This window comes from Miniopterus natalensis, chromosome 12, assembly GCF_054644295.1.
Source record: "Miniopterus natalensis isolate mMinNat1 chromosome 12, mMinNat1.hap1, whole genome shotgun sequence".
Lineage (NCBI taxonomy): Eukaryota > Metazoa > Chordata > Mammalia > Chiroptera > Miniopteridae > Miniopterus > Miniopterus natalensis.
Genome location: NC_142092.1, coordinates 59,715,528 through 60,003,885, shown reverse-complemented (window position 1 = coordinate 60,003,885; position 288,358 = coordinate 59,715,528). Strand labels below are relative to the sequence as shown.

The window sequence follows — 288,358 nt, the reverse complement described above, 5'->3', positions numbered from 1 at the left end:
CCCAGCCCCCAGCCCCCACCCCCCAGTACTTCTCTGCCTCTCTTGATGTCTTCCTGGTCTGCAATTTCTTAACGATGTTTTAACGAGATGCCAGTTACACGTGCAAATTGAAAAGAGGCGACATTGAGAGATTGCTACCTGGTGGTAAATTTATTAAAATCAAGGCAGTTTTAATAACTTCCTTGTATATGCATCCGCCTCCATGTCTGTAATATTAGTTTTGGTTGTTATTTTTTTAAACCTTCATATTAGAACAAGTGTGTTAGGGAAGTATAAGGTGAAGTCATGGGAAAGAAATCTAATTGTTTGAGTATTAGATTTGTTCCCCAAAATAGATTGTACGGGAGTAAACTATGCTCTTCTACTCTTTTGGACCTTGTCCAGCTTGATTTCTTGCTCCATGGGCAACCCCTCCCATCAATCTTCATTATCATCTTCACCATCATCATCTTCATGGCGACCATTTATTAAGCCCTGGACTCAAGATCTTATAGCTAGAAAATGATAGAGATTTCGCCTAGCTGGTGTGGCTCAGTGGTTGAGCGTCGACCCGAACCAAAAGGTCACCGGATCAGTTCTCCGTCAGGGCACATGCCCAGGTTGCGGGTTCGATCCCCAGTAGAGGGTGCAGGAGGCAGCCGATCGATGCTTCTCTCCCATCGATGTTTCTATCTCTCTCTCCCTCTCCCTCTCTCTTTAAAATCAATACAAATTATTTTTAAAATACTGATAGAGATTTCAGATTCAAATCACTCCGGATCTGATGCTCCCGAGCTGTCTTCAAACTGTCTTTCTTTGGCCTCTGTCGTTCCCCTGCCCTCCTGAATTCCTTCACCTCCTGTCTGCGCTTTCTCGGTCTCCTTCATGAGCTGGTTCTCCTCACTCTCATTCCCTCCGCTTCTGCCCTCTGCCTTCTCTCCTTTTTCAAGAGTGTCATTCCTCACCCTGGCTCCCCCCATTTATATCATGACTCCAACCGTTATTGTCTGTCCACAGCGTCTACATCAGTCTCTCCTGAGCACTGGACTTGACACATCCAGCCCCCCACCAACCACCTCCATGGGGTGACGCACAAGGTCCTCACAAACCCAAAGTCCTCCCCAAACTCCCCCTCATCCTGTGTTTGGCACAAATTGGAAACCCAAGCTTTTCCCATCCCTGATGTTTGCTACCATGAGAAGGAAGCCAGTTGGCGTAACCTTCCTGGCTGCTTCCCAGCCATCACTGACCACTCCCCTGGGGCACAAGGGGTACATGTACCCAAGTTGTCCTCTCTCCTTTCTCTTAGAGGCAAGGTGCCCCTTCCATCTCCGCAGGGCAGAAAGGGCTTGCTGGTGCTCAGGTACAGCATCAAGAAGCACACGTGCCCAGAGACCAGCCCCGTTCCCCAGCATCAGCTTAAACAGTAACGAAGGTGGTATTTTTGTTTCCCTATTGTTTCCCTCTTGCTTTATTTCCCAACTGGTTCAAAACTTAGGCCGATGGAAGGGTGCGATTGGAGCCTCCTCAAACCCCCAACAGCTGGCAGTCACCCCAGGTTCTCCTTCTCCCACAGAATGTGTCCCAGTGAGCTGTGAAGTCCCAGTGAGTTGAATTTGGAGTCAGATGTCTTTGAGTCATGTCTCAGCTTTGCCAATTCCTATCTCTTTAATCTTGGAAGAGTCACTCCTCCTCTTCGAGCCTCAGTTTCCTCATCTATAAAATGGGATTATATTACCTACCTGGCCAGGTCCTGCTGTAGACTGATCGAGACGTTGTAGGTGAAAGCATTTTATAAACTAACTTTATACAATGTTACAATGTGATACTTAAGCATTTTCTAAACGAATTTCCTACAATGTGAAACTTATGCATTTTGTAAAGTAATTTCATACGATGTGAGACTGAAGGCTCTGCCTCCATCCATCTCTGGGGCCTTCTAGACCAACTCACATTTCCCATTGATGCGTTAGAGTCAGAAATCTCAATGTGAGCTTGAATATCAAAACTCGTGCTGCTGAAGAACTTATTTCACTTTAAAAAAAAAAAAAAAAAGCTCATCATCCTCTCTAATTTGAATCATGGGAAAAGCATGAAGCGAATCAATTTTTATATGAAAATTGCCTTTGAAATTGCTGCTCTGCTGCTGCAGCCCAGCTCCTGTTTGGGTGCTTGATTTGGTGCCGCTGTGTGTACAGGCTGCATATATTTGTTTTATATGGTATCTTTTTTATGTTTGCAAACAGCATTCTTTAACCTGAAATATCTTTCAGTTTAAATGCCAGCCGTTAAATACACAAAATGGCCAATCAATTTTTGTGTGTGTGTGCATAGAGTGAGTCAATTCTTGGTTTTGTGTGAATGCTGAGAGCAGTCAGAAAGAGAGTAAAGAAATAAAGAGAACCAGATCTGGGCGGGGGTGGCCTTAAAGGACATCTCCAGTGCAGCCCCCTCATTTTACAGATGGGAAACTGAGGCCGAGAGAGGGAGAGGTGCTGACCCAAGACCACACAGCTGGTGAGAGGCTGGGCCTGCGTAAAAACCTAAGACTCCCGCTTCCCACTCTGGGCGCATCTGCAAGGTCCCCTTACTTCCCCAGACGTGAGAACTGCCAGCATTTGGTTTTTGTTGGAATGACCACAACACTTATCAAAACTACACAGGTGGAAACAGGAGGCTCTAAGCAGACAGCCACGATACCTATGGGACCGGGCACCCACGACTCCGCATCTCTGTTTTATTTTGAGAGAATTTACAGGCAATCGATATTCCTATATTTAAGTACAGGAACCTGATTTCATCCAAAAGAGAAACAGAACATCAACCTTTTCTCTACATATGGTTTTGGATCGATTTTACCTTTGCTTCCCATCCCTATGAAGCTCACAGAACTTAGGCTTTGGAGTCGGACAGACTCGGCTCTAGGACCCTGGGCAAGTGGCTTCATGTCTGCGAACCTCAGGGTCCCTGGCTTTAAAATAAGAATGATCGATCATACCTCCTTCAGAAAGTCATTGAAAGAATTAAGAAGTGCCCATTTAGTAAGCAGACCAAAATAAGGGCTCAATAAATGTTGGCCACCCTTTCTGGCTGACTCCCCCTAATTTATAAAATTTGGTAAAGAAATACCTTATATGCTGTCAAGAGCTATGACGCAAAGACGGCAAATGGCAGGGTGAGGACCAGAGCTCCCTGCAAGCATGACGCTGGCAACGGACCACCACTCCCATCATATCCTGTGACTGCTCTCCTTACCCCTTACTTTTGTTAAAAAAAAAATTTAATTAATTAATTTCATTGGTCAATTTTCCCCATGAGAACACACCTTTCATTAAATCATGTAAATCAATGGGAAAATCTAATTCACTTCAGAGAAATTTGCTCCAAGGCTAGCCCTGTGGGAACGACTTTGTCCCTTAAAGTGTGTCTGTAGCAAGTGACGTGTCTTTATCACAGTTACAAAGAGAGATAAATTAATCTCTAGCTAATTTTAGGAAATAGAGAGTTGATTAAATAAATGGTAGCTCTAGTGATCCAAATGATCTGTCATTTTCGAACATCTCAGGCGCCAATTTTAATGCTAAGTTTTTGCTTTCTAAAATTGTAGATTCCATTTGCGTATTTAATATTCAATCTGACTGATTATCACTTTATTAGTTCCAAATATATTTGATTTTTCTCATGTCTGTTCCAAAGTCTGTCTGCCTTTGCTTTGTGGAGTGCACCCTCAACAAGAAACAGCTTGCTCCCTTCCAGCTCTGAGAGTTTCACTTTTCAGACGGGCCATGCCCTTGACGCTGTATTACCTCCTTCCCGGGAAGCCACCACTTGCCTGGCCTGTGGATTTACTGTGTGGGTCAATTAAGAAATGGGATGTGAAAGGCTATAGTAACCTGTACGTGTTGTTCTCACACCCAACAGTGATGGATGGGCAAATAAATGACTAAATCCGTCCACAGACCTCTATTGAGGACTCTTCGTGGGCCAGACACTCTAAAAGTGGAGAAACAGGAATCAAATTCACCCTTAGCCTTAAGGAGCTCATCGCCTACTGCGGCAGAGAGGTAAGCAAACAGATACTTATACCCAGCACCAGATGTGCTCCAATAGTAGGAGCCCCGAGGAGGGGCCCTTGACCCACTCTTGCAATCAAGGAAGGCTTCTTGGAGGAGGTGAGCTTTAAAGGCAAAGTGGTAATTAACTAGTCATTCATCAATTAAACGCAACATATTCGATCATACGCTGTTACACACTTGGCCCTGAAGAATGCAAGTGGAGCAAAACAGACACTTCTTCCACTGCGTCAGTCTGAGGTCCCATCAGGAAAAGGGAACCCCCCCCCCCCCATAAGCATCACAGAAATGGCGTGTTTCGTGTGGGAATCTGGATTTACACACTTGTGGGAGGAGCTGGGGGAGTGGACCTAGGCACGGAGGAGCTGCAGGATCAGAGAAGGGGTCACTGAAATTTTCAGTCCTGAGCGCTGGAACCATGGAGAAGCCAGAGCTCACCCGGAAGTCTAAGATGCCACTAAGGCGACATTGGGTCGCCAAAGTAGGAACTCGAGGATAAGTGAAGGAAGCTGCCACAAAAAGAATGGCTTCGGCTTTGCTTCGCTGTCTAAAGCACCGGCAAGTTCCTCTAGTAGGAAAACTCTAACCTGGAGCCCGGCAGAGAAAGGGAACAAAGTTCCCCGCAGTGGATGGGAACGGTAGTGGTGCCAAGCTGACAAACTGTCCCAGAGGTGGCGTTAATCAGATCATCACAGGGATGTGTAGACCAGCATGTGCAAAGTGCTGTGCGAGTCGGAGCCACCGTGGCCGACCCAGGAAGGCTTCCCTTGAGAACTCACAACTGAGCTGGGGTCCGATGGGAGAGGAGAGGACATCACCGGACCCTACCCATGATGTCACATTTGTCTCTTACACTCACCCACCACCACGGGTGGCCCTTCCCTTCAAGGAAAGATCTGTCCAGTCTCCCCAACTGCCCGAAGAAAGGTTTATTGCTCTGCGGACAAAGGGTTAACCCAGCTTAAAAAATATTCTGACCTGAGGAGTCATAAGTAGAAGCCCTGAGCCAAGCCAGGCCCGGAGTCTTCACCGTTAGGCGAGCACCTGGACAGTCTGGGGCGCAGAGCTGACCTGGCCCCAGCCGCCCCTCTCCCAAAGCCCCAGCAAATGGATGAAAAATTGTATCATTAAACTCTTTGATGTTCTCCTGTCTAATTGGACCTGCGAAATTTCCTAAGGTTCTCCAGCCTCCAAAAATTCAATTTTCCATGTAATGCATGGTGACGTGTCAATAAATCATGCTGTAAAATAAATGCGCGGATTCTTTTGTGCAGGAGCAAGTGAGGAATAAACCTTTCGTAATTGATAAATAATGTCATTGGAATCAATAGCTGGCAGAGGAGTCGGAGGAGTAAGCCTGAATCATGTATGAGTGCTCCAGGGTGATCAATGCCTTTGAAACAGCCAGGAGCTCGGGAGCCAAGTATATAAATTACGGCCTTAATATTACAGCAGGGCCCAGAGTTTAAAAGATGGGTGTGTTACTAATCACTGGCGAGATGGAAAGATGGGTCTGGGGTGTGAGTGGGGTGAGTCCCCTGGTGGACACTCCTTGGAGAGCTCGTGGGGTCCCTGCAGATGGGCTTCAAGAGAGACGAGAAACAGATTGTGCAGTCTGGGACCCGGGATGGAGACAGCGCAATTCCAGCTCTGGCCAGTCCTGCCAGCATCCCGTGTTGGCAGCAGAGAAGTGACCTGGTACGGGAGCCACGATGCTGCTTAGAAAAATAGCCGAGCTGCCCTCAGACTCCTCAATGCCGCGGGAGGCTGGCCCTGACCTGCATGATGAAGACAAGCCTGGGATTCGTTGAACCAGGCTCTGAGTGGCAGCTGCAGACTGTGCTGGACCAAAGGGGATGCTGTGCAGTGGTCAGGAGCCCTTAGCTTAAGAATCAGACTCCTCAGCCCTGCCACGAGCTGTGTGATTCAAAGTAAATTGCTTAACCTCTCTGTGCTCAGTCTTCTCTGCAAAATATGATAATAATTCCAACCTCACTGCCTCATGAGGACAAAATGGAATCATGTGACCATCTGAGCTCAGTGTTTGTCCCTAATAAACACTAAGCAATTTAGAGCTTTAGTGCTTTACTGATTATATATGGTTCTGGCACTATACAGGCGATTATATATGGTTCTGGCACTATACAGGCATGTTCCTTGTATTATCTCATTTAATCCTCACAACAACCCTGTGAAGTAGTTACTATTATTATGCCCATTCCATGGATGAGGAAACTGAGGAGCAGAGAAGGTAGATGCCTCTCCCAAATCACATCACTCTAATCAGTACAGCCAAGGTTTGAATACAGGTAATACAAATCCATGAAACTACACTATAGCATCACCCTGACCCTGGGGCCTCCCAGCTCTGTGGAAGGCTGTGCTCGGTGGGCTGTGCTCGGTGGGCTCTCCCGAGGCGGCCTTTGAGGCATCCCACCTGACTCACGGCAGCCTGACTCAGGTGTGCCTCTGAGGCCATTACTCTCATCAGGAAACTCTGGATAATAATTGCTGTCCCTTTAGGTCACCTCCAGTCCCTGTGGGAAGAGCAGCACAGGAGCTGGTGGCGCAGGCTGTCAGCCAGGAGAGCTTTGGGGTCAGCCTGGGCGGGATCCTGGCCCTGCCTGGCTGTGCGCTCTTGGGCAAGAAGAGCCCTCTGAGTCTGTGGCCTCATCTCTGAAATGTGAACCCTGACACCAGCCCCTGAGGATGGAACCAAGAATTAGATGAGACGGCCAATGGGAATCACGTTTATACCAGAGCCTGCAGCTCGGCGGGCCCCCCAAAATACTGCTTCTCACTAACCCCTTTTCCTTTCAAAGAAAGTAATTCAGAGGGAGCCCCAGCAGCATGTGCTGCACAACTCTAGGGGGAGCTAGTTGTATCTGTTGCTGCCCAACTGGGGGCCGCAGCCAGAAGAAATATGAAGCACACATTTAGCAAATCCATGGATTCTGCTTAAGCCTGGACCCAAGTGGTCCCCACGCTGTGTGTTCTCTTGACCCCTGTGCCCCCCCCACGGCGCACACTCTGCTGTCCTGTAACTAAGCCATACTTCCTGTCGGAGGGTCTGTTCAGTGAGGACAGGTATTCCCTGTCTTAGGTCAGGTGGGTTCTCCCAAAACAACCCTCCCTTCTCTTTTTTCATCTGCCTGTGGATCCAAGAGGTTCTAAGGACCTAGAAGAAGGCGGAGTCACAAGATGGGAGGAGGCTGTGTCCCTGACACAGGCCACCAGACCAGAGATACTAGTGACGAACTGTCACATGAGCCAAGCAGAGGCTCTGTGATGTTGAGTTGTTTCTGGCAGCGACTTACTCAGATGGGCGTGGAGCTGGACCTCCCAGATCCCCCTTGAAGAACAACTTGTTGCTCTAACCTGGGACACCTGTCAGCACTCAGTCCTCCGTCGTCATCCCCTTCTCTGTGGCAGAGAGCGCAAGGACACGCCCCTCCTGGGGTGGTCCACATCCAGTGACTGGCAGAGGGCCCACGGCCCGCCTGCATCACAGTGGAGCCCTCCCTCTGCCCAGTGCTGCTCCTTCCCTCTCCCCCCGCAGGTGCAGATGCCAATGGCACTTCCTCACAAACCTCCTGCACACTAAATCCCATCTCCATTTCTGCCCCCGGGGAGCCCAGCCTGGGAAGACTACCCGGCTGAGGCATGTGCCGAGAGGGCTGTTACAGCTCCAGCCATCACGCCCATAATCCAGGCAGCGGGCTGAAGAGGTAGGTGGGTTAAGAAGATGTCACCTTCTGAAGAGGGTTCTCCAGAGGTCTCATTGGCCACGGCTGAGCTACAGTGGCCACACCAAGCCACAAAGGGGTCTGGGATATGCATCTTTATTCCATTCAGCCATGTGCCCCACAAGAATAGCACTCAGGAAAAAGGGAAGACTGGATACGGGAGGTGATAGGCAATTTCTGTCACCCAGCCCCACCAGTGCTAAGGAGGGCGCACCCTTGTCAAGCTCCTGCTCTGTGCTCAGGCTTTGTGGTGGTGGTTTGCACATGGTATGGAATTTATGACGACTCCCCTGTGAGGTAGGGGGTGGCATTGCTCCCGTTTTACAAATGAAGAAACCGAAGCTTAAGAGACCAGGGCCAGGCAGCAAATCCAGGGCTGAGCTGGAATCTGACCTTGGATGTTTCTGACTCTGGCTCCCACCCTCTTAACCTCTGGGTGATTCTGCCTCCTCAGGGAACTGCTAGCCCCTGGGGCGCAGGGAGCCTGTCTTTGCCACTCGGTTCCTCGGAGAGCCTGGAGGAGCGCTGGGCAACCAGCAGCAGCTCAGGAAATATTTGACAGCTTGGTTAAAGGGGAAGGAGAGGGTGAAGGAATCAGGGGCAGCCCTTGCCTAGGGCCATGGGGTGACTTTGAAGCCACTAGCCTTTAACTGAGATATCCATTAACTGAGAAGGGAATTGGGGGAGAGAAGGCGGAGAGAAAGTGGATCAGAGTTAAACCGGCTGAGTTTAGGCGTCTGGGGAACATCCAAAGGCAGGGGTCCAGTTGGCAGTTGGACCTACGCCTCTGATGCATCCGCGGGAGGCCTAGGCGGGAGCCGCGGGCAGGAGCCTCCCGCACATGGGCAGCCGTCCAGCCAAGAACGTGACCAAACCCACCCGGAGAGAGGGTGTGGAGAACCCGCAGTTACATCCATAAACCTGAGCCGAGTTTCCCATTAACAGCATCGCTCCTTAGCCGTTGGTCTGGTTAGGTTTGCATTCCCCCTCCTGAGTTCATTTCCCTATTTGCTCTTTCTGCCCATTTTGAAAGATGATCGGTTTTCTGGGCGAAAAGCCTATTTTGCATGTGTGTAATTTTAAGGTCCTGCACCATCCCAAACACTTCCCCAAATATGGGCAATATATAGATATGTGAACCCAATATATTAGCATACAGGCGTACACGCATGCCCTGAGGCACATGCAACTGGGCCCTTAGGATGGTGGCGACGTGGACTCGCACCTGGGTGGAGGCAAGAGCCTGGGCTACCTGGCAGTTGTCATAAAAACACCAATAAGAGGGAGCGGAAGTGTGTGACTGGGAGAGCAATTCTTGTTTCCTTTTCATTATTCTTAATAAAAGGAGATGGTGCCGAAAAATTGTGTTTCCTGGGTTATTTTCCCCAAGAGATCTTTTATAAAACATGGAATACATAACAGACCATGTTGCAGGCAAATGCCTCATTAAGGGAATAGAGTTAGAAAGAAATAGTAACCAAAATGAACAGTTATTTTCTTTATTTTATTTTTTTCATCCTCCGTAAAATGGAGAAATTAGATGCGATATGGATTTAGTAACAGCCCTCAAATAATGTTGCGGGAACATGATGCTTGTGCTCTGAGATGGAGGGGTCTTTAAATGCTGCTCTGCGAGAAGGCAGCCGTCTGGGGAAGCGCGTTACAAACTCCGGGGGAAAGGCCTCTGTCTTCCAAAGACCCATCTCACCATCTACAGCTTCAGTCGACCAGGTGGGTTTAGCTTTCCTGTCTCTCTCCTTTTCTCTCAGCATATTCTCCTGGCTGATCCCAAACTCTCGATATATGACCTAATGACTTCAAAGCTCCATCTCTAACTCACTCTCCAAAGCTTGGGGCCCATGTGTCCAAGAGCTTCTGAGCCATTTTCATCCAAATGCCCCCTGGCCCTTCAAAGTCACCATGTCCCACACCCCTGCTTTCCCGGGACTCCCATCTTGGTGGAAGCATCACTATCCACCCAGTTGCACAGACCAGAAAAACCCTGAAACCATACTGGACCCCACAGCCAATAACCACCATGTCCTGGAGACCCAGCCCCCCAACCATATTAAATGCATTCCTTTAACTCTAACTCCATTGCCACCACCGGGTCTAGGCCCCACCTTCTCTCTCTGGGGTCACCACCCTGCCTTCTCCCTGAGCTCCTACACCACTGCAGCCTGCATAGAAATCTCTGGGTGATCTTTCCAGAATTCTGTTACAGACTCTTCAGTGGTTATCCCCTAGGCACGTTCCAGCCACCTGGCTCCCCAGGATCAGAGCACTGGCATCTCATCAACCTCTCCTGTTGTACCTCCTCCAGTTATATGAACTATTGCCAGCTCCCCAAATGCCCCATGCCACCTCTTACCCTTGCACCTTTGTTCATCCTGTTTCTTAGCTGTTCCAGGTCCCCACTGCCAATTCCTTTTCTCTGCTGGCTTTGACTAGCCCTCACTCATCCTTCATAATGAGGTTGAAGCTCCACCTCCTACAGGAAGCCTTCCAGGCTTTTCTGTGCTCCCAGAGCCCCTTCATCATGACAGCTCCCACTGTGCTAGGTTATTTTCTAATGTTGTTTCTTCCAAAGACTTCGAGCTCCTTGAGGGCAGGGATTGGATCTTGTTGATGACCTTGTCCCCAGAAAACAACTTAATAACTGCTACAGATTGGGAGTAATTAACCAGCCACAGGAACCAGTTACATCTGCAAAGGCAAGGATAAGACTGGCCTTCTGGCCTGGCCGGGCCCATGGCTCAGTGGCTGAGCATCAACCTAGGATCCAGGAGATTGCAGTTAGATTCCCTGTCTGGGAACATGCCCGGGTTGCGGGCTCAGTCAATGAGCCGATCAATGACTCTGTCATCATTGATGTTTCTATCTCTCTCTCCCTCTCTCTGAAATCAATAAAGATATATTAAAAAAAAAAAAAAAAAAAAAAAAAAAAAAGATTGGCCTTCTGTGTCTACTAAAATTTCTAAGCAATGTGAGTGTGCAGCCCATCAAGAGGAAGAAAGTGGATATAATGACCCTCAAAGCCCTTTTCTAAGCTGAGAACCTGGACCTCTGCTTTTCACAGAGAACCAAAGGGTGATCGGGCACTCCCCAGACACAGCAGAGAAGGGTGGTTGAGAGAGTTTCAGATGCCTGCTATAGAAGCAAGAACATAGTTTTTTAAGCCAAGCAAACCTGGTTCAAATCCTGCAGTGGTTTTTAGCTTCTTCTGTCTGAGGCCCACCTGAAAGGTAAATATGCTGACCCCTCTCTTTCTGGGGGATTGTGAACACTAGCCATAAGCATTATAATGGAGCATAGGGACCCATCTGTGGTAACTGGCAAACAACAGCTTAGCATTCTGTTATAATTCTTTCTAAGGATTAAAATGCATGTGATCACATCAAATCAGAGACCTACATGGTGTCTGTGGGAAACTATAATTAATCATTTTATAGATGAGGAGGCTGAGGATCAGAGACGTGAAGAGACTTGTCCAAGGTCACACAGCTAGAAAGTGTCTGAGCTGAGATTCAAACTCAGATCTGTTTGGCCCAAGTGCCAGTGCACTTAACCACCCACAGGGGCCAGGTTGCCTCTCTCTTGTGATTTGACAGGAGAGGAGGGTTCTGGGCAAAAGAGAGCGAAATTCGAGCATCAGGAAATTGGTGCTCAGTGAAGTTGTCAGATGGGCCATTTCCTCAGGGGCACTGAGTGACCTGTCTGACAAAGTCAGTCCCTTCCTTCCTTTTGCCACTTGTCAGCTCCCTCCCCCTCACCTGTTACTGAGAAACCTACAATAATAGTTGTATCCATCTAGACTGGAGGTCTTCAGAGCCCTGGGGTTCCCTGGAAGTGCCCAAGTCGCCATAGGGAGAAAAGAGGAGGTTGAATCGGAGCAACTCCCACCCCATCTCCAATCCAAATGGAGCCACTGCTTTTTATCTGTTTTACACATGGTCTTATATGTAACATTTGGTTCTAATCAAAGCATTCTGCTTTAAAAAATTTAAAACCCCAGATCCACCCAAACACTTCATATTACGGTGGGGAAACTGAGGCCCTGAGAGCAGTAGCTGGTCCAAGGTCCTATAGCCTGTTGGAAACTGAGCTGGGATCTGTCCCAGGTTGCCCCCCACTGAGCTCTCCCCAGACCACTCTTCACACACACCCCAAGATGTCCAACGTGAAGCCGATTTAATACCCACAACAGGAGGCATTTATCTCTGAAATAATCATCGTGGGAGACAGAATAGGAAGAATCGATACGTTCATTAGCACGCACCGGGAGCAGGAGGCAGGATGTGGATGTCGCTGGCTTGCAGCACGGGGACTTGAGTCTGAGGAGCGGTGGCAGGTGATGGGACATCATCACGCATTTGCGGGGCTCACCCTCAGATGACATGTGGTGGGGGCCTCCGCCCGGCTTTGATCCAAATGTATTGACTGTGACAATGTCGAAATTATATCTGGAAAAACCAGTTAGCTTTAATTTCAGCCCGAGAAAATGAAGGGGGGTGATGGTTAGAGAAATAGCGAAGGCCATGAAAATCAGACAGCCTGTCTGCAGGAAGACTCGGCCCTTGAGGCAGGGAGCTGGCCCAGCGCTTTGGAGATGGCCCAGCCCAGTGCCCCGCGTTAGGAAGGGGAAGATGGAACCCCTAGAAGGAAGGGCCTTGTCTGAGGTCATAGGGCCTGACCAGGGACAAACCCCAGGTTAAAACCCATGTCTCTGGGAGCTTCTCGAAGGCAAGACCACATCACAGGAAATCAGTCCCCAGGACCCAGCAAGGAGTCCAGCACAGAGCAGGCCGCTCAGGAAGTGTAAGTGACTAAATGAATGAACAGTTTTCTGACCTGGGGCCAGAACTCTTTCCAAAATACCTCCCCCCTGCAGAATCATCCCTGCAGTAATGATCAATATGAAATGTCTCAGATCTTTTACCTTTCCTTTCATATTTTAAGCATGAAAAGTTCCGAAGGAAAGTCGTACCAACCCTCACCATCACTGACTGAATTGTGATAGTCAGTGGATTTCTTTCAGAGTCGAGAATCAGAACCCAACCTCTGGATCCTTCCAGCCGAAGCCTTGGGCATATTCGGGTTCCCGCGCCCCGAGCTGGAGAGCCATTCATTCCAGCCATGGGATCGCTGGGTTTTCCCATGAGCCCAGCTCTGGGCTGGGTCCTGGGGCCAGAGCAGTGGACACGCTGAGAAAGGCCTGCTCTCGTGAAGCTTGCATTGCAAAAGGGAGGGACAGGCAATAAACAAACAAATACAGCACGTGATGTCTGCCAGAGTTAGTGTCATGAAGCCAAAACAAAGCAGGGCGAGGGCTCAAGAGTGACAGCGAGTGCATTCTCAGTGCAGCTGTGTCTCAGCTCACTTCCCTGGAAGCAGAGCCTGGGACTCGGGCTGAGAAAATGAAGGGCATGCATTCAGCCGAAGCCCGGCTTTGACCTAATGAGGAGTCAGCGGGAGGGTTGGGGGGAGCTGGGGGCATAACCTGCTGGCCTGTGGCTTCCATCAGCCACAGCAGCTCCGGAGAAAGGAGGCAGCGGTGCCATCAGCAGCCGGCTCTGCCAGCACTGGAGGACCTGGGCAGGGCACCCGCGGCCTCATTTACAGTCTATAGGGAAAGGCCTCCCAGAGAGAGTGGCACTGGAGGAGGAACGGAACGAGTGAAGGGGCAGGGTGGGGAGAACACACCAGGAGGAAAAGTGCTCCGGGCAGAGGGAATGTCAAAATCACAGCCGAGGCGGGAGCGCAGCCAGCCCGTCTGAGGACCAGCACGCTCAGCAAGGCCCCGCCTTTCTCCCCACAAGTGCAGAGGAGCCAGAGACCTGGAAGCCATTCCCCCACGTGGGGAAATTTGCTCAGGGCACATTTCCTAAGATGCATCACGGCCGTGAGGCTATTAGCCTCCCCATTTCACAGACACGGCGCTCCCCATTTACAGAACTTGTCCTGGGCATGAGCTCACTTGGGCCTCGTTGGAACAGTTAAAGGAGATGCTATTATACCCACTCGACTCAGAAGAGCTCTCTCAAGGGGAAGCCTCAAAACACGTCCCTCCTGACACTGACCATAGCTGCCACTGCTCTTCCCCCACCCCCTGCTCAGAAGAATTGTAAATAGAGTCCGACACCAGGACTGGGGCTGAGCCTGCCCCTGCGCGAGCAACAGTCTCCCCTCTGCTGGTACCCGGCCCGGGGCCTGTCCTGGCGAGGGAGGAAGTCCAGACATCTTGCTGCCTCTGGTCCTTTCTCCTTTTATTTATGCTGCAGAACTTTTAGGTCGGCCGAGGGCCGCCCCAGGGTAAACAGTGTGTTCTCTCTCTCTCTCTCTCTCTCTCTCCCCCCCCCCCCCCTTCTCTTGGGCACTGAATAAGACCCTGAGATCTGGGGTAAATAACACTGACTCTGTGGTACATGAATGCAGGCTGATTGGAAGGGCACATAGTAGGCCCTCAAACAGGAATGGCTATCATGTCAGTTGTCCTTTCATTCCAGGCTCAAAATGGGTTGGGGTTGAACTGGGTACCCTTTAAGACAGCACCCAGCCAAGGGCTCTAGGCTTCTGTGACCTGCCCAAGGTCACATAGTAGGAGGCAGTCCCCCTGATCCAGGCTCTTCCCAGCCACCAGGGAATCAGCACCTGGAGCGCCTCTTCTCCATGCAGGTGGTGACTCAGGAAAGCTCATAACCAGCTAGAGCACCATCTGTGGCACCCTAATGGCCGAGGTGAAGGAAGGCACTTCGGCACCAGGTGATCCCTTAAGTCCTATTCACCCTTCCCTCTTCTTTACGAAAATTATTTTGCTCGATGAAGCCCACGGACAATCGGAGGTATGCTGGGAAACCAGCCACACGGTGTGTTTGGATTTCTCGGCATCAGATCTCCTGTGCCCCTCACCTGGTCTGAATACCTGCCCTGCCTCTTCAATCCCATCCACCCACCACGATAATGACTTGCCTTTCCACGGTTTGGGCATCTACTCTGGGCTCAGGGCACTGACACATGTTACATTGCTGCAGACTTGGATTCTGCATTTTGCACTTGCATCCTATTATAAATGTATCCTGTGTTGCTACAGTCTTCATAATTATCATTTTAATGGCCCCATAATACCTCTTCGCCTTGATACACCATAATTTACAAAACTGTTCACCGATCATCGGACATTTACTTTTATACAGTGTTTCTTATTATACATAACGCTATAATGAGCACCTTCATTGCACATAGCTCTTGGCGTCTGATGAATTATATCCCCAGAATAAAAGAGAAATTCCCAGAAGTCGGTGTTTGGAATCAGAGGACATAAACCTCATTAGAAAACTTATCTACCACCATGATCTCCCCCCCAACAGAATTGTACCAATTTATGATACACCGGTGGCGTGCACTGGTGCCATTTCACCACAAAGTTTCAGATTTTGCGATGTTCAGATTTTGCTTTTCTTAACTTTTTCTATTTGTAACAGAAATACATGTTCATTGTAGAAAATTCAAGCAAAAAAGATAAACTAAAAATCATCATCATAACCAAAAGTAATCACTACTAAAATTTAAGCATATTTCTTTCCAGTATTTTTGCTACGCTTACAAGACTTTTTCCCCAAAATTTAGATCATATTCTGTAATCAGTTGTATTTTGTTTTGTTTTATTTTTACTTATTGATTTTAAGTCATTGTGAAAATTTTGAAACAATTAGCTTTCATGAATACACAATATTCCATCACATATACATGCGCCTTTCTGATTTATGTTGTACCTAGTTTCTACATAGAATAAACAAAGTTGTCATGAACATCCTTTGGTATAAATCTGAATCTAATCTTTATTATTTCTCCAGCACAAAGAACTTGAAGTAAAAAAAAAAAACAACAGATTAAAGGGTATAAATATACTTGAGATATCCTTGGATCTTAAGGATCAAAACTGAGAGATATGAGGGAGAATTATTGTATCCACGTGAGTCCTCAGGAGGCCGCCTGGGGTCTGGGAGGAGCACACGGTTCTCAGCCAGGCAGTGAGCTCCGGTATTAGCCTCGGGACTTAGGACGAGGCACTTAACCTCCACGACTGTTATATGGAACAATACCTTCCACCATTCGTCATCGGAGGCTACAGAATACCCAAAGCCCCTTTCTATTGGGGAATTTCTGAATTAAGAAAGAGATGAAGCCCCTCATTCTAGAAGCCAAAGGGGGCCAATCCCCTCCCTGCCTGACCCAAATGCACGCAGCTAAGAGCCCAGCCCAGAACCTGAGCTGAACACGACTTTCAGAGATGCAGGGTCTCGGCTACATCTGCCTCCCTGCGCTCTTACCCTTGTTCTCCAGGGTATCAGCTTTGCGAGTTCCTTAATATCCTCCCAATAAGTTCCTTTTCTGCTTAAGTTAAACAGAGTGAGTTCCTATTGTTGCCACCGAGAACCAACAAGAAGCCAGCAGGTGTGGGCCTGTGGGGACTGGAGATAATATGGGTAGAAATTCTGGGACAGCACCGGGCCCAGAGTTGGCACTAAGTGAGTTCTGACTGCTATTATGATTACAATTATCCAGCAGCGGAGAGCAGTGGTCAAAAGCCAGGACTCTGGAGCCGGACTGCCTGGGGTCCATTTCCCCCTTTACACCTCACTCACTGGATGAGCTGAGACAAGTTACTTAACCTCTCTGTGCCCCATGTGTAATATGAGGATAATATGATAATAATAACAATAGCTGCCTCTTAGGGTTGTTATAAGGAGAAAATGAGTTTAATACATATTAAATGCTTACAAGAGATTTTTAAGTGTGTGCTATTATCATTATAAAAACTAAGCTGAGTACTCTCACACACTGTAATCTTCATAGCACCTTCACAATATCTAGACTGTTTAACCCCAATAGCAATCCCAATAGAGGAGAAATCCTTGTTTTACAAATTTGGAATCTGAGGCTCAGAGAAGTTTCTTCCTGTAGGTCCTACAGCCAGCAGGTGGGTAAACCAGAGCCCACAGGGACTCTAACTGTGAAGATCAAGCTCCTTCGAGTACTCTCGCTACATGTATGAGTGTGGTATATTCTAAATATTTATTCAGGGACTAACAGAGATGAATGAATCAGTGAACCAGTGAAGTGCACTGAAATGTCTAACATCTGCTTAGCACCTACTAGGTGTCAGGCCTTGTGCTCACATATGACACTATTTAACCTCAATAGCAATCCTAATTTACGTGTAATTTACTTCTTATAGCATGGCACAGAAATTCATAGATATCCGCATGTCTATAATGAGGAAACTGGGGCTCAGAAGGGTTTAGAACCTTGCTCAAGACCACACAGCTGAGCAGCTGGCCCTCAACTTTGTCCCAACCCCATTAAAGGGGACACTTCTGCCCTGCATCTGCCGGTCCCCCACCCCTCCTCCCATTATCTCCCGGCTGAAGTGTGCAAAAAGGTTATTTTCGCTACCAAATTGGCTTTTAGAAGCTGGAGATTAAATAAACAAACGGGGGACCAGTTGATTGCGCAAGGTTTGCACGCAGCCAGCCCGGGTGTCAGTCTGCGACGCGATCGCCGCCGTTTGACAGTGGGGCCCCTTGCAGACGGCTGAGCTCGGTATCCTGTTTATACAATGAATCTATAATGTAATTTCAGAAGGCTCTGCAACGTGCGGAGAAACACGTGAGGGCTCGGCGCCTCGGCCTAATCCATGCGAAACACCTGGAAACACGCCCGGGGAGCGCGAGGGAGACGGCGGGCGGCAGCCGGGCCATCGTCACCCGAAAGGGATTGTCTTGGAGGACGGGGTGAGCTGCTGCCCTCCAGCCAAGTGGCCGCGGACTCCACGGGAGATCTGTGGACAATCCCTGGGCGTCTTCAAACCAACCCCTTCTGCAGGATGTTTACGGCGTGGGGACAGGTGCCGAATAAATGGCCATAGAGGTTTCAAGGGCAAAAGACCTGTTTCTTTCCCTAAAGCACGTCTTAATAAGAACCCTATTGCCACATACGCTGAAAAAAGCTAGGGCTCTCTCCGGGCGGAAACCGGGTTTTGTTTTCTCTTCCTACCCCTTGTGGATTCATTCATTCTTCTCAGCAAACTTGTCACCCACCTCCTCTAGCTCAGCCCCCTAGCTGAGACATGGTGATCCACAGACATACCAATTCATTTATAAAACATATTTATTGAGCAGATACTAGGGTGCCAAAACAGCAAAGGTCCCTGCTTACATTCCTTCCAGTGGGAGAGACAGACAAGCAAGATAACATATATGGTGATCATGCCAAGGAGAGGGGTAAAGGCGGTGGGGTGCAGATTTACAGAGAGTGGCCAGAGGAGGTCTCGCAATGACCCTCTGAGGCCACTTCACAAAGGTGGAACCTCAGGCCAGGGAAGCCACCTGGGAGAGCAATACTACCCATCCGTCTGTGAACAGAACATCGCCATCATCAAAGGACTTTCAAGTAAGGGACTCCTTCAGCTTCTAGGCTCAGGACCTCTGGCTGTCTGTCGCTGCCTCCTGGGGGCTTCACCCAAATATCAGCACAGCACTTGGGTCTCTTCCCCAGTGTCTTCCCTGAACCCCTTTGAAACCCCTTCCCTGCCACTTGCTAGCACTTTATTCCGCTTTATTTTCCTTTGAATATTCATACCTTGTATTTTTGGCACTGATATATTTTTGAGACACAATTTACGAAGAGTAAAATTCACCCTTTTTGGTGTAAGTTCTATGAGCTTTGACAAATGCATAGAGTCGTGTAACCACCACCACCATCCAGAAGAGTTCCATTAACCCCCATCCCCAGATTCCCTAGAGCTCCCTATCGTCAAGCCCCTTTACCCCCAGCCCCTGGTGGCCGCTGATCTGTTTTCTGTTCTTATGATTTTGCTTTTTTCAGGCTGTCCTGTCTGAATCGTGCAGTGTGTAGCCCGAGTCTGGGCCCTTTCGCAGAGCCTGCCGTGCTGCAAGGTACAGCAGAAGCCTGTCCCTTTCACTGCTGAGTAGATCCCACTGTATGGCTGTGCCGCGGTTTGTTCCTTAAAGGGGGTCTGGGTTGTTTCCAGTGTCTGGTGATTATTAATCAACACTTGCATTCAGGTTTTTGTGTGAATAAATGTTTTCATGTCTCTTGAGCAAATGCATAGGAGTGAGATTGCAGGGTTACATGGTAAAGGTAGATTTAATTTTCTAAGAAACAGCCAAAGTGTTTTCCAAAGTGGCCATGGCCATATCATTTTGCATTCCCACCAGTCACCTGATACATTGTGTGTGTGTGTGTGTGTGTGTGTGTTTCTGTCTCCCCTAAGTAGAACATCATCTCCCCAAGGGTATGGGAAGGATGTTGCTTTGCTCACTGCTGAACCCTCGGTGCCTGGCACTTAATAGGCACTCAATAAATATCTGTTGGTTTAAGCAGTAAATGATCTCATTAAAACTCACAGCAATCTCATAAGGGAGGTATTATTGTGCCCATGTTACAGATGAAGAAACTGAGACCCAGAGCCCTTAGGGGACATGCTTATAATTGCATCTGATCAGCTGTTCACCTTGAAAATGAGCACATATAGCCACATCCCACTCCAGCCCCGAGATGGAAGTAACGCTTTGTTTCTGAGCTGCCGGAGACACTGGTGGGGTCTAATTTAATTTAATTTAATTTAATTTAATTTAATTTAATTTAATGACAGGGTCACAGAATGTGAAGAAAACTTGTGGGGCAACGAGTGAGAGGTGAATGGACTGGAGCATCAAGATTTCTGCTGGGCTCACGCTAGTCTGGACCTGCAGGGAGGCTGTCCCGGGCTAGAAACAGACTTGCAGGGGTGAGCACAGTGGAGATGAACAAAGGCCACGCGATGAGGACAGACAGAGGCCATTCATTCGGCGCGTGCATAGCAGGGAGGTTTCAGGCGTGCTCAGGTTGGAGGCTGTTGGCACCGGGAGCTGGAGCTGGGCTGACTAGAAATGTGCATCTTATGCAGTGAGTTTGGGTGACATACTTGGCTTTCTCTGGTTGGCCCTGAGTTGGAAGCCAGGGCAAGAACCAAGAAGAAGAAAGCTGCCCAGCCGAGCGTGGTTCAGCGGATGAGCGTCGACCTAGGATCCAGGCAATCAGGGTTCGATTCCCGGTCAGGGCACATGCCCGGGTTGCGGGCTGCAGCTGATCACTGACTCTCTCGTCGTTGATGTTTCTATCCCTCTCTCTCCCTTTCCTTTCCTCTCTCTGAAATCAATAAAGATATATTTAAAAAAAAAAAAAAAGAAGAAGAAGAAGAAGAAAGCTAGTAGTCATTGTCCAATCAAGGCCATTTGGGGCCAATTTCTGCAGACGGTGTGGGTCAGGGTTCTGTTGTTATATGTTTTCTGGCCATTGTTCATTTGTCTATTCAGTTCTCGAGAGAAAGAGAGAAAGAAGAGGCAGCCGAGTGGGAGAAAGAGAACTCACTTTGGGGACAAAAACCAGAGTTTTTGTTCCAGCTCTGGAGCTTGCAACCACGGGGCCTCACAATTTCCGGGCCCTCAGCTTCTTCATGACTAAGTGTGTGTGTGGCCACATCTCTGTTTCTTAGATTAATTGGGGCGGGTGGGTAAGGGTTCTCTGGGGTCTTATCCTGGGCTCTGCCACTCCCTAGCTTTGTGGACCTAACTATGCTATTCAAGCTCCCTGAGCCTCAGTTTTACACACTTCTAAAATGAAAATGAAAATAATTCTTACCTCATACGATTTTAAGAGAAGTAAATAATGTAAAGAGCATAGTATTTGGCATTTAACAAGCACTTAATAAATTGTCATTGTCCTTATCATCAGTATTATTAGTCCACAGGACATTTTGAGAATCAGAAACATGCAAAAACAAGCATAATTTTACATTTAACTTCATGGATTCCCCCACATGAAAACCCTGTCAACTGATCTGATCAAAATCTATGAGCCTCTTAAACTAGTTAATTTCCCCCCGTTTTATAAGCAGAAAACCAGAGACCCAGAGAGAGGATATGTCCGACCAATCTGGGCTACACCCAGGTCCCCCCATCAGATCAAGGTTGAAACCAAAGTGACTCAGTTACATGCTATTTTTCACCAACTGTGCAATCTCTTTGAGCAAACATTTTGGAGCTCCTGAGCCCTCTGCCAAGGCTAAAACGGTGCAAGTGGAAGGAGATACATGAAACAATCATGCGTGCCTCCTGCCCAGCCTTTTATGCACAACTTCTGAGTAGTAAGGGCCTCCTCCCATCCAATTTGCCCCAGAGAAGCAGCCAGCTCAGCCCCACTGCTCACCCGTTGGGAAGTCCTGGCTGAGCCACCTCATGTCTCTAAATCACATTTCCTTCATATTTCAAGTGGGATGATATGACCTACCTCACCAGGATGTTTCGAAGATTCAACAATAAAACGTATCAAAAGTGGCTGGTCCAAATAAGCTCAGTAAATGGTTCCTGTTACTATCCTCAGATTGAAAATGTTCAAGGAGTAAATATTCCTCCAAAAGCCCCCTTTAGAGGAACAGGCAGGAGTCCACAGAACCCAGCGAACAAAGGTTTGCCAAGTCCTGCAGGTACCTGTTTTAATGAATAAATGAAAATGCCTGGTAATGAGCGTAGTGATTGTTTTATGTAAATGGTGCTCCCGTGGAGCTTGTAAACAATTTCTTGTCTCAAGAAAACATTGCCCTTGAGAGCTTGTTTACAACACCAATTTGCCTCTCCAACTTTCTCTTCCTGGCCTGCACAGAGGAGCACGTGGCCCATTTAGGAGCAAATCTTGACAAAACCTTAATTGATGTCTCCAGTCTCAGCAGTGGCTTATGGTATCCCAAGAGCTTTTGGAGGGGGCTCCACCTTAAGACAAATGTTTGGGGTTTTTTTTCCCCCTTCTGCCTTACTCTTGGTCCAAGCTGGGAGGGGCAGGTGATATTTAATGGAGTTAATATTTGGATATAAGTAGAAGTAATGAGTTTGGGTCAGGTAAAATAAGCAGCATAATATAATAGTGAAAGGAAGTCATGACCAACCAGAAAGCTTTGCTGTGACCCTGGTTCACTCTGGAGCCCCGGGGAAGCTAGAATAAGCCCTGGGCAGCTGGGCAGCTGCTTGGCATACTGGTCTACCAGGGGTGCTAATCGAAGCCTCACTGAAGTCCACCAGGAATGTGGTGTCAGGTCATTCCGGTTCCCACCTGCAATTCCTTTCATAGTGGAAAACAGTCAGTGGGGCCTGTCCCCTGTCCTAGCAAGTGCCTGCAGCAACCCCCTAAACCTGTACAGGGGGCAGGATGCAGCTGTACACCATACCACCGACCCTGCCCAGCCAGCTGATGATTCAGGGGTACTCCCAACGAGCTATGTCAGTTGGAATATCTTGTCATGAGTCTTTTACTTTTTAACCTAAAAGGTACGTATTTTTATTAATCCAGAATGATTTCCCTGTCCCTCCCAAATAAATACTAAATTAAGATTTAAGTACTATAAGTGTGATAGGATATTAAATTACTAACCTGCTGAGTGAATCACATGTCTCTGATGACCCTGACTATGAGCAATCATCTGACCTTGAAGAACCAAATGACCTTCAAAAGTCAATTGTCAAAGGGTGATAAGAGGCTGTCCTACCAATAAAAAAAAGTCATGCATCTGTGCCCTTGCTTCCTGTTCCTTCTGCTTGGAATGCCTTTCTCTAGTCCACCCCCACCCTCTTACTCACTGGCCAACTCATAGTCATCCAGCAAGGTCCCTTCTCTGTTATGCCTTTGCTGTTCCCCAGGCAGAGTAGATCATGTAGCAGGAGCTGTATATAGCATCTTTGACACTATAATTTCCATTATTAGTCCAGCTGTCAGCCTCCTTTATGAGACAGTGAGGTTTTCAAGGTTTAGAACCAGGGTTTATGAACATGTGTGGTCCCAGCATCCAGCACAGTGAATGGCACTGAGTAAGAAGCTCAACAAATGTACCTGGATAGACAGGAATGTCACCATGACCCTTTATCTCCTACAATGGCCCAAATGGACGACCTTCCTTTTGCATCAAGATATCCTCCCTGAATTTCCCTCCCTCAGAGAAATGGAGGTTGAGCAGCCTGCTTGTTGGGGGCCAGTGGATATGGCTGGTCAAACAGGCAGCCAGTATGATCCGATTGAGAAATTAGGTCCATACAAGGATATTAACAAATATGTAAATATATTGAGGAAAATAAAAACCAAATTTCTCACTGTCAGAAAGCAGATTTTAAAATACAGGAAGGAAGAAGGCTAGAATGAATACTGTGGTGTTGGATTAGAATTAGAAGTATCAGTATAACTTATGAGATAGATACATACAAACATACAGATATACGTAGACATAGACATGAAGATAGACATACATGTGTTTATATATATACACATACATGTTTTCTAGCACTGTCCATTGAGAGGACCTAGAAGCAATGACACACCAGTAAAAATGAGATGAGGGCACTGAGCACCCAGATTTTGGTTTCTAAATACCATCCTCTATTAACAGGAACCAGGGACCCTTGGAGAAATGACTGATTCTAGGCCTGGGGCAAAGTGAGAAATTACAAGAGGAACCTGGGACATTTTGTGCCAGAAAGTAAAGAAATGCTTAAAAGTACACAGGAGCCAGCTTGAAGGGACTCCCACTAGGGAAATATGGGATAATTTGAATATCAAAGTAAATAATGACTATTATGAATCACAACCCATTAAATAAGATAGAAATCCACAAATTCCATACTGATATTAATTAGTTAATTAATTAGCACATGGGAGGAGAAGGGAAAATTCTTCCATACAGAAGAATTCCAACTAGTAATGTGGAAAGAATGACAGAAATGGAAAAATCACCATTACAATCATTGTAGAGGTTGATTTGGGCAGGAATTGTTGATGGATGCTCAGGCTGATGGGTGGGGACTTTTAGAAGTAAGAGGATATTGACATAATCTTGGAATATTTCACTACTTAACATCAATTACAAAGGGAGAAATGGTGACTTTGTGGTGGAAAATTCTGGAAGGCACCAATCTGATCCTCTCAACAACCCAAAAAGAGAGGTAGAGCTCTGCCTGGTTTGTCAAACCCCAGCTATTGCAACTACCAACAGGGTGATCTTCAGCAAGCTCTGCATCTCTCTGTGCCTCAGCTTCCTCTTCTCTACCCTATGAGGATTGTATTGCAAGCTAATACATTAACTCATGTAAAACACTGAGACTTTCGCACAAAATACACCCTTTGACCGGTATTAGCTATCATAAATATTATGAATGTGGAAATTCAGCTCAGAGAGGTAGAAACAGCACTCAAATCCATATCCAGCCAACTCCAAATCACACATTCATTTGTCTCCCAGGAATCAGAGATAGGCAAGAAAAAGTCTGAGAGGAAATCAGGGGACTTAAGAGTCAAGGATGGACATGAGCTTGAAAGCCTTTAAGTTCAAGTCAAGGAGGGTGTCAGGCCCATCTAGGCAAAGTATCCTGGGTTTTGCCTTTAAATTGCCATTTGTCATCATCTCATTTTGTCACCTGGGGTGAACATCTACAGTGGAATTTGGGGTTAAATGGTGGGCCATCCTCTGGGCTTAAATGGAAAAGTGGCCCCTTCTGGGATCCTGATGGCTCTCAGCTTCTTTTCAAATGCACCATCAGAGACCGAAGACAACTCAACGCTTTTTGCCAAAGAATGGATTGAATGGAGGCCTTCATCAACACACACACACACACACACACACACACACACACACACACACGTCTGAAGTTTGCAATCCCACCATGAAGAAATGGAAGCCTCTGATGCCACGTGGATTAAAGAACCGACATGCACCACCCCCACCCCACCTCAGCCCTGCCAAGACCATCTACACAGATTTACTCTCTCTCTCTTTCTCTTGCTCCCAGAGAGAACTAAATCTCATCTGTCTGCAGTTAGCAGAAGCCTGGAGTAACTGGATTCACTGCTGGAACAAAAGATATATGTGGCGTTAACAGTTCATTGAGCTGTGAGATGAACAAGACGGGTGTTGAAAAGGAAACGGAGCTGAGAGTACATTTCCAGTGTTAATAAAGCTTCCCTTTTGTGGTATGTTTCCAAACACTGACTCCGGGATGGGCGCCATCCGTTTCCTTCTCGAATTAGACAGGCTGCAGATTCAAGGCATCGGATCTCGGCCCTGCTCGCGGACAGAGCGAGGTGCTGCGTCAGGAGCTTAAGTCCATCTTTAGCTATGGCTGCAGTTATTTTGCTGGCTTGGCAAAGCGTGTGCCTCCTGTTCACCCAGAGAGTGTGCACACAGATGGGGGGAAACCTTGAATTCCAGAACTCACAGCGATGTGGTCAGTAGTGCAAAAGCAGAAGAGGCCTATGTGCCCAACGACTGGAAGAGGCACATGTGACAAAGCTCTACATGAGCCTTAAAAGCATGCTGTAGAAATGCATTTGTAGACATGGGAAGAGCCTCATGATTTATTGAAAAATTTTTTTAAAGCAAGGTACAGAACAGTATGCATAACGTGATCCCACTTGTGTACCAAGTGTAATGAGAAAGAAAAAGAAAGAAGCTGCTGTCTAGCTTCTGCTAAATTGAAAGTCTCGGTCATCTGAGGATAAGCCTGGGAGGCAGGTGCCAGGAGAGCTAAAAGAGAAGGGAGTGCAACTTGGGGGGATGGGGAGCAGGGACTATCCTGGGTGGAAAGAGTTAGGAGGTGGAGAGACAAGATACTACAAGAGGAAAGAAAGCTGTGGGGTTGAATTGCATCCCCATGAAAGATCTGTTGAAGTCCTAACCCCCGATACCTGAAAATGTGACCTTATTTAGAAATAGCTAAAAGGAAGACATCATACTCAATTAGGATGGGTCCTAATCCAATATGACTGGTGTTCTTATATGAAGGGAAAACAGAGGCACAGGGAGGACAATGTCATGTGGAGACAGGGACACCCAGACAGAGGAGGGAGACAGCCATGTGAAGATGGGAGAGAGATTGCAACGATGCTGCCACAAGCCACTGATGCCTGGAACCACCAACAACTGGAAAAGGCAAGAAAGGACCCTCCTTAGAGGCTTTGGAGGGAGCACGGCCCTGCTGACACTGATTTTGGGCGTCTAACCTCCAGAAGTGTGAGAAAATAAATTTCTCCTGTCCAGGCCACCCAGCTTAAGGTACTTTGTTACAGCAGTCCCAGGAGGCTACTAGAGGGGCCCAGCTAAGCGGGGTGTGGCCAGGAGGTCTACGGGTGGTTGTATTAGTCAGAGTTCTCCAGAGAAACAGGACCAATAGGACATAAATGCGATTTATTAGAGGAATAGGCTCACGTGGTTGTGGAGCCAAGAAGTCCCATGATCTGCAAACTGAAAAACTGGGAAAGCTGGTGGTGTAATTCGGTAGAGCCCAAAGGCCTGAGAATGGGGGGAGGAGGGGTTACACATCCTGGTAAGAGTCCAGAAGCCTGGAGCCAGGAGCCCCATGTCTGAGCTCAGGCAGAGAGACGAGTTCAGCCTTCCTCTGTTTTCTTCAAGTTCTCAATGGCCTGGGTGATGCCCATGCTCACTGGGGGGGGGGGGGGGGGGGGGGGGGCTTCTACTTTCCTCAGGCCACTGCTTCAAATATTAATCTCTCCCAGAGCACCCTCGCAGACACACCTAGAGATCATGCTTTACAACTATCTGGGCCTCCCTCAGCCCAGTCAGGCGGACACATGAAGTTAAACATCGCAGTGATGGGGCAGGTAAGGAACGCTTTAAGGATGGAGATGCTTGAGCTCACTTTAAAGCGTCAGTATGTCTGTGAGATAAATTCCTCCTCGAGCTCCCATCCAAGTCTTCAGAAACTGGGATCCAGGTATTTAGTGTGAGGGAAAGTCTGGAGAAGTTGAGGGGTTTCTTGTCTGGAGCATCATGGCCCAGGGGCCTGGGTGACCCTGGGATTACACTCCCTAGCCCACCCCAACCCCCACCAGGGGTTCTCAGAAGTCCTCAGGGGGCGTTAGCCCCCCACAGTGCCTGAATGAGAGGCCCCCTTTCATGAGTGCAAGGACCAAGCCTGGAGAAGTTTGAACAACGTCCCCACAGCCCAAATCTGTGCAAGTCCAGAGCCCATGCCCTCGCCAACACAGGAGCCTGTCCGGCTGCCAGTCCAGCTGCTCCAATGGCCCTGCGAAATGGGGAGCAGATGTCACACAATAACCATTCTCTGCTTGTCCCCTCTCCTGGGCCAGACACCAGCAGCCAAAGAAAACAAAGAATTCTTTTTTTCTCCACCCACCAAGTCACACAGGGCCTCATGCAAACAGGAAATGGCCGAGGACCCGTAACCTCCGTTTCCCTCTCCCCAGACTTTCCATCGGGTTGATTTAAAGGAAGGCTGTCTTGGGGACCCTTGGCAAGAGCAGCCTCCTGCAGAAGCAGCGCTGGGGAGGATGCTCCTGGTCCGTCCGCTCCCTGCCGGCGGTGCTGTGTCCCTCGCTTAAGTCAATGACCGTGGCCGATGCCATCGCCTGTCTGTGGAGCACTTTACAGCTTGTCTGGCAAGCTGCTGTTGTTGCCATCTCTCGTCACGGCAGCACTGTGAGGGACTCGCTATTCTTTCCCCACAATGAGGACGGAGAAAGGGGAGGCTTGACAGAGGTGTGGGGGTCAGGAGACAGGCATTGGGACCCATGTCTGACGGCCTCCGGAGTCCCCTCTTTCCAAGATGCCGTGAAATTCCTTCCAATAGCTTGTAAAGTAAAGGAGGGGGTCAGGATTTGAACCTGACACAGCCCCAAAACCACACTTGCTTCCCCAACCATCCACCACATTGCCTCTCCCGGAAAACCTAGCACATACAGGAGCCTCCCCAAATTCCTGAGGGTCGCTTCCCTGGGCAGGGTTTCCTCCTGGGCTTGCCATCCTCTGTTCCCTGTGACCCACCCCCCAAGCCAGTGGGGCCACCATCCCTTGCCTCAGTTTACCTACCTTCATCACACTGCATTTTCCTAAACAACGACAACGATGGCAGCACCCCCTCCTAGGAAACAAAAGAAGAGAAAGGAAAGGGGGAGAGAAGGGAAAGGGAAAAATACAGCCCTCCCAGCACAGGCCAGGTAACCATGAGGACAATGACTCGGAGCCGCTGTCCAGTGGAGCGATCGGGGCAGGAGCGCTTCCGCAGGTGCGGCGGAGGCTTTTATGGAGTTCGGTGATATATGACATGTGCCACGGGCCCGGTGATCTGGGACCCGGCCGGGCTATGCTCCCGCCTCGGGACAGCTGTGTGATTTAAGGCGCTCCTGGGACTCCAGCTGGCACCAGGGCCTGCTGGTTTCCTTCGTGTCTGAGACGGGGTGTGAGCACCGGCGGAAAGGGCCCGTCTGATGTCCTGCAGGACCCTGCGAGGGGGCCGCAGGCTCACTGCCTTCCGGGGCAGCCTCTCTGTGTCTGGCAAAGGGACCTTTTCATCAAGGTGGAAGAATTTACGTTCTTGTGCTTCATGGCTCTGGGGCGGCTCACCACTGCTTCAGTGATAAAATATTTGTCACCTCAAAGGCTCTTAGAGATGGAGATGAGTTCGGAGAGCTCCTCCAACTCCCTCCCATCCAGGAATCATTTATTCAGTCCACAAATATTTGCCGGCTCCTAATCTATCTCAGGCACTGTTTCTGGGTGCTGGAGGCACAACAGTGAACAAAGGAGGAGTCATTTTTGTCCTCATGGTGCTTGCCCTCTAGAAAGGAAGTCAGTTATACAAGGATGCAAGCGAGCTAAATGGTGGCAGATTGTATCGGTTTATAAGAACCACAAAAAGCTGAGGCTGCAGATGACAAGAAGACCATGTCATCTGGTTAGGGAAGGCCACCCAAAGCATAGGAGCTGAGCTGAGACTTGAAGGAAAAGAAGGAGCCAGTCACGTGAGGAGTCTGAAGAAGGGCCTTCCAGGAAGAAGGGAGCATCATGCGCAAAGGCCCTGGGGTGGGAAAGAATGTGGCATGTGTGAAAGACTAAGCATCTTGTCCCCACAATCCAAGGAGTATTTTAGAAGTATCCAAAAAAAAATAACTCTTTGTCCTTCCAAATGTGACATATGAACATGTCCCCCTAAAGCAGAGGACTGCACCTTAACAGACTGTCTTTCTCACTGCTGTTTGCATCCCTGACGCCTTCCTACCAAGCCAACATTATTTGCATCACTGAAGCCCTGAGATGACCAGGAAGCAGGTTTTTCAGGGTCACCCTTTTTATATATATATATAAATATCTTTATATTTATATATATATATATCTTTATATATAGATAGATAGATATATTTATATATCTTTATATTTATATATATATTTATATATCTTTATATATCTTTATATTTATATATATATATCTTTATATATATATAGATATATATATATATCTTTATTGATTTCAGAGAGAGGAAAGGAGAGGGAGAGAGAGATAGAAACATCAACGATGAGTCATTGATCAGCTGCTTCCTGCATGCCCCCCACTGGGGATCAAGCCCGCAACCCTGACCAGGAATTGAATAGTGATCTCCTGGATCATAGGTTGATGCTCAACCGCTGAGCCACGCTAGCCAGACAGGATCATCTTTTCTTTTTCATTCCCTTGTCCAGTGTCCTGAAATGTTTCTCTGGGTAACTGATGGTGTCTGTCTCATTTTCAACTTTGCAACACTGGGAAAGTCACTGCGACCCAGGCTTTCGGAGCTAGACCCGGCTGACAAGAAATATCTGAAGCAAGAGAATGCATGTGTCATCAGTTGACCTTCTCAAAGATGTTGATGGCTGTGATCAGCCCCATGGGAATGACCAGTGAGAGAGGAGGGTTTGAGGAAGCTGGGGGGGTGGGGCGGTTACAGGCTTGGAGAAGGATTGGGGATCAGCTTCCCTCTACAGTTTGCCTACCAGGAGCCTGAGAGGCATGTGAGCCGCTGCTCCATGAGGCATGGGTTATATCCAACTGAAGAGGCTTCCTCCTTCCACTGCCCCTCGGAGCCTTATCACGCTAAGAATTGCCAATTTCCCCAAAGTAGAACATGAATTTTCTCAATTCTAAAACATTTATATTGGACATTTTTGAAATGAGCATGCATCTTACAATTGATGTGCACAACTTGTTTCCTAATGGCCGTTACTAAATCAATGATGTGCCTGTGATTCATGGGCTCGTGGAATCAGGGAAATCCAGCGCAGTGCACAGGGTCACTGTAGGCCCTGGACCACTGGACAGTCCTGCTCTGTGCCTGTCGTCCCAGTGTAATTATTAATAGCCCCCCCACTCTCAAATGTTCCAGCTGGGATAATAAATTACATGGTCACCCTAACAATACAGCACTACAAAGGGGCTGCCTGCAGGAGCCCCATACTCCCACCCACTTGTCAAAGCGAATGATCATATTTAGAAAGTCCCTTACCACTCCTTGACAAAACTTCCTTGGTTCTCCCCTGGAAGGCATGTGATGATGCCAACGCAACCAAGAGTCTTTCAGAGAGCTCCTCAGCAGCACTTCCAAACCCTTCCCCTGAACCACACACCCCTAAAGCCAGAGGAGAATAAGTTGTGCCCTCTTGAGCCCCATGGACACCACCTATAGCACCCTGCGCAGGTTCCTTTCAGTTTGGGGCTTTAAAACACAGCACATGGAACTTACCATCTACACTACAATATATATATGCATGTTTATTTTAACTTGAAAACTATGTGCAAATTGGTTGTCAAAGTATAAAATTGAACCACCCGGAAGATACTCTATGTTTATTCCAGGGTTTTGGATAAACCCTGCTGCTAAGTACAGTCCCAGAGGCCTTTGCTCTTATCAGATGGGAGCTTCTTGCTGAGAGTGAAGAGCTAAATTTCCACCCAGGTCCCCTGCATAACAAGCCGCAGGAACAGAAGGAAAACTGACGCCGATTGAGCATTGACGATTTCGTGAAACCACAGCTCTGGAGGGAGCCTTATTGTCACCATATGACAGATGAGGAAACAGAGTCAGAGAGCTTAAGTCGCTTATTTCAGGTTCCTTGGGAACAAGCAGCACAGAAGAAATTTGAAATCCAGGTCCCCAGTTCCAAAGATAGGATTTTCCCTCCTTGACTTCGAGCTTTACCTTCCTGACTGCTCCGCAGCTGATCAACGTGTTCTTAGTACAAGATGCGTCTCCCATCTCAAGTTCCTCATCATCTTCGCTGTCACTTTGAGTTTTCCTCTTTACATTGACTTCCCAGGACTCTCGTGGGAGATTTGAAAAAAAACAACAATTTTTTTAAGTGTCCATGTCTATTTGTAGCTCTAAAAGCTGGTTCTTATTTAGGGGAGATTATTTTGTGAGATAAAAAAAAAATGTTGCTGAAAATGTGGAAAACTACTATAGATAAAATGCATTTATTCTAAGATATGATCTGTCGGATTTTCTACTACCCAAGTGGAGAGAAAACAGGTGGTATTCCAGAAAAATACTCACAGATGGAAAATGTATAAATGGTAATTCACCAAAAACAACTGCAAGCATGATTTTTAAAATACGATGCTAGTTTCTCTTTTGGGTCTGTGCTTACTTTGGAACTCCCTAGATAACGAATGTGTAGCTAATTAGATGCTAAGTCTTAGGAAAAGGGCATGAGCAGAAGAAAGGGTCTCCTTATCACCATGAAATTTTAATCTATGTTATTGGTGATTTGGACTTGAATCCTATTAAAGAAGAGCAATACAATGTAGCAGGGGTATCTGAGTTAAACCAAACCAGTTCCACATAAAGCACATTCCTCTCCGATAGGCCTCCCTTGTTATTGCCATGAAAGCCTAGAGGCTGATGGAGACCAAACCACTTCATTCCCGAAGCTACTCAAAATTTTATGTACGTATACTCAACCCTTGTTGGTTGCAAGAAAGTATAAAACAGCCTAGATTGGCCTGGGTTGAAATGGGTGTAATATTAGGACAAGAACTGTTTATCCTGCCTAGCAAACTCCTACTCATACTTCAAAGCCCTATTCAAATATCCTTCCTACAAAGTATCACTTTCAAAACACAGTTATTCTCTCCTTAGTCAGTGCTTCCTCTCCTCTTTGTGATCCCTCTTTTGGAAGATCCTATCATTTTTATTGGTGACTTGGTCCACCCACTAGGCTATGAGGTCCTCAGTGCCTAACATCCAGAGTGCCTAGTATAGCACCTGGAATACAGTAGCTGCTCAATAAATGTTAAATGAGTGAATAAGAAAATGGATGCATGAAATAAAACAAGAATTGATGAGGACTACAAATGAAACTTGTAGTATAACCTACCTACACAATTTTAAAAATCAATATAACATATTTTAAAGATGAATAAAAGGAGATACTATAATAAAATTTCTATTTCAATAAGAAAATGTGCAGACATGCTTTCAGAGAAGACACGTGAAGTAATAAGATGTTTGCACCCCTTTCTGATGAGCAGGCTGGGCTTTAAAAAACAGAAACTGTATTCAAATGAATATTGTTGACACTTTTTCTTTATATTTGACATTGGCATTTTAAAATAAGAGCTAACTAAGCATGTTTCTATATTTATAACTACAACGACAGACTGAGTCAAGAGGGAATTGTTTTAGTGTCTTAAATTCCACAGTGGCCTTACCATGCGCAACATAATTTCCTGAAGTGGTGAACAACTTTTGGTAAAGTTTTGAACAAGACCAAGTACCACCTACTCTTGATTTACCCAGCAGTTACATTCCTGGAAAGTTCAATGTATTTTAAAAACATGCACAAAATAACTTTCTTTATATATATATATTCATATTTAGATAGATGAGTTTGAGAGTTTGAGTCTAGATCTACATAACTATAAACAGATTGTCATGTACATACATTTCCAGTGAGACATGTGAAAGTTGCTCAGGAAGATACAAATGGATTCTCTGTGATGTGGAACTTTGTGACAGTGGGCAGTGATGTTGGGCATATCTGGCCCCACCCACTGGTTGCTAATAGCTTCCCCAAACATTGGGACAACGAAAAAAAAAAATACCTCCATAAATACCCAAAATACCCTGCAGGGAGCAGCACTTTTCTCTTTGAGGATCAGCACCTCAGAAGACTAGCTGCCCCCACCATGTGGTCAGCCTGGGTGGGACCATCAGGGACTCAGCCATGTCCCCACTCTCCTGGTAGAAAGCTCAGCTCAGGCCTCTCAAAGCTCCCAGGAGGCTTCAGGGCACACAGGCTGGCTCCTGGGACAGCCACCTGAGTGCGCCATCCCAGCGGAAGCTGCCTCCAAGGATAATGTTTGTAGATGGGCATGTGAGCAGGAGAGATTCACACGTCCTAACGGCCTCTAGCTGCTGCCACTTACACTGTGCCCAGGGACACAGCCAAAGCAGACTGGGCTGTGTCCAGGCTGAATCCAAACTGTGCTCAGCCACCAGCACCCTGCAGCCAAAATCCATAGTGTGGAGGCAGGAGACTGGGGCCTAGTCTCAACTCTGCAGCTGACTTGCTGTGTGATGCAGGCAAGGCGCTTTCCTTCTCTGTATTTCCGCTCTGTCATGAGAGTTAGACAAGAGTATCCTTCCTGCCCTAAAAGTTTATGTTACAGGGAAAGATGAATCAACGCAGAAGGGAAATGCTCAACTCCGGTGACTCCTGGAAGCACATCCCCACTGAAACTGCGGCCAACACCCCTGAAGGAATATAAAGGGGCCACTGTGTAATAAGCACGGGAATTGCTCACTGCACTAAAAGAAAAACTTTACACTGAACTGTGAGGGAAGGAGCAGCTGAAAGTCAAGAGGCATAACATTGGACAGGTAATATGAGAACTGGCATTCAAGAGCCTTGAATGCCAGGCTTAAAGAAGCTGGAGTATTATGAAGACATTGGAAGGGATGAGGGGGCTGAGCATGGGGGTGGCGACGGGAATGTGGGCAGAGTCTGGGCCTCGGAGAGCCAGGTGGATCACAGGGACGAGATCGGGGCTGGGAGACAAGTAGACCAGATGTGTCCACCCCCTTAGCAATGCCAAGCTACTGGAGAATTTTTTTCACAAAGAGTATCATGATCTGATTCACATTTTTAAAATATCACTCAGGCTGCTATGGAGACAGGAGACCATTGGTTAGGAAGAGTTGAGGCTAGGGGGGCAGTTTAGAGGCCGCTGCAGATGGGAGCAGGAGACAGGCTGGGGTAGAGTTTGGATATGGTGCCAACTGGACTTGCTCATGGGGGCCAGAGGAAGGACTCCCGCATGCTGGCCTTTGCTGGTGTTCCTGCTTCCCACGTCTTCTGGCTCAGTCTTCCTCTCTTTCCTCGTGTCCCCAGCCAATCCACTCAATACACACACACACACCCCCCGATCTCTGTCACGGTAGGATTGATATTCTCATTTGTACTCATCTCTATCTGTCCTGTTGGTGCCTGCCCAGCCTCTGAAGTTTTCAGGGGGAGAAATTGAGGGTTGGAACCCACTGTTTCTGAGCTGATCATGGAGCAGTGACTCCGCCGGCTTTAAGAGACGTTGCTCGAAGCCCCCAGCTGACAGCATCTCAGAAGGGAAGCTGTGATCAGGAGGTTGGCGTTGGGTCATGGGATTTTCCCTCTCACTCAAGTTTTCCAGATGGATTGAGATGCTGCTCTTCTTTCCCTAAATGGGTTTATCCCGGCCTGTCAGTCTCAGGTGTGACTGGCCCTATTTAAGGATATTTCCAGCCAGTTACACCCCCTCCATCATGAGGCATTAGAGAAATTAGCAGAGGCTAATGGACTTCAGCAGCCCCCAATGCCAAAACCCACACAGTTGACAGAGAGGCTCCAGAGCTCCCCACTTCTTTCCCTATTTTCTCCCCTATCAGTAGTTTATTCTATTAGCTGAAAAGCCCTATTTACCCAGCCTGCAGTTCCCATTGGAGGGGCTGCCAGAAAGCCCCCAAGGATGTTCACCAGTGGGATAAAAGGGCCTTTTGAAGATTACACATGAGCAAAAAAAGGAGAGGCTTTGAACATTGATGGAGGTTCTGGGCTTCAAACTCTGGCTGAGTCTGCAGATCTCACTGAAAATTAAATGGGCAAAGAGGAAAGAAATAAAGGAAAGAAGTAACCACTACAAGAATTAGAGGAATTTAGATATTGCAGGACTGCAAAGAAAATTGGGCATCAGTAGCCCAGGTGATTTGTCCTGGCTCTGTTTTTGCTGTGTGACCTCAGGTAAATCAGTATGTCTCTGAGTTTTTTTCATTCAGCACATGCTGGTTGATAAATTCTTTGGACTAATCATTGTGCTGAGTACTGGAGATTCCAAGGCAGCAGGAGTGCACAACATGTGGGGAAGCCAGAAAAATGGATATTTACAACATAATGTGACAATAATGCCCATTTCCCATCCATAAAACCAGCAGCTTCACCTGGAAAATCATGACAATGACAGTAAGAACAAAAATCTGCTGAGCCTCAAGTCCTCTGGACACATGACTCCTCCCCTGGGCTCCCGCGGCCATGGACAGGGGTGAAGCAGGATCACCAGAGCTCTGTGGTCCCCCGGCAAGGTCCCCCCATTCCTTCCTTCTTCCTCCAGCCCTCAGAGCCCAGATCCACCACTGTCTGCCTTCAGCCTCCCAAATGGAGCCCCATCACACTCTACATCACGGCTCACATCAGTCACCCCAAGACGCCAAGAGTTCCCAGGGTACCCCCTCCTCAGGCTGTGACCCCACTGGGCTCTGCATCCCTACCAAAATCTCCCACTACACCCTCTGGAGTCCCCTCTCTCCTCAACTGAACTCTTTCACCTCCCATCTCCAAATGAACTCTGACCTCCTGGGGACAACCCCCCTCCCCCACCCCCACCCACCCCCTGCAGCTCTTTCTGGAGACCCTGTTTTCCCTCCCACACTCCAGCTGTCATTCACACTGCTCCTTACTGCTCCAGAACACTGTGCCCCGCCCCATCCCTAAAAGCTCCAGCTCTGGAGCTCATCCCATCTCTTAAAGCACCCACCACCCCTCCCTTTCATGGGCATCTGTACACCTACAGGTCACTCAGTACCCCTGAGTCCCTAAAGGTTCTGACTCCTGGCCCACTGGCACTCTTTCCAACACAGACTTAGCTTCAATATTCATTAAGCATCCCTCTCAAAAGCCTGCTCCGTCATCCCTTGGCTTCTTCTCATGCAAAAGGCTTCTCTCTGTCACTCACTGTCACGGTCTTACTGCAGACCTTATCATCACCAACAACTGTTCTCACTCCATAACCTCAGTTTGAAGAATCCCACTCTCTGGCTCTGCTCAGCTTGAAGTCAATGATTCTTCTACCTCCTCAGGTTCTAGGGCCCATTGTTTCTGCCTCTTCTTTACTACCCTTTTCCCCATAAGTCCTCACTTCCCTCTTTGCTCAACTAAGAAGTCATAGTTGGTCATCACTGTCCCCATTATCACCATCATCACCATCATCACCAACATCATCACCATCATCACCACCATCATCCTCATTTCCTTGCATTACCCTTGTGGCAGGTTGCACATTCCAAAAACTGGCTGCAATAGTATCTCCCATCTCACGTGTACTTCTTGTGTGACTTTGACTCTCTCCCCATGGAGAGGTAGATGTCTCTTTCCTCTCCTTGCATCTGGGTGGGGCTTTGACCATGGCACAAGGCTGTTATAAAAGGTGAGAGAACTTCTGCCTTGTTTACTTGGGACACTTGCTCTTAGAGCCCAGCCACCCCGCCAAGAGAGGTCCATGTGGAGAGTAACTAAGGCCCTCAGCCCTCAGTGCCAGCTGAGCTCATGGATGACAGGACAAACTTGCCAGCCATGTGAGTCACCATCTGCGTTAGTTCCCCAGGGATGCTGTGACAAATTACCACAAGCTGGGTGGCTTATAACAACAGAAATTTATTTGCTCGCTGCTCTGGAGGCTAAAAGTCTGAGATCAAGGTGTTGGCAGGACCACACTATTTTGGAGGATCTAGGGAAGAATCCATTCTTCATCTTCCAGCTTCTGATGGCTCCAGGCACTCCTTGGCTTATAACTGCATTATTCCAGTCTCTTCCCCTCTGGTCACATTGCCTCTGGATCTTCTGTATGTCAAATCTCCCTCTGCCTCTCTCTTATAAGAACACTTGACATTGCATCTATGGCCCATGCAGATATCTGAGATAACCTCTGTCTCAAAATTCTTAACTTAATTACATCTGCAAAAAAAAACCCTTTTCCAAATAAGGTTATATTTAAAGGTTCCAGGAATTAAGACCTGGTACCTTCGAAGGGCCATTAGTTGTACTATACCACCTTAAAAATAGATCCTCCGTTCCCCCGGGGGAACCACCCCAGCTAAGCAGAGACAAACTGTCTCCACCAAAGCCCCGACAAAAATTGAAGATTCACCAAAAAATGAATGATTATTGTTGTTTCAGCCTGCTGAGTACAGGGATGGTTTGTTACACTGCAATAGATAACCGATACAACCCTGGACTGCCTTGTTCATTTCTTGCTTCATTACACTTGCTGGTTTCATCCAACTCTTCACCTGCCCTCAACCTGGACCTGGCAGGTGAATGCCGTAAGAGAGAAGCACACAACCTTGCCAACTCTGTCCAAACCGAATTCATGGCCACCAAGCTCAGGGGGCCCTTCGGGCTGCCCGGCCATCCAGCTACATTTCCCCAATGAGAATCAGTCTCCCGAATGACCATTTCACCCCTCCACTCAACTCACGCCTTTCCTGCTTCCTCCCTAGCCTTCTTCCCGGCTGATGTCTGATTCCTATTTCGCTAAGACAACAGAAGCAATCAGAAAAGCACTCCCACAAGTTCCTCCATTACATCTGTCACCCGTTTCCACCCACACACGCTGCTTTTCCTCCCCATGCCCCAGCTCTCCTGTGCCCATTAATCCAATCCCCAAGGACACCGCTCATTCTCCCTCTCGCCTGCATCATCATTTCTTGCCTCTCAGCTGGATTAGTCCCATCAGTGTTAGACGTGTTTTATTTCCCCCATTTCTCTCCAGCTACCATCATGTCTCCTCCCTCTAAAATAAAATGATGGTTCATACTCACAGTCTTGAATGCCTTTCCTCCCTTTCTCTCTTGCATCCACTCCAATCAGACTTTTATACCTTCCATTTTACTGAAAACAACTCTTGTCGAGGTCATCCAACACTGCCAAATCCAAGGTTCTTTTTCAGGACTGATCTTACTTAACCCATCAGCAACGTATTTTTTTTTTCCTTAGGGCTCCTGTAACCCATTACCACAAACTAGGTGACTTTAAAACAACAGAAGCTTATTTAATAACAGGCTGGAGGCTAGAAATCCAAAACCAAGGTGTCAGTAGGGTCATGCTCCCTCTGAAATTTCCAAGGAAGAATCTTTCCCAGCCTCTCCCGGCTTCTGGTAGCTGCAGACTGCCCTTGGCATTCCTTGGCTTGTAGCCGCATCCCTCCAACCTCTTTTCTTCCTCAAGTGACCATTCCATTCTGTGTGTCTCCATGTGTCCTCTCTTCTTTTCATAAGGACACCAGTCATTGGATTCAGAGCTGGCCCTAATGCAGTATGACTTTATCCTAACTTAGCTGATTATATATGCAAAGACACTACTTACAAATGTCACATACTGAGGTTCCAGGCAGACATGAATTGGGGGGACACTATTTCACTCACAACAAAAAGTTTTAGCACAACTGATGGTTTGGTTCCCTCCTGCCCAGATCCAGCCCTGAGTTGGAGTGGGGCAAAGCACAAACAGAAAAATTGTCTCAAAAGAGCCAGCAGGAGGGGAGAGGCTGAAGGGAGATGTTCATTCATTAGCATACGCAAATTGGCAAGGGTAAAGAAAACTGGGAAAGCTGCTATTTTATTATTTTCGGTAATTATAGTAATTTAGATCGGTGAATCAATGGGTTCCTGGAGGTAAAAGCATCTCGGAAGGATAATGCAGTGTGATTAAGAAGTTCTGATTAAGAACCTCTGTCATCTTCACTTGAGAAAAGTGAGGAAGGAGACTGGGGTCAGAAGTGCAGCAACGTAAGTCATGAAGGTGGGGACCAGGCCCTGTCCCCAGCACTGAGGACACAGAGAAGAATCAGAATGTGCTGCCCTGTGAAAGTCACAGAAGAAGGACAACCACAGACAATGACTGTTCAAACCTACTGTGATCATGCAGTGATCACCCTCGTAAAGCAGGGTGGAAGGAGGAATGACTAAGTTTGTCCCAGAGGGAAGAATGGTCTGGAAAAGCTCCAGATAGGAGGCGACATCTAAGTAGGACTTGACAACGTCAATAGGAGTTTGTAGCTGACAGCACCCGAAGGGGAAAGGGTTTGCAGGTGGAGGTAGTGCATGCGAAGTGGGGAGTGAAGCGCATTTGAAGAACTCCAAGGGAAAGCGGACAGTGGACGGCTGCAGCTATGGAGCTGGAGACACTGGCAAGACCACTCAGGAGCCTGGACACAACTCAGAGCTGATAGCATGATAAACACAGAAGCAGAGGAGTGACTTGATTAGAAATGAAATTTAGGAAAACCTGGTGAAGGGAGCCAGAGAGTCAGTGACAATAAACCAGGGATTATGACAGAGGATGGGGGCAAGTGGACAGAAGCTAGGAGTCGGATGAGATAGGAGCAAGTTCCTGAAACACAGCCAACTTGGAACCTCACAGGACACAACTAAAAGGGACCTTAACAACCATCTGATTCAACCCCCCTTGTACGGATGAGAAAGCCAAGGCTCGGAGAGGTTAAGGCACCCGTTGGAGGTCTCACAGCTAGCAGAGCAGGGGTTTGACACGAGGCCCATCCAACTCCAAAGTCTGAGCTCTGTCTACTACACCACAAACCTCTGGACAGAAGACAGAATAGTGAGTCATCCCAAGGCCCTGTCATCTGACAGAAGTGTCAGAGAGCAATCAGTGACAGCTGTCTTTAGTGTGCACCCTGAGGGAGAAAAAAAGGCACCTACTAAGAAGGGCTCCTGGTGGCTAACTGGGCTCAAATTTTTAAAAAAAAAAGAGAGAGAGAGATTAGGAGCCATTTCTGCACAGGGGACTCTCACAAAAATTGCACTTCGTGGAGAAGCCTCTGCACTAGATTCTTGTTGGTATTGAATTGGCACCGGCAACCATCTGTTGACAATTGCCATTGAGAATTGTAAGCTCAGGAGAGACCTTGTTGTCAGGCCCCTAAAGGACCATCCTGTGGCAGAGGGGACAGATTTTATTTCTATGGACATCACGGGGAGCCCAACCTAGAGAATGATGGAACAGTCAAATCTGTCCACCACCAGAGTGTCTATCTTATGAGACAGTGAGTTCCCCACACTTCATGACATGCAAGCCAAGACTGACTACCCACCTGCCCCAGGTGCCCTGGAGAGGATTCCTGCACTCTAAGAAATTTCTGAGATCTTTTCGAACTCTAAAGTTCTATGATCTTTGCATATAGAGACACATTTCCACACAAACCCAACACTCCTTAATGAGCTATCACTGAAGAATAATTTCATTCACTCCCCAGCAAAGGTCTTTTGGGAAACACTTTGGTGGGAGAAACACAAGGAGCAAAGAGAGAACTCTCAGGGGTACCTACCACTGCTGGTCTTGAAGGGTGAGGGGGGCAGGTTCCAGCAGGGGGAACAGCAAGTGCTAAGGCCAGAGGCAAGAGGAAGCATGACAGAGACCACAGGAGGTCATTGGGGCCGCAAGCAGCGGGGCAAGTGAAGGGCTGGGGAGAGATGGAGCTGTGGTCACGGGCAGGGCCAGACTCTGCCTCCAGGGCCACAGGGAGCCAATGACATGCAGGAAAGTGAAGTGCATTTTAGAACATTCACTCTGACCGCCATGTGGAGTTGATGTCATTCATTCCTTAAGACTATTTTAGATAAGAAGGGAAATAAAACCTTCCTTGGCTCCCAAACAGCTTTGTGGGACAGGAGTGTTTCCATCATGGTCTGGGGGAGCCGTCTCCACCTCATCAGGACCCCAGAACTCCCTGCAGCCATCCAGTGCGGGGGGCCACGTTCCTGGGATATCTTGGGCAGCCAGGACCTCTGAGTCTTGGCCCTGCAGGCCCTTGCACGAGGCTTCGGCCCAGCCTCACCACCAACAGATGGAGTATTTGTTGACGCTCCAGTGACAGCTTGGAAACTCATCTCCTCCCTCCGAGCCGGCCCGTTCCACCCCGTCCTCCCATCTGCTATCTCATTTTAAAACGAGCAGAACAACTCGCTAGAGCAATTCCGACTTTTTCCATCTGTGCCGAGTTAATTAAGAGGGTAATGAGAGCTGGGAATGAGCGAGGCCTGCATTAATTGAAGATATGATTAAGAGAAGCACTTCTAAAATATATATGTGTGTGCAGACCAAAGCCCAGTGACTTGGGGCCCAACCCAGACCAAGGGCCTCTGCCATGTCCTCAGTGGGAGGGCTCCAGGGAAGCAGGTGCCACCACAAGTGTGGGCTCCAGAAAGCAGCCCCTGTGGTCACAGGAGGGAAGGCAGAGACCACCTTAGAGCCTATTCCCCAGAAGGCCTCTCCACAAATACGTATTCATCACCCAGCTGGTGCCCTGCCCTGTGAGCAGAGAGAATGATAACTGGAGCTTCTCTTTTTTACAAAATCATTTATTTATTAATTAACCACTTACCTAAAAGAGTTCCAGGGACATCAAAAATTACTAGAGATCAATAGAATAAAAGGCTGAGACCAGAACCCAGGTCTTCTGACTCCTAGTCCAATAGGCCTACAAGTAAAAATACCAGCGATAACTAATAGTAATGGATAACTAGCTAATGTTCATTGAGCATTTACTCTAGTCTAGGCATCATTGATCTAAAAACTGAGTTTATGTGTTATTTAATTCTTACAAAGACCCTAAGAGATAGGTATATTGATATCATTCCCATTTTGCAGATGAGGAAACTAAGGCTCAGAGATACTAAAAGACTTGCCCAAGATGCCACAATTAGGAAGTAACAAAGATAGGTTTTCTATTATGCCAAAATTAAACTATCCTACTAAATAATACCAGCTACTGTGCTCAAGAATACGGACAGTTACGGTGTCCATTGTGGTGCTCTGGGGGCACAGAGAAGGGGTAACTTATCTGACCTTGTGTGATTAGGACAGGGGGAACCAGAGAAGGCTTCCTGGAGGAGGAAATGTCCAGGCAGACTCTGATTGATCCATATACAACAGTTGTTTGCCAAGTGTCCACTATGTGCCAACCAATCCTCCAGTCCTTTAATGCATCTTATGTCATTAAACCCTGGATGGAGGCATCAGTGTTCCCATATGACCAATGAGGAAACTGATGTTCCAGGAGAACATCGCAACCCAGGGCTCCCAGCTTGTGAGTGGAAGCAGGACTCAGACTCAGTCATTTTGATGTAGGCACTGGCTCCTTGGTCCATGATGGGTGCACTCCAAGTGGGGTGAGGTGATGAAGGATGAGGTGCCCTGAGGACGCCAACCCCAGAGAGAGCCTAAGAGCCCAGAGGTCACAGGCCCCCTTCCCATTCTCAGGGGTGAAGACACTTGAGTTCTAGTCTCTGGTCTCCTGTCAACCCAACATAAGACCTTGGCTGTCACTCAGCCTCCCCACCTGCACCGTGGGACAACTGTACTGAGGCCCCTTCAGATCTAGGATTCCATGGTCATATTCACCCCCAGTGGCAGCACAGAGCCATCCTTCCTCACCTTAAACCTGACCATGCATCTTCTCGGGTAAACTTGTGCTGTGTCTCCCATCCAGAGGATCAAGCTCACATGCAAGGTCCTTCCCAAGCCATCTTCCAACTTGCCTCCCCTTCCCCTTTCAAAATCCTCTACCCCTTCCTTCCTGGGCATGTCCAGAAGCTTGAGTGGCCAACAGGTCCTTTAAATAGAAATCATACCTCTGTCCTGGTCCTCGCTTTCTCCAACACCCTCTAAGTAACTGTCAAATGATGAAATGCATCACTGTAACACGGTCAGGCAGAAAAGGGTCATTTGGTGGCTGCCTCCAGCGCAAGTACAGATAAGGCCACCCATCCTCTCAGAACTAAATTCTTTCTTCCCAGACTGCTGCTTGGCTCTATTCTGTTTTGTTTTATGAAAACCAGCCTCTCTGGGGACAATGTGATAGCTCCTAAACAAGCTCTTAGAGTCATTCTTGGAAAAAGCGCAGAAAAATAGCAGTGGCTAGTGTTTATTGAACACTCATGTAGCAGGCACGGTGCTGGCATCTTACATCTGCCATCTCAGGCCTTCTTCAAAACCTCTTGAGGCAGATACCATTATTAAGCCTATTTCACAGAAGAAGAAAGGGAGGCACAGAGAGATTAGGTCATTTATCCGTGGTCACACAGCTAGCAAGCAGAGGAGCCAAGACTAGGAGGCAGGCCTCTGGCTCCAGGCTGTACCAGGCCAGGTGACCAAGCTTGCTGTGTGGCCTGTGGTGCAGCCCTCTCTTACCTGGTCAGAACCTCGGGCCCCTCATCTGTAAAATAACAATACCTGCCCTGCTCTCCTCATAGGGACATGGGAGGAACAAAAGGAATCATGGACAGCGAAGTGCTTTCTAAACCAAAATGAAGGCAACTGAGTTCAAGTCAGCTCTGTCAGGTGACCTTCATCCTTTGGGGGGGTCCTCAGTTTCCTCATCTGAGAAATGGGTGGGGAGGGGTAACACACTGTATTGTTTCTTCTTGCGTGGGCATGAACTCAATTTTTATTTCCTTTTTGCATCACTGAGCTAAACAAGGAAATTACTGTCTCTATTAACAATCTGTATCAGACTTTTCCAACCTGAAAAGTGACTCTCCTAGACTGAAAAGTGTCAAAAATCCCCAGAAGACAACAGCTGCAATTAACTCAAGTCACCCAGCAGAACACTTGTGTTCACATCAGCGCCCTGAGTACATGGAGTGTCACCAGCTGACAGCCGCGTGGGAACTGTGGAGGTTGTGGTTGAGTGGCACTCGGAATCTCTGCCTTCTATGTGCCTTCCTGTAAGCAAGACTCAAAACTACATTTCCCAGAGGCCCTTGCAACTGAGGCATTGGAGGTAAATGGGGCCCCACCAATGAGGTGCCTTCAAGTGAGATTCAGAGGGCGGAAAAGGGGGTGAGTGAGCGGGACCTTAGCAGATGAGCTCCACTGGAGCATGGGATGCGGAATGGATTATTTTCCATTTGCTTCTGAGAACAACACGGACCAGCGCTACTCAGAGTGTGGCCTGTGGATGAGCTGCATCAGGACCAGGTGGCAGCTTTTAAGTAAAACAAAACCCTTGGGCCCCGCCCCAGACTCACGGAATTTGAAACTCGGGCTGGGTCCTGAAATGTGTGTACAACACGCTCCCTAGGTGATTTTATGCAGTTAAAGCTTGGGAAGCACCCGCTTAGAGTGCCTTATTGTGAATCCCTGACCCTGGCACTACTTGACATGTTTCATTCAGACCCCACTGGTTAACACACGCTCACACACATACATGGGGTCTAGCGTCTAATTTTTTGTTAATATTTATAAGTTCTTATTCACCTTTTTAAAAACTTACATACAATGACATGCGATACTCTTAAGTATGCAATTTGATGAATCTTTCCACTTACAAATACCTACAAACCACCACCCAAATCAAGATATAGAACATTTCCAGCCCCCCAGAACACCTGTATGGCCCCTCCGAATCAGTTCTCCCCAAAGGAAACTACTGTTCTGAACACCATCTCTAGAGTATTTTTGCCTGTTCTCAAACTTCACAGACATGGGATTATGCCATAAGCACTATCACTCTGCTGCGCCTGGCTCCTTGCCCTTGCTATCGCATCTGTGATAGCCTCTGTACCATTGTGTGTAGCACCCGGCTATTCTTTTTCATTGCTGCGTAGCATTTCACTAGATGAATATGCCACCATCTACCTGTTCTACATTCAGACTCTGTCCAGTTTAGGACTGTTAGAAATAAAGCTGCTGGGAGTATTTTCAGTTCTTGCTGTTTGCAGGGCATAAGCGCTCATTTCTGTTGAATAGATGGATACCCAGGGTGAGTGGCTAGTGTCCAGCTTATACAGATAATGTAGGTTTTCCAAAGAGGGTGTGCCGACTCTCCTCTGACCATGTCTGCAAGCTTATCATATTTCATTTCATCCCCACAGCTCAGAGGGAATCAGACCGCCACCCTTCCCACATTTTAAAGAGAAGGAAACCAGGCTCTGAGATGTCGAGTCACTACCCCAAGACCATAGATCAACTCCTAACATGTCAATGTGGCCAGCTGGCTTTCTCCACCTACAATCTCTATGTTACCCAAAGAAGGCAGCCCAGGGTCTGGCTCCTAGGAGACATTCGATAGTTTATGGATTGTGTGGTTGGTTCTGAAAGCTGTGCGACAATTTCTAATTTTTATTTTTAACCCTCACCTGAGGATATTTTTTCCATTGCTTTTCAGAGAGAGTGGAAGGGAGTGAGAGAGAGAGAGAGAGAGAGAGAGAGAGAGAGAGAGAGAGAGAGAGAGAGAGAGAGAGAGAAACATCGATGTGAGAGAGACACATCGACTGGTTGCCTCCTGCACATGCCCCCACAGGGGCCAGGGATCGAGCCTGCAACTGAGGTACGTGCCCTTGGCTGGAATTGAACCCGGGACCCTTCAATCCACTGGCCGACACTCTAACCACTGAGCCAAACCAGCTAGGGCTCTGTGACAATATTTTATTATCTATTCTTTCTGGTGATTTTCTCTGGTTGCATGATGTGGGCATCTGTGTATCCCCACAAAATGGAAGACACTATATGGGGAATGGCAGATGGTTTTAGGGGAACAAAGAAAGAAAATCTCCACCCCCTAAGGTTTCACAATCTAGTGGGGGCAGGAAAGACAGATTTAGAAAGAGATGTAAAATTTGATGAAATACGATAAGCGCACATAGAAGAGCCTAGGAAAATATCTGTAAAAATAAAATCGTTTCTGTTTGAAGAGCTCAGAGAGGCCTCTATTTCATGTTTCTTTTGACTAGTTGGGAACTGAAATGAAATGGTGAGCTCAGTACCAAGGAGAGATCCTAAGGCCTGAGGACCATGAACTGACCATATGACTGAGGGGTCTAAAAGGAAGGTGAAAAACTAGAAGTAAGGGAACACTGAAAAGAAAGTTTGAGAAAGTAGTCTGAAGAGAGGCAACTTCGTCTTCTGTGCATTTCCCACGTGCTGACATGGCTGCCCACGGTCTCAAAGCCTAACATCCTGGCCCTCCTCACAGCCCCCGGTCTGCTGGCTCTCAGCCTGTCTGCCAAGGTCATCTTTGGGCTCTGGGGGGACCCCTCTCAGTGCTGAGCTGCACCTGCTTCCAGTGCAGAGCAACCATCTCTAAACACAGGTCCTAGAGCTCCAGAGGGAAAAGGGCTCTTAGACAATTCCCAGGTCAGCTTCCTGATTTTATCAAAGAAAACATAGAGGCCAAGAGAGGCCAAGGGTGCCTTCCAGGTGATCCAAATGAGTCAGAGACAGAGCTGGGGCCACACCGGTGCAGTGAGATGGCCGCACATTGCAGTGCCCCCTGCCCCTCCCCCACGCCCACACCCATGAACTTACACATTTCTCTCATCTTGAGCTTCCCCTGCCCCCTAAGGATTTTTCTTTATTATGTCCAGCTCTGTGGGCTAGAATTTGGTACATAGAGGATGAACAATTACTTTTAAATAAATTCGGATCACAATTTGCCCCGCCAATGGCTTGAAATGCTTTGAGGCTTAATATGATGGTATTATTAAGACGATTCTGCAGTCCCTCGCCTTTTCTGATAATCTTAAATAATGGGAAAGAAACTACCCATAACTGGGAGCCTACTAAGTGCCCTGAACTTGGTATATCAACACACTGGATCCATATCCACCCCATGGGTATGAGCACCCTATTTTCTGTGACGGTGCTTGGGCTCAGGGATGTGGCACCAGGTGATCGCAGAGCCCTGGCTCTTCTCCCACGGTACCGTGAGAGCGTGGGGCGAGAGTCAGCATTCTGCTCCCAGCTGAGGTCTTCCTCGTGGATGCTGCCCACGGGCACCTGCATTTGCCGGCAGGAACCAGGCTGGGGTGGCTGAGCAGTGACTCAGAAACGAGGCGCTCATGGTCTTGGAGCAGAGTTGGGTCCCCTAGTGGGTGCACTGCCAGGAGCAGGATTTGTCTTAGAGGCATTCACCCAGCCCAGCATGAGGGATTATTCTAAATAACATAAAGGCTGATATGACATTAGTATTCTTAGACTATAAATCAGGAACCAAAATAAAGTAAATTGTTAAGTCTGGGTGGCATAAAATATGGGCACAGACAAAGAGACTTAAGGGTCCGAGTTGCTCTAAATCAGTTGAACCACCCTGCGGCTCCCCGCATTACAGTCTTAATCTAGCACATTAGTGAGATTAGTACGTGGCTTTTGCAATTAAATTGCATATTTCATCACTTCTCCTTCTTTCATGCTGTATAAACTTCCAGGAAATTGCAGACTCAGAACCCTTGGCATAAAGCACGAGGCAGGAGGAAGTGGGGAGACCAGAATGGCATTTGGGGGCAGCTCCAAGTTCCACATTCTCTTACCCATTTCATTGGTAATGAAACTAAGTCACAGGTTAAATAGCTCCTCCAACATCACCCAGCCACCAAGTGGCAGCAGCGGGGTGGTGCCCGGGCAGTTTGGGTCCAACACCAGGCTGTGCTGCTTCTCAGAACCCGCGTGTGTATGGGGGTTCCTGACTCCATCCGAGCATCAGCCCAGGGACCCCTTCTGGCTGTCTTCAGAGAGAGGATGCCCCCCTTGCCCAGCAAGACGCAGGCTGCGCAAAGTGACACGCGGGCAGTCCGCCAAAAGCCCCTCGTCCTGGACCCCAACTGCCCCTCCCCCTACAGCAGCATCCTCTTAGCTGCGAGCGCTAAGCCACCTTTTATCTCAGCAGTAATTGGGTGGAATCCTTACTTCTGCTTCCTGAAAATGCTTCAGAGCAAAGCTCGTCCACATGTCTGGGTGGGAGGGAATTAATCACCCATTAAGTTTTACCTGGCTACACATTAGAATCATCCGGGGAGCTCTTAAAACTCCCGATGCCCAGACAGCACCCCGCATCAATTACATCGGAACCTGTGGGGCGGGGCCAGACATCATTATTTTTTAATGCTCCCTGGGTGGCTGCAACATGCAGCCAAGTTTGAGAACCGCTGCTCCAGACCGAATTTCTTAGCAGGCAGAACGCAAGTGGAGACACCCATGAAAAGTGAAATCACCACTTGGCTCCTTGGGCTCAGTGCCCTGGGTAGAGGGCAGACCCGTGAGGACCTCCTGGAAGAAAGAGCACTTGAGCCCTGAAGTGAGACGAACTCCAGAGAGGCAGCCGCGGACCTCTCTTTGGCCCGGGACTCGGCCCCTCCTCTGCAGCCGCAGCTCCCTCAGCAATTTTTTCTGCATCTTCTCCGCACCTTCCTCGCTTCCTGCGCGAATGGGCTGAGCACTCCTGACAAATGTGATGTTGAATGAAGAACATATGTCCCGCGTGCATTTAAAGAGCATTTCCCTTCCTCCTGCCCAGTCTGGTCGGGAAGTCAGTTCTTTCTGCTTTCACATTTTAGGGACAAGCAGATGGCAAAAGTTTTGATTCAGGAATAATGTCCATCTGAAAGGCCCACGCTCAAGGACCCCTGACTGTCATCAAAGGATTATCACGGACACACAATCTGGACTCCTAAAAAGTCCCTGTTGCATCCAAAAATGAAATCTTCACCTACCCACCCCCATCCCAGCTTCTTCTTCTGTGTCCCTGTCTCTGCAAATGGAGCGCCCAGCACCAGGGCCTTCACTCCCCCGCTCTTTCTGTTGAGTTTCCCTCCTTAATGTGTCCTGTCTCAGCCCCACAACTCCCCCCTCCACAACCTGAGCTCAGGCTTCCCCTGTATCCCATAGACCACTCCTCAGCCTCCTCACTGCTCCATCAAACTGTGTTCCACATTGTGGCCTCCGAACTTTCTAGAAGGCCCAGCTGACCAGAACACATCCCTGTTCATCCACCTCAGATGACTTCATGTTGCTACAGTGCCGTTTCCTACTTTGTCACTTCACGGCTCACATAGAAAATGATGGTGTGTGTCCAGCACACTGGAGAAAACAGATGAGCTGCTCATTGCTGGGAGCAACCAACCCTGGGGCACTCGTCAACCCAAGGGCTGAGGGACTTAGGATCTCAGCTCCTTTCTCAGCCATTTGCAGCTGACTGACTGGGTGCTCAGGTCTACAGTGATGGATCCCAAACATGAGTGGCCATCAGAATTGTCTGGAGACCTTTGAAAAGGCAGCTCCCCAGGCCTCCTCTGACCACCACTCTTCCCCCACCTTTCACTGAGTTCAGGTTCTCACAGAGCTGGGCTTTTTTCCTTAAGAACACTTATCTCATTGATAATTATACAATCATATGTACCAACACCTGATTACAGTCTGCCTCGCTTACTGAACCATAAGTTCCAATAGCCTCACTCTAAATCCAGGGTCCCTAGCTCAGGTCAAGTGATGCTTCTTCCAGGAAGCTTTCAAAGACCTCTTCTTGGTACCCCAGACTCACTACCTTCATCAGGCATATGTGATGAGCATTGAGGACATGTGACAGTGCCTGGTACATAGTAGATGCTTTAAAAACATCTGTTGAGGACAGATGGATGGATGGATGGATGGATGGATGGATGGATGGATGGATGGATGATTAGATGAAGGATGGATGGATCTTGGCCCTGTTTACCTCTCAAGCTTTATTTTCCACCATATCCCAGCTAACATGCTAAAAACTCACAAAATTGAAAGATGTCATGACTGTGTTCCTACATGGCTTTGTCCTTTTAAAAAAAAAAAGGTGCTGTTTTGCTACCTGAAGAGGGTTTTCTGCTCCTAGGAAACACAAGCTTCTGCAAAGAACTGGAAGAGTGTGTCAAAAAAAAGTCATTTCTAAGATGAGCACTGATGTCAAGAATGGAAGCTTCATAGTCTCGCACACTCTCCCTTGGCTGCCAGGGAAGTGGCATCGACACCCGGGGAGAAGATCAAGAATAGCTCAGATATTAAGCATGTTTCATCATCAAGCACGCAATGCCAAGCCGAGGGGGTTCGAGTCCAATCCAGCAACTCTGGGGCCGGACCCAGCTGAGGGGTCAAGGGGAGCTGTGTGGAACAGCAGTAATAACAGCCACAGTTCTTGCTGAGCACTCACTATGTGCCAGGCACTCTGCTGAGAGCCTTACACACAACATCTCCTTTCATCTTCACTACATCTATGCTGTAGAAACCACAGTTGGATTCAGGAGCCGTAGGGCTGGGATTGAATCCTACCGCCGGCCCTAGTGGCTACAAGGTGTTGGGCAAGGTAAGTAGCCCCCTTTCTCTGTTTCTCAATGGTAACTGGATATGATAATATTGCCTACTTCGTGCATTTGTGGAGATGACATGAATTAATGTAACTCATGTAAAGTGCTTAAAACACAGTCAAGGCACATAACATTCATTAGTTATTAGCTGCTATTATTATTATTATTATTATTAACTCCATTTAACAAATGAAGAAACTGAGTTCAGAGAGGTTACATAGTACCCAAGTAGCAGAGTTGGATCTGAACCCATCTGTCTAGTCAAAGCCCACATTCCTCACCACCTACCTCAGTACCCTGGATGTGTGACTCTGTCCACCTCAGGTGCTCCACCCCTGCTCCCCCAAGCCTGGCGATCTCGTTCCTCTCGGTGCAGTCTTCATTCAGTAAATACCTCCTGAGTGACTGTGGTGTGCCAGCACCAGGGGGTACAAATGCATCAGACACAGTCCCTACCTTCAGATGGCTTCTGCCTAGCAGCAGAAAGGCCAGGGTATGAGTATTAAGACACGAAGCAGGAAGAGAGCCGCGTTTATTGGTTACTTGCTGTGTGCTGGGCCAGGGTCTTCTCATTTGCACTTCACTATGAGGTGGTGTTATTATCCCCATTTTATAGATGTGGGAACTGAGGCCCAGAGAGGTTGAATCGCCTGCCCAAAATGGTAGAGCTAGGAAGGAATCTGAAAGAAGGTCTGTCTGATTCTGAGCCATTCAAATCACTCTGAACTAAAGAGTAACTTAATATCGCATGGATAAAGAACGCTCTGCTGGGATATGTGGGTCCTGAGGGCACTATAATTTAGGGATCACAGAGCCTCAGACTGAAAGGAACTCATGAGAAGGGCTAATATATTGTGATAGCAAAACTGTCAATTTTCTAGAAACATATAACTTATCAAAATGGGCTTAAAAAGAAATTTAAACCCGAAGAGATCTATAACCATTACAGAAGTTTAATCAGTAATTTAATATCCAGCTACCAAAACCATGCACACCTGAGTATAAGTAAGACTGGGGAAATCTAAATAAGATCAATGGATTGTATTAATGTCAATATCCTCACTGTGGTCTCACACTACTGTTTTGCAAAATGTCACCATTGGGGAAAACTCAGCGAAGTGTTCCATGGATCTCTCTGCATTATTTCTTATGACTTCATGTGAATCAACAGCTAAGTCAATAAAATTTCGACTAAAAAATCAACGAGAAAATAAAATCCCAACAGGAAAGTGAGCAAAGTATATGAACAGGTAATTCATGGAAGAGAAATTATAAATGGCCAATAAACATATGTAGAGACGGTCAAATTAAAACAAGGCAGTGTCATTTCACACCAAGTTAATTTCCATTTTTTCTAAAAACCTGATAGCACCAAGAATTGGCAAGGATATAAAGAAAAAGGTATTCATTCACTGCTGTTGAGAGTATAAATCGGTAGGAGCACTCGGGAGAGTCATTTGGCAACATCTAGAGAGCTGCAGATGAGTCTCTTCCACTCGGCAACTCTGCTCCGCTCCCCACCCTCGAAACGCCCGTGTGTGTTCACAAGGAGATGTGCACAGACATTTATGCAGCGCTGTTTACATAGCAAAATAACCCCGCTGTTCAATAGCAGACAAGATAAACGGCGATTTGTTAATAAAATGGAATACAATATGGAAGCTACAATAGCTAAACCTGGTCTTTATACACAAACATGGATAAACTCGACAAAATGTTCAACGGATAAAGCAAGTTGCAAAATAATATGTTAGGATAGCATTTATTTCAAAAAATTACACCTGCAATGCTATACTGTAGTGCTGCTGATGGAAACATATGTGTGTAACAAAGTTCAAGTAGACACGAGAATATTTATGGAAAAGATGCACACAGGTACCTTTGCCAGGGGGCTATGGGAAAGGGCCGGGATAAGCTTTACATGGAGCTGTGACATTTTATTTCTTTAAAAGAAAGAGATTTGAAGCAAATATAGCAAAGTGTGACATATATATATAGATATATATGGAAATGAGTATACAAGTAACAGTTATTTCTTCACATTTTAGTAATTTTAGAATGCTTCAGAATTAAAAAGGAAAATTATGATTATGAGAGCATATAACCCTGATCCAGCAACTCTACAGATAATTTTTTGCAAATATGCATGAACAAATACTTTTACTGCAGCATTGTTTTTAACAGCAAAAATCTGAATATAACCTAAAAGTCCATTCATTGGTGACTGATTACACAAATTATATAACATTCATAAAGTGGAATACTATGCAGCCATTAAAAAGAATGCTATAGTCCTGGCCAGTATTGCTCAGTGGTTAGAGCATCAGCCTGCAGACTGAAGGGTCCCTGGTTCGATTCCGGCGAAGGGCACATACCTCGGTTGCAGGCTTGATCCCCTGCCCCGGATGGGGCGCGTGGAGGCAACCAATCGATGTACCTCTCTCATCTCTCTCTCTCTCCTCTCCTCTCTAAAAAGACCAAGGTGCATAATTTATATATAGTATGACCCTCTGTGCACTGTGCTGAATCATACTCCTAAGCTTTTATATTTGTCTCTGCATGGAGCACCCTCTCCTTCTTTCCCTGGAAAACCCCTACTCAGTTTTTAAGACTCATTCAGTAGAACACCTCCTCCAGGATGTCTTCTGAATTGTGACTAATTCCATATGGTTGGAATTGCAGGAGGGAGGTGTTAAGAGCTGTTACCTATATTACCTCATGTTCCCTTTTATAGGTGAGGAAGCTGAGCACCGAGAGGCGAAGTCACACACCCATGGTCTCCTGAACCCCAGGTTGACAGAACCAGAATTTGAACCCATATACACTGGCTCCAGAGCTGAACCCCTCACCTCCATAGAGGATGAGTCAGGCCTGGGGAAGGGGGAGGTAAGGCCAGAGGGTAAGCCCAGGACAGATCTTGGGGCACATCCTTAGTGACCAACTTAACACCCATTTCAGACACGCCCTGTCCTCCCCAAGCCTCTTCTCGGCTTCCCTTCAGGTTGGGGGAGGCAGACAGGCTGTCCAGCGCCGCCTCTTCCCCCACACAGCGGCCAGTCTCAGGGGCTCCTCTCTCCCTGGCCTGCACCCCAAGTTCCTTTTCTAACCCCCTCCCCAGCATCTTCAAAATTCTCTCGCTCCTGCAGAGTGACTTAACTTTGGCTCCTGCACCAAAGATGTGTATACACAAGCACACGGAGCTGCTGGGTGGAACAAAAGCTCGCCTATTAACTTAATCTATTCTTTTTAGAAGCAATTTAGGTTATAAATGGGAAAAGAAAATTTATGACATGCAAAAATGTTACAGCACAGTGCGACAAATACTGCTCTAGACAAAGATGAGCTAGGTGGGGGGGGGGGGCAGGTGACTTGTGACTCTGCCCAAAGGCGCTCTAGGGAAGCCTCCCCGCAGAGGTGACATCTGAACGACTCTATAGCATGAAGCAGTTTGCGACAGGCAGAGAACAGAGGAAGCACACGGCCAGCAGAAGGAAGAGCGAGCATGTACTGAAGTGCAGAGACGGGAAAGTTCATGTTAGATCCGGGGAGCACCTTTCCGAGAGCACCTGGGACAAACAGTGAGTGGGGAGGGGCTGAGGAAGTGAGTCAGGTGAGGTCCCCAGCACCCCAGTCACAGAGGATCTTGGATGCCAGTGAGCACAGGGACTCAGCCAGCCGGTGACGGGAAGCCATTCACAGGTCTTAATCAGACAGTGGCACAGCCAGACTGTTTACAAAGATTAGGTTGGTCACCCGGTGTGGAGAGGACGTTGGGAGGCTGATGGAAAAGGGGAGGGTTGGTGGGGGCAGGGGGCAGTTAGGGAGCCCGCCGACACCAGTGACGTGGCCTTCTCATGGCAAATAGTAGAGGCACAAGAACCCAAACCAAATGCAAAAGCATATTTAAGGCCTCTGATCAAGTCTTGTCCACTATCGTTTGCCGGCCAAAGCAAATCACTTGGACAAGCCCAGCTAATACTCTGCAGAGTGCAGAGCACAGCAAAGGTATGACTGTTATCCCCTTACAGTGGAGTGAAGGATCAGAGCCAATAATCCAGTTTATCATGCACCGTCTTACTTACCCAGAGTCCCCAAGCTCCCTCAGACCCTACCACTAAGCCACAATTATAATGCCAAGTGCTCCCACCTAGAGGGACATGCAAAATTCACGGAAGCCACAGCTTAATGGAGGCCTGGTTGACCATGTCATCTGGGCTTCACCCACTTATTCATACAACTTCTAAAGCAATTAGAAGTCTTTTAAGGAAGGTTAAGTTGGAGAGTCCAAGAAAATTGACAATGTCCTAATGAAAATTATTCTTCCCATCTCCTTGGGTAGATCAGACTTCGTGAATTCCAGCCACGTGAGTCATAGCCACCAAGGTTAGCTATAATGTCGCCCACTCCTTTGCCAGCCAGCTCCTCCCTGCACACCACCTCATGCATCTTTTATCACCACCTTAACACCGTTATCAAATATTGATCGCTCGTTCCCATGGCCCAGCCAAGGGCCCCAAAATGAGCTTCTGTGCTGAGGTCTGGGGTTTGGGGCTCATCACAGATGACGGAACCCACTGGGGGGACTAGGAAGACCTTCTAGCCCCAGCACAGAAGGGATACTGGGGAGTTAAATGAACACCGTGTTTACTAATGAGAAAATGAGGACCTAGGAGGGTTCATGAGAAGGGAGATGAAAGGAAATGAAAAGGTCAAGAGGAAAGAAGAGGAAGCACCAGAGTTGATGGTGGGGCCGAGCTGGAAGCCGGATCATCAACCCTGTTTGCTGTTAAATTTAATGGGCTGTGGGGTTGATTGCTCAAGCTATAAAATGAGCTGTTAATTTGCTGTTCTAACAGGATAGGACCTATCTTATGCAAATTGATTTGAAAGCCAGCATCAATTCAAAGAGAATGGTTCAGGCCCCTCCAAGCCAAAGTTTTGCAGTTGTACCTGTCAGATGCTGTGCTAAGTGAGGGTCCCCAAAGTAAGAGGCCTAAGTCCCTGTCCATCCCCTACTAAATGTGAGCTCCTTGAGGACAGGGCTATGTCTGCTCTGTTCATTTCTGTGAATGTCTGAACTCTAACAGCCCTATGTGTGACTTTGGGCAAGTTACTGCCCTGCTCTCAGCCTCTGGTTCCACCATCTATAAAGGGGAGGGTTTGGACCAAGTGTTGTCGCGGAACTTCCAATGTCTAGGTCATCTGTGAACTCTGAACACAGTCCATGGGAGCTGAGTCTTTGAGACATGAGAGGGAGAGTCTGGGAGACGTCTGACAGCTGAATCTCACGTGCCTCCATGGGACTATTCTTCAAAACAAGGCTCTGCTGACCCAGGTCCCAGGGAGCCCTGGTGGGAAAACCTCACCTTCAGTCTCGCTCTAGTTCTGACTTGCTGGGGATAGTCACTTCTCTTCTATGGGAGTAAAGACTTTGACCTCACAGGCTGTTGGGAAGCTGAGGCTGAAACAATGGAAGGAAAAGTTGTTTTAAAACCAAAATGTTCTGTGAGATGTCAGGTGAAGGAGAGTGGGTTGGGGGACAATGTGATCAGAGTTCAAACCCCAGCTCCATCACATGCCAGCTGTGTAACTCTGGGCAAATAACTTCACCTCTCTGAGCCTCTGTTTGCACATCAGTAAGGCCAGAATGATCATTCCTACCTCCTGGGGTTGTCAGGAGAATGAAATGAAACACAGTATGTTAAGTGTCTAGCACTATGATGCCTGAGTGCTACAGGATTGGCTACACAATTTGCATGACCCAGCACAAAATGAAAATGCAGGGTCCCCCTGATTCAAAATGATTAAGAATTTGAAGGTGTGGCTGCAGAGCATTAAAGTAAGTGCAGTACCCTTCTTGGGGTAGAGCCCAGTGTGACTCCACAGGCCACACACACATGAAGCCCACCCGGCTAGCACACAATAGCTGCCCAAGATAAGCTGGGCCCTTCCCTACCTCAGCCCTTGCCTTCCTAGGAACCTATAAATAGGATTTGGAAACTATTTTTTAGAAGAAACTCACTATTATTATTCCTGAGGCAGCTTCATTTTTTCCCCCTCTGAGCAGAGCAGACTCACCCATCCTGATAGACATTAGATAAAGGTGCAAAAAATCAACCTCTGGCTGCTGGCAAATGCTGGAGCTGGTGCAACAGGTTTAAAGGATAAGCCGGGAATTAGAACAGGGCAGACGTGACCAGCAGTGTTTTTCCACACACGGCAGGAAGCTCTGAGCAGCCATGTTCCTCGTTCATGAACCTTCAGTGGCTCCCCCTCCAGCACCTTCAAGGTTAAGTTTATCATCCTAGCAGAGCATTCAATGCCCTCCATGGACTGATTTTCTGTCTTCCCCTGTTCCCTACCATGATGCTTCAATAAAGCTGTTTCCTCATTGACCTCATATGTTCCAATGCACCTTCCCACCTCCATGGCTTTGTCCACTCGGCTTCTACCTCCTAGAATGCACTTTCCCCATTTCTCTGTCTCAGAAAAACTTTTCCCAGCCTGAGTTTACATCCCACCTCTTCCAGGAAGCACTATAGAATGGTCTCCAGGATATGGAAACTGTGTAAGTTAGCTCTTGCTGCAGTAACAAGCAATCCCAAAATTTCAATTCCTTATGGGTACAAACATTTTTTTCTTGTAGATCACTTCTATGTGTTTGTCTACTCAGTTTTGCTCTATGTGTCTCCACATTTGGGCACCCAGGTGGAGGAGCAGCACTTGTCAGGGACAAGCAACATTGCATGTTGCATGTTTTCTTGTGGCAGAGAAAAGGCATGCACGAGAGGCAGAGTCAAACCACGAGTGTCTTTAAAGGTGCTGCTCAGACATGGTGGCCCTCACATTCCATGGGCCAAAGAAAGTCACATGGCCAAGTCCAGAGTTAACGGGGTGGGAAAGGGCACTCCGCTGACAGGGAAGCACAGCAAGAAAGGGAGTAACTGTGAACAAATCGCACAATGTAGTCAGCAATCAGAGGGCTGGTCATTTGATTCAAATACTTCTATTTTGAACCCCAGTTCTTCCAAATTTTTGTTGAGTATGCTCAGGCAAGTTCTCAAACCTTCTGGTCTCAATTTCAGTATCTGTAAAAACAGGGTAATAATACCCATTTTAAAGGTACCTAGGAGGGATTAAGAAAGGTAATAGCTATGGTGTGTTTTGCACAGTCCTTGGAACATGGTAAACACTCATAAATGATGTTTTTAGCAATAGCATTTTTAAAATTTATTTTTCCTAATTACAATATCCTACTCACTCATTTGTCCACTTTTTTCTTCCTTTATTCAACATCCATTTCTGTTGCACCCATTGATACCTGCCTGACTCTCCATTGCACCGCCTTAATTCTAAGGTACTGGGGTTCCCTTAATAAGTCCCGCAGTCCCCAAAACAAGGCTTGGTTGACATCTTCAGTCCCCCACAACTGCACACGTGACCCCACCCTGTAGGAGAGTCGCGAAGGCTTTTCCCTCTTGGCCTGCTTCTATTTCAATCCAAAGAACCCAAGTAGGATCCTTCAAGTAAAGGAATGTAGGCACATCAAACTTAAATTAGATTCATGAAGTTAAAATTGCTCACATGGGAGGAAGGGATGAGTTGGGGGACATTGAGACTAAAACCAAAAAAGAAAAGGAAAAGATTGGTCCTAGGGAACAGGAGGAGATCCTCACAAGAAGCTAAAATAAACTGTCTGCATTGTTCTAGAACGGCTGCAAATGGCATCTGATTCTGCGAAGGAACCATCTTTGTAAATCACCCACTTTTCAAATGAATGAGAAGAGTGGGGGAACCCTGAGCTGCATGGTGATTTAGGTCTCAGCCCCAAACAGGGGAGCAGACAGTCCCCTTAAGCATGTGTGAGAAAACAAGCAAAGAAACTTGCTCTCCCACAAATTCCTCCAGCACCTCCCAGACCGTTTGATTTAATAGAAAACCCCACAAATCCCAGCTCTGCCTTTACCATCTGTGTGGCCTTAGGCAAGCTGCTCCTCTGCTGTGAGTCTCCATTTCCTCCAGTGATGGGGGGCAGCGGCAGGGCCACCCTCGAGGGGCTGCTGGACCAGCAAATGAGAAACTATGGAAAGAACCTAGTCAGTGCCTGGCACAGAGTGGCCATGGAATGGGTGTTAGTTCCCTTTCTCTCACTGTGTAGAGAAGGAACCCTACTTGCTCCAGCGTTGGATGATTCCTGTATTAAGCAGGGTTCTCTAGAGAAACAGAACCAATAGGATGTTTGTGTGTGTGTGTGTGTGTGTGTGTGTGTGTGTGTGTGCATTTGTGCACAGAGAGAGAGAGAGATTTATTATAAGAAATTGGCTCACACAATCATAGAAGTTGATGAGTCGCAAGATCTACCATCTATAAGCTGGAGACCCAGGAGTGCTGACAGTGTGGTTCCAATCAAAAGACCAGCAGGCCCAAGACCCAAGAAGAGCTGATGTTTCAGCTTGAGTCTTAAGGCAGGAAAACTCTGATGTCCCATCTTGAAGGCAGTCAGGCTGGAAGAATTCCCTCTTACTATGAGAGGGTCAACCTCTTGCTCCATTTAGGCCTTCAACTGATTGGACGAGGCCCACCCACACTGGGGAGGGCAATCTACTTTACTCAGTCTATTGATTCAAATATTAAACTCATCCAAAAATACCCTAACAGAAACACCCAGAACAATGTTTGACCAAATATCTGGGCACCCTGTGGCCCAATCAAATTGACACATAAAATTAACCGTCACAATTTTTAAGACTCTTCTCCATTGCCAAGAACTTCTAATAGGACAGTGCCACATCTTTCACAGAGGCACAAGTCTGGTTACTTTCTAGCTGAATCTCAGCAAGTAAAACTCAGGCAATAGGGCACCACAATCATTTGCCATAAACCACTCTTTGAGCCTATTTCCCCACTGTTAAAAGGAGACAACAGTGGCTTTGGTACTAACAAGATACTGACAGGGGTTAAAGGGAAGAATTGGATATGTGTGTGGGCACATATATATGCAGGAAAAGTCAGGGCACGGCCCCTGTACCAACTGTACCAGTGTACATGCGTTCGGCTGCAAGTAACAGAATCAGCTAATGAGCAAATACTTGAGTAATAAACTTATGGAATCATCTCATGTGACAAGAAGCCGGATTTAGGTCCAGGATTGGCTCGTTCAGCAGTTCAGTGGCATCAGAGCACTGGATCAGCCCCTCCGAGGTTCTCGGAGCCTTCCTGTCGGGGTCTCAAAGGGACTGAGGTAGCTCACATTCCTCGTGGGACAGGGACCAACACTGGGAAGGAGGTAACGAGGCCAGAAAGGGCTTTCCCCTCCTTCCTATCTCCCTCTTAAGGCAGGAAAATCTTTCTCAAACTCCCCCAGCAGACTTCCCCTCACATCTCCTTCACACGACCTTTGCCAAGAAGAATCGTGTCTCCACGATTATCTTGCATCAATCCTGATTTATCCCCTGATGCTCACGGCCCCAAACCAAAATCAAGATTCCAGCAGCAAGAAATAAGAGGATATTTGGGTGGGCAACCAACAGTGCCCACCATTGCTTTCCAGCAGGGCTTCTCAGGTAAAGGCAGCCGGGCAGTTTGAGGCAATGTTAACACGGCTGTGACAATAAACAGGACTGGGGTGAGGAGAGGCTTCCTCCCCAGACAAAATGAGCCATTTTTTACTTAGGAACTGTCTCCATCTTTAGCCAAAAGGGCCTCAAAAAAATCACACCTCAAAAAAAGTGGAGGCAGCGTGAGCTAAAGAGAATCTGGTTTCAGCAACAACACCTCTAAAGCGATAGCAAGATGACATACGATCATCAAACAGGGTTTTCGGGGGGGGGGGGGCATTGAATTCTCAGTAGTAAATAGTAGTTTATTATTAATCCTTTTACTTTGCTCTAAAAGGTGTGACTTATTAATTTTGTATTATGTTTACTTAGTTTTGCTGTTTGCTCATGAATAGTTTATCTTTTGCTCATAAACTTGGAGAAATCTGGAGCTCCTGTTTCCCTTGTTTCTGAATCAAGTATCTACGCTTTGCGCTGTTTTTCTAGACGCTCAGACCATCAGTTGTCAGGCATCTGTTTGCCCTGGGGGTGGGGAGTAAACTGACACCTGTCTGTCCTAGTGCAATAGTCTCACAAAATAGGGGTGAAACTCTCTGGCAGAAATGTGTAACACCAAGTCAAAAAGGCACTGCTCATAGTAGGTGCTCAATAAATGTTTGCTGAATGAACTAACTCTCAAGCACAATAAATAAACTATAGCAAAGAGATGACAACTTTTTTAGTTCCCTCCTGGGGCAGGTTTTATATCTGGTTGGTTGGTTGGTTTCTACTGTGTGAGGCACTCTGCTCAGCACTGATCCTCAAAGGCCTCTGGCAGGAGTGGGACATGCAGACTAATCCGCCCCTCACCTTCCAGGGCCTATGCTGGACTCCAGTGGCGGGGGAGAGGGGTTGAACCCAGTCCCAGCTGAATGAACCAGTGATAGAAGTGATCCAGAGAGGTAACTGTTAGCATAGAGAGGTGGAAAAGTCCTGAGAAAAGGCAGCAGATTGAGTGCTCAGGTATATGGGCTCTGGCATCCTATGCTTGTTTGAGTCTCTGCCCCACCACTGGCTTGCTGGGTGACCTTCTAGAAGTCACTGAACCTCTCTGTGCCAGGATCATGGAAGGAATTAAATGGGAAATGCACCAAAAGTGTTTAGCACAGGACCTAGTCCAGAGCAAGAGCTCTGGACATATCGGTTATTATAATTATTACAGTATTAGGAGGGTCAGAAGGGACCTGATGTGGGTGGGGTCGGGGCACTTGAGCTGAGCCTCAGTGTGAGTAGAGGTTTGCCAGGAAGGACCCTCGGGGCCGTAGAAAGAGTGCGGGCAGGGGCAGAAAAGTGGGAGAGGACCAGGTGTGTTGGGGAAACTGCAAGAATCTGGGGGTGAATGAGATGAGGCTGAGCAGGACGGCAAAGTAAAACGCTGAGTTAACAGGACACAGGGTCCCTCCCCAAAGGCCAGCACTGAAGGACCTAGAGCGGGGAGATGCCAAAAGCAAGAGAGCAGTGAGAAACCTCTGGAAAGGGAGGGATCCTTCTTAAATGGGTGCAGGAGTGACTTTGACCTGAGGAGGAACCAGCCCAGAGAAGGAACAGCTCACTTCTGCTCTTCCTTCTGGCCACCATCGTCTAGGGCCACACAGTGCCTCTCCTATACCCGCAGGGACTGTGCCTGTGGCCCAGCTATCCTCAGGGCTAACGCCAGGGACGTCCTGGAGCCCTGTTTGAGGAAGGCTGAGAAAAATCGAGGGGGCGGGGGGAGGGGCTAACTAACCTCAGGCAGTCCTTTCCCCATCTCTGCCCCTCCAGATACCACTTTTCCCTGCAGCAAAGGGTGACACCTCACCATGAGGACCTGTTGGGTGGCGTGAGGGTAACTGGCCGTGGTTTCCTGATGCTATGGCCTGGCCACCTCCCCACCCTGCCCCCAGAGTCCGCTGGGCTCGGAGCTGCCCTTCCCCCACACCCGGGGCCTGACTCCAGCCCACGTCCCTCGGGAGAAATAAGTGTACAGGGAAACAGGACTACAAATTTAGAAGCACAGCTAAATCGAAATAAGACAGAATCATCCAGCACCCTGGAACACAAATGCCATCAAGAAGCAGAAATATGAGACCAGAAGGAATAAGAATTTAAAATTAGCCTAATCAACATATAAAAGAAGATAAATGGAGATATTAACAACGTGAAACAGGAACAAACAAAAAAAAACAAAAATAAAAGGGCCAAGTAGAAAATATTGCATAGGAAACAGTCGCAGAGCAATTAGGATAAATAGCGGGAGAATGAATTAGTCAGTGGGGGAAGAGAATAGAGAAAATTTCTCGAAGGAAGGAAAATTACCTAATTAATTAATTAGTTAAACAAAAAACTAATCGAATTGGGGAGATGTTCAAGGGTACAAACTTACACCTCGTACCTAAGTCATTAAATGGGGCAAAGGAATCCTTTCTGTCCCAGTAGCAAATCCAAGGCAATGCCCACCAGGGATTTATCAGGCCAACCTCTGTGTCGGGAAGATGCCCAGATTCTGCAGAGAAGAGCAGTCAGTTCTGCCACATAATCTCGGCCTCTAATACTTAACATTATAAGCTCGGCTAATAACTCCAGGTCACTTGTCTGGGGAAGAAAGATAAGGATTTGAAAATTATGCATATTCCCATATGTAATCTACCACCCAATATTGTTGACTCTGAGACCCAGATATCTTCACTCACTCCCCCCTGCTTGCCCTCTGACAACAGTTATTTCCGGAGAGATGAATGGAGAGGGACGAAGACTATATGGTTCTATTCTGGAACTTGATGTCATTCCATGTAGAGCTGGTTTCCACACACACAGTACCAAGATAAGCCCCTTCCCTGGAGGGAGGAAATCTTCTGGAACTAAATATGAGCAATGACATCCTGACGTTTAAGTCTGGGCTCTCCTAGGGACCTGCTGTGTGACTTTCTGCAAACCGTGACTTCTCAATGCTTCTACTTCTTGAAACTGGGACCACTGTCACCGGGAGTGCTGAACATCTTGGAGAGAAGTTCAGCTTCCCTGAAGCCACCATCCTGAAGGTGACACATATAGGTGCTGTTGTGACTGTCTCAGCAGAGCCCAGCAGAGCCCAGCCTTCCAGCCAGCCCCCCAGGCACCAGGCCTGCGAGTGAAGGAGCACCTTGGACCTGGGTCCTCCAGCCTCAGCTGCCCCAGTAGATGCCACACTGTTCAGTGACTAAGTGCCCAGCTAAGCTTTTCCCCAAATCCTGGCTCAAATACCACAAGCAAAACAAAATGGTTGCTTTAAGCCACTAAGATTTGGAGCAGTTACATATAGCAACAGATTGCAAAAACACCTTGTCTACAGAAAACAACAGTGCACTGCGATTCAGTCCAAGGCTTATTGGTTCCTGAGTGCTTCTCTGTTGTTCATTTGGGGAGCTCATGTCTCTAAACAAAATCCAGAGAGAAAAGAGCACCTGGAAAGAAGGAGACAATCAAGCACAGACTATTCAAACAAGAGGGAACACATATAGCTAATAAGCATTGTGATATGCATTTGACCATACTACTCAGGAAAGAAACACAAACTGAAATAGGAACATCGATGTTAGAGAGAAGCATCGATCCACTGTTCCCTGCACGTGCCCCGATGGGAGATCAAGCCCGAAACCTAGGTCTGTGCCCTGACTGGGAATCGAACCCAGACCTTTCGGGGTGCGGGCCGACACTCCAGCCAACCCAGCCACACAGCCGAGGCTTGACTAGTACATTTTCCATCTGGGTATCTCTCCTGGAAAAATAATCTAACACGTGGACAAAGATTTATGCACAAAATATGTTCATCACAGTATCATTCATAATAGTAAAATATTATGGGTAACAAAAATCTTAAATGTTGAGTTTCAGGGCACGGCTAAGTAAATTGAACTGCCTGCACGAGACGGAGTGCTGCGCCGCGGTTACAAATGACGCTTAGGAAGCGTTCTTAACGACACGGAAAAATGCTTAATGATACAACGTTAAGTAAAAGAGCAAGACAGAAAAAGGTTATAAAGTATGATTTCAACTACTCTGGAAAGCATAAACAGAGTGGAAGGAAATACGATAAAATGCTAATAGTGTTTATCTGTGGGTGGTGGGATTATGGGTGGTTATTTTTCTTATTTATTCTTTGCTCTATTATCAGTATGGAGAAGGCATTACTTCTACAATCTGATTATTTTTTTTTTAAATTAGAAAAGGATGGTCAACAGTGGTTAATCTTAGGTCCAAGTTGAGAAGCATGAAAATGGAGATGGGTGTCGGGAGGTTTTGTGGAGTCCCTGGAATTGAAAACCCTGTGGTAATGCAGACCTCTCACGGTGAACTTTAATTCTGTCCTTGTCTGTGATCGGGACGATATTTGCTGGAAGCATGAATGGTGTAAACACGAAGTCTGATTTGGTAAATAAACCCCACCTCGTTCCCAGGAAGTAGCTCTGGGCTCCCACGTGAGAACTCTGTGAACGAGAAACCTGCTTTCACTGAGGCAAATGGAAATAGCTCGGAATCCAAGGAAATTGTCCTCAGACTCAATGTGACAGAGTCCTTGGATTTCAGACACCAGGAATCTGCTTCTGTGGCTACTTGGGCCCCTGTTTTGGGCTTTTTGTACAATTCCACTCTGTTATTTATGAAGAAAGGAATGAGAAAGCAGAACTCCTTAAGGATTTAGGATTAGAGAATCGTGGGGCTAGAGAAAACTTTCGAGGTCATATTTCTAGTACATAGTTTTGTTGCACGAATGAGAAACAGAGGCACAAAGAGATAAGGTACTTTGCACAAGGTCAGCCAGGTTGTCAGCGCACAGGAAGGCCCAACACCAAGGTCTCCTGATCCTCTCTCGGTACTGCTTCTCAGTGCCACCTTCCCCTGGGCCTTGGTGGCATCAACTCAGTGGGTCATATTCAGCTTCTTTCTGTTTCTTTGATTGTTTCTTGTCTGTATCTCTCCACGAGGGCACAGACCTTGTCTACCTGGTACACAGTAGGTGCTAAATAAATATTTGTTAATGGATGGGTGGATGGATGGTTGGATGGTTGGATGGGAAGATGGACGGATGGATGGTTGGATCAATGGACTTACGGATGGACAGATGGATGGACAACCTGAGGCAGGATAGTATAGTGAAAAGACTATGGTTTCTGAAGCCATGCTGACCTAGGGCCAAAAGACACTTCCCTTGTAAAATGGGGGTTATCAATTTAGGGTTTCTGAGAATTAATTGAGATTATATATACAGTATCTAAAACTTTTGTTAAAGTCCTGCCACCTTAGTAATCGCTAATAAATTGTTACCTTCTCTTCCACCTCCCCTGAAACCAAGTCTGAGGCATAGCTATTGTCTCTTAGGTCTTAACATGGAGACACCTGTTATATCTGACTTCAGATGTCCATGTGTGATGAACTCACCTAAGTATTATGGGAAGACATCTTCATATATTATGGCCACCAAAGTAAGAGTCAGGTCAGCTCAATGGAATTTACTCAGCATCTATTGGGTGGCCAGGTTGATGCTATGACCTAAGGAGGACACAAGGAAAAACAAGTATGGTCTTTGTGTTCAAGTTTTATAGAGAAGGAACCCACACATGTTCAGCCAATGAGGAAGTCTATGCGCCCACGGTTCCCCAGGCCAGAGGAGGGGTAGCAGGGGCCCTGTCGCAGGCAGACATGGTTATAAGGCAAGAGCTCCAGCCCTGCTCAGTCTTCCCACGTGTGCAGAAATCCCCAGGAGATATTCCCCATGAACTCAAACTCGAACTTCCCGGCTGAGATGTAGCACCTGCCACTTCTGCATCAGCCTCTCTGGGGGTTAGCACACGGATTCTCCCTCCTCCAGGTTCGGGGTGACGGCAACACTCAAAGGGCCTGGAGGAAGAGAGAGCCCACCATGTGATGAAGCAGCTAAAGATATCTCTTGGAAGAGGTGACCCTTGGCTCAGAACAGGGATGGCACACACTTGCCCCTGGGGTCTCCATGCCCCACCCCACCCCACCGATCATGGCACACACAGGCGCTGAGCTCAGGATTTACTCAGGCCCACCGCCATCACCAATAGATCAGCCTGGCAAGTCAGAGGATACCTGCGCGCCACCCCCGAACCAGCCACCGATTCGGAATAAGATCTGAGAGGTAGCAGGATGCGATGACAAAGGCGGACGGGCCTGGGTGTTACTTCCAATTCCTCCAGCGACCTGCTGTGTGGCATCAGCTGCGCCTGTCTAGTCAGGAAATATTCCCTCTCTGGACCCCAACTGTACATTGTTTAACAAACATTTTTGTAACACTTACTCTGTGTCAAACACTCGTCTAAGCACCTGATGAATTTCAGTTCATCTGTTCACAGCCACCGTGTAAGGTGGCTGCCATCATTGTCTTCGTTTTATAGTTGAGGAAATCAAGACACAGAAAGGCTGAGCAGCTCTCCCAAGGCCAAACAGCTAATGAGCGGTGGGAACATGATTCAGATCTGGCCCTCGACCGAAATCCTATGAGTCCTAAGTTCCTTTACCTGAAAAGGGGGCTTTCAAATGACCCGAGAAGGGCAGCTGCAATAATTAAGTGAAGTGAGATAATGCAAGAAAAAGACAGCAAAAGTGAACAAAGTACAATAAAGCTCATCAACAGAACTAAAAGTTGGTTCTTTGATTTACCAAAATTAACCACATCCTGGTCTATAATGCAAATCTCAACCAATTTCAAGAATTAAATTCGCATAGACAACGTGCTTCGGACACAGTGAAAATAAGTTTGATATTAACAGCAACACAGAAAATTGCTAGAGAAGTCTCTCTATTTTGAAATAAAGAAATCTATTGGTAAATAACACTTGGGTCAAAGAAGAAATAACATTGGAAGTTAGAAAATATTTTTAACTAAATGATAGTGAAAATACTACCTATCAAAACTTATGGGAACATCATAGCCTTGATTGCATATATTAGAAAAGAAAAAGGTTGAAAATCAATGATCTAACTCCTTTCATCTCAAGAAGTTATTTTTAAAAACAGCAAAAGAAAACCAAAGGAAGTAGGAGAAAGGAAATAAAGAGTAGAAATTAATGAAAGAAAAGAGAGTACATCAGAGTTGATTAACAAAGCCAGAGGTTGATGCTTTGAAGACCGTTCGTATTGATAACCCCTGGCAAACTGATTGATGTATAAGAAAGAGATCGGGAGAGCACGAACAACCAATGTCTAATGTCAGGAATGACAAGCAGACATCACTGAGGATCATATAGAAATCCAAATTATAATAAGAGACCTTATGTCAATACATTTGAAAATAGAACCAAAATTGACAAATTCCTAGAAAAACACAACCTGCTAAAATTGACACCGGAGGAAAAATAATCTGATTACTGCCTCAGATCTATCAAAGAAATTGAATTCCTCATGGAAACCTTCCCACAAAGAAAACTCCAGGGTCGTCCAAGTGGCTTCACTAATGAATTCTACCCAGTACTTCAGGAGTAACGTCATTTTACTCACACTCCTCCCGAGAACACAAGCTCCTCTCACCTCATTTTATGTTGTAAGGCCAGCACCGCCTCGACACCAAACCCTGAGAAAATAAATTATAAGAAAACTACAGGCTAATTTCTATCATGAACCCAGAAGCAGAAATTTTCCGCAAAATATTAACAAGCAGAATTTACTGAATTGATCCTTTGCCCTTGTTCAAGGCACCTTAGCACCATAAAGTTGTTCGAGGAATCCCCAGCTTAAAATGAGGGCAACCCGAGGTCCCCTTTTGCTACTAGGAAGCTGGGGGCCCTGGAGCATCAGAGACTCTGTAATCAGTATTTTTTTTTTAGTGAATGAAGAAAGACTAGAATGAATGAATGAACAGAGGAAGACACTGTGATTTCTGTGGGAAATGGAAGCATATGTACTCAAAAATCATCTGCTCTTGGTCTAATTCAGCCTCAAAGAGGTCGCCAGTGTGGCCGGGAGAGAGAGAGTGAAACACCCAACAAGCTTTCTAGGAGCCTTGACATCTTTGTGCTTTAAAAGTGCTGGGAGTCAGCGGGAAGGGAGTCAGGAAAGAGACTTCAGGATTCAGCGTTTCCATATCTGATAATGGACCCTAAGAGCCTTGGTTTATAATGGGATCTAATACCCCATGCTCCCTCCCACCCGTTCTCTCCACTGAACGAGTCAAAATGCCTCTAAGCGTGGCCGAGTGAAGAGCTCAGCTTTGTCTGCAATGACTGCGCATCCGTGTGCCACCCGATTGGAACAAAATCGCCTCATCCTTTCTGAGCTGGTCAACTGCGGAGATCCTCAGGGTCCTGTTGAAGAGAAACAGGACCATAAGCTGATCCACTCCCCACCCCTCTGCTCTGAGCTCTGGGAAGGTCCACATACGGTCAGCCACTGTGGGAGATCACGGGGACAGTCATGGTAACTGAGAGAATGGCAGTGGATGGGGAGCTTCCAAGACAGAGTGTCCAGCCTTCCTTTTCCCTGTGGGAGAGGTTTGCCCAAGGTCACCTGGTAATGAAAGACCAAGGCCCTTTCTGCTCCTCCAGCCACTGTCCAGAGGGCTGTGTTATATAAGATACAGGCAGACCTTCCACATTCAGTTCATCACCAACTTCATGTACTGGTCAGATTTTCTACCTTAATTTCTACCTCCTTTCCAATCCTGAAATGAGAGAGGCCACAAGTGCTCTTCTGAGCCTCCTCCATCCTTCTTATTTTTCATTCATTCATTCATTCATTCATTCATTCATACATACACACATTCAACAAGTGCTTCCCAGGCTAGCTGAAGTGGAAAGGGCACACTTTAGAGCTCTGCCATTTGTTACCAGGCCACTTGAGCAAGTCACTTCCCTCCCCCTGAGCCTGTGAGGGTTGAATGTTTAAACTCTACACTCCCAAAACATCCTGTCCTTTCTCATATGGTCACACCCATCACACTGCATGGCCTCTGCGTGGGTGTAGTCTCTTCCCAGCCAACCTGAGCACCTGGACGGCAGGTCAACATCGGGCTGGCTCAGCACTGTGCTCCAGAGCCAGCGTTCCGCCCAGGGCAGAAAGGGCCCAAAATATGCTTCTTGGATAAATGAGTGAATGAATGAATGATCAGAGGCTAATAGGAGATAACGTATCCAGAGGGGAGTGGCCGGAAACTCAAAGATCAGTGTGAGGGCCTCAGGCTAGACTGGAGCAGCTCCAAAGCTCAGGACAGCTGGGGTGGGAGCCATGCTCCGTCAGACAGACCCCGGCTTGGCTCTGGGTGTGCCTTGGAGAAGAGCACAAGCAGTTTTCTAGGCCATGGCAGGGGGTGGGAGGCTAGGGGAAGGGGTTGGCCAGGAGCCAACTCATGAAGAGTGAGGACCTCTGGGAGCCGAGTGTGCAGCTGGATCCCCTCTCCCCGAAACAAGCAAAGCTCCATCTGAGCTCAAATTTTAACTTCAGATCAGCAAAATTCAGACTGTGGGAAATTTGACAGGACTGATTTTCTGGTGTCATCAACCAAATAATGCAGCAAAAGAAAAGAGACCAAGAGGCTGCAGCACTGAGTGTGAGTGCAAGGGCACATGGGGGAGCCCCAGGTGAACCCCGGGGGCACTTCATCTGCTTTGGGGATCTGGATGGGCTGGAGTGGTCTAAGCACAGGGAAGAAGCCAGTGTGGCCAGACAAAAAGGGTCAGGAGGAAGTTTCAAGATCAGAGAAGTGGCCAGGTGCCAGGTGCCAGGTGCCCAATCATATGGGGATTCAGCTCCATAGGGACTTTGGATTTTACCCTGAGATGCAGGATTTAGAGCAGATGAATGTTATGTGATTACATTTGGAGAACGACTAGAGAAAAGAGACCTTACAGGGTGAAGCTGGTGTCCTAAAAAGCACAGACGCTCTGGAAACACATCTGGTTCACATTTCTGCTTCAGATCAGCAAAATCCTGACAGTGGGAAACTTGACAGGATTAATTACCTGGCTTCATCAACAAAACAGTGCAAAGAAAGAAAACAGAGATGGAGAAGGAGACTGCAGATGGAAATAGAGGGAAGCGATGTATCAACCGATCACAACGTACGGTCCCAACTCAACCCCCAAACTAGAAACAAGTGGGGAAATGTGGACACTGTGGATATTTGATATATTAAGGAATTTTGTTAATTTCACTTAGGAGGGATAACAGTGTTTGTTTTTTAAAAGCCCTTATCTTTTAGAAATAGGATCTGAAATATTTGGAAATCTCTTTTTTAACGTACAGCTTGATGACTCGTGTGCTGGTAACATCAGGAAGCACCTGGACTCTGAATCTGTTTCGTCACCTTTGAAATGGGCGTCACAATATGCAGCGGGGAGCATTACGCTGAGTGAAATAAGATGGTCAGAGGAAGGCGAGTACCATATGATTTACTCATATGTGGAATCTAATGAACAAAATGAACTAACCAACAAAATAGAAACAGACTCATAGATACAGAGAAGAGACTGACGGCTGTCAGAGGGGAGGAGGGTTGTGGGGTGGGTGAAAAAGGTGAAGAATTAAGAAACAAAACAAGCTCATAGACACAGGCCACAGTATGGTGATCACCAGAGGGAAAAGGGGTGGGGGAGGTAGAACAGGGTATAGGGGGATAAATGGTGGTGGAAGGAGGCTTGACTTGGGGTGGTGAACACACAATACAATATGCAGATGATGTGTTATAGAATTGTACGTTGAAACCTACATAATTTTATTAACCAATGTAGCCCCAATAAAATCAATAAAATATACTAGGTATCCCCCCAAAAATGTATACACACTTTAACAACTGATAGCTCAATTTTGTAATGAAATGTATTTTAATAAGCACTGCCTTTATAATTATTTAAAGTGCGTGTATACATTTTGGGGGGAAACCCTATATACGAATATGCAATGGGACAGTGCGTGGCACATGGTAGCCCTCAGTGAGTGGCAGGGTTTATGGAGAGCCGTGGCTGCCTGGGGGACCGTCTCATTGCCCTGGCAGCCCCTGGGACAGCTCCTCTGGTGGGTGGGGTCTCAGAAGACGAAGGAATATGAATTTACAAGGCGAACCCCCTGGTCTCTGTCCAGATCAGATTCCAGCCCTAGGGTAGCACCCAAGCCAAGGCCAGGTCTGCACTGTAAACTTCTCAGAGCTCATCCTCTCTCTCAGAAGGTAGAGGCAGGGAGGAGGGGTCCTTTCCTCCTAGCTCCCCACCGCCCGAGCAGAGCCATAGAGCACAGTGCCATGTCCCTAGGCTGGGCAGGGCAAGGACACTCCTGAGCAGCAGTCAGCCTGCTGGTGTGGTTATAAATAAACTAGTTTCCTATGTCCTTGGGGGCTGCTCTGCCCTCTCCCTTTGGTCATCTTACTAACCAGATAGTCTCCCAGGATCTTAGCCATTTCTCAGAATGGCCTTTGATTAAAATCCAGCGACCTCAGCCACTGCCTCGGGGAATACAGCTTCGTTCCTTCTGCACCAGGAAGAGGTGGCCCCACAAGGGCCTTTGACCACGGGGACTGGCACCTTTGAGCGCCTTGCAAGTGCCAGGCCTATGAATGACGCTCTCTAAGTTGCTCTACCAGGCGGGTGGTCTTTCTGTGTGCCTTCCTCTCCTCGGAGCCCCTAAAGTCAGATCCCTGTCTTGTCATCACACTGCTCCTCCACCCTGATCATCACCTTTCCATGACAGTCAGATGTGGCCACCCCCAAAGCCAGCAGAATGGACGCCCCCTCTTCTCTTCTCCCACCACCCATGTCCTTGACAGTTCTTACCACGCAGCACAATGTGAAGTCACACGCACACCCATCTCCCCCCACACTACAAAGTCCTCAAAGGTATTTTTAAAACTGGGAAATGTCAGATGAACACTAGCACGGTGGTGGCCCATGAGGAACAGCTGGAGGAGCTGGAGTGGCACAAATGAGTAATAAGAGTAGTAATAATCTCACTGATCGTGAGCCTCCTACATCCTGGGTACCGGGCCAGGTCCTTGACGTCTGAGAATTCGCCCTTAAGCTACCACCTTGTGCTACAGATGGTGACACTGGGGCTGCGTATTGAAGACATTTCTCCTCCTGCAAAAATGCTCCTAACACAGAGGGAAGTGAGAGCCAGAGTTTAGTTAGGGACACAACTGCCCACACTGCGCCCTTCACTGACACCACCCCAGAACAAACCAGCAGGCTGGAAGGCAACCCATCTGGAGCAGGGGGCCTGCTGTGGTCTCACTTAGTCTCTTACTCTTTTGCCCAAGTTGGTGGCTGCTGTTTATTTTGATTGTTAGAAACACATTGATTTTGATAGGATGCAATGTGTTGTTTAGATTTAGTCATATCAATTTTAATCAACCAAGTTGTTATGTTGAGGTGCCCTGAAAAAATTAGTCTTGAGAGCTATGTTTAAAAATTCCCTCATGATTTAAACTCCTATAGAAAAGAATGAATTGGGAGTTTTAAATGTGTAGCCCTACTCTCCTTTTTTCCCCTCATCAAAAAAAAATGTTTCTAAAATACAAGTTTTGAGAACATTAGGTTTCTTAGGAATGTCATTGTTATTTTACAGCCAATCGGGCTCTGTTGTCCCATTTTATAGATGAAGAGAGAGTGCCTCACGCTAGGTAGACACACCATGGTCACCACTGAGTATGCAAAAGTGAGGCAATCTCTAGTATATCCCTAGAAAGAGAACTCCTGGATTCCAAAAAACTAAAAATAGATAAACCGTACAACCCAGCAATTCCACTTCTGGGTATTTATCCAAAGGAAACAAGAACTCTAATTCAAAAAGATATGCGCCCCATATTCATTGCACCATTGGTTACAATAGCCAAGATATGGAAGCCACCTAGGTGTCCATCAATAGGTGAGTGCATAAAGAAGATGTAGCCCGGCCGGGCGTGGCTCAGCGGTTGAGTGTCGACCTAGGATCCAGGCGATCAGGGTTTAATTCCCAGTCAGGGCACATGCCCAGGTTGTGGGCTCGATCCCCAGTTGGGGGTTGCAGGCGGCAGCCGATCAATGACTCTCTCATCATTGATGTTTCTGTCTCTCTCTCTCCCTCTCCTTTCCTCTCTCTGAAATCAATAAAGATATTTTTTTTTAATTTTTTTAAAGATGTAGTACACAGATACAGTAGAATACTATGCAGCAATAAAAAAGGATGATATCTTTCCATGCACAACAACACGGATGGGTCTAGAGGATGTTACGCTAAGTGAAATAAATCAGGCAGAGAAAGACAAATACTGTATGGTTTCATTTACGTGTGGAATCTAAAAACAAAATAAAACAAGGAAACAAAGCAAAAACAGACTCATAGAAACAGAGACCAAAGGGATGGTTACCAGAAGGGAGGGGGTGGGGGACGGGTGAAAAGGGGAAAGGAAATATAGTCAGTAATATTGTAATAAGTTTACAAGGTGACAGGTGGTTACTAGAATCACCTTGTGAGATATAAAAATGTCGAATCACCATATTGTACACCTGAAACTCATATAACCAATATAAAATTGTATACCAACTATACTTAAATAAAAATAAATTAAAAAGGAAAATAAAAAGAATTCCTGGGTGTATTGGGTATTGCCGATTCCCCACCTAAATCCATGTACCACTATACTACCAGCAATATGAGTTTCCAGGTTCCCCATTCCTTTTCCATATATATCAGTCTGAAGTAAATGAAAAGCAAATTTACTTTTATTTTAGATTTTATTTGTTTAGTTATGAGAGAGGTTGAATATCTTTTCAGACATTTATTCCTTTCTTTTGTTCTGGAAAGAGCCTGTTTATACCCTTTGCCTAGTTTTCTCTTTCCTCTTCCATTAGAATTTCTGAGAACTTTTACTAATAAGGACACGTTCTCTCTGTCATTTGTTGCAAACATCTTCGCCAGCTCGGTGTTTGTCTTTTAGCTTATTTCTGGCGTTCTTGCCATACAGAAGTATTTTAAATTGCGTGTAACATGTTTGCCTATCTTTGTTGGCTTCATGGTTTTATTCGACATTCAGAACCCTTGCCCTCCCAATATTCTTTTAATTTCACCCACATCTCCATTAGTACTCTGTGGTTTCTTCATTTACATTTAAATCTTCATTGACTTGCAGTTTATTTTGGTGTAACGTGTGAAGTAGGGAGGTAGCTTGCCCATCGCCTAGCACAGAGGCCCAGCTGGTAGACCCCGTGCTCTCTGGTCGGTAAAAGCATGAAATACACCCATCTCGCTGTCTGGCAGGGTAGGCGTGAAACTGTCTAAGACAGTAGAAAGAACTGCAAAAGCGCCACACAAGAAACTGTGGCGAGGGGGCACATAGTTCCCAGAGAGAATATAAAGTATGAAACCTGGTTGTTTTTCCTCAATATAGCTAAATTTTCCAAGCCGTGTCTCCACCCACAGATTAGCCCAGTTCATTAAATCAGGCCAATTCCATGTGGGCTGAGGACAGTTTACAAGGGATTTGTTTGGCCTTGGGTGTGGACTTCCCTTCCGTAGACGTGTTTGACATTTACGGCTTCTGTTAAACAAGAAGATGGGGAGAACACAAGTGGGAGAGGAGGGACAGATGCAGAAGCAAAGAAATGTCACTCACGGAACAGTATCAGGCACCAGCGGTGCAGGAAACCATGGGGATGGGGCGAGTTAAGCAAATGTTGAACCCCCTGCATGAAGTCATGTGACGTGAATCTGGCTTGAGTGGCAGCCCCATTAACAAACTGGAGAGGAGACTGATGTCCCTCCACAGTAGGAGCTCTCTCAGGCCTGCACCAGCCAGAGTATAAATATGTATCGCTGGCTTCTAAAGTGAGTTATGGTTTCGTTCTCCAACTGGTACCTGGAATCTAGAGAGGTCATTTGTCTAGTCCTTGTATTGGGGGTGACAGCTATCGTAACATGGTTGCACAGGGGAGAAATCTGCTTGGCAGATAAATCAGGCGCCGTGAATGAACCTGTTGTTATCAATTTGATCTTGGGGGTTAGAGTCCTCCCTGGACGCTGAGCAGGTCTTCCCTTCACTGAAGTGTTTGCCAGTGTTGCTTTCTCCAGGCTCTGGCACCTCTGGATGAGCTGCTATGAGGAGCCGTAGAAGGGACTGGAGAGCCAGGGAACCCTGGAGTGACCAGCATCGTGTTTTAGGACGATCACTCATGAGGAAAGGGCACACCCTGAGTGGGTTCTCAATGCCAGATGCCCAGCACTAAACCAGGAGCAAAGGGTGCAGAAAAGAGGGTGTCACAGGCCCTTCTCTTGAGAAGGGACAGCAAACCAGTATTTACTGGGCCCTTACTCTGTGTCGGGTGCTGAGCTAGGCTCTATATGGTCACACCCTTAAAGAATAGCTAAGTTCCCACTGAATGCAGGAGGCCCAAGGAGGTCAAAGGAGCCATAGCCTAACAGTGATGCAAATACGAAATGGCCAACCGTAATCACTGCAGTAATAACAGCAACTACCATTTAAAGTTCTAGTCACTAGGCCACCACATTCCCAACATGAGCATTTTTCAATAAATCCTCTCAATAGCCCTGTGTGGAAGAGATCCTTATCCCCATTCCATATATGAGGAAACTGAGGCTCAGAGAGGTTAGGTGCTTGCTCAGAGTCACACAGCAGAGCAAGCCCATTCTCAGCCATCATATTTCTCGGCCTCCTCTACTACTCCCCACTGCAACCACATGTGTCCAAGGACCACAGAGAGCACCAGGGAAGGTGCTCAACCAGGGGGATGAGGTTTGAGCTGGGCTTTGATGGGGAGAGGTGTTTTCCTGGCAGAGAAGGAAGGAAGGGGTATCCCATATGCTTGACAGCATCCTGGACAGTCAAGGGCACCAAGAGTCCAGGATATCTGCAGTGTACGGAATGTGGTAGGAAATTAGATCAGAGAGGAGCTGGTTAGGACCTGAAGGACACTGAATCCCAAGCTAAGGAGTGTGGCTCTATCCCATAGGGCCTACTGTGTAGGCAATAGGAGGCTATCTGAGGGGCCAATGGGTTCACATGGTGTTCAGGGGAGCATTTTGAAGGTTTTGGGGAGGATGGGTTGGCCTAGAGGAAGAATGGCAGCCAGGACATTGGTTAGGATGATCATGACTTTGATGAACCCCCATTTGTTGAGCACCCACTGTGCCAGGTAATGTATATGCTTCCTCTCCAGTGTTTACTGGACTAGTAAAGGCAGGCATTCTTGTCCCCGTTGTACAAATGGGGAAGTAGGCTGTGGAGGGCCCACCCGGGGAAGGTCCCCTCCCTGAGAGCAAACTAAAGCAGCTTCTCTCTCCCCAGTGACCTGTGACCAGTCCTGCTGTCCTCCCAAGAGACTGAGAACTAACAGGGATCTTTATACCTTTACACCTGCCCTCCAAGGTCCCTCCTGGATGCCTACTGTGTGCCGGCCCCACTCTGGCCTCTGACTGCTGACTTAATCAAAAGGAAACAGATGATGGTGAATCCTGGGCTTGCAACCCCAGGGGTATCCCCACCCCAGCTCCCACCCTGGACTCTCAAAACAATTACTTCCAGGCACATTAGCGGCCTTGAGCTAAATGCTGAAGTGTGTGTTTCCTGCTCAGAGGGATGGGTTATAGCTGACTCTGCGCCTGTTGCTCTAAGTGCTTGAGAGCTGGGGAAGGGGCCTGGATAAGAAAGGAGCAGCCCTCCCTCCATGCAGCTCAGAGGCCCCCATGCTTAAAGAGCAGGTGCGACCAGGGAGAGGGGGTCCTGCTTAAATGCACTTTTAAAAGGCACTCTCTGCAACACAGACAAGCTCTGCGAGCCACAGTGGAGAGGGGGTGGCCCGGAAGGAAGGTGGGTCTGGTTAATGGAATGAATAGAAATCGGAGTAGGGAGTAGAATGGAGATTGTGGAAGGAAGCCAAGACCCTATGTTTTTGCCTGGGACCAAGGCATTTCAGAGGGCTCCCAGGTCTAGGTGACCACTCAGGACCCATTCATGCCCATAAACACTTACTAGGAATCTGCCTTGATGTCAAGGTCACACAGGTGGCTGCCAGGATCACTTTGCAGCTTTGAGAGTCAAATTACATGAAGTCTGAACCCCACCAAAGTCACCTCCAGCCTCCCTCTGGGCTGCCTGGATGTAGAATTTCGATTTCTCCCAGTCGCTCTGGCTCCCAGTGTTTGTTTCTGCTGCGATGACCCTGCTCACGGGTTGTCAGCACCATCCCTGTTGCATGCAGTGACACCCACACTAGACACATCCTGACCCTCTCTCACTTCCCCACCAGCACTCCTGCCCCAAGACTGCCTGAGAGGCAGACTTTGCTGAAGGTGTCTTGGCAACTGGCAGAATTCCGAGCCCCCTTCTGCCCCCACATGTCCATCCAAAGCACCATGCTGCCTTCCTGTGTGATCTGATCCCTGCCTCTCTCCCTCCAGCCTCCTCTCACCCCACACACCCTCTTGCACCCTGAGATCTAGCCACTCTGATTCTTCACTTCATTGAATGCACCACACCCCCTCCTGCCTCAGGGCCTTTGCACAAGCTGTTTGCTCTGTCTGCATTGCTCTTACTTCCCCGTGGGGAAGTAGGAAAGGCCTCCTACTCAGAAGTCAGCACAATTGTTACTGTTCAGTAAAGATTTTCATGCTGCCCCAGGCTAACCTTCCACCAGTGTGTTCTAGTCTTCAGTGCTCTTTTGTTCTTTATTGCATATATCCCAATTTATAAGTGTGTGTTGTGTGTAAACGTCAAACTCTCCCACCAGATTGCAAGCTTTGTGAGGACCACTGTCTAGCAAATGGTCAACAAATATTAGTTGGGGGGAAAATCAGTTGAATGAAAGATGAGTGGTGTGTATAGGATACAGAAGTAGTTTAAGAGGAATGATTAGTATCTCTGTCCTGCTGATGGAGGCTTCGGAGAGAAGGCAACTCCTAAGTAGGGTGCTGAGGCACAAAAAGGTGTTCACCAAAGGGCTCAGACCAGAGGGTGGGGGAGAGAGAACAGCTGGGGGCACCAAACAGAATGGCATTTGGGGGATCATACATGATTTCATCCATCTAGGGAGTTAAATGTAAGAGAGAACAGGGCTTGGAATGAGGCTGGACAGACGGGCAGGAGATGAGGCTAGAACTTAATAACAAGGTACTGGGGAGCCATTGGAGGATTGGGAGCAGGACAGTGATGTGGTGGAAGCTGATTTTAGAATCAGGACGCCGGTAGCAGTGGAGAAGGAAGTGGCCCAGGTAGGTTGGAGTGAGGGGAGCAGCTGATGGTTGTCATTGTAACAGGGGTGACTGAGGTGTGTGCACTGAAATGAGGTTTCACCCAGGAGGATAGGATTGTGGGGGGAGAGAGTTGATCACCCACATGGAGGTGTCCATGAGGCCGAAGGGTCTGTGACCAGAAGCACCAGGGAGGCACCTATGCCAGAGGTGCCAGTCTGGGAGGCCAGCTTGGAGGTGGCACCTGAAGCCAAGGGTACAGATGAGAGGGCCCAGGAAGAATGGCTGGAGGGATAAGAGCTCACTAGATCCTTCCAGCCCTGACAGTCAGTGATTTCCTGAGAGCTGGGAGCTTTATTTGCAGGGAGAAGGGGAGGAGCAGAGTTCATGCTCTCAGCTCCCGACACCAGAGCTGGAGGGAGTCAGAGAAATGGAAAGAGCTTATTAGCCTCCATATGCCGGCATCAGGCGTCACTCAGGTTGGCATCTGATTGCCAGCACTAATGTAATGACAAACCTGTGGCCGGGCAGCCTGTCAGGGGGGCTCGCAAGGCTGAGCTGGGCTGCCAAAGACCTCTGGTGCCGTCCCCTGAAACCTGGCAGGTTGGAACCTGATGTGTCTTCAGGGGCACACAGTGGGTCTTCCACAGCATGGATTTTTGTCCCAGAGGCTGGCCTTTACAGGCTCATAAAAGAGCGAAATGTTCACTAGCGAAGCTTTAGAATCTGTCTCATTCAGGACAAGCAAAGAACTGGAATGTTCACCCTGGGAAGAGAAAGCCACAAATCCCAGGACGCTGCCCTGGGCCAGGGGAGCAAATATGATCTGGGGGTGATGGTAGTGAGCTCCCTGTCACTAAGAGGGAAGTCTGAACATCCCAGTGAGATACAGAGAAACTCAAATCTTGAAGAAGGGGTATAAGAAGGTGATTCTTGAGGCCCCTTCTGACCTTAGAGTCTAAGACTTTGCAGTTCACGTGCAAAGTTTTCTCTGGGTATCCATTCTCACACATCACATCCCCAAAGTCCAGAGAGTTCTACTACCTAGCACCTCACCTCAAACCCTCTGGCTACAGTCTCCACTACATTTGCCCAATTTAGTGGATAAAGGCATTTTGGAGCCACGTGTTTCCTTTAACCAAATCCTCCCTGCCCTCCATCTGTTTAAAGACAGCCCACCCACCCCGGCACCAGCCCAGTGGGGGTGGCCCTGTCCTGTGTAAGTGCTGACACAGGGAAGAGGGCAGGTGAGAGCCCAGATGTCACTGTGCACATGGAAATGGATCACCCCCAGCCCCGGTTTGTGCACCTCCCCGGCGCCTCTGAACTTGGTTTTCCGCTTGGGTTTGTTGGTAACCCCTGGCGCGACTGTGAATTCAGCCACGGCTGCGCTCCCGTAAGCCACAGAGAGGAGCCGGGGATCTTTACTGGAGGGAGTTTTGTTGAGGTTCAGCTCCACCTTCATGGTGGGAGCGGTATCATCACATTGCTCTATCTACACAGCTGGAGGAGCTGCTCCGGAAGCTGCTGCCATCCCTGTGTTGCTGGTGGGTTTGACCTGACAGCGAGAGGAAGAGGCAGGATTCAAACCCCGGATTCTGAGGTCTCGACCCAAAGATTTGACTCCTGACTCACTCATAGTCCACAACCCGGTTCTCCCAGTGAGTGTCTGAGCCACAGAAGTGAGATCTACAAGCAAAATGTCCAAGACTCTTCTACTTTCTTTTTTAAACATACCATCTGAGGATATGTTTACTGATTTGAGAGAGAGAGGAAGGGAGGGTGGAGGGGGGAGAGAGAGAAAGAGAGAGACATCAATATGAGAGAGAAACATCAATCGGTTGCCTCCCATATGCATCCGGACCCAGGATGGGACCTGCAGCCTAGGTATGTGCCCTGACCACAATCAAACTCTCAACATTTTAATGTGTGGGATGACATTCCAACCAACTGAGTCACCCAGCTGGCCAGAGACTCTCTAGCAACTGGGGCTCCCAGTGTGGTTTGGGTTCTGTGGACCAGATGCTCCCGAGCAAGCTGTGGAAGGCAGAAATGGAGCATCGCGGAGGGGAGACGCCTCAGCTGCTCCTTCTGCAGACGAGCCCACTCATGGGTGTCTCTGAGGCAGCTAGAACCAAAGTTCCTGGAGTGTGGGGCCGTCAGAGCTATGGAAAGGCAGGTCGCAGGGTGTCCACCCTGCCAGTCTGACTCCTGCAGAGGTGACAGCTCTGGCCTGCAGCAGTGGTGGGGGCATCTCCAGCCACAGGCACCTTCCTGATTCTCCAGCTTCCTGCTCCCAGCAGCGGCTCCCTTGGGAGCCCAGTTCTATGTGTGATTCTGGAAGACACTCGTGAAACTTCACCTAGAATCTGTTTCTTCAGTGCCCCCAAAGATTCCATAAGAAATGCCATGCTCTGCAGCAAGACCCTTTGACATTTTGCACCTGAACCAACCCCAACCAACACCAATACCAGCATCTTTCCCAATTCCCTTAGTCAAACATAGTAAAACCGAGACCCAGAGAAGGTAAGGGACTTGGCTAAGGCCACCTGAGGGTCGGTGTGTCTCAGGCCTTTGGAGTCCCACCCTGGGGTTTCCTCCTGACTCCAATAACAGAGAGAAGGTCAACACCGGAGAAGGTTGTGGAGGAAACCAGGGTTTCCTTTAGACAATGATTCTGTTGGACAGGAGGTATCTTTTCTTAGTTTAGAAAAAGTTACGTAAGTTGGCAATGAGTGCCCCAAGGAAGGTGTTGGGCCTGAAGCCATTTCCTCGCCACAGAAATCCCCTGCCGGCCCCCAGGTCCCTGCCTGTAGGCCCCAGAGTCGGCTGGATGGAAAACACCACATTATTAGGAAATGGCAATAAAAGTCTGGCATACTGTTTAAATAAAATGCGTACAAGTACTGAAAGACTCACATTCCCCAAACTAACCAGATTTGTCAATATTAAAACCCATCTCTGGGAGAGACCCAAGGTGGCGGCAGATTGAATGGAAGCTACATGAACACTCTCCCGGGACCAAACTGGAATTACAACTAAAATAGAGAAAAACCACCCTGAATAATCATCTGCAACTGAAGACGAGCTGGAAAGCTCCCCCATAACCAAGGAGGAAAAAGGGAGACCACATAGAGACTGGTAGGAAGTGCAGAGGCCCAAGAGGGCTGGCTGGGCTCCCACAGGCAACAGCTGAAGGTTGGAAGGAGATCTCAGCTGTAGGGGGCTCCCACTGAGGACTCTGGGGTCTAAACCCCAGGCTGGGCTCCCCATCCCAGAGCACCAGAACTGAGAAAGGTGCCCGCACAACATCTGGCTGTGAAAAGCAGCCAAGTTTCTGTCTGCCAGGGAGAGACGGCTGGAAATGCAGGCACCCTCTTAAAGAGCCAATGCACAAAGTTTCCTGTGCAGCGACTCACCTTGGGCTTCAGCAGAGGGAAGGCAGAGTGGACTGGAGCTGTGTGAAGAGATCCAAGGGGTCTGGCTGGGGGAATAGATTTCAGTGGGTAGCCATCTGGACCCCGGTGCTGAGTCATTCTCCCATACTGCAGAGGACTGCATCTTTCTCAGGCAGACATTTACCTCCCAAGCAGCTTTTGCCTGGGGTGGGGAAGCAATTGCCCCACCCTGCTGGAAAACCTCTCCTCTTACCCCACAGCCTGAGGCTCATTCAGAGACTGAATAACAATCAGCTGCCCCACCCTATGGAGTTTCTACAGCCTGAGGCTCATTAAGAGACTGAATAACAGCCTTTGCGTGCTTTGAGTCTTTGCCTGATTTGCTTCTGAACCCAGAGCTTGGAAAAGCAGACGTTGGTGCACATCTTGGTCCTGTCCAAACACACCCAGCTCCAGCAGAGGAAACCAGAAGCTGTGGAGTGTGGAAAACATCAAACATGGCACTCAATGCCACAAACAGCGTCTGACATTGGCCTGCACCAGAGACCATCCAAAAGACTGGGAGTCTACATAGAAACAAATCCAAACAGTCAGCCAAAATGGGGAGACAAAAAAACAAGCCCCAAATGAAACAACCAAAGAATCCTCCAGAAGAAGAACTAAATGAAATGGAGATAAGCAATCTATCAGATATAGAGTTCAGAATACTGATCATAAAGATGCTCAACAGCATGAAAAAAGATATAGATACTATAAAGGAAATTAAGAATGACAGTAGAAATTTTTTTTAAAAAAATGGAAGGAATGAAAAACAGATTAGGGGAAGCTGAGGGTCAGATCAGCAAATTAGAAGGTAGAGTAGGAAAAAATCAGAGAATCAAAAAGAAAAAAACAATTAAAAAACAGGAGGAGAATCTAAGGGAGCTGTGAGACAACATGAAATGTAACAATATTTGCATCATAGGAGTGCCAGAGGAGGTCAAAAGTAAGCAAGGTTTAGAGAACCTGTTTGAAAAAATAATGGCAGAAAATTTCCCTAACCTAGTCAAGGAAAAGGTCACACAAGTTCAGGAGGCACAGAGTCCCAAGCAAGAAGAACCCAAAGAGGACCACTCCCAGACACATCATAACTAACATGCCAAAAATTCAAGACAAAGCGAGATTATTAAAGGCAGCAAGAGAAAAGCAAGCTGTTACCTACAAAGGAGCTCCCATAAGGCTGTCAGCTGACTGCTCATCAGAAATTCTACAGGCCAGAAGGGGATGGCATGAAGTATTCAGGGTAATGCAAAACAAGGATCTGAAACCAAGACTATTCTGTCCAGCAAGGCTATCATTCAAAATAGATAGTGAAATAAAGGGCTTCCCAGACAAAAAAAAAAAAGCTAAAGGAATTTATCACCACCAAACCAGCATTGCAAGAAATATTAAAGGGACTGCTATAATAAGAAGTTGAAATTGAGAGAAAGAGAAACATAGGCATAAAAAATTAAAATGGCAATAGATAAGTGCCTATCAATAATAACCTTACATATAAATGGACTAAATGCCCTAATCAAAAGACATAGGGTAGCTGAATGGATAAGAAAACAAAACCCAAACATATTCTGATTACAAGAGACCCATCTCAGAACAAAAGACTCACACAGGCTGGGGGGGGGGGGGGGGGGACCTTCTGGAGGACTTTAAAGGAGAGATCTACAGCAATACAGTCATAGTAGGGGACTTTAACACCCCACTGACTTTACTGCATATATCTTCCAGACAAAAAATCAACAAGGAAACAGTGACTGTAAATGACACACTAGATCAGATGGATATAATTGACATTTACAAAACATTCCACTCCAAAGCTGCAGAATAGGCATTCTCCTCAAGTGCTCATGAGACATTCTCAAAGACAGACCACATATTAGGACACAAAACAAATCTCTACAAGTTCAAGAAGATTGAAATCACATCGAGCATCTTCTTGGACATTTACACTGTGGAATACAATGCAGCTGTAAAAAAACAAAGGATCCCTCACCCTTTGAGGCAGCATGGTGAGACCTGTAGAGTATTATGCTTAGTGAAATAAGCCAGTCAGAGAAAGACAAGTGTCACATGATCTTACTCATATGTGGAATCTAATGAACAAAATAAACCAATGAACAAAATAGATCGAGAGACATAGATGACACAGAGAATAGACTAGGGAATCTCAGAGGGAGGGTGGGGGTGGGTGAGTGGGTGGGGACAGATTAACATAAGAATTTATATGCTTATAAGCATGACTCATGAACACAGACAATAGGGGGGTGAGGTCCTGAGGGGAGGGGTACAGTGGGGAGGGGATCATTGGGGAAAAAAGGGGGATATTTGTAATACTTTCAACAATAAAGATAAATTTTTCAAAAAACAGCCATCCCTGTAATGGTGAGAAGTGGTTGCCTCTGGTGGGGATAATCGTGGGAGCCCTGCTGCTTTTCTTTCTCAATCATTTTCTTTTTCAGTCACATCTCATTTTCAAAGAATGTCCATGTTTTATTTTTATTAAACAATATTTGATTATTAAAATAGCAACTAATACATATGTAAATGACTATGTGTTTATCATGCATGAAATGTATATATTTGTGTATGTTAAATTTATACATACATGGCAGTCCTAATTTCATGGCAGGGTAGTGATAGAAGTTGAATAAATTTGGCTTTATGAAACAGTGATGTTTTTAAATACATGCTAGGGCAAGTAACTTTACTCCTGAATTATTTTCTTCAGAATTCAAAAAAGCATTTAGTCCTATGCCATCTATATCCCCTTTTAAATGTCCATGCCAGCCCTGGTTTTCAATGTGGTCTTTTTGGGGGTTTTGTTCTGTTTTCTGTTTTGTTGCTTGCATTCTCCTTTGTTTTATTTTTACAAGACTTGGCAAAGTTTGGCTTGTGCAGTGGTCTTTCCATAGATTATCCTGAAGTAAAGGCACATTTTTTTCTGGCTCTATTCATATGGAATTCTGCATTAAACATATCTCTTGTGCCCCACAAATTTTGAAAAATTGGAGTATAACTGTCAAACTCCAAAATCACAAAATATGGCAAGTAGAGCTGCAATTGCCGAGGGATCCCTGTGCATGAGAGTACACACCGACCCTCTCATTCCACAGATCGTGGCGGCCCCCGCCCCTTTGCTCTGAAACTTCCAAGACTGAGACTCACGTTGGCATTCAAGGCCCTGCTGAAAGTGGTTTGTGCTCAAGGCCTCTGAAGTCGGGTCCCCACCAGCTTTGGAAACTTACCTCTTGTTTATGCCCTATCACATGCCTCCCTCTAGCTAAATTCACCTTCTCCCCTCGAATGCCATCTCCTCATGGCCTCACATGTCTAAACCCTTCAAGGTGAGCTATAATAATTTTTAAAAATAGCCAGTAAGTTGAGCAGTGACTGTGTGCATGAGGGTACCCTCAGGGATTCTAAAGTAGCGAGCATTTGCTGAGTGGTTCATATATAAGCAGTTCTTTGTATCAGTTTTCATTGAATCTGCACAACATCCTGCAAGGCCCACCTCAGGAGATGAGTTAAGTAACTCGCCCGAGGTCCCTCAGCCAATAACGAGTGAAGGCAGGACGGGAACCAGGCAGCTCCCCAGCAGCCACACTCTTCACTGCAGCACTCTACCAGCTCCTGGGAGGTGGCAGGAACACTGTCAGAAGGCTATAAACATCTCCAAAGGCTAAACACAGTCACTGCATGACCCAGCAATTTCACCCCTGGATATACACCCAGGAGAAATGGAAACTTAGGTCCACACAGAAACGTGTGCACGAATGTTTAGAGCAGCTTTATTCACAGTAGCCAAACGGTGGAAACAACCAAAATGTTCATCAACAGGTGAGTGGATAAACAGATGGTGGTATATCTATACAGTGGAATATTACTCAGTCGTAAAGAAATGGAGTACTGCCCTGGCCGGTGTGGCTCAGCTGGTTGGAGCGTTGTCCCGTGAACCAAAAGATGGCGGGTTCGATTCCCGATCAGGGCACATAGGCAGGTTGCAGATTTGATCCCCGGTCAGGATGCATACGGGAGACAACCGATCGATGTTTCTCTCTCTCCTTCTCCCTTCTTTTCTCTAAAATCAATAAAGTTCTTTAAAATAATAAAAAGAAATGGAGAACTGATCCACACTGCACCATGGCGGAACCTCGACAGCATCCTGCTCAGTGGAAGAAGCGGACACAAAGGTCCCTGCAGGACGTTGCTGGTGAGGGAGGCTCGCTTGTGGGCACACGTGGGGTCAGGGGTACAGGGTAATCTCTGCAACTTCTGCTTCATTTTGCTATGAACCTAAAACTGCTCTGAAAAATAAAGTCCTCTTTTTTTAAAATCACTGTATTAGTTTTTTAGGGCTGCTGTGACAAAGTAGCACAGACTGGGGGACTTAACAAGAGAACTTTGCTCTCTTCCAATTCTGGAGGTTAGAAGTCTGAGATCGAGGAGGCATGGGGTTGGTGTCATCTGAGGCCTCTCTCCTTGGCTTGTCGATGGCCATCCTCTCCCTGTGTCTTCACCTGGTCTCCTCTGTGTCCTAATCTCCTCTTATAACGACACCAATTGTATTGGATTATAGCCCACCCTTACGACCTCTATTTAACTTAATTTCCTCTTTAGACCCTGTCTCTAAATAAAGTCACATTCTGAGGCACTGGGGTTAGGACTTCAACATATGAATTGTGAGGGACGCAATCCAGCCCTGATAGTCATATATTGTATGATTCCTTTTTTGCAATATCCGGAATAGACAAATCCACAGAGACAGAAAGCAGATTAGAGGTTGCCAGGGGACAGGAGGAGGGGGGGACAGAGGACAGGAGGAGGGGAAACGGGAGTGATTATTTCATGGCATTTCCTTTTGGGATGACAAAAATGGTTTGAAACTAGAGAGAAGGGGTGATGGCCCCGTATTGTAAATGCACTAAATGTCACTAAATCGTAGTTGAAATGATTAATCAGATGTTATGTGAATTTTACCTAATTATTTTTAAAAAGCTAAAAATAAAAACAGCCTATTAACATCGGCTTCTCTCGAGATTTCCCTTTACCCCTTTCTCCCTCCCAGCCAAGCTTCGAGGGCCCTGCGTGCATCTCCTTACCCAGGGACATCACGGGTCTAGGGGCTGATAAAGCCCTGAGCTTTTTCTAAGTATGACATAAAATTAAGTCAATTTTACCAAAAGAGAAGAAAATGGCTCCAATTTCAGGGGAATGTAAATGGAACCAACACTCGGAGCAGATCACAAGTCCAGAAAACCAACGGCTGCGTGTGCGAGACCGGGCAGGTGTGAAGCGTGTTCCTTGCTCTGTGCCCGGTGCCCGCGCTTGCTGCGTGGGCTCCGCAAACGCCCTTAGCTGAGCGCTGCTTCCCACACTTGGCCTGACGATGGGGAGTCAGAAAAACGAGGCAGCTAAATTGGGGAACACACAGGCTGTATCGATGCCTTCCTGGGGCTGAGGCCCGCCCTGCCTCTTCTGGGCAGCCTGTGACCCCCCAGCTCCCTCGGGCCTCAATGGGCTCCACGTGACCCCGAGTTTCCTCATCCCCAGGACTTTCCACGGTGCGTGTCTGCCTCTCTGCCTGTCTCCCTCTCAGGAACTATGTCTCCTTCTACCCTGAACCCCCACTAACCAGCATAGGCCTGAAACAAAAGAGGGGCTACACGAAAGTTGGTTAGGGGAAGACAGGGAGGGAGAGAGAAAAGAAGGAAGGCATTTAACAAAGCCAATATGGTCAGAAGCAATTCATTTGGTCTTGAGATCCAATCACCCCATGCCTCAGTTTCCCCAAGGAGATCTGCTTCCAGAAGAAAAAGAAAAACTGTTCTGGGAATGATAAAGATTCTAACAAGCAGAGGTTGTGATGACCATGCTTGTGATGACAAGACTCTTACTCCCTGGCAAGTCCTCACCAGATGCACTCACAGCTCAAACAGCATCTCCGCCATCTAGGAAACTGAAGCGCCTTCCCCTAAAGCCCTGGGCGTGACCACAGTGTTACTCCACCCTGCGCTCTGGGCACCACCCATCGCTCAAGGTACAGAGGAAACTGACATTTACAAAACACATACTCCTGACACACATCTCAACCATCTGGAGAGGAAGTTGATCATCGGGGACATTGAGGAGCTTGTCTCCAATCACACAGCCAGTAGGGATAGAGCCAGAATTGGAACCCAGGTCCGCCTGAGTCCTTACACTTGTCACCGCCACCACGAGCTCCCCAAAGCACTTCAATCTCCAACACTAGTCCTGTGTTTCTAGCTTAGCACATAGCAAACCCCTGTGTGACCACATGCTCTGTGTCTCCAGCTGGTCCAGGATCACAGCCCCGGCTAATTTAGGGCATCAGCTCTCCCACATCCGCCACATGGCCAGTGCTGAGTGATCCCCCAGTGCTGCTTCAGTGATGGAGGCAGGGGCCCAATATAGTAGAGAGAGCCCAGGCCTGGTTGCTGGGAGACCCCAGTCACATCCAGTTCCACCCACGACCTAGCTGTGGGTGTTCGCTGAACACATCCACTCTGTTCCACAGTCTTCACACCTGCGCTTGGACTCAGTCTTCAATGACACGTCCAGGTCTTCTTCACTAACATGCCTGTGCACCTACTGCGTGTCTGCACACACAACATGCTGTCCACACTCTGATGCCCTCAACTCCACATGAGATCGAAGGATTCCTCCTGATTGGAAGGAAGAGAAATCTCTTTGAGGTCAATTTAAAAAACAAAAACAAGAAAACTTGGGACGAAAAAGGAAGAGGGGAACCAAAGAAACCCAGATAGATATCTGTGCAGCTGAGCTGACGGGAAATGTTTGGGGTTCTTGATATATTTTAGTGTTAAACCGCTCATGCATTTGCAATGCTCACAGGATGTAAATAATATCAGTGATTATCGAGTATCAATCTCCGTCCCATTAAACCATAAAATATCTTTTTTGCCCAACTCTCTAAAAAATTTAAGTGGCGTTCTAGTGGGAACCCCCAGTTCCCCGGGGAGGGTTTAACCGGAACCTTCAGCACCTGTCTTGCCTACAGTCAGCCTTTGAGTTCCAGCCTCATGAGGCACTCAGGCTCTGTCTGTGACACTGAAAGTATATTTCCCACATCTGAGCTTCAGCCGCGGGCAGGTGCAGCCCGGGTGAGACCACGCAGCGCAGGGGTGCTCGGCACAGGGAGAGCTGGGGTTAGAGTGAAAGGCGCCAGAGCAGGTGGCCTCGCCTCCCTCTCAGACTACAAACCCTTTCCATCGTTTGGGTCCGAAGTCCATTCCCAGCCCTCCAGAGCGCACTGCGAAGCAAAGGGCTTTGCCAGCCTCTGGGTGGCTGCGAGGGCAGAGTTTCAATTCAGAGGACAGAACACGATAGTTAAAAATACTCTGAGGGCCCGGCGGCCTGGCTCAGCAGCTGAGCATCGACCTAGGACCCAGGCGATCGGGGTTCGATTCCCGGTCAGGGCACAGGCCCGGGTTATGGGCTCGATCCCCAGTCGGGGGCGTGCAGGAGGCAGCCGGTCAATGACTCTCTCATCATTGATGTTTCTCTCTCTCTCTCTCCCTCTCCCTCCCTCTTTCTGAAATCAATAAAGACATTTTTTTAAAAAACAATACTCTGAGGGATGGCCACGCCTAAGACAATGAGAAGACAGCAGGTCAGGGCCACTCGCGGTGGTCAGGGGCTGCTGCTTCTGGGCCTGACAGGGGAATGGGGTGATCGCGTACAGAACTACAATATTTCGCACAGGGATGGATCTTTCCTTCCCGGAGTCCTGGGTTCATCAGGCAGGGAAATGAGTTCGTGATGCTGACCCGCCACCAGACGGACCAGTGCCTACCTGTGTCAGCAGCATCCCTCCCAAGGCTTCTTCATAATAAATGAACAGTAAACATTCCACTGAAATCCTTAAATGGATAGCAGAGTTTAATTATAACAACTTAATATTCAGAAGCAAAAGCTGCTTTTATACAATTACAGTAAGACAACTTCTAATTAACTTCGGAAACTTCCTTTTGCTTGGAAAATCTAATTAAAAATACTTAGGGAACTATTAACGTAACGCAAGATTCAGGAGGGTGTAAAAATAATATTGGGAAGGTATGAAAAAGAGACATAGAAAAGGTATCAGTGGGGAATAGGGTCTCCTAAATTTCCCCAAGCATTCAACGGGACAGGAGCAGTTGAGCTCTTGAGACATCAAGGAGAGATTTGCCAAGGCGGCTCTGCGGGGTTCCTCTAAGAGTGGAGTCTGGCGAGAGTGCCGCCTGCCCTTTCTTCTGCCTCTGGGAGTCCGGTCTCTGATGTAGGGAACACAGAGGAGGGGGTGTGGTTAGACTGGAAGCCAGAGGAGTTTCAGAAAGTGACAGGATACCATAAAACTTAGCCTCTCCTGAGAGGAGCAGCAGGGCGAATGTCGATGGATTTGCAACCTACCTACTCCCAGTGTGGGCAGGGGACGAGAGCGTGGCCCCAGCCACAGTGGCTCTCAGAGCGTGGTCCACAGCTCCCCAGCAGCTGCAGCACCGGAGGTTACACGTCAGCTGTACAATCCAGAATCGCAGCCCCACCTCAGACCTACGGCATCTAATGGGCATTTGAACACAATGCCCAGGTGATTTGAGGCTCACTGAAGTCTGGGAAGCGCTGATCTCGGCCACAGTGATCTCCAAGTGCTATCAGCCAATAACCTGCTTCGGAGTTCCTTGGGGAGTTTGTTTAGAAAGTGGACCCCAGGCCTTGCCCCAAACCTAAAGAATCAGAGCCGCTGGAGGTGGGGCCCGGGAGCCTGCATTTCAGAGCAGCTCCCTGAAGGTGGTGCTGGTGGGCACTCGAGTGTGGGAGGCCCTGGCCTACTCCACAGAACCCCAAGCTTGAGAGCAGGACACCCGGCCTCCACCTGCTGGCGGAGGAGCCCCTCTTCCTCTGTGGGCCTCGGTTTCCTCATCTGTGAAATGAAGAGAGCAGTATCCACCTTGCAAGGTTGCTGAGTCTCAGCTAAGAAAGTGGATGGGGGCCCTAACGCGATGCTGAGAACATTGTCACCGTCAGCTGGAACCACTGCAGTCAGAGAGCCCAAGGTTCTAATCTGGTCCGGCCACTGACTTGCTTCAAGACCTTGGGCCGATCAGGCCACCCTCTCTAGTCTCGGTTTCTCGACTCTCTCAAAAGCCAAGGGAAAGTTATAAACTGTGCAGGATCATCGGAGATCTAGGTAATCTCCAAGATGCCCTAAGACGCTGGAATCTCATTTTACAGAACTGCCCTCTGGGTGGACCCCACTTCCCAGGTGGACGCAGAGGCAGAGGGGTCTGTGACAAGAGTGGCTACAGCCCCATCCAGGGCTTTGAACGGGAAGGGATCAGTCCTCTCAGTGTTTAGAAGTGAGCCTTTCCCAGTAAGTTCTTTCTGAAACTCTAAAATCAAAATGACAAAGAAAACAAGCAAAATTGATTGGCCAGGGGCTCTGCATCCCCTGTCCCCCTGGCCTGGCGCCTGCCCTCAGGGATCCCAATGTAACTGGCTGACCCGCATTCCTGAACCCCAGGGTCTCTGCAGGGTGTGCGGGGCGGAGCAGTCAGGAGGAACTTCAGTGTTACACTGACCCCCTGTGGAAGTCAGGGGAGGCAGCCACTGCTCCCACCTGGAGCAGTCCCCTCCTGGCCGCACCCCATCCTCCCAACCTGGCCCAGCCAAGCAGCCCCGGGCCCTCACAGGGAGGGCCATGCCCTTCTGCCACCTCTAAGGCAGAGAGCACTGCATCCGGGGGAAGCCCCGCCAAGGTCAGACAAAGGACAAAGGGAGGGGGCATGGCTTCTGCTCCAGCCTGTCACCCACCTGCCAACCAACACCATCGCCTGCCTGGATACTGCTACAGTCTTCCCAGCCCCCAGAGTCTTCCTCCTCTGGGTGAAGCCCTTGTTCATTCATGGGAGCCCCAGCCCGGTGTGGCCTTCCCCATCAAGGCCTACTCTTTCCCCAGCCAGTCGTCAACCATGCAGCTGGCCCCTGCGTGGCAAACATGCTCTGAGTCATCACCAAGCTGAGGACGGTGGCCCTCTGCACTCCAGGGCAAGGAGAAGCCGCAGGAAGCAGATGGCACCGTGTCATGTAAAGGGGACCGTGGAAGTACAGTGAGAGCTCGGGCAACTGACACCTGCTCCGTTTTCTCAGCTGCCAACTGGACGTGATGAAACTCATCAGGCGGATCTCTCAGGAGGAGCACGAGAAGGAGGGCCGGAGCCGGAGGAGGTGCCCTTGGGCTCCTTCCCCCTCCCTGGCAGGGCAGTCCGCCGAGCCCGTGGGCACACACACTCTAACAGCCTGGAGCACCGCCCCGGCCCTGCCTCGTTTCACCCTCCTGGGTTCACTCACTGCCCTCGTGAGAAGGACACACAACTAGCATTTAGAAGCCTCCCTCTTGCGTGTACCGAGGGGATGCCACAGAGAGCGATGTTCTCTCCCTGAGACACAGGAGTGAGTGTCTCTCAGCCTCTCTCAGGAACAGCTATGGCTTCTCTGGGCAATGTAAACAAGTTGTGGGTGCTCCTTTCCCTCTTTGCTCTGGCTGCTGGGGAGCTCAGAGTCATGTATACATTTAATCATCCAGCCTATTTGTTTCCTAGTGCTAACTGAGAGGACACAGTGTGGAGGCCCTTGGCACAAATGCAGACAACTTCCCAGTAGACAGTTAAGGGGAGAAACTGCCCTTAGGTTTCTACAGACGTTGCTACACTTGTTTACTCCTAGGCCCGATTTCCTTACTATTTTCCCCCTCAATATAAAAACACACACATACCACTCGAAATTCCACCCCTCAGATATAAACATTCATATGAACATTTTGATGAACAGCCTTCCAGATGGGCATGAAATGCAAGTATGATTTTATTAAAATGGGATTCTATAATTGACTCAACTATATGTCACAGATAGCATTTCGTGTCAATGAATATAAATCCACATGACTACACAGTACAGCATAATATGGATTACCTCCATTTATTTAGCCAGACCCTATTTCAATGCGCTTAGGTTATTTCTCACGTTGGCAATTACAGAGCAAGCTGCTACGGAATTGCCAGTGCAGTTCTTTTTCCCACTTGTGTGCTATCTTCTGATGAAAAATTCTTAGCAATGATCTCTTACTTTTGGTTTTAATCTGACAGTATTCTTTACATTTTGTAAGGTTGGTAAATCCTTGGGGGAAAAAAAGAAAAATATTTATAAAAGAAAATAATGGCATATTTATCCATTTATCAAAACAATGGAATATTACGTAGCCATAAAAAGGAGTGAAGTACCGACATATACGACAATATGGACAAACTTTGAAAACATTATGCTAAGTGAAAGAAGTCAGGCACCGAAGACCACATATTGTGTGAGTCCACTGATATGAAGTGTCCACAATAGGGACATCTATAGAAACAGAAAGGGGATTAGTGGTTACCTAGTGTCTGGGAGGGATGGGAGTTGGAAGGTGACAGCTAACAGGCAATGGGTTTGCTTTTGAGAAAATGAAAATGTTCAAAAATTGAAGGAGTGATGGTTATAAAACTCTGTGAATATCATTCAGCTGTGCCATTGAACTGTCACTTTAAACAGGTGACTTGTGTGGTATATATCTCAAGCAAGCTGTTACAAGAAATAAAATAGAATACTGCGAACAGATCCCTAGGAGCCTGAGAGGCGACAAGAGGCCTTTGGAGGACAGGAGGGCAACGAGTTGACGTCTGGGGCTCCTCGGCCCAAGGCAGAGCCCAGGAGGCAGTGTCTCAGCCCGCCCACTGGGGCAGGGACAACAGTGGTGGAAGACTCCCTCAGAGTTTTGGGGGTCACAGGAGACATACCCAGGGCCTCTCTCCAGTCCAGACTGTGTCCCCAAGCCACATGCCCAAGCAGCTGGCTCCCACCAGCTATGAAGGTCACATGGACAGAGCCCTCTGCGGCACTCACATCACCAACCGTAGACAGCAAACCTACTCCCCTAAAATTTGCTAAGAAAAGCCAAGAAGCAACCCTGAAGAGAGGATGAGACAAAGAGCCCTCAGGGTCCCCGCAGCCAGACATTTCTCTACAAACAGGAATAAACATAGAACTGACATTTCGCAGGTGCGCGCACTCACACACTCACACACACACACACAAATGGCATCATACATTGCAAGTTGTGCTGAAACTTGCTGTTTTCTCCACTCAACAATCTATCAGGAATGTCTTTCCAAGCCAGGATATTGATCTATTGACTTAAGGGCTAAAAAGTATTCCATTAGATGGGTGCCATGATTTATTGAACTTGGCCCCTTCCGATGGGCATTTGGGTAGCTTCTGATTGGCCATTCTTAAAAACAAACCTGCTTGCCCATCTTTGGGCATTTCTCCTTCAACCTCTAGGTAAGTCATCCTGGGAAGCCACCATGTGTCTGGTGCCAAATACTTAAAATACGTTTATCTCATTTAAACCTCACCACATCTCTGCCAGATGTGACAGATGAAGACGCAGAGACTGAGCATTTCGAGTCCTGGGCCTCTGCTCACACAGCCAATATGTGGCAGGGCCCGGATGAAGCCTGTGGGAGACTGATTGCACTGCTGCCTCCAAGTCTGGCTGCCTCCCTGTATCTCTCCTTTTGTATAGGCCCCTCCCACACTGACTCTGGACATGAACCTTATCACTTACTTTAGCCAGTGAGACAGATGCAAGCAGAAGCCTGATAAAGTGTCTGCATGTTTCTGCTTCTCTCTCAAACCCCTGTTCTACCATGAGAAGAAGTCCAGGCTCATCGGCCAGGGAGTGAACAAATACATGAAGTGTCTCATCCAAGGCCACCCTAGACCAGCCAGCCCCCTGCCAGCTGACCTAAGATACATGTACAAGCCCTGCAAGATTAGCTGACTCAGCCCAAATCAGCAGAACAGCATAGGTGACCTGAGAGTCTTGAAAAATGAGAGTTTTTATTTTCAGCCATTAAGTTGTGGTATGATTTGTTATGCAGCAATAACTAACTGATACAAAGCCAAACTTTGACTCCAAATCCCTACTATCTCCAAGATCCCATGGCCTTTGTTAGGGGTCAAAGCCCTATGTTTAGTCCAGATGTAACACTGTGCTCACAGATCTGGAGGTCCTAGACTAAAGAAGATATGGCCCTGCCACTGCAAAACTGACAGTCCATTGAGAAAGAACCCAGCAATTATTACAGTTGAGGAAAGTGAGGCTAGAGATGGTCCAGTGTCACTGAGCCTGGGAGCTGCAGAATAGGGACTTGGCCCCAGGCCCCTGTTCTTTCTTCACAGATGGGAACCTAGGGTTCAGAAGGGGCCATCTTCATGATCACACAGCATGTAAGTGGCAAAGAGAAACCCCAGGCCTCCTGACCTGAGTTTTGGGGGCCACTCGAACCTTCAAGCAGTATTTTTTTTTTTTTTAACTTACTGATTTTAGAGAGAGGGAGAGATCAATTTGTTGTTCCACTTATTAATGCATTCATTGGTTGATTTTTGTATGTACCCTGACTAGGGATCAAACCCTCAACCTTGGTGTATCAGGACAACGCTCTAACCAACTGAGCTACCTGGCCAGGGTCTCAAGCAGTCTTGAGGGTCAATAAAAGTCATGTCTGGGTCCCACCCCTGACTGCACCAGGCAGCACCCCAGAGGCAGGCTGTTCCCAATTTATTGAGTCAAGTTGAAGAGCTCCAGTTCAGTCTGAGGGCATTAACTGCTAATTTATATTTGAGGCCCTGTGTGCAGTTTTTTATGCATCCTTAAATACCAAAACATAATTACCAATCTCAATACATAATGTTTATTTCTTTCAGAACCGACATTTTAATTTTCCTAAGCAGGCGGGAAAAATGATATGCATAAAAATAATGACAAATATTAAAAGTCTCCCGAATAAGGGACCGAGATCACCCGCATAATCCTAAATTTAAATGCATTCACGATCACAGCCATATTAAAGGTCTGATAAGCCAAATTAGGTTCCATGTAAGCATAATTAATCTTCTTTTTCAATGGAGATATTACAAGGGCGTTAATTTGAATCCCAAAGGCCTTTGGGAAATTAAATTATATAGATAAAGCAAATATTTGACCTTTTGCAGATAATTACTATTTTTTTAAAAAAAATTACAATGCAATTGAACAGCAAGTAAACCTTGGGTATTCCAGGGCCCTGCGGAGATAAAGTTCTTTATAAACAGCGAGAGAAGAGGCAGGTAGTGCATTCTCTTTGGTCTCCCAGCTTTTCATTTCAAATTTGGAAACATAAAACTCCAGCCAGGGGCCCTAGTGTTTATTAACAAATAATTGAATGGAATTGGCCAGAGCTGATTATGTCATATTCGCAAATTATCCAGTATCATTTATAGGTCATTAAATTTCAAATGACACAGAGCAGTGGGGCTACAGCGATGATCCCAGAGCCACCCTTCAAAAGGGCTGATGACTATCCAGGTAAATGCCTTGCCATAGGAATGGCACTCCTGTCACCTGCAAGCCAGGTTCCTGGGGCCCCAGGCAGGATGGGAAAGAGGAACCGACATCAGTGTCACGGCCCTTCCCCTTAAGCAACCTAGTGGCATCCAAGAATTAGCAGGGACCTGGAGCCAAGTCCTGGTCCTGTGGCTCCTGGGCTGAGTGACCCTCCACCATCTCTTGCCTCAGTTTCCTCAAGAGTAAGTGAGCAGAACCACACCAGCGGTCACGATCCTGGGAATACGAATGAGACCAAGATGCTGAGCGCCGATGCCCGAGGCGCTCTGGAGCCGGACAGGCCTGTGTTTGCAGCCTGGTCCCACTCCACCCCTGCTGGTCTCCTGAGTTTCCCAGCCCGCACCCTGGGTCTCCAGCACCCTCTCCATTTCCCAAGGTTCTTCTGAAGACTCAGTGACAGGGCTTACGAGGCGCCTCGCAGAGGAAGCCGCCTGGAGGGTTAGCTGGATTTCCGAGCGCTGAAGTCGCTTCCCCGCGCTCCCAGCCAGAGGGCAGCCACGGTGCCCACCCCTCCCCAGCCGCAGAGCAGGGTCTGTGGGCCCAAAGCAACACTGCGAGGCCAGAACCTGCACGGTCCTCCTGAAGCCTGTTCCTGCCGCTCGGGCGCCAATTCCTCTCCAGAAAGAGCTCCAGACACCCACTGGCATTACCGAGTGCTAACCTGTGCTCTGTTCTAAGAGCTTCGCGTGGATAGTTTATTTCATCCATAAGGAAGGCCTGCTCATGTGCCCATCTCCCAGATGAGAAAAGCGAGCCCCGAGAAGCTAAGGGCGTCCCTGTAGTGGCCGCAGAAGGGCTCACACCCGCAGCCTGGCTCCGCAGCTAAAGGTCTTCGCTCCGCTGATGCCACACACACCGTACGAGAGGCCAGGCCTGGCCAGCCGGTGCCACCGCCGCCCCGGCCTTGATCTCCCCAAGCTTTCTCAGTGGCCTGGCCACAAAGACAGGAGCCTGCTCCTCTCCAAAAGCAGAGGTCTTTATGTGCATTAACCCCCTCCAGCAGATCCCCAGGGTCCCCAGCTAGCCAGGCCTGCAGCTAGAGGAGATCGTGACCGTGTGACGCAGAGGAGCCAGACGGCAACAGTATAGAATGGGGTCTTTCTCAGTTTCCTTTTAAAACTGAGTTTGTTTGTAGCTACAGGGGACAGAAATGTTCAGAAGCTCAGACCTGAGTTCAGGTCTAACTAATGCTTCCACAAAAAAGCAGACTCGTGGAGAAAAGGCAAGACGGGGATAATGACGCTGTGCAATGGGGACAGGGCAGAGCGACCAGCTTTGCCTGGGGAAACTGATGGCTAGGCTTTCAGAGGGCACATTTTTTAAAAATATATGTTTGTATTGATTTCAGAGAGAGGAGACAGAGAGAGAGATAGAAATATCAATGATGAGAGAGTCATTGATCAGCTGCCTCCTGTATGCCCCCTGCTGGTGATCGAGCCCGCAACCCAGGCACGTGCCCCATCCAGATTCGAACTGCAATCTCCTGTATCATAGGTCGACGCTCAACCGCTGAGCCACACCAGCTGGGCCAGAGGGGACATTTTGAGTGGGCTTTGAAGGATGATTAGGAGGTCACTAGATAAGGCAGGAGAGAAAGGACATTTCTAGCACAGGAAACAGAAAGAACAAAGAGAGGAAGGTGCACGGAGCTTGTGCTCGGGTCTGGGCGTTCTGTGAAGGCCTGGTCATCACTCCTGATGTGACTCCCTCAGCCCAGAATGTTGCCACCAGGTGCTTGGCCTCACCCCTGGATCCACAGGGTCTGGCGGGATCAGAGCCAAACAGAGGAAAGAGTTCTTCCAACAATGCTATTTGCCACCACGTTCCACACCCTGCCCGAGGCATCATTCAAAGACCTCACATCGGTTCTAGAGGAAAAGAGGATATTGATGCATGGAGATCAGATAATGAAGATCCCGAAGCCTCGCCCTTCCCACAGCTCCCTGGAAGTGTTTGCAGCGGGAGACATTTAAAGGGCCAGAGACAAAGTCATTTTCCCCGTCATTGTCACACTGCAGTTTTCAGTTCTTCTGATTAGAGCAGAATTGAATCTGGGGGGCAAAACTGAATTTGCACCTCTCCCAGTCACACAATCTTCGAACACCGAACGTGCTCGTCCCAGTTAGCCTTCCCTGACCTGGAAGGAGAGGGGAGATATCCTGATTGACAAGAGGGGAGTGACCGCTCAGAGCATAGAGTTATTGGTGACTGATCAGCTGGGTCCCGAATAAAAGTCGAGGCCTTCCCAGATCCCAGGAGGAGAGCCTTCCCTCCCAGGCAGGAGGTGAGCCTGGGGGAGGGGGTTCCACCTGCCGTGGCAACTTGGTGCCCCCACGATTTGAGGCAGTTCCCAGGCCTTTCAGGCTGGCAGAGTTATTTACACAGGTCATGGGTCAAGTAACTACTTGACTTTTCATTGCCAGATGGGCTCCACAGCCAAGAACAGAGCTCACATTAAACCTCAGATTGGCCTCAGACCTTCCCCAGGTCCCCTACAGCCCATCTCCTACCCATGGCCCTCCTGCAACCTCTTTTCCCACTGGACACACCTTCCTGGCGGTTCAACCAGCCGCCTCAGCTTTGGTTACCATCCCCACCCCAGATCTCTCTTGTGAGCTCCAAACCCCAGGATCTAGCCAGCCCTCTGGGTATCTTCACTCAGATGTTCAAGATGCCTCCGACTCCACATGGCCCACTGGAAACTGACCTCTTCATTTACTGAGAGCACCAGGGCCAGTGAGAATGAATGAAAGCCCCACGCCGGGCACCGCGCTGTCTAAATACACGCACATTCCACTGAGCTCCCCAACAATCCTATAAGGAAGGGCCGGTGTTAGCCCTGCAGGTGCAGGCACAGTTTGCCTTTCTAGGCGTAAGATTCTTTGGAAGAATAGGGCATCCTTGGGCTACAACTCTGTCAACGCTGGTTTGTTGCTTTAAAGGATGTCTGAAGCCCCCGGCTTGTTTCTTACTGGATCATCTAGATGTTTTGCTTCCTCCTGCCCAGATCCTTGTATGTTATTTGCTTTTATCTTTTTTCTTATTCAACATATTAACCAAGATTTATCCAAGTGTTGGTCTCCCATTGGCTTAGGCAGGAAGGAGGGGTCTTTTTGACCTGCACAGTCTGTCTTTAATTTCCACCTTGGTGCCAACTGTCCTGTTTGCTCCTCAAGAACCTCCATGAGCCCTGGCTGGTGTGGCTCAGTTGGCTGAGCATCATCTGTGCATTGAAACGTTGTGGGTTCAATTCCCGGTCAGGGCACAGGCATGGGTTGTGGGTTTGATCCCAGATCAGGGTGTGTGGGGGAGGCAACTGATCGATATTTCTCTCACATTGATGTTTCTCTCTCTCTCTCCCTCTTCCTTCCTCTCTCTATAATCAATAAAAACATATTAAAATAAAAAAGAACCACCATAACATCTACAACTGCCCCACCTTTTCTGTCTTTATCTTTTTCTTCTGCCTTCCAAGAGAGCTTGTCAAGATTATCGGCCACATCACTGGTTTGATTTTCCTTGAAGTTGATTCTACTGTCGATGCTTCCAGAGATGTTGTAATGATTCTGTTGCCTTTTTAGGCCCCTTGTAAATCTCCCTTAGCTCATCCACCATCTCTCTTCATATTTCATCGAGGTATCTGTTCACCTCAGCTTCCTTTTCCTATGGCTTTCTGCTCTAATTCCATAAGAGCCCCACTCTCCTTGCAGTCACACAACGGTCCTTACAAGATACTGAAATTTCCTTCTGGATCCAGAGAAAACACTTTTCAGAGGTCTAGTCATCCTTTGAGTTTTAAATAATATTCTCATTCAATTATTCAGCAATATATTTCAGAGGTCTCAAGCCATTTCTTGAAGAATATAAAACCACGCTGATTTATTCACCAAATATTTACTAACTGTCATTAGTCTCAAGCACTATGAAGGAAGTTAGGCTTGAGGAAAGTGAAAACTAAGTTTCAAGAGAATCCTCTGGCCCTGGTGTTTAGAACATGCCTTTTGAGCAGTAAAGGTTTTGAGATATAGGGTCACAATATCTTCTCTACAGATCCAATGCCATCTGCAGTGAGTATTTCCATAATCAAAAGTATATAAATGGTATTTTGTTGGGTTTAAAATTTTAGAAACAACCTATAGCAAAATTATGAAAGACCATTATGGTAACAAAGAGAATGTAAATGTCATGAAACTTGAAAATATAAGAACAATTATTTAACAAGAATTGGGGGGTGGGCAGGAACCATGGAAGAAAGTGAAAATATACTGATTTTTTAAATTTTTCATAGCAGTGATCAATACTTAAGGCCCAAAAGGAATCAGTCAAGAAATAGAGACTTTGTACAGTGTTAAAAGTTACAAACTCAGTAGAAAAACTCAGAACAATACCATAACTATAAAATTCAGTAAGGGAAAGGAGAGGTGGAAGGCAATAAAGTACATTCAAGTCCTCATCTTTCTTAGCAGGAGGAAACAGATACTGTCTAAAGGAGGTAAGTCAAGAGATAGAATTATAGCCCCACCGGAATGGCTCAGCGGTTAAGCATCGGCCTAGGATCCAGGAGATTGCAGTTGGATTCCTGGTCAGGGTACATGCCCGGGTTATGGGCTTGATCCCCAGTAGGGGGCGTGCAGGAGGCAGCCCATCAATGACTCTCTCATCACTGATGTTTCTATCTCTCTCTCCCCTCTCCTCTCTCTGAAATCAACAAAGACATGTTTTTAAAAAAAGGGGAAAAAAAAGGTTGTGGCAAATATTATAAAATTCTAAAAAAAGAAATAGAATTATATTTATAACTTCAATTTTTGGGAGACTGTTTTTGTCTGGTGACAGATCCCCTCTTTCCTTGGAGATGAGCCACTTGTGTGGTTAAGGTGGGACTGACCTGCCCCTTTGGCCACGGGGATGGTCACATGACACAGCCTGACCAATCAGAAACTTCCCTGGGACTTTTGACCAGCACTCTTGAGGAAGATACTGATTTTCAGCTGGGGTTGTCAACTTAGCAAAATGTAAATCTGGGCCCTTCTGTGTCCATCTTCTTGCTACTGGGCATGTGACAATGTACAGGCTGAAGTAAATCAGAGCTGATGGCATTGAGCCCCTTGATATGCCTGTAGCTTGTATTGCTCTTCAGATTTCTGTTATTTCACTCAGTGAATTTTCCTTTTGCTTTAAAATAAATAAAATAAAATGTGGAACACTGAAAGATCCTTCTTTCAGTTAACTTTAAGGTTAATAATAATTTTTTTCAGTGCCCTGGGGAAGCCATTGGCTCCTGTGCTGTGCTGATGGGTGGTGCTGACCCAGGCAATCCTCCGGAAGGCAGTGGAATTCACCAGAACCAAAAAGGAGTTAGAACAACGGCCCACGTGAGGATCCTAGGATTCTCAGATCGAGTCACAGAGGTTATTCCATGACTAGAGCATCACCTGATGGGGTAGTGACCATGGCAGGAACTTGACAGCTGGATGACCAAACTCAACTTCCAAGCCTGCCATCCAGGGCTGGGCAACTTGGGCATTCTTCTCAGCCACCCCGACCTTAGCTTCCTGGTTCCCCAAATAGAGATAATAATGTCTATCCCGTGGGGTTGTCGAGATGGCGAAATGATGAGTGAAAGGTACTTAATAAGCCATTCCGAGCTTTATCTTTCATAAGGATTAGTTAAGGCACTGGGTTGGTATGTTAAACTGATTCTGTTCTCTGACCACAAATTGTACCCCAACTTCCACCCAACCACCCCACAGATGGGATGAGGGAGAGAGTGTGTGAATGAGCCACTGTAGCCTTTCCAACTGCCCCAGTCATCAGAGGTCACTCAACTGGAGTTGTCACCATTTTCTCCCCCTGCTTCTCCTGCCTCTTCCTACAAGATTCCTCACCCTTCTGACCAGTTCTTTTTACTCTGTTTTGCTTTACAAATGCCATCCTCACGAAGGCACAAAGGGGATGTGTTAGGGGAGTAGGACGTGATTCAGGTGACCTGTGCCTCTGGAGACACAAGGACTTGTAATGGCTTCACACTGAGATAGTGTAGCTTACAAATTATGTGGTGTTGGGCTCCTTTTGTAAGCTTTTATGTGTTTTTTTCTTACTCTGAAAGTAATATTGTTTCTTGTAATTTTTTATTGTAAGTAATATAAATGATAGTGTTTATTGCAGGAAACATAGAAAGATAAAGAAGGAAATAAAAGTCACCCACAGCCCACAATCCAGATTAAAATCCTGTTAAGGTTTTGGTGGACTTGCCTCCACTCCTCATTAACACCCCAGAAATCACCTCATACCTTGCACGCTGCTTTTTCCACTCAACATTACATTGTCAGCAGATCCCTGTTTCATTCAAAATTCTTTTTAGTAATGTTTTTACCAGCATAATACTCCAGGGTCCCGAAATCTATTTAGTCAAGCTCCCATTATTGAATATTTTAGAAACTTCTAGTTTTTACTACTGATCACTCAGCACAAATTTCTTTTTATCTGTTCAGTAGGAGACTTTAGCCATCCTTGCAGCTCTCTTGGTTAGTAACAACACATCCGAGATGCCAGGTGGCTGGTCCTGAGAGGAGCCACTGCCATCCACACACGGGACAGTCCCCTTCCCCAAAGGCAGCCTTATTTTGCAGCTTCCTGCAGCTCCTTTTTTCTGACCCTCACTCAGGGCCGTACCAGTTCCCCCAAGTTGGCACCTCTGAAATTACCTGCCTAGGCCTACTTTCCACCCTGCACCTCGCTCCCCCTTTAGTGCCCGACCTCCAGATGGTGCACTTTCTGGCAGATCCCAGAGACCATGTGGTTTCTCCCCCCTGTGCCTTAGTTTTCTGCCTGGAAGGCCCCACCTCCCTTCTTTCCCCGAAAGCCCCAACGTTCCAGCTCCTTCTCCTTCCCCAATCACAGCACAGCACGCAGCACGGTATAGGGAGGGTCTGCCTCCTCCTTCTGACTGTGAGCTCAGCCAGGGCAGAGGCCCCATGCAATTCCCTGCGGGCACTCAGCACCCGACCCCAGGAAGGCCCCAGCGCAGAGTGGGCATTCAGTTCGAGGGCCCATGTGCCAGACCAAGGCATGAGTGCGGGAGCCCCACAGCCACACCCACGGGTCCCCAGAAGTGGCCTCCCTGTGATGCCCTCAGCCCCGGCAGCGCCTTGAGAAGGCCCCCAGGGAGTTGCAGGCCCTGAAAAGGAGCAATTTGCATGTCAAGCCCGTTAATGAATCCCTGAGCAGAGGGTTAATTACTGTCTGTCGCAATGAGACTGCTCCCCTCCTTCCAGATGCATCTTCTCTTTATTCTTAATTAATTTTTTAAATTAGGACTTCAGTGTGAGGTCTAATTTATTTTATTTTAGCATTATTTCTCTGATAAGCTATTTCGCTTTATGCCAGGAACCCTCCTCGGCGCCCATTTGTCACATCCACTGTCACTTTGAGGGGCTGCGTCAGATGAGCCTTTGGCCTTCTTGGGTCTCAGCCTCCCTGCTGAGAGATGAATCCATCCCTGCAACCCACTCCTGAGGGCCCAACCAGGCCTTGCTGCCTGCTGTCCTGTGAACTTATCCCTCCCTTTGTCCCAGGACTGATGGAAGGGCGACCCTGGGCGATGGCCTCGGAAATGTATAGCCCTCTAGGGTTTATAAAGTGCTTCACTTACATCATCTCACTGACCCTACAAATACCCTTTTGAAGCAGGACCTATCATCCCCATTTTACAGATGAGGAAACTGAGGTTCATAGAGGAGAAATTACTGGGACATGTTGGAAGAAAGGACCCCAGTCTAGGCTCAGACTCCAGATCTGACAACTCTTCCCCATCACACTAGACCTTGATGGGCTTGTTAGAAATTTTGACTTGAAAATCTTTGATTGACAGGTGCTGACAGGACAGCTCCTGTGTGATTCCAGCTTTAGCCTGCCCAGGACCCCTAGTTCCTTCTCCTGGTAAATTTGATCCTTTGTACGGGGATCTGCTCTCCATCCCACCTCTCCCCACCCCCCAGCCAGGGGTCCAAATGGGAGGTGCCCGCTTCATTTAGACCCTCCCCTAGGCCTCAAGAGAGCTCCCAGGGCAGGCTCACAACTCAGTTCCAGCCAATCAGTGTCTTCCCTGGGATTCTTCTCACGGCAGCTGCAAGGAGAGAGTTTTCCTCTCTGGTTATGAAGCTGAGATATAAGCCTGGAAGCTGTTGCCACTGTGTATTCCCCACGCCCAGTCTCTCTCTCTCTCTATAAAGACACCAGTTATAGTGGGTTAAGGGTCCACCCTACTCCAGTATGACCTCATCTTAACTAGTTACATCTGCAATGACCCTATTTCCAATGAGGTCCCGTTTTGAGATGCTGGGTATTAGGACTTCAACATATCTCTTTTGCGGGTACAGGCGCAGTTCAACCCAAACCAGAGGCCTGACCTCCCGGAGACCCGCTGTGTGACCCTGGGTGTGCCTGGCTGGGCCTCAGCCTGACCTCCTGTAAAACAAAGGGGCTGGTGTGTCCTTCCTTGGTGACTGCTGGTGCATCCCCAGGTCCTTTAGAAGACACCGTGAGCTTCTCTGATCTCCAGCACAGCTATGTGGGGACAGGAGCTCAGATGATTCCAAACTGTATCTTCACCATGAAACAAATATTTTGAAAAGCCTTTTGATGTCACTTGAATGGAGTGAGGAAAACACTGTCCAACCCCCCGCATTTTTAATTTCATCCCCTTTGCTGTTTTCCCTCTCCTTTAAGCTTGTGTTTGCTTTCATGTTACACGTTATTTATTTAGTTGCTTGTCAATTAGTGTCTATTCTCCACCAGACAAGCACATTAGCAGCTGCAGAGATTGGAATGAAAATTTGCAGCCCAGTGGGTGTTACCGAAGCCTCGCCTACCGACTGAGAAAACAGCACCTCTTTGTCATTTCAAAAGATGACCTTCCTCTCCCTTCTTCCTGCTCCTGGCTCCTGATTTAATTCCAACTGACTCCTCCAGGGCCACTGCTGCACAGGCGGGCGCGATGGCTTTAAGATGAAGCTTTTTTAAATGCACAGAGGAAGATGTGTTTCCTGTTAACAGTAGCCTTTGATGACTGTGAGTGTGAAACAGGAGCCCTGGATTTGAATAGCATGCTTTCAATTGCCAGTCCGGGGGTCCTAACTCAGCCAGTCCAATCTGCCACACCTCCATTCTGCAGTTCAGCAGACATTTAACGAGGTGGCACCAAGTGGTGGAAACAAAGGGTCCGGCTCCAGTCTCAGCTCCTCTACTTACTGGGTATGTGACCCTGAGCAAGTGAATTAACCTCACTGATTTTATTTCCTGGTCTGCAAAGTGGGAGGATTAAGGCCAACTGCATAGGCATGTTGTGAAAACCCAGAATTGTGGGTATAGAACTTGGCAAACTAAGTTTCAGCATCTGCCTCTTTCCATGAACCTGAGGCGTTTACTTGCATGAGTTACTCACATGGTCACAAGGGCTCTGGAGGAAAGGAGACTGAGGATGGGAGCGCCCAGGGTGGAGACAGGGGCAGCCTGTGCTCCTCAAAGCTACAGGCAGAAGGTGGAGGGACCATGAGACCCCCACCTAAGCAGGGGGGTTTCAGAGCCCAATGACAAGGCAGATAACCAAGGAACTGGGAGGGCAGCATTTTCCCTTTCTCTGTCCCCAATATTCTACTGCACAGAGCCAGGCAATGGAAGAACTGGAATGACTTCTGCTCCTTCATTGTGAGCTCAGCAAATCCCTGCTACCACCACATGTCCCTTTGAAAGGCCCTTTTCTCTGCCTTGGACTCCTGGGAGTGGGAGAGATTCCCTTGGCAGCTCCCATGGCAAGACGAGAGCCCCCAGAACCATGACTGAGTGTGGTTCTGCTCAGATCACACTACGACACAGTACCTGCCTGGGACTTAATGTCGGCTCACCGCTAGAATCCACACGACCTGAGGTGGCCCTCCCCGGGATCCTCCTTCAGTGAAAAGCAAAGACAAGAAGCCGCTCAAGTCCTGGCTCCCACCTGCCTGCTGTGTGACCTTGGGCAGTTCTCCTCACCTCTCTGAACAGCTTCTTCGAGCACAAAATACAAGGAGATGAAGCTTAATTCACAGGACAGTTGCAGGGAGATTTAGCAGTGAGAGAATCTCCTCAGAGCACTATACAAATGGAGGCTCAGGCAACAAGAATGACAATGACAATGATAATGATGACATACTGAGGGAAAGACAGATTTTGTCATCTAACACACTGCATGCAGGACTCCAACCTTCTCCCTGGGTGGCCACATCCTGGCCCTGTGGGAAAACCAGAGGGTGGGACTGGGTCGGAGAGGCAGGGAGGCAGCCATTCCTCACCTGGATGTGCCCGACCTCCTGGCACGGGAGCCGGAGTGATGCTGTAAAAGCTTAATCAGAGCACACCGTCCTCTGCTCCAGACCCTCCAGCATCTGCCACCTCACTCAAAGTCATGGCCAACCCCTCCGAGGCCTACAAGGCCCGCCCAGGCCCTGTTGTCTTCTGAGCACATCTCCTGATGATCACCCCCATTCAAGCACTCCCAGCGCTGTGACCCCCTCGCTGCTCCTCGGGCACCCCGGCTCCCTCCTGCCTCCTGGTGCGGGTCCAGCAGCTGTCCCCTGGCCTGAGACACCCTTACCCTGATGTCTGCTTCACCGGCTCCCTCATCTCCTTCCATCTCCACTCCCCCTGCCCTGTTCTGCTCTCCTGTCCTGTTGACTGTAGCACAGTCACCCGCCAACAGAGGAGGTTCTTTGCTTCTCTGCTATGTTCTCGCTGCCAAAATCTAAGCGGGGTCTTTGTTTTGTTCACTGACATGTCCCAAGGGCCCAGAACAGTGCCTAGCACATGGCTGGACTCTAAGCCTCTGTGGATGCGACGCCCCTGGCAACGAAGGGGCTGAGCTGGGCAGGCCAATGAGGTGCAGATGAGGTGCAGATGGGAGGAAGCTGTTCTTACCTCGCTCTGCAGAGCAGGGTCCCCAGGATGCCTGTGAAAGAGGGGTTCCTGGGCCTCGCATAGACCCACACCTCGGCCTCCAGGCGTGGGCCTCCCATCCGGATGAGTAACAGGTCCCCGAGATCCAATGAGGCCAGGCTGGAGAAAGCAAATTCCACTTGACTGAGGCGACATGAGTGCTGATCTCAGCTCTGCCCGCAACTTAGGGTATGATCTCGGGCAAGCACTTTCCCATCCGGACGAAAAGGACCTTGGGTCACTGGTTTTCAAGGTGGGGTCCCTTAGAGCCCCCGTGCTTGGGGAAGGGGCCTCAGAGTGGGGGTGGAGGGGCAGCCCGTCTGGGCTTCGCGCAGGGCTGGCCCGTCTGCCTGTGCACGTGGTTCCACATGAGATACTTGTGAAGAAAGGGTTCCAATTCCCGAAAGTGTTTGGGGACCGCAGGCAAACCGATGGCTGGGACTTGGGAGACACCAGAGCTACCAGCTCTGGACCTTGGGCAGATGCCCTTATCCCTCAAGGCTTCCCTTTCCCCATCTGTCTAATGCGGGTTGGACCGAATGGCCCCCAGCTCCGAAGCTCGGGTACTCCAGCTTCACCCCAGTAGACACAGCATGGGGAAGCGTGGGAAGCGTGGGAACCGGGTGAAGACAGAGACGGTGTCTGCGGACGGACAATTACCATCACACAATATAACACTCTAATGGCAGAATCTTTTATATGAGAATAGACATTATGGAGCACAGTTCCATCAAATGAATATAATAGACTTGTTTTATATTACAATGCACACTGTAATTACACATTTCAATAATTCTTTCAATGCATTACACAGAAGCGTTCTGAAGTAATGGAGTCCTGTAACCATATATAATAACTCGCCTAAGGGGAGGACGCCGCAGGTGGTGACAGGGTGACAGAGAGGCCTCCCAGCCGTAGGGAGAACCATCATTTCCTCCTGCCCACGGCCACAAGGCTTCTGACCCAGACCCCCAGAGGCTCATGAAGGGGGAGGGGGGCTTTGTCCAGCACCTGCCCATCTAGGCAGTAATCTCTCTACAGCATCTCCAACTCCACTTTGCAACCACACCTCCAGGGGACGGGGAGCTCATTACCTCCCTGGCCATCTATTGGATGGGCCCTGTGATTAAGAAATGACTCTATGGACACAGAACCATGGAACAGACTGAGGAATCTCAGAGGGAAGGTGGGGGGTGGGGGTGGGGAGTGGGTGGGAAGAGATTAATCAAAGAACTTAAATGCATAAATGCATAACCCATGGATGCAGACAATAGTGTGGGGAAGGTCTGAGTGTGGGACAGATGCAGGGTGGAGGGGGTCAATGAGGAGGGAGAGGGGGACATCTGCAATACTTTCAAAAATAAAGGTAAATTTTTTAAAAAGGAAAAGAAATTACATTACTATAAGCCCATGTCATCCGATCTCTAAATTCATATGATCAGAGCTATAGTGACTATTTCAGGCATTGTAGTATATTTCTACTGCTGCTATAACAAATTACCCCAAACTTAGTGGCTTAAAACAGCACAAATGTATCACCTTACAGTTCTAGAGGTCAGAGATCAGAGGTCTGACATGGTCTCCTGGCGCTAAAATCAGGAAATCAAGTTCCTTCTGGAGTCTCTAGGGGAGGATCTGCTTGCTCGCCTTTTCCCGCTCCTCCAGGTCACCTGCATTCCACGACTCATGTCCTCTTTCTCTATCATCAAAGCCAGCCACTCTGACCCTCTGTTGTCACATCTGTCTCTGACCACAGCTGGAAGAGATTCTCCTCTTTTAAGGACTCATGTCATTAGAGTGGGCCCACCTGGATCATCACATCTCACAGTCTTTTTTTTTTTTTTTTTTAATAACCCTCACCTGAGGATATTCTTTCCATTGCTTTTCAGAGAGAGTGGAGGGGAAGAGAGAAACATTGATGTGAAAGAGACACAATGGTTGGTTGCCTCCTGAATGCACCCCAACCGGGGCTGGGGACAAGCCTGCAAACAAGGTATGTGCCCTTGCCCAGAATCAAACATGAGACCCTTCAGTCCACAGGCTGACGCTCTAACCACCGAGTCAAACCAGCTAGGGCCCATCTAATGGTCTTTAACATGAAACACATGCGTAAATTCTCTGTTGCCATGTTAGGTAAATATTCACAGGTTCCAGGAATTAGAGAACAGACATCTCCTGGGGACACTGTTCCGCCTGCCACGGGCACTATTTTATTATTTTATTATTGCAACACCAGAGACCGTGAATTCCTCCTTACCTATATAAAGGACAGAATAGCAGGATTAAATATGACAATATAGGCGTAGTGCCTAATATATACATGTTTTATGAATGGAAAACCAATTTGATGATCAGGGGTGAAAGTATCAATGACATAATCCACGTTTTCAATATCTCTCCTATTACAGGGTACAGGAAATGATCATAAGGCTCTCAGTGTGGGATGGCAAGTCTTGGACAGAGCAAGACTATTCACCTCTCTTTTGGATTCTATACCTCTATTAATGCAACCACGGTAACATTAGCATTTGAGGCCCCTTCTTCGATCTCAGTAACTTAGTTGCTTGTAGTCAATTAAAACCCTAAGTCTGACTCCAGTTACAAGGGGGCAAACAAGACCATGCCCATTTTATAGCAGGATAAAGTAAGCCTTAAAGGATGGAGGCTCTAGGGTGATTTCTGAGATGAGTGAAGTGTGTCAAGCTGAGAATGTGGGAGATGAGCATTTCGGAGGAGACATATGTGCAAACCTGGAGTTGCAGACTAGGTGATTTCAGGGACTATGAGGAGTGTGGCAAGACTGGCACCTCGTGGGTGGGGTGGGGTATCACCAATGATGAGCCCAGAGAGATGGGAGACAAAGGCCGGGGTCAGACAGGGAAGGAGTGCATGCCAAGGAGGAAGGGGGACTTGCTCTTGGGACAATGTGTGCAAACAGGGAAGGAGTGATTGGGCTTGTGATTGACAAGCTCACCCTGGCTATGCATAGAGACCGGACAGGACAGGCGGGGCAGGAGGCAGGGAGACCCCTGGGAGGTTTCAGCCTCACCCAGGCCAGGAAGGAGGTGGAGGGAGAGGAGAGAACGTAGTGGAGAGCTAAGGAAAGAAGCAGGGTAGACTGGGCTGGGAGAGGCAGCGAGAGGACCACCTCCTGCAGAGGCTGGAAGCAGCTGGGGGACCAGGGGCTGGATCTCAAAGACAAGGCAGGAAGAGGTTTAGGGAGAAAAATGTATTATTACCTTCATCTTCAAGATGAGAAACTGAGGCTGAGAGGTCAGATCACCAAGGTCAGGCAGCCGGAAGCCGCAGAGCTGAAATAGACTCTTTCTGCGCAGCTGCTAGGACCACCGTCCTGTCTCCGGATGAAAGAGGGGTCTGCAGCCAGGTCACCAGGTCACTGCAGGGCGGGGCCCAGAGCCAGCAGGTGAAACAGGAGTCCCAGCAGGTCCCCAGAAGGCCACCTCCAGGCTGGTACCCTCCCTGCTGCCCCGGTCATCAGCCTTCACGGCCACGGGGCACATCCACCTTAGAGAATGTGAGTCCTCCCCATCCCCCTGCTGCCTCACTTCCCACCTTTTTCAACCTGTCTCCCCCCCGCTTCCCAACCCCCTTCCCTGGGCTTTCTCCTTCATTTTACTGGAACATTCACATTGGTTCCTCAATGCCAAAAAAGGCCCAAACACTGAGCACCTTGTATCCAACCTCATGCTTGACACCGTGGCCACACTTCACATTTCACCTGGTCCCTCAGTAGCCTCAGTGCCTTTCCACAGGCTGTTCCCTCTGCCTGGAGAGCCCTTTCCCCATCCCCACCTGTAACATGCTGTCTACTTCTAAGGACACAGTCGGCATGAATACCCTTCCCTGCTGCCCCCTCATGAACGAGGCCACGCCACTGCCTGAGCCAGACCCAGCAGCTCTCACCCTCATCACCGTTGAGAATGAACACACAGCCCCACACATGGACACGCACACAGGCCCCAGGTCCTCCTAAGCCTCGAATCCACCTACCTTCAGTGCCTGGCCCTGCCCAGGTGAGGACACCTGGCCTAGTTCTCTCCGTAGCTTCCACCTGTCCCTCCACCCCATGCTGTCCCTCTTTGCACTGTCCCCACCTTCTCCTGACACAGATCTCTCCATGACTTCCCCGTATGCCATGTCTCCCCACTGCCCCCAATGAAGCCTATCTTGTGCTGGCACCCGAGGCCAGCTGTCACCACTCACCAGGACACTGCAGGGCACCTTCCCAGCCCACTTCCAAGGTGCATCAGGAGCCACTTTTCCAGGTGCCCTTGTTTCCACTTATTACAACATAGTTAATTGTGTGCTTGACTCTCCCCACCAGGTCTGGCAGCTCTGGGGGAAGGTGGGTGCTGGAAGATGCTGAATTTGATAAAACTGAGTATCTCTCAATCCCGTGGTATACTGAGTGTCCACACCCCCCACCTCCATGAGTCTCACACACACACACACACACACACTTTGGGCTCCAGACACTGGCTTCCACCATCAGGGAGCCTTGTAGCCTGGTCACAGGTGAGAGACCTGGACCAACGTGGTGATGAAGATAAATGAAGCAATGACCTTGGGAAAGAAAGTGGGAAAGAATGACCATGATCATGGACAGGATACAGAGGATGAGGGACGACTCCCGTGTAAGCTGCTGCCTAGAGGTAGAACCTTCACTGAGACAAATGAAGCAACCCCCAGGGATTTGACCAATGTCTGGGCCTCAGTTAGCCATCTTTTTCTTTCCACGTGATAATTTTGCAGAGGAAATGAGACTCGGTTCTATTAGAAGCCCCTGAGAACCATGGCAAGTGCCTGGATCTCTGGACCCGCCCAGGCAGCCCCACCTGACGCCTGGCAGAGTGAGTCAGGAAGGCCCCAGCTGTGGCAAAAGGTAAACACGTCTGGCCCCGAAGGCAGAGTCCTGGGCTCCTTGGGAGACTGGATGAGTAATTCTGATAATTGAATTTTTGAGTTAAGACTTAAAATATGGCCAAGATTGAAGAGGCAATTTGGCAGGGTCAGGGGCCCCCAGGCAGGTTTCTCTGCCTCCACAATGCTGAGAACTTATTAACAAGATCGCTCTTTCTCCTGTCCACAGCCCCATTTACAAGCCGTTCTCGGGCTGCCGTGCCGAGGAATTCAATTGTGGGTCTCTGGGCCCCTGCTCTGGCCACCCAGGGACATTTTGTAGAAATGGGTAGAGAGGGAACACTTTGGTTTGAATATAGGGAAGGACTTCAGTTTGGGGAATAGATAGCATTTCGTGGACACAATAATCCAGAGGCCAGGATAATTTAGAAAACAGGTTTTGACAAACTAGGATTCAAATCCTAGCTCCAGCACTTACTAAGGTGACTCTCCACCTGTTTTCTCATTTTTGAAATGAACAGGATAGTGTAAATTAATGAGACGCTACACAGTATGGTGACTAAGCAGGTGGGCGCCAGCCTGGAGGGGCAAGGATTTTACCCTTTGGGCTCAGGCCAGGGAAGTGAGCAGGGGTCCCAAGGTGGGCGAGCAGGAGGCCCTGGGCCTCTCTCCCCCTCCTCTCTTAGCCCTGGCCACTGTCCCTCTCAGGTGTGGCTCCAGTAGGTAGACATAGGTGGTGATTATTTTCACCAACGGGAAACTGACGCATTTTCTTATTACAGCTTTTAGAGCCTCCTGAATTCAGCTGCTGGTAAAATTAACTCATCAGGGACAGTGGAGCCTTTTCCGAAGTCCAAATTGTCCTTATTTTCGGTGTTTGTTCTTGGTCCAAATCCAGCCAAACCGGGCTGCTGCTCCACCTCCCAGAGGAGGGAGGGCCTTCACTAGCCCAAGGTTGGGAATATTTTACGGGACTCTAAACTGGGGGATAAAAATATACTTTGCCTTGGGTTAACCGTGTCCCTGAAAAGCCATGGGTGACTGCGGCCAGTGGCCGACTAAACTCCCAGAGAACCCTCCTGCCCAGGCCCTGCTCACAGGCAACCACATGAGCCTGGGATGTTTACCAGCCCTCACAACCCTTCCAGTTCATGCCCTTGCCAGTGACCAAGATCAGCTCCCAGGGGCTGTACATGCCAGGCAATATACTCACAACTGCCAGTGGAGGCAGCATTTGTCCCCTGTAGGTACATCTGAACCCTGGTCTGACCTCCAAGCCCCACCTGAGCTCTAACCACTGTCCTGTATGGCCTACCCACTCCCGATCCTGACGCACTTACACACTTGCATTTGTGCTCATCAACCACAGGAACTTAAAATAGTGTTTTGGAAACTTCCTTGAGACCAGCAACTGAGACACACTGAATTTTGGAAAGGGTTTTGTTCGGCTACTTCCCAATTTTGAGGCTCATGCACAGTGACTGGGCAGAGGGTGACTGCCATTCTATAGGTGTAGAGACTGGTGACAGAAGCATGTGACCTGGGACTAGAAGCCAGGCCTCCTGCTCCCTCCACAGAACCACGCAGAGCGATCCTAGTCACAGATCAGAACTTCCACTAAGGAATCCAGTTGTGTGACTTCTTGAGAAAGTCACACTACTTCATGCCGGAATCAGTCTTCGCACGTTGGAATGTATTAAGGTACATCTGTGCAAACACTTCTCATGAGAGAGTTCAGGTGACAGGGACCCAAGCAGAGGGTCCTTCCTGACCGTGTGCCCCACCCCTCACCTGATGGGAAACAGGCAGAAAGGTAGGGGCCAGGGATGAGGCCGGCTCCCCAATCCCCAGCCTGGCTCCTGCTCCATTCCCTGTACCTGCAGCCAATGCATCGCTGTGTCCGGGGAGCTGCAGAGGTAGCAGCGGAGAGCACCATTTGGGGTTCAGAGGGTCAGGAGAGATCAAACCCCAGCTTTACCTCGAAGGAAAGGGCCTTGGACAAGTCGTTCAGTTGCGGTACGAACACAGGCCTGACCCTGTGAGGTTGTGGACTAAGGACGGTACTGAACTGGGTGATGGAGCAGCCACGTCGCTCAGCCACCCCAACGAGGGGCGGGGAGGGCCACCCAAAGCTGGCTAAAGAGAGGGCGCATCCTGGGCCTAGTCTGGGAGGGCACCTTGGTGAGTTGAAGACAGCTCAGGTTTCCTGGAACACGAAGTGTGAGGAGGTGAGGAGAGGAGCCGGGGGTGCTGCAGGGGCAGGCCTGGTCCCTGTATACCGTTAGGGGCTCAGGGGAAACCACGCAAGTGTTGAGAGCAGGAAGGTGTCTGGTCAGACGTGTGGTGCGACTGGGTGTGGGAGGCCCAACTTGAGAAACGCGACGGAAAAGGAACAAGGCTAACAGGGAAGAAGCCCAGTAACAGAAAAAGGCAAAGGGCCAGATATGAGGATCTCCGGGAAGTGAAAGCAGAGGGGGCCAGGGCGAGCCGAAAGCCAGGCAGGCAATGGTCAGAGGGCAGAATGTCAGAATGAACGACTGCAAAGGGAAAGCAAACTGAGGGGTCATGCAAATGGGCGCTGAAGTCCCCAGAATGATGGCAGGAATGGGGAAACAGAGGGAGACTGAGTCAGGATTCAAACTGCTGTACAAATGAGGCCCATGTGCCAGCCAACATGCTCACAGGCACCAGGTGGTGGGCGCAGGACTGGGAGGCAGAAGAGTGGAGTGGAGCAGCATCAGGTCAGGGCGCGGCTGTCAGCGCCTCTCAGGGCCACCTGGCCAGTCTGGAGCCTCATCTGCAAACAGGCTGAGCCCCACGCTGTGTATTTCTCAGGGACATCAAGAAGCTCAGGGCAATGACAGAGGGCAATTTAACAGGAAGGTCAGCGACAGGGGTAGCAAACGCAGCTGGCAGCAATGTGGAAAGTGGGGTGGAAAGACAGTGCACTGCCAAGTCCCCACTGCAGCCTCCCTGGTTGTTCCCCGGTGGGGACAGCACAACCTCAGCAGGCCACTCTAGGGCATCCCTGTACATTGCTGAGCCCATGCCAGGTGCAGATGCCAGTGCTGCAGCCATGCCATGTGGCGTCGTTCCTCTCCGGACACCTGAATGGAATCAGCAGAGAGCTCGGCGACATCTGAGAGCCACTTCCGAGACCCCAGCCTGTCCCATTTGGGTGTTGGGGGCCTGGGCTTTGAGCTCCACACAAAGTCGCTGCATCACCAAGTTGAAATCAATCATTTCACATGAAACTTCGAACTGTAGGGCTGGCTGAGCACTAAGCAAATCGGGTGGGCGTGGAGCCCACCACTGCACTCAGGCACACCCAGCCCCGTGTGCTGCCCCAGAGGCTCAGGCCCAGGGCCTAGGCGCCGAGGCCTGTTAAACACCCCATTGCAGAGCATGCAAACCTTGTCTGGCAACAACCCTTCAACCAACTTTAGGACAAAAAATATTAAGAAGAAAAACAGATTTCCTCTGACCAGACAGCTCTTTTTTCCTCAGTACACAGGAACCACACTTGTAACAAGGAGATGGTGGGAACTACAAGCTTTATTGTCTGACTGTTCTCAGGAGCCCGGTCTGCTGGGGCTGCACGTTCCTGGGAGGGCACCCCCAGGCCTCAGCTGGAAAAGAGAGGAAAACAGGAGAATTTTAGGACCAATGGAGGGTGTTTGAGGTCAGATCCCTGACAGAGTTAAAGGGGGTACTGTTATTCTGAAACTACTATCAAAGACAGTTTGGTTAGTAAATATCTACAGAACCAAATGACAATGAGATTGTATTGTGTTCATTCATTCAAAAAATATTTATCAAACGCCCACTATGCACCAGGCACTACGCACTGTATTTCTCATCAGTAAAAACAGCACACAAGTTAATAATCAGAACCACTGAAGCCTTGGCAAGATAAAATGAATGTTTTTGTGCGCTGCCGGCAGAAAAATACAACTGTATGTGAAGGACATGTACCCTGGTTTCACCTTCATTTCTCAAAAGAAGCCATTTCCTGCCCTGCACCCATTCCACCTGCCCCAATGGCCTTCAGGAAGAGAAGCTAAAGGGCGTTACCTCCAGGTTTCCCCGGGCCTTCCGGAGGACTTTGTGGGTCACGACCACTGAGGAGAGAACAGAGAATGGGAAGATTAGACAGAGGCCCAGGAAGTCAGTGTGTGAGCCATGTGCAGGGAGGGGTCCCCTGAACCCCGAATGAGGCCAGAGAGAGATGTGAAGGCCACCCCAGGACCAAGTAATCCATCAGAGAGGTGGACCAGAGACACCTCCTCAAGACACTATGCTCAGTCACAACCCCACAGTAATACCTGAGGTGGAGCAGAGGGTGCTACACCATGGTCCAGATAAAACCAAGGCTCCAAAGGCCAGCTGGATGCCAGGCATGCCCAGAGCTCACCTCTACAGGCCCAGGAGGGGGACAAGGCAGAGGAGGGGCCTGCGCCTGACCAGCATCCCGCATACTTTGGTTTTTGGAAGAGGTGTGTCCACCCTAAGCAAACCCATGTGTGAAGGCCAAGCCCAGGGTTGAGGACAGTTCTGTAAAGCCAAATATGTACCCAGCAGCACTTGGAGCAGCTCTGACGACCTGGGAGGAAAAGCTCTGGCATTTTCCTCCTTAACTGCCCTTTAGCTGGCAGAGAAGCTCAACATGGTTCCCTGAGCAAGTCATGCTTTTCCAGGACAGGAGAAGTTGGGTAGGATGCCTCTAGAGGGGCCTGCAGACCTGGTACTAAGCTGTGCATGGGCAGACGGCTGATGTATCAGAACCCCTGGAAGAAAGGGAGTGCCCACTTTCCAGAGCATGGAAATCCCGCTGCCATCAGAAGTCCAAGGACAGAGTGATAAAGGGCGTGTCCCAAATACAGACTTGCCCAGTACTGAGGAGTGACTCGAACCCAGGTTTGCTACTCAGTGCAGGACTCCTTCCACATCAGCAGAGTGCTGGCAAGAAGATGCCAACCCCAGTGGTGTCTAGCTGGTGACAACTGTGACCTCAGTGAAGACCCCAACCCTGAGAGCAGGTACTCCTTCTCAGAGGCTGAATGTGAAGCAGGTGACTCCAGGTCACATGGCAAGGGAATGGCGGGGTCCTCGGGTCTCACGGAGACACCCTTTCCTTCCTTTCCCCTGCAGACTCTGGGAGGAGATGGAGTCTTGAAGCACCTCTCAGGATGCCTGGGATGCAGGTACATCATTTCTGCAGCTCATTTTTGTGTCTCCCCATTAAGGCAAAGTTCCATCTGGCAAGAACTGTCTCACTCACCACTGTCCCAGCGCCTGGCACAGGGGCATGGAGCAGAAACTCAGTGCTTGCTAGCAACTAAGGCTCTTCTGCAGTTCAAACTCTGCCAGCCTCACAGTCTGTTTTCAGAAGGCTTCCCACGGGGCTAAGGAGAACTACTTGACAATAATCTATGCTCTATGCTTCTCAGAAATGCCCCAGAAATGCTGGACTTTGATAAGACAGCACACATGGCAGCGAGGATAGGAAAGCACTACGGTCAGCAGTTCTGCTAACACAGGGTGGTGACAGGCAGGTAGCATGAGGCACTGAAAGAAACTCAGTAGCTGCCTGCTCCTCTAAACATGCAATGTAAAGGAATGTTGAGGGTCCAAAGTGGGGAGACACGGCTGCTCCCAACAATCTCTGAAGCTCCTGGGTCAGGACTGGGGCTGACTCATGAGGTTGTTTCACCTCTCTGACCCTGAGTCTTGTATCTGTCTCAAAAGTGTTTCTCAAACCCATCCTCTCCTCTCCATGCCCACTGCCCATCTGAGCACGCTTCTCGCCCACCTGACCAATGAATGGGCTCCTCCTGCATGCAGATGTAACAGGTCAATGCTCTGCTCTGAGTGCAAAATACCTGAGCCTGCCACCTAAAGCCTTTCTAAATGCAGTCCTGGTCCCTGGCCCCTCCTGCCTCAACCGGCCACTTGCAGCTCTTAATCCAGCAATATGAAGTCCTGTTGGTTTCTCGCATACAAAACCTCATTTCTTTCCTCTCTGCCTTTGTCTACACTGTTGTTCCCACCTGGCCAATGCCTACTCTTCCTTGCAGACTCAGTACTAGGGACACAGTGACACCTGCCCCACTCCCACCTTCATGCTCCCTAAGACCCTACATGTGTTCCTATCACCACCCATGCCACGCACTGTCTCCCAGTGAGATGAGAGTCCCTGGCACAGAGTGGCCCCCTATGCAAAAGTCTGTTAGGTGAATTCGTTTGTGTGGTCAGGAAGGGTTAAATATGAAAGGAAACCCACAAATAGGAGGCATGGGCTCCAAAGTGGGTGGTCCAGGGCTGGCTGTTTGGTCCCCAGAGGCAGAAGTGGTCAGACATAGTGGCCATCCCCGACCACTCACTTACACTGATCAAAGATGACTTTTTCCTGGTGCTTGCTCATCTGCAAAAGCTTCATGGTGTGTTGCAACTTCTTTTCTTGTTCAAATAATTTTTTATGTAGTTTGGTGATCTCTGCCTTCATTTTTCCAGTCTAAAGAGAAGGGGAATCAGAAAAACAAACAAAGGATATACAACATCACGTTACACAGGCAGAATTACAAAACCATATACAAAGATGCTCCACCTTACTATCAAAGATAGTCGAATAAAAAATAGAAGCCATTTTCTGCTGGTCAAATTGGCAAATACAGGCCAAATCTGATGATGGTGTGGTGTGGGGAAAGCACTCTCAGGTGCTGGTGGCCCAGGTGGAACAAAAGGCCTGGCAAGACTTACCAAATTATAAATGCGCTTAACCCTTTGACCTGGGATTTCCACCCTCTGGCATTCACCCCTAAGGACTAATATAAGCACAAGAAGATGCCTGTGTTCAAGGATGTTCACCTCAGCATTGTTCATAGCAGGAAAAATAAACAACCTGATTTGTTTCAGTAGCAGTCTAGACAATAAATTACGGTACTCACACACAGTGGAATAATTCTGCAGCTATTAAAAATTATGTTGTAGAACTCTACTTATTGACATTGAAAGATGACAGTAATTAGTGATGAAGAGCCCAGAACAGCTATTGCATATTAGGCATTCCCGTCTCATAAAACTGAATACATACATCTATATTCACAGATGGGTATATCAAGATGTCTACAAAAAACTGGTGACATAGAAATGTCATCAAAATGCTAATAGTGATTATCCCCAAGAAATGTGATTTGGAATGTTTTGTTTCATCTTTAAAAATTTATCAGAATTGACTGACCTTTTAAATAAGAACTACAGTGCTGATTTTTTTTAATTTAATGCTTAAATCTTAAAGAGAGATATAAAAGTACTATTAGGAGAGTATGATCCATTAGGTGAACCTATCTTGATTTTTCAGAGGTGAGGAGAGCATGGATGGGCTGCGAGACCAGAGTCCCTATCCTCTGAGGTGAAATGTGCACACCACACAGGCCCTCCTAACTGGTCTCCACCTGACTCATGCACAGGGTTAGGACCCTCCCTTTCTCCTAAAACACCCAACTGTAAGGTTCCCTGGCACAGACTCCTCTACCTCAAAGCACCTCTGCTCCCAAGAGGGGAAACGCTGGGCTGTGAGCTTACAAAAAGTGACTTTAGTCACTCCCAAACTTACTTATGGCAGTTTTACTTGTAATCAGTTACAGCAGGTCCTCGAATAAAGTTGTTTCATTCAACATCATCTCGTTATAACATTGATGAGATGCCGAAGGCACTTAACTCTTGTTTATATCAATTAGTTTGTGGTAAAATGGGTTTCCTAATATATCATTTCACTTAAAAGTCACAGAACCTATTGAGGACATTAAGCGAGAACTTGCTGTATGTGATTTAAGTATTAAGCAAACCTGTGAAATATGTGCATGAAAAGAGAGATCTGATTGTATGAAAACTAACATATGCTTCAGGAAAGACCTGATAAAGGCAAGTCACTAAAAAACACATTTCTGGCAAATTAGGTGTGGGTGAATCAACTATTAAAGTTGTGGGAGGAACACGATCTAGAGGAATTCTATATTCAAATTGCTTTGCACGTGTCTAAGTTTTTTCTTCATCTTAAACAGAAATTGGAAGCAACAGATATACATTATGAATGTAATTTATGAAAGGAAGAAAGTGTAGAACTCCGAAGAGCAGACCCACATTAAAGGAAAGGCTCAGGCCTACATCAAAAGAATGGCAAATGAACGTACATTTAACTGTTTTAAGTTAAACTACAATGTTTAAGGTATGTACCATTTTTTGATTCCCTGCTTTAACCTACTTTTAAGATTAAACAATTGTGTCAGCTCCAAGGACTTCAACTGTTCTTCCAAAACATTCTAATTTAAACATTAGGTTTTCTTTGATTCTCTTCCTCATGCTAAGAGCCCACAGAGATTCAAGGGCCACACATTCTGGGACAGCCACTCTGCCTATATTCAGAGCCTCAGTTCCTTCCACATCTGGAAAATAGAGATGGTCCCTGACCCATCTATCACAGTGCAGTAAGAGTGAGACTCAAATGAGGTGATGCCTGAAGACAGGGAGAGCAGTTACTTCACCCTGCCTGGCTAGCCTCTCTTCCTCTTCCTCAAGTCAACTCAGGCATCACCTCCTCCAGGAAGCTTTGCCTGAGACCTTTCCCCCAGGAGTCTCGGTTGGTTTCTGCTTCTTTGGGTGCCCACTGTGGGGCTTCCCCTTCACGGCCCATATCACGCTGGACGGTAACTGGTCATTTACTTATTTGCTTCCCTCCTGGACTACCAGCTCCCTGAGGGAAGAACAATTCTCCCTCTGACCACCAGTGCCTGGCACAGAGTAGGTGCTATGAGACCATCAGTCAACTGGGGGGTTAATTTCACCTGCATTGTCAAAACATTCTGTACATATTTTATCCAAAGACCCTCCCAGTAACCTCCAGCTGTTATGATGGAGTAAAGGAGTCAGTCCTTACTTCCAGAAGAGGGGATAATAATCCTTAACCCTCTGAAGGCGACTGTAAGGGGGAAAGTGAGATGCTGAGTACAGAGCAGAGAGCCTAACACCCAGGAGGAGTCAACAGAGCAACTCTTCCTCAAGGCCAGGGGCCGAGCTGGGAGCTGAACACCACACCCCTCCCCAGGAGGCCTCAGACTTATTCATGAGGAGCATCTGCATGACAGCTGGAGCTGGGAGGGTTTCTGTTGTTGTCCTGTTTGTTTTCTTTTTACAATGAAAATTATCAAACATTGACAAAAGTTGGAAGAATAGGACAATGAACCACCAAGGTACCCATCCAGCTTCAGCAATTATCAAATTGTGGCCAAAATTGCTTCATCAATATCCCTGCGCATCCTCACCCTAAAATTATTTTTAAAATCAATCCTAGAAGCCAATCATATTTCATCCATAAAGTATTTTAGTATATAGCTCTAGAAGAAAAAGATTCTTTTAAAAAACACAATATAATTACCACATCTAAAACAATGACAATAATCGACTCCTATCACCAAATATGTCAGTAGAGACATTTCTCTGATTGTATCACAATTTTATTTTCTGAACAATTGGTTTGATTCTAATTAAATTGAAATACAAATAAGCACCAAGTTTTGCATTTGATTTGATGTGTCTCTTAAATTTCTTTTAATCCAGTGGTTCTCAGAGCAACAGACAGGACTTGTAAAAACGCTGGGCCCCACTCCCAGACTTTCTGATTCAGTGGGTCTGGGATGAGGCCCCGAAATTTGCCTTTCCAACTAGTTTCCAGATGTGCTGATGCTGCTGGTCGAGGGACCATAAGTTGAGAACTACTGCAAATCTACAAGTTCCATCCCCCTTTTCCCTCTTTCTTCCTAGGCTGAAAAGATGTTCTGAGCTCATATTGTACATTTCCTGCCCCAGACCTAGAATCAAGCCATTTCTCCAAGGACCCTTGGTTCCTTTTAGTGGAAAAGGTATTTAGAAACCACAAGTTGGCACTAGAGGTGCTCACTGGTTCTGGTTTGGACATTTTTAAAGCCTTTTAAGTAGGGAGTTTAAGCCTTTTAACTAGTAAGTTTTTTAAATAGTAAACACATCATAAGTTCATACTGATGTTTCCAATTCAAATTAAGGATTACAGGGTTTTACTCCTTCAATTTTTAATTTATTTAATCTTTTCCCTGACAGTAAAAAAACTCACAGTTATTTGTTTTGTCCTATAACAGAAATATAATAGTTTTATAATATCACTACCAATACTATCACTAACAATTTAACCAATGAAAACGGTTTAAAATCTCTTGCAGTTCTTTTTGGCCTCCACGTATTTCCAGGAGGGATAACATACAGCCAAACTACTGTTTCAGTGATAGAAGTGTTTCCTCTGTGCGGTTATGCCTGCAACACTATATACACTAAGGTTTGTCTGTTTCATCTTGCTATGAATTTTTAAAAATTGCTTTTTTCTTATTTTGATTTATAATTATGCAAAGCATTTTTACAGTTTCAAAGTCAAATTTACAAAACACGGTCTATTCAGAGAAAGCGACCTTCACCCTGTCCTTCCATCCCCTTCCTACCCCTACAAGTATCCTGTCTTTTTATTATTTATCCTTCCATTTAGAATTTTTTTTAAATAAATGTGTATGTATTTGTAGCCCTCCCAACTTTCTTAAACTGAGATATATGATCACATTTTCCAAAGTAGTCCTGGGACTGCAGGGAATGGTGTATTAAATGCAAAAGGCAAATTAATGACACTCAAAGCAAACACTAGGTAATAAAAAGCCACTGGGGTTGCTGGTGAAAACTGGGAAATCTGATTTACACACATTTCATGCCAAGAAAAAGGCACTGTATGAAACATAGGCAGGGGCAGAAAAGTGGCTGAAGGCAATTTAACACCATGCGGGGGGTCTGTGTATACCAGCAACCATATTGAAGGATCTCTAAGGTCCTTTTTGTGGCTCTACAATTCTATGATGCTAAAGTGAGCATCATTAATTCCCCAAAAAAGCCTCGGAAAGACGGGGCGAATCATCACAAGCACTACCAGTCCCTGGACTGGTTTGCTGGTGGGGAAGATCAATGTGAGTATAATTTATATTCACACACACACACATGCAATAAGAACTGTACTCTGTCTATTTAACAGACATTACTATGCACTGAGGACAAAAACATTGCACTGAGAGTAAATTGTTTAGTTCAGACACGTTGTGCTCTAAAATTCACACGGACAAATACTAGTTTGAGAGTATGAGAGGAAATTACTCATTGATTCATTTAAAAATATGAACAAATTAGCCTTGGCCCCTCATGTTTATAATTACATAAATAAACACACACGTAATTATAATTTGTAATGAGGGTTATGATTAAACAAAAGCTATGATGGAATGAAGAGGGAGCCCTTTTTGACCCTGAAGTAACATTTAAGCTGAGATGTGAAATGTGAGGAGCCAGCAGCTGGGAGGGAGACAGGGTCAGGCAGTCAGAGCATCTGTGTCATCTAAGTCTCAGATTTTGGAAAGAGCTCGGTGGGTTAGAAGAAAAGGAAAAGCCAATGTGGGCCTGGAATGCAATGGGCCCCCTTCCCTCCAAAATTCCACCTTCCACTCCAGGCCCCACCAGCTACAAGTGGGCAAAGCATGATTTTCCTGCTACCGGATCGGTTCCGTACTTCCCACGCTCAGTGCACCCAAACTTCCTCCCCAGGGTCACAAGCGGGAAATCTTAGGACAGGTTCCCTAGACCCCAGCAAGCAGAGAGCCACTTAACTGCTCCTTCTCTGCCATGGCTGACAGATCTGAGAGCTATCAACAGGGGTTATTAGATGAGTACTGACATAGAATGCAAACTTCCCTTCTGCCTGTGGCAAGAATTTATAGGTTAGGTAAATGAAAGGGGAAATATATATCAGGCTCCTAAGCAAAGGGTTCTAATGCCTCCTTAATCTGAGTGGGCACTCACCCTGTCGCAATACGTTTCCCACAGACAAAACCTGGGATCACTTCCTCTATGCCTGACTCCTCAGTGCCGTGAGACATGGGATGAGGGCGGCCACAGGAGCAACTGTGCTCAATTCGGTCAGGTTCAAGTTACTATAAAGTTGAGCTTTCAATGGTTTCATAGTAAATGATTTTCACTGACTTAAAAAATGTAGTTCCTAAATAGTTGAAACAGATCTGAACAAGGCCCACTGAATGTGATGCTGAAAGCTAACAAGAGGCATCAGACAGTCCAGAGGAAGGCATCTGAACTGAAAGAGACTTTGAAGAAGAGAATGAGCTGGTCCACAGGGACAAGCTGGGACCTAAAGCCCATAAAACAAAAGTTTATCCTTTGCTCAGAGGCGCTGGATTCAGAGACTTGTGCTTTCAAACCAGCTCTGTAACCTTCAGCATGCGCCTCACTCCCCAAGCCTCAGTTTCCTCATGTGTAGGAGGCAAACAGGATCTCCCTCAACAAAGATGTCCTGGGAATGGGGACAGGGCCGGGTTAGGGCAGCAGAAGTGCCAGGGGTTAAGGAACACACAGGGAGCAGCCAACTCAGGGCTGACATGCCGCTCAACAAATATGACACCTTCCACACCCTCTGACCCAGTCCCTAAACCGAGCGCCAATGCCGAGAGCCAGGTGCTGGCTGGACTTAAAGGAGACCGAGACACATGAGCCTCTGCATTCACGTATCACCACCCACCTGTTCACAGTGGACTGTGTACCGGCCATCCATGGGGAGAGAGACCCTCCAGAGAAGTGTCAGTAACCTCGCAGCCTCTTCTAGGATCAGCTTGGCTCTGCCTACACTGGTGACAAACCTGCTCAGGGGCGCCGGGTAGAGACCCTGCACAGGGGGATGAGAAGTTGTTACATGCAGTCTTGAAAAAGATTATGGACAAGCCAGCTTTAATGGGTGGCACAAGCCTCCAGACCACAGGGCTCACATGCTGAGCAAGAGCCTAGTGCCAGGCAACACCAATTTATTGTTCTTAAAGACCGGTGAATTATAGATTATGAGAGAATTTCGGCAGTGATTTTAGCCCAATCAATAACCATGATTAATAACCACCCGCATTAACTATATTTACTATGCCAAGAAGAGGCTGCATGGTAGGACCACTATCACTGCCTCTCGGGAAGGCAAACGATGCCAAGAGCAAGTAATGTAACATGAACGCTTCTGTCTCAGCCACCCCGCTAAACGGCTCTGCTTGCTGCCAATACACAGCGGGGCCTTGTAAAGTCTCTTTCACCCTCTCTGCTGGCAGAAGTAAACTCAAATTGAGGGATGTCAAGGCATGAGAAAGCAAAGAACATAAATCACACAGGGGAAAACACAAAATAAATTTTAGAAAGAAAAGAAATTGAAAGAGCATTGTCTTCACAATCAAATAAATATAAAATAAAACCACATACCCCTTTTAGCTATCAAACTGGCAAGAAAAAACACAAATAACACAAATAAAAATCCTCAGTGAAGACAAAAATGTAATGCAATTAACAATATTTCTGGAAAGTGATGTATCAAGAGGTTCTCACGAGCCCTGAAGGACCAGGACCTGCAGCTGCCTTGTTCACCACAGCAGCTTGAGACTGAGCACAGAGGTCTGGGTAGGTGACCAGATGGACACACAGAGGACGGAAGGACAGAAAGATGGATGGATGGACAGACAGAGGCAGTCACAGGACAGATCCCAGTGAGTGATGGCAGTAATGTAGGGCACCAAACTCGACAAGAGTCCTCCCACAGAAAAGAACAGAAGTCTCCAACTAGACCAGACTTCTCAGCTCTCGTGGGCTGCATTTCCAGGTTCCTTGTCCCAGGGCCTCACTGAGGACACTTGTGCCCCTTGCCTCCTAGTGCCCCCTCAGTTAACATGTCCATTCCTGCCCCGCCTCCCCTCCCCGAGCATCTGTCTCCTTCCAGCTCTGTCAGTCAGGTTACCTTTGTTCCCAGCTCTCGGCTTGAAGGGCTGGGAGCCTCTTGGATCTGAATGTCCATCTCGGCAAGGAGCTTCTGGCCCTGACCAATCTGCTTACACAGGGCATCGTAGTCCTCAATCAGGCCCAGGATGTGACAGCCATGCTTGCTGGCCCACAGGTGATGGCCAGGGACCAGGCGAGACATGCATGGGGTGCTGGTGGCTGAGCTGCCACTGTCACAGGAGAGGGAGTCCATGTCATTTCTAGAGAGTGGAGGAGCATCTGATGCTACGGAATGAGAGGGAAGATATCAGATCTATTGGGGGCAGCACCCTGTGTTTGATGAGCTGTGTTCAATCATGTTGCAGCCAGCTAGGAGGGCAAAGAGCAGCCCGCAGTCTTTATATTACCCCACACTGGGCTTATTCATCCTGTGGGAGAAGCTCAATTCAATTCAACCAACACTTATCAGGAGACCCCCGATTCACACAGATGAGTCAAGCCAGTGCCTGCACTCCAGGAGCCCATGGTCCAATCAGAACACAGGCACCATGTAGGAGGTGTAACAGCACAACAATGAAGAGCCAGGGCTCAGAGTTAAAATTAATCAGTTCTCTGTGCAGGGAGGGAGAACTAGGAAGGCTTCCTAGAAGAAGCAACAGTTGAGCTGGGTTGAACAGGTAGCAAGAATCACACTAAGTAAAAGCCTGTTGCTCTTTACTTTTGGATCAACAGAAGTCTGGGCAAATAATTCTAAATGGGGCCGCAAGTGGAGCCTGCATTCATGATGAGTGTGAGGAAGTAGCAGGATTTCCCTGGTCTGGAAAAAGAGGAAAGTGGGAGTGAGTCTGTAGAAATGTGACCCATCTGTATGAGGACATGAGGGTAGAGGGATAAGACCGGAGAGGCCCCACTGAGGCTGGATGCTGGAGAGCCTTGAAAGCCACGCAGAAGTGTCACACTTTAATCAACAGAGACCCAATGATGTCACTGAGGTTGGTAATACCTAGGAACAAATTAACTGGCTTGGAGAAGGAGATCACCAGCTAGAGATGCTGAGAACATGAAACCCCAAATCCTGCCAAATACCCTCTTAAGCTGAGATCAGGGACCTCCGTGTCTTCAATTTAAAAAGTCCTACCAGCAAACCTGACCCTGCTATAGTCAACCCAGATGTCGGCTTTGTACCTGATCTCGGGGACACCGCCAGGGTGGAGTCAAACAGATCATCGGAATTATCAATTGCCACAGGACATCTATCACCATCTACAAAGTAAGAGAAGGAAAATGAGCTGTTAAAAGTTTTTGTTTCACAGAGAGAACAAGGAGAACACAGTAGTGTCTGACACACAAGCATTCGTTCACACCAGCACTGGGCATCTCTCCTGCCGGGCCCTGTGCAGGACGTGGGCTGAGAGTGAGCAGGCCCGCCCTGGCCAGGTGGCTCAGTTGGTTGGAGCATCATCCTGTACACCAAAAGGTTTTGGGTTCGATTCCCAGTCAGGACACATATGAGGGGCAACCAATGGAAGTTTCTCTCACATCAATGTTTCTCTCCCCAACCCCCCAAAGTCAAATAAAAAAATCAAACATATCCTCAGATGAGGATTAAAGAGTAAAAATAATTTTTAAAACAGAGTGAGCAGGCTCAGTCCCCTCCCTGGAAGGACCCTCTTGTCTAGACAAGTAAACAGGCAGTTTCCCTTTGGGGTGGTCAGGGCTGAGGGAGGGTAGCCCGGGGGCTGTGGGAGCTCAGGGGAGGGGTGCTAACCCTGAGGGGAGAAAGAAATGCAGGCAGAGGAACAAGCAGATGCAAAGGCAGGAAAGAGTGAGCTGTCACGACACACCCAGGGAGAATGCAGCAGTTCAAATGGCTGAGCCCAGGGTGCAGGCCAGAACTGTGAGGACTGTGGGACCGCTCAAGGGAGTGAGGCAAGGCAGTGTCCAGCTGAGATCTGCATTTCAGGCTAGAGGAGTAAGTCTGGAGGCTGCTGCAGTAACTCAAGCAAGAGAGAAGAGTGACCTGAAGAAGGATTTAGGTGATGCATTTGAAACAACATAAGGAAGTGAAATCAATTAGACGCTATACAAGATGATCTGCGACACAAGCAAATGCAAAACAGAACCAGTTTTCAAACCTAACAGGATGCTTTTCAGATCCTGAAAAACATTGAGAGCCAAGATAAGAGGTTTAAATTCTCTTTTAAAGGCAGTAAGAGGGACTAAAAAGGATTTTCAGCAGTGGAGGGATGTGGGCAGGGCTAAATGGATGGAAGGGAGTAAAACCGGAGGCAATGAGGGCAGCTGGAAATCCAAACTCCACTTCCCTGAGAACCAGGAGGCCCCAGACAGAGATTACACCATTTTGCCAAAGGTGACAGCTAATTAGTGGTCAGGTCTCCTGGCTCCCAGGGTACAGCATGTCTGCTGTCAATGGAAAGACATCTCCGTGAGCAAGGGCAGCACTCGGAGCTCACGTGTCCCGCACGGGCACACAGGGCTGCCTTCTCTAACAGTGAGGAGAGGCAGGAGCAGTACCGTGTTTGTCTAGCAGAAGGGGCAGCTCAGGCATGGGTAGGGTTTGGAAAGCCGAAGCAATCACTGCTTCCTGAGCCTTCCTCCCACCCTGCACCAGCTGCTCCTCGAGCCTGCCCTGCAGTGTGCTGTTGGTATCGATGCTCCTTTCCAGCTGTGCCCGCAGAGCCTGGATCTCGGTCAGGAGGTCATGCAGGTCACTGAGCGGGTCCTGCCCCTTCCAGCCTTCTCCTAACACCTCTTCTCTGGACTCTGCAAACATGTGCAAAGGAAGCCTTGACATCTTCTTCCACCAAAGGGACAACCATCAAAGGAGTTTGGCAGTTTTAAACCCACCACCACCATCATCACCCTCCCCTTCCTAAGAACTAGGTACAATTTAAAATAACAACTTGACTTTAAAAACAAAAATATTGGCGGGCCTAATTGCTGCTATTCCACAGGCTAAATAAGAGCTGGAAATTAATTTTCACTTCTGGCCATAAAAGCCTAGCAAATTGCATACCAAACCCCGAAATTATGTCTAGTAGTAATAAAATCTATTTGGGTGGAATTACAGAATGAAAGGGGCTGATTTTAAGAGCCACAGTATATTAAAAAAGCAAACAGCAAGAATAAGAAAAGCACCTTGAAGAGAAAATAAAAGCTGTGAGGTGACCCTTTTCTAGATAAATTTTCAATAGGGAGAAACCATCTGGAAAATTAGTTTAAAAAAAAACCACCACACCTCAAAATTGATTCTAAAACATCTGAGTTTACAGTTGAGTCATTCTGATCTGGCAGCTCTCTCAGGATACAGAGAGGACCAGGGCGAATGACTACCTCTGGAGCAATGTCCAGTGTGGAATGGGTGCTCCATATATAGTTGCTGAATAAATGGGCAAAAAGAAACACATACTAGCAAGAAAATTATAATATAAGTCATATCTTGAGTGCCTACTATGTGCCAGGTACTGTGCTAGGATGCATCTAATAAATGACCTCATTAATTTTCACAACAACTCTACAGAATAGATATCAGTGAGCATGTTTTATAGAAGAAGAAACAGACCCAAAGGGATGAGATAACCTGCCAAAAGCCAGAGCCAGAAGCAGGGCAGTGAAAATCCAGACCTCAGCTGGCCTGACTCCTGAGCCTATGGCCTTCCATGTTTCCTGTGGCTTCTTCAGAAGAGAAGGCCAGAAAGCTTGCTTTGAAATACACCTACTCCACCCAGGTGAGCATGGGGTGTAATGACAGCATTTCAGGAAAGAGTGCTAAACCCCATTTGGCTAAGCTGACAGCCCAAGATGCAGAGCACAGGCTGAGAGAGGCCTTGGACCAGAGCGCCCAGTACCTCTGGGAATCCTGTGTTCTGCCGCATCCAGTTTCTCATACACCTTCAGCTCCACACGCAGGGACTGCAGCAGCTTGTTGTTCTGTGAGAGCAGCTGCTGCCTCCGTTTCAACTCCTCCTGCACCCTGCGAAGGCCCCAGCACCATGGGGATGAGAGGTTAATTCTAACTTAGAGTGACTTAGTCAAACCCCACAGGCCAGCCAATTCCACCCTGAGCTAGAAAGGTATGGACCAGAGTGAGAAGCATGGTTAAGAATTCCAGTCACGGCCGCCATTTCCTGAGTGCGTTTCTGAGCCCAGCCCTTTACATACATTGTCTCATGTAATCTTCACAGACACCCGGAGGGGAAGGTGCTATTTAACCCTCCACTCAGACATGAGGAAGTGAAGTTTCAAAGCTTATGCCTTACCCAGGGTACACAGCCCAGGAGAGGAACCAAGACTGTGCGATGGCAAAGATAACGCGCCATCCCAGGTGACTGAGGGTGATGTCGGTCACTCTGAAAGAGCAGGACACTCACAAGTGCCGACAGGAAAGACTGGAAACATGGGGACAAGACAGAGTCGAAGGGGAAACTGCAAAGAGCAGCTGGTACAATCCCCTTAAAGTCTATGTCAGACTCATGCCCCACCTCTACTCAGAATCTTCCCCAACCTTCCTACGTCACTCAGAGTGAAAGTCCTGACCACGCAACAAGGTCCGATGAAATCTGGCATCCAGCCACCTCTCTGCCCTCATCCCCTACCATGGCCTCTCTCCTCCATCTGCATTGGGCTCCCTGCTCTGACCAGCAGCGGCAAAGGACACCCCACCTCAGGACCCATACCCTCTCCTCCAAGAATGATCTTCTGCCAGATGTCCACACAGTTCACGCCCACACTACTCAAATGGCACCTTTGCAGAGGCCTTCACTGACCCGCCCTGGATAAAAGCCCACAATCTGCCCGAGGCCCTACCCTCCTTACTGCGATGACCTCTCGTCATATATTTTATTCCCACGTGATGTGTTCGGGTGCTTACTGTCTGCCTGTCTGTCCCTGTGCACTAAGGTAGGGGCTGGCGTGCCCTGTTCTATGGCCATAGCCCAGCCCTGGGATGCCTACACAGCCACCAGGCCAGGGGTGCCTGGACCACTACCTGCTAAGCTCGCTGCGGCTGGCACAGAGCTCCTGGAGCAGCTGCTGGTTGTGCCGCTCCCTCTGGCCCGCCTCCTGCTGCAGCCGTTCGTTCTCTCCCTTCACACAGGCAAACTCTCGCTGGAGCTGCTCAAGGTTCACAGTCTTCCTGGAGAGGGATGCTCGTAATTTTTCATTCTCCTTCTGTTTATCTGCAAACACAAAACGCACCACTGAGAAAAGACACCATTTGTTTTTTCCAACCTTATTACGCAAATACGGCACTTCAGCTGGAGCACTCCAAGAATACAAAAGGGAATGAGATTTAATCTGTCATTTATGATTCTGGCATTCCAATTATCTTATGCATTTTGGGCAGATAAATCTGTCAACATCAAGGCTGCAGATTAAACGTCACTGGGATGAAATGGGCCTGTTTAATTTTCCATTAAATAATGAGCTGTGCAAACCTAGTTACTTTGCCTTCACAGAGCAAACAGTGGATAGAAATTATAGAGGCAAGAAACAGGCCCCAAATTCTGGCACTGGTGTTGGGAAAGTCCGCAAGCCTCCCACAAGGCCAGCAGGGCTATGCAGATGGCAGCCTGGGGCCCATCCACGCCTTGGGCCCTGAGGACAGCTCCTCTCCTGAGTAAGATACACCTAGGGCCCAGAGGCAGAGTGAGGTGTTCAAGTGCTCTTCTGCTCACTGGGTCCATAATCATGAGTGAGCATCTTCACTTCTCTGTGCCTGGGTTTCCTCCCATGTACCAGTGTGAGGATTAACAGGGTGACTACATGCGCAGGGCTTCCCAAGCACGCTGGAGGCTGTAAGCGCCCCACAAGGGAGCTGCCAGCAGTGCTGGTAACAGCTAACTGCAGGCATCACATTACCATCTTCACGTGTATCATCTTATTTACTCTGCACAGCAAACCTCCAGGGTAGGTACTAGTATTCTCCCATTTTCCAGACAGGAAAATAAAGAGCAAAGAGGTTAAGACTTTCCCTGAGATCACAGGCAGTAAGTGGCAGAGCCAGCGTTCAAACTCAGGTTTCCTGATTCTACTCTTAACCACGACACGTTGATTTCTGAGCAAGATTTCTCCTCCCCCCTCAGACTCCAGTCACACTTGGCTTCATGTAATTCCTGACTGGTCTATACTCACCCCACCTCTAACCCCTAGGCCTTTGTCTGCTCTCTTTCTTTTATTGAAAAGGCCCTGGCTCTTCTAAACCTCAGGCACCTTGGTTAATCCCTACTTATCCTCCTAGACTCTGCTTCTAAAGACCAGCTTTCTCTGGGTCAGGATGCGTCTCCAGGGTGCTGTAGCTCCCAGCCTGCCTTTATCGTGGCTGGTACTCAGACTGGCCTGCTGTGGGCTGCCAGGTTATGTCTCCCATCAGACCATGAGGGAAGGGACCAGTTCCCATTCATTTTTGTTTTAGAATCCACACAGGCCCTGACATAGAACCGGAGCCAGGAATGTTTGCTGAGCGAATGAATGATCTGCAGAAGCCCAAATTTCATCTCACACACCAAAATCAGCATGAGTAACCTCTAGGGAAAGTGAAATAAGCTGGCCTGAGTTCCAACTCCACTACCTTCTAGCTCCATGACCATAGTTCAGTCAATTCTTTAGGCCTCAGTCTCTGACCTGTGAAACAGGACTAATGATATATCACTCCAGAAACATTTTAAGTATTGAGAGGCAATGTAAGTGAAAGCTCTTGGGGGAGCTAAGCTCCAAATAGAAGGGAATTTTATAAGAAATACTGGAAAAACTTTCCTGACAGTAGGAAGTCTCTGATTGAGATGTGGCAGTAATACACTTCCAGGCCTTCTCTCTTCCACTGTGAAATAAGATAAATGAGAGGTGGCTGTAGAACAGATGGGTAACAAGTAAAGAAAGTAACATTTACTGAGCTGAGGGCTTTACAGTGTTTGATTTTCACAATAGCCCTATGAGTATTCCAGTTTTACAGCTAGGAATACTGAGGTTCAGAGAGATTAAGTGACCTGCCCAAAGCCAGAGCCACAGGATGTGAACCAAGGTTGGTCAGGCTGCAGCGCCTGCATTCTTCCCATGCCACAGGAGGTGGTGGGACTCCAGACTGAGATCCCTTTAATTCTTACCTCTGGATCCTTTAGCAAGCATTGTATTGAGGGCCTGGTTCTGCTTCCTCAGGAAACGAATTTCTGATGTCAGAGAATTATGCAGCTCTGAACCACAAAAAAAATTGTTTGAAGAACCTATAAAAACACACATAAATAGTGATTTATGCAGAGTCTCAAGGTCAGTATAGAATTTTCCAGAAAACAGCTTTAAATAATGAGGAAACACAAGAAAACCACTCCTGTGAACTATATATGGTATTACTAGAGCCCAAAGAGAAATAAGAGTAAGCATGAAAGAACAGACAAGAGGGGGCTCCCCTACATCTTAACTGTCCTAAGAGTGAACAAAGGAGGAGACCTAGGCTGGGGGTGGGATGAGCAGGTGACAGTCGCCTCCACAGACATTTCTCCAGAGGTCCAAACCCACATATCCAGCTGCCCGCTGGACCTCTCTCAGTCCACAGAGCCAAAGCTGAACTTCTCATCTTTCCTCTCTCACCCTTCCAAACCTGCTTTCTCTCGTTTCCTGCTTCTACAGACAGTATCGCCACTATCCCTAGCCCCAACCAGACACCTGGGAGCCATCCTAAACACCCTCTCTTCCACTGCCCACTCAGACAACCACAACTGCTGAGTCTTCCTCCAATACCTCAGGCACTGGTCCACTCTTGACTGTCCCTATAGTTCAGGCCTCATCACCTGCATCCCGGCTATTCTGCCAATGAGGTTATCATCCTAAACACAGCCCATTCAAGTTATTCTCTGCTCAGAAACACATGATGGCCCACCACTGTGAAAGACACACAAACAAACCAGACAGCAGGTCTGAACTTCAGATCTCCATTATTTAGCTCGGATCTCCTGGCATACCCCACACCCTCTCCACCGTAGTGCCCTCAAATGCAGGCAAACTGGGCCACTTGTGTGTGCAAACATACCATGTGGTCACACTCGCCCTAACTTTGTAGAATGAGGTATTCCCTTTGCCTAGGATGCTGGCCACCTTCTTCCACAGTCAAAATCACACTCGCCTTTCAACTTTTTAATTCACTGCCTCCAAGTGTATGCTAACAAGATCAGGGCCTGAAGCTAGACAGACTAGGTCTGAGGTCACTTACCAACTCCAATCGGTTTCCTCATCTGTCAATACTTCCCCAGGCTGTGGTCTATCCCCTGAAACCCCATCCTTTCCTCTGGCCAGACACCTCCTTTGATACTTCATCCCAACACTCCCTGTCCTCTGAGCCTTCTAAGTCTGCACCACATACAATGTTCATGTCCCCAGCTGTCCTCCACAGAGGGCCTCTGGTGTGCAACATGCTTTCTATATGTGGTGGGCAGATGCTTCCCTCCCACCTCCATTACAGAGTCTACTACACCACAGAGCCGATTGCTACCCTCCTGCCTCCCAGCCTCTGGTGCAGCTAGACCATGGTCAAGTGCTGCTTCTGTCAGTGAGACTTGATGGGAAGCCTGCTGGGGGCCTCTGGGAAAGATTTCCCACCCAGCAGGAAAGAGAAGGACAGGAAGAAGCCCCACCCTCTTCCTTCCCTTGCTGGACACTCTCCTGAGAGGTTGTGATGCTTATAATTACTGCAGTTATCACAGGCACTGACCCCAAGCCCTGCTATCACTGAGCCACTAACTCTGCCTTGGAACCACCCACCTCTGGGTTTGTTTTGTAAGAAGACACAAATCCCGTGTCTACACCAGTTTGTACTCATATTCTGTCATCCGAGGCTGAAAGCACCCTGGTACAAACTCCCCGGAAGGAAGGTCTGACAGCAGGTCTTCCAGAGCCCATGCTCATACTCTTTCCACTCTACGGTACTCTTTCTCACGCTAATGATTCCTTACCACACTGCCGTACAGTTCTTTCATTCACACAGGTCTCTCCCTGACATCTTCCTCCACTCTCCCCTATGAGTTCTGGTGTCTTTTCAGAGACACCTGCTCTTGAACCATGGCTCTGGCTTCTTAGTAGCTGCATGACCTAAGGCAAGTCATAGAACTTCCCCAAGTCTCCATTAGCTCAATAAAAATGACGATGCTTTTATCACTGCCATTGCCATTTGTATTAGTATCATGACTGACGATAGGCTGGAGCCAAAATAGGACCAAAGAGCAATCTGGTGAACAGGAAAAACTCTAGAGAAGTCTACTGTGACCACAGCTGAGGCAGTCAGTCTTCAAAGCAATAACTGGGCCAAAGAACAGTTCCTGATGAAGCCCGAGCTAGTGGGGCCCACCTCCGCCCTGGGGGCCCAGGCTTCCCCCCAACCGCAATCAGTATGAGCTCACACAACTGGGGGCAAGCTGGAAGACCTGATACATAAGATGACAGCTTTAAACAATATTCCACCTCAGCATTACAAGGAGTCCTGCCCTTCTCAAGCCTTCTCCCAAGGTGAGCACTTCGCAGCAGGGGGAGGTGCAGCCACGTTTATTTCTTTGTCTCTTCAGAGGCTGCGACAACGTGGTGAGAACAGCATGTCTTCCCACCAGCGTGAATACTTTGAATGCCTTTTTGTAAACCTTCCCGTCAAAGTGAATTACTCTCCAGAGCAATTGCCTGCTCCATTATAGCTGGTGGCCATCTGAGCCCCCAAATAATTCTATAATTGGATTTGCCAGGGAAAATGTAAAACAGAATGAATCTAATTCAGGCATTACCAAGAGTGAATGTGAAGGGCCCAGGCGTGTATTTCTTTCCTGTGTTTGATGTGACTAATAACTCAGATTAATAAATTTCCCTCGGGGTGAGAGGGGGGAGGATACCAGGTGGGGGGTGGGGAGGAAGAGAGAAATGGAACCACTCTGAACCAAGTGGCAGCACACACAGTACTCTGGAAAGATGTCCTTCTGGGCTGATGGCTAAGTTGGGTGGAGAGGAATGAGAACTGGACCAGGGGTCCAAAGATTTAAGTGCTGCCACTGAGTACATCTTTGCAGAACTTAGTTATCTCATCTCCAAAAATGGAAATGACATTAGCATCCCCACCCTTTGCAGAGCTCTGCAAAGTTAAACTAGTAATGTTATACAAAATAAAATAGTAAAATAAAACATAATGATGAAGAAGAAAACCATTTATTGAGTGGAGCACCGAGCAAGGCCCCATTCATAACACTGCCTCCTTTAATCTTAGTGACTCTTATAACTAAGATTGGGTGAGGTTGGGGGGGAACTTGCCCAAAGTCACAAAGCTAATCAACAGAAGCTATGGGCTCCACACCAGGTAGCCCAATCCCAAACACTCTCAGGCCTTCCTAGTGTACAAAGCTGCTCCCAGACACAGTCTGCGTGGAACGAGTACACTGTTCTCGGAGCAAGAAGAAACAATGTCGAAAATGTATTGTTCAAAGAAAAAGAGGAGGCAGAATAGTGATATAAAGTATTCTACACTTTTAGGGTAAGTGAGAAAGAGAATGAGAATATATATTTGTATTTACATTTAAAAAACAGTTTAAGAATACAGAAGAAAACTGCCTGGCTGAGCGTGACTCAGCGGTTGAGCATCGACCTAGGATCCAGGAGATCGTGGTTCGATTCCTGGTCAGGCCACATGCCTGGGTTTCGGACTCCATCCCCAGGCCGGGGCATGCAGGAGGCAGCCGATCAAAGACTCTCATCATTGATGTTTCTATCTCTCTCTCTCTCCCTCTCCCTTCCTCAATCTGAAATCAATATATATATATATATATATATATATATATATATATATATATATATATTTTAATACAGAAGAAAACTAGCAGAAGTGGGAGGAAAGAAGGGATAATAGGATTGATGGAACAGAATAGAGGTATTAATTTTTTAATCATGTGAATATCTTACCTATGGAAAAAATATATACTTTTAAATTCTTCATGGAAGACTATTCCATTCAGAGCTAACTGAGGCTATGCAGCATTATTGGTGGACCTTTTGATTGGCACGTGAGATTTACCAGACTGCTAAAATGCTAATATTTTTATAATCCATTATTACCAAAAAGACAAAATACTGCTTTGTTTTGTTTTAAAATACCTACCTATTTCTCTATAGCTTCCAAAGGCAAATGAGGAGCCAACCACAAGTCAGGATGTCAGAAGCTGGCAGACTTTTCCAATGGCCGGGAAATTAACATTTATCAAGCAACTGCTCTGTGTCAGGGGCTGTGGGGCACTCTACTTAACCTAACTCACAGAATTCTTATCACAACAGGATAAAATAGAAATTATTATCCCTATTCTGTAGAAAAATTACCATAACTGAGAGTCAGCAAGGTTAAGTGAGGGCACCCTGCAGGTAAGCAGCCAAGTCAGGATTTGAACTGAAATCTCTCCGGCCACAAGTCCGATATTCTTCCTAATACACAGAATGCTTACCCAGGCAAATGTATCACAAATGAAGCACTCACAGGCTTGCACAGACTTTGGGAAGGTCCTTCTTACCTTGATCAAATTCAGACCCTTGCCATTCCAACTGTCTCCGTAGCTTCTCATTTGTCTTAATAGATTCTTCTAAGCGTTTTCTCAAACTTCGAATTTCTTGTATATGTTCCATTAGTAGGTCTACAGGAAGGAAAGTTTTTATTTACACTTTGAAGCCCCTAACAAAGTGAATAATTTCTAGCTCATGCAGTGATCGTGAAATTCCAATGGCACTGGCTGTATTAAGATAGTCAGCAACTGGCAATTCTTTCCTAGACCTGGGGAGGCTGAGCTGTTGCTCACAGCCCACAGACATAGTTCTATAATGATTCTCTGCAGCCCCCGACGAGGAGGATACTGTATATCACATGGAAAAATTATATCCCATACAATTTTAATGCTAACTCTAATGTAGCCCTTTATTCTTCTAAATATCAAATATTCATTTAAAATCCTCCTTGTGGTGAAAATAACAGATCACTTTAAAGTCTGCTTGAATTGCCTGAGAGTTGATTAAATTACTTCCATTACAAATCCAGATATTTTCAGGACTAATTCTTTGAAAGGCATATGTTACCCATTTATCACTTACTAATTTCAGACTTAAAAACAAAATAAAACAATAATCTCAATGTTAGTGAGAATGGTGGGAAGGGTACTCTCAAGAACACATCCTGTTAGTAAGAGTATAAATGTATATGACTTTTTGGGACTATTTTTATCATTAGCCTTAGAAAGAATGGTTCTTTCCAATGTCTTTTAGCAAATAATTCTACTTCTAGGAATTTATTTAAGAGGTCACCAGAGCTACTGACAGCCATTTGCCAGAATGCATGAAAATGTTCTCTTTGGAACTGTATATATAAAACAGCAAGAACTGAAAACAACTCAAATTATTAAATAAGCTGTATTACATCCAATATGATGTAGTATTACACAGCTATTAAAACTGTATTATGAAGACCCTATAATATTATAGAAGAATATAGATACAAATGGATTATCAGTACAATTACAACTCTATTTAAAAATCTGCAGGCAGGAAAGCCACATATACACAAAAGAAGAAAATATGCCTAAATATTATCAGAGGTTGCCTTTGGGTAGTAGATTTTAGGTTTTTCAAAACTTCTGTATTATATCTTAATATTATACTTAATAATATATAAAAATTTAAATTTTCCACATTTTCTAAAATGAGCATGTCATTTTTTTAGCCTCTGCCACACATCTTTAACAAATAAAGAAGCATAGTTCCAACCTAGAGGTAGGTTTCTAGGATCAGTGTTTAAAGCATAATCACATTAAGTATCCAGAGGCAAAACTAAAGTCTTTAATTCATCAATTAGGGTAAACTCAGTATGTCTTAATAATGTTTATTTTAAAACATTATACTAATGTTGTGACCCAGTTTTAATTCCTCCAAAACGACTTTCATTTAAAAGTAGTACAATGTTACAGATCTTTTCCTAATTAAATAGTAATTTCACCATGAATCTGGATGTTTAAGAGATGATTTAATCCCTGAACCCTCAGCTATCTTCTATTAATGCCGTAAGTATGGCAAGTCATTTGCTGGACTGTCTGAGGCCCTCGCTGCAGCCCAGCACTGAAGGACTGTCTGCAATAGACTCCCAGCCCGTTGCATCACTGCACCTGCTGTTCCTGCCTCGCTGCCCTGAACACCTTCCAGCCGCTAGTGGGGTCGGAGTGAGCCAGGAACTTATCTGCTCTGACTGTAGCCACCCTTGCTGGTTTCTCCACATCACACGCTGCTGACTTCTCGAGTAATAATGCTCAGCAGCCATCAGTACAAGTCATCTTCTACTTAGTCTGGCCGGGAGCTGGAATCATCACTTGGGCTTAAGGGAACATTCCCAGTCGAATTGGACACCCCTTATTAATTATGCAGCGCTCACCAAGGAGAAGGAAACAGTATACTCGCCTTTATAAAGAGGGAGAAAAATATCTGTCCCTATTGCAGTAACACCTTTCTAACAAATACTAACTCTTTAAAACCATAAATCCTGTTAAGAAGCAACCACCACAAACACTGTGTACATGTTTTGCCTAGTACCAATGTACAGGATCTAGGTTAAGAAATACCCTCTACCCGCCCAGCAGGGCATGGCTCAGCGGCTGAGAGTCTACCTAGGATCCAGGCAATCGGGGTTCAATTCCCGGTCAGGGAACATGCCCTGGTTGTGGGCTCAATCAATGACTCTCTCAACATTGATGTTTCTATCTCTTCTTCTCCCTCTCATTTCCTCTCTCTGAAACCAATAAAGATATATTTTTAAAAAAAGAAAAAAGAAATACCCTCTAATAAGGAGAAAGCTCCATGTTTAGAGATATTCTCTCTAACACTGTTTGAAAATGTGAAATTTCAGAAATGACTTAAATGTTCAGCAATGGGAACATAAGAAAACCTGTAGTTCAGCCATTCAACAGACTAAGTTAAAAGCCACTAAAAATGATGTGGGCCAAGGGTTACATGAAAGAAAAACACAGCAGATTTATAGAATTACAAAATATCCAAATAGGGGTTAGGTGATCTCTGGCATCTATACAATTCAAGGAAGAAGGGTTTTCCTAGTGCCCCTGCCTTAGGAAGAGTTAGAAAGAACCAAAGGAAATTAACCAGGGTTGAAACTGATAAATAGCCTTAGTGCTTCCCAGCCTGCCACTGTTAGAAGAGCAAGGAAATGGTAAGTCACATAATTAGTCATCATTTAAAAAATAAAAATGACTTTTCCCCAGTCACCAACACTTTCAACAACCCTAGCTTTCCCCAGTGATAAATGACACTCTGAATGACCAGCTTTGGCCCACACAGGATCTCCTTCCATCAGAGAAATATTCAAATGTCACCACACTCTGCTTTCTAAGTCAAGATGACAAATTGTTGTTTAAACTAAGAGTCCTTGGCTATGTTTAAAATGCTTCGTAAAGCTTAGCTTACCTTGAGAAAAGTTGTTTGCCATAACTGACATCTTCTTGGTCTCGCTGTCTTGCTTCTGGTCTCGTGAGGAGGAGGACTTTTCGGACACTTCACAGTCGGACAATGCTTGAGAGGCTGAAGGCTCAGGAGATTCAGGTAGAATATGTTGGTAGGCTGAGCTGTTTTCCCCAACCCTGGACCATTGTGATTGAAAGAGAAATCATGTTCCACACTAAGATCCCAAGTCAGGACCATACTGAAGGACACTCAAGATTACTGGGCCCCTTATTTGTTTTGGAGCCCTTTTGCTTCCTTGGAGCACTTTTTAGCAAGGACATTCAAAAGACAAAAAGGGCTTGAGTTTGGAGCCAATGAAGAAGGGGGGGCCACCGTCTGGCTCACAGGGGAGAGACGGACAGTCCATGGCACCTGTTTACCAAACACCAGCACCACACCAGGCACTTTAGATGTACAATCTCATTTGGTCCTCGCAGAAACCCTTTGAAGTAGGGAGCAGGATTCTCGCTTCGAGCTGGGGAGATGGAGGCTCATCATAAACTTGCCCGCTGTCTCACAGCTCACAGGTGTACAGGGCTCCCATTTGAACTCAGATCTGTCTGCCTTCAAGGCCCCAAGACAGTGAGGGAGGTCAAACCAAACCCATGAAGTGGCCTATGGGTTTAAAAATCTCAAAACCCTCATGGTCCCCAAGCAGGTCCCAGTATCACCATCCTGGCAATCACCTGGTTATTAACCTGTATTTCCCAAGGGCAACCTAAGCCATGAGGAAAAATATCCTGAACTCTGTAAAAAGCCCATGTGAACCTCCATTATAGATAAGCTCCTTAATTTGAGCTCTTTTTTTCTCCCACTTTTTCCTATTACTTCTTGTCTCATTATTCATAAGCTCAGACAAGAGCAAAGGACTTCAAAGCTGCAACGCATTCATTAACAGGTAAACACCAGATGCAACTTTGCTCAGACAGCGTGATGGATGCGTAGGCTCGCTGCTTCCTGGCAAAAGTGTGGAATGGGCCAAGGGCACCCATTTAATTAGCTTAGGAGTGACCCATGTGAGTACTAAGCCTACAGCTGAAAAAAGTAGAACAGAAGGAAAGAAACAAACCTGTCAGAAATGGAAGGGTGGCACATGGTTGAGGAGGCTCCCTGCCTCCCCCAGCCTATTCTCCAAGAACCACCATAGCCTTTCAGATGGGAAATCTGATCATTCTAGTCCCAGCTTACCCTCCCTCCTTCAAAGACTCCCCTCTTCCTACAGAACAGATTTCAGACTCCTAACACAATATTTGAGGGCCAGCCCAACAAGGCCCTGCATGTCTCTCTAGCCTTCACTCTCGCATTCCATGCACCAGCCACACTGCTCAAAGGGTTGCCACACTGCGACGTCTCCCTCACCTTGAGCATAGACACTCCCCCAAACAACTCCAACCCTCAACTCTCATCCTTTAGATGTCAGCTAAGACTGTCTCTAGTCTGGGAGGCCTTCCTTGCCCTCCCTACAGCCTGCCAATGTGATGTGACCTGTTATTTCAAGGATGAAAGTGGAGAGTTGACTGGGAACACTGCAGTGGGAGAAGAATACTTCTTCTAAAGTTACAGGAGCACTGATAGAAATGTCCTCCAGTGAGCTGTGCTCACCTCCCTGCCTGCTTGCTAATAAAAACTAAAATTCTGCACCCCAGACTGGTCTCTATTTCTTTATTTTACCCCCAGGAGGCCAAAGGGCTGCAGTTCCGAAGAGGAGAGAAATACCCACAGCCCTTATAGCATTCAGAACCTTTAACAAGTAAACAGATGGGGGCAAGGCCTTGACACTTGCAACTGGCCACAGAGGCAAGCTAAGAGAGTATGCGATCCATTTATTCTGTGGACATTTTCTGAATTCCAACTATATGTCAGATACTTGGGGTTGGAGCAGGTATAAAGGTATTAAAAACACAGTCTTTGCCCTCCAAAGGCAATGTGGAATAACAATAACAGCCCAGGTGTTGGAGTACAACAGGCTCAAGTTCAAATCCCAGCTCTGCCTCTTAATAGCAAGTATGCAATTCTGACCCTCAGGCTCCTCATCTGAAAATGAGAATGCTGCTGCTCACCTTGTAGGGTCAGAAATATTGAATGTGAATGCCTATGGCAGGGGCTAACACACACCCATACCCAGTTAATGCTAGCTCCTTCCCTCTTCTGAGGAATTCTGGGAGTAAAAGACAAATACAGAAAGTATTACAATACTGTGTGGTAACTTCTATAATATAATTATGTGTCAAGTACTATAGGAAGACTAGCTGATCCTGGGATGTAGTGGAGAGGTGGGGTGTCTGGAGGAGCCAGGTTCATTTCCATGTGAAGTGACTCTGAAGGAGGATTGTCATACTACAAGGGAAAGAAGGCAGTGTGTACAGCCTTGCTGTCCTAGTCTGAAGAATGAGTCAGAGAAGACTGAAACATAGGGTACATGATGGAAAGGAAAGATGGGTCAGGCTGAGAAGGACCTCAAATGTCAGGCTAGGGAATCTGGGATTTATTCTGCAAATATGCAGGTGCCAGCAGGAGGAATGTGTTGTCTAGGTCATAGCACCTGACAGAGAAATGCCACAAGTAACCTAAAACAACTGAACGAAGGCGGCAGACACACAGCATGACCCCTTAGTTTTATGCGGCCATTCTCAGTTTCATGGGTGTTTATGCTTTATTTATAAGAAGCAGGAAACTACCAGGGGGAGGGAGCTGGAAAACTAAAAAAGCTGGCAGACAAACCACACCCACAGTCTTCTTACTGAATGCTACACACTCACCTCTCTATCAGTTCACTCTGGGTGCTCATTTCCACTCCTACTGATTTTCCTGAATGCAGAAAAAACAAGAAGGAAAACATTTTTTTAAAGTGCTCCCTATAATTTCTTGCTTATACATTTTCAGAAACACTATTCCATTAATCACTCTTTATAACAAGCCGGGGTATTTAAAGTAGGATTATCCAGAACACGATTCAAGCTAAGACTTCTCCTTATCCCTGCTCCGGCACTAGTTCTAAGAGGGAAGGGACAGCACTGAAGCTAAGAGCAATGACACAGGTGCAGGAGCTCTGTTCTTCTCTAAAACTCTGATACTAACAGAACACATGCTCTCTAAAGGAAATAGGCAACAAAAGCAGGAAAAAGATCACTACCCTTCCGGTACCCGCTACCCACATGTTACTGGATTTCCTTCCATTCTCTGTCCATGCATTTGGGCACAGGTGATAGGGTATTGTGGCTTAATTTTTCACTTCATACTTTGATAAGCATTTCTCTTACTAAATTTGCTTTAGAAACATCATTTTTAATGACCACATTAATGTTCCATTGGAGACACGCACATATCACAATTTTGCCAGTCCCATTTTGACATTTAGGTCATCTCCAATTTTTCATTTATAAGAATAAATGAAATAAACATCTTTGTGCGTGCAGCTTTATCTGCATTTAAATTATTTCTTTAGGAAAGAAGCTCAGAAGAAGGATTACTAGGGAAAGGAGTATATGAGTACAGCTGAAAAAGCCAATGTCTGCAACAGGAGAAATGACAACAGAAAACAAAATAAAGCAAAGCATAGCTGGGCAAAAGTTTATTTGAAAAAAAAAATTCAGAACTCTGATAACTGCAGACTCAGATGAGCTCTTTGAGGAAACTAACATGTGTCTAAAGAGAAAAGCAAGCCCTTCTATAGCAGTACTTGAAAAATGAGGCTACAATTAAACTATACCCACACATACATTTTTAAAACCACACCTAAAGGAAAGTTCTCAACACCGGCACACAGGACAAGATCACCGGACACTCACACGTTTGCCTTGTGTCTGTGATTCCCACGGACGAACAAGCAGGCTGGCTGGAGGTGCTGCCAGGGCTCCCTCTCCACCCACCAGGCCAGCAACTGGGCACCAGGTCACAGCCACCTACCCTGTGCTTGAAAGTCACCTTCCACTGCAGTCTGTCACCAGAAACGAGTCAGACAGGCCTGACAGACAAGGGGCCAGGCCCTGAGGACAGTTCTTTAATAACCACTGATTAAAGAACAGGCCTCACAACCATCCTTCAGGCCCAGTGCCGGTATCTCCATTTTACAATAAAGTAGTGGAAATCCAGGAGGTTTAAGCTCCTATTCTCTCACTCCACCCAATGCACACTTTCACGTCCTCTCCTGCATGTTCCTGTTTAGCAAGAGACAAAGAGACATTCCTACAGCTAGCTCAATCACACATCTACGTCTCCGTCCTCTTGCTTACATCCTGTAGTGCCGTGACATTTCAGCTGCCAGGGTAGGGAGGGGTTGGCAGGCCTATACCACAGTGGATGCTCCTAAGGGCTCCCCCTTTCTGTCCACATTCCTCCAAGGGAGAATCTATATCTGACTGGGTCAGATTCCAAGACCAAGGCTGGAAGTCCCAGGCAGCAAGACCACCACAAACGGGCAGGGACAATTGCACATCCAAAGAACAACTCAGACAGCGTTTTTCATCTCACCTGCACTGGGGCTGCTTACCAACATTCAGTGGATGATGAGACTTTGGCCCTACAGAGCCCAAGGAGGGGCCACCTGCTGCAGCCCAGCCTTGCAAAGAGCTGAGGCGTTCTACACACAGCCAGGCCACAGTAACTCCTGCTTCATACACCACTGCTCTCTAGGACACACACACTCCTCAGGAACTTCGCGGGGCAGGGGACACTTGGTCTGGGGCAGGTTTCGATCATTCACAAACTGATCTTAAAATCATCAAAAACCTCTCCTCGATTCCCAAGAAAATGACCAAAGAAGGAAGGGCCCTAATGCCACCAGCAGCATGGGACTCCTCTTCTTCAAATAAGAGATCCTTTGAGGGGCTTGTAACGACTCAACAATTATATTCCACCTGTTCCCTATCACGACTGTGTTCTTTAAAACCAAATGGCAAATTGCTATTGTGGGATTCACAGGGAGATCATTACCGCCAATGCACTGAATTTCTTGGTGGACACTGCCTGCATACAGGGGACAGGGGACCATCTGTCAGGCTATTCCAGAAGCTGAGGAAGGATGTCCTGAAAACACTGCTCCCATCTCTCAGGTCAATCTTATTGCTATCCCTAAAAGCTGTGTGGTAGCGAGGGGACTTCATCTTTCCAAATAAAAGAACATCTAGTTATTGAATTCATATTTGAACAAGGAAGAGAATTATTATGCAAGACAAACTTGTAATTGGTTGACCCACCTCCGGTTTCCTCTCTGCACTGATCCATCCTGTGCACTGCCACCATTTAAAAAGCCTCTTTCAAACAGTAGTCCCAAGCTCAAAGCCCATCCATCGCACAGAATTCAGTTCAAATACCACCACAGCCCAGTATCTCCTCCCTGACCCAATGTTTCTTCCTTTCAGTCTCACTAGTAATCTGTAGTAACTATTTCCAGGGCTCCTCCTAGGTGCCTGTGCCAGATGCTGAGGATGCAGCGATGACTGGGGAGCCATCCTACCTGCAAGGAGTTCGCAGCTGAGCGACAATCACATTACAGCGCTGTGACAAAGGGCAGCATGCGATACTGAGGGAGGACACACGGAGGAAACAAACACAATCCCGCCTGGACCATCAGGGAGAATTCAGAGGAGGTAACAACTGACCTCCATCTCTGAGGCAGGAAAGCACTGCTTTACAAAGACAGGAAAAAGCTAAGGGGCTATGTGGACCGGACCACAGGGGTACTTAGGAGGAAAATCCTCCATTTTCTCTGGTAGCCTGGTTCACTATGCTGACTCTAACCTGCATAACCCACCACCAATCTTAATACCCTGCCCCAACAACTAGGAATCCTTCCATTGTGAAGGCTTTCCTCCTGGAAGCCCTCCCTTCAGGGCTCAGAGGTACATCCTGTTGAGCCCACACACTGTGTGGAGACAGAGTCTGAGGATTTTTCATCAACAGGCTCTCCAGAATGAGGTCCACACCACATACACCTATCAGCACTGTCATCAAATCCTGATTGGCACTCCATGTCCTGCCCCTTCCCAGGCTGAAGGCCAGGCCCAGACAAGGCCCCCTCTTCCAGGAGCTTATGCTCTGAGGAAATGAAATATGTCTATAAGAATTCACTGCTATGACCTCCTGAGATTCTATTATTGGCCAGGCAACTCTGCAAAATACGTGCCATCACCTCACAGAAATCTGACCTTTAACCGTAAAACTGGGATTTGAACTCAAGTCTGTCAGGCTCCAAAGGTTCAGTTCTTTCCACCCCACCACATGGCCTCTGTCACAAGCCCAGATGTGACTGTCACCTGTGAGCTACAAACAACCCAGAAATAAAGAGGACTAGATTTGCTCCACTTGGGGGTGAACAAGGAAAGCGTCCTGGAAGGTAGGCAGAATCTCTAGAAGTGGAGAGGAAGTAAAAGCTTTCTAGAAAGGGGACTGGTTTGAATAGTCACAGAAGTGGGGAACTGCAAGGCCTGATCCACAGAAACATTTCACCAGGACACCTAATCTGATAGGATGTGAGACACGGGACATCATGATGGTCAGGAGGTTAGGCTTGTGGCAGCAAATGCCTGGGCTCAAATCCAGACTCTGCCACTTCCTGTGTGACCCTGAGCAAGTCAATTAGCCTCTCTGTTCCTCACTCATTAAATGAGGACCAACAGTACCTCCTCATAGGTAAGAGCAAAGCCCGGCATATAGTGAGCACTCGGTAACAACCAGCCTTCCTCACTGTTTCTCCTTTATCATCATTATTTAGGGATCAGTGGGCTGGAAAAGGTAGACTGTGGAAGGCCTTGAAAGAAAAGTATGTGTCTGGTTCATCACTGCAGGCAAAGGAGAGCCAAGGGGAGGGACCCAGCAGCTGGCTTCTACTCATGTGGCTAAGCCCTGGTGCACGTGGTGAGCTGAGGAAAGGGGCTACCTCAGTCTTCTCTGTTTGAGGGCTTACTCAGACATACCCAAAGACAAACATGGGCGGTACCATGTACAAGGAAATGGTGGAAAATCTGGGAATGCAACACCAGTTCCTGATCTATTTTGGGTCTCAACCCGATTTGAGAATCTAAGTTTTAGACCCTCACCGAGAAAAGTGCACATACTCACAAAATCCACAGTGCTCCAGACCTACTGCCTGTCAGCCCAGTGTTACAAGCAAGGAAACCACACTATCATCCTGCTTCTTGGGTTCTAACAACCAAATATTAACAAAGAAATAGCACGGATATGCACAAAGACTCCAACCCAGTGTCCATTACAATAACCCCAAACTGAGAACAACCTAAATGTCCATCTAACGGGGGTGATTAAATAAATGATGGTACATTCATACAAAAGAATGTTCTGCAGTGACTAGAGCTTACAATGTAGACTAATGTTTATTATCTATAATTGAACAAAGGGAGAGACTGCAAGCAGTCCTACTTCCACAAAAAATACAAATATATATAAAAGGATCTGAAAATATAAACTCCAGGGTGTTCATGTTTTGTGGTATAAATGGTACAATTATTCTGTTATTCCACAGTAAACATGTACTGTTTTATATTAATAAAAAAAAAAAACTATATTTAAATTTTTTAAGAACTCATGCTATGCGACTGCCTCAAATATAAATAAACTTTGATAATAAGCTCATTTCACAGTTCAGGAGCCACACCCTTAGTGCTGGGCCCTCTCAGCCCCACTTCCTAGGGCCCCGGTACAGCTTGCAAGAGGAACAGACAGATGGGAAGCGCCGAGGATGGAAGATGCAGCTCCATCTTGAGGGCTGGTATTCCCCAATAATAAAACGAAAACTAACTTATTTGGAAAACCTTCGCCAGAAGAAAGCAGATTTCATAAAGCTGGGAAGTCAAGTGCTCCTAAGGCCTGGTGGCCCTCACAGGTCTCATAGATCTGGTACTAGAAAATCAGTCTGTAACCAGCCTTGCTGCTGGGCTCTTTAAAAAATCAGAAAAAAACATTCCCTGGGCCCAGAGGCTAGGCTACCCTGTGTTCTACCTTGGAATTAAATTGAACATATGTGGATCTTCATGAGCCATCTGTACCACAGGTATGAACTGAAGGACTGAGGTCAGATCCTGGTTTTGCCAAGTCAATTGTGACTTTGAGCACCTGGCTTCCTCTGTTAGGACAGAGTTCCTCATGTCTACCGGGCTGTTCTGAAGACTAAGCACCCAACTCACAAGTGCAGATCCTTGTGAGCACTCAGGACTAAGAGCGTGCACCAGCACGGAGCCAAAACTCCATGTGCACCATTTAATTTAACCCTTATAGCTCACACAGGAAAGCCTCTGATGTGGGCAGAGAAGGGACTGCCCTGACTTACAGTTTGAAAAGATCACCAACTATTGTGTGGAAATGGACAGTAGTGGGACAGGGTGGGAGTGGGGACCCCAGGAGAGCAGGACTGCAGTGCTCCAGGGGAGGTGGCAATGGTGAACTGGAGCTGTGGCAGCAGTGAGGGAGTAACGATTGGTCCGATTCAGAATCCACGTTGAAGGGAGAGCTTCCAAGGGGCAGCCCAAGGGTGGGTGCAGAACTGTCTCATTGGTGTCATCTTAGAAGCCAAGGGAGGACACGGGTTCCCACATCCAAAATTGCTGTGGGTTTGAGTAAAATGCAGTCTGAAAAACTGATCACTGGGTTTAGTGAGTGGAAGTTGTTAGTGACTCTGGTGAATGCCTGAATCTCAGAGGAAAGCTTGGGATGTCTGGGAGGCCCATTCCAGGGGGTTAAGAGAGAAACGGAGTCTATAAAGCAACTAATGGACATAAAAAAGAAGGACAGTACTAATGACTTCACAGAAGCCATTTACAAGAAGCAAAGTTTTAACTTTGGAACCACCTTAATGTTACTCATATTCAAAAAATAAAACTAAGTGAAACCAATAAAATTGAATACAAACAAAACCAAAAAAACCTGTATTTCAAATGAATAACAAAAGTATAGAAAAAAATGAAACCAAATAACTAAATTTAATACCTGACTAAATACCCTTAGCCAGCACCAACTCTTGGTTTCTAAATGGCATTTCCCTTTAAAATGAACCAGGGCTACTTAGGGAAATAGCTGATTCAGGGACAAAGACAGTATAAAATGACCCTGGAGCCCTGGCCAGTGTGGCTCAGTTGGTTGGCGTGTCATCCCATACACCAAAAGAAAGGTTGCCGGTTCGATTCCCAGTCAGGGCACATACCTAGATTGTGGGTTTAATCGATCCCTGGTAGGGGTGTATATGGGAGGCAAATGATTGATGTTTCTCTATACATTGATGTTTCCTCTCTCTCCCTTCCCTCTCTCTAAAATCAGTAAAAGCATATCCTCTGATAAGGAATAAAAATAAATAAATAAATAAAATGAGCTTGGAACATCCTTTTTTGTGCCAGAAAGAAAGTGCCCCCCCACCCCAAAAGATGGAGACACATCAAAAGGAACTGCCACCTGCTGATGCTGGAACAATTTGACCATTAATATGAATGAAAGAATGGATAACAGTCCACTGAATAAAAGAAGAATCCACAGGTCAACACTCATAATACACAAAAAACAAATAGAAATAAAAGGAGGTAAAAGGAGAATTCATCCTTGTAACAGATGCCACCTAATAATAAATGAAGAAGGAATGACGGCATTAGAAAAAAATCACCATGTTACCATCATCCGAGGTAAGTGACTAAGACAAGAATCATCAATGGATGGTAAATCTCATGGGAAAAGTTTGAAGAGGAATAAAATGCAGAGTTACAAAGTATCCCCCATCAATTACTTCTATAATTACACAGGGAAATATTGTAATCTACAGTGAAGAAGCCTGGCAGACATCACCTTAAATAGTGATCAAAGTTAATACCACAAAAAATGGGACAAACTGATATCATGGGCCTCCTTAATGACACCATGAGAATATAGTCATTTATGTAGTACTCCAGCCCAAACCACATAACACATCTGATCTAATCATGAGGAAACAACAGATAATCCCAAATTGAGAGACTGGCCCGAAGTCCTCAAATATGTCAGTGTGATGAAAAATAAAAGGTGAACTAATCCAGATTAAAGGACATCAACGAGCCATGACAACTAAATGTAACATGGGGGCTGGATCCTGGACCAGGATCAGGAATAAAACTCTCATAAAAGACATTTTTTAATGCTATATGATTCCATTTACATGAAGTTCAAGAATAGACAAGACTAATCTATGGGAAAGTTCAGAACAGTGGTTGCTGTGAGATCATAAAAAACATTATTGAATTAATTAGTGAAATTTGACTATAGACTATACGTTAGAAAATAGTATTTCCTGATTTTGATCATTGTGGTCAAGTAAGAGAATGGTCTTGGTGTGAAGTATCTAAGGAGATTAATGATACATGATATCATCTATCCACTCTTATAGGGTTAGGAAAAAAATAAAATAATGTGTGTGTGTGTGTGTGTGTGTGTGTGTGTGTGTGTGTGTGTGTGTGTGTAAAGAGAGAGAGAGAGAATGATAAAGCAATGTGACAAAAAAACAACCACTGGCAAATTTGAATAAAATGGAAGTTCTCCGTTGTAGTCTCAGAAAATTACAAATTATTTTTTTTTAACATTCTTAATGCAGTAATATTTATAACACTAGTAATATTTGTCGAGGTACCTAGCATATGGCAAATGGTTAGCAAAGCTTTTCTTTCATCCTTTCTCTGACTACCTCTGACCCTTGAATACATATTTTTTAAGCAATAAAAGTTTTGGTCTTTTGGTTGATTTGTTGTTGCCAATATTAAAAACTCATGAGTTTCTACCTCCAAACCCCCAATTTCCATCTTCTCTTGAAAACATGGAGAAACTGACCACCATGTGGTAGGTGCTGAGGGGGCACCACCTCCTGCTGGCTTCACTTGTGTGCCTCACCAGCCGGCTCCTGAGGCATGTACACCAGACCCCAGGTTTGAAACAGTGGAAAGGTCACTGGAAGGAAGCAGCAACCAGTGTGGCCTTGCTGTCACCTCATCAGAGCAGAGGGTAGAAGGTAAGTAAGGCCAAGGAGTCAGTTCCTTCTGGGCCCTCCAAGAAGTCCTGGATCAATTACTGATGTGTCTTAGGACTTGAAGTGCCTCTCCCCACTTACCGTTGAGAAACAGCTTTTCCAATTTCTCGAGCAGCTCAGCACATTGATTCAGCTGTTCCTGGAAGCCCCTGGCCACGTAGTAGTCCACATCGCTGGCTTGCAGCAGCTCCTCAAATGCCTTAATCATGGTGTTCATGTGTTGACGATAAATGACACAGATGCCATGGCTCTCCTTAATCTGCTGCCGCTGAAGGGAGAGCTCCCTGGCTTGGGACTGAACTAACGAATTGTATCTGATAAAAGGGGGGAAAGAAAATGCTGTACCATTTTAAAATTGAATTTTTGTGACCTTAACACTAATTGGAAAAATGACAGAGCACAATTTTTAAAAGCCTGCAGCTGTACAAGTATATATACTTTTAGAAAAATTGAAACTGTACAAGGTCACTCTTTCGATTTCAAAACAGCCAACAAATGCTGGAACAAAGGTTCTTCTGCAATATTTTTAACCTTATGAAGCCCCCAATTAAAGTAAGATTGGCAAGGACTCAGGAGAACAATCAATTTCCATACACTCTTCAAAAATCCTATTCTGAATTGTAGAAACAAGTGCTCAAGGGACAGGGAACCCACCACAAATTCTCATGAAGAACAAAAAAGAAACTGTAGGCAGGAAAACAAAGACAGGATCCCCTCCTCTCAACCAAAAGGTCAGGCAATAATCAGAATCCTAACTACCATTTATGGAGGGTCTATGACCTGTCAGTCACTGCAGTGGGTGTTTTTGATAACTTATCTGATCCCCGCAATCTTCCAATAAATGTATGAACCTCCCCTTTTACAGAAGAGAAAACTGACTCTGAAGTCACAAAGTTAGTTAAATGGTGAAGATCTCAGACTCAAACGCAGCTCTGCCTTCAAAGTCCATGCTCTATTATGCAACAGTGCCCCGCTTCCTACGCGAGTCCTCAGGTATTAGGAGAAACTGGGAAAAACACAAGCTAAGGAAAATGTGGCTCACAGAAGCTGTGGCCGCAGTAACCTGGCTCCAGGGTGGCTTGGCAAAGACACTGACCCCTCAGTTCAACAAGTTCCCGTCCCTGAAACAATGACAGTGTGAGGGACTGATGACCACCGTCCCCGAGTGTGCATACAGACCACGTGGCAGCATACTGCAGGGGGGCCCGATGAATGATGAGAAGGAACAGAGGTATTGGAGTGGGATAATGTGGGCTTGAACTCAGGCACAGCTCCGAGAACCTTCTCAGGCAATTCAAGGCAATCTCTTTGAGGTTCAATCTCCTCATCTACGAAACCACATTTAATGACACCTCCTCCTCAGGCGATTTTGAGGGTTAAGTAAAAAAAGTGTCCAACTGAAGGTCTGACACAACTGCCTTTCAATAAATACAAGCTTCCTTCAATCTCACTGTTTGGGAAGTCTTGAAAAATTCACTCTGGCTCCTGACAATTCAGAACAATGTGTTTGTCTCAAATTAGTGACGAATGAAGGTCAGCTTTACAAATGATCCCATTTTTGCCATTATCTCATGAAGCAAAGCTGTATGTATCTAGGTCCATAAAACATATCTTCATGACCTAAGAATTTTTCTCTTTCAACACTGGCTTGTTTCTCTAAGATGACCTTAAAGGGTAAAGATATGGAAAATATTTATATTATTCCCACCCTGCCTAGGACATCTTCCAGTTCTGCAACACAGTAAGTAAAAGCCAGTAATGGCATCCAGGAGTGAACATTGCCATTCAGCAAACATACTATAAATCACCAAGTGACTGGCATAAATTGTTTACTGAGTCCCCAACCAAAGGAGGGCAAAACCTGCCCTACCAATTGTAGCGGATACAAGACTGGTATATGTACAGGCACTATTCTCTGTGGCCTCACATTTCACTTCTCGGCAGGGCCTGGATGCCTTCCCCACCACACCACCCCGCCCCCCAATAAGCAGTACACGCTCCACCCCAGGGCCTCTGTTAGCTCATGGGCTCTGACTTAGTGGCGACAGGGAAACTGCAGGCTTAAACAGTGGGAGAAGACAGAGGTGGATGTACCTTGAGGGCGAGAGATCTCTGAACTTATTCTGCAGGTCATGGATTTCACTGAAAAATTCCATGTTCAAATTCTGCTCCTTCTGCAGCTCACTTTCCTGTTCTACTAGCTGCTGTTCAAAGTTCTCCACCACCCTGCCATCAGTCATCTCTGAGCACAGTGGACTGAGGACTTCCATGTGTTTCACATAATGTACTTGGTGCAAACTTGAAAAGGTCATTTCTTCTTCATCAGTACCACCCTTGGGTTTGTTGGAGCCACCCTGGGCCCCTTCTGTCCCACACAAAACAGTGATAATGGCCTCACTGCACTGGGAGTGCTTTTGAAGCTGAAATACGAAATTCCGGTAGCCTTCGAGTTCGGTTTCCAAGTCATAGATTTTCTGTTTTAAGTTTTCTGTATCATTTGAGGTATCAATGTTCTTAGGCTGATCGGTTCCAATCAGACTGACTTCAGTGGAAAGCTGACTCTTAGAACTCAGGTAAGTAGCTACTGAAGTTGGGCCCTGAAAATCTTCAAAAGGATTCTCTTTGCATGATGGCAAGATGGCAGGGTCATTGGGCTGGTCAAGTTCAGAGTCTGAAAATCAAACACATTTATGTCAGTGTCTCCTTTGCTGAAATCCATCCCCACAGCCACCGCTAAGCAGAGACAACTGCAAGAGCTTCCTAACAAGCCCCAACCACAGTCTCCCTCTTGCCTCATCCTCTTCCTAGACCTTTAGTGACTGGTCTAAAGTGAACTTAACCATGGTAACCACTCTCCCACCACCAAACCCTAACCAACATCCCCACCACCTTGAGGATCAAATCCAAACTCCCTCTCATGGCATCCGAAACCCTCCATGATCTAGTTCCATGCAATCTTCTCTGAAACATCCTGACACCACCTATGGAGATTCCCCATTTACCATACCCCTCCCCCCACACACCAGGCTGGTTCCTGCCTCCATGCTTTTGCATGTCCATTTTCCTCCACCTGGAATACACTCAACCCCTCTACTCTATTCCTACTCAGTGAACTTCTCATCCTTCAACACCCAGATCTAATTTCCTTCCTCTGCAAGTCCATCTCTAAACTATGCAAAACAGTCCCTCACATCTTTGTTTCCACAGCACCTTACATATATTACCCGGGACAAATGTACTGCATGGTGAGTGCTAATGCAGGAATTACAACTGGCTTTTTAAATTTACTTACACAGTAATTAGTTATTTGGGTTCTCTCCCTCACTGGCCTTTCACCTTTGCATTCTCAGTGCCTAGAACAGTACCTAGCCAGAACAGAAGTCAGTAAAGGTCTGATAAATACTGGGGACTGAGAGAAGTAAGATTAAAGAGCAGTAATTCTAAAATCCACAACAGATGAGTCTTCTACTAATTTCCATGTCTACCAGTCTCCAGGAGATGCCATGATGTCCCCTGTAGTTAAGCTGTTTCAATGACTCATGACCCTGCCAGGAAACATTTCCTTACAGCTAGTTTAAATCCTGAGGATGTGGCCAAACTTGTTTGAGAGGTGGAGTAGTGCTGCAGAAATATATGGCTTTGAAGCCAAAGAGAGGTAGGGGATCACACCCAGCTTTGCCACTTGCTGGCTGCACGCCTTTAGGCAAGTAACTTGCTATCCCAGAGCCTCAGTTTCCCCAGAGATGCCTAATATATATGCCTGTTGTAAGGCTTCAAGCTCAATCCTGAGTCCAGAGCTTCTGTCCTTAACCACATACCACACTGCCTGCTATCCAGGGAAAGCCCAGCTCAATACAAAAAGTTGTTTGAATACTTAAGAGGCAGCAAAATTTAGTAGAAAAGCCCATCTTTGAAATGCAACAAGACTTGCTTTCAAACTCTGGCTCCGCCATGTACTTGTATGCTATTTAGTCACATGACCTTCGGCAAGTTACTTAACCTCTCTGAGTCTCAGTAGCTTCACCCGTAAAACAAGAACACCAGTCACTAGGAAGGGTGGTGTTTGTTTTGTTTTTAGGATCAAATGGGACAATATCTGCAAAAAAGGCTAACAGTGTCTGGCACACAGTAGTGAAGGAACCCAACTAATACTAACATCCTTTGCTTCCCTAAAACTGTTCAAAGATGGAAGAGGATGCCTATCGTAGGAGGCATTCAAGCAAAGGCTGTGGGCTTGGAAAATGCAAAAGTAGCCATGTGGGTTGGATGCCATGACCTTGGTAATGTCTCACAAAGAAAAGCATACAAAAATCCTTGTCAGGCTGTATATTCCAATTTCTGGGTCCTACAACTGCTCCCATGACTTTAAACCCATTCTATTCTCCGCTCACGATGAAAATACCATAAAACAAACCTTCTTGTTTCAGAAAGCAGCTGCTACATGACCTAAAGGAAACATTCCTAACAGAGCATTCTTACTGTATAAAATCTGTTATAATCACCAGTTTCTGAGGTCCTCCAGGGTGGAGACCATGTCACTCATCTGTGTCCCCAGTGCCTGGCACAGGGCCTGAGGCAGAGAAGGTACTCAGTAAGTACTCCTGGTTGAATGAGGAGAGAGACAGACAGAGGGAGAGATCTCAACAAGGCTTTTTTTCCCAGTGTATCATCTTCTAAGACAAGGAAATAGCTTTGCTGTAACAACCGCATGAGAATGGAATTTCATGGCAAGAAGCAACGTTCACTCATGAGAATGAAGATCAGTTCTGATGAGTTTTGTGAAGTAATCATGAGGCAGAGACAAATGTAAGACCCATACAAATGTCCTTTTGTAACACAGACTGTGGCCAGCTCTGATGTTTAGCTACACACATGCACACACCCCTCAGAATAGCTGGGAGGGTACATTCTCACATTCACTCCACTTTAAACTCTGCTCCTACAACACAACAAACCTAACATTCAGACACTTGACATTCATAATTTTGACTCCAGAACTGCCCGAATCTACAGCAATTTGTGATTTAGCAGAGGTAAGGTTCTGATTCTAGGTTCCAGGGCCAGTATACAGCAAGTCTCAGCTTGACATGGCAATGTGGCTGTGCTACTTGCTGCTCGGCAGCCCTCAATAAAGTTCCAAAGGAGTTGCTTCCACTTTTTCATTTAAAAATAATTGTACGGAGGGTGTGTGAGAGAGGCAGTATTATAAGCTGTAGTGTACAGTATGAACCTGCATGTTTAGCGAGGCTTTGGGACATATTATGTGCCAGGACCTGGCCTAGGCACCCAGTACCTCACCTATGCTACCCACTTAATCTCCGTAACAACCCTGTGAGACATCATGAGTATGCCCATGTTACAAAACAGGAAGTCGAGGCTTAAGAGAGATAAGAACTTGCCCAAGGTTCAGGGCAAGTAAGCAGCAGAGTCCCCGTCAAAGCTGGCAGCACACCTCCAACTCTGAATGCTTTGTCCCTCCTGCAATCAGGGTCTGTCTCCTGTATAAGGGGCACAGGAGCAAGGAGAGGCAGTCCTCAGACCTTAATGTGAAGGCCAATGTCTACGAAACCCTCTTCATTCATTTCCTAAGTATCTATCCAGGTGCTTGAAGAAGAAACATCAGTGAAGGCATCACACACAGTACCCAGCCGTGTGGAGAGCAGTCACTGAGCAAGTAGTCAAGAAGCCTTCAGTAATGGACTAACTACGAACAAGCAAAGATGCCCTCAGGGCTGTTTATTTGCATTACAGGAAGTATTGCAGTTCTAGAACTTTCTACAATTCAGCTAAGAGTACTTTTTAATCTGATAGAGTGGCTTTCTCCTCAAAGCCCAATGTTCAGAAGCATTTGAGAATGTTTTCACTGCATTGAGTACAGGCCTCAGGAGAAGAACAGGGCCCATGACTCAGGATTTCCCCAAGGCTAGAATTCTCATGTCCTGAAGATAATTATTTCTTACAGAGTGAAAAAGGTCCCGATTAATGGTGATTTTTCTTTTTAAATAAAAGGGCAGAAAGATGTAAGGTAAAAAGAAAAACATGTAAGCATTTGTTCATGCTGATTGAATGGGAACATGAATGCTGTTATGTGATCCTTTGTGCTTATCTGCACGTTTATAATAATTCTTAATTTTTAAGAAAAAGGAGATACAACTTACCTGCAGCCTCACTCACATCTCTGTACCTTTCCCACTGACTTGCTCAACAAACCCCACAAAATAGGTACCAGCTTAGGCTCTCCTGTGGCCCTTTCTCTGAGGTGACCAGAGGCCAACTGTGCACAGGTAACAATAGCCAGCACCACAGAGGTTACGGAGGAGCTGACTATGAGACCCTGAGAGCAGGCACTGTGTCTTTTGGGGCTGAACCACCAGAACCTGGACCGCTGCCTGGTAGAAAAGTGCCTGGTAAAGGGACTGAACCACCAGAACCCGGCCCACTGCCTGGCAGCAAAGTGTCTGACAAATGGACTAATGAGCTCAGGCAGACATCCACTGCACCCTGACCTATTCACTTCCACACCAGCTGGGTGACCTGGATCAATTCTTTTTAAAAACCTCAGCTTCCCCATGTGTTAAATGGGGACAATGGTGATGCCCTAAGATGGCTGCTGCAGAGCTTGCTAATCATTTTTACATAAAACACATGGTGCCCACACACAGTAGCTAGCTGTTCAATACACATAGGGGTTGAATATTCACTGGTCTTGTAGCTGGTTTGCTGATTATTGTCCCTTTCCTCGTTTCTCCAGACATAGGGCGTGGTTTTAATTCCTTTTTGCTCTCCTGGGCTATCCTGGTAGGCTGCTCGCACAAGGGGCTGGGCTACAGGCACTCACAAAGAGAACAAAAAATAAATAAAAACACAGACTTGAAATTTAGCCAAGCTACTGAGAAGAACACAAAGATACAACAGGGAAATAAAAACACTGGGGAGGCAAAATGCAATTTATAAGATAAAATTAATCTATCGAGCTGCCATAACAGGACATAAAAAGCATAAATATACTGCAGCTTGTCTGAAATGGTTTAAGTCCAGGCTCTCAAAAAACTACGAGTGAGAAAATGAATTCCATAGACTCATGCCCATCTTTCCCAAGAGAGGCCCCAGGGTCTTCTGGGCAACTTTGGAGGGAAGTAGCACCTGATTGAGGCACCCTGGGGTCTCAAAAAGAAATAAAATCATTGTTAAGTACAAATGGCAAGCCCTGGGTGAAGTGTGAGGGCCTCTGGCTGAGTCACTTTTGCCATAAAATCTTTCCTCTCTCAAGTGCCCCCACCTCCCGACCTGAGCTGATTTGTTTAATTATCTGTCCCCCCCACCACCAGATAAGGAGTTCTCAGAAGGTAGAGACTGTCTCTCATTCCTCTCACTCTCCTATACCCAGTACATGAGGCTGGGGACACTGCAAGTGCTCAGGGGCTATTCACTGCACCAGTGAATAGATGCCTGCAAGGGTAGATGGATGAATGAAGAGAAGGGAAAGGAAGGAGTCAGGGAGGGAAGAGCAATCCTGCCAACGGCCAACTTATCTTAAAACCACAACTATGATAAACTCAAGAAAGAATCTAAAGTTAAATGGAAAATACCTCTGGCTACAGATCATCATAAAAACCACACGCAAAGTACGATATACTAGCTTTATGAAACAGTAAGGGGCGTAGGCTTTGAAATCAGGTAGGCTGGTTCAAACCTAGCTCAGGAAGTTAGTAACTGACTGTGCCCAAGCCACTTTATCTCTAAAACTGCTGCCTCAGTGATGGAATAACTACATCTGCCTCAAAAGGACTGTTAAGAGGATTCAACCAGATCATGTATTTGACATGGACAGTGGGGCCGAATGAACAACAGGTGCTGTTTTTTCACAGCCCCAGGAATTCCCAGGCTCCCAGCCATCTCCCATCCCTAAACCACTCTGAAAATCCCCTAAACATGCCATCTTCCCACCCCAGTATACAAGCCCTTCACTGGCAAAATCCCAAAACTAACCTGTTTCCTCCCTGCACATTCTTCTCACCCCCCTGCTGTAAGGGAACCCGAGTGTCCCCGACATGCTCTCCCCGACATGCTCTCCCCGACATGCTTCTCCCCCAGCCTCCCCAGGAGGGCTGTTTCTCTCCCACATCCCCTGCATTGTGCACCTGGATCTGTGGAAGTGCCTTTGCTCTTCACTGGCACCTCCAGAACATTCTCTCTTCCCCAAGCACTCTGGCTTTGCGGCTCATGCTGTCAGACTATCCTACCACCTACCCACCTTAGTGCAGTCATCCACCATCACCTGACTCAGTGACAAGGAGACTCCTAACTTAGCCCTGCTGCTCTAATCCCTCAGAGCCCTCTGTCCTTGCTGTCTCCACTGTTCTCCCCCATTCTCTCTCTCTGGAAGCCATGCCACACAGGCCCCACCCACTCCACTGAAACAGCTCCTGTCAGTCACCAAGGACTGCCTCACTGCTAAATCCCAAGGCCAGTCCTCAGACCTGGTTGTACCTGACTCACTGGTAACTTCCACACAGCTAATGTGTTTCTCACTCAGCTTCTGACCGTCATCCTTTTGTGGCTCCCTCCACCTTCACTACTGCTCCCCTTAGTCCAACCTCTACTTACTAGAGAGCCCCAGTCTCAGTTCCTGGACCACTCCCTGTCTCCAAGTCTTACAGCTTCAAATACCAGGGGTATGTTGATATTTCCAAAGTTTATAGCTCTCACCCAGAGCTCTGTCCTTGACTCCAGACACATGTATCTCCACCTGACATCTCCCCTGGGATGGGCAACAGGCATCTCACCTAAGTTCAGAACCAGACACCTACTGCCTGCCTCTCTTGCAGGCCTTCCCATCTCATTATGTGACAGCTCCATCCTTCCAGTGGTTCACATTAAAGTGACCCTTCAGAAGAGAGGTTGGCCTACTTTTCTTAAAAGCCAAATCATAAATATTTCAGACTCTGGGAGCCACGGGGTCTCTACCACACTACTCACCTCTGCCATCATACTGCAAAAGCAAACAGACAACATGCAAACAAATGAGTATGGCTGTGCTCCAATGGAACTTCACAGACACAGGCCGCAAGCTTGGCCTACAGGGCACAGTTTACCAATCCCTGCTTTAGAGCTTAAGTCAGATCATATCACTCTGCTGCTCAAAACCCTGCAAGTCTCCAATCTTACCAGGTGTAACAGACAGAGCCCTGGGAAAGCCTGAGGGCCTACTCGCCCTGCTGCCTCCCTGACCTCTTTCCATCTCCCTCCTCACTCCACTCCAGCCATGTAATTGACCTTCTTCCTAGTCATCCAACTCCTCAAGTCCAATGCAACATCAGGGCCTTCTACCAGGAAGGAACATCCCAAGACGACTAGTCCCCTTGTTTCCTCCCGGTTTCTGTTTAAATGCTGCCTCATCAGAGATGCTCTCTGGAACACTCCATGTACATTAGCAAACCCTACCCCCTTTACACATTATCCATGCCCTCTGCCCTGCTTTACTTTTCTCCACAGCACTTCTTATCTCTCATCTCATGCATCTGCTTATTGGCTTATGGTCTTTCTCTCCCCACAAGAATGTCAGCTACACCCAGACTTCATCTGTTTTGTTCACTCCTATCTCCTTGGTGACGACAGCGGTGGTTGGCTCACAGGAGGATTCAATAAATACTTTCTGAATCAATAAATAAAAGATTACCGTTATTGTTCTTATTGTTGTGTGTTGCTCTCACTTGCATACAGCAGAAGTTCAATATCAGGAGTCAACATAAGTACTTCTGTGGATTTATGAATCCTCTGAAAATTATGTACATTGTGTGAGAGGCCCTCAGTTTTCTTTGGTTTCACAAAGAGGCAGCAGCCCCAAATCTATGAGAACCACTGTCCCAGACTAGAGGACCCACCTGAGGGGCTCCCCACCAAGTCTATGGAGTCTGCCCTTGATACATTTTGACGCAGGGGATTCAAAGTGGGTAGGGAGGCAGGTCACTCATTTCTAGAGCAAGACATAAGGTCAGTAGAGTCTGGAATTAGCCCTGGACATTCCAAAGAACCAGCAAAGGGGACTTTCACTTACATATGGGATGCCACATGCCTGAGGCTTCCACAGAGGAAGCCAGAAAAAAGGCCCAGGTTCAAGTCATCACAACTGCAGACAATGCCAAGTGAAGGGAGCAGTGACCTCGCAAGACCTGTGAGCACTACAAGCCCCTGTATCCAGACTCCAGAATAAAATGAAAACAATAGATTCATTTCCCTTATTGTGTTCCCTCGATTGTGTATTTGTCAAGAGTCAAGATTAATCACTGCAATTCATGAAATTTATACTCAAACTTATTGCAATTCTAAACAACAGGCTGACATTTCCAGCAGTTCTATCGGGTCGTTCATCTAGCTCGCGGAGAATACATTTTTCTAGGTGCTTACCTTTCAGTAGTGTTTTGTCTGGCGCTGGGCTCCCCTCCATCATTGCTTCAGCCAGAATTAACTTTTGGTGAAGTTGCTTGTTACAAATTTTAAACTCCTTCAGCTCCCCCTGCAGCTCCAAGATCTGGCCCTGCAGCTGGGCCACCACCTCCTGTGCAGCCGGGAGCCGATATACACTTCCTAATGACTGGGATGGTTTTATTAGGATGGGTAGGCGGGACTTCTTAGCATCCTGAAAACACACACACATAGACAACAATGAATACACCTCCTTTGATCACATACTCAACAGTCTCATGCCAATCTTGTAAAACAGAATTCAAACCACTGTCCAGACTTCTGGTTCCCATACTGGCATCGTGTTTGCCTCTCAGACTACAGAGTTTATATCTTGGCAAGTCCCTCTCTCACCAACAAGTGCCGAGCTTTTCCTTCTCGGCACCCTCTTGGCCCTGGCCCACTGTCCCTCTCTGGACATTCCAGATGTTCAACACATGACAGGTTTTTTTCCAACACAATCTTCTGGGAAACATTTTCTCCTCATTTCCCACCCATTCCTCAATCTAAGCCAATCTGTCTCCCACCACTGCTAGTCCACCAGTACCACCTCCTTACTAAAGTTTTCAGTGGCCATTGAATCACTAATCCAATAAATATTTCCCAGGTTCAGAGCAGACCTGCTAATTGTGGATATCTTCATTTTCAATGGCTCCCAGGCTCTCCAAAGTCAACTAAAAACTCAACTCTCCAATTCCATCACCCCATGACCCAAAACTATGACACTTCAACAGTCTCTGTCTTGGTGACTCACACCAACCACCATCCACTTATGGCACAATCCAAAACCTGGGAGTCCTTTTTAAACTTCCCTTTATATTCGTCACACACTTTTATCACTCACTGGGTTCATTAATTCCAACTCCCAAGTTGTCTTTGGATTCTTTCAACTCTTCTCATCCTCCACTGCCACCATCCAACCCCAAGAAGCTCTCACTAGGCCATGGCCACAGCCTCCTGAGTGGTCCCCCCAACATTCATTCTTGACCCTTTTAATCCACTCTCCATGCTACAACAGAATAGGCAAACCTACCACCCCTCCCCTCTGCTTAAACTATTTTAACTGCTTCTCTTATGACAAAGGTCAAAGTCCTGACCACAGCCCACACTGTGCATAACCTGCAGCCAGAGTTACTGCCTCTCTCCCACCTCCCCCTAACTGCCAAATACTCACCTTCATTCAGTTCTTCAAAATGCTAGGCTCCTTCCACCTCAAAGCCTTGGCAGATGCTGTCTCCTCTGCCTAGGACACTTGTTCTTGCCCACCCCCACCTCACCCACTAATCCCAATATGTTCATTAGAACTCAAATGTGCCTTGATTTCCAAGACCAGGTCAGATCTCCCTGTTACACACTCACTGCCCCCTATGAGAATTAGTACCATCATAATTAAATGACTATGCAGTTCTTGTTCTTTGCCTATCTTCTGCTCTGGCCTATAAGTTCCAGGGCCGGGGGCTCTGCATTTCTTAGTCACACTCTATCCATAGCTTCCAGCACAAGAACTAGTACACAGTAGGTACTCAATAATGACTTATGGAATGAACATGCAAACAATAACTTAAGAGGCCAAATGGGGGTGCCTTTCAAGTGAAGAAATTTTAAACATAAACACTGAGAAGGACTGAATCTGGAATATATAAAAAAAACTATTAAAATTCAATAATAAAAACACAAATAGCTCAATTAAAAGACAGGCAAAGGATCTGAGAGACATTTCTCAAAAGGAGATACATATATGGCCAATAGGCACATGAAGAGATGCTCAATATCTTTAGTCACCAGGGAAATATAAATCAAATTGCAATGAAATACTGCCACTTCCTACTCATTAGGACAGCTATAATAAAAAAGATAATAAAACAAGTATTAGTCAGGATGTGGAGAAACCAACCCTCATACATTGCTGGTGAAAATGTAAACTAGGAGCAGTTGCTTTAGAAAACAGTCTGGCAGTTCCTCAAAAGGTTAAACACAGAGTTACTATGACCCAGCAATTCCACTCCTAGGTATAGACCCAGGAGAAATGAAAACATGTGTACTCACCAAAATATATACATAAAAGTTCATAGCAACACTATTCATAACAGCCAAAAAGTGAAAACAGTCCAAATGTCTATCAACTAATGAATGGATAAATTAAAGGCACTGTATCCATACAATGGACTATTTATTGTTTGGCAATAAAAATAAAGTAAAAATACAGATTACAGCATGAATGAACCTTGAAAACATTATGTTGAATGGAAGAAGCCAGTCACCAAAGAGCATATATTATGTGATTTGATTTATATAAAAATCCAGAATAGGTAAATATATAAAGACAGAAAAGAGGTGAGTGGTTGCCTCCGAGTAGGGGTGGGCAGGTGGGGAGAAGGGGCAGTGACTCCTAATGGGTTCAGGGTTTCTTTTGGACTAATGAACATGTTCTAAAATTGATTACGGTAATGGTTGCTCGACTCTATGAATATATTTTTAAAAACCCACTGCATTGTATACTTTCAATGAATGAATTGTATAATATATGAATTATATCTAAGTAAAGCTTTTTTTTTAAGTGGTGAAGAAGAAACCTGAGAGAAAAACAAGAAATATTTGGGACCCTGGGAATGAGGAAATCAACAGTCTCTCAAGAAGGAAAGAACAGGAAAAACCCCTTCTTGTACGTTCTAGGATATAAAATGCTTTCAGGCACATTCTCTCAGAATCCTCAAGTAAACTCTATTCCCAGAGCTCACAGGATAATAGAAGTTATCATGCCTATTTTCCAGACAAAGAACAGTCAATATCATACAACAAGGTTAGACAGCTGGACCTCAAACTAGCTCTTCAGACTCTACTGCTCAGTTTAATAAAAGTGAGGAATTTTCTGCTCTGAAATTCCAGGGAAGAGGAGAGAAAAGGTTCAAGGACAAGACCACTTATGGTGGTGAAGGCGACCAGTTGGAGGAGGTAGATGCCTCATCAAAGAGGACTGGAAAATAACAGTCATTTGTTTGGTCCTCTGTCTCCACCAATCTTTATTCTTGGATCCAAATCTGTATGTCAGATGGCAGCAGAAAAGATATCTGCAAGTGCACAAATGCCAAAGCCAATTCCAGGCTGGAAGGCTGCCGTCAGTCAACCTAATGCCGGTTCTAAAATAACACCACAGAAAATGCTACCTTATGGACGCAGAACAGATTCCCACCTACCACCTTATTAAAGATGTCATAATGGAACTTCTCACCTGACAATGGAAGGGGAACAGAAAAGCACACACACGGAGCTGCTACCATGTACAAGGCACTTGCTACATATGACCTCACGCCAGCCTCAGGTTCTAGTCATACTGATCCCATTCAAGCCACTGAGAAAGGATGGGTGTCTTACCCAAGGACTCAAAGTAGCTAATTGGCCAGGCATGATGCAATCACAGGTATATCTGTGAAGTCCATCCTCTTGCCTCTAAAACTAAACAACCAGAAGTATATCCATCTCCTCGTTTCCTGTTGGGCTGCAATGTTTTCAACAGGATACCAGAGTTCTGGCTTAAGCTTTAGGATTACTAATTCATTGACTAACCAAAGACCACAGAGAAAATCATTAAATTTTCTTCTACTATGCACAGAGTGGAGGCGACGGTGGTGATAAGAGGGCTCCTCTCTTCCTGAGAAATGTAGGTTAATAATAACCCTGTCTACCTCTAAAACAGGACTTCAGTTTAAATCTCTTCTCCTCTTAACAGCTGAGTCACTCTGGACAATTTTCTGAGCCTTTCACAGCCTATATTTTTCCCATGTAAAATGTAGGAATACCTGCCTAACTCAAATGCGTGTTGAAAAAATTAAATATGATGATGTATGTATAGATATCTAGCGCAACCCTGGCACAGAGAGCAGATGCTATAAAATAAGCACTGTTACTTTCTTTTGAAGACACAAACAAAAAGGTTAATTTCAATCTAAAAATTTTTTTCAATATATTCGGGGAAATTAAGTTCATTCAATTACCTAAACTTCCTGAACATAGAATATCCCCCACACAAATTGGGGGGGGGATCTAGTTTTCCTAATATATAGGTACAAACTAAAGGAGCTGGGGCAGATGAAAGCATTTCTATTCTAGCCAAATAGCACAAATTTGCATCTTGAGTACCGTTAAATAATGGCAGTGTCTTTTTATAAATATATATTTTTTGTCTCTACTGATATCTTTAGAAAACCCTTTTCTAGAAATTACAGTTTGAGTGTGTAATTTTAAACAATCAAAAGCAATTTTGCTAATGATCTATCTAACTCTCTTTGGTATGCACAAAAACAGTAATTCAGTGGTCAGAAAACAAACTTAATTCCCCATTCTGATGCTATAAAGCAGTGTGTACAGTTGATTTCTCAGACACAAAACACCCATCACAAACAAGAACACCAACAGCCATTACTGGAGCACTATTAGAAGCGTGACCTATTTCCTTCTCTACCAGAAATTCACATCTCCCTGCCATGGGGATTCCCCAACCTCAACCTCTCCTCCCAGGAGGATTTTAGCAGAAGTTCCAATCAAATATTGCCAAGAGAGTCTGGCTTTTAATAAGCTGGCATTTTTTAAGGTATTTGAGGAGAAGCTTAGAGACAACATCTTGACTGAAGCAAAATGCATACATTCACTCAACAAAACCAGACCCTACTGCTTCAGGCCAGCATGGGCTGGAAGGTGGCTTGACCCAGGGAGAGGGCATGGCTTTCACTCAGGCAAAGTGAGGGTCTCAGCTCTGCCCCTTCACTGTGGGCAAACCATGGGCACTCGGGATCTGGCTTCCTCATCTCTGATTCATAAGGGTAACAGAATGCAGACACAGCCCACAGAACAGTACCCCTCAGACACAAAGTCTGCACAAACGAAAACGTAGCTTTTCATCCCTACCCCTAAAGTCTGGTTATTACAATTTTATAACAACCTGTAAAAGGAAATGTCAACAATAGATGAAAATTATATAAATTTAGGTGCATTCCACACAATGCAATTGTACACAGCCATTATGAAGAAAGATGTTCCTGATGCATAATATAAGAAAGCTACAGACAGATGTACAAACAAGACTCTATTTTTATAAGGAAAACATGTAAGTGTCATGATAGACAGATAAATAAGATAGCGCTGGGATGGGGAAGAAAGAAGGGGAAATGAGAGTAATACTTTAGGGAAGGTTAGGATGGACACACACCTCTAACTAGAGGCCAGGATAAGAGCAGGCAGAAGCGGACACCAGGTTTATATAAATCCAGTTTAGACAAACCCAAGTGATTTTCTAAGTTTTCTTAGAAAACTTAATACAAACTAAGTTTTCTGTTTGTATAAAATACGTAATGTGTGGAAAAACTCACTTTGTCAGTCCCATGAGGGAAGGAGAGGGCAGAGGCCTGTGGCCCTGGCATCCCGCACAAGTTCTCAGGCTGATGCTCCGTGCTGAATGCGGCAGCTGGTGGTATCTCATCCCAAGCCTTTCTCAGGCCTTTGTGATTGAACTGGAGAGCATCACCCTCCATGGCCATGGTCTGCACTGAGGCATCTTTTAGCTCCACCTTGGATGGTTCATCTGCCTTTACTAGCTGGGCTCCCCCAGGCGACTTCAGTTCATCATGGGGCTTGTAAAATGAGTTGGCTTGGATGAACTGTCTGAGTTCACCTCTTAGCTGAACAGCCATCTGCTTAAGTGTCTTCTCAGTTTCACCATCGAGGTGTTCTCCGGAAACTTCCTGCTCTGGCAAGCATATTTGTTCCAAAAGCAGTTCACGTAGCACTTTCAGAAGGTCTGGCCTGTTTTGCCAAAAGAGAAAGAAGTGGGAGAACTAAGCTTCCCTCTATGGCCTTGTCCCCTACCTAGTTTCCCAAGTTTTCCTCACTGACTGGCCCAGGTTCTGCTTAAACTAAACACAGGGAGCACCTGCCATGTGCCAGGATTCACACCAAGTATTCTATCCCATGTCACCTCACAACCACACAAGGTAGGTACTACCATGTCTATTTTATAAATAAAAAGAGGAGAATTAATTTGACACACGTAACACAGCAAGTGAGGGGACTACACGGCTAAATGGATGCAGGTTGGGCCTAAGAAAGGAGCAAACGGTCATAAAGTATTCATGCCAATTGCAAGGTCCCCTTGCCTCCCTGGCCCTATTCCTACATCCAGGGGCAAGTATGGCTTTGGATGAATCTGGCTAACCTGGTGGATCATCAGTGACCTGGACAATCATGGTACATAACCGGTGCTCAGTAGCTAAGGAGTGAATAAAGGGATGCTGTAAAGTGCTCTTATTTGAAAGAGGAGTGTACTTGAATGTGCAGACAAATAAGAGCTCAGCATCCTAGCAGAAGATATGTTCAGAAAACTGGGAAGAGTACAGTGCTTCTTTGGAGTCAGAACAGCCTGAGTTCCAGTCCTTGCTCTGCACTTGACTAGGGGATCTTGAATCTTTATGAGCCTATTTCTTCATCTGTGAAATGGGGTTAATATTAGTCTCCATCTCACAGTCTTACTCTGAGGACTAAATGTATTTAGTGTATTTAAAGGATCTGACACCCATAAGTGCTTCATAAATGTCACTTCCTTTCCCCTTATACCTTCTGTGTGACAAAGGTGCTCAGGAAGGGGCATAAACAATGTTTGGGCCTCTGACAAGACCCTTGAACTGAACCACTAAAAAGGTCCAGATTATAGTGACAGCTTAATGAATCTGCTGTTCAGATTTCTAGCAAAGGAACACTTGAAATGTTTTATTTAACAGCACACCACTTTAGTATATTATAATGGCCTCTTTCACCACCTTTTACTACCCATTTGTAAAGTCTTTTTCCTGGGTTTTATTGTGTGTTGTTTGGTCGTGAGTAATGGTCCTCCTTTGGCTAGCGAATAGCAGTTGTCATTATTTTTAATCTTTATTAAGGGAAGGATAGGAAAGGAAAATTTAGTTTAACATGCCTAAAATGCCAGAAATATTTCTCAAGCCTGGGTTTACTGAATTTTAAGATGGTTTGTGTAGTCTAGATGATTTCATATTAGAAGTGAGCAATATACCATACATTTTAATTTTGTTTGTTATACTTTTATTTTTTACTGTGTTTGTGTGCCGTAGCTGTTTCATTTGAGTTGAACTGACTCTGTCCAGAGCTAGATGATCAGAATCCAGATACGAGTGAGACCTTGCCCCTGCCCTTACAGGGCTCAGTGGGGAAGATGAAACAAAGCTCCTGTCACTTCTAGTGGCAGCAGAGATACAGAGCCAGGGAAGCTCAAGGTGTGTTAAAGGTGTTGGTAGTTGTGATCTAACTGTCCCACAGGTTTTTGGAAATAAGGCTGGCAGGAGAAACTGCAGAGAAAAGAAAAAATATCTAATACCAGTGAGGGCCTATTCTGTCCCCTTCACTCTACTGATGGCCCCTGCCTCATCCTGCCCGTGTCTTCTTTCTCCTGGAACGTAGCAGCAGCTTTCCAGCCCCCCTCTGTCCTTGTCCCCCTCCACTTCCCCTTTTCTTAATTTACTGTCTCAATTTTATAACCCCCTCTTCTTTTTTATGAATTTCATTTTCTCTTATATTTTGAGATGATTTAAACATGCTAATTTAAAATTTTTCTTCAGACTGCTTTATTTTTTTTTTTTCTTGACTGTGAACTCGCATTTGTTGGTCTATCTTTGATAATAGTGGATTTTGCTGGCAAGTTTAGTTTGCCTGTGTTAAGCCCTGCTCAGACCCCCACCCTTCCTCCTCCCTGCATGGTGGTTTTGCCTCAGCTTGGCTTTCTCGATCTTTCTGTAGGGCTTTTGAAATTTGCATGGGAGTCTACTACCATGGGAGTCTAATTTCTGGTCCCTCTGCTTTCTGCAAATGCCTGCTTCTCATGACTTTGGGTCTCTACCATTTCTGACCTTTGGATACATTTAATCTTGATTTTGAAGCCTGTAGTGCACCTCTAAACATTTTTGTTGTTCTGTATTTTTGCTGCCCTTTATATGTGTTTAGAATGGGGGGCAGGGACTCCTGTGTGTACTGACACCACCCTCCGGACAAGAAATCTCCCCATTTATTGTTTACACCACAGCCTGCCTGAGTCACCACCTTTCAGGCATGTGTGACTGTGCTACTCCCTTGCACAGAGCCTCGAAGTGGCTCCTTTCCTTAACATGATTGGGTTCTCCCCTCCCTCACTTTCCAGCCTCACCTCCCTGTTCTCCAGTGTGTCTTGACTATATTCATATTGTCTTCCATGCTTAGAATATTCCATTTTTCCCTTCCCTTGGCTAGCCTCTATCGACTCAAGAATCCTTTTCTGACATTTTTCCCACCACCCCTGGTCTGGACACCTGGGATTATTGTTCCGTAGCATTCCCAAACTTGCACAGTGCTGGGTTTCACTTTTTATCTTGTGGAGAAGTGACTTGTGAACACAACTGACTCCAACAGCAGGTTAATCCTCACAGGTAGGTTTGCACCCCCAGTGCCCATTACAGTGCCTGGCACAAGGAATACCCTCGCAGGATTCTTTTTGAACTACCCATAGTCTTTTACATGCTGGCTTAGTCTGAGTTCTCGGGAAAGCAAAGCCTGAGATAAGGACTTGGGTACAAGTGGTTTATTTGGGATGTTGATTCCAGGGAATAGGAAGAAGGGATCATGGGGAGGAAGATAGAAATGGAGGCAAAATCAGTATTGTTCTAGTTACTGCTGCGGGCTCAGTCCTCCTGGGTACCCTCTGAGGGATGGCACAGACTGCCTTAGTGTTGTCCTTCCAAAGGATGGGAGCCTGGGATATTCAATCAACAGCTCTATTCCCCCACTGCTTGAGGGTTTCCCCCAGGTACAAACTGGTCCATACCTCCCCAATGCCCTGCTGGCTGGGTCAGTGAGCTCTGGAAAAGGTCTCAGGGCAGCAGAGAGATGCACGGAGTGCCTTGAGGTAGGACTGTCTGTATACGAGTCCTTATTTGTCTACACATTCAATACTTATTGAGCACCTCCCATGTGTCACGTAAGGCAGTGGAAATGCACAGTAAAGAAGAATCATGGAGCTTACATTTCATTAAGAAACAGACAGACAGACATGCACTGATAACTAAATAAGACCATGTTGGTAATGATAAGTTCTATGAATTAAGGGAGGAAGGAGGGGAAAAAGGAAGGGAGGAAGTCCGAGGCAGTGTATAAGAGCTGGGTTTCTGTTGGAGAGAGTGGTCAGGAAAGGCCTCTATGCAGAGCTGGTATCCAGCTGAGACACCACCAGCCATGTATATGTCCAGGAAAAGAGCATTCCAGGTGGAAAGAATAACTATTGCCAAGGCCCTGAGATGAGAACAAACCTGGACATTTGAGGAACAGAAAGAAGGTCGTTTGGCTAGAACACAGTGAACAAGAGGGGTAGGTGATAAAGACAGAGGAATAGGCAGAGGTCTATTACTGTAAGGGTAAACGGAAATCTACTGGAGGGTTTTAAGCACGGAAAAGACACGAACTGATCTAATTTTTAAGATCACTATGGCTGCTCCGCAGAGAATGGACAGTAGAGGTTGTGCTGTGGGAGTACGGGCAAGACTTGGACTAAGAAGGTAACAGAAGAGATGTGAAGTGGTTGAATTAGGGATACACACTGAAGGTGGGGTCGATAGGACTTGCTCATGGATATAGGGATTGTGGAAACTGGACTTTTAGCTACACCAATTAGACAGATCGCAGTGCTGTTAACTGACATGAGAAAGATAAGAAGAAGGAATTTGGTTTTACAGATTAATGTTGAAGTGCCTATTAGACATCCAGATGGCGATGTCGAGTAGACTGCTGACTGGATGATCTGGAGAAGGTCCAGCGGTGGGTATACATGTGGGAGTCCCAAAGCATACTCTAAAGCCATCGGAGAGGGAAGACCAAGAGAAACGGGGTACGGACACAGCTCTGGGACACTCCAACATTCAACAGCCAGCAAAGGAGACTGAGAAGGAGAGGCCAGTGAAGCAGAAGAAAACAGGACGGGAGGGTCATGAACAGAAGGCCACAGGGAGTGACCAGCTGCTGCTGAAAGGCTGACAGTAGCCATAGAACTTCCCAACTTGGAGATTATCGCTGACCTTGGTAAGTGGAGTAAAGGGTATGAAAGCCCTAGGAATGAGATAAAGAGAGAATGGGAGGAAAGAAAGTAGATACAGTGAATATGAGCAGTTCTTCCAAGAAATCTTGCCTTTAATTAAGGGGAATAAAGAAATGGGACAGGAGCTGGAGTGGAATTGGGGAGGGGAGGGTGCAGAGGGAACGTCTCCCAAATACTCGATATCAATGCATGTCTTATGCTAATGGAAATGGTTCAGTGACAAGAAAATACTAATGATGCAGAAAGGGCACCCTGAGAAGGTAGGAACTAAATCCCAGGGAGAGGGCTGGTCTTGGACAAGAGGAGGGATTTCTGCCATTCCAACAGCATGAAAGTCAGGGTTTGTGGGTACAGAGGCAAAGAAGCTGGCAGCAGTGGTGGAAAAAGAGAAATAGATTGAGTTCAACTGTTTGTTTCTTCAGTCAAGTATAAGGCAAGATCATCAGTCAGGGAGGGTAGAAGAGAAACTGCAAAATAGTCTTGTGCTGGGCAATGTTGAGTGCTCATTTTGAAATTGGTGATGATAATCTGATCTGTCATATGATCGCATGTAACATGAGTAGCTGGCCAAGTCAAGGTTTTAGGAAAAGGTTAGATGCAACAGATTAGCACGGATTTATCTATGCCCTGGGGAGGGAGTGCTCATTCTCTGCAGATGCAAAGGCTCCAAAATCGGCAGTCAGCTCACTCCGGGAAGTGAAAGAAGGCAGTGTGGCCGCAGCTCAGGAAGCAGGAGTAAACAGTGCAAACAGCTGCAAGACAGGGCTGCCGGACGACGCAGGGCCTCGCAGGTCATGTTAATGATTTCGGTCCCAACAGAAGTAGAGCATCTCTGAAGGGTTTTAAGTAGAGAAGGGAAGTGACTGCTCTGGAAGTAGCATAGGAAAGAGACTGGAAGAGGACAAGGGAGCCTGCAAGGGGCTATGAGGAGACTACTGCAGCGTGGCCCAAGCAATCTGACAGGAACTAAGGATGGACAGGAAGCAACAGGGATGGTGAGAAGTATGTGAATTAAGCACTATTTAGGACGCAGATGGTCAGGACTTAGGTTTGGGAGGTGAAGGAAAGGGGAGAATCAGGAAGGACCCTGGGTGTCTGGGGTCCTGTCTAGAACCCCCCCGATCTAGTCCTTCTATAGCATCGACTGTACCTTCAGGCACTTGTCAAGTCCACTCCCCCCAGACTACACACGTCAAGTCTCTTCAACTGTTTATGTGCTAACCTCTAACTTAGGAACTCCTGCCAGCACCTCTCTCTGGTGGCACCTGCCCTGCCCCACAACCATGCCCAGAAGAGCGGACTCAGATTTCCTAGGAGTAGCTGCCCTGCTATTACCTAGAGCTCAAGACTGTATCAGCTTTAAAAAAAATCATTCCCAAAGGCTCCCCCTTTAGATTTTCGGATATCAAATTTTACGCCTAATTTTTGGCTACAAAGGCCAAAACATTGAGGTGATAAAATCCTAAACCATGTCCTCTAGGGAATGGGGCCAAATTGAATTGGAAGCACACAGCGAGAGGGCTGCAATCGTACACAGTGAACACCGCAGGAGAGGAAGGCCAGCCAGGTTGGGGCCTGCCCTGATTTTTCACTCCAGCTCCAAGGAATGAACTGTTCTGGTTGGTCAAGTGCAAGACAACTAATCAGGCTATGGTAACTACTGGACAAGCTGCTTCCGTATTCCATCCTAGCAGATAGGTAAGTTGAATTCCAGTTTTCTGGGGGCCCAGCTCCTCTGCTAGCCCCTTAGGCCCTAGGATGAATGGCTGGAAGGTGGAGGAGCTCAAAAGCTGAAGGGAAGTCTCAGTTCTGCATCTGTGAGAGCTCTGCACTGGGGTTATCAGATGGTTCAGCAATTACCTCAGAGACAGGAATCAGTGCTGGCCACTATCTCGCATATGGTATGGATCTTACCCGACGGTAGTGGGAAAGGGTAGGAATAATTGATAGGGCACAATATAAGCAGTAATATCACCAAAACCCCACTTAATGCCAACCTGGAGCTATACTTCATACCCATTATTTCACTTAATCTCGAAAGCTGTCTATGGGGTAGATAAGCATCATCAACCCCCACTCTACAGATGAGGAAACCAAGATGGGAAGTTAGTTCACAGGTCTAAATGACATGGCTGGACTGGAGCACAGGTTTATGTGCTAACCTCTAACTTCTGCTTTTTCTAGTGCACCAAACCAGCAACCTCCTGGAGGGAATTCCCAGGCAGGAGACTGGTATTTCTTGGACCAATTTAAGAATCCTGGTTAGCCCTGGGAGTCTTTTTAAAAGACTCCTTCAGAAAAGTCTCCAATGGCTCTACCATTTACTAGCTAAGGAAATGTCAAGTCCCCAAATGTCTGCTCCCACAATGTAAAAAGGAGACCAGCAGCATGCAAAGCCGGTGTGAGGGTAAAATGAGAGCAGGCACAGAGTGTGTGTGCCAGAAGCAGGTGCAGACCCGTCGGGACTTCAGGAGGACCCTTAGAGCCCTGACTCCCCTGTCATGGAACTCACTGATGCACTCTGAATGACAGCTATAGTGAGACTAGGGCAGCAGGTCTGCTAGTGTAAGAAAGCCTTTTCCAATACAGAACTGGCCAGCAATGCCCTGGAGACCTCTGGAACCCACAGGGAACAGGGAACTGAATCGCAGGAGTCACAAGCTTGCCTGCAGGGTGTTGGAACATAAAGGGTTTTCTTTAAAAATGTAACCAGGTCTCAATTTTTAAAAATCAAGAGATTTAGACTATAATTTGGGGGCTTCTACAGGAAGGCTGGAAGCTCTGAGCCCATGTGTGATTACAGGACAACAATCAGCTGGGGCTGAAAAGCTCATGTCCACTAAAAGGAAGCATTCAAACCCCAATTCCTCCCACTCCTACCACATCCACTGGACTTTCCCAACTCACATCACCCAAGTACATTCTAGGTGGTCCTCAGAGAGAGACAGAACGAAACCAAGAGAGAAAGAGATACATCTTTTAACTCTGATGTAACATTTGGGACTCTGATGTTGAAGAAATCCCCCACTTCTCAAGCACTGACTATGTTCACCTAACTCCCTGTGATAATAAACCAGAGTAGCCACTGGGCACATCCCCAAAGAGGACTCATGCTAGAAAAATGTTAGACAGGTGTCAGGGCTTGGGAAGGGTTAGCCTGTCTGAGCTCACAAAAACAGAACACTTCAATCTTTTCTTTTTAGCTAAAGAAATGTCTATGAGGATTAGTCCACCAATGATAAAGAAACAGTAGGCTTCTTGACTCTTGCCAAGAGTCATAGGCGGTAGTCACCTGCTCCATTTCTCCATCTATGCTGGAGGAGAAAAAAAAACTTTTCCTGAACACACCCCACATGCCAGCTATCTTCCATAAACAGTACTTTTACTCCTCGCAGCAACCCTGAGGAGTGGTCAGAGGAGCCGAAGCACTGACAGAGGAAGGCACAGTTCTTTCTGGCTCCAAAGCCCAAGCAGCTGTTGATAAACCAGAAAGAATGTGAAAGGGGGAAAACCGGCTCCTAAAAGATTAATTTTAAAAACACAAATTTACCAAATGTTTCTCAGTTTTTGTCTTAAGGAAAACACCCTGTAGTATTTCCTCAAGTAGGAATGACTCCCAGCAGATAGAATGAGAAGAGAATTTTAGTACAAGCGCTTAAAAACATAAAACAGCAGAGTCATAACTACAATGATAGTTTTGAAGCTGTTGTAGAATTGAAAGAGATTTCATTGGGGCTGATTTCTCTCGCTGACATCCAGATAGCCCTGTCTGGGGCTCACAGGAATAATACTAAAGGAAAGCTTGCTTTCTCCTCTTTATAATGGGCTTGCATGAGGCGTTGCTGAAGTCCCCTCACAGCCACTAGCATGCAGCCTAATTACTTAATTGCAGGACTGGCAAGGTTCCTTCCCAGTCATTTCAGGAGCTCTCTCAGGTAAATTACACAGCCCCATCATCTACATCCATTTAGCAAAATGAGTTTGTTCTCCCCTCAAACTACAGAGACAAAGCAATGCTTGGGCCCCACGTCCACCTGGATTCCAGTAACAGCATGGCCTTCTCATTGAAGAAAGGGGAAAGCAGGTTCATGAGCTCGCCTTCTTCTAGACTCTGGTCTCCAGGGCAGCCAGGTTTGTGGGCTCCATCGTAGTCTGAAATACTGGAATCTGTGTGCCTTAAATATCCATTTTTGCAGCCCCCTTTGGGATAATCCTCAGAAATCTGCAAATCAAAGTATTTGATCAAATAATGGAATCTAGAGGAAGGGAAGGGGGATGTGGAGGAGAGAGAAAGGATGAAGACAAGAGAGTGAGTGAATGAAAACCAGAGGAAAAATGAAAGAAAGAGAGAAAAGAGAGGGACCCAGGCACACAGGGCCATACACAGTCTCTTTATGGCAAGAGCACAAAGATGTTTACACCAGTTTCCTCCTCTATAAAATGGGGAAAGTAATGCCACCTCCCAAGGTGACTATGAAAACAAAATGAGGTGGCTGACTCACCTCAGCTTGTGGCTCAGGGTCTTATCCACTATGGTGCATTCCCCAACCCCACGGCCCACTCTTTGGAAGTTCTTCCTAAGAAGGGCACAGAATCCATGCCATTAACAGCACTTTGGACATTTATATATACTTCTGCAATGTAGCTTCCCCATTATATCATGGAAAGCCCACATGTTCTTTACAGATGCACCCTAATTAATGTAACTTTGAGTTGTCTCATTAGCAAGGCTGAGAGTTCCTAATTCCCATGGAGATGTTATTTACGGATCTACCTTCTGGGGTCACTGAAGGTCCCAGAGGAGGGGTGCCAAGGATGCATCTAGTTAAAGCCTGTGCTGGGCATGTCTTGAGGTGCTGCAATTAGCATTCTTTCCCCTCCTTTCCAAAGCTGTAAATTTCTTCTTACCAATCTATAAATAACTCCCCTTGACTTCATTACTGCTGGTGATATATACACTAGCCATCACACCCCTCTCTCCACACTTGTAAAATGATTAAGATTTTAAATGGAAGACAAGACCTACACACAAATGAGCTGTTATTTATAGGGTCTTGTTTGCCACCAATCTAGATACTAAATCCATCTAAATAAGCAACCTCCCAAGAAGGAAAGTCTAGAATATAAAAATAAATAGTAATTGTTATCATTTACTGAACACTTAATAACATACATTTCTATTTAAATATCACAACAATTCTAACAAGAAGTATTATTATCTTCATTGATGGGAAAACTCAGGCTTAGAGGTTAAGCAAGGGTTAACCAAGGTCAAAGAGATACTGACCAAGACTCAAAATCAGATCTCATTCCAAAGCCCCTCCTTTTAACAGCTTTGCTCTCTATAACTATTTACATTTTAATGATCATGATTCCATGAACTTGAACACCTTGAAGGCCACAAATGTCAAGTCTGCAGCCTCCTATCTCCCACCACATCCTAGTCTTTAGGATCCTTTTCAAACTTGGGGAGTGTTTGCTCCAAGTGTTCAGTGTCAATGTGACTGGAGGACATTCTATGCGGACAGAGTCAAATTCTCATCAGTGCCCAGATGACACTAAGCTGGGTTCCGGATAAAGAGACGCAGAGGGCCCCTGAGAAGGGGAGTTTGGTTCTATCAGTGCTCCTCACGCTGCAATCGAATGATCTGGGAGTTTACAGCAGTCCAGAGGGAAGGGCCCTTGTCCCAACCATGTCAGTGACGTACTCTGTGCCCTAGATAGACCATCTCCTCATAGGCCTCAGTCTCCAATGCAAACAAGGCATGGGTCAGGTTAGATCTCAACAGCTGTCCAGGCGCAGCCTCCAATGCCCCTTATTCTTCTTTCAAAGCCCGACTTTTGTTTGCAAGTATTATGTTTGTTGCTGTTTCATGACTGGCTCTCCCACCCAGTCAGTAACTTCCGAGAAGGAAGAGAACTAGTCTCTTGGCCCCCACAGGCACACAGCAGGCACTCAATATAGGCGGAATGAACAAAAACTCCCACTGGGCACATCCCAGACTAGCAGCCTGGCCTGGGCACAGAGAGGGGCGGGTGGAATAGGAGTTACGGCCATGTTCCTACCTTGCTAGTCTGCTCCAAGTGCTGGTCACTCAGGATATTATCCTCATCATCCTCTCCGATTTTGATGGTGTCGTCATCCTCCTTGCTAGCGGGAAGCTACATGGCGCATGGAATGGTGGGAAAACGCAACCCAAAACAGGATGCAGCATGAATATGTATGAATAAGTCAGTGATGACTTTTTTTTAAAAATGCAAAACAAAAACAAACCAAAAAAGAGGCAGAAACAAATGCCAAAGCCATGAAATAAAAATTAACTAAAGTTAGAGCCGCTAGTTCTAGAAATCACACATAGCTGCCTGGGATCAGGCATAATTTAAGGACAAACTCCCCAAGAAATAACTCAAGCTATTTCCCCTGCCCTTGCACGGCCTTCCCTGAGCTGCTGTAAATTGAATACGCTGTCTGTTGTGCTGCTGACATTCCTGCCGTTACTAAATTCACTTTCAGATTATATAAAAGTAACAAGATTTTGGAAAATAGCTATTGATGGCATTGAAAATATCAAACAGCAAGAAAGCAGTAAATGAAATTTATGGTGTACCTGATTTATGCATCACTCCTCCTATTTAGCACAGGGCATCAACCTCTCTTTGGACTGTCACACATCTGAGATGGACAATCCCAGCAACACTGTCATTTTGCTGACAAAAAGTCCTCATTGCTAATAAAGAATATCAGGCTTGCCTGATAACTTCATGCTTTTGAAAAAGAAGGGCAGTTATTTATAAAAAGTGCATAAATCCCTAATGCTTTAAAGAAATGTAAATCCCAAAGGTTCTGCATTCTGCAGAACGGACAGTACAAAGTTCTCAAGAGGGCCAGACCTCAGCTGTCTGGAAGAGTGAAAATTCTATTCATGCAGCACCTGGATTAACCAAATGAAAAATGAGAGGAAAGGTGGCCACACCCAGGGAGGGATCAGTCAAAGCTGTTTCAAAAATTATACAAACCCCATTTCACCAAAGTGTTAAAACCACAAACTAAGTGCAGAGCCAGCTGCTGGGTATGCTGTACATGTGAGATGTCCAGGGTTCTATCGTCATAGTTTTATTCTATGAATTCCTACATTTAGTCAACTACCCCCATAATTCTCCCAGCCCAACTTATACTTTTCTAATCTTCCTTTTAGAGGAAACTCTTGTTGTGGAAGAAGAAAAACAACACACAGCAAAGTGACATCAGAAAAGTCATTTTATAGAAAACTCCCCAGGATCAGAACATACCCAACCTAACCACACCCAAATCTGCAATGAGGATCAAACAGAACTGATGACCACAAGTTAGATCTTACTATACTAACTATCAAGCAATAACAGACTAAACTAAACATGCCCAAGTATACTTATTAGGGCATAAAAGTTTCTAAATATAGGTGAGGAACTCTTTCCTGCTACTGGCTTCCTCCCTCATTATTAAAACTTTCTCAGTGATATAGATCAGGACTATTGAACTTGTTAGTGAGAGTATAAAATGTTAAGCCACTATGGAAAAATACTGGCAGTTTCTTATAAAACTAATAACGTTATGATCCAGGAATCCCACTCCTAGGAATTTATCAAGAGAGGTGGAAACATGTCCACATAAATATATGTATATGAATATTCATATCAGCTTGTATCAGAATATCCAAAAACCAGGAACAATCCAAATGTCCATCAATAGCAGAATAAATAAACACACTGTAACATATTCAAACACTGGAATACTACTGAGCAATAGAGAGGAATGAACTATTGCTTCATGTAACAACACAGATGAATCTCAAACGCATGCTAAATGAAAAAGCGTTACACAAAAGAAAATATCCCTTATGATTTCATTTTTGTAAAGATCCAGTACAGGCAAAATCAATCCATGGAGAATAAAATAGAAAAATGGCCGGGGGTAGGGAAGGCATTGACTAGAAGGGCCATGATCTTGCTGTGGATTTGGGTTACACAGGTACACACATTTGTAAAACCTAGCAAATGCAGACTTACGGTTTCTTCATTTCATTGCACATAAATCTAACCTTAAAAGAAAAAATAACTATAAAACATACTAAAGTTAAAGAAAAGCATGTTGAAGTATTTAGGGGGAGGTGTACTGATGTTTGTACATTAAAATTTATGAAAAAAGATAAGCTGGAGTGATGATGGACAGGTAGGAAATGTTAATAGTACAATCTAGGTGGTGAGACTACTCTGATTATAGTCTGCTCAAATCACTCCCGTATGTCAATTTCTTTTTTTAATGTTTTTATTGATTTTAGAGAGGAAGGCAGAGGGAAAGAGAGAGAAACACTGATGTGAGAGAAAAACATCAATTGGCTGCCTCCCATACTCGCCCTGACGGGGTATCGAACATGCAACCTAGACATGTGCCTGGACCAGGAATCAAACCTGCAACCTTTTAGGTTTACAGGACGATGCTCACCTAACTCAACCACCTAGCTGGGCCCCTATGTCAATTCTTAACCACATTTTTCTATAACACATAAATTAATAATCAATAAATAAATATAAGGAAAGAGAAGCAACCTCATGAGAGATTTTAAATGCACTCCATTTTTATTTATTTGCTTTTTTAAAAAAATGTTTTCATTGATTTTTAGAGAGAGAGAGGAAGGGAGAAGGATAGAGAGGTAGAAACATTGATGAGAGAGAAACATCATCACTTGGCCGCCTCCTGCAAGCCCCTGACTGGGGATCGAGCCCACAACCTGGCCATGTGCCCTGACTGGGAATCAAACCATGACCGCTTGGTTTCTGGGTAGACACTCATCCACTGAGCCACACCTAGCCGGGCTTAAATGCACTTTAAAACAAGAATACCTGTGCTTGGTTTTTGTTTGTTTGCGTGGCTTGAAGTAAACTGCCCACATGCAGGGAAGCAGCAGTTTTGCAGCAGCTGGAGGGAATCCATGTCACAGCAACCATTTTGAAGATAAACCCGATAAACTATTACCAAGGGCTTCCTACTATTTAGACCTTTTGTCAATTAAAAGTTGTAGTAGGAGGATATATAAATTGTATGTCTATTTTATACCTATGTCTATATGTACTTTTGACCTAGTAACTACATATTTGGAAATACAGTCTAAGGAAAAAAATGCTACACCCAGAAAAAGATTTGAGTCCCAAGACACTCAGTAGGTAAATTTGAAATAGTGAATCACTGGAAACAATCTCCAAGTTCAGCAATAGTGAGGCAGTTAGTTAAATTTCAGTACATTCATAAGATGGCATAAGATGTTCTAATATAACAGCAATTAGAAAAAAACAAGAAATAGCCCTGGCCAGGTGGCTCAGTTGGTGAAAGCACTGTCCTGTACACCAAAAGGTTGCTGGTTCAATTCCCGGTCAGGGCAAATACCCAGATTACAGGTTCAATCCCTGGTCTGGATACATATGGGAGGCAACTGATTGATGACTCTCTCTCTCTCCCCCCCCTTCTCCTCTCTCTAAAAATCAGTAAGCATATCCTCAGGTGAGGATAAAAACAAAACAAAACACAAGAAACACAACTGTGTGTGTGTGTGTGTGTGTGTATATATATATATATATATATATATATATATATAGTGGACATGTACACATTCATATACATAAATAGAGAAGGATTCGAAAATGTTAGTTAACTGTGTGTTAAAGTGACAAGATAATGGGTAATTTCTTTTCTTTATTCTCCAAGTATTAGGCAATGGTGTGGGTTAATTAAATATTGGAGAAAAAATATTAAATTTTAACAACAGAAAATATATTTGCTTTCATTTTTTTCCTTGTCTGACTGCCAGGCTCCCAGAGAGCAAGAACGGAGCCCAGCCCCCACTCTGCAAGCCCTGCTGCTCCAAGAGGCCGTGGACAGCAAGCTCGGCCAGAGTGTCCCTGCCTCCTTTCTCACAAGGGAAAGCCACGTACCCCCAGGATGCAGCCGCCCCTCCTTGCCATCCCGCCCTCGCCCCTAACAACTTCTCCTCCCTCCGCTCAAGGTTGTTGTGGGAACACCACCCTTCCCAGGCGGATCGTCCTGTTCCCTTCCGAGGAAAGATGGGAACTGTGCTACAAAGGACAAGGCTATTCATAGGGAACATCGAATTGAAGTGCAATCTGACAAATGACTCAAATCTGAATCGGCTGATATTAAGACCTCAGAGTGGGAAGAGGAAAAAGCCTCTGTTCTCCAAAGGACACAATGGGACATTTAACAGATTTTTTCAAAGGGCAAATGAACAAACAAACTTGCCATTTACGACTCAAATGAAGTAGGTGAAGAATGAGCTGCTTATTAAAAATGCTGCCTTGGAGAAAAAAAGCCAAGAGACTTGTTTCTCCCTAAATGGATTGCAGATATTCTTGGTTTTCAAAATGCTCTGGAGCCCTGGAGGCTCAGATCAATAACATTCCCTCTCAAAGACAGCAGATGGCCAGAGCACAGCTTAAATACCTCTGAGCACTTCCCACTTGGAAGGTGGGAGGAGACAGCTTAAAGCTGACAAGGCTTTCCCCAGAAATGATGTGGCAATGAAACCTCCATTTACCTGGCATGCCAGGCTGGGGTCAAGGCAACTCTAACCAACAAGATTCCAGGGACCCAAGTACAAACAGGCCTGCCTGCACTTCATGGTGAGGACAGTTCTAGTCTTCTGAAAAAGCCTAACAGATGCGGGAACAAGGCTCTTCAAGTGGGAGAGTTAGGCTAAAGGGAGGAAATGACAAACTCTTTCACTGTCACAACCTCAGGGTCCTCCCATTGTACAGCCGGGGCCAAGAACAGAGAAAATCGGAGACAACACATCACAAAGATGAGCAGAGACCAGAACTCACCAGGGTGAATAAGCTTCCCTGGTCCTTCCCTGAGGTGAAACTAATAGAATGGTTCTCTCACCCTCAGTACACAAGCGCAGTGAACTACACACTATCTAGTGGCCACTGCAGAGAGAGGCCCCGTAGTTTAACCTCGCAGGGCCCTGTCAAACTTTCCAATGCCACTCGTAGAAAATTCCCATAGTCATGAACCTGGAATTGTGGGCTGATGGGACACTGACTCTATTCCTGTGGCGTCTTCTGTACATGGCAGAGAGCAGGAGCTCCCGGGTATGTGTGGGAAGGAACGACACACACCCAGTCAAATCCAGAAGTCCAAATCCCGTGAGAGTGAGAAGATGCACCAAATTCAGAGGATTAATACAAAAAGTAAATGAAAATTGTGTTTACTCATTTGTTTTTCAAGTTAATGAATTCATTAATGCTGCATCTATACTACCCAAATTATCTGGGTGATTTGGCAACTCTCCAGATCCCTCTGAGACCATACCAACTTTCCAGCTATGCTGTCTGCAGCACAGATCCCAGGGCCAGGCTTGGAGCCAAAAGTATCACAACATATCAAATGTGTTCATGTAGACATGACCCAAACTTGAGAAAGCCTGTGGACAGACCTGCTGACCCAGGAGGACCCTCAAACCCCAACCAGAGACTCTCAGGACAGATGCAGTATTAAGAAATTGGGGGGGGGAGGTATTTTTTTGTAATTAGTGCATGACAAAAAGTATGTTTTTTCTTACCTCTGCTTGTTCTGTTGACTCCAGTCTGTCATCCCCCTGGAAACCCATGCAGGAGAGATCAAAGATGGTTTTCTTCAGGTGCTGGTTGTCTGTATACAGTTCCTTCACTAGCTGTATGAGGTCACTGACCTAGGAGATAAGAGCAGAGAGAGGACTAGATACCCATAAGCAGACTTCAGCTTCCTAGGGCCACACCCCTGGGCACAGACCTTCCAACTGAGCAGACCTTTCAGCACCAGAGCTGTGGGGAATCAGGCAGCCCGATTCCAGTCTTCAGGCGAACCTGGGCACAGTGAAAAAACACAAGCATGCCTGTACTCTAATACCAGAGCCAGCACTTCAAGGCAGAGAGCCTGGGCAAGCTGCCTAAGTTAAGCCTCCATTTCCTCATTTGTGGAATGGGTTACTGTGAGAACTGAACATGATCATGGTCACAGTGAACTAAAGTCCTTGGTATAGTCTAATGACAGGTAATACCACTTCTGCCTTGTACTTGAGAACCTCAGGAGGAAAATGCCCGAGACTAAAGTTCCTGAGACTGTCAGAGCCTTATTTTGCAGCATCGCCTTCTTTGTACACTTATCTAGCAATGTCAGTAATAATAATAGTCTTCAATTACAAAGCAATTTACAGCTACTAAAATACTCCCACAAGCTTTAGTCGATCATTCTTTTAAAAAATCTTGAGGTGGACAGGCTAGTGTGACTATCCCATTTTACAATGAAGAGCCTGGGATACAAAGAATTTCATTGCCCAAGATCCCACAGCTGCGGGGGGCGGGGGGGGGGGGGGGCCTGGAGAATCAAATGGCATATAACAGCCTAAGTGTCTAGCCATTTGGGAAAGGGTAGCTGCCTCCACAGAGCCCAGCCAGGCCCGAAGCTGAGATCCAGGGACTCCTGGCCCAGTGCTCCTTCTTAAGGTTCAGGTCTTGCTAGGCCAGGTACATAAGTAATTGAGCAGACACCACTTTGTTCCCAGGAAGTTTCAAATCCCAAGGGGCAGTAATTTTCCAAAGATTTCTTAACATGGTAATCATTAGCCCCTCAAACAAAGTGGGAAATCCCACCCAGACTACCCATAGCAGATGCTCAAAATACACCAAAACATGAGTACAAATTGAACCCAACCCTCAAGGTTACAGTGGGAAATACAAGACATTCTGATTCTATAAACACTATGTGCCAACCAAGTGAATGACTTCCTGCCCTTAACATAGCCATAGCAGGTACTAGCAGCAGCTAGTATCATCCCCATTTTCTTTAGCTTCATAAATTAAATGCCTCAATCAATGCTCCTTGCTTTTTAGCTCCCAAACTACCAAAATTTTTATAGTTCTCCTTTCTATTTTTTATTTCTGTACCTTACACTGACTATTTTCTCTTTCTCTGCTAAAAAAGGCCTCTACTTATACAAACTCCTATTCATCCTTCAAAACCCACTTCAGGCCTCACTTCTGTTGAGAAGCTTTCTCTGATCAAGTGAGCACTCCCCAACCCCAACAGTTAACCTCTCCTTCTCTGCTACCTCCATACCTTGTACATCTCCTATTACAGCAACCCTTGTACTCCACATTGCAATTACCTACTTACAAGTCTGTTCATTCTATCAGAATGTGAATTATTCCAAGACAGAACTGAATCTGTCATACATGTATGATAATTTTACAGTAAAACACAGTCTCCTCTGAGCTCACACTTGCTATTCTTATGAATGACTCTTAAACCTTGAAATACTAAACCATTCTAACCACACCAATGATCAACAGATTGAAAAAACTTTTCAGTTTTAAAAAAGATTTATTGATCAAATTTGAACGTTTATTCTTTCAAAAAGCACCTATTAACTCCCACTACGTGTGCCAGGTACTGGAAAATCAAAAATAAGTAAAATGTTCACAGCTTAGCAGAGGACACAGAAAAAACACCCACATAATTGCAGACCTGCAAGTCAAGGAAATGGATGTGACTGGTACAGAAGAGATGTGAACGACCTGAGGGAAAGGTGACTAACTACATGGAGGAATTAGAAGGCGTTTCCTAGAGAAGGTTGAGCCTGGGCTGGGTCCTCAAGCCTGAGAAGGAGTGTATCAGACATGGGGAGGGCACTCTAGGTATCGAACATAGAAGGAGCAAAGACGAACAGGGAGGAGAGGGGAAAAAAGGAGGGAAAACAGGTTTGAGAGTCTTAGACCTCTGATCAGGAACCCAACAGACAACAAATAACCAACAAAGCACTGAAAGTAATAGGCCAATACCTTTTTCTTAAGATCTTCTTGAGAAAAATGGTCCACTTGAAACTGATTATGCTCTTCAAGGCAAATACTTAGATAAGATGTTTGATCACTATAAAATGAAAAAGGTTCTTCGGCTAAAAAGAAAAAAAAAGTGGGGGAGGAGATAAAGAAAATCAGAAATAGATCCTTTCGAGACCAATCCCAGCGCAATCCACCTCAGGCAGTTTGAATTGGGTGGGGCTGGGGGGGCTGGGCGCAGAAGCACACAGGGAGTCTAAGCTTTGGAGCAAATGTAATTTTCCCTTCTTTCTCTACAGGCTGATATCTCAAAGTATAGTTTTATCATGGGCTGTATAAGCTTTCACGGAAGCCAATTCTGAATTATAATTTGCGTATCAAGTGTTGTGCCTGGAGATCATTCTGAGTGGCACAAGAAAAGGGTGATTTCAGTTTAAATGAGGGAGTGATTCTGTTTGGGTGAGAATACAGGAAAATGAGATGTGACCTTCAAGGGTAGAACTCAAGGGAAATAAGTGCCTAATGTATTTTTTACTGGCCCCAGAGCCCTCCATGGTAGCGAGCATACCAAGTGCAAAAACTGCCTGCTAGATCTCAGATAAGAGAATCTAGTCACCTACATAAGGGTCTGCTTCCTCTGCAGCAGCGATTTTCAACCAGTGTTCTGCAAGAATTTTTAAAACATGCAATACCTAACTATTTAGTCAGGGGCACTGACCTCTTTTCCCTTGGATTGTCAAATAAAAAAATGACAACAGCCAACACAACAATAGCCATCCAGTGTGAATGAACCAAAATTATACCTTTTTTTTGTCAGATCAGCAAAACATATATTTTTGGGTGTGCAGCAGAATTTTAGTAATTAGCTTCTGTGTGCCATGAGATGAAAAGGGTTGAAAATCGCTGCTCTGCAGCAAAGGTCACATTCTAATATGGAGGGAATGTGCAGGGAGGGGCAGGCTGTTATTGAGGGAGGCATATCCACAAACATGACCTCATCTAACATACACAAATAAGAGCTGCTACACCTAATATACTAGAAAGAGCTGCACTTCAAAGGAAGATGTACTGGCTCACATCTGGGTAAATCAACACCCACCCCAACCCTGAGCCTCAGTTTCTTCATCTGTAAATTGAAGTCAATACCTAATCTACCTAACGGGAAGATTGTGAGGATCAGGGATAAGAAGTTAAGTGCCTGGCACTGTGCCTTGTACATAGTAGTTGGTCAAGGAATCTCAAACCCACTACTATTACCACACCTGTCAGGCTGGAGATACAGAAAGAAAGATTCCAACCCAGACTCTAAGAGGCTCAGGTTCTAGGAAAGGAGAGGGCCAAATATTACTAAGAGGAACACAGCTATGCAAGAACCATAGTACCCTCATCTCGTAGCACTCCCTAAATGATCATGACAATGCGAAAAGCAATGTTTCAATTTGAAGCAGCTATCTCACCCCCACGTGTCTATAGTCTGGGCTCTCTGCATGGGGTGCTGTGGGAGGCAGAGCCCAGACTTTGGCCAACAAGGACTGTTTCCCAGGGAAAGGGGATTAGGAGGTTCTAAGGTTACCTGGAGCTAGGAGTATCAAACACTACAGAACACAGTAGAGGCAGCAGGGAAGCAATCCTGCAGCAGACCTCTGCAAAATTCACACAATTCGCAGGGTCTTCTACTATGAAGGCCGAAGCCAGACAGATACAGACTGGGAGAGCCAACACTGACAGTCACCACATAAAAGGAACCCCAGATGAAATCCTGTGCATGCATCATGTCCTACTGGAGTTTAGGACTCCCTTAAAGTCCAGCAAAGGCCCTCCAAGTGGAAAAACCAAAGCAAAATACATACAAGAAATCATGTACCTTCCCGCCTCCGAATTTCGCTGATCTGCTCCTCCAGCATTTTTTGCAGATTCCGGTAGGCGAGCACATCTCGCTCCAGCTGCTTGCGCAGGGCAAAGATGGTTTTTAACTCAGCCTGCAGCTTGCTGACACTTGGTAAAACAAGACACCAGACATTTTAAAACAAACCTGTTTGTGTTTTAAGATGCAAACCCCAGCGAACTTTCCCTTTTATTATGTCATTTGTGGTTGTAAGTATATTATAAATTTTAAATATAAGTAAGTATATTATAAATTTTAAATATAAGAAAACAGTATAAAGAAAACAAAAATTACCATGATCCCACTACCAATTAATACATGGCAGACTGCTTTCCTCCTAATCTTTTTCCCTAAGTATTTTTACAAGGTTGAAATAATAATGGGCGTACAATGCTAAATTGTGCATTCCTCACTTAAATACTTCCCTACATTTTTGGAAATTGTTTGCAAACATCATTTTTTGACTATGTAACATTTACTCATCCCCTATCATGTACATGGGATCATTTCCAAGTTTTTGCTACAGATGTATATAAGCATTTAACTCTGCAAAATGCTTCTCTGTTTAGAAAATGCCTGTGAGAGCGTGAGTATAAAAGGGGAAGCTCTCCAGAGCCTGGCTATCACCTGGCACCCCAGGCTTCAGAAGAGAGGAGGCAAGAGAGAACGTCTGTTGTGTAACTCCAAAAAGAGGTGGCACTAGGGAAGGAAGGGGCAGGAAGAAAGAGAAAAAAGAATGAACGAAGAGCGAGTCAATAAAAGGAGAGAGGGAAGGACTAATTTAGGGACCAATAGAACTCTGCTGTGATAGGTCCACCCCCACAAATACATTGCAGAATGGGTTTTTATTTTGGGAGGGGGGTGACTAGTTTGACATCAGAGTCACACACAGTGCCAAGCTATACAGAGAGCAACCCAGAACTCAGAGGAGACCATGAAAACGCACACCTCCCAAAAGCGGCATTGATCTTGGGGAGGACTGTCCAACAGGATCTCTGCAACAGTGAAAATGTTCACCATCTGCACTGATACAACAGCCACTAGCTAAAGGTGCCTACTGATTTAAACTGTGGCTAACATACTAAAGAACTAACTTAATTTTTTAAATTTAGATTTAAATAGTCACATGGCTAGTGGCTGCTAATTGGGCCATGCTGGTCCACAAGAAGGACTGTAAACTCCTACTGATGTGCACATGGCAGGGACCTGAACCCATTAAACCAGCTCTCAGAGGAACAGAGAACCCAGCTGACATCTGAGTAACATAAACAACGTTTCACTGAACGCTGTGCCTAAAGCCTTGTTTCATACTCAGGTTAGTTTCTTAAGACAAATTCCCAGCAGTGCAATTACTGGGTCAAACTATATGAATATTTTTGAGACTACCAAAACACACTAACAAATCAGAAAGCCTCCTTTTTTAGACACCAAGAAATACACCAGTGCCTGTCCAGCATCTGACCTATGCATAGTTCCCTAAGAATGTCCATCAACACCTGGGACTATGTGGCTTTTTCTAGGGAGAGGGCCCATACGTTTTCAATAGATTTCTCAAAAGGGGTCCACACCCCAAAACGCATAGGAGCTATTGTTCTAAATATATGTGCTACAAACTCAAGCCCCACTTCTCCTTCAGAAATTTCTTCCAGCTCCATCCACCAGACTGCACACATAAATCAACATATATTGGAAGGAAAATAAACCATTATGTCTAATCTTCTATGCTCGCTGCTCTGACGATGGCTCATTGTGAAGCCATCTTCTTGCGCAGGAAGGAGCCCTACCAGCAACTTGTACCTACTTCCATTTCAAGACAATCATAATGACCAATTTGTAAGGCTGATGGAAAACCTTCCAGTGTGTCACAGCACAGCACTCGCTTGGATGCGGCCGGGCTGCAGACACATTTAACCAGGAAAAAATAAAAAAGTACATTGTTTTAGCAAAGCTCGTGCGATTAGGGCTGAGAAAGCTAACTGCTTCACTCCCTCTTCCATTCTCTGACAGGGCGAAAAGTACACAGCTGCTGCATCCACGTGTTATTTATGTTTTCCCAACTCCAGAATCTTTTCAAGGTGTGGAGAGCTGGTGGAATAAAAGAAGCAAAGGAAACAAAAGTCCTATGCATTCCTCTCTCTGGGATGTGGTGGGGAAGGAGGCAGAAATGAGCAGTTAGAGGGACCCAAGCTCCAAAAGGCAGATAACTGACAACTAGCTCCATGGTCTCAGGCATTAGTCCTAATTTCCTCCTCTGTAAAATGGGGTGCTATCTTTCCTTCAAGATTGTTTTGAGGATTAAAAGAGATGTTACATGGGAAAGAACACAGTATATTGCCTAATATATACTAGATGCTCAACACACCATTTCCTTCCTTCCACATATCCTAAAACCTGCCCCCAAAAAGATAATATTTTTAAGCTCAAATGTCTGATTCTCATGAGTTACAGCAGTGATTTTCATCTGGAGACAATTTTGGCACCCAGTGACCAAGTGGCAATATCTGGAGACACTAATAGTTGTCAAAACTGGCGTGGAAGGGTGCTACTGGCATGTAGCGAAGAAAAGTCAGAGATGTTGCTAAATATCCTACAATGCACAGGACAGCCCCTCCTAACAAAAAATTACCCAGCCCCAAATCCCAACAGTGCTGAGGGTGAGAAAGACTAAGTCTCAGGGAAGTGAAAACTATATGAGTTCTCAAGATAAGACATCTCAGGAAGGGCCAACGCTCAGGAGCCAGGGAGGAATGAGGTCTGCTCGTTCCTAACTGTAGATGCTTGGGTAATACCCTGAACACCCCCGAGAGCTGACTTCCACTCCCGTAATACAGGACAAGGAAACAGGCTTCTAAGTGCTGCTGTAAGGGATAAGCTAGTAAAGGGGAAAGGACCAGGCACAGCTGCCCGTGATCGGTTTCCTTCCTCCCTGACCTCCCTTTCCAATCTTAATTACAAGTATGGCATATGTCTCCAGAGCCATCCACCTCTACTGCCAGTTTCCAAGGAGTGAGCAATGTTGACATTACCAAAAAGGGCGCCACCTGCACAAGCCCACAGTCCTTCCCTCTGCATATGGCAAGGACTGAGGATTCAGTCCCCTACATCTGAGTTTATGTGTACTGGGATACTGAGGCATGCAGAAGCTTTTCATGTTGTGCTCTTTATGTGTTATCATGTACTAAGTGCTTATATGTGCCAGGCAGTATCAGGACTTCACACGCTGGCATCTCATTTCAAAACCACCCTATAGGGTTGGTAGGCAGGTAAACAGGTAGGTAGGCAGGTGGGTAGGTAAGTGGAGAGGCAGGCCAGCCAATCTCAATTGTACAAACATATACACTGAGGCTCAGGGTAAAAAGTGACTTAGCCCAGAACTCAGAGTTGCTGAGTGGCAGAGCTGGGATCTGGACCCAGGTCTGTCTCACCCTAAAGTATTTCAACTCTGAAGATGAACAAGATACCTTGTAAGCATCCTAGTCAGTCACAGCACTGACCCATCTTGGTCCCATCCCACATTTTTATACATAAGAAAGAGCCTATGAAACTCAGAGCCATCCATGATGCTGAGGGGCTGACAGCAACATACCCACCCACAGGGCCTGTCAGTGCCCAGAACCAGATCTGGCTCCCACCAGAGAAGCTGCAGTTACACTCACCTTGCCCATTCCCGCTCTCAGTTTCCCAGCATTACTCAACCCCTTCCCCCAAGTGAAAATGACTAGCAGCCGAGGCTCCTTGAAAACGCTCACTTTCAGAGAGTGATGCCTACTCCCAAGATTTCATCAGCATCTTTTCATTTTCTCTAAACTCATGTTAGATTAAAAAATCTGAAGTATCTCATAACTTAGAAGATGGGGGGGGGGGCAGGCGGGTTATCCATCCAATGAACATTTCCTGAGTGCCTACTCCATATCAGCCCCTGTGACAGGCACTGGGAAATGGAGACGAACAAAGACAGGATCCCTGCCCGGAGGGAGCTCACGATCCAGAGGAGGTAGGTCACAATGGGGCAGCTATCATGGGAATTATCGTGGGCCTCCTGACAAGGGTAACCCTCAAGATGAAATCTCAAGGACTCGAAGGAGACAAAGAAGGCAGAGAACAGGAGAGCACATGGCCCAGAAAAAACATAATGAAGACTTTAAGGGCTCGAGTGAAGGGGATAAGAGAAGGAGGAATGAAGGGTGATTTTTTTTTTTTTTTATTATGGAAAATTTTAGCCATATACAAAAGAAAACAAACTAATATAATGAGCCCCTCCACTATCTAACCACACCCCAGCCCCAACAACCAGGGAGCTATGGCCAATCTTGTTCCACAGTATCCCTGTCCACTTCCTCTGCTTCTGTACTGTTTTGAAATGAACCCCAGACATTATTCCTTTCACTTGTAACTATCCTCGTGTGTAGAAAGATGATTTCTTAACATGAGAAAACACTGAGGCCACCCCTGTGTTTATAGATGGGCAAACAGAGGCCCAGAGCGGGCCACTTGCCTGTGGGCACAGAGCTAGGGCTACAACAAGAACACTAGCCTGTCCTCAACTCTCCTCACCACACCTCACAGGCACCAAATCATTTCAGCAATTCTGTAAAGAAACAAGTCACTTGAGATTCTGTCACTCATCACCCATGTGACTTAGGACAAGTCACTTAACCTCTCATGGAAAATGGCTTTATGGAAAATAGGAATAACAGTATTACTTACCTCACAGAACAGCTGTGAGGATCATCTGAGAAAATACATAGAAGCACTTTCTAAATCTATAATGAAGTATTATAAAAATCTGAGTGATTATTATATTTTTATCCTAAGCTTGTTATCAAAAGTCAGACAATTCTTGATAGGAAATAGGTATATCTGATTTAAATAAGGCAATCACCATCCGAACACTTTAAGCTTCCTAAGCTCACATGTGTGTGATATCCAAACAGAAACCCTTACCTGTCCGAGTCCTGCAGGGATTTTACCAGGTGGGTATAGATGTCCTGCTCTTTCTTTAAGACCTGCATCAGCTCTTCATAGTCTAATTGTTGCTTTACCTGGAAAAGACAATGGGCATCTGACATTAAAAGAAAAATTTTAAAAAAGCACATCCTTACATTAGGCAAACATATGTGGGTACTTCTGGTTTCTAAATCCCAATGAAGGTGATCCCCAGTGCCAGGCTCTGGATCAGGCCACGGTCAGACAGCACCACCTGCAGGAGGAGGGGGGAATGACTGTCCATCACTTACCTAAGAATAAAGCTGAGAACTGTGGTCCCAACACTAAATAGCTGCCATAAAGAATCATCATAGTTACCCTATTTGCCCATCATGAAATAGCTACCCCTCAGAGCTTCTGGTCATCGTTTTCACAACACTACATAGAATACTTTCCCACACTTGTTCTTGCTTCAAAAACTTAAGATTCCTAAACCAAAACCTGACAAGTATTAGGGACAAGGGACTTATATTCAAATAGAAGAGGTCAAGTGAATCACTTTACAGGCATCCCAGGGTGATGCTACAGAGATCTGAGGTGGAGCTCTACACTTAGCAGCTATGTGACCTAGGTAACTAGCTTAACAAACCTCTATGAGGTTTAATCTCCTCACTCATGAAATTGGGATGTAATTTTGTGAATTAGCATTCAAGAATGATAATTTTAAATGATTTTTTTTTTTAGAGAGGAAGGGGGAGGGGGGAGAGAGAGAGCACAAGCAATCCATTCGCTGTTCCACTTATTTATGAATTCATTGGTTGATTCTTGTATGTGCCTTGACCAGGGATCAAACCCACAACCTTGGCGTATCGGGATGATGCACTAATCAACTGAGCCACCCAGTCAGGGCAATGTGAAATTTTTTTTGAAGTTCAAATGTTGGCTCTGCCACTTACCAGTTCTGGGACCTCAGGAAATTACTTACTGAAGCCTTGGTAGTCCTACCTAAAAAATGGTGAACAATAACCACCACCTCATGAAGCTTTGGAGCACACAGAGTTAAATGTGTACTATAAGGAACTAAGGATCCCGAGAGAATTGGCCATTGCCAGTACTTGGGGAAGAAAATCAACGACAATACAAGATATGTCTACAGCATTTGTCATGCCAGAAAAGATAGAACTGCTTAAATAATGATGGAGTGTGTTGTCAGTAGGACAGAGCAGCCAGTTTGAAAAGGCCAATTCTGGAATAATTTGAGCATCAAAATAAATAACAGTAGTAACAGATTAAAACCTACTGAATAAAATATGAATTCATGAGTCCATATTGATATGAATAAATGAATAAATGGGAAGAAGAGTGGGCTTTTCTTTATAATAGAACAAAAACTAATAAATGCAGAAGGAATGATGGAATTAGAAAACTCACCATTTGCCAACCATCGTGGGAATTAATAATTCAGCCAAGAAACATAAAAGGAAACTAGTGGGCAAAAGTTTGAAGATCAAGGAAGGTATTTACATAGATTCAAAACACACACCCACACACACACACACACACACAAAATACTTATTAATTACAAAGGAAAAAAGAATAACTATATAGTTGAAACACCTGGCAGACATCACATTCATAAAGTTATCAAAGTCAGCGTGGCCAGTAATGGGACAAATCAAAATTATGTGCCATCTGACAGGACACAATGAGAAGAACACAGCATTGCTCCTGTGATATTCCTGCCAAAGATGCCTAGTCTGAATCCAATTACCAAGAGCCCAAATTCAAGGATACTCTACAGTATGACTGGCCTGGACACTTCAAAGGTATGAAGGCCATAATAGCCAAGGAAAGACAGAGGAACTATTTATCTAAAGAATCAAGACAAATGCAGCGCATGATCCTGAACTGGATCCTTCTGCTACAACAGGCTTCATGGAACACTGGTGAGAGACGAATGAGTCTGGGGGTTAGGAGGGAGTGAAGCACCTCTGCTAATTCCTAGCTGTGATGGCTGGGCTGTGTTACACGGGAGAATGCCTATTGGAAATACACACAAACTATTCAGAGGTGACAGGACTTCACATGGGCAACTCACTCTCAGATGGCTGAGGAAAAGTAAAACCCTTTATTCTTTAAGTAGCCTATAAATTTGAAATTGTTTCAAAATAAGAAGAAAATGTTAAAGTAAATAAAGTTAATGTGTGCAGAATGCCTAGCACAGTGCTTAGCACAGACTAAATGGTCTCTAAATGCCGGAGGGAGACACTCAGTTAACGGAGAAACTTGAGCTGCAAGCAACCCTTGTATTCCACGTGGTATTCCGCATGGACTTACACTTTCTCCTAAAGTCAAGATACCATCGAAGACAAGGGTTCTTAAATTAAAATTCAGGGGCTCCATGGATATGAACGGGGGGAGGGGAGAAATACATCTTTATTTTCACCAACCTCTAGCTGAAATTTAACATTCCCTTCGATTAAGACATGACAGAATGCTGCTATTGTTACAAACCACAGTAGTTTTAGTATTTTCCTGTGACTGTATCATCAAAAGAAACAGTTTGTATGTGTTGTGGGTATCTCAAAATATTTATTCTTATCACTACTTCAAAACAACAGCAGTCACTATGCTCACCACTAGATCTTTAGCTTATTTTTAAATATTTCGATAATCAAATTTCAAAATAATTGGTTTCCTTTATAATCCTGTGCATATATTTTATGCATTTAAGTATTTTTCCAGGGAAGAGACCCTTGGCTTCAGCAGACCAGACTACAAAAGGGAAGCAGAGAGCAAAAGACAGCTATGAACCCGACCTAAGAGATCACTGCTGCGCTTCTACCCCTGAACAAAACAAGGCAAAGGCACCACCTGTAACTAAAGGTTTCAATGCTGAACCACAAGACTGGTCATGATAAGTTAGTCACCAGAATGCTAGAAATGTCAGGCCCTTCTATAAATCCTGCCACAGGTCACTGGCACAAGGAGCTCCCAAATGCCTTTTGTGCACAGTAACAATGTCACCTGAGATTCTTCCAGCTCCTGCCTGTGCACACCATGTGTGCGAACAGAGGGACCCGGAAAAGACTGGGGAGAATTCAACAGGATATCAAGATGAAGGCTATCGAGTCCTCAGCATGTCAGCCGCTGTGCTAAGAGCCTTCCAGGCATTTTCCCCTTTAACCCTCACAATGACCCAACAAGCTCAGACACTACCACTCTCCCCATCTTGGTGATGAGGGACTTGTGGCAACAGTGCGCCCAAGGTCAAGGCAGTGACGTAGGCTGTGGACCCAGGCAACTGAGCTCCAAGTCCACCTGTCAATGCCCCACAATGAATACAAAGCACTGGGTGCCTGAAAAGGGTGACGTCATCACATAAAAACCAGCCAACAGTGACAAAGAAAATAAGAAACTTACTGTTTCATTAGCACCTACCATGAGAGGCAGTGATTAAGAGTATGTGACCTTGAAGAAGTTACTCAATCTCTCTGTGCTTCAATATCCTCACCTATAAATGGAGGTAATAATTCTACATATCTCATAGGGTTGGTAAGGAGATCAAATGAGTTAATCTATACACAGTTCTCAGCATGATGCCTAGCATGGAATAAACATGTGAAAAGTAGCCATAACTCCTATTTCTATGCTCCAGTGCTATGCTAGGTACTTTTACCAGGATCATCTCTAGTCACAACAACCCAGGAAGGTATATCAGCTTCCTATTTTTCAGATGAAGAAACCGATTCTCTGAGAGGAGAGGTTAACTTGAGTCCATTCAGCTAATAACTGGCAGTCAGAATTTGTGCTTATGTATGTAACTTCCAAGTCAACCCAGACAGGCTAGCCAAAAAGAGAGATAAGCCCCGGCAGTGTTGCTCTGTGGTTAGAGCATCAGCCCATGCACAGAGGCATCCTATGTTTGATTCCCGGTGAAGGGCACACCTGGGTTGCAGATCCAATCCCCAGCCTCAGATGGAGTGCATTCCGGAGGCAACTAATCACTGTCTCTCTCTCTCACATAGTCGTTTATCTCTCTTCCCGCCCCTCCCTCCCTCTCTTCACTCTCTCTAAAAATCAATGGGGAAAAATATCCTCGGGTGAGGATTAACAAAAAAAGAAAGACAGATAAAAATGGAGTTCTGGTCGATGGAGCAGACTCCAGATGTGGAAGGTATGTATCCAGTGAAACAATCTTGACCGTGGGGACCCTGAATCTTAACCAGATCACTGCGGGCCAGGCTTTAAGACCAAGAGGACCACCCACTGCAATGTCAGGGCCTGGGTGCCTGGCTCAGCACCCCTCTCCTCTTCTTTCTGGAAGGTAACCCAAACTTTCACCAGGTTTCTCAGGTCACTGCTCTCCCTGGCCCCCAGCCCCCACCTGCCAGCTGATCACACCTGCACTTGCTTTCTTCCTCCCCTCCCATCTCCGTGAAACTGAAACCCCTCCATTTGAGCTCCAGGGGGAAACTCCACCAATCACCCCTCCCAAGGATCTGCTCAGGCAAAACTCTCAGCAGGAAGCCATCCATGACTGAGGGAGATGCCCTCTTCCAGCTCCCATGGCACCCTGGTTCACCTTCACCCTGGAGCTTGTGTCCCAGCCACCTGTTTACAGGTCTGAGGGCTCCTTGTGGGCAGCACAGTTCCTAGCACAGATCAAACACTGCCACAGTACTTGCTGACCTGATGATTAACTAAGAGGCAACACAGGGACCCGTATGAATCTTAAGAGCACAGAGTCTTGTGAATATTTTGCATAATGGAAGTCAGAGTGAGTCAACGTCTTCCTAGAAGCAAATTGCTCACCCATGTTAAATAAATGAACTCTTTGGAGCCATTTGGGTACCATTTCATCAATCACCTATTCCCCTGCGTTGAATCAAGCTCCATTAGAATGAGGTCATTTGGCTCTGTCAGCAGAGCTGACAAACCAGTGGGTCTCCTCGGCATAGAGGCAGAGGGGTTCCCAGAGGACCGTAAGGAGAAGCACCTCTGAGCAGGAGCAACCAACCCCCGCCCTCCACCCTGTGCCTCCAAACAAGAAACAACCCAGACAGGAGGCCGGTCATCCCACAGGAGACTTATGATAGCCATGATTCTACCATGTTCAACTCTGCAGTTTGTTCTCCACAGCCTGAGAATGACCACCCAGCTCACCAACCCCCCCGCAGCCCATCTGAGAATTGTCCCTAAAACACAGGGGCAAGAGAAGGAAGACCGCTCTCTCCTCTGCAAGCCATCTCCTGGGTCCACATGAAACAAATACAATTAGGAAATACAAACTGAGACACTAGCAGTCTGGGAGTTGCTGACTCATATCAAAGACAGAGCCCTAGGGTGTACAGCTTCTGCTGTCCACGGGGCTGCTGGGGTTTCACTCTCCCCCAGGCATGGCTGCTTGACTCTCCCTTAGCATCTGTGACAGCCTCCAGTATGCTTCCAATAAACACTCTGTTCACAGCTGCTTTGCTAAAACTATTCAATGTTAGGTTAGATTCTATAGCTGGCAACCAAAAAAACTGTAACCAATACACTTTCATTTTTTCTGATCCTCTCAGGAAATTAGCATGGAATTCACCATTTTATAGATTAGGAAGGTGAGTTTCAGAGAGATTAAGCAACTTGCCCAGAGCCATAGAGCTAATAAGTAGCAGAACTGACACTCCAACACCAAAGCCAGGGCATTTTCTACTCTACCACAGTCTCCTTAATGACTTGAAGGAAACACATGCAATGTATTGACCACAATCTGAAGAGGCAGAGAATATATAACAAGAAGACTTAATGGATCACTTCTTGATAATCAGGGCAATTTAGTGGCCTGGTAGATGGATGGTGTCTATCTTGATGGCTATGTCACAGCCCTGCAACAAAGACATTTATTTTAATACTCAGGAACCTCAGCAGCAATGTCGCAACCATGTCAACAGCCAGGCTGTAAAAATCTCTGGCTGCAGCAAATTAAATATGATCAGTGGTTTTACTCTCTGTTCTTCAATTCCCTGATCATCCAGCATTAATTCTCAGGATCACACAATAATTAGAAGGGAAACAGACTGCCCAGAGTAGACGGGGACATCATCATAGCCTCAAGTTCTTTGTAGAAATGGGCAGAGGATAAACCTAAATCAACACAAAATGGCCAAGGGCATAGCAACAGAAATCCACGTTTTCTACAAAGAAGGAACTGCAATCTGAAAAATATATCTTTGGGGGGGGGGGAGGGTGACACAGGACTATAGCCTCTAACAGTTGGAATTTCTTAAACTGACACCTAGAAATTTACAATTCCTAAATGATAATCTATAATTCTTTATCCACAATTTGCAATTAGTCATGCAGTACAGAATTAAAACCTTTGCTAAAATATAATTTAAATATCAGGATCTAAATTTAACAGAAATGCCCGTGAAATGACTTCATAGTTGTGGTTATGTGAAAGTACAGACATCACCGAGCACAAAAAAAATAAGCATGAAGTGGTGCAGATCAAACTCAGCCTGTTCAATAGACTTATAAACATTTTATTCAACATTTACATACTTTTTACATGACTAAAACATGATTCAAAACAGCAAAGTTTAACTAAATGTATTCAAATTAGTGAAGATCCATCCACCTAAAACACCTGATGGGGTGCTATCTTGTTTAAAAACAGACTGTGCCTTATACAAGTTAGTGTGCATCCTAACATCCAACTAAATTTGGTCAAAATCAAATAACTATATGTAAGTTGGTACCACAAAATATCAGCCCTGTGAGATTTGGTTATTAGACCTACCCAAAGAAGTGAAAGAGCCGAGAGGAATCCAGGTCTCCAGACTTCTGGCCTGGTTCTAGTCTATGCTGACACTCATATTCCAGAGACAGAGAAAAATGCAAATCAATAAATGGTCAAAGTTAAGAAAGAGCTCCCACTGTTCAGCCAATGATGCCCTGTGGACCAGGGATGATACTGAGCTGATATGCAGTGGAATGGCTAGTACTGATGGTAAAATACTGAAATACATCTACACTCCAACTAGCCCAGCTGCTCTGGCCCTGCCTTATAGACTCTTAGGGACCTCTCCAAGACCCAATAACTACACAGTTGGTCCTTGGCATATGAGCAGGCCTCCAGGACCCTGCTCCAGCCCTACCACCTGAGTCTGTTCTTATACCTGGGCCCGTGCTGCACCAGTTAATTATTTTGAGAATCACCCTTTGCAAAACCACAAGTCATGATCAGAGCCATTCATCAGAGAACTAATTTGCATAAGCGTTCTCTGTCCTCAATGTAAGAACTTGATTAAAGTCAAGTTTAAAAAAAACAAAATTTGGCCTACAGTGAACTCCTTTCCTTTCCCATATCTAGCTGCCAAGTTGCATTTTATTCAAACTAGGGTCAGAACAATCTCTATGCATCTCTCACAAACCAAGAGTCATTCATTCACTCAACAAGTACTTACTGAGCCAGGCCCTGGGCTAGACATTGGGATTCAAACATGAATGCCAGTTCTCTACCTCTGAGGTGGCTGCCCATGGTGCACAGGGGCTCGAGTGAGAGGAAAGCAGAGAGGTAGATCCAGTAATGTCAACACAAGAACCAAGTGCTACAATGGATGGGTGTGCAAAGTGCTGTGCACCAGAGAGAAAGAGGAGACATCACTACTAAGTGGGTTCAGGGAGGGTGCCACAGAGAAGGTGACACAAGAGTGGAATTAGGAATGTTCAGGAGTCACCAGGTAAACAAGGAAGAAAAAGGAATTCCAGGAGATGGAACAGCATGTGCAAAGGCACAAAGAGGTACAAAGATGGCATGTTCAGGAATCTGCAAGCAGTTAGCTGTTGTTAGTGATGATGGGGAGTAAGAGAAAATGGGAATGGAAAGAGAACTTGAGGCCAGATAAGGAAGGGCCTGCTGTGCCCTTTTTCATGTGTGTTTGAACAGAAAAATGTTCTTAACACTTGAGATTACATAGTTCTTGAGAGGCGAACCCTGGGAGAGCAAATATGAGGCTCATCTTTTAACGAACTGTGATTTCTGTTTCCTGTGCTCTGCAAACACTAACGCACAGCTGCCAGATACTAATCTGTAAAGTAGATAGACTCACAACCCCCCCCTTACCTGTTGTAAGCTCAGTTATCAGCAAGAAGGAATTTGAGGCTCTCTGGATCAAAGGAATTACCAAATATGTGTCAGAAAAGAATATGAATTCATATCTGAATGCCCCATTTCAGTCACACTCACCTCAGAGAAGATGATTCTGCTGCCTGGTGACTGTTGAAAAGAGCACTTTTCTGTTATTAAGTCTTCATTCCTGAACTTGAGATCCTCTGCAGTCATTAAATAACGATTCTGCTGTATTGCTTCTGAATCTTTTTCATTGAATTTCTAAAGAAACAAAACAAATCATAAGGAAGTTTTCATTAAGAAAAATATATTAAGAGATTACCCCCAACTCTTTAAGGGAAGATACTTCTTTTTCCTCACAATACCAGTATGTCCTCTGTCACTTCTATCATCCCAAAATACTGGCAATTATAAAACTAATGCACTCCACTTGTGTGTTCTTGTGTGTTATTACAACTGGAAGAGCAGCATCCCAGCATGGTGGCAGTCATTACAAACCTTCCTTCTCACCACTACTTGACAGCCTCCCAGCAGGTGTGGAGGACATGGCCCAGGCTCTGGCCCCATGGGACTGGGTTCCAATCTGGAGTTCCCCTTGACCGGGTGTGACCTCTGGGTCTGTTTCCTATCCTAAGGGGTTACTGCAGTGACTAGGGAGATTGTACATCACAACCTAACAAAGTGCAGTCTCTCTAGAAACATTACAAATTTGACAAAACTTGAACCACCATATCTGTGAGGAGATCTGACTTCCAGGAGGAAAAGGCAAGACAGGAAACATTGCTTTGGGGTCTGGTCACACATGAAAAGCTCCTTCATGCTGATGCACAATACATTTCCCCTCACTGACCCCTTCAGATCTGACCGACAACACGAGAGGACTGGAGACAATTTATCCGGTCTTGTGCCCAAGTTCAAGCATAAACTCTAGTCCTAACCATTTAACACCTGGTAACTCTTGAACTAGGTTTCTGCGCTCTGTCAGAAATTCAGGGCAAGAACCACATCTTATCCCTAGCCTATCAGAATTAATTCATCACGTCAAGCTTGTCTGAAAAAATTAGGTGAACACAAACAAAAAAGCAGCAGAGACAAATTTTTGTGAAAACCTGCTGACCTATAACAGAAAGAACTAGGAATCAAATAACCAACACTGAATTTCTAGAACTGCCATCACACTGTTGTGCTTAAGTTACGCGTTTTATTTTTTTAAAGTCCCATTATACATATACATTGTTAGTAGTACTATAAGGCTTACATGGAAAACAGCCGCCCCTACCTCTTCACTTCTCACCTCTGAGTCCCACTCCCAGAAAAAAACAATTTTCAACTCTATAGCTATTTCTTATTTACTTCCATGTTTCTATATATGTTCCTAATCTCACATTTCTTGATTTCTTATGGTTAGATTTTATCTATTGGCTCCTATCACAGAAGTTGAAAAATTTAGCTCTTACATCATCTGCCCCCCCCCCCAATACTTTTCCTAATAGTTGTATCACAATTTTAGCTAAATCAATATTCTACATTTATGTTACTATGGCCACACAAATACTATTCACTGTTCAGCCATATATACAGAGTTCCATGATTACATTTCCTTTCATTTTCAATTCTTTGCTTTTCCTGGAATCAGTAACTGCTTTGTTCTGTTTGTTTACTTAGTTCACAAAATTAAATCATGTACTTAATTTACCTCCAAACTCTCTAAACAAACTTAAAAACTCCTCTAGATGGAGTCAGATACGTCAGGTAAATGATGTTCCATTTCCGTTTCTTGGAGAAATCCCAACTTAAGCATTCCCTTAACAGCTCATATTCGGGCTCCTACCTCTCAGCTGTCCACCCGGAACTTCACACCCCAGGTGAATTCCCTACTTTCTGGATCCCATGCTTCCTTTTTTGGTTACTTCCTCAATTGTATGAAACCATCCTCCAGACATTTCCTGCAAGGAGTACATGGGAGGCAGATGATTCCAGACACTGAATGTCTGGAAATGCCTTTATTCTGTCCTCATTCTTGCTAACCAGTCTGTGAGCTCAGAATGCTGGACTGAAAATCACTCCCTCAATAATCTGAAAGCACTGCTCTCCTGTCTTCTGGTTTCCAGTGTTTCTGCTGAGAATTCTACCATATTGAGGAATTTGTATGTGACCCATATTTTCCTCTCTCTGGAAGTCTTCTGGATGCTCTCTTTGCCTGTGTTCTGAAATTTCACAAAGATATGCCTTGGCTTTGGTCTTTTTCATTCACTGTGCTAGAAACAGAGCAGTCCCATTTAATGTAGAGCTATCTGTCCTTCCATTTGGGGTATTTTCTATTACTTTGAATATTTTCTTCCCTCTGCTTTGTCTGTTCATTCTTTCTGGAACTCCTATTAGTCATATATTAGAGCTCTTTGGTCAAGCCTCTAATTTATTCTTTATTCTCCCATTTTCCCATCTTTTTGTTTCTTTAATTCTACTTTCTGTAAAACTCACTCTTTATTCTCCAACTTCTCTAACTCTTCTATTAAACTTTTTATATCTATAGTCATACTTCCAATTTCCAAGAGGTGATCCTTTTATTCCAAGTATCTTCTTTACCTGAGCCTGATTTCATTTATCTAAAGGTGTTCGTGTTGAGTTTGTTGTGCTATCTAGTTTTCTTCCCACCCTACACTGTTTCTGTTTCCTCTGTGTAGCTTTGTTCTATCTGTTTTGGCCTTTGTCCTTCTTCTAAGACACTTTTCTCCTGTTTGATGAACGTAAGCCATCCAACCACTTTTTTTTTTTTTTTTAAATATATCTTTATTGATTTCAGAGAGAGGAAAGGAGAGAGAGAGAGAGAGAGAGAGAGAGAGAAACATCAATGATGAGAGAGTCATTGACTGGCTGCCTCCTGCATACCCCCGACTAGGGACTGAGCCCACAACCCGGGCGTATGACCTGACCGGGAATCGAAACCTGATCGCCTGGATCCTAGGTCAACCCTCAACCGCTGAGCCACGCCCAGCCGGGTCATCCAACCACTTTTAAGTGTAAAAGTGCTCAGAAGCTCTGTGAGTGTGGAAAGGGCTCATCACTGGCAGCCTCACGAATACAACCAGGTGGGGACTCCGCTGTTCTGTCAGAGGACCCCCACTGTCAGCACCTTTCAGTCTTGCCCCTCTCAGAGGAATCCCACAGCTGGGTATAGATACTTCTGCTCCCTCCACTCTGCTTTCCGATGCACTCAGTGACCCCCAGACCAGAGCTTCTCTGATTTAAGGTCCCCAGAGAGTAAAGTTCCCATTTTCTGCCAGTGAAGAGAACAGGTCCCCGAACTGCCCAGCATTCCAGCCCAGTCTCCTGTTTTCTAAGACACCAGGTACCTCCACGGCCTGCTGAGCCTTCCCGAGCCCTGTAGGATGAATCCGCTTGCTGCTGCTTAGCTTTTCAGGCCAAAGCACGTAGCAGCCATGTGGAGACAGCGGAAGGCCATGTATTTACCACCTGCCCATTCACTTATCATCCAGACAGCAACCTACTGTTATACGCTCCGCTCCCCCAGGCCTGTGGGTTTATACCTTTTTACCCCTTCACTGCCATGCTAACGAGGCTTCAGCAGGAAGCAGACTTAATGTCCATCATGGTCCCAGTAGGTCTGAGCTGAATCAAATATGATCAAACAAGAAGGGTCTTAGCAGCTAGAGGAAACCGAACTAGTAAAAGGGCAGCACGGCAGGAATGGGGAAGAAGCAGTGGAAGAAGTGCTTAGGGAAGCAGGCTGGGCCCAGAACAAAACAGCTCAGGGCCTGAATGGGACCTGCCGCTCACTAGTCACGTGACCCAGGATAAGCTCCTTCCCTTTTCTGACCTTCTGTTTCTCCAAACTCACCTCCCTGGTGGCTGAGGCCCAAATGACATAAAGAAAGCTCTAAAGTGCACCGATATATAGTAATGAAGGTTATAATCATTGCTGCCAGCCTTATTTTTATATAAATGCTCCTGCAAAAAGAGTTAAAAAAACAACACCAAAAAAACTGTGCCAAGTCAAAAGTTAAATACAAAAGAAAAAAAAGGTTTGGTACCTGAAGCAACAAGTCCTTGCCCCTTTGATTGGAACTTTCTGTTAGATGTCTGATTAACTGCTCTTGACTGTGTGATTTTTTATTACTTTCACTCAACAGACTCTTATATCGATTCTCCACTGTTTTCTCTCTTTCATTCACTTCGTTGCGTAATTTCTCAACTTCACTTCTAAGGTCCTAGCAGAAGAAAAAGAAAAAAAATTGGAATTTACTTGACAAAAATGTCAAGGTGACAACCTCTCACCTATTTACCTTACTGCTATAAAAAAAGAAAGCCAGTAGATATATTTAACAAGTGTGTACTTCCTTCTCATTTAAGAATAACCTGAAATTCAGAAAAAGCTTTATGCACAGATGTTATCACATTACTTATAATGCTGAAAAGCCAGAAAGAAATTAAATATCCACCAATAGGAAATTAATTATAGAAAGATTACAGTATGAAAAAAATGCATAATTATGAATAAAAGCAAACCAGGATACTATGTACTATGATGCTGATTGTTTTCTAAATGTACACACAAAATGTTGTTAAGGCTATAAGGGAACACATTAAAATAATAACAGCATACCTAAGTAGAGGGATTATGGGTAATTTCAATTTACTTTTTATTTTTTATCTTTCTGAGTTTCTAAAATGTCCAAATAAGTCTGTATTATTTTCCTAATCAGAACAAAAAAAACCTCTTAAAACATTTAAAATAACATGTAAATGCTCATGTTATATAACATTAAGGAAAAAAACAGGAAATAGTATACAGTGATTGTAACTACCTCAAAATATGTAGTATTTGTAATATCGAAGCACTATTCACAATAGCAAATGGGTGGAAACAACCCAAATGTCCACCAGTGGAGGAATAAACTATGGTACAAGCTCACAAGGGAGAACTCTGAAGCTCTCAAGGAAAAGGAATGACTACTCTCTCTATAAATATATTGCCCTAAAGTAATCTTTAGAATACATTGCTGCGGGGGAGGAGGGGAAAGGAGACAGACTCCAGGAGGAAAAAAAGTATGGACAGCATACTGTCATTTATTTAACCATAAAATAAGTTAAGTGGTCGTCTATAAGGGGAAGGGAGAGTAAGGGAGAAGGGACACAGATAGAGTAGACTCATTTTATGGATGTTACATTGAAACCATTTAACTGTTTAGTTATTTTGAAAATTAAATTAAAATTCCCTAAAACTGAAAGCAGAACAAAAACAAAAAATGAATCTGTGTAGCAGGTTGACTGGTTAACCAAACAGAAATTATTTCCAATAACTTTAAAGCAGAGTAATTTGTGCATCCCTAATGGTATTTTTCTAAGGACAAAAGGAAACTGCTGCAAAAAAATCTTAAACTGCTTCTAGTATCATGTTGTAAGAAGTAATATTGGTATTGTTATTCTGAAACGGTGCATATTTATTAAATAAGTAATTATTAATGTCACAAAAGCCAAGACTTTAAGCCTAAGAGAAAACAAAGACAAATATAAAATAAATGTTAAAACATGTAATTCTAAATCTGAATTGGAAATACCAACATGAACTTATATTTTCTGTTATTTCCTTCCTTTACTGAAAAAGCCTAGAATCATTACCGCCCCTAGCATCCAGACTAGTCTCCAAGTACCATTTCCCACCAAAAAGAACCAAGGTTCTTTAAAGCAGTGGTTCTCAAAGCGTAGTCCCTAGAGCATCATTATGAGCACCACCTGGGAACTGCAAATGCAAATTATTGGACCCCACCGCAGACCTATTAAATCAGAAATTCTGTAGGTTGGTACAGTAAATTATCTGTGTTTTTATAAGCCTTCCAAGTGATTCTGATGCACACTAAAGTTTGCCTTATGGGAAGGGATGATGTGAGCCCAGCAATGTAAGATGTGAGCCCAGACATCTTCTCATGTCAGAAAAAAAGGAAGCCACCAAAGACTCAACATTCATGTCTAAGGAACTCAGGAGTCAACATGAATGAACTTTTTGACTGTCCAAAGAGAGGACAATTAGAACATCGAGGATAATAACAATGAATAAAAATACATTAAAAATGTAAAAAATCTGAGTTCATAATATCAAAACAAAAAATCTTCGATCACTATAACAGGCAGAATAATGCTCCCCTCAAAGACGTTCACATCCTAATTCCCAGAATCTGTGAATATGCTAAATTATGTTGGCAAAAGGTAATACAAGTTGCAGATGGAATTAAGTTTACTAATCAGCCGACCTTAAAATAGAGAGATTAACCAGATGGGTCCAATATAATTACAGACCTTTAAAAGTGAAAGGGGGAAGCACAAAAAAGACATCACCAGCCATTGCTGGCTTTGAAAATGGAAGTAGGCCAAGGGTCTAGATATGTAGGCAGCCTCTAGAAGCTGGAAAAGGCAAAGAAATGAACTTTTCCAGAGCCTTCAGAAGGAATGCAGCCCTGCTGACACCTTGATTTTACCTGCTAAGACCCATGTCAGACTTCTGACTTCCAGAGCTATAAAATAAACTTGTGTTAAGCCACCAAGGTCATGGTAATTTGTTATAGCAGCAACGAAAACTAATATAATTAGTTACCTTTGAAGAATTCTAGTGAATTCTTTGTCTTTCCTGTATGAACTGCACCCCAGGGTAACTAAATAGATGATGAAAAATAAGTTTTCCTTTATAGAAGTATTTAGCTATAAATGAAGAAGGAATAAGATTAAATTATCACCACTTTGTGCCCGGCCAGGCGTGGCTCAGCAGTTGAGAGCGTCGGCCTAGGATCCAGGCGATCGGGGTTCGATTCCCAGCCAGGGCACATGCCCGGGTTGTGGGCTCGATCCCCAGTCGGGGGTGTGCAGGAGGCAGCCAATCAGTGACTCTCTCATCATTGATGTTTCTATCTCTCTCTCTCCCCCCCTCTCCTTTTCTCTCTCTGAAATCAATAAAGATATATTTTTTAAAAAATAAAAATAAAATAAATAATAAATTATCACCACTTTGCAAATGGTCATCAATGGTGAGTAACATCAAAAACAGGAACTACCAAATATTATATACCTCCTATTGGAAGTACAAATGACCACATGTAATGTAAATCTTGCCAAAAAATTAAACCTAAATTTGACCATGTATCTTATCTAACTACCAATTTACTAGAAAGAGAGTCAGCATTATAAAAACACAATCAGCAAAATTCAGAATGGAAAATTGCAAAGAACAAAGACTCAACTTACTCAACAAATAAATTATATGAAAGGGGAATAAAAAGAAAACCTGCGGGTTAAATAATAATTAAGAAAGCTGGGGAAGGTTAGTGTGAACTCATGAATTCATACTAATTCCACAGGGTTCATTCTAGCCTCCCCTAACTTTGTCTTCTCTCTCTCCCTCCCTCTCTCTCTCCCCCACACACACACCATACACACAGAGTTGGACACAGAAATAAGTATAGATGTGTATATGCATGTGTCAGTATATGCACACATATATATTTCCAAGCTCTGTCCACTGACAAGGCCTAGAAATAATGACACCCCAGTAGCAATGAAGACACCTGTCATTGGGATCTGGTTTCTTAATATTATCCTCCGATGACAGAAAGAAGAGATCCTTGGACAAATGGTTGACCCCCGGACTGGGGTAAGAAAAACACAAGATGAGTCCAGGACAAATTTGATCCTAGAAAGTAAGAAAGTGCTCAAAAAATGATGGGGCATGGCCCTGGTTGTGTGGCTCCATCAGTTGGGCATTGTCCCATGCACCGAAAGGTTGCTGGTTCAATTCCCGGTTGGGGCACATGCCTGGGTTGTGGGCTTGATCCCCAGTGGGAGGGTACAGAAGGCAACCAGTCGAGTTTCACTCTCACACTGATGTTTCTCTCTCCCTCTCCCTTCCTCTTTCTCTAAAAATCAATAAAATCTTTTTTTTTTAATCTTCATTACCAATAAGAGCAAAAGCCCCCTATTATTAATCAGCTCTTATTTTCTTTAAAAAGAAAAAATGATGGGGCATGTTAAAAGGCACAGGAATCAATCTGAAGGAGCACCCAATGGTTAAATCTGGGACAGTGTGAGCAACAAAATAAATCATGATATCAATGGCTTACAACCTATAGACTGAAACAAATATTCATTAGTCCATATTGATATCAACAACTACATAATAAATAAGTGCAGAAAGGACAGTAGAATTACAACGAATAAGTGTAGAAGAAATCATGGAAATAGAAAACCACCATAAGGCAAATACCACAGTAATAAGTGTAGCAGGTATCATCAATAGATACTAAGATTCTTGAAAGTATGATGAGAAACAAGATATTTACAAAGTCTCAAAGTATCTCCCCATAAAATACTTACCACGAAGGGAAAAAAATAGTAACTTTATTGTGGAGAAACTTAGGAGACTTCCCTCCACCTTAACCAAGTGACCAACACTAACCTCACCAGTAATAAGACAGGCTGACATTATGCACCTCCAGATATGACACACTGATAAGAGCACATCACATCTGTGCTATTACCAAAAATGTATGCCCTCAATGTAATCATGAGATGTATCAGAGAAGTCCAAATTAAGGGACACCTATAAGATAAATGACCAGTGAGACATGGCACTTAAAGGCAACGTGGACCCTGGATTGAGCCTGGATGGGAAGAGGACATTAATGGGAAAACTGGCAAAACTCAAATAGTCTGTAAATAATAGTACTGCATTGGTGTTAATTTCCTGGTTCTGATGAATGTACCACAGTTATGAAAGACAGTAACATTAGGAACTGGGTGAAGGTCATATGGGAACTCTCTGTATTATTTTAATACCTTTTCTCTATGTCTAGAATTATTTCAAACTAAGGTTTTTTTAAAAGAGATATATCAATTGATGCAATGTGTATACCTTGTCTGGATCATGATTTGTGCAAACTGTTTAAAACAATTTTTAAATTATACAAACAGGGAAACCTAAACATTAATTGGCTCTTTGGTAATATTAAGAGATTATTTACCTTTCCAAAGTCAAAATGGTATTTGTTAAAAGAAAACCATTTAATTTTATTAACCAATGTCACTCCAATACATTCAATAAGAAAGAAAAAAGAACATACTGAAAAACTGATGAAATAATATATCTGGGAATTGCTTAAAATACTTCAGTGTTAAAAGAAAGGGAGTTGGGGAAGGGTAAAGATGAAATAAGGTTAGCTGTTTGATTGCTGAAGCTGGGTGACAAGTACACAGAGGTTCATTCTCTCTGATTTTGTGTGCATGTGAAATTTTCCATAATAAGCAGTTGTGTTTGTTTTTTTAAGCACTGATTAAAAACCTGGAAGAAATACCAACCCACATGATTATAAATGATTGCTTTAATGATGTTATTTTTTTCTCTATTTTTAAAATATTTTACACTAAGCATAGACTATATTCATAATGGAGGGGTAAATATTTTTTAAGTAACATTTTTAAAAAGAAACTACCTTAAAATTAAATGTTAATTTTTCTCTTGGGCAAACAAATGATGATAAGATTGCCCTAAACCTTTAATCCAAAACAACTGGACCAAGAACCTATCATGAATTGTAAATGTCAGTAAATAAAAATTCAATTCCAGAGGAAGTAAAGAGGGTTTTTTAAAATATTATACAAATAATACTAAAGCAACATTAACAGAACTCTAAAGTTAAAAAATAAGAACATCTCCCACAACAGTGTCATGCCAACAAATAAAACCATTTTCAAACTGTAAATGTTCCTATTGGTCCTTGTCCATCTGCAGCCATAATTTTCATACAATTTTAAATAATTCTACATTATTTAATAATTCTACATTATTCTGTTCCCATTCTACATTATTTATTTATTTACTCCATTACACCACAACCTACAAACAGTACACACTCACTAAATAATGACACAACTAAAGAACAATTATAAAACAAAAAGTTTAAGAGTATAAAGTCAAGGAAATAGTTATTTTAAAAAAAAGTAGAGATGAGAAAGGTCTACAGAGCTGGTACACATGAGCTTACAACTGGGCTCTCATCCTCCTAGACTTGTCCAAGGGAAAGGCAAGATGTGGTCGCTAGGTGATGCTCACTGAAAGTATGCAATTTTCAGATTTCTCCATTTCAATGAGTATATCACAATTCATTTATCTATTTCCCCACTGTCTCCAGATAATACAGCAAAGAATAGCTCTGTGCATAAAACAATTTTTTTTCTAACTTTTGATTTGCTTTCTCACTATCAGACATTTTCTTAAATGTTTGCTAACTTAATTGGTATGAAATGGTTCTTTGCAAGTTTGAATTTGCATTTCTTCAATTGCTACTATGTTTCCGTATATTTGACTACTGTTTGGATTTCCCCTGTGCAAATTGTCCATAATAAAAATACTTTCAAAGATGGTTCTAATGAAAAGTTGATCTCTCAAAGATCTTCCATGAGCGCTGGCCAGTGTGCTCACTGGTTAGAGCATCAGCCCGCACATAAAAGGGTCATGAGTTTAATTCCCAGTCAAGGACATGTACCTGGGTTACAGGTTCAGTCTCAGGCCCCAGTTGGTGAGAGTGCAGGTGGTCACCGATTGATGTGTCTCTCTCACATCAGTGTTTCTCTCTCTCCCCTCCCTGCCCCCACCCTTTCCACGCTCTCTAAAAATCAATGGAAAAAATATCCTTGAGTGAGGATTTTTTTTTTAAAAAGAATCACCCACGGTGTGCATACACAAGTACAAAAGCCACCAGAACAAAGCCCATCTGCCTTACTTACGCTGTTAAAGAGGCAGATTATGAGGATTTGCCTTCCAAGTCTTTCATTATTTTTTTTGCCTCCCTGACTGTGTTTTGGGAGCTGTTACTAATCAGAATGAGATCATGCACCAGTACAGAGGAGCTGCTGCGGCTGAGCAGTGGGCAGTGGAGTGAGCAGGACCTGGGAGCTCCCACACCTGGGTTCTGTTAGCAATAAAAGCTACTGTCAAATAGCTACTACAGTTAAAGGCACTGTGCTAGGCACTTTCATTATTAACCCAGGTAACCTTCACAACCTACAATGGCTGCAAGGCTGCCTTGGTGACCTCGTCTCCCACTGCTCTCCCCTCAACCTGTTCCACTCGGCAACCCTGGTTTTCTTGCTGTTTCTCTTACATACCACGTGTATTCCCAGCTCCAAACCTTTATGCTTGCTGCTCTCTCTGCCTGCAAAGATCCTTAAGCCTGCTTCCTCATTGCTAAGTCTGTACTCAAATGTCATCTCTCAGTCGTTTTCCCTGACCATCCCTCTCCTAAAATAACCACTAGCCCCACCACAACCTCGCTCTCCATATTCCTTCCCTTCATTATTCTTCCTGATAGCATCTTCTAATATAGTATTTATTTAATTTAGATATTTTGTTATAGTCTCCTCATCAGAATGTAAGCTCCGCAAGGGCAGGGATTTTTGTGTATTTTGTTTACTGCTGTATCTCTAGCACCTAGAAAGGTACCTGGCATATAGTAAGCACTCCTGGCAAAATAAAGGTAGCCATAAATTCTTTGACCTTTTTATCAAGGGGGTGTGGAGTCTATTTTCCCTCCTATAGCTATAATCTGGGCACTGTGACCAAGAGAATATAGCAGAAGTGACACTGTGCCAGTTTCTAAGCCCAGGTTTAAGAAACTGGCAGCTTCCAACTCTTATCTCTTGCAACACCCTCTCTGGAAACCTTGTCACCAGCTAAGGAAGTATAGCTACCGTAATGCAACTGACAATCCCAGCTGTGCTTAGCTTTCCAGCCATTCCCCAAAAGGCACCAGACATGTGCCTGAAGAGTCATGGCCCCTCCAGACCAGTCCACTCACCAGCTGAATACCAATGAGTGACCTGGACCACAAAGAGCAGAAAATCACCTAGCTGAGCCCTACACAAAACCCTGACTCACAAAAATCATGAGATATAATAAAATGATTATTGCTTCAGGACACCAAGTTTTAGAATGCAGCAACAGGTAACCAGAACAGCACCTAATAAATATCTGTTTTGTGATTGGTTGGATGGATAGACAGACAGACGGACAGATGGACGGACGGACAGATGGATGAGGTAAATGGGTTGTTCCCATTTTATGAATGAAGAAACGGGCTCACAAAGGTAATTTATCCAAAGTCATAGTCAACAAGAAACAGCACCTGCCTTATCCTAGGTCCCTCCGATTCCCAGATTTTCAGTTCATTTCCACACTATGACAAGGGTTTGGATTTCTTTTGCAATGATCCCAATGCACTACACAGTCACCTGGCACTCGCTTTTGAAACCTCCCCCTAAAGACTGGTGAGAGGGCGTGGCTCAGCAGTTGAAAATCGACCTAGGATCCAGGAGATCGGGGTTCGATTCCCGGTCAGGGCACATGCCCGAGTTGCGGGCTCGATCCCCAGCTGGGCATGCAGGAGGCAGCCGAACAATGATGACATTCGTTGATATTTCTCTCTCTCTCTCTCCCCTCCTTCCTTCCTCTCTCTGAAATCAATAAAGATATATTTTAATAAATAATAAATAAATAAAAAGACTGGTGAGAGAACAGGAACCATAAAATCTGTGTTAAGCCATTTAGGTATCTTTAAATTCACAATAAATTTGCCTGCTATCCAAGAAAGATCATGCTGACTTTTTAATTTTAAAATGTTTATGTATTATGCTAAGTAAAGCATATGCCCAATTCATGTGCACATTAACTATAGGTCCTCTTACATCATTTCCCAGATTCAGTTCCCTCCTTTATACACACACCTATTGGACCCATATTCTGATGTCTGGTTCAAGTTTTAATATGTGTGTGTGGTCAGCAATAATTTATTCCGTTCTCCATTTCATTTGCTTATATAATTTTAATTCACCTACCTAGGTTAAGAACTTCTTACATGTTTTAAATAAGAAAGACTATTAATCTGGTGTTGCATTTCCTCCACATGTCCCCCAACCTAACAGAATTGACAACATGAAAATAACCAGTTCCAGAATCCCACAGATGACATGTAGCTTTGTCTTTCCTAAGGTTAGGGGTTCTTAATCTAAGGTCCCTTGAATGGGCCCCTGGAAACCTATGCAAATTTGTGTGTGTATACATTTTGGGGGGTAGAGGACCTTCAGCATAATCAGGGTCTCAGGACACCAAAGAGTATAAACCACTTCTCTTATTATAAGCACTAGTAACAGAAACTACTATTACCCAATGAGCAAAGCATGGCCGAAGCATTTCTACATAAAGTATCTCTGACCCTAATGACTGCCTACGTGGTAAATATTATTAGTCCTGTGTTTATGGAAAGGAAACTATGGCTCACAGAGGCTGAGAGATTTTCACAAAGCTTTACAAGTAGTAGTGCTGAAATTCAAACTCAAGTCAGTTTGACCCTGAATTCTGTGCTCTTTCCACCCGACTGCACTGTTAAGGCCAAAGAAATATAAAACCACTCTGTGACATGCGCTTCCCTTGGTCAATAATTTCAATACCCTAAGCTCATGTTTTCTGAAGGCTCAGGACTTATAGAATACCCAGCCTGAGACTGAGGCCCTCCTGCTAATGAATAGGGCAGGACCAGGGATCTTGGACCTCATATGAAGAGCAGTCAGAGAAGGCTAGAAGTAAAAGGACCACTGCAGGGAGGGGGAAATGTGTGCTCAGGTGGCCTTGAGGAAGAGCAGCTACCATGGCAACACAAAGACAGCCGAAGGGCTCATGTGCTTGGCACCAGTGGAGTCATAATAAATGCTTAGGGGAGGCATGGAGACGGCATGTCTCGCCTGAGCAAAACAATCAGAACTGAAAATTGATAATCTTGGGTGGTTTCCCCAAACCTCCCTCAATATTCCAGGGCTGTGAAGACAGACAGACCTAGCCTTGCATCCAGGCTTTACTGTTAAAAAGCTGTGTAGCTAACGATAGGTCACTTAAATCTTTATGATTGTTTCCTTTCCAGAAAATGGGAATAATAATACAAACTCCTAGGGTGCCTGAAGAATTAAATGAGAGAATGCAAGATGGTTGCCCAGCACAGAAGCAGGTGCACAGGAAATGATACAGTGTCAGCTCCGCTTCTCGTCACACATATCCTTCAGGCTGACCTCTACTCCTAGGTTTCCTCGTGTGGCTATAGCAATGACCATTCACCTAGCCACAAAGCTCAGTTCTTCTCCCTCCCTCTCACACACACCTTGTCATCCAACAGGTCACTCAGGCCTGAGGGAATAGCACATCCTCCATATAGGGCGCATGAGAGATAAGCAGCGAGGATTTGGTGCTTCTACAGGGACGCAAGTGCCAAATACTACCCTGCCAACCACCCCTCCCACTCGCAGAGTTCTCAAAGGAGCTGAACATAAGAAATGATGGCAGACTAAAAATCTCATACCCAGGACAGGGCTTTCTGATAACACTGAAAGTTGTTTTTGTGTTTTGGGAAAGGGGAGGGTATATGCAGCTTATAGGAGCCAGTAACCTGCCCAACAAAGGCTAGGCCAGGCTAGGTCTACAGCTAGGAAGCAAAAGAATCTGGAACTTGTAACCCACTCATTCATCAGCAAGGATATCCAATGACTATCTTTGCCTCTGACTAAAGGGGTGAGTCAGTCTCCCCTTGAGGAGGTACTAGAAAGGAAGAAGGGCGGAGGCTGAGAGAGGTGTCCCTCCCTGAACACTCATCCCTCCCCTCTCCCTCATCCCACTGCCACAGAACTTAGCTCTCATCTGGTCAATCGCAACAGCTTCCTAACTGGTCTCCCTGTCTCTAGGTTCATCCACCAAATCACACCCACACACCTGATCATTATATCTCTGCCCAGAACCCTTCAGTGACTCCCAGTTGACTGCAGAATGAAGCTACCTTAACAAGCAGTCATTCCAGGCTCCCGCCAGTACGCTCTAGCTTGCCTTTAGCTTTACCTCACCCAGCCACTTCATTAACACTCTCCAGGCCCTGAACCTGTACCCACCTAGTCTCCTCCAACTAGAAAAATGAAATAAAACCTGCCCAATTCTGCCTAGAGACAGGATGCCTACCTTATGAGGCCCAGCCAAGCACGACCTCTTCCACTAAGCCCTCCCTGACTCTTCTACCCTCAGCAATCATCCTTCAAAAACACCATCACCTCATTCAACTCTCACAACAACCCTATAAAACAGATGCTCTGATTATACCCATTTACCAGTCAGGAAACTGAAGCCTGAAATGATCAAGCAACTTAATTGAAGTAAAAGGGGCTGGAATCAGGATTTAAAACCAGATCTATTTCTGTTATTTTCACTCAATTAGTGGTTTTTCAAACCGAGTTCAAGAAGCCCTAGGATTAGCAATGCCCAAGCCTCGCTGACTGTCCCTATCATCTAACTACACATTCCTCCAGAAACTGTCAACTCGGGGAAAAGCATGGAAATGTGTTCTTTGATTCTAATGAAAGAAGCCACCATCCTAAGGAATCTGCCAAGCCCCTTGGGTGCACCTGTCTTAGGTGCTTCTGAACACAGGGACAAGGGGGAAAGTTTAGAAACCCTCTCCTACATCACCCAGCTATAAAGTGGGTGCTGCCACAGCAATATCTGTACAATGGCATCAACTGAGTGGCCTCGATTTCTACCCTAATGGGGAATTTTCCTTTAAGGTTCGCAGGTACACTCTCTGCCAACACTGAGCTAAGCGGTGCCTTTGCATGTCAGGGCTCTCTGAGAGCAGACTGATTTTTTAAAAGTGGATTATTTGAAAAATAAAATATCCCTATAATCTGAGTATCACATTAGATATGAAAGCCAGGCCCCCCACTTCCTTCTCCGGTCGGCTAGTTTGTTTTATCGCTGGCCAGATGGGGAGTGAGAAGGTTCTCATCCATCAAATTTCTCCCTTATCAGGTTCGCTGTGAGAAAGCTTGTCAAAGTGCTCAGTGGTTACCTTTAAATATACAAGGGAAACCTCTCCAAAATCTTAATGAGCTATAGGAACTTAGTGATGTATGAATTCCCAGAATTAGTGTGAGACAGTGGTGTTCAAGCCCCATTCTGTGAAGCCTCTTAGCTCCTGGGGGCTGTGGCAGAAGCAGGACATGGTGGAGAGGGGAGGGAGACCAGGCCTCCTACCTCACTTCACCCTGAGCAGCTCTACTTTTATATGTTTTCTCTTCAGAAGAGTTCATTTGCACAAAGAATCCACAGGCTTAAAAAAATAAACAAACAAACAGAAGCCATTGGAACGATACAGCCCTTGTCACGGAGAACTAGCATGTTACTGGCTGTGAGGACTGCAGGAGTTCTGAGCGAGGCACTCAATGTAGCTTTCACCAGGAAGCTGGAAGTAATGGACAGAGGAAAGGAAGCTGCGCGGGGTCAAGGCCCAGCTGAGTCACTTAACAGCTGTCAGGCACCAGGCGAGGCACTGCACCTCTCTAAATCCACCCCAGCTCCCCTACTCCCGATAATGCAATGGAACATACCTTCTTTCTCCTCCAGCCCCACTACCATTCTGCCTGGTGCCCGGCTCATTTGGGCCCCCCAAGCCTCTGCCAGGCCTTCCCTCTACCAGGAATGCATCTGCACCTCCCATCTCCTTCAAGTGTCAGCTCAAATCCACCTCCTCTGTGAAGCCTTCCCTCCCTCCCATCCCGCTTAGCACAGTTCCATTCTCTGTGCTCCCAAAGCATGTGGTCCATCCCTCTATCAGCACTCATCATGCTATCTTTTAATTAGCTCTTTGTTTGCATTTCTATTCCATTTCTCTACTAGACTCCTTCAGAGACTCTTTCTGATTTTATTCTGTCCTGTACTCCCAGTGCCCAGGACAGAGCCTGGCAGAGAAACTATAAAATAAGAACCAAAGATCAGGGAAAGCCTTTCCGTTTGTGCCCCAGAAGGACTAGAGCAATTCCATATGAAAACTGATGGGAACAGCATTTCAAAGCAGCTCCCCCAGCAGCCCCGAGCCTGAGACACAGATACTCCAAATCTGTCACTCCAGAAGGCTCTGACCCCTTCCTGGAGGGACCAATCAGCTGGAAAGGAACAGACAAGCACTTTCTTCAGAGGAGAGGTGAGTGTTGACCAAGGAAGAAATTTACAGCTTTGTTGACTTGACTGGTAAAAGGGCAGACCACATTTATTAGTCAAGAGTGTCCATTAGATTCTAGCCGCCAGTAGTTTGTCATTCAAAGTTCTGAGCCAGCACCTGCCACGCAATTAAAAACAGGAGAAGAAGAAAGAAGGAATGTAATACACTGAGCATCTGCTTCTATGTGCCAGGAACCTCAGTAGGTGTTTTCTCATGCATTATATTTTGTTATTCATTTATCTAATCCTAAAGTAGATATAATCAATCCCATTTTAGGGGAGAAAACACTTGTTGAGAGAGGTTAAGTAACTGACTTACAGGCTTAGAGTTAAGCATCTGCTGAAGCTGATTCCAACTCAAGTCCAGCCCTATTTTCCACTATTCCAAAGACACCTACTGAAATTGCTAAGTTTCTAGCTCCCAAGGTGGCAGCATCACCACCATCATGAAAACAGCTATTGTTCATTGATCATTTATGATGTGCCAGGTATGAGACTAAGTGATATACCCTATCTCCTATAATCCTACAACTAATCTGTTTTTCTGACAAGAAATGGACGCTGCAGTTTGGAGAGGCACAGTTACAGTCACAAATGATGGAGCCAGGGTTCAAATCCAGTTTGACTCCAAAGTCTCCACATTCAAGCAACTCTTACAAGAAATTAGAGCCCGGCTGGGCGTGGCTCAGTAGTTGAGCGTCGACCTAGGATCCAGGCGATTGGGGTTCAATTCCTAGGCACATGCCCAGGTTTTGGGCTCGATCAATGACTCTCTCATCATTGATATTTCTATCTCTCTCTGAAATCAATAAAGATATATTTAAAAAAAAAAAAAGAAAAAGAAACTGGAATTTGCAAAGACAGAACTTTTTCCAAAATAGGACATTTAAATTGCATATGATTCTACAAGGACACCAACTCAAAATCTTTACAGCTGATTAAAACCAACAAAAAAAGGCAAGGGGAGCTTTGACCTTGGGTAAAAATCACACTGCCTCAGGTCTGTGGTCTTAGCCCTAACCAGCCAGCCTACAGACACTGTCTCCAAGGGCCATGTTTTGATTACGGTTCACCAAGAGATGTTCTGGATGCTGTCACAATCTCATTTGGAGCTATCCATCAACAAACACATGTGAGAACCAGAGGGGTTCAGGCTGAACTACCCTGAAATTAAACCCGCTCCTGTCAAAGCACACAGGATTAGCCAGCGGGGTGACAGGTACAACTTTAATTAGATTTTTGGGCTTTAGCCAGCAAATGCATCCCCCACAGAGCTAAGTGCCCAGGTACTGAAGCACACACTTGTCAGAGTGGTGGATGACACGTCTCGTAACAGATGAGAGCATTATGAGACAGTCTGGGGAATGTGGCTAACCCAGCGTCTAACAGACATTGCTTCTAAAGGAGAGGAACAAGACTAGGACTTGCTCCTCTCCCCCACGTACCCCGAACAGCACACAGAGCACCTGCACCTGAGAAAGCCAATCTAAAATAAAGATGTACCACTCTATCACTTTCACCAAACGCACGCACACACATGTGCACACACATACACAAGCACACACATGCATGCAAACACTAAAATGAGAGCCTATGTCTCTGGAGCCAAACAATGTATCAAAGTTGGAGACGTGAGGGCAAGGATGTGAGAATCCAAGCAGCCCTCCTGTCACAGACCACAGAAGCTAGGACACTTAAACATCACAGTGAGGACAGTGACTTGGGAATACTGTGGTTTTTTGTTTGCTTTTGCAAAGGCCTGCTGAATTTCCTCAAAGGCATATGAGTCCCTCTGGTGGCAAGGAGATATAATACAATGAAAGGATTTATCTGTGAGACCCTCACTTTTTGACCTTTCTCATTGTAAAGACTTCCAAAGTAAAAACCAAACTTGTATTCACCAGAGCCTGCCCACAGTGCCTGCACCACTGTAAGTCATCCATAAACATCCTTTGAATGAACAAATGAACAAACTGCAAATTACAACACATGCTGACTCAACTGGCACTGGGTCACTGCAATCGTAGGCAATTAAAGCAAACAAGAAAAGACTCTCATGGCCAAACTTCTCAGTGTTCACGCAGGATCAGACACAGTGAATTCCTATCCTCTATCCAAGCTGCATTTTCAGACGGGCATTGTCTTCCTCCGAAATGCTTAAAAGCAGGCACAATGAGGCTGCAACAAATGTTTTTGGCATGAGCAAAGGATGGTTTGATCACATCCAAAAGAGAATTGGTTGGCTTACCATCAGAAAGAATCCAGGGAATGCTATAAAACTTGGCACTGCTTGATAGGGGACCAATGCAAAGGCTCTGAGTCATCAGAGCGCATCTATAAACAGGGCTGCAGTATTTCCCACTGATTTTGCAGTTGTCCAAGAAACGAGAATAATGGGAAACAGCCAGACACAGTCCGAGGGACTGAAAACCTTAAGTTAATGCTTACAAGCTTACCAACTTGGATGACATTGATCTGGCCCTGTGCAAAATTGCTTTTATTGAATGGGGCATTGTCAATGACTCTGTATACTGCTCAGAGAACTCTTTATAAATCTCAGCAGAGGCAATGCTTCCCTCAGGCCTGAGTGCTGGCAAAAGCTGTCCTTTTATCTTAACATGTTCATCTTACAGACACTGGAGACCTTGTAACTGAATTTCCCTTTTCACTTGCGCTGCCAGGAGCTACCAGCTGAATGTTAAGTCCCCTCTTTAGTACTGTGGTGGGTGTCACAATGTGCACTTCTATGTACTGATTCCATTTTACAAGTCTCCCTTATTTTTCCTAGACCCTAATTCCTTCATCTTTATTTTTAATTTTTAATGACTATCCATAAACCTCTGAAAATGTTTTTAAAACACCAAAAGAAATGTTACAATTTTTAAAGCTTCAAATAACCAAAATACTTCAAGCTGAATGTTTTTATTTTGTTTCCCCCAAAACAGCATACTCTCTCACATCTCTGTACTTTCACCTTCCATACAAGCCCCCACCCCCACCCCACCCCGGCCTATCTAATAACCTTAAACTCCAACTTCAGAACCAGTTCAGAAGTTACTTTCCCCAGAAGCCTGCTCTGAACCTGCAAGCCACTTCCTTCCTCTGTGCTCCCATGGTACTTTCTTTGTATCTCGGTATGGAACTGAACTGTCCTCATGCCAAGCCGAGGGCCTGCTGAATATGTGAATGGATCCTTTCCTTTGCCAGGGCAGAAACACTGAAAGGTCTAGTTTTCTGTTCGTCTGCTTCAATCCACAAGCACCAGCAGTAGCAGCTGGTAAGTGGAAGGCTCCAGTTAACCGAAGAGTCTAGTGAACAGAAAAACCTGTCTACGCAAGGCCTGTGGTTATGCTTTCCTCTGCATGCACTCTAGATCCTAAGGCAAAAATACCACTGCATCATGTTTCCCCAGACTCTGACCAAGCCAGTGACCCCAAGATCGGATGTAAAACATTCATATGAGATGGACACAGCCAAATTCTTAGAATATAACCAGAAGTTAAATAGAGATAACTCTGTGATACAATACATATGCAAAAAGAAACCACAGCCATGTCACCTTGTCAGAAACATATACATGACCTGATGTAGAAGAACAGTCACGAGATGCTAGGAAGCTCTGAGTCACAGGCACACTCACCTGAGGGAAGCATTTAGAGTGCTTGGTATTGGTCCATCCATTGCCCTGAAACAAAACAGCACTTTCTCTGGGTAACGCTCATCCCCCTCCAAACACGTGGTTCCAGAAGCTGACAATGATGGCACACACACACTTCTGACAAAAAAGAATGGGCATGTGACCCAAGCTGGTCTCTCAGTATCTCACCCCTCTGGCCACCCTGACAGGGAGACAGTGGGGGAAGTGGAGTGTGAGCCCTCCTTCCTCTCTGGAATGAACTAGGAAGATGAGATACTAGCAGGGCTGGCAGGGATGGGTCCAACCACTGGGAACCAGATAAAGTGGATGCAAGAAAAATCCAGCTCTCAGAGAGACAGAGACCCGATCCTGGCAGTGTCCCAGGATCACCCGTCCTTCCAGCAGTTTACTTACAAGGCAATAATTGTCCCTTTTTGCCTAAGAATGCAGCTTTTTATCAACAGTAGCCCAAAATTATTTTAGAAACACCAAGGTTTACATGAATAAGTGAATTATGGAACCAACAATATCTGAAATAGGTAAATAAATTACAGCGTACCCTCTTGATGTAGTTATCTAACTATTTACTGCCAAAAGTAAGTTACAATGTAAAAAAAATACATATTTCATATACAAATATGTGTGTATACATATATCTATACATGTTCGCCCATACAAATTTTATTGAATATTTTTATGATGACATTGAAGGAGAAAGGGAACAAATCATTTTAAACTAAAACAAACAAAAGCATTACCCCACAGGTTTTGTTAACCTAAAAATATTGTGAAGGATAGAAAAATTGACTATGAAAACTGCACTTTTGTAAGGACCCTCTGGCCAGTCTTATCCTTACCTCATCCACAAAGGCACACTATTCATATCTTCCTCTTTTCAAACAACTCAAGTATCATCTCCTCTTGGAAGGTTTCCCTGACTACTGCATCCTACAAGGATTTTTTGCACTCGCTATATAAGCTACATTAATTAGCTCTGGATTTCAAACTACTTTGCATTTTGTTATATAACATTTTCAACTCCCTTAGAACAATAAAACTTTCAGAGGCCATGCCTTGTATTTCCATTGGCATCTAAACCAGGTTTATTTAGTGTTCAATAACATTGAATATATACAAGGAACAGATCTTTTAATAATATGCAATAAACTGGTACTCTCCAATATTGCTGGTGGTAACATAAACTGAACCAGCCGTTTGGGCAAATAATTTGGCAGCACGATTAACTAGTATAAATTATTTGCACCATCTGACCCAGTAATCTCACTCCTCAGAATCTATCTAGGGATTTCGAGAAAGATGTCTTTATGACCAAAGATGTTCACTATAGCATTACTTAAACAGCCAAAATGTCCAACAAAGGAATTTATTATTATTATCATTATTATTATTATTTTAATCCTCACCCAAGGATTTTTTTCATTGATTTTTAGAGAAAGTGGAAGGGAAGAGGATGGGGAAAGGGAGAGAGGGAGAGAAAAAGAAAGGCGGGAGGGAGAGAGAGAGGGAGAGAGAGAGACACATCGATGTGAGAGAGCGACATATCGATTGGTTGCCTCCTGCAAGTGCCCCATCATGGCCAGGAATGGAACCCGAGACTCCACGGTGTGTGCGGGCTGATGCTCTAACCATTGAACAACACCAGCTAGGGCAGAGGAGGAAATTATTAAGTAAATCATGTGAAATCTATTCAATGAGGAGTATGTACCATTCAACATAATCACTCTCAAGTCTATACATCATGGGGAGATGCCATAACAGAAAAAGTGGCCTGGGCAAATGCCATAACAGAAAAAGTGGCCTGGGCAAATGCCATAACAGAGAAAGTGACCTGGGGAGATGCCCATCACAGAGGAAGTGACCTGGGGAGATGCCATGTCAGAGAAAGTACCTGGGGAGGTACCCATGACAAGGGAAGTGACCTGGGAAGATGACCCAAGTGATCAAAGAACACAAACAGTATTTAGCCTCTGATTAGATTGGGGGTCCAGCTGCACCAGCACTGAAGAGTGATACTCAAAAACAAGAGTTACTTTATTAGAATGGTAAGTGACGATTTCTTATTTTTCTAAATATCCATTATTGCTCTTATGTTCATTAAAGTTTTATTGACCTATACAAACATTGTATTTCAATTCTTTCGTCAGCATTACCATTAGGATTTCAAACTATGTATCTTGGTGTCCCTGCCAACAGCAGTCACCAGAGAACTAACTTCTGATACCTGTGGGCTCTTTTCTGAGCTCTCTACGTTAATGATTCTTCCTGCCCCAGATTCCAGTGCAGGTAATTCCATTAAGCTGAGAGCCAGTGACCTGAGTGTCAATGATCACTCAAACTCAGACCCCCTCCTACCTGACGGCACCAAGGCTTATGCATCTGGATGTGATTCTAAGGATACTAAATACTTAAGTTTAAATATAATAAAAAATGTTAAAGATAAATTATTTCCTTTCTTCCAAGTTCAGAAAGAATTTTTTTGATGCTAACACCCAATGCTAAATACAGTAGTCTTTAAAAAAAATAGCTCATCTAGGGAAACACTGTATAAACTTTCTAGAGAACAATTTGAGTATATCTCTAAAAACAGTCTTAAAATAGTTATATTCTTTAGCCCAGTAATTATACCTTTATCAGGAAAAAATCAGTGGATAAATATTTACGTATAAGGATGTTAGCTACAGCATTTGTTATAAGGCCAAAAAAAGTGTAACAACCCAAACGACCTACAATAAGAAACTAGTTAAATAAATTGTAGCACATCCAAGTGATAAAAAATTATGCTTGCACAAAAAAACATGTTTTTGAAAAACATTCATAACACAGCAACACACCAAAGAGAGAATACAGAATTTTAAAAATGGATAAAAAACTGCATTTTCAGCTTGATACCAACAATGCCTGAGGGGTAGCGGGAAAAAGAGAGTATAAAAGGACTGAAACATCAGCTAGTTAAGACATCAACTGGTCATTTCTAGGTGATCAGAGGAGTGAAGTATTTTCTTCTGTGTATCTTTTAGATTTTCTAAGTTTTCTGCAATGAATCTCCCTAAAACCATCAACAGCAGAACAGCCCCAGCCCAGGGCACTGCCCGCTATTTCAGAAGGGAATAGGGTGCTCACGTGAATGGTGCAGTCTCCTTTACTCTTCTCTCGATGTGCTGCCTCCAGCTCCTTCTCTAGTCTCTCCTTCTCCTGCTGCAAGTCACTCAGCTCCTGGGTGACCTTCTTAATGTTCCTACGCAGTCTGTGGTTCTCTGTACTCTTGGTGAGGTTTTCTGAGTGCAGCTCGGCCAAACAGGCTGCCTTTTCTAACAGAGCAGCTTCATAACCTTCAGGCCCCTAGGAGAGGAGGGAAAGAGACGAGAGAGCTAATTTTCATAGCTCATTAAACAGACCAAGAAATCTGTGCTCCTTTTTCACCTTGGGGGGGGAGGGGAGTATTAATATAAACAACATTCAGGATCCAAAGCACAACTAATATGAAGATTTTTTTAGTAATTCAGGGTAATGTTTATGTTCTGATGTTGATGTCAAGCTGTATAAAAAAACATTTTTTTTTAAAAACTAGAAGGATGCCTGGCCGGGCGTGGCTCAGTGGTTGAGGGTTGACCCGGGATCCAGATGATCGGTGTTCGATTCCCGGTCAGGGCACATGCCTGGGTTGCGGGCTCGATCAATGACTTTCTCATCATTGATGTTTCTCTCGCTCTCCCTCTCCTTTCCTCCCTCTGAAATCAATAAAGATATATTTTAAAAATAAATAAATAAATAAATAAGTAAAATAAAAACTAGAAGGAAAAGCACAGAAAGTTAACAGTAACTGTCTTTCATGGGATGGGAATAAAATTGACATTTTTCCTTCACTTCTCTGTATTTTCAAATGTTCTAAGGTTAGTGAGCATATAACTTTTATAACAATTTAAGTTATGATATGTGTGTGTGTGTGTATTTAATTCTCACCTGAGGACATGCTTAGAGAGAGAGAGAGAGAAACATCAATCGGTGCCTTCCATACGTTCCCCAACCAGGGATCTAACCCACAACCCAGTATGTGACCTGACCGGGAATCAAACAGGCAACCTTTCAGTGTACAGGACAACAACTCAAGCAACTGAGCCACTCTGGCCAGGCCAATTTAAGTTATTTTTGAAGGCAGAATAAACAGCTGCATTTGAAAAGCAGAGATGGATTCAAGCACTGGCAATGTTTATCTACATTAGAATGGCTCGAACCCAGAGTCATGGGGAGGAAAAATAGTGGTCAGCATGGTAGTCCAATTGCCACTGCAAGAAACTATAAATGCTGCAGAGTCCAAGGGCTAAATGTGTCAAATACATCTTTATTTCATTAGCACACAGTTTACTAGAGAAAATACTTATGTAATTATCAAGCATATGGAAAAAAAATGTTATAACTCACCAATTATCAGAAAATAAACAATGATTGGGAAAATGCTCATCTTGAACAATTTCATAGTTACCTTTCATTCAACACTGATTATACATACAGAGCTAAAACAGGCACTTTTACACACATTAATCTCTACTTCTCATACCAGCCCTACAAGGTACACATTACTATCCTTATTTTCAGTAACTAAGGCTCAAAACTGTCAAATGACTCGCCTGTCATCAGACCATAAGTGCTTAAATTGGGGATTCAAATGACTCCAGAGCCTATGTTCTTTCCACTGCCTTGCCCATTTCACTGCAGATTCTAATTAACACCAATAAACTACCAAGAATCAAAACAAGAACTGAATTCAAGGGGAGATGGCTAGAGACAAGAACACAGAATCTTGTTAAACACAGACTAGCAAGAGTTATTATTAAAATAATAGTTATTATAAAACAATAAAAGTTCACAGGATTATCACACAAATTATGCCAAAGCCTCTTTAAAAATCCAAGCTCAAAGAATTCAAATTCATACATTCTATTCACTTCACAAAAACTCTTTCCACATTAAATTTTCCTTAAATGGCCCTTTGCAAAACTTCTCTGGAGAGTTTTTTACCTTTTTCTGCATGACACTCTGCTTTCTGAATCCCATCTCAGCAGGTAGATGTTTCTAAACAGTAGCAAACATTTGGCCCAATTAGACATGGTCAGAAACTGAAGGCCAAATGCAGTATTAAACAAATAGTTCTTCCCCGCCGTGTGGTAACAAGATGTGTTTAATAAAGACAGAGTCAGAGAGCTCAGAGTTCAAAAATCAGTTCTAGATGTGTGACCTGGAAGAAGTTAACTTTTCTGAAGTTTTCTCATCTGTGAAAGGAACGATCTCTAGTTCACAGGGCTGCTGTGAAGATTAAATGATAACCAAAGTTCCATTTCAGTGGGTGCAGGATAAATAAGCCTAGTTCCCCTTTCCATCACTCACTCCACTATCTTTCATTCCCAACTAAAAGAGCATGGAGTTTCCACAAACCAAAAACAATGTATGTAATGCCATTAGTAGAGAACTTGAAAAACACACCAAAGTAACTACTATATTTTTATGCCAGAAGATATTCCAACCAACTTAAGATGAGTTAACATTTATTGAGTTACAACTTGTGCCCAAATACGTTTTTGTTACATGTTTTTATAAAGATTATGTGACATAAGTGTGATTACCTAGACTTTATGATACGCAAGCAGTCTGAGAGAGCTCAAATATCTTGCCCAAGGTTACACAGTTTGTGAAGAGCAGAATCAGGATTCAGATCCATGTCCCTTCCCAGTAAAAATAATATGGTACATATAGACTATGGACTAAATGTAGCTGTTTAAAGGTCCATACACACCCACTCTCTCTCTCTCACACACACACACACACACACACACGAGTGCATATCAAACTGCTAAAGTCTGAGTAAGGTCAATGGGGTACACCAATGTCAACTGTCCTGGCTGTGACATTGGACTACAGTTACATAAGACATTACATAAAGGGTAAAGGGGGCACAGAAATCTACTGCATGTGAGTATACGATTATCTCAAAATTAAAATTAAAAAAAGATTGGGTCGATCTATATATACTGCCATAGCAAGAATGTTAGATGGGGGGGGAAAGATTATAGAAAAAAGTACATACCATGATCCTATTTAATTTTTCAAAGGTTTTATGTATAAATGTAGAAATATGCATTAAAAGAGTCAAGGTGTTAATAGTGAATATCTTTGGATGTGAATTTATTAATGACTTTTATCAAGTTTTTCCACCATTTTAATTATTTTATAAATTTCCTACAATGTGCAGGGAGGGGAGGAGGAATAATGCTATTTCTAATTTGAAAATGCATTTTTTAAATGGGTAAAAAATGTATTTTTTTTTTTTATTGTTGGCAGTATTACAGATGTCCCCACTTTTCCCCCTTTTGCCCTCCTCCACCCAGCCCCTGCCCCCCCCAGGCCCACACGGTAACCTCCACAGACTCATACGTGTGACTGGCATTCACATCTCTGCACTGTGACAACTGCTCCAAAAGTCTGAACATTACTTGCTGTTGCTTCAGTGTCAAGCCTGAGGCCAACCCTGTGAGCTCTGCTATTTTACTCATGCTGCAATTAGTTCAAATCATATGACATCCTAAGAAGGTCCCAATATGTGACAGAAAATGCATTTTCAAGTGTCTGTGCAACATGGAAACTACATAGACCTCATAAAGAAATAACCAATATATAAGTATCGTGTGTGTGTTGACTCATACACACAATCAGAGTAGCAGAAAGAACACAGACTCCAGAGTGAGGCTTAAGTTCAAGTCCTGATGACCTGTCAAATAGGTGCACATGCTACCTTCATGGATTAGGATTAAATGAGTGCTCTCAGAACAGCCAATCAGGCTCAAAGAACCTGATCTCTGCACAGCAAGACAAAAAACCCCGCCAACACTGAGCATGACAAAACCTTAACAATCATTCTGAAAGTCTTTTGAGTAAGACTGAGGGGTACAAATTTAATAAATGTATGTAATAATCTGGATAACGTTTAAATGTATAGGACTTACTTTCCTTCATGGCCCAACATAAGTAAACTATTACAACGCTTATTAAGGATGTCTGGTCTCTCTTGGTTTTCCTAAAAACTCAGCTTTTAAAGCTTGTCAATTTTGAAGCAAGGGAAAAAAATAATCTCAGAGAAAAGTGTAATCTCGGCTCCATTTCATTAACCAGTGTCAAAATGGTGGGGAAGGCAAATCTGAGATTCCAAAAGCAGAGATTTGTCTATGTTTCTAGTGCACCAGGCACTAGAATTATGTCAATTCTTCTTATTGTGAACCAAAGCTCTGCAAAAGATAGACATAGGGTAGGAATCTTAGGAACCAAACAGTCTCAAATTAGATTTAACTTCTACTTTATAACTAATACCACGGACAAAGGGGTGAAAGGGAAGAGCTTGAGCAGTACAGACCTATTCAGATAATAGAGCTTTATTCATTAGGTTACTAGTAATAGGTATTATTATCATTAATAATGATATTGAGGAGGGGGCTGGAGAAGCACCCAAAACTGGCAGAGAATTCCCTTCAACTAAAATGAGATAGTTCTATTATAAAAGACCACTGAGTTTTCATCGGTTCCTTTCAGCTGTGAAGTCCTGACCTCACAAGGAGTAAGGATAAAAGAGACAGCCACTCCAACCAAAGCTAACGCTTACCTGGAATGTCTGGGTCTCTGTTTGTTGGCTGGCCTCTCTGGCTTCAGCGAAGGCAGCCTTGAGCTCTTCAACTTCAGAGTTAAGTTCTTCAACCTGGGTAAAAATAAGGACTAGCAGCCAGGTATGCAACTGGGCTTCTCCTCTCTCTGCATGGCCCAACTGCTTTAGCTGCTTTTGGTTCCACGAAAACATACCAGACTCTTTCCCCACTGAATGCCTTGACCAATGTTCTCCCTTCTGTTCAAAATAGCCTCCTCTTCTCTGTCTCCCTTCCCAACCAAAGCCTACTTATCCTCTAAGATTCAGCTCAGACACCTGCTCCTGGAAGCACCTCCCTTCCGAAATACACACCCTAAACTGGATTAGGTCCCCTCTGCTCCACCTCCACAGCCCCCTGCACTTCCTTCAGTCATAACACCTTCATTGTCTTTCTTCCCCACTAGGCTTTTCAGCAGAGCTGAGTTTTCTTCTCTATTTCTGTGCCTAGTAGAGTTACTGAAACACAACAGACTGCTACACCAATGACAGGAAAACAGCACAGAATTATCAGCTCCCACTTTGGATCCCAAAGACAATCACCCAAGTAGCTAGTGACCTTGGCTTTGCCCCCCAAAACTCCTTTATCTCAATTTTCTGTTGTCTTTCAAAAGATCAGACCTGCACTGTCCAATATGGTAGCCACCAGCCACCTGTGGCTTCTGGTGAAATGTGGTTAGTCTGACTTGAGATGTACTGTAAGCATATCTGGACTTCCGATTTTTTTAATGTTAAATATCTCATTATTACTTTTGTTCTATTGATTAGATGTTGAAATGATAATATTTGTCATATATATTAGTAAAGTTAATTTCATTTGCTTCTTTGAACTTCTTTTAATGTGGCTACTAAAGAAATTAAAATTACATATGTAACTCACATATTTGCATGAACAGTGCTGGATTAGACACTCCAAAAGAACTTCAATTGACTAAAGGATGCCTGCCCCACTTTCTATAGTCACCTCAGCTCTCTTATAAACTTTTTACGTAAAGCTAAAAACTCAGGATAGGACAGGCCAGTCACAGAAGCTAATAAAGAAAAATCTCACTTGAGGTCTAGCACACATACCTCTTTTTCCTTTGACTTTAATGCCATGGTTAGACCCTGGATGGCTTTATCTCTCTTTAAACTATTTTTCTTTTCTGTAGCAATTTCTCTTTCCTTCTCTCTCAGGTCCTCCTGAAGTGCCTAAATTAGATTAGAAAAAGATTCACTAAGTTGATGTGTTCCAACCAAAATGCACTGTATATATCTTTAAGAGCACACTCAAATGCAGTTATTCTATCTTATTCCTGTCAGCCTGTGATTAATGTTTCCAAGTAGAGCTGAACGTAGTGGCATCAGCTCCAAGTTACTGTATTACCGCTCACGGCAACAGGGCTGGGTGAAAGGAAGGGGATCAGATCAGTTAAGACGATGACAACTATTCCTACAGGAAGGACTCCAATACCTTCTGGAATTTGAATACAGTCACATCAGAGTCTTTGAAACCGTACCAGGTTATTTGGGGGAAATAACAGATCATTAATTTCATTCCTTAATGCTACAAAAGCTAGCAGAGAATTTGGTTTGAAGGAGACTGAACATATACATTTACAGTCTGAGTTCATTTCTAAAGATAATCACTGCTGCCTCCCTCCCAGGCTGTTGCGAGGATCAAATGAGATAATGGACGTGAAAGCACTTTCTAAGCCGGCAGGTGCTATACAAATGCCCGCTGCTGTGACGAAGGGCCCGGGAACAATGGCTTTGGAGTCAGACTGGCAAGTCTGAATCCCTGCTATACCTCCTCCAAGCTACATTACCTTGGGTAAGGGGCCTCATGGCTCTGAGCCTCACATGCCACATCTGCAAGATGGGCATGCCTGCTTCACAGAGTTACTACAAAGACTGAGAAACTCTCTTCACAGGGCCTAAAGCTTGACTGGCAGACAGCAGCATTCAATGAGTGACAGCTATTGTCACACAGAATTATCTATTGCACTCAGAATAAAGCAAGAGGCAAGGACAAATCTTCAACACATTTTTAAAAACTGTATCAACATACCTGGATCCTCTCTTCAAAGCGATTTCTCTCCGTCTGGCGCTCCATTTGTATAGCCTATGAAAAGGTATTAATTGGTGTCCAGAAGGGACCCACAATCCAATTGTTCCCCAGAACAATTAGAATGAGCACCTCGTTTACTTGCTGTTCCCCCCTGCTATGGAACCCATGAAAGCAAGTGTCCACTCCTGTCTTACCCAAAGTTCCACCCAAGTGAAGAAAGATGTAAAGACGAGCAACCCACACTGGTTGATTACCAGTCCCACAGAGAGTAAATCAAGGAGCTACTGGACAATGCAAAAGGCCTTCGAAAGGACAGGGCCGGAGAAGTGAGACAGAGGGGTCAAAGGAGCAAGAGACAAAAGCTGATTATAGCTGAAAACTCACTGGTGAGGCTAAAGAATTCACTGCTGTGTTAGGGACAAAGGAGACCCTGCTCCATAATGAAGTCCAGAATGTCTCCTAAGGTGAACATGCCACATGCAGCAGCAGCTGTTGTCCAAAGGGGGAGGTCTGGACTAGGCCTACCTGCACTTCAGGTCCTGCCCACCCTCTTCAAAACAGCTTGCCACGGAGGCTGCCTAGTGTGGGAAGGGGTCAAGGGAGGTTTTGGGGTCAAAACTAGTAACCCACCTCTTGGAACCTAGGAAAATATAACAAGTCCCCTGAGCTAAGCCTGTTTCTAAACTCGGCGAGGGACCAGGATCCCTACCTCTCAAGGTGGCAGGAGGATTAGATGCGGTAGCACATTAAATTCCTTTGTGTGGGCAGGCACAACCAGGGCAGTTTCCTGCCCCCACTGCCTCTGAAGTTTCAGACCAAGTTGGACTTAAGCCTGCCTCTAACCACAAAAGGTGAAAGGGGTATAACACAGTTTTACCCTAAGGAAACCCAAAGGATGAAAATGAAGTCCCTGGGCAACAACAAATGAACACAGAGCAGAAGGGAGGCAAGTAGGTATAGACTGTTTTTCTAACCAACTTCACGAACACAGGCTGGAAAGGAAAAACTATGCCAGGGCCACTATCAGAGGAAGTTTCTGCAGATCCTCAGCTGACAGGGTAACATTCAGAAGCAGACTGCGGGTGAGCCATGCAGACTGAATGTGCATCCCATTTCCGATGGAGTCTGGTCTGCTAATTAAAGTCCTCTCCACATCTGTCGCCTCACCTCAGTTTCTCTCCCCTTTTCTTCCTTCAGAGCAGCAGAAAGTCCTCGGAGCTCTCCAGATGACACGTTCTCATCAGGAGACACCATCTGAGATTTCTCCTCTTTAAGGCACTGAATTAAAGCTTCTTTGCTCTTCAAAGACAGCTTCAACTCCTCAATCAGTCTAAAAGAGAACAAAATTTAAATATTAATTATAAGCTGTTCTCTCAGCTCAGTGGAGCAGGAGGAGGTAGGAAGTGGGGCCAGACATCTTCAAAGTAGACATGTCCAATCACTGAACATGAATGAAATGGCATTTTGCAGGTCGGAGATTAAGGACCAAAATTCGTGTGACATTAACTGTCCCCTTGCCTCCAGCCTGGCCCCAGTCAATCCACTCTCCAAGTTGCCAGACTATGGTCTGACTGAGTCACCCACCTACCTGCTCAAATGTTCAACGGCCCCTACCACCGACAGCTGTGGATTACTAATTTTTTTGGCCAAGAAATCTTCTCTCCAAAAGAAATCTAGCACTGAAGGCTCAACAAACATGACAAATAAACAGAACTATTCCGGTAAATGCGGAGGGAAAAAAGAGAGAGAGAGCGAGAATGTTCCTTGGAGGCTTCTCAGGGCAAAGTTTAAAATACACTGACTTTCAAGATAAAGAACTCCTAAGCAAGGGAGTCGAACCCAAGCTTTTAGGGCCAAGATCAGAGATCCTGCTAACAGCTTCAGCGTCACCTCTCATAGGAAGCCTTCTCCCACCCCATCACCACTCAAGAGCTACACTTCGAGTTCTCTCTGGAAGCCAGGCTGTGCTGTGCCTCTAGACCTTTGTACATACGGTTCCCTGTACCTAGAATGCCCTTCACGACCCCACTCCCACCTCCATCTGATTAATATCTATCACCCACCAGACTTCATTAGGTATTATCCTCCTCGGGGAAGCTTTGCCAACCAACAACCCGAGAGCCTCCTCAGGTAGAGCTGAACAAACCCTTCTCGAGGCCACCAAATTACCCCTATCAACTGCTCCCTGACAACAGCCAAATTATTTAAGCTCTCTAAGCCTGCATTTCCCCAGCTATAAAATGGGGATAAGTTGCTCATGTGGAATGGAGATAAGCTATTTAAAACCACCCTACACAGCTCGAGGCATATGACAGAACTCAACAAATGACAGTTGCCATAATTATTATTTTTTTTTAGCATTCAATGATTAGCATTTGGTCAAAGGATCCCAAGAAGAATGTTCCTAGCTAAGCCTAAAAAGCCACTTACTATGGCAGGAAGAGGATAGGCTACCAGGGTGAAAGTAAGGAGAGCTAAAAGCAGTTCAAGCACCTGGCAGTGCACTGGTGCATTGCGTGAACATTTGTGTCCCCCCAAAAGTAATGGCATTAGGAGGTGGGGACTTTGGGAGATGAGGTCATGAAGGTGAAACTCCTATGAATGGGAGTGATGGCTTATAAATGAAGCTCTAGAGAGGTCCCTTGTCCCTTTTGCCAGGTGGGAATACAAGAAAGAGGACCTAAAAGGGGCGTTCACCTGACCACACTGGCACCCTGACCTTGGACTTCCAGCATCCAGAACTGTAAGAAATAAATTTCTATTGTTTATAAGCAACCCAGTGTGTGTTATTTCCTTATGGCACCAAATGGACTAAGACAATTGGATACAGAGGGAACTGGCGGCATCAGTACAGTGCCCCCCTAAGCTAGGAAAGAGGAGTAAGAGTGCCCTCTAGGGGCTCAACTCTGAAATCATCACGTAATCAACTGGAGAGGTCAAAAGTCACCAAACTGTACACTAAAATGCATGTGTTGTGTTGTGTGTACCTTACACCTCGACAAAAATGATTTTTTAGTTACCTTAAAGCAAGTTGTAGCTAGGGATGGAAATGAGGGGGGCAGGCCTGAGGGGACTGTGGCTAAGCAGGAGCATTAGGCCCACCTAAGGGAGCGGCCACACTCCAAGACCATGGCCCGTCCTCCCACACCTTCCAGGTTTTCAAGAGAATCTGGAAATCCAGACTCTTACATAAAATTAGATTTTTTAAAATATTAGCAACTAGTTAAATTTTTAAAAAACAGATAAAACTTACCCGTTGGCCAAACTTGACTGCAGGGCTCCTCACTGTCAACTGCCTTAAAGATACCGACTGGCTTTAAGGTAGATTGAAAGAAATCAAGTAGCTAAAACACTCACCTTTGAAATGGGTGGTGGGAGCCCAGAAAGACAAGGACATCCTAGTGAGGGCCCTGCCCAAAGTCGAGTCAATCTGTGTGGCAGATCTGGATCCATGTCACCAGAGCATGACCAAGGTCCTTATTCCAATTCTGTGCTCAGAGCTCACCTTCTAATATGTATTCAGCTTCCTAGATAGACTAAATATGCCTTCAGGGAGGAAATACGCTGGCCCTAGACCCAGGAAAGCTCTACCACAAAGAGAGGACTGCGCCCTGACTGAGCAAGAACCCAGAGAAGGCATCTGGCTGCTGCTTTGGTGTCTGGGAGTATGATCCCTGGGACAGATGCATCTGCAGTGCTGACAAGTCAGGTTTCTGTGCCTATCCAACCAGATCTCTGGGAAATCCCAGGAAACAAAGCCTTTAGCAAGGCCCTGACCTGACTACCCACATCCATGAAGAGCCCACCAATTGGGCCATTAAGAACTCAATAAGCATTACCCTTCCCACTTCCCCTTTTCCAGATCCAAGTTTCTACAGCCTATGTTAACAGGGATCACTTTCTTCAACATGAAATGAGCTAGGCTCCACACCTTAGAATGTGCCGTTCCCTAGCGGTGGCGAGGCTTCCTCACCCAACTCCCAGCACTGCTCCTGATAAGCCTTCCCGGCCCCACGCCCACGCAGAGCTGGTCACTCCCTTACTTATGTCACTGCACGGAACCCTGAACTTACCCCCAGCACCAATCCTTTGTTTAAATCTATCCTCTCCCACATTTGGGAACTCCATATAAGGAAAACAGTGCTCATCTCCGCATTCCCAGCACCCAACCCAGGCCATGCTCAGTAGTTGGTTAATGAATGAATCATCTCCTCTAATTCAGGCCTTAATCCATATACCCAAACACCTCCTGGATGCTCCTCTTGAATGCTCACAATCCCTCAACCCAACATGTACCAACTGAAAGCTCATCTTCCCACCCCCTCTTCCCAAAAACATCTCTTTCTCCCCCAAACTCAGCAAATTGCAATACCATCCCACCATTGCTAAGCTGGGTGAGGGGGTATCTCGGCAGCCTTTTCCCTCAGTCCCAAAGCCCTTCAGGCCAAGATGTGATTGAGTCTACCTTCTAAATATCTCTTATTCTTCTCCAGCCCTAATTCTGTCATCTTAGTCCTATCACCATCATCTCCTCTGGTCTCCTGCATCAGCCAGAGAACCAGGCTTCCCACCCAGCTCCATGGCCAATCCTCCAGGGGGCAGCCAGAGCAACCTCTCTAAATTTCAATCTGATCCTGTCATGCCCCCATCCCTCCACCCCTAACTATTCAGTGGCTTTTCACATGACCTGGGGACAAAACCCAAACTTCAATGGGACTGGTGCCCACAAGATCTGTCCCAGCCAACTTGCCTCTCCTCACCTCTTCTCACCTCCCTTCCAGAACAGACACAGCCAGGCTATACTTCTTTCAGTCCCTTGGATATGCAGCGTGCCCTTCTACCTCTGAGCTTTCTTCACACAGGCCTGGAGCACCCTCTTCTTCTTCCAATTAATCCCTCCTTATCCTAGAACTTCCGCTAGGAAGCTTCTCCCAACCCCTCTGAGTTAGGTAAGTACATTACTTAACCCAACATTTACCCATCTAATCACTACCATTCTGTTCCTGCCCTCCACTCCTTCCACCAAGATAGAAGATGAGTTTAAGACTGCCCTCCATTTCTCTGGACCAAATGCCACACATTTTATTCCTGGACCATCGAAGAGCTCTGTACTTGCTGTACACTGTTTTGGCCCCTTGCACTGTACTAATCTGGGCCCTCAGCCTGCATTAAAAGATATGACAGAAACAGGTCACACAAGATTCACTAGGATTTATTGTGGGGATGTAGTCACTAACTGTTCCGTTCAGGAAGATCCACAAGTGAAATTTCTGACAATGTCAAATAAAACTGAGCTTCTCCGGAGTTACTAGCTTGTTTTATATTGTGAGCAATGTGAATCACACATCCATCAAGATTGTTTTTCCCTTTTTCCTTTGGCTACCAGGAAGCTTAAAGCCAAAACCAAATGCTAAATTCAGTATCTGAGTAGAAAATTCCAGCAAAAATTTCTGTCTACTACTTCTATCTCTGTGCTCATCTTCCTAGTTTTCTTACTGGGGGCAACAAAAGAAAAGGGACAGGAAAAGGGAAGAAAGGGAACAATTACTTCCCCAAGCTGCCAGATAAATGACTGTCAGGGTATCACCGGGACAGGAGCCAGACCTGTCTTTCTCTTCCAGGACCACAGCCATGTTCAAGTCCCCCTCGTGCATCTTCTTCATCTCTGAAAGCTTGCTTTCCAAACTCAATCGAAGAGCCTTCTCCGTTTCTGTCCCTGCAAAGGCCTTTTCCAGTTCTGCTTGGGCAGCTTTCACATCCTAGAGTTAAATTAAATGCATTTGATGCAATTTTTCAATACAATTGGGAACACTTTGAAAGGAAATTGGATTAAAATATAAATATTTATGACTTTTTCTCCAGCACATTTCCCCTCCCTGAACTGTACTATACATGGGGAGAATCTGTAATAAATACACTTGCCAGCCATCTTTCCTTCTTGTATCTTGAAGAGTAATAGGCATTTCCAATGGAAAAGACTCAACTCTATCAGAACTGTTTTGGTTTTGAAAAATCAGATCAATATTTACAGCTCAATGAGAACAAGGAGAAATGTGCCTCTCAATACTTAAACATACATAAATTCCAAAGAGTCACCACAATCTCCACACAAATTCATCCCATACCCCACCGCCCCCTCACTATTTTTTTTCCAGATAATGACTACACAATTCTAAAGTACATTTTCTATATCTCCAAAGTGATTTAGGTGGTGAAAACTCTATGTGCTTGCTGAGTGCTCACAGAAGCCAATAAGGAAATTATCTAAATCTCGCAGGCAGTGTCTGTGTTAGGGAAAAAGGCCCTGGTGTTCATGAAAGTGACCTGGGAGTAGACAGGCATCTCCAACTGCTCATGCCAACTGCCTCTGATTACATCACAAAGATAAAAGACAAATCAAACCGGGTTCAAAACTCAGCTCCCACTTACTTGCTGTGTGACCTTGGGCAGTCACTTAACCTCTCTGACCCCCAGCTTCCTAACGACCGTCTCATCAGAGAACTGTTGTGAGACTGTCAAATGCCTACTGCATCACGGGAAACTCAAAAAAAGGTAGCTTCCTCCTCCCACCCCTTCCCTCCAGTGTTTCCCCCAACACTGTCTCCCCAAGAGGCTGGCCTGTCAATCTCAATGATAGCTGGGAAAAATCATTTCCCAATATTCTGAGACAACAAACAACAAAACTTATTCCCTGAGAGCCTACTCAATGCCACGCTTTACAAGAAGCTCTATTTATATTATCTTTGAGTCTCACTCAAGCCTAAAAAGTGACATACAGAGAGATGGATTTCCAGTTTAGAATGCAGGCTCTGCAGCCAGACCACCAGGTTTACTACCTGTGTCACCTTGAGCAAGTGGCTCAGCCACTCTGTGCCGGTGTCATTGTGTTTTTCTTTTTTGTTAAAGGATACAGCCTTTACCTCCTAGGTTTGTTGAGGGGATTACCTAAGTCAAAGTATTTAAAATGCTGAGAAGGGTGCCTCACACACAGTAAGCATGCCATAAATTGTTAGTACCACTATTGTTACTACAATTACTACAGCAAAGCTGGTATCATTAGTCTTATTTTACAGAGGAAGAGGCAGAGGCTCAGGGAAGGCAAGGAGACAAAGCTAGTAGATGACAGAGCAGTGATTCGACCCAGTACTGTCAGTTATGCTGGCACGCCAACACACTGGGAAGCACTGGCTGGGAAAAACAAGATGAATGACCAAGATTAGGTTGAGTCTCTCAAAGGATCACAATAATCTTAACTAAAATTCAGAACTTGGGCTCCGATACCCTTCTTTTGGTCCCAACTCTACCACTTATGACCATGACTAGTTTCTCACCCTCTGAGCCTATTTCCTCATCTATATGGCCAACCTAATATCTACACATGCCCATGAGGCTGATACAAGGGCTGAACTGAACATCGTAACTAGAAAAGACCATTGTTAGCTACAAAATATAGTACAAATCTATCCACTCTTTGAATTCAGAAGTGATTTTGGTGTTATTTCTCCTCCTATCAGCTTAGAAGAATCAGGGATGCAGGAAGAGAAAGTGAGAGGAAACAACAGACTTCAAAGACCAAGAATTAAGTAATGAGTTTACTTAAGACTAGGTTTAAATGGAGGAAATGTTTTAAAACCTAGGAGACAGGATTTTCGAACCAAGAAACATCCTGATCCCATCAGTCATAGGAAGCACCTGACTGAGAATCAGGAGGAGGAGAAGCTACACACAGAGCCTCGCTGAGAAAAGGCACTCGGTCAACACCGGTGGATGGTGGCATGGACGCTGGACACCGGGGACAGGGCTGCATGGACACACAATGGCCTACAAGTCAGAAAATCTGGTTCCAGGCTTAGCTAATGTTGACTGAGTCAATTCCCTCTCTGGGCCTCAGTTTCTTCCTCAGTGAAATAAAGGCAAAATACTAGATTAAGAAGAGTGGTGGTGTCTCAAGAACACGGGTTTAAAGTCAGCAGTCATATTTAAATGCAGGACTCAACTTGGACTGGTTAGTGTTTCTCTCCATACCTCAGTGTCCTCACTTATAGCAATGAGACAATAATGGTCAGTTTGCAGGGTGCAAGGGTATAAATTCTTCATGTTAAGTGCCTAGAATGGGGCTGGGACCCCAGAGATGCTCACTGGGGATGGCTCTCATGTCTGCAGAAGCTGACAGTTTATGAGGAAAGGAACACAGTTCTGCCCACCCGTTATTAACCCACTGTAAGAAGCACACTGTCCTTAGGCTTCCAGACTTGCCTCTTCCAGGAGGAATAGTCTTTTGGTCAGGCGATCTTCGACCTGCTGTACCTTCTTCTCAGCATCCTCTTTCACCCGCCGAACTTCAGAGTCACCCCCCTCAGCGAGGCTCTCAACTGCTTTGCTGCAAAGAGGCAAATAAGGGTGACAGTCAGGTGGTGATTCCAATCACCCCAAGAAACAAGGAATCTCCCATGACTGTGGTGAGCGTCTTTTTTATTTTAATTAATATTTGTAATTCCAAAACACTGATCATACAATATATAAGCGTATCAAATCAACATGTTGTACACCTTAAACTTACACAATGTTATACATCAATTATGTGTCAGTATAAATACATATTATTTAAAAACAAAGTAAAAATCACCTATAATCTCATCACTTGGGATAGCTAAGTTAACATTTTAGTAAATAGCCTTTCGGGCATTTTCTACAAAAGTGGAATCATACAGTACACATCTGTGATCTGATTTTATTACTTAACACACAATAAACATCTTTTTGTGTCAATAAATATAAACTTATTATATCATCATTCTTAAAGGCTATATGTTAATTTGCTGCATGAAATGTTCTACATTAAAACATTTAGATTGCTTTTGCTTTTACACATTTGTCCAATGTTTCTAAAGCTCTGAGAACCGTGGCCAGTACAAAGTATTCAACAAATGTTAGTGCTGTTGTTTATTATTATAAGCAATGTTATGATGAAAACATCCTTGTATATGTAAACTACCCAGTGATTTCCTTAGGGTCAATTCCCAAAAAGGGAATTACTGGGTCAAAGTGTAAGTATTCTCTTAAGACTTTTTTGACAGCGATTGCCAAATTTCCCACCAGGAAACTTCCAACCAAGTACACCCCCACCAGTGGTAGGGAAGGTGGAGAGCTGGTTTGACAAACCAATGTACAAAGAAACAGTATGCAACAAAAATTAATCTGGGGGATTAATGGTTTGTATGCTTCATCTTCTGCCAGCTATAGGGGAAGCATTTTATTTTATTTATTTTTTTAGAGAGAGAGAGGAAGGAGGGGGGAGGGAGGGGGAGAGGGAGGGAGGGGGGGAGGGAGGGAGGGAATCATTGATTTGTTGCTCCATTTATTTATGCATTCATTAGTCGATTCTCGCATATGCCTTGACTGGGGCTCTAACCCACAACTTTGGCATATCAGGATGCTCTAACCAACTGAGCTACGTGGCCTGGGCTTGGAGGGGAAGTGTTTTAAATACAGCACAACAATCCATGTGAGCACTAGCTACCACTTAAGGCATGAGGAGAGGAGAGCACGCAAGCAGCCCACACCCCGTGTTACTCTAACATAAAATGCAGACTTCGTGTCGCTGTGGCACCATGGTATAAATATTCTGTCCGCCTGGCAAGCAGTGGTGGGATGGCACACCCAAATCAGACACAGGACCACAACCACTGACGCCGTTCATTCTGGTTCTCCCCAGAAGAAAAACAGTGTCGGATGTGAACTTGTGAGACATGTACTCAGGGCAGTTCTCATCAGATTTCTAAAATGACTGTGGGTTTACAGAAGGCAGAATAATATAAAGGAAATGGCTCCACCTAAAGCTGATTTCTCAGAAAAACTGCAACAGAACAAATCTATTCACCACTGGCCTCGCAAGCCCTACTTTGGGGCTATGTAAGACTTTCCCAACCAAAAGCCATGTGATCAGATGTGCACATGTACGAGCCATGTGAATTTTTGACTGAGAACAATGGAAAGTCAAGAGGGCCATACTTGCTGTCCAAGTCTCAGAAATGAATTGCCTGTAAATAAAGACTTTATTCATATCTTGTTTCCTTTCGCCAATAAGCCTTTAGAAGGAAAATGAGGTGATGCCCTCTTAGAATGAATGTGCTAGCACACGCAGTGGCCGTAGCATGGTGCTCCTTCCTCTATGATCTGAGTGCTGCATGACAGCCTGTTGTCCCCGAGGCCACCGCAGCGCTGGCTCTGCTGAGATACTGAGTAGCCTTATTCTACCCTCAGCTGGTGTCTGAACTGAGAACAGATCATCGGCTGTCCAGAACCAAGGCCATCACTGACACTTCCTGATTAATGCCACCAAAAGCCTGAACCCACTCCCTCAGTTCATTTCTTGCCCAGTACTGTCTGGAGTTCACAGTGATCCACAATCACTTCTCAAGAGGGCATTCTATATGGCTGCAAGAATTCTGGACTAAGGGGGAGAAAATGGGGGACCATCTGTAAGAGTGTCAACAATAATTTTTTAAAAAAGAATTCTGGACTAGAAGCTTTTCCTTTCCTGAGCCTTAGATACAAAATTTTCCAGTCCTGAATTTCCTCGAACCACCACAAATATTTTAGCCCTTGGGCTTTAGAGAGCCTCCTCTAGAAAATGGCTCACAGCATTACCCCATCCCCACCCTCCACTCTACCCAGTGAGTGCAAATACACCAGCTCCCTCCTATCCACCTAGATCAAACCTTTGTATTTTACAGTCAGCATCACATACATTGTCAAGAGGCTGACTACAATTTTTAACAAGTACTGGCATTATTCAGTTTGTTTGCATTTTTAGTTATACCAATAAAATATACTCCCAATAATAAATGTTCCAACTTTTCATTTATCATCTTTGTATTTTGCAGTTACTGTAGCAATAAAATTTACACTCAGCAGTATGGTACAATTTTCATCTACTAATGGAATTATTATTTTTGTTTGTGTTTTAAAGCTACAGAGATAAAATTTACTCCCGACAGTATGTGCTTTTGTTTTTAAAATCCCCTTTTGGTAACTGATAAATACAACAATGGGAAGTCAGCAAGCATATATGTTTACTTCACTGCAAGGCAGAGGGCTCCAAAGCCAGACGAACCCCAACTCTGTTACCAACTTGGGCAGGTCCCCCCACTCCTCTGAGCCTCAGTTTCCTCCCCACTCAAACGGGAACACTGGCTGTCTCACGTAACTGCTGTAAACTCAAGTGTGATAAAATATGTCAAGTGCCAGGCACAGGGTTAGGAGCTGAGAAGGGTCTCAATAAATGTTAGTTTCCCCCACCACCCTTTCCTTATTTGGGCCAACAGACGAGACAGCAACACCTAAGGAGAGGAAAGGCTGAGAGAAACTGGTCTAATCCAGCTTTCCACCCAATACAAGAGAACCTTCTATAAACACCACCCTCGCTACTCTTTTTAACCATCAACATTCCCTCTTGATTCTTTCCATTCTAATTATAGCTCTTGAGAGAAAATCAGGGACTTTTCCCATATCTCCCGCCCACTCACCCCTCAAAAAACCATCACCATAAAACTCAAAAAGGGAGTTGAGGTCATTAATAAAAAGCTATTTTCCATCAACAAGTATGTACCACACACACACTGCTAGATGCGGGGCCATCAGAGGGAAAGGGAAAGGCCCATTTAGCAGGTCTGTGGCAGACGTGCACATACCCTGGCAGGTAATCCACACAAAGGTCCCAGGAAGTGGGGATAGCTGAGAAGCCAATGCTCAAAGGCCACAGTCCTACCTATTGGTAGAGCCAACCCAGAGCCCCTGCCCTTTCCACTGGCCCCATACTCCGCTGAGGAAGAGGCTCTTGGCTTAGAAGATATGTAGTCATGTTGAAGAAATGAGAAACATGCATGAAAATAAAAAAAGAATATGAAACCTTGTGCTGGACCAGAAGTCATGAACCTGAGTTCTAATCCCAGCTCTGATCAAAATTTCTGGTGAGTAGTTTTAGTCATGGCCCTTCCCTTCCAAACCTAAATTCCCTCCTCTCTCAAATGAGGTTTTCCTCGAGATTTGACGAACTCTCAGGATAATGATGGAATCCAAATAGATATGAAAGTGTTTTATAAACTGAAAAGTGCTGTACACATATGGGATTGTCGTTATATGCCAGAGAAGTATGTAAAGAAAAAGATGTGAGCTAAGGCAGCGACGTGTGATCAACAAGAGCCCTTATGTAGGGTAGACAACTGGAAAGGGATTCCGGCTGGGAGGGGCTAGGAAGGAGAAAAGGTCTGCCAGGGAAAAGTTAGAGCAACAGGAACAGGAACCTTCTTAATATCTGTGAACTGTGTTTCAGATTAAAAGTTGGTGGAGAGAAAGCTGGAACAGCTAAGTCACTGTGGAACATTCTTAAACAGAGCCCATGATCTTGACCCCTAACCTATCCTTGACAGCTCCTTTCCCATCCATTACCAAGTCCTGTTGATTTTGCTTCCTAAGTGTCTTTCCAATCCACCCACCCACCTCCGTCCTAATGTCACCTACACTATTAGACAAGCCTCCTCACTGGTCCCTTGCTTCCAATACCACTCCCTCTACAAAACATTTCCCACTCACTATCCAGAGTGACCTTTTAGAAAACAAAACTCTATTGTGTCAGTTGCTTAAAACCCATGACTGCTTTCTCTTTGATCTTAGGATAAAGACCAAAATCTCTAATGAGGCCTCCAGACCCTGCAAGATGCCTACAAGACGAGGCTGAGCCCCCTAGACTTCTACTTTCTTAGAACAAATTCTACTACTGACTTCCAGGCTTGGTAAAGTAGATTTGATTCCCCACCTAGAGAATGATGATGTGCTTCATTAAAAAAAAAAACCACTACAACAACAACAAATATCAAAAACTTGTTAATCTGGTTTATTCATTCATTCACTCACTCAGAAAATACCATGCGTGCAAGGTCAGTCTGGGGCCTGAGAACCTCCTCTGGTCTACTCAAAGCTAACAGCAGTCTCACTGCCAGCTGCTGGCCCTGTGGTAATAAAAGGAATTATATGGCCCAGCCCAGAGCTGTGAGTAGCGCCCTAAGCTAAAGACTCCATGCTCCCAGCCCCATAGCCAGCAGGAACTCTATTGCCGTGACAAATGATGCATTTCCACATAAGCTTTCAGCTAGATCTTTGGTGGGTCAGCCCTGGGAAGTCCTATTTCATTATCACCAATGAAACTCAGCATACTTTGGCGCGCCCACTATATCCACACACTATCACTGCTCCTCCATTAGACTTTGTTTATAGGATGAGTTGTCACTAGTCTCTGATGAGCTTCAAAAGTAAGGGAATATCTCTCTTCAAAAATATCCCATGTGTAGCACAAGTAATTACATAACGTTTATGAATGAATGAATGAATGAATAAATAACCAATTGAGTCACAGGTTACAGTCTCTGAACTGCGCTTGTTGTTCAATAAATAATTAAAATAATATTTTTCAAATGTTGTTTAAGCAAAACAGAATAACGAGCTACTCTGATTGAAGCCCCATCCTCTGCCCCCGCCCCCACCTCATCTACCACAGGAGACACTCAGGACCCTCCCTTTTTAAAAAATTTGTATTAATTTATTTTAGAGAGAGAGGAAGAGAGAGAGATAGAAACAGAATGTTGTTCCACTTATTTTTTCTAAATTTATCTTTATTGTTGAAAGTATTACAGATGTCCCCTTTAATTTCCCCACTGACCCCCTCTCCACCCAGGTCCCCAGCCCTCACCCACGCACCCCACTGTTGTTCCACTTACTGATGCATTCAGTGGTCAATTCTTGTATGTGCCCTGACTGAGGATCAAACCCACAACCTTGGCGTATTGGGACAACAATTTAACCAACTGAGCTACCGGGCCAGGGCCCTCAGGATCCCTTTAAGCCCCTAGGGTATTTACAGCAATGAATGAACTAATGATACTTAAAAATCTAGATGGATCTCACAGGTATATTGCTGAGGAAAGGGACCAGACACAAAAGGGTACATGCACAGAATATGATCCCATTTCTATAAAGTTCGAAAGCGGGCAGAACTAAGCAAAGGTGATACTACTGGTCAATAAAGTAGTCACCTTTGTGGGAGAAGCGTAAGTTCTAAGAACACAAAGGGGACTTCTAGGGGCTGGTGATGTGCTGGTTTCTGATCAGGATGGTAACCCCACAGGTATGTCTGCTTAATGAAAATTCATTCTGCTGTACATGTAAGGTCTGTTCATTTTCCTATAAACTTTAGAAGTTTGTTGAAAAATAATTAAAAACAAAACTTTCCTGGGATCCTCAGAGCCCTGTGAGAGAACAAGTGGCTTAGCAAGCACAAGGTTCCATTTTACTGACCCACTTAGCTGCCACCATCAAAACCCCTGGGCTACCCACAAGCTTGTAACAGGATGACAGGTACTCACGAGGCTTTGATGAGCAGCTGCTCTCTCTCTTGGAGCTCACGCTTCAGACTTTCTACTTCCACCTTGAGCTCAATATTCTTTCAGATGAGATTAGAAAAGAAAAGAAACAGTGTAAAAATACAGGACATACGAATGTCTACCATGGGGAAACAGCTCTTAGCGTGGACTGACTACGCCATGCTTGTAATAGGCAGCTGTTAGATTCAAAACCTCATTAGCCTCAGGGCACTGGGAAAAGGGAATTATTAAACACTGGTGGTCTCAAAAGAAAGCTCCAGATTTCTCAAGCCTTGGAACAATTATGCAAATTTTCCAAGCTTCTAACAGCCAGAGCATTCAAACATTGAGGCATAAATGTCATACAAGAGAGGCCGATTTAAAAATTGTTTGCCCTCCACCAAGCAAATTTGCAAGCAATTCTAGTTTGCTTTTACCATTCCAAGGCAATTACCTCTGGTTGTTTACCATCATGTATGTGCTGGTTGTAGCAATGGAAACATTTTACAGCTTAAAAAAATAAAACATGTAGATGGATAAATGGGAGGCCTCGTCACTGCCTGTCTCATATCAATGTAAGATTTCAGCGTACTCACTTACAAAAGAGCCACAAGCGCACAGGGCAAGCTGTCTATAAGTGACAACACAAGGTTCTCCAACCAACCATCTTCCTCTTAATTGACTCGAAGGAAAGGAGTCACACATGGCCTTAGGATCATAATTCACATGAGAATCCAAAGGCAGAGTCTTTGGCAAATGGATTGCAACATGAGACAGTGGGGCAGTGGTTGGCTTCTCAAACCAGTCCGCAAATGTATCCCAGAGAGAATGTTAAATGAATTAATATAGTAGAAAGAGCAGTCTGCGTGTACAGTTTACAGAGAACTGCTATAGATTTAGGTTTTCTTTGAAATCTTGTTCCTGTTTTATTTTAATAATTCATGCCAATTTTATATTCTACTCCATAATATATAAGCATCATTTAAAATAAAAATAGCATTTCCATTAAAATTTACAATCTCGGAGGACATGCCTCCCTCCTTTTAGCCAAACAGCCCTGGAGGATCCCCAGGCTGAGAAGTCAACCAGAAGGAAAGGTCATGGGGCTTGGGGCCAGAAGGACATGGGTTCAAACCCTGCCCAAGAGGAAATCACAGTAAGTCAGTAGATGCTCTTGTATTTATCCCTTTGCTTCACAGATGTTCACCAGTCCCTGTGACAGGCCAAGCACTAGGCTAAACACTGAGGACACACTGGTGGACAAGGCAGACACAGGCCCTGCCTTCATGTCAACGTCAATCAGAAACTTGGAAGTGTGAGCCTATAACTGTCCGCAGAAGCACAAGTCCAGGAGGTGAAAAAATAAGGTTTCTCCTTTCAGATCCCCCAAGTGGCAAATGAAAATCATAAAGCCCACCTGACACAGGAATTTCAGGACTAAGTGAGCTAATGAATGAGAAGAGCCTAAAGACAAGGCTCAGAATGTGATTTTCTTCAATGTCAAACAACAGGAACTGAAGAGCTCATCATGCAGCAGAACTTTTTCTAGAAGAAAGTGATCTTTGATAAAGGACACTCAGTGACAGAGCACAAAGTCTTCAACTGCAGTTTTGTGAAAATGACAGAAACACCCTTCAAACTGAGGATTCCTTGCCAGCTCTCAGAAGGGGAGAGTTGTATAAGAGCTGGTATCACAAATTCTGAGTGCTTTGCTTTCTGATGAACCAAATGACATTACAGCCTAGCGAATTTAAAAGAACAGAGAGCTAATCTATCCACTAGACTATTTTTCGCAAGCCCAATCCTCAAGTTACAAACTTATACACATGGTAATCATTATTTCTAAACCAAAAAACCAAGACACCTTGTTAGCATAAAATGGAACATCATAAAAAAGAATAGCCCTGGCCAGTGGCTCAGTTGGTTGGAGCATCATCCCATACACCAAAGGGCTGAGGGTTCGATTCCCAGTCAGGGCACATGCCTAAGTAGTGGGTTCGATCCTTAGTTGGGGAGCATACAAGAGGCAACCGATTAGTGTTTCTCACATTGATGTTCCTCCTTCTCTCTCTCTCTTCCCCTTCCCCTCACTCTAGAATCAATGGAAAACATGTCCTCAGGTGAGGATAAAAAAAAAAGAATAAAACAGCTCTTAAGCCACTATTAAGAAGAGATAGTGTTAAGGAAAAATGCAAAGTACAGAACATGCTTGCATTTCTATAAAAGGCGCTTTACACACACACACTTGCTTGCCTGAGGAACTAATCATATTGGTTAGACCTAGGGGACTAGGAGACAGGGTGGAAGAAAAGTCTTTTCAGTGTATACCTTTTATGTTTTTTTGAATTTTGAATCATGTACACCTATATAAAAACTTAGATTGAAATAAAAGTGTAATAGAACCAGGTCATCTAATCAGACAATGGAAAAGAGTAGCTGAAACAGCGTAATAGGCAGTTCTGGGTTCAAACCCACCTGACATAGTAGCTATGACATCAAGCAAGTTACTGATCTTCCCTGAGCTTCAGTGTCCTCTCCTGTAAGTGAGGATAATCTCCACTGCAAAGGGCTGTCTTGAGAATTAAAATAAGGTGATGATATACAAAGGCCCAGGACAGTGCCTGACACAGCGAAGGCAATTAACACAATTTGGCTTCCTATCACCCTTCCTATCACCTGAGACAGATGATAACCATACTTACATATATAATGTTTTTTAGGTTATCGGTTTTTCTTCAAAAATTTGATCACATCACCACTCCCTTCCAGAAAACGGGATGTACTCATTTTCTTTCCACCCCCACAATGAAGGAAAGAAACTGTGTCCTGAGGGACAAGGGAGCTTTTCAATTCTTGAAAAGCCTCAGAAGTACAGTACAACCCCTCTTCAAGACAAGTCCATTTAAGTTCATCCGCTAAAACTCAAGCAGTTCCTTTTCCTCCTTCAAAAGTTTCCACTGGTGCAAACTTCAGACGAGAAAAAATGGAATAATTCCCAGGCCAAGGGCTAATCTACTGGAGAAAGCCAAGAAATGGGTGCTGAAATATTGTTTGTACTCATGCCTTTTCAAGAAAGCCAAGTTCTTTTTTCAACTTTCAGAACCAAGGTTTGTTTTCAGGCAGAGGCCTCCAGGCCAAGACTTCAGACAGGAACAGACTTTTTTCCTGACAGTTATAAGCAAGCATATAAAAGGCATAAGAAGAGTCACATCACAGAAACACTGACAATCCTAAGTCTCAGATGCCCATGGAAGCCTCAATAAGACGATAGTAACTGCCCAGTAGTGATGGCATGCTGGGGGCTTTTCACCTGTCACCTCATTTTAATCCACACTAATAACCCTATGACACAAGGATTATCACTTAACTCTGGAGCAAGCCCAGGGAGCTGAAGTGACTTGCCTACTGTTACACAAATTAGCTGCTAACAATAAGATTCAATTCCAAAGACATTCTACCATTTCACTGTCTTTGTCTAAATTATAAATAATTTTTAAAAGGTGATTGAGATAAAGTAAATCAGAAGTCCGATTTTAGGAAGAGAAAAAGACTCCCTTAAAATTAAATCCTGTATCTCTTTGCTTAATATTAAGGTCATCCTTTTATCTTACGCTCCCCATAATCAATTCAAATTCAATGCAAGCAGCTCTATCTATTCCTGCTAACTCTGAGAGCAAATATTAATCAAGTTTCTGCTTGAAGGACTATGAGAAAAGACACCAGGGATGGCAGCGATAAATGGGACACTCACAGTTTTATAGATGTGTTCTGTGGGGCCATCAAATTCCTGTTGCATTCTTTCCTCAAGGAAATAGATGCGAAGTTTTAGGTTAAAGTTTTCTTTCTTCAGTTCAGTGATTTGCTGGAAAATAAGCACAGACGGGTTACCAAAAGTAAGGTCTAAGGGATGTTACCTACATTAATTCTCATAGCTTCCAAGGCTACAAATGGGTTCAAATGTTAAGTACTATAAAAAGCTTACCTTTGCTACAACTGTACCAACCCAGAATTAAGTGGTTCCCTCTAACCAAATTTAGGACAATCTGAGCATTGGAATAAATAATGACCAAGTAAAGAAAGAATTCAAGACTCCACACTGATAATAGTAAATAAGAAAAGAAATGAAAAGAAGAGAAGAACCTCTTCTTCACAAAAGAAATCCAGTTAATAGATGTAGACAAATAATAGGAAGAAAAAAATCACCATTACAGAACCACTATAGCAATAACTGACTCAGGTAAGAATTATCAATGCTAAAAGTATTAGATGAAAGATCACTGGACAACATGATATTCATTCACACAGTCTCAAGATATCACCCCACAGATGGCTTATTAACTATAAAAGGAAAAGGTACATTTAAAATTTAGAAACCTAGCAGACACTACATTAATCAAGAGCATATACAGCTGTCCCTTGGTATCCATGGGGGATGGGTTCCAGGAACCACCACAGAAACCAAAATCAGTAAATGTTCTAGCCCTTTATATAAAATAATGTAATATTTGAATATAACCTACATTTTAAAAAATATTTTCAATCAAAATATATTCATGGTTGGTTGAATCCAGATATAAAACACACAAATACAGAGGGCCAACAGTATTTAATATCACCCCTGTGAGACAAACTGGCATTTTGTGCCTCCTGAAATAAATCACTGAAAGTAAACAATTTAATTTAAAATACTTCTGCCCTCAATCTAATCAAAAGCTGTCAATCAGACACATCCAAACTGAAGGACATTCTGAAAAACAACAGGCCTGGACTCTTCAAAAATCTTAATGACAATCTTAAGTCAACAATGGTAGGGGAACTCTTCTAAATAAATAGAAGTACTAGAAGCATGACAACTAAGTGCAATGAAATCATACAGTGAATCTTGAATTTTAAAAAAATAGCTATGTGGGGATAACTGCGGAAATTTGAACAACTTTATATTAAGTAATAGTATTATAATTTTGTAGGAGAATGTCCTAAGTAAGAATAGATGCTGAAGTACTTAAGGGTACTATCAAGATGTCTGAAAACTAACTCTCTAATGAGTAGGGAGGAAGGATTCCACCAAAAAACTATTAAAACTAATAAATGAATTCAGTAAAGTTGCACCATACAAAATTAATATTCAGAAATCTGTTATGTTTCTATGCACAAATAACAAACTATCAGAAAGAGAAAGTAAGAAAACAACCCCGTTTACAACTCCATCAAAAATAATAAAATACCTAGGAATAAATTTAACCAAGGAGGTAAAAGGCTTGTACTCTGAAACTATACATAAGACACTGATGAAAGAGAATGAACAAGACACAAATAAACGGAAGGCTATACTGTGCTCATGAACTAGAAGAATTAATATGGTTAAAGTGTCCACAGACTCAATGCAATCCCTATCAAAATACCAATGGCATTTTTCACACTTTAAAACACAGAATCCTAAAATTTATATGGAACCACAAAAGACGCTGAATAGGCAAAGCAATCTTGAGAAAAAATTACAAAGTTGGAAGTATCACACTCCCTGGTTTCAAACTATACTATAAAGCTATAGTAATCAAAACAGTATAGTACCAGCACAAAAACAGACACATAGACCAATGGAACAGAACAGAGAGCCCAAAAACAAACCCATGTTTATATGGTCAATTAATCTATGACAAAAGAGGCAGGTAAAATCATATAAGTTTCAGAAGAATACATAGGGGAAATCTTTGCAACCTAGGACTATATAACAGTGAAAGCATCATCCATAAAAAAAAATTTTAATCAATAAATTGGGCTTCATCAAAATTTAAAACATTTGCTCTCAAAAACAGTGTTAAGAGAATGAAAAGACCAGCTACACACTAAGAGAAATATTTGCAAATCATATATCTAACACAGAAACCGTAGTTAGAACACATAAATAACTCTCAAAATGTAACTAAGAAAAGAACGCAATTAAAAAAAAAGCATGCAAAAGATTTTAAAAGAAACTTCACAGTAGAAGATACATAGATGACAAACACAAGAAAAGATTTTCAACAACTTAGCCATTAGGAAAATGCAAATTAAAACTACAATGAGTTACCACTATGCACCTACTAGAACAGCTAAAAAAAAAATTTGATAATATCAAATGCTGATGAGGATGTGGGGCAAATGGAATTTTCATACTCTGCTGAAGAGAATGCAAAATGGCACAACCACTCTGGATACCAGTTTGGCAGTTTCTTACCCAAAAAAACTACACTTATCTATGACTCAGCGATTCTACTCCTAGGTATTTACCCTAAAGAAATGAAACCCTATGTTCACACAAAAACCTGTATGTGAATGTTTAATGCAGCTTCATTAACAATCACCAAAATTCAGAAAGACCCAAATGTCCTTCAAGGGCTGAAAGAATAAACAGTGTATATCCATATGACGGAATAATTCTCGGCTACTGTGATATGCACACCAACATGAATGTATTTCAAAGACATTACACTGAAGAAAAGAGGCAAGCCTCAAAAGACTACAAACTGTATGACTCCACTTATGTGACATCTGGAAAAAGCAAAATTATAGGGATGAAGGATACAGCACAGCTGCCAGAGGTTTAGGGTAAAGAGAGGGTTTCAGCACAAAGAGACAACACATGGGAATATTCTGGCATCATGGAACTGTTCTATATTCTGATTGTGTGATGGTCACATGAACCTAGGACAATATACACATATTTTAAAAATTATAACTACATATATACATTATATATATATATATACATATATAATATATATATAAAGGCAGAGGTTTACAAGAGAGTATACATTTGCCAAAACTCATCCAACACTTAAAATTGGTAAATTTCATTTTATGTAAATTATATCTCAATAAAGTTGAATTTAAAATAACTAAAATGAAATGTAGCAAAATATCAATAGCTGTATTTGAATGCTACCACATCCCCACAATATATACTCACTGGTGTGTTTTTCAGCATTTTAAAAAATAATGGGTAATAGCATATAATACTTTTTTTAACAAACATACTTTTATGACTGGATAAAAAATTAAAAGCATACTCTATATTATGTTTTCAGACTGTCTGCCCTTGGCCCTCTTGTTAACAATTTTGTGGCTAACAAGAACAGCATAAGAAACAATCAGTAGGTTCATTAAAGCCTCCTTTTGAATGTTGTAAGGAAACAGCACATAAAACATTCATTCAAACAAAAAAGTCTACCCTGCCAGCTGCATCCTATAAAGAGAAACCTTATTCTGTTACTCAGCTACCAATAAAATATTTATGGAGCTTGCTTAGAATGCCCACATTGTACACACTGCTAAAACCCTTAACAACAGTTGAAGGAATATTTGTCCTATTTATAAGTAAAGACATTTTCTTAACAAATAAGAGAAAGGTAAATAAGCCTTCAAAAGGTCATTGGCAATGCCAGACAGGCCCAAATGAAATACAGGCACTATCTTTTCCACAACAATGCCAGTCTAGTTCTGTGCTTAATACCACTTCCCTCATAAAGTTTTCCTTGACAACCCCACCAGGCTGGACCAGGAACTCTTCTAAACGTTTCCATACACCCTCCACTTTCTTCATCACAGCAGTTACCACACTGCATTGTACCAGCTGATTATTTGCCTTTCTGCCCAAACCATCTCTAGGATATCGGGAACCATATCTTCTTGTGCATTCTAGTCTAAAACACAGAGACAGTCACTAACTACCCAACGGCTGGATGGGTGGACAAACACGTAAGAATTTCTTCAAGGCAGTGCGATGCGAGGAAGCATGAGAGTCAGACAGACCTGTCTCACATCACTCCACTGTTTTTTTCTCCACCGCTCTTAAAGGAGAGCTCCCAGGCACAGCCGCAAAGCGCCATATGATCTGGCTCCGGCCGGCCTCTCTAGTCTCATCATGTATATCCTCTCCCTTGCTCACAATATCCCAGCCTCACTGGCTCCTTTCTGGTCCTCAAGTAAGCCCAGCCCCTCTCTGTCTGTACTGCTCTTCCTGCAGCACTTGCCAGGATGGCTTGGTCTCATCCTTTCCATTTCAGCTCAAATGTCACCAACTCAGAGGGGCCCTTCCTAATTATCCCATCTAAGGTAGTCCCCATTTCTACCACCTCCACCAAGTCACGCTCCAACACACAACTCTTATTTTCTTGCTAGAACTTTTCACAATCTGTATTTGCCTTATTTACTGACATATCTATTTATTATGTTCATTATATTAATATTATCCACTTCTTGAGAGCACAGAACTTATCTGTTCACGACCCTGAGGCTTTAGCACAGTAGCTAGAACACAGCAGACATTCAATCAATGTTTGCTAAATGAATGAATTAATAAATAAATACAATCCAGGCTACCTTACTAGCTATATGACTTTAGTCATATTCAATTTCCCGTTTGCCTCAGTTCCTTTATCTATAAAAATGGGATTATAATAATGCCTCTTTCAGAGAGCTATTACAAGGATTAGAAGAAATTAATTTCACTGTTTAGTATTATGCCTAGCACAGCATAAAACTTAAAACATATTAATAGTCTTCTCATTTGTATTTCTCCCTTTATGAGAACAAGCTCAAAAAATTTTAAAAACTTGAACTGAAAAAACTGAAAACAGCTTACCATACAGTAGGAATAAATACATCAAAATAGAAAACCCACCAAATATGACTCAGAAACCTAATGCTCAAAAGTAAGCTCATGCAGCGGCTGTACTTGCCACATTCCCGCCTTCAGAACCCAGTGTTGTTGTGGAACTGCAGCCATCTGAAAAGGGAAACATCCAGCATGATTACGGGTGGTGCTTTCAGAAGCTGGACATGGGCCCCACTTTGAAGGAGCTGCCACTCAGTCCTTCTGGCTTCCTCCCACTCTCACTCCCTATTAAAAGCCTTGCCCTACCTAGAGCTCCACCAAAAAGGGAAGAAAAATAAAAATCAACAATATGAAAAAGAATCAGGGCATCTCCAACCAGGCCCACCTTAACTGAAATCTAAGCAACAGACCACACTCTGGCGATCAGTTTCAACGGCTTGCAAGAGCCAGGGCCCCCAAAGCTGAAGCTCACCCACCAAATCATTCTTTGATTCAGAGCAGTAATGGCTAGAGCAAGGCCCTGGGGGCAGCAGAGAGGACTGAACTCCCAATGCTGCCACCTGTGTCGTGTAACCTTGGGAAAATTATTTAACATCTTTATTGGCTCATCTATAAAATGAGGATAAAAACCAATGACCTGCCCAGCCGGGTGTGGCTCAGCGGTCAAGCGTCGGCCTAGGATCCAGGAGATCCCGGTTCGATTCCTGGTCAGGGCACATGCCCAGGTTGTAGGCTCGATCCCCAGTCGGGGGCGTGCAGGAGGGAGGCAGCTGATCAATGATGACTCTTTCATCATTGATGTTTCTATCTCTCTCTCTCTCTCCCTTTCTCTCTCTGAAATCAAGAAAGATATATTTTTTTAAAAAACCAATGACCTCACAGGGTGTTGTGACGGAAACAAAGGCTGGCTTCCGAAGGAAACCCACTTCCACTCAAGCCCTCATTAAGCAGATCTTCAGACCACTGCCAATTTCTTATCCTCTCTGAAAGTCCAAAAACTTTAGACCACTCACCTGAGCGTCGCAAAAACCTACCAATACTGCATGTGAGACCCTGCCGGCAGCACCTAAGTGAGGTATTGGAATTAGTTTCTGATTCCAGTACTCTCCCTGGTGTCCTCAAATGATCAATAAAACTGTTCCTAGGCCAACATCTATTTATTAACAATCAGTACTGTAGCGATAACATTCATAAATATACATTTTTAATAAAATTATAACATAAGTTTTAATATTCCATTGCTTTCCCCTAATATCAAATTATTGTTGCAGAATTATGCATAATTATCACTTAAAATGATTGCACTCAATTCTACTAAACTGACTCACTCTCAATTATTTCACATTTCTCTACTGAGCATCTATGCGGTCAATGTGATCTAGTGGAAAGCATTCAGCCTTTATAATCAAAAAGACCAGGCTTGAATTTTGCCTGCTTTGAGTTTCTCAATCACACCAAGCTCATGGGCAAGTCATTTAATCTCTCCAAACTCAGCTTCCTCATCTGTGAAATACCTTCATCACAAGCTTTCTACAAGAAGCCAAAGAAATAACAAATGTAAAATATAATTCCTTTGTTCCCAGTTTTTCACAATTATACACAATGTGGCAACAAACACCATGCACAGAGCTTTTTCCTTCTACCAGGTTGTTTCCTGAGAATAAATTGTCCCAAAAATGGATTAGTGGGCTCAAGAGTTATATTTTTTTTAATGACAAAAGGGGTGGGGGGGTGAAGGGAGCTATTTCCTGGTAATAATAAGCAACTCACAACATACAGGTTACAGAGCAAATTTGAAGATGTGAACCTCCTCGCCATTCCTCAGAGAAAACACTAAATTTGACCAACTGCCTCAGCTGAGACCAAGAATTTTCAACAAAAAGGAACAAGGGCCTGGATACAACACTAGCACCTCAGGGCAGGTGGGTATGAGACATGAGCAGCAGAATTCACCCTAAGAAAATAATCACATAACTGTAAAAAGATATGTGCACAAAGATATTCATCACGGCTTTGTTTGTACTGGTGAAAAATTAGAAACAATCTGGAATGTCCCACAATAAAAGATTATGTAAATTACAGTTCAATCCATCCCTTTTACTATGTCTTTCTGAACTTTAGACAGTCATTAAATAATACTATCCATCAGTAGTATTAACGGAGGTAGAAAGCTACCCATCATTCTCTGTCAGGAAGGTCACAAAAAAAGCCAGAATTAAACTCATATATATATGAAATAAGGATTGCTACTGGACTGACTGGATATGCTGAACCAGATTCTGGGTCCAATAAGACAGGCTCCCACTGAAGACCAAACTGATTTGCCAATTTCCTACCATAGGCCTGCCACAGAGGTGATAATACCATCAGCTAATGAAGATACTAGGCAGTGGATTACCAGCTTAAAGACCCAAAAGAAGGCATGCGGATTTCACATATCAGAGTGAGGCCTTGCAGAGAATAGCAGAGTGGAGTAGAAAGACTTCCTGGGCCAGGAGACTCAAGTTCAAAGCCTGAAGAAGTCCCTCCCACTCTCTGGGCTTCAGAGTCCCCATGTGTTAAATGAAGGGACTCCTGGCATTGCTCTGGCTCTGAAATTCTGACTTTCTTCTAAACATCTTGTGACGCCATCCCTTAGCTCCAGCATCATCCCCTTCCCCACAAGGCCACACACACACAGAGCAACCTTTCAACTGATCACACTGCCCCCAGCCTTGCTCCCTTCATGCTCTCAGTAGTCTGGGTGACCTGAAAGTGTAATTTGGTCATTTCCCTCCCAGATTAAAATCCATCAATGGCTCCCCTTCATCTTCAGAACAAAATTAAACAAAATACTGTAGCATATAGGATCCGACTCCTGCCTGCTTCAAGGCCTCACTTCTCTCAGGTCCCCTCACACAGTCTCCTTCCAGCCAAAGGGAACTTACAGTTCTCTAAATTCATCACACCCTATCATGCCTCTACATTTGCCCACGTGAGTCCTTGTATCTGGGACAGCTCTCCCAGACCTCTAGCCTTGGCTAATCCCTCCTCGTCCCTGAAGACCCAACTCAAGGAACACCTCCTCCAGGGAGGCTTCCCCCAAGCCAGATTAAGGGCCCCTCCTCTGTGCCCCACAGAGCCCTGTACTTATCTCTATCACTGCACTATTTTCCTCTCCATCTCCCCAACTAGATTGTGAGCCTCTTGACAGGGAGATGTATCCAGTATTAACTACTGCAAATCCCCCAGCCCCTGGCCTATCCTGGTACAGGGTATATATCTGAAAATATTTACTGATGAACAGATGAACTCTGAGCAAAACCAGAGCGAGGCCTATGTCTTGCTAGATGCTAGCTAACAGACCCTGATGCTCAGATACCCATCATCTGAGACTATAAGAAGAATCATAAGTTTCCTCTTAAATTAAAAGTATTCCAGTCTCCTCTTTAATATGCATGCTGACTTGAATATTAGCATGACATGCCAAGAGCATTTCCTATAAGCACCCCGCAGAAAGTGCAGACTACCTCAACACAGAGGTCATGCAGTGGGTAGCTCAGGCCAAAAGAAAATTTTCAATGACTTATAAAGACCTAAAAGGGAGACACTGAGAACAGTGTGGTCATTTCAATTTCAACTGAGAATTTGCTCTTGAAAATGCTACAGTAAAAAATACTAATGCCATAAAAACCTAACAGCAGCCAAAGGACCACAGTCATAAAAAAAACAAAAACCCATAAATCCTAAAACATATTGGCATGGAAGGCTCTCCCTCGCCTTTAAGAAAAATAGTACTTAGGTCATCAAGAGCACATCTGAGCAAGGGAAACTTAAATCATATGCAGAGTAGGAAAAAAATCACAATAATAAATATACCAATAACAATAAGAAGGAGCAGGAGCTGACACACAGGATGAGCTGGGTTAGGCACACGTGCTTCATACACATTCACGCCTTTAATCCCCACAACAGCGCTATGAAATAGAAACTGTTAAGTGACTGGCCCAAGGTCACCCAGAAGAAGTGAATGAGCAGGCAGTCTGGCTCCAGAGGCTGTGGTGCTTTGAGAACAGCTTTGCCATGTCACACCCCTGGGCCTCAGCTTCTCCTACCTATAATAGAGGCTTGGATGCAACTCTAAGATTCCTCCCAGGTCAAAAGGCAGACAATAAAATGTGAAACAAAAATTCTAAGAGTCTATTAAATTTTTCCATCTAGAAAAATTCAAAACTGTGTCCTTTGTAAATTAAATAACTATCTTGCAGAGCTGCTTTAATATTAATGTAATGTATGTGAAGAGTCTAACATGTAAGTGCCCAGCTCAGAGCAAGAGCTCAATAAGCAGTAGCTATTATTACTCTTATGATAAAACAGGAACAACCATTTAAGAGTAGAGCACATTTTAATTATACACAATGTGAAATAATCAAATCTCATTTGTTTGAAGCCCCAGACCCCACAGCATAGATCAAGTTGCACAGTTGAAATTATAACAACTCAAAGCTCAGAAATTACTTGTTTCCATTACAGATCTGACAAGTCATTTCTTCAATTGGTCACTGGTGGTTTGCAGATAACTATTAGCAGTAATGAGTATTCTAAATTAAATCCAGAGACAGTACCGCTCTGTTCTGTAGACAACTGGGGAGAGAGAAACATGACTGTGGAACGCCCTTCCCTCTGTGTCCTCCATCTTCTCTCTGATAAATATCTCCCATATCTTGCATGGTATGGATTTCATTTGGTTATAAATGAAGACAGGTCTAATTCTCTCCATGATAAATGAAAGCATTGAACAGGTAACTTGTTAAGGAGACTTGGAATTGGGAAAATAACCTTATTTTCCTGTTACTTGACAACAAACCCCCTCCACTAACAAATGAAAGACATGGTGCCAAAAGACATTAAGCACAGGAGCCAAATCTATCACCAAGTAATCCATCCTCAGACAATTACCACACAGAACTAGGTCCAGGCTGCTCACGTTTCATTCAACGGCAACAAGATGCAAGGAGTCGCCCCAATGTGGTGAAAAGAATAATGACTTTGGAATCATTTAAAACCTGGATTCAAATCCCAGCTCTGCCACTTAAGTATTATGTGATCCCTTATCTGTAAAATGGGGATAATTCAAAACACCTCATAGAATTGTAGCAAAGATTAAATGGGGACCATAAATAAGGCGCCTGACATTACAAGAAAGCCCTTGACAACTATAAGCTCTCTCAACAGTGCAATACGGTAATACCCTCATGTTCAGGGCACCAAAAATACACCACCTTCCCCCAAGTTGGAAATTGCTGATCCTGTTAGAACCCATAACTGGCCCACATGTTAAAGGGCCGACTACCTAGGTATGCAACAGTCGCACAGAGAATGCCCAAGAGACACAATATCCCTCCGAACTCTGGCATTATCTAGCTTAGACACTTGTCAAGAAATGCAGCTCCCTCCTGGGTCTGCTTAGACAGCGGCAGGCAGGACTTATTAGGGACAGTAACTTGGTATCTCCACTTACATTTTCAAAGTCCTTCATGTTCCGTGCTCTGGTGGGAGACACCGTTTCTTCTGACACCTTTGGGAGCACTACAAAAAGGTAAAATAGACAAAAATATCATGGTATGCAAATCACCCAGCATCCCTATCAGGGAATAGAACCTAGAGAAGAAAACAATGAGAATAGCTTGCACAGTATATTCTGCAGGTACTTTCTGTCTATTGTGAATTACTGATTTGAGTCCAGGGAAAGCTCTAAACCATTAGATTTCAAATATTTACAAATTACTTAAACTGGCCCCAATGTAATAATGTGTGCCAGAGGATGAACCAGAAAATGCACTGGGCATGTGGTGAAGCAGCACCGTCCTGATATGCACTTCCTTACCCTTTGTCATTAAACTATTCTGCTGACCAGGATGTCATCTCACATGTCAGCAACTAAAACAAAGCATGTATGACTTGACAGCAGAGGTTGGCAACATTTTAAAGACACCAGACAACAAATACTATAGGCTTTGCAGGCCATACATAAAGCCTAAACTTTGTTACAAATCTAAGACAGCTACATTACTAACTCTTCTGCTGCAGCACAAAAACAGCCACAGACAATTCAAAAACCAATAAAGAAGCTGTGTTCCAATAAAAGCTGATTTTCAAAAGCAGGCAGTGTCGGAAACTGCTGATCCCTGCTTTGGAATGATTAAAGACTTTGCCAAAACCCAAATTTTTCCACAGCTTCATTAATTCAGCAAACATGTATTACACCCCTACTCTGTGCCAAGCTAGGTGCTGGGGAAACAACAGTGAAGGAGACAGTGATGCAGAGCCCAAGAGGTCCCCAGTCTAGTGGGTAAGACAGAGATGGACACAAGCTATTATGCTGCACAAAGGGCGTGGCACTTTTTAGCTGCTGAGTAAATGCATTCTTCCAACAAATATGCATAGAGGGCCCCTTCTCTGCTAGGCATCATTCTAGGTGTGGCTATATCAGGAAGCAAAACAAATGGAGTTGATATCTGGAAGAGGAGACAGACAATAAACAAAATCATAGGACAATTACATAGTATGTTAAAATGTGATAAATGCTACGGAGAAAAACAGAGTGGATAAGGATACGAAATACCAAGAGGGGCGAGGATTGTAATTTTAAGTAAAGTGGTTAAATTAAGGAAGGTTTCACTGAGAAGGTGACATCTGGGCAGACTTGAAGGGAAGGGTAAAGGGAGAAGCCTGAAGTGGGAGCATGACTAGTGGGTCTGAGGACCAGTCATGATGCCAACGGACTAAAAGGGCCAGAGAGGAGGTAAGTAAGGTACTGGGGGACAGACTGTGGATGGCCCTGCAGGCTCTTCTCAGGACTCCGAGAGCCAACAAAGGACTCTAAGTTCAGAAGTAATATGATCAGACTCTGGCTTCTACAGGCTCCCTCTGGCTGCTGTTCTGAGAACAGACTGAAAGGCGCTTAGGAACAAGGAGGCCAGTTAGGAGAATACGGGGACAATCTAAGCCAGGGTTCACGGTGGCTTAGACCAGGGTGGCAGGAGTATATACGTGAGTCAGAATTAGACCAGAAGTGGTCTAACTCTGGATATTTTTAAAGTAGCCAACAGGACTCAATGAAATACAGTGAAATGAAATACATAAGTTTCAGAGAGGAAAGTGCACCTAAGTCAAGCTGAGGAGAGCCAGGGAAGGCAGTGAGCTTCAAGCTCAGTCTTAAAGAGGCAGCAGGCAGACAAGGGCGCAAAAGGCAAAGAAACTTCCCATGTAAAGGCCCAGAAGTCGGAATGGGCACGGTGCTCTGGACCACTAAACAGAAAAGAGGCTCAGGAGTTGGGCAGGGGCAGGTGGTGAGGGACCCTGTTCGCCAGACTTAGTGCACATAGACCTGTGTTCCCGTTCCTCACACAGGACAGGCTGGGTCATCTGTGCCTCTGTCCCTATCTGGGTCTTAGTCATTCTTCAATTCTTGGCTCCAATACCAGTTTCTTGGGAAATTCATACTTCTTTGCTCATTACATTCATCACATGACTTACCATAATAATTCTTTGTTTAATTGTCTGACTTCTCAGCCTGACCGTGACCTGTTCAAGATTGAATCCCAGTGCTTAGCCTGCAGCCTGGCATGAAGCAGACGCACACATGGGCTGAATTAAGGAGCAGGCCTACCAACTTTCTGCTTCTAACTGCCTGTGGGCAGGAAGAGCAAAAGGTTGAATTGTTGGATTTTGTGCTAAAAGTAAAAGTTAACATATTCTGAAGGAAAACCTAAGGGTGGCCTATAAGCTGAAGTATTCTCTAGAAACAGACCTTGTGACATTTATATGACCTGCTCTAAAAACCTCTTCCTTTTGTACATATCTCATCATTTTGGAGAAGAGAATAAAACACAAGTCAAAATACCTCTAAGATATTTCAGCAAGTCAAATTATTAGCACTTCCCACAGGCACTTACAATAGCTTGCACCTTTTTCAAAAACAAAAATTATGCAGAATTGCCCTGGCCGGTTTGGCTCAGTGGTTAGAGCATCAGCCCTCAGACCAAAGGTTTACGGGTTCAATTCCCGGTCAAGGGCATGGCTACAGGCTACAGGCTGGATCCCCGACCCCAGTCAGGTCGTGTCGGGGAGGCAACCAATTGATGTGTCTCTCTCACATAGATGTTTTTCTCTCTCTCTCCCCGTCTAAAAATCAATGGAAAAATATTCTCGGGTGAGGATTAAAAAAAATTATGCAGAATGCTTAGCAAAATGCACACTGCAAAGCAGAAAGTCTCTTCATAGCGGGCTTCACCGTGACTCACTGCTTATTTACGCAGCACCGTCTCCTGGGTCTACCAGCTATCTGTCTCCAAAGGGCAGGTCTGCGTAGGAATGCTGGGCCTCTGCCTGCAGATGGGATCCAGCAGCCTGCCAGGAAGGCCTTGGCACAGAAGAGTTCACACAGCAGCTCTCCGCGGCCTCCAGCCACTCAGCAGTGGGGACCAACAGATCTTCTGTGCCTGACTAGTCACCAATTCAAAGTCCAGCCTCCATGTAATCATTCAGCTTAGCAAACACAGACTGAATCCCTCCAAGCTTAGTAGCAAGAAAGAAAACTCATGAAATATGGCCTAAAGGACACCAATTCCTCTAGTCCTGTGTTTAGGAAAGGAGGTGAATAACAAATCAGTGCATATATAAAATACTGAGCACCCACTGTGAGCACCTAGCCAGGCCAGCCAGGGTCGGCTCTGGGCCCCAGAGACGTCACAGTCCAGTCCCAGGCTCAAGGCCTCAAGGCCCTCATGGTCTGGTGTTTACTTCCCTTGTTCTTACTCAAGAGAATGCCCACTCTGTGTACTTACCACCATTTCCCAAACCGGCAATGGGGCTGATGCCTTCCAGGTCATCTGGTAACTTGGGAACAAGGCCACTAAGAGAGAACATGTGCATAAGAGATGAGTTAGTGTTTGAACAACAGAGATGGTTAAGACTGCCTAGGCCGCACATGACAACCATCAGGCTGCGGCCAATGAGAGACACAGAGCTGAGCCATGTAGGAGGCATGCAGTACCAAGGTTAAGAACTCCATAGCTGAGTGACCCTCAGGAAGGCTGGGCATTCACTCATTCATTCACTCACACATCAAATGTTTGTGTGCCATATATGTGGTAGGTGCAGAGGCACTGTGCCAAATACAAGTTTCTGAGTCTCACTCTCTTAATCTGTTACATGGGAATACCACCAGCTAGCTGTGAAGATTAAATGAGTTAACGTATATAAACACACAGCACATGGTAAACATTTAATAAGTGGCATCTATTGTTTTTGTCATTACTATTATTAATATACTTATCACAACCAAAAATTAAGCTTCCAAGAATCAGGCACCAATTCAAATGCTTTAAGTACATCAAACAAAAAATGCAAAATTCACTGATCCAAATTTTACTACGTGAGTTATAAAAATAGGTACAGTGAAGATCTGAAGACATTGTCAGAAAATTAAACCATAACAGGAGGAGTGGTTTAACACAAAAGACACTACCCTGGATTCTATTCTAAGCTCTGCCACATACCCCTCCAGGCTTTGCTTCCTTCTTTTGTGAAAGGAGAACAGCAGCCATTTCATAGAGTAACTGACAACTGAACAAGACACAAATACCCAGCAAGGTACTGCATACTGTGGGTACCCCATAGATGGAAGCAAAATATCACTGTCACCTAGAAACATACAGTGCTTTATAATTTATAAAAGATTGACTATCATGAGAGCTACCCAATTCTCTGAGGGTCCATGCATTTTTCAAAGGAAGGTGGTATCATCTAGATAATTTCAGTGGCCTATCCAGGGTTGCATGGTAGTTAAATAGAAAACCAAGTCCAGATTCCAAGCCTTTTATGTCTAACCTGCAATGATGCATTCCTGTCCCAAGCTGTAAAGTAGGAGTTGATGGAAGCTCAGCTTGACTACTTGACAGTTTGTTCTTTCCAGACCTCTAAATCTGAATCCATTTTGTTCTGAAGACAATTCTGACTGATCGCCAAACTTAGAGCTGGCATGCACCGCCAAGATGAGTGCCAAGCAGAAAAATGGGTATCATAAAAGTCCAACATCAAGAGAATGATTACATGTGTCTGCTATAAAGACAACTGAAAAAAATTTAAGTAGAATATACCCTCAATTATTCAAAAATTTATGTATACACTGAAGTCAATTCTAAATTAGGTGGGCTATAAATACATAACGAGACAAAGGAAATATTTAAAATCATCATTTGTGGAAATGAGGGATTTTCCTCTTTTAATTTTCTATAATTCTCAATTCCCTCCAATAAGCATCACTAAAAAGAGAAACTCCATTTTCTAAATTGAATTTTCTTAAAAATTAAAATCAAGTTCAATCACCACCTTTTGCAGATAGTGGCCCAAAGGCCCGAGGGCACACACAAGGTTACCTACCAGTCAAACTCAGCCTACAGTCTAGTCTCTACATTCCCAATCCAGGGTTCTTTGCACCACAGCTATTGAATGACTCCCACTGGCTAAAATGGCTCATCAATTACTCAAACCAAGATCAATCACGGTTGAAAACTACCTGGTAGGCAAAGCCAAAGAATTTGGTCTTAGATAGTTTCCAACAGGCAAACACTAAAGTTTGAAAAATGACATTTGACGTCCCAACTCTTAGAAGAAACCACTACATATTGCAGAAATTCCTGTCTGGCTCCTGCCAAGTTTCCACTTGGGTTTTACCTACCCACTTTTTTTAAATAATCCTCATCCGAGGATATGTTGTTTGTTTTGTTTTGCTTGTTTTTTATTTTAGAGGGAGGGAGGGAAGGAGGAAGAGAAAGAGAGAGAGAGAGAAACATCAATGTGAGAGAGAAACATCTATTGGCTGCCTCCCACATGAGCCTCAACCAGGGATTGAACCCACAACCTGGGTATGTGCCCTGACTAGGAATCAAACCTATCACCCCTTGGTATACAGGACGGCACTCCAACCAACTGAGTCACACCAGCCAGGGAAAAGGATATGTTTTTATTGATTCTAGAGAGAAAGGAAGGGAGAGAGAGAGAGAAACATTGATCAGTTTTCCGCCTTTACGCACAACAACTGGTAGTCGAATCCACAACCTAGGTATGTGCTCTGACTGGGAATCGAACCCACAACCTTTTGATGTATGGGATGATGCTCCAACCAACTGAGCCACCCATCCAGGGAGTACCTACCACTTTTAGAATGCTATGAATCTGTCATCTGCACACTCCAGTCAGTTCCAGCTGCCCTTCCAGCTCTAAATAGCTCCCTCTTCCCATTCTGATCACTCATTTTTAGCCTGAGAATTAAGGTTGGGGCTTCATAGAGCCTCATGAGAAATCAAACCTATGCAAGCAAAAAAAGAGGGCTTAGATATGGTTTTATCATGGTACAGATGGGAGAGACTAAGGCCCAGAAAGAGGAAGGAACTTACCTGCTCAAAATCACAAAGCATTAGTAGCAAAGCTGAGACCAAATCCAGAAAAATCCAGCAAAATTATAAAAAGTCTGCCATATAGGGCACTGATTCTGAGCGGGAACCACATGGGAGGAGGACAGGCAGCCTCCCATTTAAGACTCACCACAACCCTTCTGTGGTACGTGGTAGTTTTTAAATGTTGCCATTTTTAAAAATGAGGACACAGAGGCCCAGAAAAGTTAATAAACTGCAAAAGCCAAGCTAGCTGGATTTCAAACCCTATGTTCTTAACCTCTACATCACCCTGGCACCCCTAACACCTTCCTCCAGGGGACTGTGGGGAGGTCCAAATGAACGGACGCAGAGGATTTCCAGTGCTTGCTCGCCACAGCGCAGGGCCACCTCGACTGCTGTTAGCCAACTACTTGCTGACTGAATGAATGGACACCCACCTGAGCTTCGCCAGCTCATCCTCCTATCGTGCTCTACGGCCACTCAATAGGAGCGATCTCTTTCTGTGTTTGTATATGGCAGCAACAATTGTCCATTCACACCACAGGCCCCAAGCAAGGACTAAGTGTTTCATTGGGAAAGTGTTATGAGAGCTGTGGATGGGACTGAACGTCACTTTCAGAAAACAATTATACCAACAAGCGCATTTTTATTTGCCTTTCAACAATTCATTTGCCATTCTATGTTATTTATCTTTAGAGAAGAAATATATAAATGCAAAAACAGAGATAAGCCTACAGTTCTCTAACTACTCCTCACTCCCATTCAGAGGTAACCACTACTACCACTAAGACATGTATCCTTCCAGACCTTTTTCTATGTATTTACATACACAGAGACATAGTTTTATCTTGTGGCTTAAAAATAAATAAATGCAATCAAACTCTATATATTATTCTGCGTCTTCACTTAATGTGTCCTAAAGATATTTTCATGACAGTACAAATGTATCTCCCTCAATGTGTTTAACTCCTGCAAAGCATTCTACAGCACTCTTTTCCAAAACGTACTGCCCACGACCAATAGGAGGAAATATATTACCCTTAATTCCTGAAATGTATTCTATTCTGTTCTATTTCATTTTATAAAATTCTGAATGTAAACTCTAAATTGAATTTCATGAGCTGCCATGGGTCACAGTCTAAAAGACACTTTTGAAAGGATCTGTATTTACACAGTCCCCTTATGGTAATTCAATGTGTTTCCAAGTTTTTCCTTTTATAAACAATGCTGTTCAAACATCCTCATACAGGTCTCCTTGTGCACATGCATGAGGATTTCTTGTGGATAGGTAACAAGAAGTGAAACTGCTGGATCAAAACATATTCACAATTTTTGAATGGGCAAAGAGTTTGAAAATATACAAATGGCTAATAAGCACATGAAAAAATGCTCATCATTAGTCATTAGGGAAATGAAAATCAATACCACAGTGAGATACCAAGTCACACTTCCATGGACGGCTACAATAAAAAAGACAGACAATAACAAGTGTTGGTGAGGCTATGGAGAAATAAGAACCCTCATACACTGCTGATCAGAGTGTAAAATGGTGCAGCCACTTTGGAAAAAGAGTGGGAAAGTTCCTCAAAATGTTAAATATAGTTTTATCACATGACTCAGCAATTCCACTCCCAAGTATATACCTAGAGAGAAATGAAAACATATGTCCATACAAAAGACTTGTATACAAATAAATTTCACAGCCATATTATTCATAATAGCCAAAAAAGTAAAACTCTAATGTTACAAACCAATGAATGAATAAACAAAATATGGCACATGTAAACAATGGAATATTATTCAGCCATAAAAAGGATGCGAGCTACAACGTGGATGAATCTCTCAAAGACAACATATTGTAAGATCCTATTTATAGGAAATGTCCAGAATAGGCGATTCTATAGACAAAAAGTAGATGGTAGTTGCCTAAGGCTGAAGTGGGGAAAGAAGATATGGAGAGTGTTATGAACTGAATGTTTGTGACCCTCCAAAATTCATGTTGAAACCCTCCCCTCCCCATGTGATGGTATTAGGAGATGGGGCTTTGGGAAACGAGGTCATGTGGGTAGAGCCCTCATGAATGGGGTTAGTGTCCTTATAAGAGATGAGCAAGAGCTTGATTCCTCTTTCTACTCTCTTCCACATGAGGATACACTAAGAAGTCAACAGTCTCCAACCTGGATGAGGGTCTCACCAGAACCTGACCACGCTGGCACCCTGATCTTGAACTTCCAGCCTACAGAACAATGAGAAATAAATTTCTGTTGTCTATAAGTCACCCAGTCTACAGTATTTCTGTTACAGCAGCCCAAGCTGACTAAGACAGGGAGCAACTGCAAATGGGCATAATTTTTGGATGATAAAAATATTCTAAAATTAAATTATGGTGAAGGTTGCATAACTCCATAAAAATACTGAAAAATCATTAAGTAGTATATTTTAAATGGTGAACTTAATGGAATATAAATTATATTTCAATAAAGCTGTTAAAAAACACACAGGCACATTTTTAATGTTAATAGATGCCAAATTGTGTTCTAGAAAGACTGTACCAGTTGATATTCTGTATGTGCACTTTTTCAGTGATTACATAGCAGCATTTCACTACTAAACATAGGACATATGTTTACGTAGTATTTAGCTTTTCAAATAGAGACTGAACAAAACTGATTCATTCAACACAAATTTGTTGAGCCTCTCCTATGTGCCAGAGATGGTCCTAGGTCTAAAGATAGAGGAGGTAACAAGCCAGATGTGCTCTCTGCCCTCAGAGTTTACACTGGTGATAAGGAGTGCTCTCCTCAAACCTCACAGTCTAGCAGTACCCCTGATCCAAGGTCAGCCTTGGATCAACCTTTTAGGCTTTCACTGAAAACTTCACTCCACCATCCCCTTTCTCAAACTCCTTCTACAAAATTCCATGACGGCATTCTTTGCCTGATAAAGTATAAACTATACAAACTTTTAGAAAAGTATAAACTTATAAGAAAACATTTCTTTTTTGCTCCACCCCTAAATAGACAGCAAGCATGTAGTGGCCATGTGTTGGAAGGACCTATAGATGGACAAGCTGGGCCCAGGTTTTAGGAAGCTCACTGTTAGGGAGAAGCAGAATCCTGGGCATGAAAACAAAGGGATGGACCCAGGGTTGTGGGCGCAGAGGATTTTGTCCAGGAAACAGTGCAACATGGTAACAATATAACAAAAACAATTAACATTTAATGCACTCCCAGTAGGTGCCAGGCTATATACAATCTCCATCATCTACACAGACATCCAGATAAAACAGATATTATCAGGTAATATCTACACAGATAAAATAGATATTGCCACTGGAGAGAAACTGAGGCTCACAAGGGTTAAGTGAATTACTCAAGCAATACAGCTAGTAACTGGCTGAAGCAGGATTCAGACTCAGTCATCCTGAGTACAAAGCCCAGGTTCTTTTGACACCACCAGGCAGGGCTTAATAAAGGGCCTTAGCCTGGGTGAGGTTCCTGGGGCTGGGATCTGGGCCTAAATGTCGCAGGGCTGGAGCGCTTTGGGGCACCCACAGGTGATCAGGTTTAGAGAGAATGACGCACACTAACCTAATTCAACAAGTCTAAGGACAAACTGGACTCCAGTTTAGTCTCTAAAACTGGGGCTTGGAAATTGCCAAGCAGAAGAGTACTCATATTAGAAGACGAGGTGATTTTATTCTAGGGACTTTTCTCTTCCACTGTGACATCAGTCTTTAAGGGCCAGCTCAAGTACCAGCAGCTCTGAAAAACCCTCCCAGAATCCTCTCAGAAAAGGTACAGAGAACCAGTCAGAAGGCAGGACAGGTTACTGAGAGCCAAGCTTTGGTGTCAGTAGGCCTGGATTTGAACCCCTGCTCAATTGTGTACTTTTTTGTGGATCCCAGGCTGTTCACTTGACGTCTCTGAGCCTCAGTGTCCTCACCTATAAAAAGGGGATAACACTGTCAAAACATCATTGTTTATTCAAGTGATTTAACAAGTAGTTACTGAGGCCCATTTATGAGCCAGCTACCAGGTTAGGAAGTAGGGTTACCAAGATGATCAAAACGCAGCCCCTGCTCTCAAATAGGTCATAGTCTAATCTGGGAGATGGACAAGTGAACAGCATACCTGCACTGTCCAATACAGGAGTGATCAGCCACATATATGTACTGAGCACCTGATGTGATTAATCCACATTGAGAACTGCTGTAGGCATAAAATATATACCTGACTTCAAAGACTCAATCAGATAAAAAAGAATGCAAAATAATTTTAATAATTATTAATAATTTTCTGTTGTTTACAAGTTAGAATGATAATATATAGAAATACTGAATTAAATAAAATACAGTATCAAAATTAATTTCACCTGTTTCTTTTTATTTTTTTAATTTGGCTACTAGAAAAATTTAAATTACATATGGAGCTCAAGTTATATTTCTGTTGGACAGCACTAGTCAATAAAATTTAGCAAGGTATGGGCTGAGATAGGGTCAGTGATGGATGGGGCAGCTAGAACAGTGCAGAGGACCCAGGTGGGAATGGGGGAATGTCAGTGAAGGCTTCCTTGCAGTGACATCTAAATTGAGACCTGAAAAATAATAGGCAAAGGGGCGTACGGAGGGCAATCCAGGCAGCAAGACCAGCAAGTGCACAGGCCAAGCAGTAAAAAAGAGCAAGGCAAGATCATTCATGACAAAGAGTTTGGCAGCAGGCAGAGTGAAGAGCCGGGGGAGGAAACAGGGTAGGGAGAGCGTGGACAAAGGAGGCTGTGAAGTACATGAGGACAGATTAGGAAGGACCTTGGAAGCTCTAGTAAAGAACTTCATCCTGAGTGTGGAAAGGAGCCAGGGAGGGTTTGAAACAGGTGAGTAAGAGATTGGTTGCCAGGAATGTATGTAGCCCCTGGGTCCTGCAAAGTCAGGGAGAGCAGGGAAGGAAGAATATTTGATGACCTGTTCAGTTGCTACCCTGGATCAGACACTGGGCTAAGCCTTTTTAGACTCACCCACTTTACAGATGATGACAACAGGCTCAGAGAGTAAGTGACCTATCCAAAGTCACAGGATTGTTAAGTGGCAGAATTGGGATAGAAATCCAGCTGGTCTGGCCAACTGGCACTGAGACGAGAAAAGCTATCTGAGTGAATAATAATGGAGTTTATCTTAATGGCAACGAGAAGCATTAAACATATGAAGCAGCAGGCTGTAATGATCAGATTTAATTCTAAAAAGAACTTTCAAGAACTTACAAGTTAGAATGATAATACATGGGAACACTGAATTAATATTAGAGGCCTGAAGGAAAACAGGACAATCGGGGTGAGAGGTCATGCCACAATGTACTGGGGCAGTGCTCGGAAGATGAAGAGACGTGATGACCTGTATGTACCACAGGACCCATTAGGCAGGTGCTGCAAAGGGCCTGGCTCTGCCTCACCCATAGTAGATTCTCAGTTAACAAAGCAACTATTTGTCCAGGTTTGCCCAAGACAGGACTTGTTTATGCCTGCTGTCCAGGCGTAAACATTAATCGTGCCTATTTCACTCTTCAAAGAGTCCAGGTTTGCCCAACAAATAATACAGCCACCCTTTCCAACAGGGTCTATGGGCTAAAAGCAGCAGCCTGTCCCTAGCCCGCCGGATCAACACCGCGTTGTCCCAGTCAGGCTCGCCCCCAGGTCCTTCTGCCCACTCCCCAGGCAGGAGCGGGGGCCGGAGCGGGGGCCGCCGCAGGGCCGGGGGAGGGGGGGCGGTGCGAGGCTCCGTCGGGCCTTCCCACCAGGGGACCTGCCTCTCGGGACGGGTCCATCGGGAGGCCACTCTCGGCCGTCATTCCCCAACTCCTGTTACTATTGATGAGGAGGACGATGACAATGATGATGGCGGCAACGCAATCATATTTTAGGCACCGGCTGTGCGCCAGGCACTAGGCTTGCCGAGCAACTGGCTGGGCAGGCACCGTCTCCCTCACTCCTCACCCCGACGCCGTCGGGTGGATATTACCACTGGCCCCATTTTGCAGATGGGAAAGTAGGTTAAGCCGCTCTACCAAGGTCACCCGGGTAAAAGGACTTGGATTTGAATCCAATTCCATTCAACTCCAGCCCAGGTCCACTGCAGTCCCCTGCCTCAGTCTTGGTGGCGACTATCTGACCCCATCAGCAACGTCTGGACAGACCAACTACGCGCCCCAGAATGAAGGCAAACCCCCAAACCAGAATGAACCATCAAGTACCCTCACGGTCCAGCCCCTCCACCAGCTCCCACTAATGGCGCACCCCAAGAGCAAGGGCCCCCCCTTCAGAGAAGCCTCACCTGTCCCTCACAGCCTCTCCAAAGAATGTCCCGGAACACGAAAGGCGAGTGTGGTGCCGGTCGGGACCCTCGGTTCCCCCACACTCGGAATCAGTGGGTGGGGCCCCAAAGAGACCCCCCTGCAAGAAACCCACCCCACACCTGCCCCTGTCCGGAGATCCTCAAACACCGTCAAGAGCAAACCCCAGTTCTCGCCTAGAGAGAACCACCATCAGCGGGAACCCCAACCCGGTTATCGCGAGCGCCCCCAAACCCTGGCCACACCTGCAGCCGCTGAGAGTCCCAGGGAGGGTGACGTCCTCTTCCAAAACCGAGTCCATCACGGACACAAAGGACGTGGTGGCATTGGGGTCTGTGGTGGCGGCACCACTGGTATCCCTGCGGTCGCGACCTGCCCGGCTCTCCAGGTCCCCGCCCCCTCCAATCCCGCTCTTGTTCGGACTCAAGCGGCGCCGCCGCTGGAATTCAAACCACAGCCGCCGCCATCTTTCCCGGCGCTTTTCCTACGGAAGCGAGGCGGAGTCAAGGACGCGCGTGCGGTGAAGCCGACCGGCCTGGACCCGAAGCCGGGCAGGGGAAGCGCGGGCGGGCCGCCATCTTAACTAAGGGCAGGACGTCCGCACTTGAGCCAGCAAAACTAAGGAAAGAATGTCAAGCAGCCATATTTGGTGAGGGCAGTCAGGCCGAGGCCAGGGCATGCGCCATCTTTGTTGAGGGCTAAAGTCGGCCTTGGTCCGTTACTTTAAGCGGGAGTTGGGGATTCCGGCCCCTCAGGAATCCTCAGGGTTCGTAACCTGCTGTGTGCTTTTCTAGAATAATGACCACGAACCTGACAGTCTGTTCCTCCAAAAGGCATTTTTCCGCCTTGACTTGAAACTCATCAGATAATCCGAATCTGCCTCCCTTTGGAAAAATCCTACCTGTAGAATCCCAACTCAAGTAGTGATTTGTACAATTAATTTGAAACAAACTCATTCCTATGAGCCAAGTGGTCAGCAACACTTACTCTCCAATCTCTCCTAGGGGTCCTTTATTACCTTCAGGGCTCAAGCGCACTTGAGATCAGTAAACTGAGGCCGAGAGAGACAAAACGACTCCCAAAGCCGTGCGCCATGGCCGGGGCCGGGGCCGGGGCCGCGCCCGGGGCGCCAGCATCCGGGCTCCGCGGCCCCGGGCCTCTCCCGCGCGCGGGGCCGCCGCCCGGCCGCCGCGTCCCCACCTGCGGTCGCTCTGCGGTCCTCTGCAGGCTGTCGGGAGGGGCCTGGACGAAGACAACTTGAAAAGATGGGCGGGTGGCTGGGCGACGTTCCCTGTAACGGCGTAGAAGTCCCCCGGGCCTCGGGCCCTCGTTCTTCAAGGGCACGCTGCCTCCGCCAGCCCTCTGGTCCCAGTCAAGCCTTCCTCGGCTTCTCGGCGCCTGTGCTTCTCCTCCCGGCACTTAGCCGCGCTTTGCAAGCACAGGTCTCCGCGGGGGTTTTGTATGTTTGTTTCTAATGACACCCTCTGGCGCTCAACTGGAAGCGCCATGAGGGCAGAGGCTGTATTCTGAACTGTTTGCTGTTATCCCCCGGCACCCAGCTCGGGGCCTGCCCCCGCCGCCCCGCGGCTGTTTAAGAAACGGATGGTGTATGATTCAGCCAGTCTGCAGAATGAGGCTGAAACCGGCCCTGCAAGGCTGTGGGGCTGGCCTGAGATGCCTACGACGGCTCAGTCCATGGTAGCCCCACGTACCCCGTATTTCTTTTTTTTCTTTTTTTAAAGTTTTTTTTTTTTTTAATTTATCTTCATTGATCTCAGAGAGAGGAAGGGAGAGGGAGAGAGGGAGACAGAAACATCAATGAGGAGAGTCACTGATCGAGCCCGCCGCCCGGGCCTGTGCCCTGACCGGGAATCGAACCCCCATCGCCTGGATCCCAGGTGGACGCTCAACCGCTGAGCCACACCGGCCGGGCCACACCCCATGTTTCTAATCCCCCCCTTTCTCTCTCTTTCCATCCCTCTCTCTGTCTCATGAAGCCTATAAAGTGCACGGCCCTGTGCCTGACCCTCTTCCTTTCCCAGATCTTCAGCCGCCCCCAGACCCAGCGATAAAATCACACCCTGGGAGACGGGGCAGGAACCGGGTGGCCCCGAAGGCGACGCTGGAAGCCGGGCGCCAGCAGGTCTCGAGGCGCCAAGCTCAGCCCGAGAGAGGAGGGCGTCCCGAGCGGGAGCGGGTCGCTGGCCCAGCGCTGTCTTCTCGGGCCCCCCTTCCGCACCTGTAAAGTGGGAGGGCTGGGCTGGATGGCTGCCCGGGACCAAGCAGCTCTGCAGCCCGTTTTCTGTGTTTTTCCCAAAGCTACTAACACACAAGCGACTGCTCCGGTGAGGGGGCTGAGTTACAGGTGGTCACTCTCCAGCGAAGGAGCTGACTTTCCACCCAGCAGAGGAAAGCTCCTGAGAAAGGAAAGGAGGGAGAGGACTCCCACCGTCTGAGCGCCTCTTACTGCCGCTTGGGGGGGCCTGTCGCCTGCGCCCCCTTAGTGAACCCTCACAGCGGCCCTCTGGAGAGGTCTGTTACCCCCATTTCACCTACGGATGAGAAGACTGAGGCCGAAAGAGGTAAACATAACTCTCCCGAGACCTCACAGCCGGTCAGTGGCAGAGCTGGGATTTGAACTCAGGGGCACTAAGTCTTTCAGGGAGCCTGTCTCCTCTACTGGTTTCTTTTTCCCCACTTTAGAATTTAGGATTAAGAGGTGAGATCGACATCCAGGCAACAGTATTTCAGGGATGTGTTCAGCAGACTCTTGGGGCCACTGCTTCAAGGTGGCCACGAGGCACATCTTAGTGCAGACAGTCTGGCTGCAGGACTGGACATCTGGGTGCCTGAATTCTGACTCTGGAGAGTCCTCTGACATCCTGTGACCTGGAGTCCCTTTCCCTTGCTTCTCCTTGGTTTTTCAATGTATAAAATGGGGCAGACGATGCCGAGCTCACACAGTTGCGTTATCTAATTAGATACTTAGGAAACTGTAAAGAGACAAGAGGCTGTGAGGAGTTCCCCTTACGATTAATCCATTGCCTCATTCAAAAAATGACCTGTATTGTGCGCTAAACCCTTCAGTGAACCTGGAAACTGAAAATAGAATCAATCGTACAAAGGATAGGCTATTTAGGAAGTTGTTTTTCCTGTTTTCATGGTCTGGGATGGAGCCCTTTGCCCCTTCTCTGTCTCACCATGGCCTTTCTTTCTGCCAAGCCCAGAGGTGACGTCACTACCACCAGCTGTCTGGGCTATCTGGCGCCATCCCCTTGACAACAGCCACCCAGCCACAAAGCTGGCATTATTATTTCCTTGGGCAAGGTCATACCGAATGGCTGTGAGGAAGCAGCTTGCAGCCAGATGTTTCTCATTAGGGTACAACCCTCCTGAAGTTTGAGCAGCTCACGCATCTCATCAAGACGCACGAGCTGCCATTACTAACAGCGAGAATACCTTTTTATAGGATAAATACATACCCGCTGCTACTTTGCCTTGTTTCATTTTATCCTCACGACGCTGTGAAGTAGGTTGGAATTACTGCCCTGCTCTACAGATGAGGAAACTGAGGCTCAGAGAGAGGAGAGACTTGCCAAAGGCCACCTTTCCCCTTTCTTTTTATAGCTTTTCATTTAGAAATAACTTCAGATTTAGAAAAAGATGCAAAAAATTCCCTATATTGCCTTCACACGGCTTCCTAAAATATTAACACCTTACATCACCATACCACAATCATTGAAAATAAGAAATTACATTGATACAATATGATTTACTACAGACCTTACTTAAAGTTAATCAGTTTCCCATTAGTGCCCTTTTCTGGCCCAGGACTCCACACTGCATTTAGTCGTCATGTGTCCTTACTGCCCTCTAACCTGTGACAGTTCCTCTGTCTGTTTCTTTCATGACATTGACACTTCATAAAAGTTCTCGCCAGTTATTTGACAGAATGCTTCTTAATTCAGGTTCATGTGGTGTTTCCTGGTGATTAAATTGAGATTATGCACCTTTTGACAAGCATAACACAGAAGTGATGTCGTGCCTTTCTCAGGGTATCAGGAGGCAGATGATGTTAATATGTCTCATCATTGGTGATGTTAACTCTAATCTCTCCGCTAAGGTGGAATCTGCCAAGATTCTTCCTGGCAAAATTACTATTATAATTAATAAGAATCTTGGGGGTGATATTTGAGACTATGTAAATATCCTGTTTTTAATCAAACTTTTGCCCACTAATTTTATTACCTATTGATGATTCTTACCCAGAACAGTGATTGCAGTGGGATTTGCCAGTAGGTGATTTCCTATTGTCATCATGCCTTCTATATTTATTAGTTGGATTTCTAATGTAAGGAAGTCTCTTCTCCCCTATTTATTCAGTTTATTTAAATCCATATGGACTTGTAACTATTTGCTTTGTTTTATGGGTCATAATCTATTACTACCATTATTTCTTGTGTTATACATTTGTCCTAGACTTGGCCAAGTCACCCTTTCAAATAAGTGTGCCAGGACTCATACCCAGGCCTGCCTGGTCCCAAGGTCAGCAGTTTTTCTAGCACACCACCCTACCCCTTTGCACTGAAGAACTCCTCCCAGCCAGGCCTCACCATCAGCACTCCTTGACCAATCCCCAGTCAGTACCCACTGTCTTCTCCATAGCATGCCAGGTTACTAAGCCAGTGATGCCTTCTAGGCCCAACACCTAGCCCCAGGCTACACATATAATAGGTGCTCAAGGCCAGTTTGCCAAATAACTCACAGTCCTGACTGTTCTCAAGATGGGGAAGAGCAGTGAGACATGCCCCCTACCAAGGGAACAGCATGTATATTCTTGGGCTACACAGGGTAACAAACATCAACATGGTATCACCAAAGAGCTGCCAGTTCAACTTTCTGGGCTTACTTTCTTGTCTGTAAACTCAGTGCGTTAGACTACAACATTGATGCCCCCTTCACACTGACATTCCATGAATAACTGATATTACCCACCATGTATTGAGCTCTTTCTATTGTACCAGGCACTGTGTTAAACTTTACATCCAATCTTCATAATAACCACAAAAAACAGGGACCACTTTTGCTCCAATTTTACAGTTGACAAAACTGAGGCTCAGAGAGGAGGGGGATTTTTCTGGCCATATAGCAACTAAGTGGTGGAGCTGGGAGTTGAACCCAGATTTCAATCGAATGCCTATGTTCTTAATCACTATGCCATAGTGCCTTTCACTGAGTTACTGCTATCCTGCCTTCAACAAGCTGGTTAAAATGCACATAAGTAATTATAAATCAAAGTAAAACATCTTAAAATACTTTCTTGTTATAAGAAAAATAACAGTAAGATTCTAGGGGCACAAAGGGAAGAGATTGAGTCATCCTGATTGAGAAGTTGGGGAAGGGTGTTTTACAAACAAAATCTGACGCTTCTGAACTTTTTGAAACTTACAGAAGGCCTAGACACATCCCAAATCAAGATCTCCCTGCCTAAATCGATAATCCTCAGTACCATGGCCAGATCCTCATGCATCTAAACCCAGAGGCTGGACAGGAGAGAGTCAAAGGCTCTTGGGAAATCACTTTACCTTCTTTCACCCAGTAACCAGTGCCCCCTCCCCTCTGAGAGCTGCCAGACTGTTCCGTGGATCCATGCCTCTGGTTCTATTTTGTGCATCAGTTTATTTCGTTCAACAGATTTCACATATAAGTGAGATCATATAGTATTTGTCTTCCTCCGACTGGCTTAGTAGCATAATAATCTCCAGATCCATCCATACTGTTACAAAAGGTAAGATTTCCTTCTTTTTTATGGCCACGTAGTATTCCATTGTGTAAATGTACCTTTCTCTTTTAATCCTCACCGAGGATAAGTTCTGGATGATTTTTAGAGGGGGGAAGGGGATGGGGGAGAGAGAGGATGGGCACTTGGGCTGTTTCCAGATCCTGGGTATTGTAAATAGCACTGTAATAGGACACGTAGACACAGCAGTGTGGTGATGGCCAGAAGGGGCGTGGGGGCAGGGTGGAGGTGGGCAAAGTGGGGGGAAGTAGGGACATCTGTAATAGTGTCGACGATAAAAATAAAGTTAAAAAAAAAGACTATTGGGAAAACTCTCCAAAGGTGCCAGGAAGAGCTTTTGAGCACCCTTCCCAGCTGCACATTTGAATATGTAAAACAGCGGTAGCTGTAGGCAAAGAAGGGTAATTGAACTAATCAACTGTCTAGACTTTTTGCAGATTAAAAGCACTGATGTGACTTGCAGGAGAGGGTGGGAAACTTGCCTCTCCCTCAATGCAGTGGATTTCTGTTGAGAGAGCAGGTCAGTTCCCAGGGAAGGACCACAAGTAAGTGGCCACGGCACCTGCTTCCTCAAAGGGATGGATGTGGCGCTCTTGGCTTTGCATAGCCTTCCCTCGGCCTGGCGGGCCTGCGTGAGGGCACCCGGCCAAAGGGGGCCTAGAGGCCAAGTCAGTCCATCTCTGCGTCCCAAGCTCAGTCCATTCCAAAGAAGGCGCATGTTTTTCTAACTCATCCAAAGGAACTCCGTGCTAGTGTTCTTCCAGACTATAATAATACCTTTCCTTCCCCCTTTCTGCCTAATTCCCAGAGTTTCCCCAACCATAGTTTAAGAGAAAGTTCTAGAACCCTGTCTACATACCCGCCCCATCTCTGGACTTCCAGAACACCCTGGGCTTATCTCTTAATATGGCACTCGCGCAGCTCTATAATTGTCTGTTAACTTGACTGTCTCCTCTATTAGACTGTGAGCTTCTTGAAAGCCAGACTTTATTTTAAATCAGTTTTATTGAGATATAATTTACATATAATACAGTGCATCCATGTTAAGTCTGCATTCTGATGAGTTTGGATAAACTTATACACCCATGTAACCACCACCACAGTCAAGGTGCAGAACAGTGCTCTCCAAAAGAACTTTCCAGGGTGATGGAACTGTTCTAAACCTGTATTGGCCAACAAAGTAGCCACTAGCCACATGTGGCTGGTGAATGCTGGATATGTGAATGAGGGACTGAAATTTTAAAATTTCCATTTTACTTAAATTTAAATAGCCACATGAGATGAGGCTAGTGTCACTGTATCAGCATAGATATAAAACATGTCCATCACCCCAAAAGTTCCCTTGTGATCCAGTCCCAGTCAATCTCTTTTCCATCTCAGAACCCCACAGATCTACTTCCTGTCACTAAAGATTGACCTTTTCTAGAGTTTTATATACCTGAATCGTGCAGTAGCTATTCTTTTGTGTCTGGCTGCTTTTGAGAGCAGGGACTTTTAATTCTGTATCCGAGTGTCTACTATAGTGCCAGGCAAATAATAGGTGTTTAACAAATATTGGTGAAAGAATGAACTAATAAATCTTAATCAGAATTAGTGATCTTATCCCAGACACTCTTTTCTCCTGCCTACTAGAATACAACAGGGGAAAAGGCCCTCACAGAGAACATTTAGCTCAATCTCTTAGATGCACCCATGGTAAAACTGAGACCTTGATGGGTTCAGTGGCCTGCCCCAGTTTACTCTGTAAATTTATAACAGTGTGATTTACAGCCTAAATGCAGACTCCCAGGCCTGTACTCACCTCATTTCACAATACAGTGGTCCCCTCTTGTCCTCAGGCAGTTGATTAATTCCTTCCAAGACTCCCAGTGGATGCCTGCAACCAGAAATAGTATTGAACCCTATATATACTATGTTTTTTCCTATACATACATACCTATGAAATTAAGCACAGTAAGAGATTAACAACAATAACTAGTAATAAAACAGAACAATTGCAGGAGTAGGCAAAAGTAGGTTCACAGTTAAAAATAAATGGTACATAATTAATAAATAATACAAGAATAAACTTTCACGTACTCACAACTGTAAACCTACTTTTGCCAGCCCCCATATAACAAAATACTATAATAAAAGATGTGAATAGTCCCTCCTTCCCTCTCTCTCTCTCTCTCTCTCGCTCTCTCTCACACACACACACACACACACACACATACACACACAGATAACTGAGATGGCTACTAAGTGACTAATGGGTGGGAAAACATTTATAGTGTGGATACCCTGGGCAAAGGGATGATTCACATCTGGGTGGGACAGAGCAGGACTGCAGGGGATTTCATCATGCTACTCAGAACAGCACATCATTTAAAACTTATGAATTTTTTATTTCTGGAATATTCCATTTAATATTTTTGTACCACAGTTGACTGTAGGTAACTGAAACCACTGATAAAGCGGCACTACTAAGCCCGCTTCCTGCCCATCTCCCCCAGGCACCTCTCGTGAATCCCTGTGGCTGGGACCACAGGAATGCCTACACGATGCCATCTACCTACTTCAGGCACCTGTGGATGCCATACTGGCCCCAGACCACCACTTGAAAACACAGAAATAGCAATTCAACTTAGAAAAGTATCTCATTTCATTCTAAATATACGTAAAATCTCGGAGTGGAGGAGTGGCCTTACCCCAATACTTGCCAGAAAACAAGCCACCTGGTACCTGATCTAATTCTCCACTCACTGCAAATTTTTTATTTTTATTTTTGGCTCTCAGTTGGCATATCTTTATTAAACTGGCTCAGGCTATTTGGTGATTTTCTAATCAGGCCTTCCAAGTGCAGTATTCTGGGATGAAGGAGTGTGTTGTGATGACTTCTGTCCTTTGTCATCACCTGTGTAGGCTGAGCGGCTTGAGGAGGCTATTGAACTATACCGAGAAGAAATGGACCTGCTGTGGAATGACTTTACAGGACATGAAGACCCCAAGAGCAGAGGAAGAAGCTGAAGACATCCTCTGGACATTGGGATTTTCTTTTCCCTGGGGAAAATCTTTTGGTCTCTTATCATAATTGCTGTGTTATAACTGTTGCTTCCACAGATAAGAACAGGATGTCCTGCTTAGTTACGACCTCAGTATAGTGAGAGATGTGTGCTGATCCCTTGGCGGCGCCCTCACCCACAGCCATGGCAGACAGCTCCGCTTTCAGTTTTACCTTCAAACCAGCTGCCACAGGCCCAGTTCTGTAGGTCACTTTCAGTCCAGTGCTGGGTGGGGGCTACTTTACCTTAAATCTGCAGAAGTCCACCCCAACATTCTTGAGCTTGACAGCGGTTCCACAGGTGTGCCATTCTTTAAGCACCTCAAACTTCACGGATGGAGGTGTTAGGCAGGAGAGATAGCTGCTAGGGCAGGAGGAGGGGAAAGGGGAGGAAAGGGGGAGTTTATCTTACCCAGTGAACAAAGAAGTCAGCGGTCTTGGGACTTGCCAAGATATAATTGCCAGATGTTCTCATAAATCCTGGGGAAAGCCACAACAATGTAAAAGGGTTTCAATTCTAGTCTGTTGCCCAAGATATCCCCCAGGGGAAGCTTGATACCTATGGGGGGGAGGTATAAAACCCTTGATCTCCCACCAGGCGGGGCACTCAAACTGGCTGAATTGTCGGTTTGTGCTTTATGCCAAGTGTATTCTTAATCAATTCGCTTGCTTTGCTTCAGCACTGCTTTCTGTCACTGGTCTGAATTCACAACAAGAGCCGAGGAGGGCAGAGCCCCCTCTGATTCGGGTGGCTCTCAGGTAACAGAGGGAGAAAGGGAAATCCAAAAGGGAATGAATGTGGGTTTATTAATGGCAGCAGATGCCACAGGGGATGTTTTCACTCTTCCTCCAACAGAATCTTGCACCTTTGAGAGAGGTAGAGACTTGGGCTTAAAACTCAGCAAATAGAGAGGTTACTTCACTTCTTTCTTCCTTGCTTGTCCTGCAACATCCTGCAGCATGACTGGGTTGGAATTTTCACCGGCACACACAATCCTGGTTCTGCAGTAGAGTTTGCTAAATTTTCAGTTAGCAGACTCCTGGATATCCACAAAACTCTCCAATTTTGGAAGACTCTGTGTATCTGAGGGCTCTTGTTCTAAAACTATTTTTGGCTGGGGATCTGGATCACATGTATTTTGAACTGCTCTGTGTGTGTGTGTGTGTGTGCGTGTGTATTGCATCTTCACCTTTCTTTGTAAAGGGAGGCAAATTTTTAAAAAGGGCATCCAAGTAATGGAACTGAGACTGACATATCTGCTCAATTCAGATTTGAGTAGGGTGATATTATTCTGTTCCTAATTTTCATTAAACAGTTCTTTGTATTTTCAGTTTCCTTCCTCTTTTGAGCTATCTTTTCTTCCCAGGGCTTCTCCTTTTGCTGTGTGCTTCCATTTCTTTTCAAAGAAATCTGTACCAAATGTGTCTGGCAGACATTCAGGAGCAGTAGCCAGAGATTGCTGAACAAATTGGTTAGGTGGGCTGCAACTTCAGTAACATGACTTTGTACTTTCTTCCATTTTAGGGAAAGACATGACTAGCTTGAGATCTGCAGTGTTGCCTCTCTCCTCCTCAGTTCTGGAATTGTCTCGCTGAATTTTTTTTATTGAAGATTTCTTCAATAAAAGGCGGAGCAGAAGGGAATTATCCTTCATTGTAGACATGGCATGGGCTGGGGTGCTTCACACTTAGGATTTCAGTTAACCTCAACGCAACCCTAAGAGGTCAGCACCATTATTCCTTTTACAGGAAAGGACAGTAGGATTAAGAGCCGTCTTTTAACTTGCCCAAGGTCTCATGGTTGTAAAGCCTTCACTGGACTCCATATCTCTCTGCTTCCAAAGCTGACGCTCTCCGTCCTGCAAGCTACTGATTTTTAGAACTCAGAGAGGTTTCTGTCGTTCCAGGCTGCGTCCTTTAATTAGTAGTAATAGCTGAGTAACCCAGGTTGGTGGTTGCTGGGAAGCTCAGCTAAACTGGATGTCAGTTGCTAATGTAACCTTTGGCACAGGGTTGCCAGTGCACTTCTACCTCCTGTTTGATGTACTTAACTGATACTTGAACCCTTTAATGGTTTAATGACCTCTTTTTAATACAACCTGGTGAGGTACAGATTATAAGTAAATAAAGTTAATTCTTTACACAGGACCAATACCTGTTAACATTGCTACCTTTCCATTTTTACTGAAGGAAATTCAAAATGTCACTGTTGCCAAACTCTGATCCTTGCTACAGAATTTAAAGGCCTCTCCATTTCACAAGATTCCTTTGGGGATTAATGGCCCATTGGAGTTTATACAATTTGCTTAATTACCCCAAAATTATTATCTCAACTAAACAGGATCTTAATAGACAACCATTAATGCTTCTATCCTTGTCTGGAAGAATCTCATCTCTTGGTAAAAATAGCTTCTTAAAATGAAGCTGGATAATCCCTTAGCTATGGTGATAAAACACAACAGTGCTCATTGGGGGAAATTAAAAGCTGAGCTATATAGCCTGCTGGTTCTGAAGCCACTACTGAAAATAAAGGCAGGAAGGGGAGGACACCAAAAGCATCCAGACAGCAGGCAACGTCAGCACATGCTCCGCGTGTGAGGGTGTGCGGTCCCCCGTGGGCGAGGTCTCGGCACCGAAGGAATGAGCTTCATCAGCACCGTTCCGCTGAAGGACAGTTTGTGCTGTTTGTTCCTACGGTCACTCAGAAACATCCCTCCTTACAAGTGACTGGTGCTGCCCCAAATAACAGTAAATTTGTGTTAGGTTTAAAAATGCTCCAACTCAACATTGGGGAGAAAAAGGGACATCTATAATATTTTAAACAAAAATAAAATTTAAAAATATAAAAAATGCTCCAATTCAAAACCTACAAGCTGCAGTATAAGTCTTGTCTTTACTTACTAGTGTGAAAACCGCAATACAGCCCATTCAATCTCTCATTCGCTCACTAATATTTATCGAGCTCTTTTTGGTACCAGAGCCTGTGCTTGGCCACGGGATTAAAAGACGAAGACAGTCCAAGCCCTCAACTTGAACAGGTAACTCGATCTTTTCCAGTCAGTGCGGATTACATTCATTGATTTTCAGATATAACACCAGTTTTGCATTCACGGGATAAACCCCAGATGGTCATGAAGTACTACCTTTTTTATATGTTACTGTATTTAATTAGTCTTTGTCTAGTTTTGGTACCAGGGGAATGCTAGTCCCATAGAGTGAGTTGGGAAATACTGCCTCCTTGTTGATTTTTCCGGTAGAGTTTGTGTTTAATTGGTATTATTTCTTTAAGTGTTTTGTAGAATTCACCAGTGAAGCTATCCAGACGTAGAGTTTTCTTTGTGGGAGGTTGTTAAATACAAATTCAATTTCTTTAATAGACATAGGGCTACTTAAGTTGTTATTATTATATATATATATATATATATATTTTTTTTTTTTTTTAGTGAGCCTGGCCAGTCTGTGCCTTTCAAGAATCTGCACATTTCACCTAGTCCTCAAATTTATTGGCTACACTTGCCTTGTTATCCTTGTAATGTCTGTAGGATCGATAGTGATAACACCTCTCTCATTCCTGATACTGTTTTTGGTGTCTTCTCTCTTTTAAAAATTTTCCTGATTATTCTGGCTGAAGTTTATCAACTTTATTGAATTTCTCAAAGAACCAACTTTTAGTTCCACTGACTTTCTTTCGTTTTCTTTTGTGTTTATTTTTGCCCTTATCTTTATTATTTCTTATCGTCTGCTTGTTTGGGGTTTGTTTTGCTCTTCCTTCTCTAGCTTTTTAATACAGAAGTTTTAGGTCATTGATTCAAGATCTTTCCTCTTTTCTAAAATAAACATCCAGTGCTCTGAATTTCCCTCTGAGCACCACTTCTGCTGCATCGCACAAATTTAAACTGTCGTTTCCATTTTAATTTGGTTCAAAATACATCCTAATTTTTTATTTCTTCTTTGACCTCTGTGCTACTCAGAAGTATGTTGGTTTTTAAATATTCCAGAATTTCCCAGATATATTTCTGTTACCAATTTCTCACTTAATTTCATGTGGTCAGAAAAAAAAACATATTTTGTATGATTTGATATATTTTAATTTGTTAAGACTGACTTTATGGACAAGTGTACGCCCTGTCTCGGTCAGTGTTCCATGTGCAGTTGAGAATGTATATCCTGCTGCTGTTGGGTGACTGTTCTGTCAGTGAGGTTGAGTTGGTGATAAGGGGGGTCAGGTGTTCCACGGCCTTCCTGGTTTCCTGTCTACTTGTCCTCCGTGTTGAGAGAGGGGTTGCAATCTCCAACTACAAGTATGGCTTTCCCTCTCTCTCTTTTCAGTACTAACAATTTTTGCTTCATGTATTCTGAAGCTCTTTTATTAAATGCATAAGCATTCAGCATTGCTCTCTCCTCCTGATGAATTTATTTTTTTGCCATTATGAAATTAAATGTAGCGGATTTGTTTTTTGACTTTAGTACAGATATCACCAAGTTATGGTATTTCCTTCCAAACATTTTCTGTATTTTCCAACATAGTCGAAATCATGTTGTACTCACCAGTTTATATCTTATTAAAATTTTTTACTTGGTCCTGGCTGGCGTGTCTCAGTGGTTAAAGTGTCAACCTGCGCACCAGAGGGTTGTGGGTTCGATTCCCGGTCAAGGGCACCTACCTGGGTTGCAGGTTCCATCTCTGGGCCCTGGTCGGGGTGCATGCGGGAGGCAACCAATCGATGTGTCTCTCTCAACATCGATGTCTCTCTCTCTCCCCCCACCCTCCTTCCTTCCACACTCGCACAATCAACGGAAAAACTATCCTCCAGTGAGGATTAGCAACAACAAAAACTCTCTATGCTGTGTTACATATATGCCAGAGTATATGTGTGTGAATAAACATACATAGTTTTTAAAAGCATACAGTGAAAAGCCATGTACACAACACTACTTAAGAAAGAAAAGTGCCAATACCTTAGGAGTCATCTGCGCATCGCCCTCCTCCTTCCACAAAGTTCTCGCTGTTGTATTAAGCATTCCCTTACTTTCCTTTAGTTTTCCCACTTACGTATTTTTAAATGGCATATTCCATTTCCCATTTGGCCATTATATAAATTATATTGTATACACTCACTATGACTTGTTTTGCTCAACATTGTGTTTGAGATTCATCCACATCGATGTCCAGAGTTGTAATTCATTACTTTTTTGACTCCTGCATAAAATCCTGTTCAAACGCTATGGACAGACCACAAGGTAAACATTCTTCTGACGGGCAGCTGGGGTGCTTCCAATTATTATTTCACTGTAACACATGATGCTTCAATGAAGAACTTGAGTCGTGGGTCCGGGTGCACATACGTGAGTTTTTTTAAACTATATACCGGAAGTGGGACTGTACGCACATGTTCAAAATATCCTCTTTTCTTCACTTCACCTTAATTGTTTTTAATGATTCTTCCCTGTTCTTTTTAATGACTGTAGGTTATCTCAGCACGTGTATGCACTACGCCATACCTGTTGTTAAACACCTAGAGTTTGTCCCGTTGGTTTTAACTTTATATACAACTTTGGGAGAAAAAGACATTTTTTGCACAGAAGTCTCTGCTTTCTAGGTCATTCCATTATGAGGGATTCCCTGAAGGGTGTTTCTTGAGTCAAAGCTGAACACATTTGTATTCAGTGGGAGGGTTTTTATTGCTGAAATACACAAAGTAATCCCAATCCAGGTAGTTGTTAATCCTCTGGGATCATGGGTCCTTTGGAGACTATGATTAAGGGTATGGGCCTTTTCAGAAACACACACACACACACACCCCACACACACAAGTTGTATTTACAAACCAAACGAGAACAATCTCAACAGTTTCTCACTCTTTGAAGCACATATGCTGCATCTCTATTAAATTAAAAATATTGTCTTACCCACTGCATATGGTTTCTTATAACACTCCACCAATAAGTTCACACACCAACTCTTGTATCTGTCAGGTACCTTTTGTTTTAAACCACCATTTACTGAGCACCCGCATGTGCCAGCGCTATGCCAGAAACCGGAGACAGAATAATGCCCCTGGCTTCAAGAAATACAGCGCCTACTGGGGGAGGCATAAAATAACAAGTCCTTATAATAAAATATGTCCAGTGAGAGAGAGTCATTAGACAAAAGGGAGATACAAATTACAGATTGATCAACTTTCTTTTATCAAGGGACTGCAAAGAATGAAGAAGCAGTCTGCAGGGTGTTATGGGTAGAAGATGCAGCCCCGGCTGGGGTGGCCCTGTGGTTAGAGCATCGGCCCAAGTACCTGAGGGTCACTGGTTCGATTCTCAGTAGAGGGCACGTACCTGGGTTGCAGGTTCGATCCCTGGTCCTGGTTGGGGCATGTGCGGGAGGCAACCAATCCATATTTCTCTCTCCTCCCCCCACCCCCTCCCTCCCTTCCACTCTCACTAAAAAAAGTCAATGGAGAAAATATCCTTGGGTAAGGATTAATGGGGGAGGGGGAGGGGGAGGACCAGCAAAGGGAGAGACGACATATAACCCGGCATGTACAGGAAATTATACATGAGTTTAACGTGGTTGGCGAAGGCTCTTCCTTATTTGGCCAGAGACTAAGGAAAACAACACTGATATATGAGACTTCAGCAGTTGGTCTGACAACACAAAGGAAACCACAAAAGAAGATTTCCTCCCAAATACTTCCTTTATTACTCAAATCTACTCTTACTACATACAAAGAAAACGTTCTGCCTGGTTTTCTCCCGCAGTTATTTGAAGTTGGGTGTTCAGTATACAAGTTTAAAGCCTACCTATTAATACAAATTGGCAACACATTTTAAATTTAACATTGTCTGATGGCCTTCATTTGGTAAGCAGAAGTATTGGGAAGCCTGTACAATAAATACGACAATAATTTCTTCATAAATTTGTCTTGAAAACTAACGTAGGTAAAATTATGATCTTCAACATTCACTGAGAATGTAGCCTGTCAATGAACACTTCTAATGCTATCACCTCATGAAAAACACTGTTTTGAATTTAGCTTAACTTTTTAAGCGTAACTAAACATAATTGTTGCTTTGAAGTTACTGATTTAATTATAATGAAGCATGTGTAATTTTTTAAAACACATTTATCATATACACCTATGGAAAATGAATACAACCAATTTTGATAGTGCAATCTAGTAAATGTCTTTACTTGATAGACTTTCATCAAAAGTATGACTATGATACTATAAAAGTAAAGTTTTTTCCTCTTGCTATGGTAAATTTGTTAATCTCCTTTCTCTTGAAATTTTAATTTGCTTAGATTTCTACCATGCTTATCCTGTTTTCTTAAAATAATACTCAATTCACGTACATCATAGATCTACATGTACAGAACCCTATGCATAAATTATAAGGTGGGATTAAAAATTATTAAAACTTGTTCCTTATGTGACTAGAAAAGTCAGGGTTATAAAGTTTAAATATCAACAACTGATGTTGAAGAAACCATTTGAAGTTTGTAAAGCTGTCAAAACAGAGAAAGGCCTTAGTTTTTCTACCTTTTCCAAGTACCCCTTGGATCTCTAAATGGCATCACATTAAACACTGAATTTTGTCAAAATAGAGGATCTTTGAGGGTACCTCAAAATAATAAAAAGATGTACTCTCATTACCGGCTAGCTAATAAACACACAGAACATGGGTGTGGCCCTTCAAATTTATACTAACGAAAGGACACTTTTTTACAGTATCCAAAAAGGAGCAAGTTTTTTCCTATAACATTTCCATGGAAATCCCAATGGGTCTGAGGAGACAAGCAGAAGTACAAACAAGAGCCTATGTTAATATATGTGGGTTTTTTCCCCTCAGTGTGGTGTTTT

The 288,358-nt window shown here is 45.2% G+C and overlaps 1 protein-coding gene across 6 annotated transcripts; it reads right to left on the bottom strand.

The window, feature by feature from the left end:
* Positions 1–115,170: 115,170 nt before the first annotated feature.
* CDK5RAP2 (CDK5 regulatory subunit associated protein 2) lies at positions 115,171–272,059 on the bottom strand. Of its 6 annotated transcripts, XM_016213723.2 has the most exons (38): positions 271,902–272,059; positions 262,703–262,770; positions 259,375–259,442; positions 249,030–249,140; positions 245,282–245,358; positions 239,118–239,241; positions 236,466–236,620; positions 232,029–232,191; positions 230,862–230,915; positions 229,883–230,002; positions 228,776–228,868; positions 224,251–224,469; positions 204,442–204,618; positions 200,507–200,650; positions 192,286–192,383; positions 187,321–187,451; positions 185,460–185,572; positions 183,203–183,331; positions 177,657–177,752; positions 175,625–175,812; positions 166,837–167,269; positions 161,417–161,648; positions 157,711–157,833; positions 153,104–153,680; positions 151,091–151,323; positions 142,779–142,827; positions 139,984–140,156; positions 137,043–137,162; positions 132,627–132,743; positions 130,514–130,703; positions 129,375–129,499; positions 128,041–128,289; positions 126,691–126,768; positions 125,525–125,790; positions 124,280–124,423; positions 118,021–118,147; positions 115,708–115,754; positions 115,171–115,262 (listed from the first exon to the last, which is right to left on the bottom strand). In XM_016213723.2, exons 1-38 carry the CDS (start codon positions 271,955–271,957, stop codon positions 115,206–115,208), a joined length of 5,724 nt encoding a protein of 1,907 aa, XP_016069209.2. In that variant the 5' UTR covers positions 271,958–272,059; the 3' UTR covers positions 115,171–115,205. The 6 variants fall into 6 exon arrangements, with proteins under 6 accessions (XP_016069209.2, XP_016069203.2, XP_087678978.1 ...); XM_016213717.2 differs by lacking the exon at positions 157,711–157,833 and having other exon boundaries at positions 271,902–272,058; XM_087822852.1 differs by lacking the exons at positions 157,711–157,833; positions 224,251–224,469 and having other exon boundaries at positions 271,902–272,058.
* Between the last annotated feature and the right edge of the window lie 16,299 nt (positions 272,060–288,358).

Coding starts and splice junctions, on each gene's coding strand:
- CDK5RAP2 (XM_016213723.2), bottom strand. CDS start 271,957: ATGGACTCGGTTTTGGAAGAGGACGTCACCCTCCCTGGGACTCTCAGC. Junction 187,452..192,285: donor TCCCTGCAGGACTCGGACAG/GTAAGGGTTTCT, acceptor TGTTTTACCAAG/TGTCAGCAAGCTGCAGGCTG. Junction 124,424..125,524: donor GCCGAGAGCTGGGAACAAAG/GTAACCTGACTG, acceptor CCCCCTGTGCAG/GGTCTCTACCCGGCGCCCCT.